At 43.6% G+C, this 235715-nt stretch overlaps 7 protein-coding genes, 1 long non-coding RNA gene and 1 pseudogene across 15 annotated transcripts; 8 read left to right on the top strand and 1 right to left on the bottom strand.

Moving 5' to 3' along the window:
- The first annotated feature begins 8272 nt into the window (after positions 1-8272).
- LOC130542017 (uncharacterized) lies at positions 8273-23625 on the top strand. Its single transcript, XR_008956236.1, has 4 exons — positions 8273-9677; positions 13788-13939; positions 19529-19652; positions 23303-23625. It is a non-coding gene; the product is annotated as an uncharacterized LOC130542017 (long non-coding RNA).
- On the bottom strand, positions 22171-63490 carry FBXO9 (F-box protein 9). 4 transcript variants are annotated; one of them, XM_057304031.1, is made up of 13 exons: positions 63408-63490; positions 59277-59360; positions 44658-44811; positions 42362-42421; positions 40876-40975; positions 38477-38607; positions 37368-37482; positions 35402-35520; positions 35086-35176; positions 34311-34406; positions 33869-33962; positions 32166-32317; positions 22171-22776 (listed from the first exon to the last, which is right to left on the bottom strand). In XM_057304031.1, exons 1-13 carry the CDS (start codon positions 63420-63422, stop codon positions 22668-22670), a joined length of 1320 nt encoding a protein of 439 aa, XP_057160014.1. In that variant the 5' UTR covers positions 63423-63490; the 3' UTR covers positions 22171-22667. The 4 variants fall into 4 exon arrangements, with proteins under 4 accessions (XP_057160014.1, XP_057160015.1, XP_057160016.1 ...); XM_057304032.1 differs by lacking the exon at positions 63408-63490 and adding an exon at positions 62554-62942; XM_057304033.1 differs by lacking the exon at positions 63408-63490 and adding an exon at positions 62188-62447.
- Positions 63491-66426: 2936 nt separating this feature from the next.
- Positions 66427-124132, top strand: CILK1 (ciliogenesis associated kinase 1). Of its 4 annotated transcripts, XM_026507235.4 has the most exons (14): positions 66427-66640; positions 87324-87596; positions 90951-91005; positions 95790-95911; positions 97173-97252; positions 106115-106247; positions 106847-107018; positions 109213-109380; positions 112038-112358; positions 114146-114336; positions 114456-114604; positions 116599-116727; positions 119154-119276; positions 120454-124132. In XM_026507235.4, exons 2-14 carry the CDS (start codon positions 87496-87498, stop codon positions 120606-120608), a joined length of 1899 nt encoding a protein of 632 aa, XP_026363020.1. In that variant the 5' UTR covers positions 66427-66640; positions 87324-87495; the 3' UTR covers positions 120609-124132. The 4 variants fall into 4 exon arrangements, with proteins under 4 accessions (XP_026363020.1, XP_044243100.1, XP_057160012.1 ...); XM_044387165.3 differs by lacking the exons at positions 66427-66640; positions 120454-124132 and adding an exon at positions 118080-118140 and having other exon boundaries at positions 87496-87596; positions 119154-119271; XM_057304029.1 differs by lacking the exons at positions 66427-66640; positions 87324-87596; positions 95790-95911 and having other exon boundaries at positions 90984-91005.
- On the top strand, positions 87347-87596 carry LOC130542016 (uncharacterized). The gene has a single exon (XM_057304030.1). The coding sequence runs from the start codon at positions 87347-87349 to the stop codon at positions 87464-87466; it is 120 nt and encodes a 39-aa protein (XP_057160013.1). The 3' UTR covers positions 87467-87596.
- An 873-nt stretch (positions 124133-125005) lies between the features above and the next one.
- Positions 125006-129765, top strand: LOC113261361 (keratin, type II cytoskeletal 8-like; annotated as a pseudogene).
- Positions 129766-133583: 3818 nt separating this feature from the next.
- On the top strand, positions 133584-150000 carry LOC113261183 (glutathione S-transferase A4). Its single transcript, XM_026507236.4, has 7 exons — positions 133584-133679; positions 134694-134798; positions 141294-141345; positions 142893-143025; positions 143849-143990; positions 145608-145739; positions 149404-150000. Exons 2-7 carry the CDS (start codon positions 134709-134711, stop codon positions 149524-149526), a joined length of 672 nt encoding a protein of 223 aa, XP_026363021.3. The 5' UTR covers positions 133584-133679; positions 134694-134708; the 3' UTR covers positions 149527-150000.
- A 2638-nt stretch (positions 150001-152638) lies between these two features.
- On the top strand, positions 152639-171551 carry LOC113261185 (glutathione S-transferase A4-like). The gene is made up of 7 exons (XM_026507237.4): positions 152639-152789; positions 161643-161749; positions 163101-163152; positions 165681-165813; positions 167941-168082; positions 169344-169475; positions 171267-171551. Exons 1-7 carry the CDS (start codon positions 152714-152716, stop codon positions 171387-171389), a joined length of 765 nt encoding a protein of 254 aa, XP_026363022.4. The 5' UTR covers positions 152639-152713; the 3' UTR covers positions 171390-171551.
- A 24708-nt stretch (positions 171552-196259) lies between these two features.
- GSTA1 (glutathione S-transferase alpha 1) lies at positions 196260-199032 on the top strand. The gene is made up of 3 exons (XM_026507238.4): positions 196260-196395; positions 197870-198001; positions 198854-199032. The coding sequence occupies exons 1-3, from the start codon at positions 196261-196263 to the stop codon at positions 198977-198979; spliced, it is 393 nt and encodes a 130-aa protein (XP_026363023.1). The 5' UTR covers position 196260; the 3' UTR covers positions 198980-199032.
- A 4852-nt stretch (positions 199033-203884) lies between these two features.
- LOC113261187 (glutathione S-transferase A3-like) lies at positions 203885-217734 on the top strand. 2 transcript variants are annotated; one of them, XM_026507239.3, is made up of 7 exons: positions 203885-204043; positions 210785-210889; positions 211705-211756; positions 212749-212881; positions 214774-214915; positions 216388-216519; positions 217357-217734. In XM_026507239.3, exons 2-7 carry the CDS (start codon positions 210803-210805, stop codon positions 217480-217482), a joined length of 672 nt encoding a protein of 223 aa, XP_026363024.1. In that variant the 5' UTR covers positions 203885-204043; positions 210785-210802; the 3' UTR covers positions 217483-217734. The 2 variants fall into 2 exon arrangements, with proteins under 2 accessions (XP_026363024.1, XP_057160010.1); XM_057304027.1 differs by having other exon boundaries at positions 203935-204043; positions 216388-217734.
- Positions 217735-235715: the final 17981 nt, after the last annotated feature.

The raw sequence follows: 235715 nt of genomic DNA, 5'->3' as shown, positions 1-235715 counted from the left end.
GGTGCCTTGGTGGGGCACCTAGAGCCAAAGCAGGCATGAGCCAGAAGGTCCTGGACTGCTTTGTGCCAGAGGTGCCCTGGCCAGCTGTGTGGAGCCGAAGTGGTGTGGGCCAAGAGTGTTCTGGGGTGCTTTGCACCTGTGTCACCTTGGAATGACAGCTAGAGCTGTAGTGAGCACTGACCAGGGATTTCCCAGTGTGTGCTGCCCTGGGGCTGCCTCGGTGGGGCAGCTGGGGCTGGTGTGATTTAGGGGTCTAGGGCTCACCGAGGTGGTAAGCCAGCCATGGCACCCAGACCTTGTTCCTGTCCACTGTGGAGTGGCAATGTAAGCCACGGTGCTCACCAGCTCCTCAGATTCAGAGAGAGTTCCGGCAGCTCCCCCACCATTTGGGGGAGTTTTATGACTGGTCTCTCATATTCTAGCTGCTCTTCTGTTTTTTAATTTTATTTTTATTTTTTGAAGAGTTTGAGAGAGAGCGTGCGAGAGTGAGCGCGAGTGGGGGCAGGGCAGAAGGAGAGGGCTTAACCAACGGAGCTACCCAGGTGCCCCTAGTTGCTCTTTTAAATGCAGCTTTTTTTCTGTGCCCCAGGGCATTTGGGGCTGGTGTGGGCTAAGGCCCAGAGCTCACTGAGGCAGCTGGCTGGTTAGGGTGCATGGACCCTGCTCCCGTGTGCACTATCAAGGTGAAGGGGGAGCATAAACCATGGCACTCAGGAGCCCCTCAGACCCAGACGGAGTTCCAGTAGCTCCCTTGCCATTTGACAGAGTTCTAGGGCTGGTTCCTTTATATTCTAGCTGTGCTTTTAAAACACAGCTTTTTGGGGTGCCTGGATGGGTCAGTCAGTTAATCACCTGCCTTCAGCTGAGGTCATGATCCTGGGGGCTCCTGGGATCCAGTCCCACATCAGGCTCCACCTGCTCTGCGGGGAGCCTGCTTCTCCCTCTCCCTCTGCCTGCCACTCCCCCTGCTTGTGCTCTCTGTGAAATAAATAAAATATTTAAAAACACAGAGCTTTTTTTTTTTTTTTCTGTGCCATAAGGAAAGCAAATCTGCTTATGATCTCTCAGTACTCTCCCTGCTCACTGAAGTTTGCAGTGTGGGGGATGGTGGTTCCCTGCATACGCACGTCTCAGTCTCCCATGCTGTTCTCAGTGTGGTCTATTTTTTTGTGCAGAAGTTGTTTGGTCAGCCGTCAGTTCTTCTGTAGAAGGAACTGCTTTATAACTAGGTGCAGAAGGTGTGTCCGTGGAGGAGGTGACTTCAGGGCCTTCCTGTGTTACCATCTTGGATCAGAACATAGGGATTATTTAAAGTACCCAGCACAGAGGTGCTTTGGAATCGGGAATTTAAAAGGAATGGTCCCAGACCTCAAGGAACCCAGACTTTAATAGAGGAAACTTGATATATAAAAACTTTAGATCTGTCTGTGATAACTGATGAGGAGAACAAAGGCATGAGACATGCGGCTAAAATTAAATTTCCTTACAATTTTCAGCCCACTGATTAATAGCGGAGACCTTCAGAGCATGACATTCCTCAAGGAACTCATGGCTGCCTTAATGTTAATTTTTTTTAAAGAGTTTATTAATTTGAGAGAGAGCACAAGTGGGGGGGAGGGCAGAGAGAGAAGCAGGCTCCCCCCTGAGCAGGGAACATGATGCGGGACTCCATCCCAGGACCCCAGGATCATGACCTGAGCGGAAGGCAGACGCTTAACCGACTGAGCCACCCAGGCGCCCTAATGTTAATGTTTTGCTAGAGACTAAAAGCAACCTTATCTTAACAATAATAGTTAGATCTCCAGGACCCTATAATTCTTCTTTACCATGTGGAAATCCCTTCAAAGACTTATAGTATCTGTATGTGCCCGCACTAAATTTAAAGTATATAATCAGTCCTCCTCACAATTGCAAGTGTGGCTGTCTGCCCACAGGTCCTGTACCTGTGCTATTATCATCTTTTTGCACCATAAAACGTCTCAAGAATTCTTTCTTGACGGTAGTGCTTGACGGCCCCACATCATTTTTGGTGGCCCGTACATACAGGGATTCTGCATCTTCCTTCATCTGGTCTTTGAGCCTCAGTGCAAACTTGGTAAGTTACTAATCTTAAGACTCCCGTGGGAGGTTTCCTCCTCATTGGTCTAATGGGATCCCCTCCACATTTCTGGTTTAGCTGCTTCTGGCCAGGAGACCCCTTCCTGGAACTGGCTAAAACAGGTGCCCGATTGAATTAAAACCCAGCCAGGGGCCATTTCCTGGGGAAGTTAGCTATCAAGACCACATGTGTTGGAATGTCACTTAGACCTTGATGGATTTCCATCTTTACTCTTCTTTGTCAGTGTCCTCTACTGACGACTTAAATTGTAACATTTGGTATTTCCCCCTGCAAATTCTTAGCATCTCCATGGGTAAAGATGGCAGGCTCTCTTGGGCCACCTCCCAGCACCATTGTGTCCTAGGAAAAACAATAGGGAAGCAAAGGGATGTTGACATCCCTTCAGTAAACAAGTCGGTGTTCCTAACAGCTTTTTCAGGGATGCCTCTGGTCCCTTTGAACACTAGGAACCCTTGATATGATTCTGAATGGGATGCCACCAAGCAACCCAAGGGAGATTAGGATAATGGACTTTTCCACTTTTATGGGAATGGGATCTTCCTCTTGGGGATGTCTTCCTCCCTTGGGGTGTCTCTTAACCCATTGGAACCAATTCAGATTGCAAGATTTAAAGAAGAAAAGACTCCTCTTCTTCTGCAATAATGCATGGCCTCAGTACTCCTTAGGAGATGAGGAAAAATAGCCCATTAATGGGACAACAAACTTCAGTACTATATACCGGTTAGAGCTCTTCTGCAGGAAAGAAGGCAAAAGGATTGAAGTGCCCTATGTCCAGGCCTTCGTGGCCTTAAATCAAGACCCTGACCTGAGGGCTTCTTGCAAACTTTGTAGCCACTAACCAAGCTGATAAACCCCCTCTCAAAATATTGGATGATGATTGTCTAAATAGGGCCCCTCCTCCCCACAAACGTGGGCTGCTGGAAGAATCACCAGCCAATTCAAACAAAGGAGACATTGGATCTGTTACTATCCCTTCTTCTACAAGCCCCAAGACCCTTCTGCTCCAGCTGGACATCCCAGGAGTGGAGTTCCCTGCCTGCCAGGAGCCCTTCTAAATCTGCACTATACCCCCTTAGGGAGGTTGCTAAGGGAGACAGTGGGTGCTGTTAGAGTCCATGTCCTATTCTCCATGGCAGACTTGGCTCAGATAAAACAATTAGGATGATATTCTGAAAACCCTTCTCAATTTATTGATGGCTTTCAGCAATTATGTTATGTTTGATTTGAACTCGTTGTACGCCTGAGGAAAAGAACCACATCTGGGGCGGGGGGGGCTCAGGAATTTGTGGATGAACTAGCAGCCAGACATAGAGATCGTTATCTGGTAGGAGGTGTTGCTTTCCCAAATACTCAACCACATTGGAATTATCAGGGTAGGCAAGAAAGGGAGAGACGAGACCGTATGATCACTTGTTTAAAAGAGGAATGAAAAAAAAAAAAGTATTTTCTAAAACTGTAAGCTTTATTAAACTTCAGGAAATTACTCAAGGAGCTGATGAAAATCCAGCTCTATTTCAAGGTCGTTTGATAGCAGTCATCCATAAATAGACAAATCTGGACCCCACCTCACCTGAGGAAACAGATCATGCATGCATCTTACAAGTCAGTTGAAGCCTGATATCCACTGGAAATTGACTAAAGTGACTTTAGGTCCTCAAACCCTCACCCAGCACCTACTAAAGGTCACTGCTGGAGTTTTTAATGAGAGGAAGATTTAAAACAGGAAAAGGACCGGAGAGCTAAATTGCAGGGTAAAATACAGGCTCAGATATTGGCTGCCGCTCTCGCGGATCCCCCACAACACCAGACTAACCAGGGGCCAAAGAAAAAGCCGGCATCAGACCGAGGACCAGGTAAGACCCCATGCTATGGTGTGGCCAGATTGGACATTGGAGTAAGGAATGTCCAAACCAAAGCTCTCCACCAGGGCCATGTCCTGTCTGTAAGGAAGAAGGACAGTGGAAGAGAGGCTGTCCTCATCTCCAGAGAGAGAGGAAGACAGGAACTCACTTCCTCGCCTGAGAGCAGGAACCTGAGGATCTGGCACGATGGGGCCCTGAGGCTGGTCCGGCTCCCTTTGACATCAAGATGACTGAGCCCCAGGTTACCCTGGATGTGGAAGGTAAGTTTGTCAATTTCCTTATTGATACAGGAGCCATTTACTCTGTTCTTATTCAGCACTCAGGCCCTACTTATCTTTCTTCCTTTTTTTTCCTTTTTCTTTTTTTTTAAATGAGAGAGTGTGGGAGGGGTGTAGAGGGATAGAGAGAATCCCAAGTAGGCTCTACATTAGGCACGGAACCCAACACAGGGCTTGATTTCATGACCCCAAGATAATGGCCTGAACGGAAACTTAGGGTTGGATGCCTAACCGACTGAGCCACCCAGGCACCCCAGCCCTACTTGTCTTTCTAACCGTAACATTGTTGGCATAGAAGGGGAAACTAAAATGTGCCGTCAGACAATTCCTTTAACTTGTAAATACAAAAGTCAGTTGGTAACTCGTGTTTTTCTAGTCCTTCCATCTTGTCCCACTCCATTACTTGGAAGAGACTTATTGCATAAACTAGGAAGCAGGTTTGCTACCAAAGAGAATGGCTTATTCTCTTTAACACTTGGAGGATTAAAACCTTACCCTGTTATCCCTTCTAATATCTGGAAGGAAGGAAATCCACAGGTCTGGGATTACAATGTCCCAGGACAGGCTCTTAAAAACCAACTAGTTAAAATGACCTTGAAGGACCCAACTACTATACCTCATAAAAAATATATATCCCTTAAAACCTGAGACAAAAGCTGGGTTATAACCACTTACTGTGAAGTTTCTCAAACATGGTATTTTAAGGCCTTGCCAGTCTCCTTAGAATACTCCAAGTTGACCAGTAAAAAAGCCAAATGGAGCGTATGGAGTGGCATAAGATGGAAGAGCGATAAACGAAGCAGTTGTACCTGTTAACCCCTAGTGCCAAATCCATACGCTGCTCTCACCCAGGGCCCTGGTGACACTAACTGGCTTACGGTACTTGATTTATACGACTTTCTTCTGCATCCCTCCAAGTAAAGAAACGCAGCCATTACTTGCTTTTGAATAGGCCTCACCTTCAAGCCCAGAGGCTGCTCAGTTAACGTGGACAATCTTGCCACGGGCATTTAGAGACAGTCCTCCCCGGTTTGGGGCTGCACTCAGTAAAGACCTGGCGGTCTATCCTTGGCGCAAGGGACAATAATTCAATATGTAGGTATTTTAATCTGTAGTCCCACAAAAGAAATGTCTTTTTTAATTTTTTAAATTTTTTTTAAAGATTTTATTTATTTATTTAAAAGAGAGACAGCCAGCGAGAGAGGGAACACAAGCAGGGGGAGTAGGAGAGGAAGAAGCAGGCTCCCAGCGGAGGAGCCCGATGTGGGGCTCGATCCCAGGACCCCGGGACCACGCCCTGAGCCAAAGGCAGACGCCTAACGACTGAGCCACCCAGGCGCCCCTTGCCACCCAGGCGCCCCCACAAAAGAAATGTCTGATAGTAATTCTGTAACTTCTTATTTCTTGGCAAATGGGATACCGTGTCTCCCTTAAGAAGCACAAATATCTAAACAAAAGGTACTATATCTGGGAAATGAATTAACACCAGGTCACCGTACCCCATCTACTGACAGGAAAAAGGCTATATAATCTTGGACCCTCACCTACAAAGAACTCTGCACTTTCCTAGCTATGGCAGGATTTGGCCACCTATGGATTCCTGGATTTGGGTTCTTCAAATCATTGGATGATTCCATTAAAGGCCCTGATAAAGAACTTTTACTCTGGATGAAAGCCCAGCAGATAGCCTTTCAAACATTAAAAGCTAAGCTTTCGTCAGCCCCAGCTTTGGCTTTACCAAATTGAGAAAAGCCTTTGACTTGATATGTAGCAGAGAACAGTGACAAGCTTTGGGGGTTATTTCCCAGAAATTAGGGAACAAAACAAGAGTGGTGGTCTAGTGTTCGAAGGCACTTGACAGTGTAGCATAAAGGTGGCTGGCTTGTCCTCGAGCGGTGGCTGCCACAGCCCTGCTGGTAGAAGAAGCGTCAGAACTTCCTCTGGGACAATCCTTGACAGTGGTGACTCCGCATCAGGTTCACAGTGTCCCAGAGACCAAAGGCCATCAATGGATGACAAGAGGCTGACTTACTAATACCAGGCTATGTTTTTAGATATGTCTGAAATAATACTTAAAACCTGTCCAACTTTAAACCCAGCTACCCTTATGCCTGGACCTCACCATCCTACGTCTATGCTAGGACATGACTGCTCAGAAATTATTGATCTTGATTCTTCCGGCTGACCAGCTTAAAAGATTCCCCTATCAAAAATGCAGATGATAATAGTCTCACCAGTGGCGGTAACTTCATGGTTAAGGAAGAAAGAAAAGCCGGAAATGCTATAGTTAGCTTAATTAAGACCATTGAGGCAAAACCCCTTCCAGTAAATACGTCTGCCCAAAAGGCTAAATTAATAGCACTTACCCATGTTCTTCAATTGGCAAAAGGCCTAAAAATGAATACTTATACTGATTCCAGTTATCTTTCCTGGTGCTGCGTGCCCATGGAGCAATTTGGAAAGAAAGGGGATTACATTTAAGTTCTAACCCCCCCAATATGGGCCTGAAATAATGACCCTTCCTGAGGCCATAAATCTACCTAAGAAGGTAGCTATAATTCATCTCGAAGGACGTCAAAAGGATAGGACCTTGGAATCCAAAGGAAACAATCTGGCCAACCATGCAACCAAACAGGCAGCAGGAAATAAATACTAAGTCTTACACCAGTTTTAACTGCAATTAAGTCCATATCTCCAGTCTATTTATTTATTTAAACTTGCGACTGGGCGGGAGGGGCAGAGGGAGAGGGCAAGAGAGAATCTTCAGTTTGGGGGGCTTGATTTCACGACCCTGAGATCATAACCTGAAGCGAAATTAAGAGCACTTAAATGACTGAGCCACCCAGGCGCCCCCATATCTCCAGTCTATTTAGACCAAGAGATCCCCATAGCCCAGAAACAAGTATATTTTTAAAAATGCCCAGGACTGCCTTGTTGATAATGATGGGAAAATCTTCATACCCAAAAATAACTGATGGAAGGTAATACAGGTTTACACCAGGCTACACATTTGGGCAAAAAATGCTTTAGAACATTTAATAAAAAATATATTTGATGGAATAAATTTAACAACTATAACACAGGTCTGTCAATCCTGTATTGTTTGTGTACAAGTAAATCTGGAAAAAGCTGTCCGTCCCACCCCTCCCCCTTTTGAAACCAGTCCAAAGACATGGAACGTCTCCAGGAGAGGACTGGCAGCTTGATTTCACACAAATGCCTCCTTGCAAAGGCTCTAAGTTTCTACTAGTGTCAGGGTTGATACTTTCCCTGGATGGATCAAGGCCTTTTCATATAAAACTGAAAGAGCCAGGGAAGTAACCAAAGTTTGGTTGTGAGAAATTATTCCTAGATCTGGCCTTCCATGGTCCGTTCAGCGTGGCAGTAGACCTTTTACTGCACAAATAACAAATAGCACAAGCTTTGAAAATCTAGTGTTTTCTACATTCACGATCCTCTGGAAAGGTTCAGAAAGCTAATCCTACTTGAAAACAACACCTTACTAAGTTTAGACACCCAGGAAAACTGAGTTACTTTCTTACCAATAAGACTTCTCAGAAGTGCTCCAGAAGAATCTATGGGGTATGAGATAGTATATGGGAAACCATTTCTTACAGTGGACCTGTAATTAGATAAAGATCATAACACTTAATTACTCATTCAAGGCTGGTTTAATTCCCAAGTTACTTAATGAATATGCTAATCACATGCTCCCAAAACCTGACTGAACTATAACTGAAAGTCCAGCCCATGTCAGCCCTGGAGACATGGCTTATTTACAAGATCGGAAGTCAAATACAGCAAGGACTTAAATCCAAAATGGAAAAGTCCATATCGGGGCATATTATGTCCTTCTGCAGTAAGTTAGGGGGACCCTCTTCTTGGATTCCTATATCTAAAATAAAACCTGTACTTCCTTTACAGGAAACCAGTGAACAAACTAACATGCCTTCTTATTCCTGCGAACCTTTAGAAGATCTGAAACTCCTGTTCAAACGACTATGAAGGTTGTATATTTTCTCTTTGTTCTTTGTTCACCGATTTTAACAGACAGTGCCTTTCTGCTATGGGCACATTATGCTGAACGTCAAAATCAAACAGCTTGTTGGACAGGTGCAATTGTGCCCATGTCAAGTACATCCGAGTCACCCTGGTATGTTTCTCCTTTACAAGGTACTGACTGGCACTCCTTATACACTTACATTTTAGATATGATGCATAATCCTAACACTTGCATATATCGTGATAATTCTGTCACTAGAAAAAAAAATGTTTCTTCTTGGCCCATGATCAGTAGGACTTGGAACTTTCCAGATCGTAGCCAGACTGTTTTATACCCTCGAACTATTAAGGTTTTAACTGAATTCACAAGCCTACGAATTAATGCCTGTCAGTGAGTGCCTAGATTACAAAACCCTACTTCTCAATATACCCAGGATGGTATATACCAAATCTGGGATGAATACTTGTGGTTCACACCAACTGCTGGACAGTTTTATGCTGAGAACAAAAAAGGCAGTTTTATGCTGAGAACAAAGAAACCATACATATGATACGCGGACAAACGGCACACGGCATTTGGGATGGCTATCGCTGGAAGTATGTTCGCAAACCATGATACTCCGGATTACTGATTGGCTCACTGACTGGCTGGGCAAGGCAGCCCAGAATTAGATGGCTAGCTCCAAACAGCCCCCCGATAGTTACATGGATCTAACCTATGGCCCTGGCTTCCTCCGGGATGGACAGGTCGTTGCACCTTGGGTTTTGCTTGGATTCATGGGTGCATTATCAAAACCATCACTACTCTGGCTAATCTTCCAAATTTAAAACGAGGATGGACGTGATCAATATCTCACTGGTATGGTCGTTTAATGTCCGCCTTTGTTCCCTCGATGGGGCTGAAGGATGTCGTTTGGCATATGGAATCCCTTAAGGAATGTACTCTAAAAGCACTAAATGACTCACCAGTATCTCCTTACTTAATGCTGAACTTACAGATGCTTCAAGCAGTTCTACAAAATCAAATGGCCTTGGATACTTAACAGCTTGCACAAGGCGATACCAGCCCCATTATTCAAACGGAATGCTGTGTATATATTCCCGATCATCACAAAACTGTAACAGGATTGCTAAAAAAATATGAATACTCACGTTGGCACTTTCCATGATCCCTCCCTCTCCTTTAACAATTGATTAAATTCCCGGACTGGAGGAGGATTTTGTCAGCGATCAAAGGTCTTTTTCTTGGGCTTCTTTTTCTACTAGTATTAATCTTCTTTTGCTGTTTCTTCCAGTGTCTCCCCGCCTGGTGCCGAGACTCTCTGACTGCCATTACTTCAAGCTCACAGATGACCCTTTCCGCCGCAGGAGATTCCCACATGTTGTCCGTCTTGGATTCGGCTGCTTCTGCCTTTGGTAACTCCTACATATAAATTCCCCGACCGACCAATGTTGGCTCCTAGGTAGGGACATCTCTATGCCCCTATTCAGCAGGAAGAAGTTACAGAAGATAAAACCTTGCAACCTCAGCAACCTTAAAGATTGAAGGGTCAAAACTGTTCAGGGGGGAGAATGAGAAGGAGAACAAAGGCAAGAGAAATGCAGCTAAAAGCAAATTACCTTACAATTTTCAGCCCACTGATAAATACTTGAGACCTGCAGAGCATGGCATTCCTCCAGGAACTCCTGGCTGCCTTAATGTTAATGTTTTGCTGGAGACTAAAAGCAACCTCCTCCTGACAATAATAGCCAGATCTCCAGGATCCTAGAAGTCGTCTTTAACATGTGGAAATCCCTTTAGAGACTTACGTTATCTGTATACCTTTAAGTTGGGGGGGCGCATGTAATCAGTTGCTCCTCGCTATCGGAAGTGCAACTCACTGCCCACGGGGGTCCCACGCCTGTGCTATAATAAAAGCACCTTCTTGCACCGTCAAGCGTCTCAAGAATTCTTTCTTAACCATTGCGCTCCACGGCCCCACATCAGTAACTGCTAGGAGAGAGGTAATATGGGGTATTTAGGAAACACAGACCAGGGGTACATTCTGGTGGAGTCGGGGAATGTATTACAGAGGTGCTGAGCCTGAGGTTAAGACGGAATTCATTAGGCCCGTCATGGGCTCAGTGATCCTTGCAGCCGGTCACGCCCATTGAGAAGTCGTCAGGGTTGAGCTTAGCCCGCATCACTCTCTTGCTCTCGCTGGTGTGGGATGTGCCTGTCACAGTAGCCACCAGCCTCCTGGGGCTCTTCAGCATTTGAAATACAGCTAATCTGAACTATGTGGTAAATGTAAATTATATTGCAGATTTCAGAAATTAAGAATAAAAGAGAGTGTAAAAAAAAATCCCATTACTGTTTTTATGTTACGTGTTGAAATGATACTATTTTGGATCCATTCAATTAAAGTCTATATTGAAATTAATTTCACCTCTTATTTTTTGTTAGCATTGCTCTAGAAAACTTGAAGTTATTTATGTAGTTTAAGTTATATTTGAATTAGGCAATGCTGGTCTACGTCATGGGTTCAACTCCAGTGGGAATTCTAGCATGTTTGAGTTTTGATGGGACAACTTTAGAGGGGGACTCTTGGCTCGGACACGAACAGGTGCTCTGGAGTCGCCCTAGCCCCACTACTCAGTAACTGGGGTAAGCTTGAGCAAGTTTAAATAAGCTCTCTTAATGCCAGCATTGCTTTAACTTATAAAGTGAGGACAATAATAGTTATGAATTGTGAACGTAAACACAACAATCCCTATAAACCAAAGCTTTTTGCTCCATACTTGCCACATTTAAGATCTTATAATTTTTAAACAGCTTTATTGAGATGTCATTCACAAATAATAAACTCTTTTTTTAAAAAAAGATTTTATTTATTTATTCGACAGAGACAGAGACAGCCAGCGAGAGAGGGAACACAAGCAGGGGGAGTGGGAGAGGAAGAAGCAGGCTCATAGCAGAGGAGCCTGATGTGGGGCTCAATCCCATAACGCCGGGATCACGCCCTGAGCCGAAGGCAGACGCTTAACCGCTGTGCCACCCAGGCGCCCCCACAAATAATAAACTCTTAACATTATTAAGACTCAAATTGATTGAGCGCTTCGTACTGCCAAGCCCTCTGTTTGAATTCCCTCCCGTAATTTGTGTGGGTTCTAATCTTACTATCTTAGGCAAACCAGTTCACCTTTCCAGATCCTCATTTCCTCACCTCCACACTGGGGTGGTTGGTCAATAAATGATTTCTAAGATAAATTCCAGCTCTGACGTTCTAGGTTTCCTCTGAATTAAAAAAAAAATTCTTGTAGTTATAATATCCCAAAGATCTATCTTCCAGTGGTTTCTTTCTTTTTGTAGTCTCTTGTTCTTGTTTCCCTGGTTGTATTTCTTCTTTCATCTCTCTGGAGATGTATAATGTTGGTTTGTTCTTAAATTTTTCTCCCACTACCTGTCCTTTCCTGTTTCCTCTGTGTTCCTTTTCTTTGTTTAGTAAGTTTGCTTCTCTATGTTTTGTGTTAGAGACTTCCCTTCCCATGTCTGGTCTTTCTGGCTTGCCCATTGATATTCAAGAAGAGACACTAAATGCTGACTGGAACCTCTGTGGGGGCAGGAGCGGGGGAGAGGGGTGTTGACTGAGCAATGAGGGATGAGCCTATTTTGTTCAGGTATCTCACTGTCAGTATCTAGAGGTCTTTATTTGGAGAGGCTGTTTGCCCAGAGAGGAAGTCTCCACGTTCCTGCCTGATGGTATCAGACCGATGGGTATCAGACTGGCAATTCCAGTTCTGGAGGGTTCAACTGGGAGTCCCTCCTGCCACTGTTGCAGGAGGTCTCACTGTTGCAGTGCGGTGTTTTGCCTCCAGTGGAGTTCAGTTGAGTGGATTTGCTCTTTAGCTTCCCCTGCTTCCCGCTGAGGTCTCAAGTCTCTCCGGAACAGCAGCAGTAACGAGAGTACCTACAGTGGCTGTTACTGATTAAGCACCAGCTCCATCAGGCATTGTCCTAAGTGATAAGGAATGTGCCCTTTCTTCCTCTCCACTCTGTGGGTAGGTACTATTATTTCCTCCAATTTTTTGTTGGGACGTGGAGAGTTTAAGTGACTTGCTCAGGGTCACGAAGTCATGGATCTAGCACTTGTACCCAGAACCCCGGCTCAAAACCACTGTGTCACTTGTCCCTCTGCTTTCTACTTCCCAAATACTACCTTCTCTTGTCCATTGATGGTGCCTCTGCTGTTCTCCTTGTCTTTGAGGATCTGCAGTTAATTTACTGCCATTTTAGCAGGGTTTCGGAAAAGAGTGGAGACAAACGTGAAGGTTTCAGTCACCATGTATAACCAGAGATGGAAATCCCTTTTTGGATGTAGGTGGCCATCACAGCCGGTCACACTGACTGACGGATGGCCAGTGTGAGATTAAGGCCAATCCCAGGTTTTGCTTCTGATCCCAATTAGACTTTGTAGCCACAGAAGCCCCAGAGAGCCCTCGTTCATGTATTTATTGGCATCGTGGTCAAGTTACCTAGAGCCGTTGCCAACAGCGTCCACTACTGGGGAAATGACTGGCTAGGTTGTAAGATTCAGAGCATGAGACCATCAGTTGATGGAGACAGAACCGGCATTGCACTGTGGGAGTGAAAAAATCTCACGTACGGATCAGAGGCCAGAACAATTAACATCAAAAGGCAAATAGTGGATTTTGTTGGGTGAGGTGACTGACTACAGGTAATTGGTATTTTTTTCTTTGTGCTCATCTGTTTTCCAGATGTTTTTATACTGCATGTGTTATTTAACAAGATATGGTTAAGATATTTAAAAACATTCACCCTTTGATTCTACTTCTTGGAAACATCCTAAGGAAGTGATTAACGATGCGTGTTAAGATTTAACCACAGGAATGTTCATTCCAGAGACATCTATACCAGCACGAAGTTAGAAAACAGAAATGTCTAAAGAGGTGATTAAAATTGGACTATATAGCCAGTAAGGATATATATTGAGGGGCACCTGGGTGGCTCAATCAGTTAAGTGTTCGACTTTCTTGATCTCAGCTCAAGTCCTGATCTCAGGGTCATGAGTTCAAGCCACACATTGGGCTCCACGCTGGGCATGGAGCCTAGTGAAAAAAAAATAGAATATATATTGAAATGATATATGTGGTAAAATTATGTAAAGAAAACAAACCTACAAAGCATTATATACAATATAATTCCAGTTTTTTATTGAAATATAATTAATGTACAATGATATGTTAGTTTCAGGAGTACAACACACTGATTCAACAGTTCTATATCTAATTCAGTGCTCACCGTGGTAAGTGTAGTCACCATCTGTCACCATATGATGTTATTACAATATTACTATGTTCCCTATGCTGTACTTTTCATCTCCGTGAGTTATTTATAACTGTAAGTTTATACCTTTTAACCCCCTTCATGTATTTTCCCACCCACCCCCCTCCACCTCTCCACTGGCAATCATCAGTTTGTTCGCTGTATTTTTTTTTCAAACATTTTATTTATTCATTTGACAGCGGGAGAGAGTGAGAGAAAACAGAAGCAGGGGGAGCAGCAGAGGGAGAAGCAGGCTCCCATTGAGCAAGGAGCCTGATGCGGGACTCGATCCCAGGACCCGAGGATCATGACCTGAGCCGAAGGCAGACCCTTAACCAACGGAGCCCTTCAGGTGCCCTGTTGTCTGTATTTAAGAGTCTCTTGGTTGGTTGGCTGGCTTGGGATTTTGTTGTTCATTTGTTTTGTTTCTTAGATTCTAAATATGAGTGAAATCACCTGGTATTTTTCTTTCTCTGATTTATTTCGCTTAGCATAATACCCCCATGTTTATCCATGTGGCAAATGACAAGACCCATTCTTTTTTGTGGCTGAGTAATATTCCATCATAGGTACATATCATTTCTTCCCTATCCATGCATCTATCGACAGACACAGGCTGCTTCCATATCTTGGCTATCGAAAATAATGCTGCAGTAAACCAAGAGGTGCATAAATCTTTTCTTTTTTTTTTTTTAAAGATTTTATTTATTTATTCCACAGAGATAGAGACAGCCAGCGAGAGAGGGAACACAAGCAGGGGGAGTGGGAGAGGAAGAAGCAGGCTCATAGCGGAGGAGCTTGATGTGGGGCTCGATCCCAGAACGCTGGGATCACGCCCTGAGTCGAAGGCAGAAGCTTAAGCGCTGTGCCACCCAGGCGCCCCCATAAATCTTTTCTAATTAGTGTTTTTGTTTTCTTTGGGTAAATGCCCAGGGGTGAAATCATGGGATCCTATGGTATTTCTATTTTTAATTTTTTGAGAAACCTTCATGCTGTGTTCCACAGCGGCTGCACCAATTTACATTCCCACCAATGGTGCACAAGGGTTCCTTTTTCTCCACATCCTCATCAACACTTGCTGTTTCTTGTCTTTTTGATTCTAGTCATTCTGACAGGTGTGAGGTCATACCTCACAGTAGTTTTGATTTGCATTTCCTTGATGATGAGTAATGTTGAGCATCTCTTCGTACGGCTGTCGGCCCTCTCTATGTCTTCTTTGGAAAAATGTCTATTCAGGTCCTCTGCCCATTGTCTAATTGGGTTATTTGCTTTTTTTTTGGTGTTGAGTTGTAGAAGTTCTTTATATATTTTGGGTAGGAACCTCTTCTCGGATACACCATTTGCATATCTCTTCTCTCACTCAGTGGGTTGCCTTTTTGTTTTGTCAATGGGTTCCTTTGCTATGCAAAAGCTTTTTAGTTTGATGTAGTTTCAAGAGTTTATTTTTGCTTTTGGTCCCCTTGCCTGAGGAGACCTATCCAGAAAAATGTTGCTAAGGCTGATATCCAAGAAATCACTGCCTGTTTTCTTCTAGGATTTTTATGGTTTCATGTCTCACACTGAGGTCTTTAATACATTTGAGTTTCTTTTTGTGTGTGCTGTGAGAAAGTGGTCAGGTGCATTCCTCTGCATGGAGCTGTCCAGTTTTCCCAGCACCGTTTATTGAAAAGACTGTCTCTTCCCCATTGTATATTCTTCCCTCCTTTCTCGTAGATTCGCTGACCGTGAAAGCATGGGTTTCTTTCTGGGCTGTCTTTTCTGTTCCGCTGGTCTATGTGTCTGCTTTTGTGCTGGTACAATATTGTTTTGATCACTACAGCTCTGTAGTAGGTCTTGAAATCTGGAGTTGTGAAACTTTCAGCTTTGTTCTTCTTTCTCAAGATCCCTTTGGCTATTTGGGGTCTTTTGTGGTTCCATATGAACTTTAGGACTATTACTTTGGTTCCGTGAAAAATGCTGTTGGTATATTGATTGGGGTTGCATTGAATCTGTAGATTGCTTTGGGCGGTATGGACATTTTGACAATTCTTCCAATCCATTAGCATGGGATATCTTTCCATTTGTTTGTGTCACCTTCGGTTTCTTTCATCAGGGCTTTATGGTTTTCAGAGTACAGATCTTTTACCTCCTTGGTTAAGTTTATTCCTAGATATTTTATTCTTTTGGGTACAATTGTAAATGAACTTGTTTTCATAACTTCTACTGCTACTTCATTATTAGTATATGAAAACACAACCAATTTCTGTGTATTAATTTTGTATCCTGCAATTCACTGAATTCATTTATTCTAATAGCTTTGTGGTGGAGTCTACGTTTTCTGTGTATAATATCATGTCATCTGCAAGTAGAGGCAGTTATACTTCTTCCTTGACAGTTTGAATGCCTCTTATTTCTTTTTCTTGTCTGATTACCGTGGCTAGGACTTTCAGTGCTATGTTGGATAAAAGTAGTGAGAGTGACTATCCTTGTCTTGTTCATGGTCTTAGAGGAAAAGCTCTCAGTTTTCACCATTGAGTATGATAGCTGTGAGTGTGCTATATGTGACCTTTATTATATTGAAATGTGTTCCCTCTAAACCCACTTTGTTGAGAGTTTTTATGATGAACAGAAGTTGAATTTTGTCAACTGCTTTTTCTGCATCTATTGAGATGATCATAGGATTTAATCCATGGTTTTGTTGATGTGTTGTATCATGTCTGTTGATTTGAGAATATTGAGCCATCTTGCATCCCCAGAATAAATTCCACTTGATGATGGTGAAAGATATCTTTTTAATATATTGTTGAATGTGGTTTGCTAATATTTTGCTAAGGATTTTTGCATCTATGTTCATTAGGGATATTGGTTTGTAGTTTTCTTTCTTCCTTTTTTTTTTTTTTTTTTTTTTTTTTTTTTTTTTTAGTGTCTTTGGCTTTGGTATCAGAGTAATGCTGACTTCATAGAATGTATTTGGAAGCTTTCCTTCCTTCTACATGTGTGTGTGTGTGTGTGTGTGTAGTAGTAGTAGTAGTAGTAGTAGTAGTAGTAGTAGTAGTAGTTTGAGGAGGATATATGTTAACTCTCCTTTAAATGTTTAGTAGAATTCATGTGTGGATCCATTTGCTCCTATATTTGTTGTTGTTGTTGTTGGGAGTTTTTGATAACCAATCCAATCTCATTACTAGTAACCAGTCTGTTCAGATTTTCTGTTTCTTCCTGATTCAGTTTTGGAAGATTGTATGTTTGTAGGAATTTATCCATTTCTTCTACGTTGTCCAATTTGTTAGCATATAATTTTTAGAGTAGTCTCTTAATTCTTTGTATTTCTGTGGTGTCAGTTGTTATCTCCCCTCTTTCATTTCCGATTTTATTTGTGTCCTTTCCCCTTTTCTTTTTGATTAATTTGGCTTAAGGTTTATCAATTTTGTTTATCTTCTCAAAGAGCTGGCTCTTGGTTTCATGATCCTTTCTTTTGGTTTTGTGGTTTATTTCCTTGTCTCTATTTCATGTGTTTCTTCTCTGATCTTTATTATTTCTTTCTTCTACTAACCTTGGGTTTTGTTTGTTCTCCTTTTTCTTGTTCCTTTAGGTGTGAGGTTAGATTGAGATTTTTCTTGTTTCTTGAGGTAGGCCTGTATCAGTATAAATTTTCCTCTTAGAACTGCTTTCACTGTGTCCCAAAGATTTTGGGCTCTTGTGTTTTCATTTTCTTTTATCACCAGCTATTTTTAAATTTCCTCTTTGATTTCTTCATTGCCCGTTGGCTGTTTAGCAGCACGTTGTTTAGCCTCCAAGTATTTGTGCTTGTTTTTTTCTTGTGATTCTTTATGCTGTCTGAAAAGATGCATAAGGTTTTAATCTTCTTAAATTTATGTTTTGTGGCCCAGCACGTGACCTATTCTGGAGAATGTTTCACGTGCACTTGAAAAGAATGTGTATTCTATTGGTTTTAGATGGAGTGTTCTGTATATATATCTGTTAAGGCCTTCTGGTCTAATATGTCATTCAAAGACCCTGTTTCCTTATTGATTTTCTGCCTGGATGATCTATCCATTGAAGTAAGTAGAATGTTAAAGTCCTCTACTATTATTGTATTATGTCAGTTTCTCTCTTTATGTCTGTTAACATTTCTTTTATGTACTTAGGTGCTCCAGTGTTGGGTGCATAGATATTTACAATTGTTATATCTTCTTGTTGGACTGATCTCTTTATCATTATGTAATAATGACCTTCTTTGTTTCTTGTTGCAGTTATTGTTTCAAAGTAATTTTGTCTGATCCAAGTATTGCTACATTGACTCCTGTCCCCATCCACTTCCGTTTGCATGCTATATCTCTTTCCATGCTTTCATTTGGTCTATATGTGTCTTTAGGTCTGAAGTGAATCTCTTGTAGGCAACATATAGATGAGTCTTGTTTGGTTTTTGTTTTTTGTTGTTGTTTTAAGTCCACTCAGTCACCCTATGTCTTTTGATTGGAGCATTTAGTCCTTTTACATGTAATTATTGATAAATGTGTACTTGTTGCCATTTCTGTCATTGTGTTGTTCTGTAGGTATTCTCTGTGCCTTTCTTCTCTTACTCTTTTTCCTTGTAGTTTGATGGCTTTCTTTAGTGTTATGCTTGCATTCCTTTTTCTTTTTGTGTGTGTGTATCCATTATGATTTGATTTGTGGTTTTTCATTTCATTCATATATAACGTCTTATGTGTATAGCAGCAACTTATAAAAGATGGTCTCTTAAGTTCACACACATTCTAGAAGTACTAAATTTTTATTCCCCCCTCCACTTTTTATGTGTATGATATCATATTTTACATTTTTATTTTGTGTATTCCTTGAGTGAATTTTGTAGAAATAATAGATTTTACTACTTTTTGTTTTAACCTTCATATTGGCTTTATACGTGATTTATCTGCGACCTTTACTATATGCTTGTTTTTAACCAGTGAAATGTTTTCCTTTCATAATTTTCTCCTAGTTATGGCCTTTTCTTTCCAGTCAAAGAATTCCCTTTAATGTTTCTTATCAGGATGTTTTAGTGATGATGTATTCTTTTAACTTCTGTTTGTCTGGGAAGTTCTTTATCTCTCCTATTCTGAGTGATGACCTGCTGGACAGAGTACTCTTGGTTATAGGTTTTTTTCCTTTCAGCACATTGTAGGCCAGAAGGGATTGGCATGACATAAGTTTCTGCTAAAACAAAAACAAAAACAAAACAGCTGATAGCTTTATGGGGTTTCTCTTGTATATAACTTTTTTTTTTCCTTTTCTTGCTGCTTTTGAAATTCTCTCCCTATTATTACTTTTTGCCATTTAAATTACTATGTTTCTTGGTGTGTACCTCCTGGGTTCGTCTTGCAAGGGGCTGTCTGTGCTTCCTGCACCTGGATGTCTGTTTCCTTCTCCATATTTAGGGAGGTTTTCAGCTATTATTTCTTCGAGTACATTTTCTAAAGATTTTTTTTTTTTTTTTTTTTTTGAGAGAGAGAAAGCAGGCACAAGCAGTGGGAAGGGGCAGAGAAAGAGGGAGAAGCAGGTTCTCCACTGAGCAGGGAGCCTGATGCGGGACTCGATCCCAGGACCCTGAGATCATGACCTGAGCTGAAGGCAGACGCTTAACAGACTGAGCCACCCAGGCGCCCCTCTTCAAAGAAATTTTCTACCCCCTTCTCTCTTTCTTCTCCTTCTGGGATCCCTATAATGCAAATGTTATTAGGATTGATGATGTTGGTGAGTTCTCTTAACCTATTCTCGTTTTTTATTTTTAATTTTTTTTCTGTTCAGCTTGATTGCTTTCCTTACTCTCTTCTGGATCACTGATCTGTTCTGTGTCCCCTAATCTGCCCTTTCATGCTAGTATAATTTTTATTTCAGTTATTGAATTTTTCATCTCTGTTCTTTTTTATATTTCCTATCTCTTTAAGTGCTTGGTGAGTTTATCTACTCTTTCTTTTTTAAGTAGGCTCCAGGCCTGGCATGGAGCCCAACTCATGACCCTGAGATCAAGACCTGAGCTGAGATCAAGAGTCAGACGCTTAATCAACTGAGACACTCAGGCACCCCTATCCACTCTTTTCTCAAGTCAAGTGAGTATCTTTATGACCACTACTTTGAGTTTTTTGGTTTTTGTTTTTTTTAGATTTTATTTGAGAGTGAAAGAGAGAATGAGCGGTGGGGAGGGGCAGAAGGTGCAGACTCCCTGTTGAGCAGGAAGCCCAATGCGGGGCTCGATTCCAGAACCTGGAGATCATGACCTGAGCTGAAGGCCGATGCTTAAATGACTGAGCCACCCAGGTGCCCCCATTACTTTGAATTTTTTTATCAGGCATAGTGCTTCTCTGTTTCATTCAGCTCTTTTGCTATGATTTTTCTACTCTTACAATTGGGACATATTCCTCTGTGTCCTCATTTTGTCCTAGTCTCTGTGTTTGTTTCTATGGATTAGGGAGGTCAACTATGTCCCCTGGTCTTCAAAGTAGTGGCCTTGGTCCTGTGGTGTCCTGGCGTACAGTGCCCTCTGGGCTCCAGAATCAGATGCTCTAGGAGTGTCCCCGTGGAGTCTGCATGTGCTCTGCTGTGTGGCTGAGCTGTGTTTGTCTTCCCCTAGTCAGCAGCAGTGACCCACTTTGCTGCAGACACACGGCACGGAGTTTGGTCCCTGCGCTGTTGAGGGGCCTCATACCAGTTTGGGGCTTGTAGGTGGATGGGATCAGCAGTCAGGTGTCTAAATCAGCCTTTCTGCTGTAGCTGTGGGCAAGACTTTCTCCCTGTGGTCCATAGAGGCTTTCGCTGATGGCAGGGCTGGCAGTCAGACTAAATCAATCTGTCACAGCTATGGGTGCACCAAGCAGCGGTGCTTTTTCCCTGCACAGCCAGCTAACAGGCTCTGCCTCTGGAACTGGGGGTGCACTGGCATACTGAGTTCTCTCAGTGGAGTGGTGACAGTCCCTGCCAGAGCTGCTTACAGGGTATGGTGGGCAGGAGCTGCTCTCGGCAGGGGACACCTGCGGAGGCAAGAGGGCTAGATGGTGCAGGTGTGCAGGGGGCTTGGGGGTAGCACACAGGGTGCTGGCAGAGTAGGTGGTGTCAGGGCTGGTTCCTACCAGTACCCACTGTCTGGTCTCGGGGAGAGCCCCCAAGAGCCCCAAGCCCTCCTGCCTTGCCCTCCACTGTGTGAGAAGGGGGCAGCGGAGGAAATGCAACAGGAAGAGGAGCCGACTCCACAGTTAGTGCTTAGGCCAGATCCCCTTGAGGCCGTCTGAGCGGTTCAAGCAGGAGGGAAAATGTAATTTCTGGAATATGTTTAATTTTTTTAGGAGTGACTGTACCTTCTACTCTTTCAGCTTCCCATAGTATTTATTGGTTTCTGTAATGTCCAAACAGAGCCAAGGAAGGACATTCCTGAAGTTAAAAGGCTTCTGTGGCAGGATTTGCAGAAAATAGGAGAAAAAGAATGGGCAGCAAACATTCCTTCTGGTTAGTTATCTTTGGGCGTACCTTTAGGTGTTTTTTGATTCTATGTTCAGTCTAATCTTACAATAAATGTATATTGCTTTGTATTAATCTGAGCGTGCTGGGGCAGGCACATGTGTGGTGCAGTCAGTTAAGTGTCTGACTCTTGGCTTCGGCTCAGGCCATGATCAAGGTCATGAGATCGAGCCCCACATTGGGCTCTGTACTCAGGTCTGAGTCTGCCTGAGACTTGCTCTCTCACTCTGCACCCCCTTTCTAAAATAAATATTTAAAAATAAAAAAATCTGAATGAACAGAAAATGTAATTCTAAAAATACTATTTTCAGCTTCAAGCTAAATACGTAAGAGTTGCTTTAGTGGGTGCGAGGAAAGCTTTGAACTTGGTATCCACTGGCTGGCTGCAGCAGGTCTTGACTAATCCAGGCGTGGTAGACAAACAACAGAGAATCTTCGACTCCCACTCTCCTTAAGAATACACTTTCCTAGCTATATTTGACGAGGTCCTAATCGGATGTCCTTTCAACTTGCATATCAGAACTACTGGTCACGTCATGAAGAACTGCCTTATCTTGGGCATTCTGCTCTTCTCCCTTTTCTAACTTGAGGGAAACATTTCTCAGATTACTATAAAAAGCCAACCTAAGTAGTCGTCTCCTCATACACACTCTGGGTGTTTGGTAATTTTCACCTTTAACATAACCTGCATTTGCTTTTTAAAAGGCCTGTCCTGCATCGAACTGCAGGAATTTAGGAAGCATCTTTTAATGTCAACATGAACTTGAGAGCGACTGTGGCCGCAGATGCTTTCTGCAGGTGCGCGCATCTTCAGCTCGACCACACAGCAGTGGCATCGTCACTAGGGAGGCAACAGAGCACACTTGGTGGCTGGCACTCTCCCCATTTTAATTCTGGATAGACTTGGGCCTGGGCTGATGTGATCATCTGCTGTGTTCTTTTAGGAACAAAGATGCCCAGGGAAGTGTGTGGAAGGGCTCTAGGCTGGAGTGTGGAGATTACTATAGTCGGTGGCTGTGGAGACCACGGGTGGAAGGAGGCAGGCTCCTAAGCCTTCGCTGGCTACCCTAGGGCTGTTTATTATTCTGACATTTAAAAAAGGCCATCCAAAGATACTTTCTTGAAAGAAATGTTTATTATTTTTATTGGTCAAACAGTTTCAAACAAATTCAGAACAAGTTTTCACATTTTGAGCCTTTAGTGCAAAGACACTGTGTCATGCGTGAAAGAAATGCTGATCCCGTGGAGCCCTCCCCCAAAGCAATTAAATATCGGGATGACCAGGCGGAAGGAGACTTGTGTGACAGAAATCTGCTCAGAAATCCTCTTGAAAAAGGACATGATTTAAAGCTCATTTGAAGGTTTTTCACAACATAAATGTGCTTAAACAACTTGTAATCCCAACTTCTTAATTTCAAAACAAAATACCCCAAGTATCAACTATCCCTTTAAATAAAAAAAATAATCAATTTATACTCTTCTTAAAAGAACTCTAACAATGTAAAATAAGTTCCAATTCCATATATATATATATGTACATTTATAACTTAGGTGCTCTTTTGCTCTATATGCTTTTATTCATGCAACAGTGACAGAGGACTGGACGTGAGGCCCTACAGAGGCCTCTCCGAGACAGCAGTGTAGCTTCTCACTCTGGCGAAGAACAGGGGGGTGTACATCTTGTCAATCTCAAAAGCAGTAACTGCAGTCTCACCAGTTGATCTGGAAAGAAAGCACAAAATTATCAGTTACAAGGAAATTTCAACTCATGTAAAATCCTTACATATTTATAGGGGAGGGTTTATTTTACGCTTTAAGTCTTTTTTAATTCATCTCAGTAAATTCTAAATGATAGAGGCATGATAAGAGAAAACCACAGGCCCAAAATGGTGTCACTTAGACCGAGTTCCCAAACCAGGGCCTAATACATAATCTAAATGCAGTTTCAAATCCGTCAGGAATTTTCTGATGGGTGCCCATGAGTCTGCCACATGGGCCGTCTCCACCCCCAGAGGAAGAGGAGGTAGCCCGCACGGTGCGACTCCCGGCCCTTCCCTCTAAGGGAAGGCAGCACCGCCTGGCAGAGTCCTTCTTGCCCCTCCTTCCTTCTACAGTAACCTTCCAATTTGTGCAACTCCTCCGAGCTTCCCTCTAGCTGTTAGACGGGATGCCGCCCAATTCAGGATTTGTTTAATAAAGCCAATTAGACAATTAAAATTTACTTGGTTGAATTTTTGTCGTTTAACAGATTCAGAACAGCCAAACTGTGGAAGGTGCTGAGATGCCATTCATCAGATGAAGAGATAAAGAAGATGTGGTCCATATATACAACGGAATATTATCCGCCATCAGAAAGGATGAATACCCACCATTTGCACTGACACGGATGGAACTGGAGAGGATTACACTAAGTGAAGTAAGTCAAGCAGAGAAAGACAATTATCATATGGTTTCACTCATATGTGGGACATAAGCAAGAGCACGGAGGACCATAGGGGAAGGGAAGGAAATCTGAAGGGGAGAAATCAGAGAGGGAGATGAGCCATGAGAGACTATGGAGCATGGGAAACAAACTGAGGATTTCAGAGGGGGGGTGGGGGGATAGGGTAACAGGATGATGGGTATTAAGGAGAGCACGTGTTGTGATGAGCACTGAGTGTTTTATGTAACTAACGAATCACTGAACACTACATCAAAAACTAATGATGTACTATACAGTGGCTAACCGAACATAGTAAAAAGCAAAAAAAAAAAAAAAAAACCTCCCAAAAAACAGATTCAGTGGCAGCAACGGGATCCAAAGTGAACCTGTGGCAGCATCTGGGGACGATGAGAACATAGGCATGGTACCTGTGAACCTTCTGAGTTCTTTCTCACCATTTTGAGGGCGGTGAGTAAGTTCCTCTCAGTTATGAGTTTTTGTCGTCATTGACATTCAAGCTCGCCATCTAAATGGCATTCCTTTACAGGGCAGGACAGCTTGAGCTGGCAGACGGTTATGCCTGGAGCCCAGTCGAGCTGGCATATTTGTCCAGAGCCCAAGTGAGCTGGCAGAAGGGTCTGCGAGAGCCCAGCCCCCAGCCTTGCAGACCACAATTCCCTGGCAGAAAAGCCACGTCCTGCAGGAACTGGTGGCCGTGCGCACAGGGCCCTCCTATGGCCAAAACACTGAGGTGCACGGGTCTGTCATCTGGTTTTGTGTAAAGCCTACCGCTAGTGGGGATCTTGGAGGCCAAAAACCCGCAAGAATTGGTGGGGATGGGTCAAGCTGAGCAAACAGGATGCCTAAATTTCAAAGGGTCAAGCATGCCACCTTCTGGCGCACCTGCTTGTTTCATGTCTAGGAACTACAGTCCCCCAAGTTTTAGATAGCTAGCAAGAACGACAGAATCTTCCTAAGCTTGTTTTGTGTCCTGAAGAACTCGGCTTGGTAACCATCAGGCTGGGTGCCCCAAAAGACGGCTGATGTGGGTTAACTCTGTGACTAGGGTCCTACCAACCCGCTGCCAGCCCTCAGAGGAATCACGACCTAGAAATACAGTGGCCATTATAGGGAACGTTCCAATTAGATAAGATCATTTAAGAAGTAGGCCTGAAAGCACAGGTTCCCAAATCAAACAGAACGGGACACCCATTTCATTGTGCATGCAGAAGGCTCCGGAAGGTTTCAAAATTCCAAAACAGTTTCACTGAAAGATTTTATTGCAAAATTAATGAAAAATTTAAAAAAGGTACCTAAAACAAGACTGTAAGACTGGGTACTCATCTGAATTTTCTTTCCCCCTCTGAAAAGACTACACAAACATCAACAAAATTCTGGCAAGTTAATGGCCTTAACAGACACCCTGTTATCCACCTTCTAAGCAGGGCCCTCCCATGAGCCCCTCCCAGAGTTGATGAAGCAGAGGGATTTTCTGATAAACTGCTACACTATCCCTTAGACAGTCAAGGGAAGACTGGCAGATACCAGATCATGCTGAGGGGATCCTGGAAAAACTGCCAGAAGATAGCAAACGGTGAAAATTCTTACCAGACTCTGCTCTTCCAAATCTCTGCCTGCCCAGTCAAGCAGAAAACAAAATCACACTATCTTTCCCGTCTAAATCCAGACCCACTGGTTACTGACCCCTTCTCTCCCAGGGACAGCTACCGCCTTCCTGCTTGTCCGGTTTTGCATAACTGGCCTTGGCTTTCTGCTTGCTTGGGACATGCAGGTTGTTGGCTTTTTCTTTTGGCCATCACTATGAGTGATTCTAGATCTCGGGAAGTTGGTATCCTCCGTACCCTCCTTGGTGATCCACCTTTTACCCAACGGAAGCTACTCAATACTGCCAAAACTAGAAGTCAGAACGATGTACCTGGAGGGGGAAAAATCGAACGGAGGACACTACAGTTGGAGCAACGTCTGATGCCATGTAAGTTCCGATCCAAAGAACTGGACTGTATTGACGGCAATGGTCCTTACGTTACACATCTTTATAAACCAGAAACGCAGCCCTCTAGGCAACTGAGAGTTCCCCTATTCCTTTACCTGTCCCAAAATGTCCGTTTAGCTCAGACAGCTTGTACATTATTGGCCTTAGGAAACCAAATTTCTTCTCGAAGGAGCTTGCATTGTTCCCTGTGCTTTTTAAATCTAAACGTTCAATGTTCTACCTGGTCTTCTCCAGGACTTCCGCAGTCCATCTCTTTAAAATGCAAATTTAAGGAGATGATTCTTATCAAGAAAAAACAAAATGGGCAAAGTCATTTCGAACTTGACTTACCAAGGACAAATACAAAACTTAACCGTCTTCTCCAAAGATGTATATAAAGAAAAGCTTTACCCACTTTAGCCAGGTAACCTCAAGGTATTCCATCTACCAGAAAAACTCACATTTGACTTTGATAAATCCTATCTTATTTTACGGCAGGATTTTCAAAACCAGCTATAAGGTCTCTCGGTCCTTCTGTTCACACGTGTCTATACATGTGTGTTTCAGTTATGTGGTGCTCTCTACCTTTGGATGGTATCGCTAAAATGAACTTGTAAAAGAACTCTGTTCAGTGGGTTTGAAGGCAAGTGCCTGTAAGGATGAGCATTCTAAAACTCATAACGTCAGAGACAAACCCAGAAATTTAAGTGCACGTGATCCAGGAAAATATTCGATGTTAAAGCTAGATTACGGTTGATGGTTTAATTAAAACAGACATGTTTTTAGTTATCAACATTAAATATAAAACTTATTCTACCTGAGTTTACTAGCCCTATAAATTCACGTTTTCTCTTCTAAGATGCGTCCACACAAAACATAATAGCTTAGGATAATGGCTGACTTTGTCTAAAGTATTTGTAGGTAACCTAAACATAATTCAGGACAAATTAAGCAAGACAAAAGTTTATAAATGAGCTTTTCAGCAATATTTGTCTAGTTTTCCCAAGTTTGTTTTTTTTTTGGATAGCCTAAAACCTTGAAGTTTTACTGAGTTAGGTTAAATGATGAATTTTCATTAAATATCTAGATCATTTCCAAATAAGATAAAGTACTAAAACATTAATTAGTAAACACAGATTTATCTACTTTTGGCTTCCTATTACAGAGAAACTAAAAGATTTAAACATGCTAATGCTACACTGAAAAATGTAAAACAGCACATGCTTCTAGAAATTTTAAAATGTATTCATAAATATGCAAATTAAAAAAATGCTAGTCTAACAGTTCAAAATTGCTCACTTCTTGGTTTTCACTAGAAATTAAGGTTTCTAATATCTTTATATACCAGGAAAGCAGGATGTGTTTTTTATTAAATAAGGTATGAGACAGAGATATTTTTTATTGAGGAAAAAAAATAAGTTTGTCCTCAAATGAAGCTGGTTGTTTAAAGGGAAAAGAAAAGAAAATCGGGATGTAGGAAAGAGGTTGTAAAAGGTTTGTGGAAACAAATCTTTGGAAAGGAATTTTAATGTGTGGTCAAGCAGGTTAACATATTTTTAAAAAACGAGTTTTAATTTCAAAGTAAGATGGTGCAAAATTAGAATTTGGTTTCTGTTAAAAAACCACAGTTTTCTTGGACTTTGGTCTGCTTTTGATAAGACTGCAGTTTCATAACAATCTGTTATTAGCACTTATTAGGCAAGTGCTTTAAAACCTTTTTAAAATTTTTTGACAAACTTCCAAAGGACCTGTTAAGCTAATGAGGCTTATTTCGCTATAAGTGCGTACTAAGCCTCCTCCGTGGCACATGTGGCTAAAGTCCACTCTGTGTGCACATACACGGCCCCTGGTCACCAGACTTGCCCTCCTGATGTCCTTGTAACATGGCAACAGCCTGCTTCTAAACTGAAGACACTGAAATGAGTGAGCACTGACTGCAAATTAAACACACACTTCCGGAAACCCAAGATGGCCTGTTCTTCCTGGCTCCCTAGCAAATCCCAAATTTTAATTTTTGCATTCCTTCATCTACCACAGCACATTGACAAAGACTCAAATCATAAACGGACATTGACCGACTTCTATACAAGAACAGTCTACCAGCCCTGTCTGATCTGTTTGGTCACTACCACTCACCATGTCCCCCACCACCCCAAACCTATTCTTGTTCCCAGAGGCCTCCAACCTCTGCTTCTGGGCCCTTTGAACACTTGCAGGTGGACTTTATTCAACTGCCACTTAGTATGGGTGATCAATCGTTTCTTGTTCTTGTATGTGTGTTTTCTAGATGGGTCGAGATTTCCCCTACTGTAAAGACTGATGCCCTCACAGGAAAAACTAACCAAAAAAAACCCCCCAAAACTTGAAAAATGTGTTTCCCACTTGGGGTATACTTTCCACTATCCGCAGTGACCAAGGCAGCCATTTCACCAGACAAATCACATGAGCCTCAACGAAACCTCACAGACTTCTTGGAATTCTGTCAGTACATAGCGTTCTGCTGATCCCTTGTCGCATGCTCATATGACCAGCTACTGTCAGTCTCTAATGTCTTATGCTCCAGCCTGTCATCCATAGATTCAAGAAATCTTCCTGGATCCCAATTCGAAGGAACCTGTTGATCACAGTCTAGAGTTTGGTGACTGTATAAATAACGTCGCCAGAGGAAAACCACCCTCCAGCCGCACTGGAAAAGGACCTTCCCAGGCGCTCCTGCCCACTGACCCTGCTGCGGAACTGAAAAGGATTAAGCCTTGGGTACACATCACGCAGAGAAGGCTCCACCCCACACCTGGTCCTGTACAGATGCGGGAGACCTCCCCGTCAAAGTGACGAGCAAGAGAAGTAGCTGACATCGGGGTAGTCTGCTTCCACCCCAGATGACGGATGGGGACCGCATACGCGAACTAAACGTAAACCCCTTTCTCCTCTCTTCCTTTCCTTCACTCTGGCATTGGCCTGGAAAGATAACACCCTCACCTGTATCTCCCAGGCCACCGCTAAGGGGGTGGGGGTGGGAGGGGTATAACCTCTGGAATTTAAAACAATCTTTCATTTCAGGCTAGGAGAAACTCTGTGCCTCTAACTTTTCACAGGCAAAATAAAAGATCTCATTGGTCTAATCTCCTAAATTTACACTGCTGAATTAAAAGAGAGACATTCATGATTCAGATTCACTCCTTTTATAGGTCCCAATTTCCTTGGTTAGGGTTACATAGAAATGAGGCTTTGATCAATTCTCAAAATTACTGCAAAATCTGCTAAAGCAAAGCAGCAGCACAAGGATCCTTGGACGCTCTAGCCAAAGCTGTCCTTGATTATCTTTTAGCTGAGCAAGGGGGTGGGCATCTGCATGTGGCCAATACCACCTCCTGTGCCTGGATTCACACCTATGGGGAAGTTAAAAATTATGTAAGATCCCTGAACAAGGCACTGCGCTTAAAAAAAAGGACTCCTTCAGCAGGGTCTTTCTTTGGTTTGGTTGGGTCTTGGGGACCATGGCTCTAAGTACACTCCAACTATTGGAAATTATCCTAATTAGAGTAATATAGTTAAGAATAATAGTAAGAAAAATAATAACCCACAGTAATAGTAATCTCTCTGGTGCATTATATTCTCTCGAAAGCTTTAAATGTATGTTCACAGCCACTCATCACCGGGCAAATTATCTCCTAAGACTGGAACATGAATCTGAAGCTGTGACCTGTAAATATCACAGACTAAGGGAAAGCATCCTGACCTATGGGGACCAAAGGGTCAACAAAAGCTGTGAGAACTACAAAAGGGTAATTGAGAGTTGGTGCTAATGCCTTAAACTTTGACCACATCTCTCAGTTAAGCTGAGAGTCTGATCAAAAGGGGACTATTAACAAAGAAAACCACAGGCCCAAAATGGCATCACTCAGAATGAGTTCCCAAGTCAGGACTTAATACATAATTTAACTGAATTGCAGTTTCAGCCTCCCCCAGAAACACAGTCTTAACTGGTCAGAAATTTATTGATGGGCACCCAGGAGTCTGCCTCATGGGCCCTCTCCGCTCCCCAAAGGAAAATGAGGAGTTCGCATAAGACTCTGGTTTTCCTTCTAAGAGAAAGGGTCCTTGCTCAAAACAATCCTTTTCTTTTGCTAATAACCTTCCTGCCCCTGCTCTCCTTCTATAAAACTTTCCATTTTGTAAAACAACTCAAAGCTCCCCATTCACGATCGTTTAATAAAGCCAACGAGATCTTTAAATTTTACTTGGTAAAATTTTTGTTATGTAACAGGCACACTGTAAAAAATTTGAAAAATTTAGAAAAGTACAAAGAAAAAAATCACTCGTCATTCCACACCTAATATAACAATCTGAAGTACAGTTGACCCTTGAACAACATAGGGGTTAGAGGTGCCAAACTCCCACACAAAAATCCACATCTAACTTATGAGTCCCCAGAAACATAACTACTAGTAACCTGTTGACTGGGAGTCTTACCAGTTACAAAATCAATTAACATGTATTTTGTACGTTACATAATACTACATGTATTATGTACTGTATTCTTACAATAAAGCTAGAGGAGAAACAAAGTTATTAAGAAAATTACAAAAAATTTACAGTACCGTATTTATAAAAAGAAAATCCACATTCTAAGTGGATGCGTGCAGCTCAACTTGTGTTGTTCAAGTGTCAACCAAACCTTCTTCCAAGCACCTCAACCTGTCTATTGAGCTTTTCTATTAAGATCATGCTATTAGCAATCCTGCTTTTCATTTACCATTCTGACATATGCATTTCCTCACATTACATACTCTTCAGAAGCCATTTTTAGTGCCCGCTTAATATTTCAGTCTGCCTATACCACAATTTCCTTAATAATCCCCCCCTTTTTTTTAAGATTTTATTTATTTATTTGAGAGCGAGAGAGCACAAGCAGGAGGAGGGGCAGAGGGAAAGGGAGAAGCAGACTCCCCAGTGAGCAGAGAGCCTGACGTGGGACTCGATCCCAGGACAGTGGGATCATGACCTGAGCTGAAGGCAGACACTTAACCAACAGAGCCACCCAGGTGCCTCAGTAATTCCCTTTCTTTTGGAGATTTACATGGTTTTCATTGTTTGGTAATTAAAAATAATGTGATAAGCATCTGCCTTTGGCTCAGGTCATGATCTTGGGGTCCCAGGATCGAGCCCCAAGTCAGGCTCACTGCTCAGAGGTGATTCTGCTTGTCCCTCTCCCTGCCTCTGCTTGTGCTCTCTTTCCCTGTCTCTCTCAAATAAAATCTTTAACAAAAACAATGTAATATTGATTACAGCCTTTGAACAGCTTCCTTAGAAATTCTAAGTAAAAGGCTACAGACATTTTAAGGATCTTGTTAAAATGTAATTTAGGAAGAATTATAATCCTAGAACAGAATCTAGTGACTTAATATTTGCATGAGCAATAGCATCATCCCAGTGGGGAGGGAGAGGAAGCAGATGATAAGTAATATTACTACAGCCTTTTATTTTTGTCCCCCGAAGGGATAAATAAAGGCAGAAAACTCAAGCGACTTTATACATACAGTAAGGAAGTCAATGTGAGCATTAGCGGTTACAAATGACACCTATGATAATGTCCTTTTTTCTCCTAAAACATGATGCTTTCTATTTATTTGGTACTACTCTGGGTTTGGTTTCTTTCTATGAGAAGAAAAAAGAACATTCCACCGCACAATTTACTGAGAGAAGCAAAAAGGAGATACAGGACTGCTAGGTAAGAATGAAAAGAAAGAAAAATGCTTTCTCAGTTCTCAGGACCTTCCATACGAGTGGGGAAAGCATAGAAACAGACCGCAAAAGTTTGCAGCCCTGTGGTCAAGGTTGTGAAGTAGGTTAATAGAGGGTGACCCCAAAATTTGCTCTCAGAATTCTGGATTCTGTTTTGGAACCCAGAGCTGTCGACCACACACCAGTATTCTTTCAAACATAACAACAGCAAACCTCACCACCCACACAAACTGATGTTTCACTGCTCCTTTCTCTTCTGTACTGTTCCTTTCTCACACATATTCTTCTGTTCCTGAATTACTCCTTGCAGGCAAATCCTAACACAAAAAGCTTTAAATAGGAACCATCTAACAGATTTGGCTTTGAATACACGACATCTTTTTAGAAGACTTACTGTAACTCCTTGCTACAATTTTATTAAAATCGGTGTATAATCCTGGAGGATAAACCAACCGGAAATAAAGTAAAAAAAAAAAAAAAAAGTAAAAGTGAAACACAGGAGAAGAAAAGAAAAAAGATTTGAGGTTTTAAAAGTGCCTTGAGTAAGTCAATGAGTAGGTAATGCACAGACAGCTTAGAGGTGACTGAGTACCATTCTGCTTCCAAGGTGGTGGCACCCATTCCCATTCCCACTCCCACGGGCACCAGGGAGCACCTCCTGGTCCACTCGCTTGCGTGCCTGACAGAATCCTACCATTACAGAAAAGACAGTCACTGGCCACGGACCTCTCCGTGGCACCACCATCACACTGACAACTCTCCGCAGAGAGCACGGCAAACTCTGGAGGGGTCTACAGCGGCCTGCGATACTCTGTGATGTAACGTCATGGAACATAATGGAGTTTTATGATGTAACGTCAACTCCAAAGGCTTTAAAATCAGAGTTTCCTAAGTCTGACATGAAGTACACGTTTATTCTGCAGCTTTGGTATCTGTCTTACATTCACCTACTTGTAAGTAACGTGACAAGAGTGATGTATCCAGATGAGTTTGTTGAATCTCTGGTGGCCACTGGAACACAGCTGGAGCCCCACGTGAAAACTCTGATCTGCTTCTTGTACGGGGACACGACGGAAATACCTGTATTTGTAGTCAAGTGGTTTCTGTAAAAGAGAGAGTGTGTGAACTAGCATGAAACCTCCCCTCACTGATATATAGAAATATTACAGGAATCTATTATGCAAGAATGATACTAATAGTAACGTGATCTCTGCACAGAGCAGAGGGGTCTTGGGTATCAAATGAGAAGGTGGATGAATGCCCTGAAAAATGTTAAGCACTCTAAAAATAAGGTTTTCTCTCCATCGTCAGCTCAGTTAATCAAACACAATCATCCCAAGTGTTAAATATGATTGTACATTGCTATTTAACGGCCGAAAGAATGAAGACCCCGGGAGGTCAAACAGGTTAACCGAAATTACACAGCAGTTGCAGAGCTGGAAATGAAAACTTCTGTCTTCTCCATGTGAGCCTAGTATTTCCTTCTACTGAAAATATGGGAATTTTTAAAGAGGCAAAGTGATAAACTGGTAAAAGACGCAGAAGCAGCATGGAGGAGAACTTACCTTTCACGCTAACAGTAAAAGAGTCAACGAGGAACAGATGTGGACAAGGTTCATTACAATCACACTTTTGCAAATACTGTTGCTAACAATACAAGAACGTTAACACTATGCATGGTTTCACCGTACCGTACTCTGAAGAAAAAACTGGTACTCAATGAAGGAGTTCCTAAACTCTTTTATAAGACCTACACAACCAGGGCCTCACAACTCTCCAGTTCTGACCTCAGGAAACTCATGGCCAAGGCCACAGCCATAGCAGCTACTGCTGCCCCTCAGACGGCTGCCCCAGATCCCTGGAGCCCACCTGAGGCAGGCAGAGAAGCCCGCCACCAGTGGCCACAAGGCGAAGGGACTCCGGTGACACCCTGTCCTAACCATCCGACACATGATGCCAGGGAAGAGAGGAGGATCGGATGTAAGGAAAACTTCTAAGACCTGTATTGATTATAAAAGCATCAGGCAAGTATTTATTCCAAGTACAACACAACTGAGTCCTTGGGTATACATTTTTAAAACCAGGACTGAAAAACTCAAATACAGAAAAGTTGTGAAAAAAAATTAGGCCCTCAATGTGTTAGAGTCAAAAGTACTCTGGAATGTAATAATCCAACAATAGTTGCTTGCCATTTTTTTTTCCTTTTGTAAGAACAGGAAGAAGGACATTATCTTACTTCAGCTTATTTCCAGTAGAAACTGACATTCTCTGTAAGAATATCCTTGAGAAAAAATTATCTATATGAGCTAACTTAGGAAGGAAATGCCTTATGATTCAAAACAAGAATAGCTAAACATATTCAAGCATAGTTTTACTAGTTATTTCATAGCACATTTTGGCTTTACATTTTCTAATGTAAAAAACCTGAACCAAAAAAGGAAATGATTTAGAGAAAAACAAGCTGATCCAATTAAAAATAAAACCCACATTTCAGAAAACCCTCCAGCTCTCTTCAGAGAGATCCTTTAAGTCAACACACGTTTTGTGTAACAGTATACACTATCAAACAGTATATTCTTATCCTTTCTAATCAAGAATGCCTGAATGAGTAGGGTACCGAAATAAACAGAGATCCTTTAATTCCAATCACATACCTCTTCTTTTTTCTTAGTTATCACAGCAAATACTTTGGTCTGATTGTCTGTATCTTGTGACAAGCGATAATGACCCAAAAGAATTGCATCCGTTCTAAAAATTAAAAAATACAATTTAAGTCCAAGTCTGTTAATCAGTTGTTACATGTATTTAAATAACCTATTTACATAATCTAGGAAGTAATGCGTTCTAATAGTGGCTACTCAACTTGCCCGAGAAGAATCCGCTAGGACGTGAGTAAACGTAGTTTGCTAAGGCTCCCAAGACCCACTAAAGCATCCTCCCCAGGCAGAGAGAGCAAGCACTGGTATTTTTCACACGGGCCCCTGCTGAGTGCTGCTTTCATCAGCCGGTACGAAGTTAGGGAAGCACTGGATTACACTAACCTGTAAGTAACCACATAAAATATGAACTGGATAGAAAACTATAAAAAGATACTACCTGGTATTCCTGGTTCTTAAACGAGGAACAATGGACTGAGGCTCCTCAGGGGTTGTCAACACCATCACATGGCCATCAGGGAAGAATCTTATGTACCTGTGTAAAAAGAAAAAGAACACCAAAAAACACCACACACACACAAAGTATAAAACATGTCCTTGCTTCCTGACACCTAAACCTGTTCATTGCTGTGAAATCAAATCAGAAATACCATGGGCCAAAAAACTGGCAAAACATTAAAACAAACATGACTGGCAACCTGTGAGGCCAGCGAAAAAGAAGTGAAGACGATCTGTTATCTTTCTTAGAGGGAGCTGTCGAACCTTCGGTTTTACTCCTGAATAAAAATAAATATACCTCCATTAAAGCTGTGTGTGGTGTTTTCCCAAAGCACTAATTAATGTCACAAGTGAGATCTACTGATCATACACAGTAGTTCACATGTCTACTTACTTCTCAAGGCCACGAACATCTGGTGGACAGTAAGGCTGAACGACAGAGCACGAGCTAACTGAAAAGGCACATGAGTCCCCAAAAGCAAAAGACAAGGAAGACCTCGAAAATGTAAAGGGATTCTTAGATTTAGAGGCTAGGAGGAATTCAGTAATTTGAATTAACCTCTTGGTTGAGTGCAGTTGCTGTTACAAAACTGGATAAAAAAACTGAGGGTCATTTTGTGGATAAATGCGAAGGCCACGAACAGCTGCCCGGTAACTACTAAACTAATACTTGGAGAGAGAGAATTTTTCACTCACTCAGTTTACTACAGTTGTACCTGTAATATTCCACTTGGTGCCAGGCTCTATAGAAACCATCAAGAGACTGTTCCCCTTGACGAATATATGTCGTTTTACTGATATACACTCCTATAAAAAAGAAAGTTTAGGGTTTGTTTGTTTTTTTAAGTAGGAACATCAATAAAAATTTTACAGTTACAATCCACTAACATGTTTCCAGCTTTATTTTTATTGTGGTTTCCTTTAAGTATGATCAGAGTATTTAGGTCTGTTACAGAAAATGAAAACTGTGAACTTCTCAAAATCAGCATGACAGGCCACTATTTCTCCTGAGTTCTAAAGAGTTCAACTTACCATCAAACCGAACACGGGGCCTTTCTAAAAACATCTCTCTCCAGGATGTGTATGGAACAAGTTTAATACAGCTTCTGCCCCAAACTTTCAAGCAGGCCAAGCGCCATATCTCAGGGTCTCTAGTAAGAAAAGCATAACATCAATTTATAAAAAAGGCTAAGTTCCTAAATGCAGAAATATTTCTACAAGAATTTGATGAGCACCTACAAGGCACTGACCAGGGCTCTGGAGACAGACAAGGCAAAGGCCCTGCTCTTTTCCTTGTGGGAAAGCAAACAAAACTAAGAAAACAAAAGTTTCAGATAGTGTGCTCAGTGCAAAAACAAAGCAGGGCAAACAGACAAGGACAACTGCAGTGGGGAAAGACAGACTATTTCAGATATGGTGGCTGGGAAAATACCTGGGCAGAAGCCACAGCAAGTCCAAGGCTTTTGGTGGGAGTGTGACTGGTACGATCGACAAGGATCACGTGGTTGCAGCAAACTAAGCCAGCCTCACAGGCTACATGACCGGAGAGGCGGTGAGGGGCAGGGGAGGGAGGGGCTTACAGGCTATTTAGGTGACATGGATGCCACTGAAGAGCTCTGAGTATGACTTATGTTTTTAAAAGATCACTCTGGTGGTCTGCTTTCGGGGTGCTCTCGGGGTGTAAGAACAGAAGCAGGCCACTGCCAATAACCCAGACCGGCTGTAACGGGCAGAAAAAGACAGGTCCTTGGACAAGGGGGAAATGGTCAGACTAGAGATCTATTTTTAAGGTAGCACCGACAGGACTTTGTGATGGGATCAGTGTAGAAAACTAAATATTGACAGGATTCTGATATAGCTCAAAATGTTTTTAACTCTATCTATAACTTGAAATATTCAGTTTTAAAAGATGTAAAAACTACTCATTATCTGAGCCAGGCTCAGATTAACCACCTTCTCAATCTTTGCTTTTCACAATTTTTTTATTTTATGAAAGCACATGGAAATTTTATTCCTGAAAATGTGCTTGCTTAAGAAATTCCCTCTTGATAATATAAAAAAAAAGTTAATGCAATAACAGTTCTAGAGACTCTAATTTCAAGACTGATATGTACCTGGTGATTTATAAGTCTTTGTTAAATGAAAGAGCACACAGAATGACCAAAAAACAAAGGCATCAAGCAATTCAAATATTTTACCCAGAACACAAGACTCCATATGAAATTAGAACTGTTTAAAAATACTGAATTTTAAGAACTGAAGTTATAAAAACAATTTCTAGATATTAAGGACAAAGTGTGTGTGTGTGTGTGTGTGTATGTGTACACACACACAAGATTTTATTTATTTGAGAGACTGAGTGAGCAAGAGAGCTTAAGCAGAGGGAAAAGCAGATTCCCTACTGAGCAGGGAGCCCAATATGGGGCTCAATCCCGGAACTCCAGGATCATGACCTGAGCCAAAAGCAGACACTTAAACAACTGAGCCATGCAGGCACCCCACAAAGTATATATTTTTATGTAAAATATCCATGAAAGATTACCAGTCTCAATTCTATACTAAACTATGATTATTCTTCACATAGCAGTATTTTAAAAGTATAGGATAACTTTTAATGGGCCAAAAGAATATTCTAGTGCAATCTAAATTTAAGTCATTATCACTTAACGGGTTTAGAGTTATTGTGAAGATGACTTGAGCTTATTTTCCTAGCATAATTCTTTTTCCAAATCATCTAGTCTAACATGCAAACTACCTTATGGAAGTAACATGTGGGACTACATTTGTTCTACGTAACATTCTATACCCTGGAAACCTAGTGCATTCTAGCCCTTAAGGGGTAAGTGGTTTGGGAAAATCACATAAATACAGCTTAGGCAAAACCGTTCATTCTAAGTTTTTACTCAGAATATTACTCAAGTTTTTTTTAATCAAAACCGGCAAAAGACCATAATTCTTTTATTACCACTGCCTGAGTTGTTGTAAAAAGATGAAGTACCTGGCACAGATATAGAATCCTCTGCACACCTGCGATAACTGCTCTAATGACCTGAGGTCCAAGTCACTAGACACCACCCATCGGAAGATGTACATCAGGACCTCCATTGGCAACACTGCAAAAGAAAATCATCCCTTCAGCAACGCTCCTCGGTTATTCTACCATCTCGTTCTCGGTGCAGGCAGCTTCAGTACTCCCAGACACTTGTGAATCACACCCTCAGTATGGCTCAGAGCTGTGCACAAGCGTATTTAATTATCCAAAGGAATAATGGTTTCTAATGTCAAGACACAAATTTTTCTTCAGTATAGAACAGATCACGAGCTACTTTTATAAAGCACCCTTTCCTTCAAAAGATCATTTTACCACTAAGGGATATTAAAGTAAATGTGTTATTACAATAGTCTGATATGTATATTGTATATTAAATTATGTATATATACAAAATCCATATTGCATTTGCTAACGCTAAAAACTTATTTTCATCTCCTTGAATATTTTCAAGTGTCCTCCTCTGGAAAATCTCACAACCAATTAAACAACATTTAACATATGAAAAGAAAAAACATTCATTTTTATTAAGATCTTTTTATTTATTTTAGAGAGAGAGAGAGAGAGAGAGAGGGTGAGCACAAGCCAGAGGGGCAGAGGCAGAGGGAAAGAGGGAATTTCAAGTAGACTCGATGCTGAGCACAGAGCCCTGGGGCTCGATCTTAAAATCTGAGCCAAAACCAACAGCTGGGACGCTTAACTGACTGAGCCACCCAGGTGCCTCAAAACATTCATTAATAAACATGCAGCCTATCTCAGGCTGAAATGCCTGATGATACCAGCCCTCCTCTAATTTTCTTGGCCGCTTCAACAACTCAGACACCCTTTTAGATCTTCACTGAATAAAGTAGGGCATCCTTGAACTATACTACAAACTCCTTTCTACTTCAGATGTTGAAAAGCTGATTAGTATATGCAAACAGTAATTACGACTAGCTCTCCCAACATACTTGGAACGAGCGCAATTATCTGGCAAGTCATCTGGCCCTGTAAATTTGGAAAACTTAAAGCTAAGTGAAAGTGTGCCTCCCTGACTTCCAACCACCGTGAACTCATACCTGATATGTGAGTCTGATTGCTCTCCAGCTCAGGCTGACACAGTTTGAGCACAGACTCCTGAAACGTGAGCTGCTGCTGGAAGCACGACAAGAGGTCTGCCATCTTGCTGTCATCGTCATTATCTTCCATGCTGAAAGAGGAGGGAGATGAATAAATTAAGTGCTTCACTCCACAAACGTAGAGCTTAGAAACTGATTTTTCACAGTACTTTCAAATCTGCTTCAGAAAACCTCAACTAACAGCAAACTGTCTTAACTACTTTTCTGATTTGATAAAAAGTTTATTCTGCTTCACAAAGGAGGACCATACCAAGTCTTCTGATGAAAAAAGCTTCAGCAATTTTCATTCTCACCCAGGAAGAACTAGAATTTTGGATACAAGTGTTGAGATTTAATTAGTCCATTTTATTGTAGAGACTTCTTGAGTTAGTGAAAAAAGATAATTTCAAACGATTTAAAAAAACTTATGCAAATATATTCCATACTAATGTGACTACAATCCATTCTAACTGTATAAAAATCAAATATACAAATGTCCTCTGTGGTACTTACTTACCAAGGGTTTTCTAACAGATGTGCCATAGCACCCCATCTTAAGAGAGGAAAATATGTAATTTAAAAATCTCAGTAGGGCCCACAAATCACCTACCAATCATCTAAACAAAAGAGTAGTTTACAGTTTAAAAAAAAAAATCTGCCTTTAATTTTTGCTGAAATTAACCTTAAAAGCGATCAGACCTACAAAAAAGCCTAGATGAGGATGAGGTCCGAAGACCAGGAAGGGCTAATTATACCACAACAAAGGCACGTGTGGCAGAGGCTAGACGGGCACGAGGGCTGCTCTACCAGCATTTCACAGAAGGCAGAAAACAAGAACAAAACCAGGAGAGAGACTTTCAGGGATTATTAGACCTGATAAGAAAAAAACAACTGTATCCTTCAAGAACTTTCGCTGCATCTGGGCTTGTACAAAGGGATGGGAGAGAAAAGAAATGCTTTGTTCACATTTTAATGTAGCCTTTTCTCAACAGCACCTGCATCTATTCACAAAACTAACTAAGAGCTGGGTCTAAATGCCCGCCTGAGTATAAAAAGGGCTTAGAAAAAGCCCACATGATTCGTTTTGAGTTTGAACTACCTCACACTGTTAAATTTCATTTGGTGAATAACACCGTTAACCTCCAAGTTCAAAGACTGACTTCATTGGGATGTTTTTACTATCCAAAGTTTGAGCGTTAATACCGTGAGTGGTTAAAAAAACACTGGCAATGAGCACATGTTACCTGTAAAGGTAACTTCTTAATTATTTCAGAATAGAGGTAATACCGTAACATAATGGTAATATTTTGTTACTAAAAACACTATATTCCTGTGTATTGCTCATTTCTTTTTTTTTCTTTTTTTTTTAAGATTTTATTTATTTATGTGACAGAGAGACAGCCAGCGAGAGAGGGAACATAGCAGGGGAGTGGGAGAGGAAGAAGCAGGCTCCCAGCGGAGGAGCCCGATGTGGGACTCGATCCCGGAACGCCGGGATCACGCCCTGAGCCGAAGACAAACACTTAACGACTGCGCTACCCAGGCACCCCGTATTGCTCATTTCTAACCTGACATTCTCTCATAGGTAAAGACTCCCCTCCCCTCTAATATCAGCAAATTGAGCTTCTGGAGATAAAGCCAAAACAATTTTATATAATTGGCCTGCAAATAACTTCATAAGTATTGGCTTCAAAATATGTTCTCTTGACCTTTGTCCATATAAAACTATCAATGCCACTTGATGACTTTGATGCAAGTGGCATCTATCCAAAGAAACACAGCTTCTATCCTGCACCTGGGCTTTTAAACAAATGTTACAGTCTTAACAATGTCCTCCCAAATATCTTAAGAGAATAATAACGTCTTATTATAATTCAGCATTTTCTTAATAAAATGAGAAAACTTTAAAAAAAAATGTATAGCTTCAAACATACCAAAAAGGAGAAAAACTAGTTTGATGAAACCCCATGTACCCATCACCCAATTTCAACAATTATTAACATTTTGTCAACTTTGGCCTAATTATATTGTAATAGGTTTGACTTTTTAAAATAGGTTTCAGAAAGCTGAAATGTGTCTTTTAATTTATTTTCAATAATCACTGCTTTTTATTTAAAAAAAAACTCTTGTCACCTTATCTTTGTTACAGCTGTTTAAAATGTGCATTTCTATATTTTAATCTTAAAATTTCCCTAACTAAAAAAAAATTGCTACAACTTTATAAACAAGTCTTTATACTAAAGACTATATAATTTAACAGAATTACCACCATCTTCTTATCACGTTAAGAGTCAACAGGGCAAAGACGCTTAACTTTTAACAAACTCTATGTATTACTGTCTATCGAATTATATACGCACTAGCTGTTTCCAACGCCATCACCATCTGGAGACCGGGTATAAGTAATCTTGAACTCTATATCAGGTACAAGTTGCATAGCCCTACGATAAAACTTGATGGCTAAAAGAAGAAATAAAGCTAAATTAGCTATGACCACACATTTTTGTCATTTCCTTTGATTACCTGTAACTGTGGTTTAATTTGGTAACTTTCTTTACAAACAGCCAAATTCCTTTTTTCTATATGCAATAGTAGTTCAGTGAACAAACTTATTTCCAAGCCTTCCTACTCAGAAATAACCTTTCTTTTTTCTAAAGCTAACACATTACAGCAGCTTAAGGACGTCGTATTTCACTCTTTGCTGTTAGCCCTTCCCACCTTGTCCCTCAGCCTCCTACTGTTAGAAGTGATCTTACGTGATTGTCTTTCTTCAGGCTTGGGAAATGCAAATGCTGTAGCCTCAAGAAAAACACTTTTAAGCAACCTTTTCTTTCTACGATGCAGAGTTGAGGATAATCAAATGCTTCCTACTAGGTCGAATAAGGAGTTTTTTTTAATTTAACCTTCAAATCCAACTTTCTTTGGTCCAGCTGCCTATTATTTAGCTACATAACCTTTAAAACCTATTTTCTTATAAAGTTCCTGGCCAGATGGTTTAGAGCTATGATATTTAGTAATCCCTCCCACAAAGCTATACAACAGAACACGAGACTGCAGAAGTCAACTAGCTCTTCTTCCCTCAGATGGACTCTATTCAACTGAATATATTCTGCTGTGTTCTATCACTTTGGGTGAATTACTGTACACTAAATGGAGATGAGACTCTCAGAAACTAATGAAGACTGTGGAGGGATTTCACCATTTGGGCTCTTTTAATATCTCAGTAAAAATATCACTAGAATAAACTAAAATGTAGTAATCCTGAAAATGTTATTTTGGGGACATTTTCAAGTGATTCAAGCACAGGCATTTTCCCCATGCCCCAGTTATTAGCTTTATTATCACAAAATGAAAGCCTACTTACACATCTAATACGGTAAAATGCCCCATCACTCTGTTTGTTTATGCATTTCTAATGGGTTAGTAAGAGACAGTTAAAGCTGAAGGGTATTCCCTTTGTATAAAATGTAAATTAGAAAATATGTATATGTTCCTGAAACTATCTTTTATATTCCCCTCCTCTGAAGTAATTTTCACCCATAAAAGAATACACTATTTTAAAATGAGAAACAATTATTTTAAGACTTTAATAATGAAGAATTAATAAATATTAAAACCTAAATGTTGACCAATGTGATGATGTTTCACAGCAATATTTTTTGAAAGAGGTTATATAGAAATACAATGTTTAGTTTTGATTTGGTAGTAAACAATTTCAAATACAGGGAGACTGACATCTATATACCAAATATATTCTAGTTAAAAAAAAAAAAAAACGTTCGGTAACTAAGAGTTGTTATTCAGAAATGTCATGACCATATGATCTTGGGCCCTGAGTTTTTTTACCTTCATAGAGAGCTCCATTCTGTTCTTCTTCTACTGCTTTTAGGAAGAGTTCTCGAGCCTATAAAAATAGTGAAATGCAATTTTTGAAAGTCTGTATTAAAAATGAGTATGCGTGGCAGGGCAGCCTTTCCAACAAAATGCCAGAACAATTGGACACTCACAGGCAAAGGAATGAACCATGACCTAAACCTCATATCTTACATAAAAATTAACTCAAAAATGGATCATGGACTTAAATGTAAAATACAAAACTTCTGGAAAAAAAATTTTTTAAAAATCTTGGAGACCTATGGAGGCAAAGAGTTCTTATACTTGAACCCAAAAAGCACAATCCATAAAAGGGAAGGTTGATAAACTGGATCTCATCAAAATTAAAACTTTTGCTCCATGAAATACCCTGAGGATGAAAATATAAGCTACAGGCTGAGAGAAAGAATGTACAAGCCACTTACTCCATAAAGGACTGTATTTAGAATAAAGAACTCTCAAAACTCAACAAACATAGGCAATGCAATTAGAAAAGACAACATATTATACAGAGAGGAGATAAAGCTGGCAAACAGCACATGAAAAGATACTCAACACCGTTAGCCATTAGGGAATTAAGATCACAGTGAGGTATCACTACACACCTACAGGACAGCTAAAAAGGATGACAGCACCAAGGGCGTGGAGACGGTGGACCACGCAGACACTGCTGCCGGGAGCACGAAATGGTGCAGCCACCCCGGAAAACCCCTGGGCGGTTTCTTTGAACCAAACAGGAACTTACCATACAAACCAGAAACTGCACTCTTGGGCCAGAGAAATGAAAACTTACGTGCATGCAGAAACCTGCACATGAATATTCACAGCAGCTCGATTAATAGCCAAAAACTGGGAACAACCCAAATGGCCTTCAACTGGTGAACAGTCAAACGAACTGGGGTGCACCCATACCCTGCAATACCACTAAGCAATAAAAAGGAACAAACTACTGTTCTACACAAACTTGGATGGATCTCGGGGGAATTCTGCTGAGTGAAAAACGCCCATCTCAGAAGGTTACATACTGGATGATTCCATTTACACAACACTTTTTGAATATCAACGTTATAGAAATGGAGAAGAGATTAGTGATTGCCAGTGGTTAGGAATGGTCAGGGAGTGGGGGGACAGGAGAGAACTATAATGGTGTAGAAAGAGGGCGCCCTGCGGTGCTACCATGGTCTGTATCTTGATCATGGTAGTGGCTACAGGAAGCTACACATGTGCTAAAACTACGCAGAACTATTGATAGACATGCACACAAAAAAGTCCGTACTTGTGTCTGTTTCCTAATCTTTGATATTGTACTACAGCAATGCGAGATGTCACCACTGAAGGAGAAAGGGTGAAAGGTACACACGGACTTCCCTGTACCTATGTTTCTGTAATTATTTGCAAAATAAAAATTAGGGGCGCCTGGGTAGCGCAGTCGTTAAACGTCTGCTTTCGGGTCAGGGCGTGATCCCGGCGTTCTGGGATCGAGCCCCGCATCAGGCTCCTCCACTGGGAGCCTGCTTCTTCCTCTCCCACTCCCCCTGCTTGTGTTCCCTCTCTCGCTGGCTGTCTCTCTCTGTCAAATAAGTAAATAAAATCTTTTAAAAAATAATAAAAATTAAAACAAAATGACTATGGAAGCTCTTAGTTATCATGGTGATTTCAATTATTTAATGGCAAACTGCTTGTAAAAAAAATTTGTGTAAAGATGACAGCCTCTTTGGAACAGGAAAAATGGAAAGTGTGCTGTGCCTACTTCATGTAAGTACTAAAAAGAGCTGAACAATTAGACAGCATTCCAATTTTTTTCAGTGCAAGCACTTCCAAATTTTCCAGAAGAAGGAAATAATTACTGCATGATTATACATTTGTTCAACTCAAAATGCAACAAAATACTGCATTAAGACCTTTACAAAGGTGTTAACATTCGAACAAGTTTTTTCTCTTTTGGGGCCTCTGCCAATAAATTCAGAGGTTTCTTTTAGAAACCAAATGAATCTCAGGGATCTATAAATTGCCAAAGACAGTTCCATGAAGACACTGTACCTCTAGAAAGAAGCCCATGAGGAGTGGTGGTATCATCCGAAGTACCTAGAAGTAGTTAGTAAAGGATGGACGTACCGGTATACTTTTGCACGTGAGGAAAAATTTTGTAAGTTATGTGCTTATATCACCAGAATACAACTATAATGATCACTTACTTAACGACTCTGAAAATGCTCATGTGCAATTTAAAAAAAAAGTTACTTTGCCACAATGTCCATAATACTTAACTTTTCTTCTTTTGCCAGTTCTTGCTTTCCTTTGGTGTCTGCTGCTTTCAGTAAAGAGCCTTTTGTTGCTCTGCTAGGCCGAGTTTCTAAACTGCTGGAGCCTACACCTGGAGCAAGTTCAAACATCCACTGAGCTCGGAACATCTGGAGCTGTGCCTAAGGAAAGAAAAGGACTTTAGGGCTCATCAAGGAAGAGAAGCTCAACCCTGGACAATGCATCAACGGGTCCAACATCAATTTCCATATAAATACATATTCTAAGACTAGAAAACATGGTCTTTTAAATTACTAAATTAATACCCACTCAACACGTTATCTTCTAAAATAATGTTCTGCTTAAATCTTTCAAGGAATCATGAAAAGTTGCCTAAGTTTGTCTATACGGGAAAATCTAATGGTATAAGAAAACCAAGGTCTGGTTAGAGTTGAAAATGTAAGCCATCACCTGGGGGCTGAACTTAAAGCTTTCAAACATTTGTTTACCTGGAATACATCATCTCCTAGATGTGAAAATAACTGTTAAAAATTCTGTAGTTGAACCCAAAATCTTTCTTTCAAAAGCATTCTCTTTTAAAAAAGGAAATATTTTCTCTTATATATGGAATAAAAATTGTTAAATACAGAAAAAGTGAAGTTCCCCTGCATGGTGGACTCCACTGTGCTGCCCAGATCCCTTCAGGAATGAAGGCCCTGATGAGCCCAACTGCTGGGACTGCTACAAAAACAGCCCTCAGCTGCCAGCCCGTTCGGCAGAATCATGCCCCTTCCCAGGCAATCACGACCCAATGACTGATCAACAGCTGATAGAAGTCTGAAAGACTCTGGTCCCTCCATACTCAGAACTCCTGCAGAATTGGCTAGGGCGGTCCATTAAGACGGTACAGCAGCTCGACTTCTCCCTTTGCCCACTCCAGCTTCCTCCCTCTCCCCCTTCCATAGCTGTGGATCCCCAAAGCACTCCCTAGTACACATCCCTCATCATAGTCTCTACCTTAAAGTCTGTGCTCTAGGAAACCCAACCTGAAATACCCCTCCTCCCAAAGAAGGCCATTATCAATACAACTGTGCATATTATTCCTAGATTTTTTTGAAGAGGCATATATAAAATATGTAAGTTTTTAAAATAATTTTTCTTGCTATTCTGAACAGTTCTGGTTCCCATGCTCCTACTTCTAACACAAAACATAGATCTCTGCCCTATAGAATCTTTCAAACACTGAATGTCTGCTAGATGATACATTCCAAATAAGTTTTATAAAGCTTATAAATACTTAAGATATATTAATGTAATTTACAATGAATATTTTTCTATTCCAATACAGAAGGATTTGCCCCATCCTCTTAAATGACTGCAGTGTATTTCACTGTATGAATGCACCATTACTTAGTACAAGTGATGGATATTTAGGTTGTATTCTGTTTTTTCTTATAACAATGCTATAATAAATATTTTTGTATACTTGTATTTACTTGGTTTCCTCATTATTTCCTCAAGATTAATTTTCTAGAAATAGAATTGCTTGATCAGGGGCACCTGGGTGGCTCACTCAGTTAAGTGACTCTCTGATTTCAGCTCAGGTCATGATCTCAGGGTTGTGAAATCCAGCCCTGCATTGGGCTCCCTGCTCAATGAGGAGTCCCTTTGAGATTCCCTCTCACCCTCCCTGCCCCTCCCCCCAACTCAAGTACACATACACTTACTCTCTCTTATACAAAATAAATAAATCTTTAAAAAAGAATTGCTTGCTCAACGGGAATGTATGTTTTTCATTTTGTTCCATATTGCTAGTCTGCCCTCCAAAAATTTGTAGCAATTTACATTTCATGTGCACTGCCTGAGTGTTCTCAAAGCCTGGACAACAATTGGCGTTGTTCACCAATCTCATTAAGAAAAATCTCAGCGTAGATTTAATTTGTATTTTAAAAATCATGAGACTAATTATCTCTTCAAATATTTAATAGCCGTTTATATTATTTTTTCCATTAGTTGTCCATTCATATCTTTCTATCTTGTGTCACTTGTACTAATTTACAAGGATGTTCCATATACTGAGGGTGGGTATCAATCTTCTGCCAATATATGATAACTAGTTTTTCTAGCTAATCATTTCTCTTGATTTATGATGTCTCATCTACATAGAGGTTTTAACTTTGAGGTGGTCAAATCTGTCAATCTTTTTAAGGTGATGGGTTTTGAGTTATGCCTTGTTTGGAACATTTTTAAACTCACATATCAAACCTCATAATGGCAATTATTGTTATCTTCGGTGTGAGCACTTTCAAAATTTTCCAGAATGAGGGGTGCCTGGGTGGCTCAGTTGTTAAGTGTCTGCCTTCGGCCCAGGGCGTGATCGTAGTGTTCTGGGATCGAGCCTCGCATCGGGCTCCCTGCTCAGTGGGAAGCCTGCTTCTCCCTCTCCCACTCCCCCTGCTTGTGTTCCCTCTCTCGCTGCCTCCCTCTCTGTCAAATAAATAAATAAAATCTTAAAAAAAATTTTTTTTCCAGAATGAGAAAATAATTAGTGCATCATTATACATTTATTCAATGCAAAATATAACAAAATACTGCATTAAGACCTTTGCAAAGGTGTTAACATTTGAACAAGTTTTTTCTCCTTTTGGGCTTCTGCTAATAAATTCAGAGGCACTGACCTTTTAGAGACCAAGTGAATTTCAGGGGTCCACAAATTACCAACAAGAGTTCCATGAAGATACTGTACCTGTAGGAAAGAAGCCCATGAGGAGCCCATGATACTTTGGTATCATCCAAAGTACCCAGAAGTAGTAGCAAGGGATAGATAAACTGGTTCTGCTGCTTGTGGAAGATGGTGAATGGGAGGATCCTGACCTCACCTTCTCTGACGGACCTACCAAGACAACATCTACCACAACTAATTCTGTAAAAGACCTGAAGATGCACAACAGATCTTTCACAGCTAGTTACAGAGAGAAGACCACTTTGAAAAGGGTAGGAGGGGCAGAGATACAGCTGGGAGCCAAATCCCCAGGGTGACTAACCACTAACAGGAGGGACATCACAAGCACAGAGGAACTAGGGGATCAAACCCCACACCAGCCCTGGGAAGAAGAGTCCCCCTTACAGCTGGCTTTGAAAATCAGTGAGGCTTAATTTCAAGAGAGCCAGAGAGCTACTGGAAAAGGAGTCTCTATCCTTAAAGGGCCAGCATACTAAAAACCCCACCAGGAAATAGCACGGAAGTAGCACTTTGAAAATGCTGTGGTATATGAAAAGGGCCATTTATTAATTAATTCTAGGACATGTGCCAAAGGGATGGGTATCTGCAGGAGAGTTCTCCAGGAACAAAAGTGCTGGTGGGTGCCATTTTTCTTCCCTCCCCTAGCCTGCATAGTTGGATGCATGCAGGAGCCAATTCTAACACTATCCATCTCCCTTGCTAGCACTTTGTGCCCAGCTGCTGCATTTACCTATAGACTTCCCACCTTAGGAGACACCCATCCAAAACAGCTCTATACCCGCTATAGCCAGCAGGCAGCCCTGGCGGGGACCAGCAAACCTCCTAGTGACTCCTATCACGGGAAGGGAGATAACCCCACACAACAGCACGCCAATTTCTGCAGCCAGCCTCTTTGCCGGCCGTGCAGGAAGCAAGCCCTGCCCTTTGGTGTGCCTGCAGCTGTCCGCAGCAGTTAACTGCAGACAGCCAACATGAGGACTGACTCCAACAACTCTATACCATGGCAGCTACGGCCGGGCATCTAACAGCACCAGGAGCAAAACCTGCCCAGCGCACCTGCAGGAAGCAGCAGATCACTGAAACTAGCGGGACCAAGGGCAGTCCAACCCACCGGCATGACTGTATCAATCACAGCTCATCCACAAAAGGAGGGCAAACGTAGCCCATACAGGGGATGCTCATGGTGTGACTGGTTCTGGTGACCAGGGGATTGAGCTAAAGGGCACCTCAGGACTTCTTCCACACAAGGCCACTACTTCCAAGACCAAGACATGTAACTAACCTATCTAGTACAAAGAAATACAGAGAGTCATACAAAATGAGAAGACAGAGGAAAATCTCCCAAATGAAAGAACAAGACAAAAATTGAAAAAAAAAAAAAAAAAAAAAAAAAAGCTAAACGAAAACAAGATAAGCAATATGCCTAATAAAGAGTTCAAAGTAACGGTCATAAAGATACTCAACAGACTTACAAATGGATGAACTCAGTGGGAACTTCAACCAAGAGATAGAAAATATAAAAAAGAACCACAGCTGAAGAACTCAGTAACTGAAATGCAGACTACACTAGAGGGAATCAATAGCAGATGAGAGGACACAGAAGAATGGATCAGCAATGCCGAACACACGATAACGTAAAGCAACCAAGCTCAATAGCAAAATGGAAAAGAATAAAAAATAAATAAGAATAGGTTAAGGGACCTCTGCAACATCACTGAGTGTAGTAATATTTGTTTTATAGGAGTTCCAGAAGGGGGCGGGCAGAAAACTTATTTCAAGAATACCTGAAAACTTCCCCAATCTGGAAAGGGAAACAGATATCCAGGTCCAGGAAGCACAGACAGCCCCAACAAGATGAACCCAAGGAAGTTCACACCAAGACCCATAATTAAAATGACAAAAAGTAATGATAAAGAGAGAATCTTAAAAGCAGCAGGAGAAAACAGTTCCATACAAGGGGAACCCCATAAGGCTATCAGCTGATTTTCCAGCACAGACTTTGCAGGCCAAAGGGGTGGCATGCTGTAATCAAAGTGCTGAAAGGAAAAAAACCTACAACCAAGAATACTCTACTCAGCAAGGCTATTACTCAGAATAAGAGAGAGAGAGAGTTTTTCAGACAGAAAAAAGTTAAAGAAATTCATCACCAGTAAACCAGCCTTATAAGAAATGTTAAAAAGAATCCTTTAAGGGGAAAGAAAAGGCCATAACTAGAAGAAGATATTGATAGAAAAAAAAATTCACTGGTAAAAACAAACACACAGTAAAAGTAGGAGATTAATACTTACGAAGCCAGTATGAAAGATGAACTAATGTAATAAAATCAATTATATCTATAAAAATTAGTCAAGGGATACACAAACTAAAAAGATGCAAAATAAGACATCATATACAAAGAACAGGGAATGGGTAAAGAAAAGTTAGTGCTTTAGAAGGCATTTGAACTTAAGTGCCCATCAACTTAACGTAGACTGGTACATGCACAGGATGTGATAAATGAACCAACCCCCTGGTAACCGCACATGAAAAACCTATAATAGATACACAAAAAATAAAGAGGAAGGAATCCCAACATAAGACTAAAGAAAGCCATCAATCACGAGGGAAGAGAGCAAGAGAAGAAAAAAGGAACACAGAAAAGCTACAAAACCCCAAAAACAATGAACACAATGGCAATAAGAATATACCTATCAACAAGTAGTTTAAATGTAAATGGACTAAATGCTCCAATGAACAGACAGGGTGGTGAATGGATAAATAAACAAGACCCACCTATTTGCAGCCCATAAGAGACTCACTTCCCAGTCTGAAAGATGCCGGCAGAGTAGGTGGACCCTGGGATAGCTTCATCCCATGAATACAGCTAGGTAACTACCAAATCACCCTAAATACTTCAGAAATTGACCTGGAGACTGGCAGAACAAACTCCACAACTAAAGGTAGAGAAGAGGTGACATCAAAGACAATAAAAGTGTGGAGACACAGCTTGGGAGAGAAACAGATCATGGACACTGAAGTGGGGAGGGAGTCGCATTTGCAGAGAAGGGCTAGAGACTGACTAGCACACAGGGGAGAGCGCAGAGTGGACACTTGCTACCTAACTTGCTTATACCAAACCCCACCATCCCATGCTCCAGAGGTCACCCTTCCCAGTCACAACTGCCTCAGTCCTACTGTGGCAGGCCCCTCTCCCCTAGAAGCCCAGCCCAAACCCCTGCCCCCACCATGTTTCCCAACCCAGGAGTTTTGTAGGACCTTAGTTCTGGTGGCAGTGGTGACAGGTGTCATTTCATAAGCAGACCAGAGTACACCTGGTTAAAACTCAACACATTCAGGCCAGGGACCAAACACTGTCCATAACAGGCAAAGAAAGCCTCTGCAGACTGGCCTGTAGCATAAAGTGGCCAGGACACAACAGCAGAGTGCACATAGCACACACTGGAGACACAAGACTGCAGGGCACTATAGGACCTCTTCTTCATAAGGCCATTACCCTCAAGAAAAAGAGACCTAGCTGACTTTCCTAACACACAGAAGTAGGAACAGTGACTTAGACAAAATGAGAAGACAGAAGGATTTGTCCCAAATCAAAAGAATAGGACAAGGTTAAGGGCGGAGATTTAGGTGAAACAGATATGAGTAACTTGCCTGATAGAAAATTTAAAGTAATGATCATAAGGATACTCACTGGAGTTGAGAAGAGTGAAAGACATCAGTGAGATCATTAACACAGAGATAAGGAATAACACAGAGATAAAGGAGTCAATAAACGAAATGAGGAACACATTTGATGGAACAAACAGCAGGCTGGAAGAAGCAGAAGAACAAATCAACTTAGGATACAGAGCAATGGAAAGTAATCAAGCTGAACAAAAGAGAAAAAAAGAATTATACAAAATGAGAAAGAATACACATTCTTTTCAAGTGCACACGGAACATTCTCCAGAACAGATCACATATTAACCTACAAAACAACCTCAACAAATGCCAAGAAGAGTGGAGACATACCATGCATCTTTTCTGACCATAACACTATGACACTAGAAGTCAACCACAAGAAAAGATTTGGAAAAACCACAAATACATGGAGGTTAAGTAACATGATACTAAACAATGAATGAGTCGACCAGGAAATAAAAGAAGAAATTTAAAAAGTACATGGAAACAAATGAAAATGAAAACACAACAGTACAAAATCTTTGCAATGCAGCAAAATTGGTTCTAAGTCTATAGTAATGCAGGTCACCTCAAGAAGCAAGACAAATCTCTAACAAACAACCTAAACTTACACCTAAAGGAGCTAGAATAAGAACAAACAAAACCTAAAACCAGAAGGAAGGAAATAGTAAAGATTAGAGCAGAAATAAATGATAAAGAAACCTTAAAAAACCACAATAAAACATATCAATGAAACCAGGAGCAGGGTCTTTGGAAAAAAAACAATAAAATTGATAAACCTCCAGGCAGACTTATCAAGTAAAAGAGAAAGGACTCAAATAAAATCACAAATGAGAGAGGAGAAATTATAACAATACCAAAGAAATACAAACAATTATGGGATTATGAAAAACTCTATGCCAACAAATACACATCTAGAAGAAATGGATAAATTCCTAGAAACGCATAAACTATTAAAACTTAAAAAGAAAGAGAAAATTGAACAGACTGATAATTAGCAAAGAAATTGAATTAGTAATAAAATTTAAAAAAAAACCTCCTAACAAACAAAGTCCAGGACCAGATGGCTTCACAGGGAATTCTACCAAACATTTAATTAGCAATAATTGTGACTCAGATAAACATCATTGGCTATAATACTGCCAGTGCCGAAAGCTCTACCAAACATTTAAAGAAGAGTTAATACCTATTCTTTTCAAACCATTTCAAAAAGTAGAAGAGGAAGGAACACTTCCAAATTCATTCTATGAGGCCAGCATTACCCTGATAACAAAACCAGATAAGGGTACCACTTAGAAAGAGAACTACAGATCAATATCCCTGATGAACATAAATGCAAAAATCCTCAACAGAAACCAGCAAACTGAATCCAACAATACGTTTAAAAAAAAAAATCATTCACCACAATCAAGTAGGAGTTTTCTTGGGTTGCAAGGTGGTTCAATATTTGAAAATCAATCAATGTGATACATCACATCAATAAGGGAAAGGATAAGAACCATATAATCATTTCAATAGATGCAGAAAAAGCATTTGACAAAGTACAACATCCTTTATGATAAAAACCCTCAACAAAGTAAGTTTAGAGGGAACATATGTCGACATAATAAAGGCCATATATGAAAACCCCACAGCTATATGGTCAATTATTTTTGCCAAAGCAGGAAAGAATATCCAATGGGAAAAAAAACAGGCTCTTCAACAAATGGTGTTGGGAAAACTGGATAGCAACATACAAAAGAAGGAAAGTGGACCACTTTCTAAACACTCTACACAAACATAAATTCAAAATGGATTAAAGAACAAAATGTGAGATCTGAAACCATAAAAATCCTAGGAGAGAGCAAAGACAGTAATTTCTCTGACACTGACATACCAACTTTCTTCTAGATATGTCTCCTGAGGTAAGGAAAACAAAAGCAAAAATAAACTATTGGGGGGACCACATCAAAATCAAAAGCTTCTGGGGCACCTGGGTGGCACAGTTAAGTGTCCAACTCTTGGTTTCAGCTCAAGTTGTGATCTCAGGGTCATGAGATCGAGTTCCGCATCGGACTCCACACTGAGCATGGCAGCTGCTTAAATTTCCCTCCCTCTCCCCTCCCGCCCCTCCCCCCATGCACTCTCTAAAATAAATCAATCTTAAAAAAATAAAATAAAAACCTTCAGCACAGCAAGAGAAACAATCAACTAAACTAAAAGGCAACCTATGGAATGGAAGAAGATATTTATAAATGATGTATCCACAATAAAGAACCGGTTAGTATCTGAAAAAAATAGAGAACTTAGAAAACTCAACACCCAAAAAAACAAATAATCCAATCTGAAAATGAGCAGAAGACACAGACATTACTCCAGAGAAAACATACATATGGCCAACAGACATATGAAAAGATGCTCAACATCACTCATCATCAGGGAAATGCAAATCAAAACTACAATGGGATATCACCTCACACTGTCAGAATGGCTAAAATCAACAACATAAGAAACAACAGGTGTTGGTGAGGACATGGAGAAAAAGGAACTCTTGTGCACTGTTGGTAGAAATGCAAACTGGTGCAGCCACTGTGGAAAACAGTTTGGAGGTCCCTCAAAAAGTTAAAAATAGATTCTTCAATCCAGCAATTGCACTACTGGGTACTTACCCAAAGAATACAAGAACACTAATCCAAACAGATACATGCACCACTATGGTTTCAGCAGCATTATTTACAATAGCCAAGATATGGAAGCACCCCAAGTGTGTCCATCACTTGATGAATGGATAAAGAAGATGTGGTATACATATACAATGGAATATTATTCAGTCATTAAAAAGAATGAAATCTTGCCATTTGTAACGACATGGATGGAGCTAGAGAGTCTAATGCTAAGTGAGATAAGTCAGAGAAAGACAAATGCCATATGATTTCACTCTGAAGTGGAATTTAAGAAACAAAAGAGCAAAGGGGGAAAAAAGAGGGAGACAAACCCTCAACTATAGAGAATTCTTAACTATAGAGAACAAACTGATGATTACTAGAAGGGAGGGGGGTGGAGGAATGGGTTAATGGAGATGGAGGAATAGGAACAGGTGATGGAGATTAAGGAGTATACTTGTCATGCTGAACACCAAGTGATGTGTGGAATGGAATGGTTCAATCACTGTATAACACGCCTGAAACTAATATAACACTATATGTTAACTAACTGGAATTAAAATAAAAACAAAAAGATCAGTTTGTACAAAAAAAAAAATACCTTTTTCCAAAGTTTATTTTATGTAATAGGACTAAACTGTTACCAAAAGAAAAAATAATTTATTCAGCTATGAAGATGACAACAAAACATAGTACCCAAGGCCTAAGAACTTTACCAAGTTTCAACTTCCATGTACAATATTTAATTCACAGTATATCTTCTCTTTTTCAAAATAATTTGTAAGACTAAAATCAAGTGTGACAGAAATATTTAGAGATAAGCCAATAAAGTGTACCCTTTACTTATTTATTGTATGTTTAGTCAGAAGAAAAAAAGACTTCATATCCGAAGACACACACAAACTAAAAGTGAAGGGAGAGAAAAATATATACCATGCCAATGGAAGCAAAAAAAAAAAAAAGGCAATACCTATATCAGACAAAACAGACTTTAAAATACTGTAGCAAGAGGCAAAGAAAGGCACTACATAATACTGTAAAACGGATAAAAGGATCAATCCAAAAAAAGTATATAACAATTACAAATACCTATGCACCCAATATAGGAGAACTTATACACATAAAGCAAATATTAACATAGAAAAAATGGACAGTAACACAATAATAGTAGGGGACATGAACACCTTATTTACATCAATGGGCAGATCATCCAGACAGAAAATCAATAAGGAAACAAAAATCAATGAACACACACATACACACACACAAAAATCAATCAACACAGTAGACCAGCTGGATTTAACAGATATATACAGAACATTCCAACAAAAGCAACAGAATACACATATTTTTCAAGTGTAAATGAAACATTCTCCAAGACAGATCACATGTTAGGCCACAAAATAAGTCTCAATAAATTTGAAAAGTTTGAGATGGTTACCAGAGGGGAGGTGAATGGGCAGATGAGCGAAACAGGTGACGGGGATTAAGGACTGTACTTGCTATAACGAGCACTGGGTGATATATGGAATCCCTATATGGTACACCTGAAACTAATATAATACTGTACATTAACTATGTTGGAATTACTATAAAAAATAAAAAAATAAAATATCTGAAATTATATCAAGCATTTTCTCTGACCACAACACTATGAAACTAGAAATCAATGACAAGAAAAAAACTGGGAAAAGCACAACCACACCAAGGGGCTAAATAACACATTACTAAACAACCAATAAATCAACAAAGAAACCAAAGAGGAAATCAAAAAATACATGGGAGACAAATGAAAATGGAAATACAATGGTCCAAAATCTTTGGGATGCAATGAAAGTAGTTCTAAGAGGGACATTCATAGTGATACAAGTTTCTATTTCAAGAAGCAAGACAAATCTCAAATAAACAATTTAACCTGACACCTAAAGTAACTAGAAGAAGAATAAAGCCCAAAGCTAGTACAAAAAAGGAACTAATAAAGATCAGAGCAGAGATAAATGAAACAGACTAAAAAACCAACAGAAAGAGTCAATGAAACCAAGAGCTGGTTTTCTGGGAAGAAAAAAAAAATGTTTTTTAGCCAGATTCATCAAGACAAAAAAAGAACTCAAGTAACTTCAGAGATGAAGGAGGAGAAATAACAACTAACACCACAAAAATACAAAGAATTGCAAGATAATATTATGAAAAAGTATATGCCAACAAATTGGACAACTTAGATGAAATGGATAAATTCCTTGAAAAATACAGTCTTCTGAAACGGAATCAAGAAGAAATAGAAAATGTAAACAGATAAATTACCTTAACACAATTGAACTGGTAATCAAAACACTCCCAACAAACAAAAGTCCAAGGCCAGATGACTTTACCAGGTGAATTCTATCAAGGATTTTTTTTTCCTATCAAGCAATTAAAGTAGAGTTAATACCTATTCTTCTCAAACCATTTCAAAAACAGAAAAGGATTTTCCAAATTTACTCTACAAAATCAGCATTACCCTGACACCAACAAAGACACTACAAGAAAAGAAAACTACAGGCTAGTATCTCTGATGACCTCAGATGTATAAATCCTCAACAAAATATTAGCAAAGTGAATTCAGTAATACATTAAAAGGATCATGCACCACAATCAATGGAATTTATACCAGGGATGCAAAGGTGATTCAATATATGCAAATCACTGTGAAACTTCATTCTAACAAGAGGAAGTATAAAAACCATATGATCATCTCAACAGATGCAGAAAAAGTATTTGACAAAATTCAGCATCCATTCGTGATAAAAACTCTCAACAAAGTGGGTTTAGAGGGAACACACCTCAACATAAGAAAGGCCATAATATGACAAACCCACAGCTAATATCATACTCAATGGTGAAAAATCCAAATTTTTCCCCTAAGATGCCCATTCACCACTTTCATTCAACATAGTACGGGCAGTGCTAGTGGCAGCAATCAAACAAGAAATAAAAGGTATCCATGGGGTGCTTGGGTGGCTCAGTTGATTAAGTTAGTCCAACTCTTGATTTTGGCTCAGGTCATGATTTCAGAGCTGTGGGATCGAGCCCCTGTGTCAGGCCCCACACTGGGCATGGAGTCTGCTTGGGATTCTCTCCCTCTCCTTTCCCACACCCCCTCAACTCCTGTGCATTCTCTATCTCTAAAAAAAAAAAAGAGGGGCACCTGGGTGGCTCAGTCGTTAAGTGTCTGCCTTCAGCTCAGGGCGTGATCCCAGAGTCCTGGGATCGAGCCCCACATCAGGCTCCTCTGCTGGGAGCCTGCTTCTTCCTCTCCCACTCCCCCTGCCTGTGTTCCGTCTCTTGCTGGCTGTCTCTCTCTCTGCCAAATAAATAAAGAAAATCTTTAAAAAAAAAAAAAAAAAGAAAAAAAGAAAGAAATAACTAAAAAGTATCCAGATTGGTAAGGAAGAAGTAAAACTGTCACTATTTCCAGATATATATATATATATGAAATCCCGAAGACTCCACCAAGAAACTATTTGAAGTAATAAATGAATTTAGTAAAGTTGCAGGATACAAAATGAATATACAGAAATCTGTTACATTTCTGTATACTAAGAACAAAGTAGCAAAAAGAGAAATTGAGAAAACAATCCCATCTGCAATTGCACCTGAAAGAAATTACCTAGGAATAAATTTAACTAAGAAGGTGAAAGAGCTATACTTTGAAAACTATAAGACACTGATGAAAGAAATAGAAGACAATACAAATAAATGGAAAGATATCCTATGCTCGTGGAAGAATTAATGTTGTTACAATGTCCACACTACCCAAATCAAATCTACAGATTCAATGCAATCCCTGTTAAAATATCAATAGCATTTTTCACAGAACTAGAACAAATAATTCTAAAATTCATACAGAACCACAAGGAACCTGAAGAGCCAAAGCAATCTTGAGAAAGAACAAAGTTTGAAGTATCACAACTCTGGATTTTTAAGATATGCTACAAAGCTATGGTAATCAAAACAGTATGGTACTGGGACAAAACCAGATACAAAGATCAATGGAACAGAATAGAGAGCCCAGAAATAAGCTCACACTTCAACGGTCAGTTAATCTACAACAAAGGAGGCAAGAATATGCAAGGGGGAAAAGACAGGCTCTGCAATAAATAGTGCTGGGAAAGCATGAAAAAGAATAAAACTGGACCACTTTCTCATACCACACAAAACAAACTCAAAGACCTAAATGTGAGACCTGAAACCATAAAACTCCTAGAAGAAAACACAGGCAATAATCTCTTGGACACTGGCCTTAGCAACATCTTTATGGATATGTCTCCTTAGGTAAGGGAAACAAAAGCAAAAATAAATTGCTGGGACTACATCAAAATAAAAAGCTTCTGCACAGCAAAGGAAACAATCAACAGAACAAAAAGGCAACCTACTGATGGGAGAAGAGGTTTGCAAATAATCCAAAATATATAAGGAATTTATACAACTCAATACTAATAAAACAAATAATCCTATTAAAAAATGGGTAGAGGACTTAGACATTTTTCTAAAAAAGACAATGGCCAACAAGTACATGAAAAGATGTTCAGCATCACTAATTATGAGGGAAACGCAAATCAAAACCACAATGAGGTATCACCTCACACCTGTCATAATGGCTAGAATCAAAAAAATAAGAAATAACAAGTGTTGGTAAGGATGTGAAGAAAAGGGCACCCTTGTGAATTGTTCCAACCACTGTGGAAAAGTGAAAGTTCCTCAAAAAAATAAAAATTGAAATAGCATACAATCCAGTAATTCCATTACTGGGTATTTACCCAAAGGAAACTAAAACTGATTTGAAAAGATTACATGTACCTCAAAAAAAAAATAGTTAAAAAAAAAGAAAAAGATATATGTACCTCTCTGTTTATTGCAGCATTGTTTAAAATAGCCAAGATATGGAAGAAACCCAAAGTATCCATCAACAGAAAAATGGATAAAGATGTTGTGTGCATGTGTTAATGTATATGTGTGTACACACAAACAACAGACTATTACTCAGGCACAAAAAGGAATAAGATCTTGCTATTTTTGACAATATGGATGGACCCAGGGAATATAATGCCAAGTCAAGTAAGAGAAAGACGAATGTCACATGATTTCGCTTGTATGTAGAATCTAAAAAAACGAATGAAAGAACAAGAAAAAAGAAATAGATTCATAAATACAGAGGAGAAAACGGTTGTTGGCAGAGGGGACAATGGCGCAATGGGCAAAAAGGTGAAGGGGATTAAGAAGTACAAACTTCCAGTTATGAAATAAATAAGTCAGAGATGAAAAGTATACCATAGAGAATATAGCCAATGATACTATAATGACATATGGTGTCATTATAGTTAAATATGTAAATCTTGGCACCTGGCTGGCTCAGTCAGAAGAGCATGTGACTCTGGATCCTGGGGGTTGTGAGTTTGAGCCCCACAATGGGGCCAGAGATTACTTAAATACATAAATATTAAAAAAAAAAAAAAAGAACCGATAAATCTTCATAAGTACAATCAATTGTTGCTTAGGTGTGGAAAGCAATGGAATAAGAATTAAATATACGCTTGAAGAGACATGCCTGCAGAGCGGTTTCAGCAGGGCTTTCATTTTCATCATCTTCTGCTCTGACAGTATCAGAATGACAATCTTCCTCAGCTTCTGCCTGAGGGGAGAAAAACCAAAAGAATCATCAGGAATATGCACACATCAGTTTCCCTTGGTAATCCACATCTCCTTGAGCTACCTGCCCAGGTAACTACTTAGTTGTTTCTCTCTAGGTATCTCCTTCACAGTTAAGTTTAGTGATCTGATACTTTCCTAACACTGTGGAATAAACAACTTCGCTGGGCTGCAGTTAAAATGTTTTGGTAGGTGATTTAAAACAACGTTGCTTGCTTCAAAAAAATAACATGTAGCTGTGGCACAGTGTTCAGCAAATAATTTTTGTTTCATGTATCACTTAAGAAACAGTTTTTAGTCCACATTTGGATGTCCTTCCTTTTACATGACTGGCATGTTACCAATATGTGAATATGACTTTTGTCTGTTTATTCTTTTAAATGTCCTAGGAAAGCTCATTAATCAAAGACATGTAATAGTGAATGTTTTTGTAAAGAAGCTGGTTCTGTTTCACAAACTCAGATTTTTATATATTGGATTGATTGAAAGCGGAAAAAAACTGGACTGGAGTTACTGTGCAATGGCCTGGGGCTTAGTCCAGGTCTCAGGTCAGTTTCCTTGCATTTTATCCTTGTATTCTCAACATATGTTTGCTAAATTAAACTGAATCCTACCTTCCAGGAAAAATGACATGTTGCCTCAGGTCAGTCTGTTGGCTAACAGACTTATTAGCAAATGGGACTTGCTCAACACTTCATGTGTTCAGTCCTATAATGTGGCAATAGGGGAAATGAGCTGAGGGCCAGAAATAAGAAATAATGAAACCAATTTCACTTGTTCCAAAGACGTAAGCTTTGTAATTGTAGATTTTCATTGTAATTTGTTTCTAGGACAAAAACATTTACAGTAACACACATTTTTTAACTTGGCCACCAGGCAGACTTGCAATACTCTACAGAGCAACATAAATAAGCCCCACTTCTTATCTCTGACAACCAGACTCAAAGCAGAGGTGCCTTTAAGATTAGAACTAGTTGGTATAAGATAAAAGTGCTGGGCACACTGTAAAGGATAAATTAATGAAAAAATAAATGAAAGAGGCCAAGATTCTGAATTAATTTCCACAAAACTGGAAAATGGAAGCATTAATATATCATCAAATGTATTTTTCAGTGTCTTTAACCTGGGAGCTTTCCTACTTATAGGAAAATAATGAAGGACTTCGAATTTATAGATCCCACTGAAAAGGCTCTTTCTATTCTCCAGTAAGAGGCTGATTTATTACTATAAACTCTAAGTACAGCTAATGGGAGGGGACCTGAGCTCCCTAGGATATCCTCTTAGTAATTCAGCCTTCTAATTCTGTCCTAGCAGTCATGCTAAAGTGACTTCTTTCAAGAGCTTTCCCTGCTCTCTCCAGCTCCAAGCTCTTGCATATGGTGCTTGCTCTCTCCATCCGGAATAACTTCTTCCTCACTTGGCTATTTCTCATCCTTCAAGGTTCAGCTCAGGGATTATACCAGTAAGAAGCATTTTCTGGTCCTCTGAATCGCCTTTGTTTTCCTACAATGCCTGTGCTTGGATCGCAGCTCCTAACACTTGTATTGACATTTTGTCTCTTCCCTAGAGTCAGTGCATTGGGAAAAAGGATCAGTCATGTTTGTAATCTCAGAGGGCCAAACACATAGCTTGAGTCACAGTAAAAGCCTGTCCAGGCCTCAGCTTTCATATCTGTAAAGAGAGGTGTTGGATATGGTTAACTTCTGAGGTCCCTTTTCATAAATGACATTCTATGATTAAAAGTTTACCATAAATCACCTTTGGTGATTTGATTTGGTTATACAGAAGATCTAATATTGTGCTGGGGGTCTAGCATTATGCCAGGCTACTAATTAAGTGCTCAAAAAAATTGCCTGAATTAACAAATAAAAAGTCATGCGGATGTAGAGTGCATATCTCAAGGATGAGGAAAAGAAATGAGAGATCAATAACACAGAAAGCGTCTTCTCCCCTGAGTTCCTGTGTTATTCGTTAATTCTAATCCTTTATTACTTCAGTTCTGGTAAATACAATGACTATCAAATTGGGGGTTTTACTACATTTTGCCAACTCAAATACCACTTGAAATAAGTAGGTCCCCAGCTGTCACCCAGAGATTTACACTTTATTTTTCATAATTGAGTCTGACCCAAACAGTGCCTTTTGCTTGAGTAGTTTATGTCTCCATCATTTTACTCCTGTTATACACACAGGATTAATGAAATATAAAAAGTTAGATGCTTAATCCTGGTCAGAGAATCACTTCTGAAAGTTGAAGGGCATAGTCAATTACTGCTTTTTCTATCCTCCAGGTTAACTTAATAAAATCAAGTCCTTCAGCTATCCGTTTATTCAATAAATATGTGTCTACGATGAAATCATTAGTCTGGTATCATTTCACACTTGATTCATTTAATCCTAGCCAGAGATTAGTTTCTCAGATGGGAAATTTATTCAAAGCTAAAGAAAGGTAGCACAGACCAGAGACTACATATTCCAGCATGCAACAGTCCCGTGGAATTTGCGTTGTCAATTTGTGGAGCTTAACTCTGTCTCCCTCCATTTGGACCGCACTGACGCTGCTCAGGCCCTCACCGCTACCAAGTGAGACATAATCCCTCTGATCCCACACCGCCAGGACCGCCTGCCAATATCCTACTCTCGGCACTGACCCATCACCGGGCAGGTGCGTCCTAACCCCAGGACTCCTTAAAGGACCTGAACGGCTTCTCCGTGGGTACTGCTTTCCGGAGGGGGTAGCAATCAACAAGTGTCTCCGTTTGCCAAGGCTCCCCTCCCCTCCGCCAATTTCAGACGCTGCAACGGCTCACCTCAACCTATGCTCACTGCTCTTGATAAAATCCCTCGAGGGGGGTAAGACTGGCTCAATGTCCTCAGCCAACCAAGAAGAGGCATTCTTCTCCGCTGTCCTGCACACCCGCTCTTCCTCACATCGGGTCCCGGCTACGGCGCCGGGGGGCGGGGGGAGCGGCAGGAAGGAACCCCGCGGAGCGGTCAGGGCTGGCACCCGCTACACTCCAGCTCAGGCCAAGGGCCCTACAGTGGGTGGCGGCCGAGCAGCTCCCACTCCTCCCAGTCTCCACTTCCCGCTCTCTCGGGGCTCCTCCCAGGCCTAGCCCCTTCTGCACACCGCACTCCCGCCTCGCAGTGTCCCTCCGAGCCCCCTCCCGGGTTACCATGCTGGCGGGGCAGCCGGCCGCGGTCGAGGGGCTTTCCGCGCCCCCTCTGCACCGCTCCCCCGAGGAGGTGTGCTGGGTGTCCGGGTGTCTACTCCTGCCCGTCTGCTGCAACGGGGCTTAGCAGAGTTCTCGGTCGGAGAAGCGCACCAGGCAGCGGCAATAACTGCGGGCCCGGCGTACGGCAGCCATCTTCGCGGGGCAGGGGGCCAGATCCGGGCGCGCTAGAGCGACGGCCGGGAAGTCGCGGAGCGGAGGGACGCCCGCTGCCAGCGGAGGCCGAGGACCGTGCGAGAACCAGAGCGTCGGCGCTGCTGGAAACCCCGGACGCCGCGGCGGAGCTGCCCCCTCTACTGCGGAAACCTGTGCCGACGCACTGAGCATGCGCAGTACCGCCGCTGCCTGCGTGCGCCTCACAACTCCCCTGCCTCGCGTGCGCTGCCTAGTGGAGGGGTCGGTGGTGTGGGCCTACTGTGTGCGCGAGGAGGAATTGGCAGTCAGGTCACCCATTTGCTGACCCCCAGTTCAACCCACGTATTTGTCTCAACGACCCCCTTATGCAAACTTGAACAAGCATTATCTAAAAAATGTTTATAACACAAATTTAGGGTTGAGACCCTAAAGCAAACATCCCTTAAGGAGCTTTGAACTTGGTGCTCCGGGAGGTAGCTACACGCTTTTCAGGGGTTCTCTAGAGTTTCACGCCAGGAATGCAGGAAACAGTGAAACTTCACTACAGTCACAGGCTGTTACAATGACTAAACTTTTTGAAAGCACGGATCTGGAGGTTAAGGAAAAGATAGGCTTAGGGGAGAAGCAAGAGGTAAATAAGGCCACCGCAAGGCATGTCTTACTACAGATCTCATCATGCAACCGGGAAAAGACGTTGAGGCTCCTAAGGCCCTGAAACCCGAGTCCGGCCGAGATGGCTCCCGGGATGTACTCTGGGATTTGTAGTCCGCTGTTCTGCGTAGAGTGCCGGAACTTACCGCGATACTAGCCCCACCTCTTAAAGTCCAAACACCTGACGTTGTTTCCTAAGAAGACACTTTATATTTATCAGGCAGTTTGTTATTTTTTCCACACTTTACATTATTTCCAATACGGAAGTTTGCATGCTCTGTGAAAACCTACTGTCTTACAGCCTCTTACCTTCATTTGGCAAACATTTACTGAGTTTCTACGATTTCTACCAGGCGTCAGGTACTAGCAGTAATCAAGATTCCCAGATTCTAGTTCCGCGAGCCCACAGAGTTTAAGTCTCTTATCCATTATTTTATTCGGGAGATATTAGCAATGTAATACATCGGCTGCCTCGGTGGCTCAGTCCCTTAAGCGTCTGCCTTCAGCTCAGGTCATGATCGCAGGTCCCGGATCTATCCCTCATTGGACTTTATGCTTAGTGGGGATCCTGCTTCTCCCTCTACCCCTCCCCACAGCTTGTGCTTTCTCTCTCTCTCAAATAAATAAAATCTTTAAAAAAAAAAAAAAAAAAAAGGAGAAATGCAATACATCTTCGCAGAAAAATAGAGTAAAAAAAGGCGGGTGGCAAAATGGTGAACTACAATAAGGAAACCCAAATGCTTTCTTTTAATATTGGATGATCCACCCTTCAGGTAGGTGTTTTTATTTGCTCCCTGAATCAGCTACCTAGAAAAAGTACCTTCATGTTTAACGAAGGCCAAAAAATTTAATAGTTTTTAATCTTTAAAGGAAACTTAAGTCTTTTAAGGAAGACTTTCCTCTCAATGACCTCTTTAAAATTGGATTTTGCAATTTAAATGGGGAGGGGAAGGTCAGATGTAAGGATTTATAATCAAAGAAAGTAATATATGTGACTCATGAACAAAAAAATCAGTTTTGCAAATGAAGACTGAGGTATTGAAATGTTTTCAGAACTACTCAATTTCATTAAACGTGTTGAATGCTAATTTAAGATACCTTGGTTAATTAATACAGATGATTTCTATTCTAGCTAATAATAAAGGTTAATAAAATGAGAATTAGTATTCGTAATGGTAAATTAAGCACCTATTTTACTAAAATGCTAAAATGGGGGCACCTGGGTGGCTCAGTCAGTTAACCTTCTGCCTTCAGCTCAGATCATGATCCCCGGGTCCTGGATCAATCCCTCATTGGGCTCCATGCTTAGTGGAGAGCCTGCTTCTCCCTCTCCCTCTGCTGCTCCCCCTGCTGCTCCCCCTGCTTGTGCTCTCTCTCTCTGTCTGTCACTCTCTTTGTCAAATAAATAAAATCTTTTAAAAATAAGTGAGTAAGTAAGTAAGTAAATAAATAAATAAATAAATAAAAATGCTGTTCTGTTTCAGTTACTAATTTTCTATTTCAGACCAGTATCCACTGTATCCACTAGACCTCAGGTTTGTATTAACCTATCATGTTTACAGGATTATAATTTTTCTGACCTAAATCACTTACTAGCTCAGTGGGCCCTTGTTAAACGTAGACCAAGAGAGTCCCTGTATTTGCTGAGTAGACTTGCTTGGACAACTGGATTTGACTAAAACTGGTAATTTTAGATACTTTAAAAATCACTTTTCATGGGAGCAGTATATAATGTTAGGCTACCCGTCTTGACTCCCTGTCTTTTCATTGATAAAAATTTTCAATTTTCGTTTGCCATATGGTTTGGTTGTTATATAGGCAAACACAAAGATAGACAAATGTTACACATTTGCCAAGTGGCCAGATGATCCTTTCCCATTTGGGACAGGAAGTCTTGTATCTTGTGGGTCTCTTCAATAGGAGCAAAAAGGGAGAGGGATTCAGGTCTTTTTATAGATTCTATTAGGAAAAAACAATGCTTTGAGTTCTTAGAATTCAAAAATAAAAGGAGAGAAAATCGATATGGTGATGAGCTGGAGAATTTAAACACAGAGAAAGATCCACAGCATGTAAACGGGCTATTGCTTTATTGATTAACATTGTGTTGCATAGGGCAGTATGGTTCCCTGGACCAGAAGTATCAGCACCAGAATTCTGGGAACAAGGCCCAGCAAACTGTTTTCACAAGCCCTCAGATGATTCTGATGCCTCCAACTAAAGTTGCCCCCTCTGCTATGGGCATGAAACTAGTTCTGAAAAATATAAGTTTTGGGGCAATTATGTAAATTTAAATCAGGGGCCTTGAAGCAGTTTTTTTTCAAGTCACTTCAGAACCAGTCCTTATATGGATGATTTAAGGTAATGTCTACAATATAATTTATGACACGAGTGTGTTTAACACACAAGTGTAAGTGCTAGATTACACGCAGAGGACAATTGTTGCGTAGATCATATCTAGTCCGTTTCCCACCTGGAAAACAATCCAGTCTTTCAAACTGAAGTTTCTAACTATAAAACTCTACAAGTTCAAATGAATGTTAACGGGCAATCCGTTGCGGTTTTATTTTAAAATATCTTCATTGCGGTAAAACATAACACAATCTGCCATCTTAACCATGTTAGAGGGTACATTTCAGTGGCACTGATTTCATGCACAATGTCGTGCATCCCCGGTTACGTTTTTTTTCAAGCCGGGAAAAGGTTTTCACCATGATTACCTGTAATGAAATGTACTTAGGACGTGTGTCCACCGCCTCCATTTCTAAATCTTGATACCTGATGCAGCCGACCTGCAAAAAGGCGTGCGCGTGGAGCTGGGGGGCGCACGGGCGGTCAGCGGGCCGCAGGGATCCCTGGGCTCCGGCGGCTCCGGCGGGGAGCGCAGCGCGGCGGCTCGGCGCCCCCGGGCGGCCTGGACGCGTTGCAGGGACGCGCAGGGCCAGCGAGGGGAGCTGCAGGGTAACTTTTCCCAGGGAAAGCTGCCGGTTGTCCCCGCTAGAAGCCTCCCTGCCTTTTGTTTGTTTTTCTGCCGGAGGCTGGAGAGCTGCCGGGTTCCTGCTGCTCCACCATGCGCCGCGCGGCCCGTGCGACTCGCCGGACCTCCCGGGCGTCGGTGCACGGACCGCTCGGCCTGTCCTAGCAGGGATCGCCCCCATCCCCAGTTCCCCTGCGGGCCGCTGCGCCCCAGTCGCCGAGGAGCTGCGCTCACCGCAGGGGCGGGCCCCCGCCTGGGTTCGCGGCGCCAGTAAGTGGGGCCAGGGATTTAGGGGCTTCTGCTGGGTGACCTGTCACAGGGGGTGAAGGACTGGAGCTGCGGAGGGACCTCCGCCTGGGGCCCCCGCGAGGGGCTGGAGGAGAGGAAGAGGCTCATGGGCTGTAGTTTCTCTCCGCGGTCATGTGGCTCTCTTCCTCTTGGCATGGAAACTCCGGGTTGCTCAGAGTCTGGAAGATTTTGATGGGTGTTTACCTTTCGGTGTTAGGGAGGGGGAAGACCCTCGCCCGATGTTAAGCTCCTTTAGTGGGATGTGGAGGACTTGTTCTTGGAATTTTCCTGACTAGGCCTGTGGCTGTCCCACATGGGGTCTTAGCAGGAATTCTCACATGTTTATGTGCAACCATTTTTCACTGGGCTTCTTTCTGCTCTGGTTTCTTCTCACTAACCTGAGTAGATGTTAGGAGAAGGATGTTGAAGGATTTTTCCAGAGCAACCGTTTCTTTTGTAATGGGCCTTTTCAAGTCTGACTTGGATACTGACCTTGAGGGCTTTTACTTTTACTTTTAAATATAAAAGTAGTTTAAGGCGTTATTCTGCAGAAGAGAGTATTCATTTCTACGTACGATTAAGTAAAGATCTGCTTTTGCTAAAGCTGGGCTAGGCTGAGGATATACTGTCTTGAATTTTGCATGCAAGTCCAGATTTCTCCAAGGTATTGGGACCTGTGTTTTTCATATTGGCCCCGAGCACTCTTCATAGCAATAGAAGTTTGATAACTACACTTTTCATTTCTTGCATTTTCCAGTGAGTAGGCTTTCAGGATGTGCCCCAATAGTGAATTGTACTGTTGCTGAATGTAAAATTAAAATGAGCTTGAAATTTGTGTAGTCAACATATAAATTATTAAGAAGAATTTGTGTCTCAGCCATATGCTAGCTGTACTAGGAGTTAATGTATGCATAGATATGCACATTTGAAATTGTTTCTGGACAAAGCGCTGCAATTTGATAAAGAATCCTTTTTTTTTTTTTTCTAAAGATTCTTTAAGGCCTTCCTATCTATCGGAGGACCAGTAATTGTAAAACACTAGAAAGTGGGTGTAGAAATGAGAGCAGTGCTGGGATCCTCTATTTAAAATGATATCCTGTACCATTGCCCCCTTCCTAAGGTCCAGCCCCCTACCTGACTCTGCCTACTTTCGATTTTCCCCCTTTCCACTTTGCCTTGCCCCGTCTCCGGAGTTAAAGCTATTGGCTGGGCAGGAGTGGGCAGCCACGTTTTTTAGTGAGATCAGTTTAGTTTTAGATGATGGAGGGATGTGTTGGAGGTTTGATGGAGCCTGTCTGTGCTCCTTGCCAAGGGAACTCAGCATTTAGTCACACAGAAGTACTTTTTCTCACTGAAGTTTCTTACCTATGGGCTATGTGTAAATGAGCTCCCAGGATAAAGAACAGGTCTTTGGGGCTTTTGTTGACTGTGCAACACCATCAAAGCTCTTTTTATACTTTCATTGTTTTATTCTCAGTGCCTTTTGAGGTTCCTAGGAAAGGTGGAAAATCATGTCAAAATTGAACCTTTGGAATTATCTTTAACCATTTTTTCCCTCATTTCCTTCATCCTTTGTATCAATGAGTCACCAAGACCTTTGAAATGTGATTTATACAGACGCCTCCCTCCATATTCTAATCCAGAACCTCACCCTTCCTCTCCTGCAGACTGGAGCAGCCTATTAGTTGGACACCCAAACCTGGCTCTCAATTAGTCCTCAGTACCTGTTTGCCAAATGAATGAATGAATGAATGAATGAGACACTCCCCTTTCTGTTCTCTTCAGCATTTGTTGTCTCTCTGATTTTTCTAAACTATCACTTCCTCTACTCTGTTCTTGCCTTTCAACCTGGTTCCTCTCCATTTGCTATCTCAGGTCTAAAATAATTTGCCTGATTTTTCAAGGCCTTCATAATCAGGCCTCACCCCTCCTATCTAAATCCTGTTTTCAGTTCAGTGTACATCCCCAGTGTTCTATGCCATTTGGTCTTGCTGTCCTGCTAAGGGGGCCGGGCTCATTCCCACTGCAGTGTCACTGCCCAGATTGCTCCCCTAGAAACTCCCTCCCTCTTCCCCACTCTCCCTGGCAAATCTTCCCCATCCTCTGAGAAGGAACCCACACCTTCCTCCTTCCTTAATGTCTTCTCTAGCTACTCATTTCTCTTCTCTTTATTTTTTTTAAGCTTTTTTTTTTTTTAAGTAATCTCGACACCCTACGTGGGGCTCGAACTCACAACCCTGAGATCAAGACTCCTACACTTTCAAGACTGAGCCAGCCAGGTGCCCCTCCCTTCTCTTTCCTTAAAGTCTTAAGATACTTGTCTGTTAATCCTTCATGATATTGGCTGTATTGATCTCTAACTGGTTTAGGTTATTTTAAGCCTCTTCAGGGCAGAAGCCATAGTTTATGTGTGGTAATGTGGTATCTTGGGCTTTGGAGTCAGGCAGAGAATTGAGGTCAGGGCCTGATTCCACTCATTTCTCCTGTGGTCTTCTCCTAGCATTTGGAAGGAGGGGAAATGCCTCCCCCAGCAGGTGGTGGGTGTGAAGATGGTCTATGGTGCCTCAACAGTGCCTGACATGCCTGACCAAAATTTGCTCAAACCCCACCCCCTCCCAACAGTGACTCAGTGACTCAAAGGGGCCTGAACATTTAGGACATAGTTGGTAGGTATTTGTGGACTGACTTGTAGTAGACAACAAGTCATGGCTCAGTCTGGACGCCCAGAGGACAGGGCAACTGCGCAGTGAAGCCTCGGTGAGTATTATCCTGCCCTTACTTAACATGGCTTGAGCTGAGGTTATTCCTGGCTACAGCTCTGCTTCTGGGATCTGTTGCTGTTTTTCCATCTGAACCTTGCCAGGAACACTATTGCCTTCTAGTTGTGTGTGTGTGTGGTTTTCTTCTCTCACTGCTCCTGTTGCAGAAAGCTCCTCCATTTCATTTTGCAGGATCTTGCTGAGTTGGAGCTGTACCTAGCCCTTCTATTTTTCTGCTTGTGGGGTGTGTGTGAGTGTCTGTATTTATGGCAGGACTCCATGCCTGGCACTCTCTTGGCAGAATTCTGGATACAGTGACCTTTCTGTGTATGTTGATCCGTGAGCCTGTGAGTAGGGTCTCACTGAACTGTAAATTCTCTCACTGGAAGTCTTTGCCAAGCACAGTGTCCTGAGAGGGGCATCCGACTGGAGGACTAGAAATCTCCTCTCTTTGGACGTCAACACGTGCGGCTGTTTGGGGGTTATGATGCAACCATATCCTAGGTTGTGACTTCGCTTATCCCGAAAGAGCTCTAATGTTATTATCGGTACACATGTGTTCTGGAAAGTGACCTCGTAAAAGCAACTTGGTAAAGCAAGTCATTTTGTGGGGCAAATTGCATTACAATGCTAAGTGTTATGGCAGGAAGAAATCAGAGATGTCTTTACTTGCAGGCAAAGAAGTAAAAGAAGCAGCACAGGTCTTCTCAAGATGGTAAAGAAAGCTGATGTGGACGTTCACACTCACCCTCTCTGCTCCTAGTGAGGTGCTGTGGGATGTTAGGAAAATACTACTGTTCCGCCGATCTAGGGAAATACTTAATCCAAGTGGAAAGCTTCCATTCCTGATTTCCTTGCAAGGAAACTGAAGTGTCCTTGCACAGTGAGTCAGTGCCTGACTCACTGTGCTTTGAAAGTTGAAACCTTCATAGAAAGAGTGCTTGTGGTCAGGCTCACCTGTGCAAGGGAGGTGAAACCCTGTATGTGCGGACTTGTGAAGTTGTCTCCGAGTTTGAAGCTAGTACATCATCTGCCCCTTCTTTTTAATATGTGGTTCAGGATTAACAATACATTTACATACTTTAAAAAGACTATTAGAACACTTCGTACATTCACATATTTAAAAATATGCTACTCTGAAGATAACAAAGATTCTATTCATGTTAATTGGGTCTCTAGGTCTCATCCGTAGAGTGAAGGTATTGGATCATCATTAAAGTCCCTTATAGGGAAAAAAAAAATCTAATTCTGTAGTCTAAAGTGTCCTCACCCTTTTGCTATATCCACGTTGAATTTAGGTCCTGTTGAACTTAGTGTTCAATCTATACTGATTAGTATTGGGTTATATATCATCCTACCTTAAATTTTTCCAGAATTTTTTTTTAAGGTTTTATTTATTTATTTGACAGAGAGAGACAGCAAGAGAGGGCACACAAGCAAGGGGAGTGTGAGAGGGAGAAGCAGGCTTCCCACCGAGCAGGGAGCCCGATGCAGGGCTTGATCCCAGGACCCCAGGATCATGACCTCAGCCGAAGGCAGACGCTTAACTGCTGAGCCACCCAGGCGCCCCCTGGATTTGAAGTTTCTTGTCTTAACTCAATTTTTTAAAATGGGAGGGCCCCAATAGTGCCTCGCATTTCCTTTGGTACTTTTTCCACCTTGCCCAGAGCTGTTAGTAGCCACTTGATAAATGTACAGTGATGGCCAAGAACTTGTGAGAGCCCCATATTTGTGAGAAACGTCAAGGTGAGTCATATTTTACCTTCCTGTAGCTGTGATATGACCTGTGATAAAGTGCTGAGAACAAGTGACTGCCCTCCTGGTTACTATGGAAGATAATGTCCCAGAGCCAAAGGTCAAGTATTATGGTGTAACATCCAACTACATGTTTGACAATATCATGAAAGTTACTGTCTGCATGAACTTGTAGTTCCCAGAAGATAGTAATTAATGGTGTTGGCTTCTTGGATGCTGCCTTTGCTCGAAAGTAAATGTATTAAAGAGTGATTTAACTCAGACAAAACCGAGTGAGAAAAAAGATACATATTCCTGCATATTATCTTAGCTATTAAAAAACAAATGTTTTCGTACATTAGTGTAAAAATTCATAGAAGGACTCATAATTTTTGTGCCCTGGGCCCCCACATAATCGTCCAGTCTTGCAAAGAAGGGAGGTACAAGGGGATGGGTTGGCAGTAGGACTGCAGTTGGTGGTACAGGAGAGTCAGCAGTAGTGAAAATTACCCTTTACAGACCCATAATATGCTCCTTCATTAATTTATTCATCAACACACATTTATCGTGAGCAGCTGTCTGTGCCAACTGCATGCCAGGTCCATGTGTAGGTGCTGGGAAGAGAGTTATGAACTTAATAAAAATTCTGCCTTCAAGGCATTTATCTTCTCGGGAGAAACACACTTTGTATAACCCCATAACCCCTAGAACCCCAGTGTACAGAAGGCTTATATGGAGAGGGCCAAATGTATGTTTATATGCAGATTTCCTCTGTTTCAGGGGTAGACAAATTGTGCTTTGGAGGCATATTCTGCCTGCTGCCTGTTTTTTTAAATAGACTGTGTGGGAACACAGCCCATTCATTTCTGTACTGTCTCCGTACTTGGTGCTGCACTGGTGGAGTTGAGTACTTGTGATAGAGACACAGTCCTCAACGCCTTAGATATTTACTAGCCCTTCACAGCAAACGCTTGCTGACCCCCGCCCTATTTTACTGCTTATAGTAAGCCTTTACCTCTCTGGTATGTTTTACTGACTTGTTGTGATGCCAGTGAAGCATCTTCCATTGAGTGAGATCAGCTCCGAGTTTAAGATTTTCACAGCCCTTGAGATATATGGTATGTTCTCGTTCACCCCCCCCATCTCCACCTCAGCCTGCCCTGCCCCTCCTTCAGCCACAAGGCGGTACTCAGGCAGGCCGCTGGGCCTGACTGTTGCCACCCTCGACAGCCTTCATTGGTAAGCTTGGGGGGACTGTCCCCAAGCTCATCCACAGATACACACAAGTCAGTGTAAGTTTTTTTCCTCTCGCTCTTCTGCGTCTCATGCTGACTGCAGCTCCTCCCAGGCCCCATGAGCCACCTATAGTGATGTGCCCTCGTTTAGAAATAATCTACAAGTGACTGAAGGCTTTTTTTGGTTCAGGGCAGGAGCACCCTTTGGTACAGTAGGAGAAGGAATGGGACGTCATGGATCCTTCTCGTGGTATTAAGGACCCTGGTGCATGAGGCATTCTTTGCTCAGAAGTAGGGTGGAAGGAGGAGAGGGAGAGAGAGCCATGGAACGGTGTCTGGGGAACAGCAGAGGCACACCAACTAGCTAATTTTCTTCTCCCCTCACTCCAGTTGCTGCAATAGCTAAAAGCATCTTGAATGCACGCCTTTGCCGAGGTAAAAGCAAAACAAATTCCAAGTAAAGAAGGTTCGTTTGGCCTTCTAGCTTTGAGCTGCTGTCCCCAGTGCAAAAAAAAAGTGCTAATCCAAGAGGCAAAGTACTTGGAAGACATTTTTGCTGAAATGAATATGGGCAGAAAGATTAGGCCCCGGAGAGAAAAATATAAACACAGATGTGCTATTTTTAGTACCCTTTTAAAATAAATTAACAGGATTAATTTAACTCTTGTAAAGTTATGACACATTTGGACCCAGAATACGATGCTTAGTTACCTGCAGGATAAGGTAAAATGGAACTCTGAAGTGCCATGAGAAGGGCCGTTTAATGATTTGGCACATATTTCAGCTTTCCTATGAGGACAGATAAGTTTCAGTGTAACACGATTAAGGCTGCGGGAGAAAAGCTGCTCAGAAGGGGCCGAATTGAGCAGGGCCAGTGAACCACAATTCCCAGACAAGACCAAGTTTGTGTACAGTTTTCTGTGTTCTCTCTTAAAAAATTAGTAACTGTCACATTTATTCAGTGACGGTCCAAGTTTCAGACTGACGAACGGACTACCGTTGTCCCTGCCTCCAGCCTGTGTTGCAGGCCGTGAATGAGCTGGGTAGCCGGTGTGAGCTGCTGGCCGGGGGCAGATGTTCTTGGCCTCCGCTGAGGACTGAAGCTGAAGGGAGGGAATTGGGGCAGATCGCAGGAAGGTTTTCCCTGATGTCACCTAGCTGGAGAAACCATGACATTTGTCTCAAAGATTTGCCGGAACTCTGCAGGCAAAAGAAAGCTGTATGTCTGTGTTCGTTGAGGACAGCTTTGCCCAAAGGCCAAAGGCCTGAGCTGATGATGTTGAAGAGGACTTTCTGTGATTCCCTGCGACGCAGTAGCACCAGCGTTAGGGTGGGAGGGCCCCGGCGGCCTGCCTGCGTCAGCCTTTCTATGGCATTTACTATTCTTCCATTCTAGAATTTCAGAGCATTTCAGGTCAGGTCAAACAATTTGGTGATCATTACGTTGCATGTGAGGAAATAGCTCTATGTTGGGATATACTTACCAAGGGTGTACAGGAAATAAATAGCAAAGACTAAATTCAAATTTTGACCATTGGAACAATGAGTTCCTACAGTGTGCAAGTGGAATGTGAGGTGTAAGGGCACAGAGATGAAGGAAGCACGGTGAGTGTCCTGCCAATGCTGAGGGCAGGCCTGCGTGTCACTGACCCCAGAGAAGGGCTGGCAGTGAGGTGGGGACAGGGTGCTATGGTGGCTGGGGGAGAGAGCTGTTAGCTGGCCTGTTGTGGGACGGGAGGCTCTTGAGGTGATGTTTGAGCTGAACTAAGGGAAGAGAAGGAGTAGATTCTGATCTGGGGGCCTGGCTGAATCAGCGGGGCACTGTCCCCTCTAACAGAGAGATGTCGTGTAGCGTACAGGGTCGCTCTGGGCTACTACCTTCCCTTTGCTAGCTTTTGTGCATGTGACAGGGAAAGTGGAAACACTGGTCCATTTTTTTTTTTTTTTTTTTTGGACAAAACTAACTTGAGTCCTGACACAGAGTCCCAGGACCACAGATCATTAGAGTGGGAAACCACCTCACTTCATCAAGTCCGATTGCACAGAAAGTAAACCCAAGGACCAAGAGGTACTCCTAGTCACAGGGGTTGGTGCCTATGGTCCTACCCATGTGGTCTGGACGAGATCGAGCAAATCCTGAGAGGACCGATTTCAGTGATCAAACTGCTATCTTACAAATGATGTATATTTCACATCCCAATCTCTCTATATACTCTGTTATGTATCCTATAAAGGAAAACCAAGAAATTGGACCCATAACATATTGGGCCTGCATCAAGTAGCATTATGGGAAAAAGTCTTCTGTTTAATGTTCATCAAAAGACGGGATGTGTTACCAAAAAATGGGTGTGTCAAGAGCATCTCAGTTTTTGCCAGAATAATGGTTTGGGACAATCTACAATATGTGACAGAGTCACAGAAAAACTTTACTGTTTGAGTTAAAAAGAGCATCTTTAAAAAGAGCACTAAATGATCCCAACAACAGTCTTTGCCCAAGAGTGGTGGGGGCGTGGGTGGTCAGGGTTTCCATCCTGGGTGGGTCCCATGATAAAGGCAAAGGCCGACGTCTCATACCCGGTATTAAAAACCCAAGGAGGGGCTCCTAGCTGGCTCAGTCAGTGGGACATCTGACTCTTGATCTTGGGGTCTTGAGTTCAAGTCCCAGGTTTCGTGTACAAATTACTTAAAAAAAAAATAAAATAAGTTCAAAAAAATAATAATATAAAAATAAAAACTTTTCCTTTAAAAAAAAAAACCACACAAAAATCAAGGAATGGTGATTGTTCCACAGGACAGGTGAAGACATTCAAACATCACTGCATCATTTGCTATTTAAAAGCAGTCAACAAGCCTGTGAGATCAGTCTATGTGACGATGCGTTTGAGTTGAAACTGGGACCCAGTCCCTCTTTGTCTGCATTCACTTTGCCTCCATTGTAGACAGTCGGTGCTGGGGAGGTCCCTGCTGGGTTCCCTGATGTTTTATTGCAGAACGAGGCCAACTAGAGCATGGCCACATCACTGGTTTCCATATTTGGACTTTGAGCTACAAAGTACTTCCAATTCCTCTCATTCTCACATCCTCAAAAGGTTTCATGATCTTTGGATCTTTTGCAACCTTTCTTTTGAGTTGGGTGCAGTCAGCCTGGGTTCCTATCTCAGTTCTGTCACCTACTAGTTATATAACCTTGGGCAAGTCACTTGTGTCTCAGTTTCCTTATCTAGAAAATTGGGGGGAGGCGGGTTGGTGATCACAGTACCATGGACAAGTTCCTTGTGCCTCAGTTTCCTTATCTGTAAAATAGGTATAATAATAGTGCCTACTGGTGGAGTATTGAGAATTGAATGAATTAATATATGCAAAGCACTTGAAATAGTACTATACACATACCAAGTATTTAAATTACTATCATCACTTTCCTTTGGGCTTATTTGATATATTAGGAGGCTAAGTGTGGATTAATTCTGGTGGGTGCTTTATCCAAGTTAATTCTTGGAATCAGAGCAGTATTTAGAGTACTGCCCATCAGCTGGTAGCTAATTCCCAAGAAAGGATGGGCTGCTGAATCCCATTCCCTTCTCAGGCAGTCCGTACCACGAGCTGCGAATTCAAATGCTGTCGGAGGCAGAGGAAGGAATACAGAAGATTCAGAGAAGCTGGGTATGTACTTGTGAAACAGTAAAGGAATTGCTCTTCTCTTTAAAAAAACAAAACAAAACAAAACATTTTTTTCTTCTCCAGTTTTTCTCCAAACAGGAGCGGTTTTTCAGGCTGTCTTTTACTTTGTCACTTTTGATGGAGGTCCAGGAACAGAGAAATATTTTTCTTTCAGTAAAACAAGTGGTGTGAAGGTACAAAAATAAATGACAACTGAAAATATTGGTAACATTGGATACCATGTGGTATCCATTTTAGGGACAACAGGCAAGATAGGGACTGTGATGAGCCTTGGGACCCTTGCTCAGTCTAAAAGGATGGTGACATTTCTCTGGCTTTTTATTACCATCGAAGGCTAAGGAGCTCATGTTATTAGGTCTTTGGTTTTTCCAGAGAAGCCCCAAATCTCATTTTTTATTAAAGATTTTTAATTTATTTATTCGACAGAGAGAGAGACAGCCAGCGAGAGAGGGAACACAAGCAGGGGGAGTGGGAGAGGAAGAAGCAGGCTCACAGCGGAGGAGCCTGACGTGGGGCTCGATCCCATAACGCCGGGATCACGCCCTGAGCCGAAGGCAGACGCTTAACCGCTGTGCCACCCAGGCGCCCCCCAAATCTCATTTTTATATGAGAGTCCCTATTTTTAAATATAGACTCAAAGCACACCTCTGAATTCAGTTCTCAGGCTGCTGGTTTGCTACCCCTGGTCCTCACTGTGTGGAGTCTACATATGCTAATGTCATATATTCAGGGATTTCAGCCAGAATTGTGAAGTCTTGTCCACTGTGCAAAATTAGAAATCCTCTCTGTCTTTCAGAGAGGAATGCCCTTGTTCATTGGGTAAGTAAGCACAGACTTCTGATAACATTCCTAAAACACTCAGCTTTGTGTGTTTTTTTTTTTAAAGATTTTATTTATTTACTTGACAGAGAGAGAGACAGCCAGCGAGAGAGGGAACACAAGCAGGGGGAGTGGGAGAGGAAGAAGCAGGCTCATAGCAGAGGAGTCTGATGTGGGGCTCGATCCCATAACGCCGGGATCACGCCCTGAGCCGAAGGCAGACGCCTAACCGCTACGCCACCCAGGCGCCCCAAACACTCAGCTTTGAGTGAATGAAAAGCATCGCTCTGTGATTCAGCTGATTGTCTGAAAGGCTTTGGGACTTACGTTGGAGAGTAGTAGGCTAAATGATATCCCCCAAAGATATCAGGTCCCCGGAACCTATGAATGTTACCTCGTATGGCAAAATAGACTGCAGATGTGATATGGGGTTTAAGGGATTTGAGGTGAGGAGAGTACCCTCGATTATCTGTGTGGGCCCTAAATGCAAATACAAGTTCTTATAAGAGAGAAGCAGAGGGAGATTTGACACCACCCAGAAGAAAAGGCCATGGGACCCCAGAGGCAGACACTGTAGTGATGTGGCCAGGGCCAGGGAACGCCAGCAGCCACCAGAAGCTGGAAGAGACAAGGAAGAGATTTCCCCCTAGAGCCCCTGAAGGAAGGACCCACACCTCAATCTCAGCCCATTGAGAAGCCCAGTACTGGACTCTGACCTCCAGAATTGTAAGAGAATAAATTTCTGTTGCCTGAAGCCACCAGGTTTATGGTAATTTGTTACAGCAGCCGTGGGAAACTACTGTAGCAGGTAAGGAAAACTTTTTATATGGGTAAATGGCATGTCCTCGGCAAAGAAATTAGCTATCATTTAGAGATCGGTGGGCCCAAAGCCTGGAGATTCCTAGCCAGTGGTTCACAAAGTGACTTCTCTTTACTTGGGCACCTATAGCAACCTCGTGGTCTCCACCCCTCCCAGGAACCTACCCCACCTGCCGGGTCTCCTGGTCATTGTATATGGCCCACCTCCTTCAGCTCGTCGGATCTTGTGTCTCCGAACTGAGCATAGTGCCTTGTGCATAATTCTTCACTTGTGTGATATGTTGTGGATACTTCCATTTTTTGAGCATATTTCAGATATTCCTGAATATCTGAAATAAATATTTGTATAATTTTTTAAAAGATTTATTTATTTATTTGAGAGAGAAAGAGGAGGAGTTGCGGCGGGGAGGGCAGAGGGAGAGGGAGGGACAGTCTTAAGCAGACTCTGTGCTGAGCGTGGAGCCCAACGTGGGGCTCGATCCCGGGACCCTGAGATCATGACCTGAGCCAAAACCAAGACTGCACCACCCAGGTGCCCTTAAATATTTGTATACTTCTATAAATATATATATTTCACATATTTCTGTATTGTGCAACATGAATGTGGGTAAACCTCACAACCATGGAAAAGACTACTTTGCTTTTTACCAAATTGTAATAATTGTAAAATGTTACCAATTGTAAAGAACCCAAAAGTAGAAACTGTCTTCTGTTCATGTACTGAGATCTCACTAGAATGACTTACAGACACAGTGTTGTGGAGAGGAGCTGACAAGACGGGCTGGAGAGGAACCAGAATGATGTGACTGGTTTGTTTTTATACTGAGTTGAGACTTGAGTTAGCAACAGTTAAGAGCCTAGTTTAGCTTAGTGGCTTTGGTTCTAAACGAGCATTCCAAAACAGGGAGTTAATAAAATACCCTGCAGTACCCAACTTTTTATTTCACATATGCATTCTACACATTTGATGTTTGCTTTTTTTAAAGAACCGACTCTGTAGATGTAAATGTCTCTCAGGCATCAAAGAGGAGTGTAGTACAAATAGTCATTAGTATGCTGAAACTGCTTTCTTAAAACTCAGACTGAGAGTTCTACGATTTCCTTGGTTGCCCTTAACTTAAACTCCCTTGTTCCGTGTGGTAAGTTTCACTATCAGCAGCACATAGACTGGTTCCCACGTGGGCATCAGAGCAGTCTTGTCCATTGGGCCATTATCAGAGGATCTGCAGAATCTGGGTTTAGGTGCCATCTGTAGAGAGTCCTTGTCTGGGAAGACCATCTGCCTACCATGGAGGGACCTTCAAGGCCTAAGAGAAGGTGGGTTTGGATAAACCCTGGGGAGAAGGAAGCCCAGTCCCAGTTGGCTAGTTGTCTAGGCAACCCTGAGTGACACCCAGGGCCATTTTGGACACTCATCCTTGTTTCACCCAAGATTTGTAGTCATTTGTTCTTCCAAAATGGAAGCAGATCATGGTGGATGGAAAATGAACCTTAGGCTAACAGAATTACCTTCTAATTTTTCTCCACCTATATTATATTCCTCTTTCAGTCTTCAAAACCATGCTGGCTACAGAAGTTCAATCGATTGGTAGATTGAACTATCATCTCCTATATAGATAGAATTTTGTATTTTATCTCTTAAATCAGAGTAGCCTTAGTCTACTGTATCCAGAATGCTTTCAGCCATACTCAATGGAATATCTAACATTGGCTTCAGGAACAAAGACCTTTAGTTAGATCATATAACAACAAATCTAAGGCTGGTATTTTCAGAGATCATGCAGCAGCCCAACGCGATCATCACAGACTCAGCCTCTTTCTTTCTTTTTATCCATTCTCCGCAGACAGGATTCTCATGGTTAGAGTTGATGTCTCATAGTCACTAAAAGGCTGTCTCAGCCCTAATTACTACAGTTTTATGCAACCATGTTTAAGGCAGAAACATAGAGCAACCTCTTTGTCAGCTGTCTTTATCAGGGAGGAGAGTCCTTCTCAGAAGCCTTTCTTTTTCCCTTCCCAGCTCACTTTCCTTTCCATCTTACGAGTGAGAGCCATAGTCCCATTCCCACATAGATTTCAGTGGCAAGTGGAAATGCTTTGCTTGGCATAGACCGATCAGAGTTCATGCCCTGGGGCTGTGGGAGGTGGCTGCCATCCCTGATTATGTTGGATCCTGAATAAAATCAGGGTTTTTGAAAATTAAGCAAGAAGGGCAGCATTGCTATTGGGTACATCAGCAAAAGCATCCGCTGCCTCCCCTTCTTTTTTCTAGTGCATTGTCCATTGCCCTGTTGTTTTCCCAGAGCAGCAGTGAGGTTTTGTTCAGTTTCAGATTATGACATGAGTCATCATATTTGGGCCACCACAAAAATGGCGAACAACTGAAAATACTGATCTCAAATGTATTTAACCACTTCCTGCTGGGATATGCTCAGAACTGACCGTGGGTGGACGGATGCTTCTTGTGTAATGCTAATTTGAATAATACCACTGCATTTTTTGAGTATGGGAAATAATTCACTAGAATAGAGACCAGTAGGCTCAGACAGTGGTCAGGCTCCTGCTCTCTAGATCCAGACATGGTACAACTAATCCTTCTTTCTTACACCCCTCTGTACACTTGAAACAATGATCGTGGCTCCCCAATTCTCTTTTACTTCAAGTATTCTTTCTTCAACTACTTTTCTTGTGCTTTTATTTAGGCCCTTTATTATGTTCTTTAATGTCTTTCTTGAAGTTTGTCACCCAAAGTTGAAATGACCAGAGTTGTGCAATGTATCAACCTTGTCTGAATGCTGTGCTCCTAATAAGAGCTCCAATAATGCATTATCTTTGGAAAAAATAAACAACGTTAGAACTACTTGTACTGTCTACTGAGCATCTGAGCATCTCCAATGAGAGGTTTTGTACATATGTCAAATCCTACACCTTAGAAAGCAGAACCCATCATCTCCGCACCTTGTCCAAGTAACACATGTACACACATTCCATATTCCGAACCTGTGTCTCCCGTATCGGAGAGTCCCATCCAGGTCCTTTGTTCAGGCCTTCAACATGTATCACGTGGACTCCTGCCAACCCTCCAAACTCTTCTCTCTGCCTCTAGTCTCTCTATCCTAACATCTGTGTGGTCTCCAAAGCAATCTTCCTCCTGCCATTTCCCTACTTAAAAGCCCTGGAGAGCTCCTGTCTGCAAGGTAAGACCAAACTCCTCCATGACAAATATAACCCCTTCTCAACTGGGCCCCACCCTGACTTTCTTTCTTTCTTTTTTTTTTTTTTTTTAAGATTTTATTTATTTATTTGACAGAGATAGAAACAGCCAGCGAGAGAGGGAACACAAGCAGGGGGAGTGGGAGAGGAAGAAGCAGGCTCATAGCGGAAGAGCCTGATGTGGGGCTCGATCCCATAACGCCGGGATCATGCCCTGAGCCGAAGGCAGGCGCTTAACCGCTGTGCCACCCAGGCGCCCCCCCCACCCTGACTTTCTAAGCATTTCCTGCCATTTCCTTACTGCCTTAATGGTCTTTATGCCTTAGCCCCATACTTCACAGCCTGGTTGCACATTAGAGTCACCTGGAAAGCTTTCTTAACTACTGAAACTCATTTCCCCACCCCTGACCTGACCCTTAGAGGTGAGGCCTGGGCATCAGTATTTGTTAAAAGGGGATTCTAATGTTCAGCCAGGGATAGAACCACTGGGCATTGGCCGTCTCATGAACACACCAAGGTCCTGTACCACCAATCTTTTGCACATAGTTTCCTCCATCTATAATTCCTTTCTCTCCCTTTTCTGTATAATAAAACCTTGCTCATTCTTCAGAACCTCAGTACTGCTTCTTCTCTGAAGGATTGTCAGATCCCTCCCTCCACCCAAGATTTGGCTGCTCTCTCTACCATATTCTCATAGTACTTTCTGCATTTTTCATGATCATGTCAGTTGTGAGTTATTTAAGGAAGGACCCTTACCTAGTTCATAGCGTGCCCCAAAAGCTTTGTATAATACTTAGCATCTCAGTAAAGGTTCAATAAAATTGTACGCTCTCAACCTGACATCAGTGCCCGAGGAGACACCAGTTTGATCCATTGTACAATCACTATGTAATCACCTGAAATAATGTAAGATTAAAAAGCAGCTATCATGGCATGGTGAGAGTCCGATGTTGCTAGAGTAATTGAATTTTGTGCTATGATAATATGACAGACTGTAACAAGGAGAAGTTGTGAGGGTGACAGTGTGTGAAATGAATGACTCACTGTATCTTGACTTCAACTAAAGTTCTTAATTCTTTCACAAGTGGCTTTCTCAATGATGATCTAGAAGCGTTGTCCCAATTATACAATTTAATTGGATGAGGAAGTAGTGGGATATTACCTACCAAAGAAAGGCTTCTAGGATTAATAATTTATAGATATGAATCAGTAATATAATGCCATTGCAAAAAGAAAAAAAAAGTGGGGGAGAGCCCATATGCTACTGGAATGTACATCATTATTAAGGTTGGTCATCACAGCTCATCAAGGAGATGGAGATATGTGTGAGGATTCAGAGATGAATGCCAAAGATAATTAAAGGAGTGGAAAAAGGTCCTATGAGGAAAGGTTACATAATTAAAGTAGAAGGCTGAGAGACACACATGTGATTACTAATTTCATGTACATACACATTTGTGGGATAGTTTCTTTATATCTGCAAAAAAACGAAGCATGAAGAAATTAGCTTAAATTAGAACAGGCAAGTTTTAGTTGGACATTAAGAAAAATATTCTAATTAGCTGGATTACAAAATGCAAATCTGATCATGTTATTCTTAAGTTAAAAAAACAAAAACAAAAAACCTTGGGGCACCTGGGTGGCTCAGTTGATTAAGCATCTGCCTTTGGCTCAGGTCATGGTCTTGGGGTCCTGGGACCAAGCCCTGTGTCGGCCTCCCTGCTCAGTAGGAAGCCTGCTTCTCCCTCTCCCTCTGTCCCTCCCCCTGCTTGTGCTCTCTCTCTGTCAAATAAATAAATAAAATCTTGTAAAATAAAAAATATAGATGGAGGTAAATATGAAAACGAAGGAAAAGGGAAAACAAACGCAGAGTCAAAAATTGCTTATGCTGTGGTTCAAGTACTCCTTCTGCGTTGTGTTGAGACGCAGCCATGATGTATGATAGTGTTGTTGTTGTTGTTGTTGTTGTTTTAAAGATTTTATTTATTTATTTGACAGAGAGAGAGACAGCAAGAGAGGGAACATAAGCAGGGGGAGTGGGGCAGGGAGAAGCAGGCTTCCCGCTGTGCAGGGAGCCCAATGTGGGGCTCAATCCCAGAACGCTGGGATCATGACCTGAGCCGAAGGCAGATGCTTAACGACTGTGCCACCCAGGCACCCCAATAGTGTTCTAATATTAAGTTTTATTGAATAAATCTACACTTGTATGTCTTAAGCTGAAATAAAATGTTTGCGATATGTATCTTTTTAAAGATTCACTTGCTCTACCATTCTGAGGAGAACTTTCTGAACTTCTAATGTAGAATAATTTCAAACATACAGAAAACTTGCAAGACTAGTACAAAGAATACCCAAATACCTTTACGCACGTTCACCTGTTGTTAACATTTTACCCCATTTGTTCCCCCTCTCTCTACACACACCATACACAATATTTTTCTTCTACCCTGTTGAGAATAAATTGCATACATCATGGTCCTTTACTTATAAGTCCTTCAGGGTATATTTTCTAAAAATAAGTCTATGTTCCTCCACGGAACTGCAGGACAGATATCAGCTTCAGTAAATTTAATACAGATGCAATACTTTTACCTAATCTACTATATATATTCCAATCCTTTCCATTGGCCCAGTGATGTCCTTTGTAGTACTTTCGTCTCCTTTGGTACAGGACCCAGTCGAAGCCTATGTTTTTCAAAATGGCAGCCGAGGCCCTCCACAAACACAACTCTGGGGTTCTCTCTCTCCAGTTGTAATCTCCCCACCTCTCCCTCCCTCCCTCCCAGGTTGATGTCTTTGTTTCTGCTCCTTGGACTGCTAGAATGCCTTACCTTACAAAACACCTACTTTTCTTGTTCTCTCAAGCTCTATCTTTTGTGAAGACTTTGCTTATGCCCATCCTCAGCCCAGATGGAACTGACTCAGCTGTGTAAGCCAGGGGACTTTCCCTTTAACCTCTCCCATGTCCTATACCTGAAACCTAAGCATACTTGAAATATCTTAGTGCATATTCATGAGTACATATCTGGGCCCACCCACCACCCTCATCCCCCTGCCATGAGACTCTAAGATCTTCGAAAAAAGGAACAATATTTTATATTCTTTGTGACCCCAGGCTTGAACATAGGGTCTGTCACATAGGAGGTGTTTTGTAAGTAGTTATTAATCAGCAGTGGACTATATCACCGTGAAGGGCTGCAGTAGGAACTTGCAGGGAGTTCGATCCTGTCATGCTTCAAGAGGAAGGAAAGTGCCCCTTTAATCAGGGGCCTTAAAATGGCTCTGGGGGAGGGGAATGAGTTCAGGGTGGGGGAGGTTGGTCTCTGAAAGCTCTCCAGTTATATCATAGAGTATGATGAAATCAGGCATAAGTTTTACATTTAAAGCTTCCCAAAGACCCACACAACCTTCGCAAGAACATAGACTGGACTTCTTTTTCACCCACCTCCCCTCTGGCAACCACAGTTCTTTATATTTAAGAGTCTGTTTTTTGGTCTCTTTTTGTTTTGTTTTGTTTCTTCAATTCCACATATGAGTGACATCGTATGGTATTTGTCTTTCTCTGACTGACTTATTTCACTTAGCATTATACTCTCTGGGTCCATCCCATGTTGTTGCAAATGACAAGATTTCATTCTTTCTGGTAGCTGAGGAATATTCCATTGTGTGTATAAAGCACATCTTTATCCATCCATCTATCAATGGACACTTGGGCTGCTTCCATATGTTGGCTATTCTGAATAATGCTGCAGTAAATATAAGGGTGTATATATGTTTTTGAATTCATGTTTTCGTTTTCTTTGGGGGGAATTATTGGATCAGATAGTAATTCTATTTTAATTTTTTGAGGAACTTCCATGCCGTTTTCCACTGTGGCTGCACCAGTTTACATTCCCGCCAGCAGGGCATGAGTGTTCTTTTTTCTCCACATCTTTGCCAACGCTTGTTGTTTCTTGCGTTTTTTTATGTTAGCCATTCTGAAAGGTGTGAGGTGGTATCTTGGTGGTGGTTTTGACTTACGTTTCCCTGATGATGAGTGATGTCGAGCATCTTTTCATGTATCTGTCGGCCACCTGTATGTCTTCTTCGGAAAAACGTCTGTTCAAGGTCCTCTGCCCAGTTTTAGTTTCTTTAGTATTGAGTTGTATACGTTCTTTATATATTTTGGATATTAACCCCTTATCAGATACATCATTTGCAGTTACCTTCTCCCATTTAGTAAGTCATGACTGGATTTATTTTTTAAGATTTTATTTTTAAAAAATTTGTAATGTAATCTCTACCCCCAACGTAGGGCTCAAACTTACAACTCTAAGATCAAGAGTCACATGCCCTACTGACTGAACCAGCCAGGTGCCCCTGGATTTATTTTTTTAATTCCAAACTAATTTTAGACTTCCAGAAGAGTTACAGAAAACCGTACAGAGAATTCCTAGAAATCCAGCTTCACCTGATATTAATAAGTTCTATAACCGTAGAACAATGATCAAAACCAGGAAATTAGCATTGGTACAGTGCTATTAACTAAACTACAGATCTGATTCAGATTTCACCAACTTTTCCACTAATGTCTTTTTTCTGTTCCAGGGTTCTACCCCACGTTGCACTTAGCTGTCACATCTCTTAAATGCCTCCAATCTGTGACAGTTCCTCAGCCTGTCCTTGCCTTTTATGATCTTGCCACTTTTAAAGACTGTTGGTCATTTGTTTATAGAATGTCCCTCATTTGGGGTTAGTCTGAAGTTTTCTTATGAATAGATTGAGGTTCTGCATTTTTGATAAGAATACCACGGAACAAACTGAGGGCTACAGAGGGGAGGGGGGTGGGGGAATGGGATAGACCGGTGATGGGTAGTAAGGAGGGCACATATTGCATGGTGCACTGGGTGTTATACACAACTAGTGAGTCATCGAGCCTTACATCGGAAACTGGGGATGTACTGTATGGTGACTAACATAATATAATAAAAAATCATCATTAAAAAAAAAAAAAAAAAGAATACCACGGAACAGATGTGCCCTTCTCAGAGCATCATGTCCAGGGTTCATGATGTCATAAGTTTTATTAATGGTGACATTGAATTTGATCACTTGGGTAAGGAAGTGTCTGCTTGATTTTTCCCTATGGAGTTACCATCTTTCCCTTTGATGTTAATAAGTGTCTTAGAGATACTTTGAAACTATGTAAATATCCTGTTTCTCCTCAACCTTTTATCCACTCATACTTGCATCCATCAGTGGCTGTTGTCTGCAACAAATCTTACTGTGGTATTTGCCTAACAGTTTTTATTTCCCTCTTTCCTTCAACATTTCTTGATTGGAATTCTTCTGGAAGGAGAACCTGCATGGACTGGATTTAGATGCAGAATGTCACATACTTCTAATCAGTATTTTCTCATCTTTTGATTTTTCAGATAATTAGTTTGACAGCCGTATTTTCCTCAGGGTGCCTGTCAACTCAGTTGGTAGAGCCTGTGACAACTCTTGATGTCAGGGTCGTGAGTTCAAGCTCCATGTTGGGTGTAGAGCTTACATTAAAAAAACGAAACAAGCAAAAAAACTTTATTTTTATTTTAGCATTTTTATTTTATTAATGTCTACATAAGAGCATTGTAATCACTGAACGTTATTACTATATTTTCTTTATTATAGGCAGATTAAATGACTCCGTTTTATAAATTGCAAAACCAATGATTTGTTATTAAAGAAAACACAACTGAATGACTTTTAAAAGGGCACACCCTACATACAGACCTTAAGAAATTAGTCGTTCTTTGTTTAGCTTCTATATGTCTGGTAGTAAAAATAATACTGTTGATGCCTAGCCACAAATAGTTCGTGGAGCACATGTAAATTCCCTATTGGGAGAACTTTAATTTTAACATCTCTTGGCTTTGTTACATTGTAAATCATAGCAGAATTACACCGAGCTCAGTATATTTAGAACAGACTTTTGTGGCTTGGCAATTTTTGTCGATGGTAGTTTTCATGCAGTGTTTGCCCACAGTGGCTGGTCAGCAGAAAAGCCCAGAATTGCAACTGATTCATTTCTGAGTCAGTGACAAATTCACTTTCCACGAATGGTATCTCTCATCTTATAAAAATTAAAAAGAGCATTATTTAGGCCAGAGGTTGGCAAATTTCTTCCATAAAGGTCCAGATCATAAATATTTTAGGTTTTGTAAGCCATTTAGTCTTTGTCACAACTACTGAGTTCTGCTTTTGTGTGTGAAAGCATTTGTAGACAATATGTGAGTGGCCATAACCATGTTCCAGTAAAACTTTATTTATAACAACTGGTGGCCGGCAGGAGGGGTATCGTTTGCTGACCCCTGATTTAGACAATAAAAATACACAAACTAAAAATGTACATTAGCAGTTACCCTTGTCTCTCATTTTTCTCTACAGGCAGAAGACTGATCTTTGAAAATATGTATTTGGGAGATAGTCACGTTCTATTGAATACCTTGTGCTGGTGCTGCCATCGAAAAATCTGGTTACACTCCGGGGAGGCCTGCCGCCTCTGCAGGACTGCACCGCCTCGGCCCTGAGATGAGTGTCCGGCCTGAGCGGGCACACCATGAATAGATACACAACGATCAAGCAACTCGGGGATGGAACCTATGGTTCCGTCCTACTGGGACGAAGCATTGAGTCTGGGGAACTGATTGCCATTAAAAAGTAAGTTTTATTCTTCCACTCACATCAGTTCATCAACTACACATTGTCAGCCTCATTTGAACCCTACCCTCTGGGCTTTTCATCATTGAAAAATTTCTAAAGGGGAGTGGGTGGAAGGCACGGTGGAAAGTCTTAGACGTTGATTTCTGCAGGCTGGGTGATTGTTGGCTCTGGAATGTTCACGGCAGAGGTCTTAAACACATTCCTACTTTGGATTTGCATAGGGCACTAGAACTTTTTCAAAGTATCTTATATTGTGACATAGTAACGAGCAGGTTTAGAAACATTTTATTGGAAAGGAAACTGTATTAGTTACCTCTTGCTGCATAACAACTTACCCCAAGAATTCATGGTTTAAAACTACACACATTTATCAGTTTCTGTGAGTCAGGAGTCTGGGCAGGGCTTAGGTGAGTTCTTTACTTTAGGGTCTCTCCTGAGGCTGCAGTCAGGTGTTGGCCAGTGCTGGGGTCTTCGCTGAAGGCTGGACTGGGAAAGGATCCACTCCAGGCTCACTCACGTGATTGCGGGAAGCATTCCATACCTCCCTCCCTCGTGGTTGCACTGAGAACCTCACGTCCCTCCTGGCTGGTTGGCTAGAGGCTCTCCTCGGTCCTTTGCCATGTGGGCCTCTCCAAAGACTAGTTCACAACGTGACACCTTGGTTCAAGACGTGGGGGCCATGAAGGCCATAAGAGAGGCTTCTACCAAGATGGAAGTCACATCTTTTTGCTTTTGTAAACTAATCACAGAAGTGACCTCCTCTCACATTGCTGTATTCCATTGGTTAGAAGCAAGTTATTGAAGGAGAGGCGTTATCCCAGGCTCTGAAAGCTAGAAGGTGGGTGTCTTCAGGGACCATTTTAGGGCCTGCCTACCATACCCATCTATGTCTAGTCACTTTCTCAATGTCCCCAGTTGGATGCCCTGCGGACATTTCAGACTCATTATATCCCAAACTGAGCTTTTATCCAACATTTTCCCTCTCTTACCCCAAACCTGTTTTTCCTTCGGTGTTCCCTCCCCATCCCTTCAAAACCTTCACGTCCTCCTAACCTCCCTCTGTATGCCCACCCCTGGCCATCTAGACCCTAGATTCTAACTACTATGTATTTATCTGCTCCACCTACTTCTCTGTGTTCTCCCTACGAACCTCCCATTCAGCCCATCACCATTTACTACCTCTACCACTAGAATAATCTCTGTAGGGTTCTTAGCTTCCGGTCTACCCCTCTCCATTCCAGTCTGAAGGGATTACTTTCGACACATGAATCGAATTGTCTAAAATCATTTGCACCAAACACTGTGTCCCTGCTGCCGTATCTCATCACCTTGTCCCACCTGACTTCAGTGTGCTGTGGTGTATAGTTCCATGCGCACTACCACAACCCCCCCAAAGCACATGGGGGACTCTCAACCAGGGTACCCTCCACATGGGCTAACAGAAGGCCCCCAGCAGGACTGAGCGCCAGTTGCACACCTTGGTGTCAGCTCAGTAATGCACACTTTAGTAGGTTTCCGATGTCTGTGTTCCCAGTTTCCCTGCTTCTTGTCCTGGCTTCCTGGAATCACGTCCCAAATAAACTATCTGCATCAAAGTCCTTGCCTCAGGCTCTGCATTCAGAGGAACCCAAACTACAGCATTTTGTAATACCTTCCTATCAATTTTAGGATCAAGCCCCCAATTTTTAATGTGACCTACCACTGCTGCATCACTCAGCTGCTCCCTGTTTTCTTCAGTCTGATCTCCTGTCACTACCTCCCCTGGCCGACATCTTTCCCCCACTCTGGCTTTTCAGCTTCTTGAACTCCTCAAACCCCTTTCTGCTCCTCGTCTTCACATCGATATTCCCTGCCTCCCGCCTCCAGGGGCTAAATTCTCCTGATCCTTCGGGTCTTAACTGAAAGATCACCTCATTCCAGAAGTGCTTCCTGATACCCTCAGACTAAATTAGTCACTTTGGGGTCTTCTCTCACCATGTCCTGTGCCTTTCCTTCTCAGCACTCCGCACACAAAGTGATGATTAATTGCCCGCCTTCCTGCTGTGATGTCAGGTCCACAAGGGAGGCCCCTCTCACCGTTGTATCCCAGTGCCTGAGAAAGCCCCTGCCACGCGGGAGGGGCTTAAGAATATTTGGGGCATAAATTCCACCAGCAGACGGTGTGACATTGGGGACAGAGTGTGAAAGTGAGGGAGAGAGTTGGAAGTTGGCCTCTTATTAGCCAGCAGGGAGACCTTGGGCGAAATCACGTGACTTCTCTGTTTCTTCATTTCCTCCCTTGTCCCATCTATTTCCCGGAGCTGCTGGAAGAGTCCAGTGAGACCATGTGGTTCCCGTGTGATGAAAGATAGAACCTTGAAACTTGGGTTTCTGGTTAGCCCATAAGGTTCTCGTTCTCTCCCCTCAGGCTATAGGCCGGGGTTGGCAAACTCCTTCTGTACCGGGGCCACACAGTAAATATTTCAGGGTTTGCAGGCCACGTGGTCTCTGCCCCAGCACGGTTCTGCGGTCATGTAAAAGCAGCCATAGGTCACGTATACATGAATGAGTGTGTTTGTATTCCAGTACAACTCTTCATGGAAACTGAAATTTGAATTTCATAAAATTATCACACATCATGAGATCTTACTCTTCTTTTGATGTGTTTTCCCCAACTATTTAAAAATACAGACGTCATTCTTAGCTCATGAGCTGCGCAGAAAGAGATGGTGGCGTGGAGTTGGCCCATGGGCCATAGTTTGCCAACCCCTGCACCAGAGGGTCTAAAACTGTGTTGTCCAGCAGGGTAGCAAGTAACCATAGGGCATTTAAATCTGAATTTTATTAAAAATTAAGTCCCTATGTTACGCTAGCCATATTCCAAGTACTCACTACCCAGATATGTGTAGTCTGGTGGCTACCATACTGGACAGTACAGAGCATCCCCATCTAGAAAGCTCTGTTGGAGAGCCCTGGTCTGGATCAAATAAGCCTGAGGGATTTGCCTCCAGGGCGAGGTTAGCCCATTAGCGATGGAGCAAGAGCACAGAAGAGATCTCCTTGCACTGCCCTGCACCACCTCTGCTGAGAGATTTTGTGATGTAGGATTGATCGCACTGCCAGATTTTAAAATGAATGTTTTGGGTAGTATAATATTTGGTAGAAATTGAAACCAGCTTTAAGCACTATTCATTAGATTCAGAATGAAAACATTGTTTCGTTTTGTTTTGGGTTTGGGGTTTTTTGGGTTTTTTAGTTTTGGAGGGGTTTTGTTTTTCTACCCCCTCCCGAAGAAGGAAAACATTTTTAAACGAGAAGGTTTAACCCGTTACTGGGAATAAGCACGCTATTTGTTTCTTTGCTCTCTTTTAGAATGAAAAGAAAGTTTTATTCCTGGGAGGAATGCATGAATCTTCGGGAGGTTAAGGTATTTATTAATACACCAGGGAATAATTTATGTACGGTTGATTAAAATACCTTTATACTTGCTTAGATTTATGGTTGATACAGTCATTCTGTTTGAATTGCTCCTCTGATGCCAACAAAAGGGGACAAATGACAACATTATTACAGGTAATAGCTCAAAGTAGAAGATTGCTCTGCTATTGTATTAGTGAACATAGGTCTTTAAATTTTGGTATAGTACTGTTAACTACACCACGGGTTTATTCTGATCTCACGCATTTCCCGTGAACGTCCTTTGCCTTTCCAAGTGTGATGAAATACATACATGAAATTTACCGTATTACGAATTTGTAAGTGCTCTCTTCAGTGGTATTAAGTACGTTCATATTGTACAGTCATCACCTCCAGCCACCTCCAGAACTCTCTTCATCTTGCGCACTTGAAACTCTGAACCTGTTAAACAACAACCCCCTGTGACCCCTCTGCCCCCAGCCCTCGGCAGCCACCATTCTACTTTTTGTCTCTACCAATCTGACTACTCCATGTACCTCAGATAAGTGGAGTCATACCCTATTTCTTTTTTGTGCCTGGCTTGTTTCACTTGGCATCATGTCTTCAAGGTCCATGTCCTAGCCTGTGTCAGAGTTTCCTTCCTTTTTAAGGCGAAATCCTATTCGTTTGTAACTATATGCCACATTTTGTTGATCCATTCACCCGTTGACGGACACTCGGGTTGCTCTCACCTTTTGGCTGTTGTGAACCTTCCCATTTCTTTAAGCTCTTCCTTTCCACTGGCTCCTTCTCTTCAGTCTCGAAATAAGTATATGTACCCTCCTGGATCAGCTGAGCAGGGAGCCCAGTGAGGAACTTGGTCCCAGGACTCGATTATGACCTGAGCCGAAGGCAAATGCTTAACCGACTGAGCCACCCAGGCGCCCCTCCAGTTCGTTTTCTCAAGCATTTTCTTGCCTGTGGTGTTGGGTACTGTCCTCTCCCAGGGCTGTGTGACTCTGCTTTTGCCCCGCTGTCCTACCTCTTTCTTGCCTTACCAAGTGCTCTGTAGTTCACCCTTTAAATAGTGATGATTTCTCACTTTACATCCTTAGCGGATTTTCTCCTTTGCTCTGAATCTCCTTCCAAGTAATTTCACTTACTTCCCTCACTTCAGTGGTCTCATCAAATCTTTTATCCTTAGTAAGCATTAGACCAGGGGTTGATGAATGGTCACGTCCTGTTTAAATGTAATTTTGTTGAAAGAGTTGCCACTTGTTTACGTATTGCCTATGGCTGATTTCATGCTTTGCTGGCAAAGTTGAGTAGTTGGGGCAGGGACCGTATGACCTAGAAAGCCTAAAATATTTATCCTCTGTCCCTTTAAGAAAAGTTTGCTGACACCTGCCTCCCACATATCCAACTGCTTCGTGGAAATCATTGCCTGAATTTTCTAGAATGTCTGCCTCCCCCAGTGCTCCTGTTTTTTCCCTCTTCTGTTAATAATCATTTACCCGTTCACCCAGAAACTGCAGCTCACTGCAGGTGGCCTGTGTGACCTCACTTCCGCCACATCTTATCCACCCCGTGTGCTGCCCCCAGAACGATCTCGGCGACATTTAGCTGTTCGCACACTATCTACCATTTCTTGAGACACTACTATGAGCCAGGCAGCACGTGCACTGTCTTATTTCATCCTTACAACTACCCCACGAGGAAACTGTTAGGACCTTGGGTGTGCTGCTGAGAACAGCCAAGACCCAGAGACTCAGTCACTTGCTTGAGGTAAATACAACTCTAAGCCGCAAAGCTTGGTTTCAGACCCGTGTTTGTCCGGCTTCAATGGCATATACACCTGGCATCCAACCAGTGTCTTCCCTGCCCACTTCCCCCATCAGAGTCTTCTGGATGCACTTCCTTCAGAACCAAACTGGGGCAGTTCTCATCCCTCATCCACGCCATTCCACTCCCACACCCATACCTAGGAAGGGCTTCTCTCCTGGCACAGCCTTTCCCTCCCACTGACTTCGTCTAAATGCTATTCTTCCTTCATGTCACATTGTGGATGATACACTCATTGACCATTCGGAGTTTGCTGATTACTCCTTCTTGAAACATAGCTAATGTTCCTTGTCTCTGTCATTCTCTTGACCCTAATAAAATCTCCCTCATTCTGTTCTGTGGATTTTGTATTCATGCCCTCTCTTCTTAATTAGGTTGTTTGCCTCTTACAGGCAAGGACTGTGTCTCATGCCCCCGAGTACCATTGAGGAGCAATACGTTGTAGTTTTGTTTAATTGTTTTTTTTTTTTAATATTTTATTTATTTCACAGAGAGAGAGACAGCGAGAGAGGGAACACAGGCAGGGGGAGTAGGAGAGGAAGAAGCAGGCTCCCAGTGGAGGAGCCTGATGCGGGGCTCGATCCCAGAACTCTGGGATCACGCCATGAGCCGAAGGCAGAGGCTTAACAACTGAGCCACCTAGGCGCCACCTAGGCGCCCCCTGTTTAATTGTTAAGAACCTTCATCCAAATGGGGATAAACAGTCTCCATTCGGACTGCTAACCTGGGCTTCATTTGCTATTTGTGCTTCTTGGCTCTAAGTGTCCTGCCTCTTCTTCTCCTTATAAACCTTACTTGTGCCTAAATAAGATGCCTTCTCTCTGTAAAATGAGTCACATGAAATCTCCCACACAAAATTCATCCCTTTTATATTGAACTGATACAGACTTTACTTGTCCATGCGGCGCACTCAGAAGCAAGAACTACGAGCCCTTACACTGGAACCAGTAATTCACGCTCAAAACATATGTCGGGCCAAGCGTGGAAGGTACTCTGCTCCTTGCCTAGAATCCTCCTCTTGAAAAGGTTAAAAAAACCTACTTCGTTTTCCTCTGACTGAATTTGCCGCGTTCATTCTGCAGCTCGTCCATTGGACATCTCAGCCATTGCTATGATGCATTTTAAGCGAATAGAAAGGATGGCTGCAGGGGTGAATACACGAGTTAAGCAATGTTTGTGTTGGTTACTCATGGAGAACCTGGAATCCAACCTCACTAAAACAAGTAATCGGCCTAGCTGGGTCATTCTAGAAGGATCCAGCTTTGGGCTGACTATTTCCTGCCAGAGAGGCTCCTTGGCAGGAGTTTATCTTTCAGGAAAGAGGCTCCAGAAGAGTTTTATTTTGTTCTCATTCACCGGCCGTATTTCCTCTCTCTTCCCGGCCGCTTGAAGTGACTGGATCATAGTATAGCCCTCCCAGGCTCTGATTCCGTGGGTGCAGTATTACTGGGCATCCTTCTAGATTCAGATATTCGTGTTCACCTTTTTGTCTTCAGTCACTGTGCTTATTTTATAAAAGGAGTGTTCTTTTTAAGGAAATTCAAAGATAAGGAGGGCTTTACAATATATTATTATGGACTCACTTCTCTGTGAGGAAAAGGCTTTTGGAATTAAAGGGCTCATCCCACTGGCCAGTGGCCCTTTGAGGCTCCCTTGAAGGAGACTGTTAATCAGATTCTGACCATCTGGTGAGCAAAGGCACAGTTTCTCCGGCTGTCGTGCGTGAACAGGATCTCTACTCACGAATACAAAAGTGCGCTCGCTCATCATCAACAGAACTAGTGATGCAAACAGAAAAAAGTTTACACGTGGCCGTGCGCACGTGGATGTGGCAGGAACAGGAAAACTGCACGCGTGCAATGATAAAGAATCAGGTCACGCCCCACTTTCTGAGCCCCCCTCTTGTTTCTCATCACCCGCCTGACTTTTTTGCCTTTGCTGTTCTTAGAAGCAGAGCTCTTGTCTCCCGTCTCACCGTGGGGGGTGCAGGGGGGCTTTGTAAGGAGATTTCTCCTCTTCCTCCTTTCTCCTTTAAAACTCAGGTCGGGGGCGCCTGGGTGGCACAGCGGTTGAGCGTCTGCCTTCGGCTCAGGGCGTGATCCCGGCGTTCTGGGATCGAGCCCCACATCAGGCTCCTCCGCTATGAGCCTGCTTCTTCCTCTCCCACTCCCCCTGCTTGTGTTCCCTCTCTCGCTGGCTGTCTCTCTCTCTGTCGAATAAATAAATAAAATGTTTAAAAAATAAATAAAAAATAAAAAATAAAACTCAGGTCGGTGGCAGGACAGGCTAAATGGGTGATGGGAATTAAAGAGGGCCCTTGTTGGGATGAGCACTGGGTGTCGTATGTGAGTGACGACTCACTGAATACCACTCCTGAAACCCAATACGACACCATATGTTAACTAACTTGAATTTAAATAAAATATCAAAAAATAAATAAAACTCCCATCGTAAGGACTGCTGTGTGCATGGACTCATGGACGCACATGAGTCAGACGGAAGTTGAGAGCCTCGGGCTATCAGCCTCTGTCTACGTGAACAATTTCCTGTTCAAAGGGTCTACAGACTGTTGGCTGGTCATCTCGGCCCAGAGCAGCTGCCTTCTCTAATACTGGAACAATCAAAGCTTTAGCTTCCCATTGGTTCTCTTCTGGCCATTTTCATGGCATGAATTCCATCATCTGGAGGGAGTGCACCTAAAATAGCCCTGGCCCATTGCCTGGTGCAGCCGCAGCCAGAAATACGCACAGTGGTCAAGTGCTTACTTGCTAGTCAGCTAATCGAAATAGTTTTTCTACATAAAGTGATTATTGACTTCAGAGAAATACCATTTATTGTCAATAAGCTAGGAATTGTGGCATTTCCACGGTTCTAGAATGAGGTGTTTCTTCCGAAGTATATGTGCGATTGCTTTTCTTTGCCAACAACAGATTTTCTCTCATTTTTTTTCTGTTTCTCCCCCTCACCTTTCAGTCTTTAAAGAAGCTCAACCATGCCAATGTAGTAAAATTAAAAGAAGTTATCAGAGAAAATGATCATCTTTATTTTATCTTCGAGTACATGAAGGAAAATCTTTACCAACTCATTAAAGAAAGGTACAGTTTGGTCATCATGATCTTAGAAATAAATATCACAAAGTAGATGTGTTTTCTTTTTTTTTTTTTTTTGAAGATTTTATTTATTTATTCGACAGAGATAGAGACAGCCAGCGAGAGAGGGAACACAAGCAGGGGGAGTGGGAGAGGAAGAAGCAGGCTCATAGCGGAGGAGCCTGATGTGGGGCTCGATCCCATAACGCCGGGATCACTCCCTGAGCTGAAGGCAGACGCTTAACCGCTGTGCCACCCAGGCGCCCCAGTAGATGTGTTTTCTTTTTGCTTTTGTCTGTTACAGTTAACACTGCTTAGGCTTCCCTGTTGAAAGCTGCCCAGTAGGTGAAGGGCCCAGCCCACGTTCTTACTCGAGAGGCCTCGTGATGGCTTCATAGACGCTGCTTTCAATGCAGCCGTTTTCATGTTTCAACGGGTTGTTCACCCAGAGAAGCTCAGAGATTGAACAGATACTCCGCAGCTCTCCATTCCCACAAGGACGGATGGGCAAAGCGATCACAGGTCAGGGAGTAACAGCCTCATGTATTCTGAGACCTCCACTGAGAACTTGCAGGTTTACTGCACCTCCTTTCTTGTACAGCGCTCAGGGGCTTGTGTGCTGGGAAGAGGAAACTAATAACAAACTTACCTGCTATGGTAATTGCGAACTTTGAAAGGGAACCACGTGGAACTTCTCGAGCATATTTTCTCAGTGGCGAGCAAGCGCCATTCCCAGCTTCTCTCTGGGTGAATTCTGCCAACAAACACGGTCATCATTGTCACTAACAACAGTGAAGCTATGTGGTTTGCCCAACCAGGGGCGAATACGGCACTATCGCCTACTATCCGCTACATTTCATAAGGACTTCATCTGGAAGACCTCAGATTTTCCCCATTAAAAAATGTTTTTCCCATTCACATTTTTTAAAAGTTTTATTGTATATTATGGAGAGAGAAGATTTTTATACGATCAGAGGGATTGGGGGGGGCAGTTACTATAAAATTTGTAATCTTTTCTTCTTTGTAACATAACTGAACATACCAATTACCAATATGCCAATACTCCAGTGTTTACAGGGTAGCTGTCTTGTATGGACAAATGGTTGCTTTTCTTTGGTCTTTATTATCAAAGGATCTGGTCACATTAGTGTGTGAGCAAATGTTTTCTTAAAATCTTACTGTATAACCAAAAGAACAGGAACATGGAGTATTTGTTCGCATATGTAAATCTAGATTTATAACTTTTTTCCTCCTCTCTCCCATCCAGAAATAAGTTGTTTCCTGAATCTGCTATAAGGAATATCATGTACCAGATATTACAGGGACTTGCATTTATTCACAAACACGGTAGGTGATTTGGAGTCTTGTACTTTTTAACAGCAGTGACATGTTGTCGTCAGGCAGAAGGTACAGGGGAAGCATCACGGTCTTTTGTGACTACCTCCCAGAAGAGGTTGACGGGTTGAGAGGCTGACAGTGAGGTTTGGGATGTGTTCTCTTTTGTAACTTGACTTCTGAATTTTTCTCATTATTTATCATGTCTGCGTGTTCTTCTTCTTCAGGCTTTAACATTAAGCTCGTTGGTTATAGATCTAAAAGTTATTCCTGCCTGTTAGCTGGTGTATTAAGACACCTAAGATTAGAATTCAGAGACATTTCACGTATTGTGTGTAATCTCCTACTACTGCTTCACCGTGGCTTCTCATTTTCCTGATGTATTATATTTCAGTTCAAAAGTGTTCTAAAATGGCCTAACAAAATTTATTCAACACAGGAAAATAAAATCACTTAAAAATTAGCAAAGAAAGGAAAAGGTGAAGGTAGAACAAGGTATGGATTTAGCTAGAGGGGAAGTTAACCTGCAAAATGTACGTCTGCAAGTCCTATTTAGGTAAAAGAAATAGGCTACAGACTTGATTCTGAGCTTTCTTTCTTTTTTTTTTAATAATAGTTTTTTATTATGTTATGTTAGTCACCATACAGTACGTCCTTAGTTTTTGATGCAATGTTCCATGATTCATTGTTTGCGTATAACACCCAGCGCTCCATGCAATACGTGCCCTCCTTACTACCCATCACCAGCCTATCCCGTTCCCCCACCCCCCTCCCCTCTGAAGCCCTCAGTTTGTTTCCCAGAGTCCATAGTCTCTCGTGGTTCATTCCACCTTCTGTTTACCCCCCTTCATTCTTCCCTTGCTTCTCCTACCAATCTTCCTGCTAGTTCTTATGTGAGCTTGCTTTCTGACAATGCAAAATGTGAAACATGACCAGTTGTATCCAACATAGTTCCCCCTTACTAGATTTATCAGTGACTTCATGATAAACAGTGATAGTTTGCATAGGGCAGTTTCCTGTCATAACCCTCATTCTAGGCCAGTTCTATCACCTGATCAGAGAAAACAGTCCTGCTGGGGCCCAGTGTGATTCACTGTAGTGACGGTCTGGGTCGTCCAAGGAGAGATTTAGAATATCTACAGGAATGGATGGCCATATACCCTTTGGGAAATCCTCCAATACTGTTGTCCTTAGCTGAGCTTTTGAAAGGTGTTGAATAACAATGACTCTGAAACTGTATTTTCCAGCAAACACCTGGGGCGCTGCTAAGTCTCTGCTACTAACTAGACGTAGACCCCCCCTTCTTGTGGACCTAGAGCCCTGGGATGGGCGTGTTCACCAGTGGAGCCAGGAGTCACTTTAACTTTGAAGACAGATGGGCCAAGCAATGGATCTTACACAGGCAGAAAGCCATTCACCCCCAGCCTAAAGATGTTGTTGCCATTGCAAATATTGCACCAACAGATGAGTTCCATTACCGAATAAGGAACCAGGGCTGAAGCCCTTTGATAATACGGTCAGTGCAGATTTGACACAAATTGGCAGTGAGTAGAAAAGATACCGTGCCTCAGCCAGTGGCCCCGTTCATCTGGGATCCTTCCCAGCCCGCTCTTTAACCTCTAAGAGGCCCCTCGGTTAGAGGCTGTCTGTGCAAATCCATGTCAGCCTCAGGCACATGCTGAGTCATCAGTGAGTAATATGCAAGACTGAGTCCACTTGTGAACCAATTCCTACAGGAAGTTTTTAGTAAAAAGTCAGCCCGATTCTGCTGGCTTCAATAGAGCCTTCAGTCACCGGGATGGAATTCACAAGGGATGGAATTTGCAAAACATGAAAAACTGTTATGGTGTCTGAGGCACAAATAGGGGGAGAAGGGTAACTTACTGGATTTAAGAGCCCAGCAAAAGAAAGTGATGAGAAATCAAAGAGATTCTCAGAAGAGAAAGGTCGGCCAGAATGTTTTCACACAGGGACGGTCACATAATGTCTCCATTACTCGGGCTGTTTGCTCAGTCCTGGAAACTGAGTAGTGGACCTCAAAGAAAATGAACATTCATTGGCTTTCTCTTCTTTTCCTTTGGTTGCTTTTTGTGAGACTCGGGTATCTGTTGCCAGAAAGGACTTGTAGTCTTTTGCCTGGGTCTCTACCTAACCCCATCGAATGAACTCACACACTCACACGTGTGCCTCATGCCTGTGCATACGCATACCTGTCTACACGTACACAAGCCCACATATCTGCGTGTACACTGCTCCCCCCACACACCCACACCCACAAATGCACGTCTGTGGGCACACACACATGCGTATTTGTATCCAGTAATGTAGCATCCAGAGACTGTTGTGACACCACAGCTCTTGGAAACTCCGCACCGTCAGTTTCCCTCACACCCCTTGGACACTCAGATCGTGTATGAAGACGGTGCAAGGGAAGGCTCAGGTCATGGACTAAGTCAGAGCACCTCTGTTTTCGCAACCCCAGGGCCATCGCTATTACCAAAGATTCTTGTAGATGCTTTCCCCCAGCTGTTAAGTACCCAGGTCTAGTTTGAGCTTCATAACATTTCCTCTGTCACCCGACTGATTTCCTTGCCACCTTCTCAGTTAGCAAGGACAGATGGTATCTGTTCCTTCCAAAGAAGAAGAAACTGATGTTCAGAGAGGCTGAAAGACCTGCCAAAGACCCCACTGCAACAAAGTAGTAGGGGGGAGGTTAGCTGGGGATCGGTGCCCATTTGCCATGCTTTACTAGAAAAACCTGTCTTTTCTCAAAGAGAACCAGAGAATCAGAGGTGAACAAACCAGTGATGATAATTGTAGGGGGAAGGATATTAATTTTACAGGTCCCTTCTCATTTTCATTGATAAATGATTTTCGGAAACGTTATAATGGTTGGTTTTTGTACGGTATTGACTTGCCTTTGTTTCAGTGCACATGTAACTCCGTACTATCCCTTTCCTCCGGTAATGGAAAAAAAAATCATCTGAAGTGCTTCTCAGATGTGTCTTGTTAGCTTGTTCTCACTGCGAGAAGGTGCATTCTGCCCCCAGGGAGTGGCCTCCTTGGAGAGCGGAGAGCCCCGCTGCAGGCAGTTGCTATAGCCATAGTTCGTGTCACCGAGTGCTCTCCCCCCGTAGGGAATGAAAACGTGACTGCACTTGGTGCTGACTGAGCAATGCCAGAGCGTATGTACTTTGCTGGAATTAAATAATTAATGCAAACCAGGTTTCATCCTTGACCTGCCCTTGGAAATGTCCAGCTCACACTTACTCACTGTTACCCAATCAGAAATGCCTTAGGTGGCTTGGAGGACAGTGTTTTGCCCCGACAAGTGGTTCTCTGCTTCTGTGTTTCACCACTGTCTCGCAGTGCATGACCTTGAGTCATACCTTGGCCTTTCTGTGTGTGGCTGTCCTGTTGGTCTTCTTGATCATAAAAACACTGTAGGTTTAAACTCAGTAATATCTGTGAAACTAACAACTTCCACAGCAGGAAGGAGTGCTCCGTAAATTCCTCGCGTTTCAGTATTCCAGTTACTTCCATATATTCATATCAGCTTCATCATCACCAGAATGTGGCAGAGGGGAGAAAGCCTTCTTTGTGGCGTGATGTTTTCCTTGCCCAAGGGTCGTTAATGAAAAGTAAGCACCACACAGTTTCTGCCAGGATGAAAGAGAAAATCCCTCTGTTATTTGACTGGCATGGGGTACCCTGAAATTAAAAGGAAGGTCTGTTCCTGTCTTCTGGAAGCCAAACAGTTCTGAACAGGAAGATTCTTATCTTAAGAGCACTTTGCTGTTGCGTGATGTCTGAATGACCCATCTGTTCAGGTTTCCATTGTGAATCAGAAGCCCAGAGGAAGAAGTGGGCTCATTGTTACAAGCTGCTGTGCACACATCAGCAGAACACGTACCTAGCTAAGAATTGGATCAGAGCTCAGTGCCACCTCCTCACAGCTGAAGCACATGGCTAGCTTCATAAGCCTTAATGCTTCCGTGCAAAAAATGGAGCTGTGTCTGCCTGCCCCCCATTGGGAGGATAAACGAGAGGATTCATACTACTACTAAGGACAAGGTCTCGCAAGGTGCCAGAATGCCAAGCAAGGCTTTAAAACCTTTAGAAAATTAACACATTGAATCCTGCAAAACGAGCCCTGAAGGTTTTCTTCCCAGTTTCCAGATTAGGAAAATGAGGCACAGAGAGGTTAAGTGATTTTCCAGACAATGAACAGAATTGAGATTTGAAATTGGGCAACCTGATCGGTCTGCACACTTAACCACTATGCTGCATTGCCTCTTATATGGAAATTATAACGTTTTGTTAAAATAGAGATGAAAAATAAATGTCCATGACATGAAGGTGTTATAGTTTTAATTACCAAAGAATAGAACTCATAGGTATAAGACTAATAGTTAATTTAGTAATGAAAAGAACAGAGGGCTCGGTATTCTACAGACATATTCATGAATGCTTCCTAGTTATAAAGGCTTATACTCAAATACGGTATAACAACATATGTCACCTGACAAATACAGTTTTCATTAGACATTTGTAAGGTTTGTTTGCAATTAAGTTTTTTCCTAGCCATTGTTCCTCTGATTGTTTTGGGCCTGAAGTATGATCTACAGAACGTGAAGCTGCTTAAACAGATACATGGGGGACCAGAATCTTCATTCTCCTCATTTTATGAGTGCACCTGTTCTGGTGGGATTAAAGAGGAGCTGGCAGTGAGGGAAAGGATAGAGCTTGACCAGTGCAAGGAGGTGGTCTGTGCTCACAGGAGCATGACCTATGGTGGAAGCAAGGTGCAAGGTCTGGAATGTAAGAGTGATACTTGTATCACAGGACTAGTCAGTGTGATGGGATGAGCTGAGCAAGGATAAGGTGCAAGTTCGTTGAGGTGGTTGCTGTAGATGGTGGCAGAGGGAGCTCGCCATGGGGCTTGGGTGCTGGAGGACAAATGACTCATGATAAGGGAAAGGCTCCATGAGTTTGGAAATGATCATTTAGCCCAAGTAGAGGAGAAAGAGGGAGTCTAAGAGGAGAAATAGCGTCAGTGTGTACTTGAGAGGATTAGAACCACAAATGAAGATTTAACTATATGGATTGAGAGGGACAGAGTAGAGCCCAACAATGGCTCTAGCACATTTCTGGTAGGATTATGAGTAATTAACCACACCCCCCAACCATCACCAACCAATGACTCACTTTTCCCATCTGTTCAGTCAAAAAATGATGTTTGCCATTTCTTTTTTTCACTGGTGTGTTTTTAATGCTCTGAGTTTTGGGAAGATAGGCCATGGTCCCACAGTTCATAGCTTTTCAGGGCCACAGGAGTTTTCCTGCACGCACTCATGAAAGATCACTCTCTGGTAACTGCTTCTGTCTGCACAGTCTTAAGCCAATTCCAAGATGGGAGCGTACAACCAGGCCTTCTGGGAGCTGGAGGGTGCTCTGAAGAACACAGGGTCCAAATATGATGACTCAGCTCTACAGAGTCTCAGAAGCCACCCACTCTGGTGCGCACTGATCATCTTTATTTAATTCATCTGATAATAAGCCTTCCAAAGTTGTCCACATCAGAAAATTCCTTTATTTTAAAGGCCATCCTTGACTACTACTGAATTACCATTTGAATTTGCTGACAGCCTCAAGTTGGGGTCTTACTATGATTTAGGTTTAATTTATTAGTAATTTGGTTAGGATACTTAAGGAAGTGGTGTGAAGAGGGCCATAGGGTATATATTGGTGTGGTAGCGGGACAAGGAATGAAGCAGTGGAATATAGACATATATATTTTTTTCTTTCCACACACATTTCCATGCAAACGAGATACATAGGCGTGTGCACACACGTATTCGTAGGATGTACCAATAGCAAACTCTCTGTCCCTCTCTGGTCTAACCCAGGTAGGACTTCTTTGATCTTCTCAAGGCCTTGGATTATGGGAAACAGAAGCAGCCTTTGGTGGGAAGGAAGTACCTCCTCTTCTCACTTGTGGCCCTCTTTGAATATATATGATCCCCTCTGTACCTTCAGCCCCTTCTTTTTTTTAAATTTTTTTTAAATTTATTTATTTATTTTAAAGAGAGAGCGTGAGTGGGAGGGGCAGAGGGAGAAGGAGAGAGAGAGTCTTAAGCAGACTCCACATTGAGCACGGAGCCCAACACAGGGCTCAGTCTCATGACCCTGAGATCATGACCTGAGCTGAAACCAAGAGTCCAGTGCTTGACCAACTGCGCCACGCAGGCGCCCCCCCTTCAGCCCCTTCTGTGTGCTCTGTAATTATATGTATTTTGTGCATCTTAGCCAGCCATTCACCTGCAGACCCATCATTATGCCATGATACTATCCATTTGGAGTGTGACCTAATACCAAGCTCTGGCGATGAACAGAGGGGAGTGTCTTCTCTTTAAAACACGGTTGCTTTCCGTGACATGACATCCAGTGCATGTTCGGGTCTAACCACATCGCAATCACCCATCCCTTCCTCTAGAGCAGAGAGGGTTGGGGGGATTTAGTCCTGCTGGAACTTCCCCTTGCTGAGGACTTCCTGCTCTGAGCCTTCAGTGTCTCCCCCACTGCTTCAGGGTCACTGCTCTTCTCACTTCTCAGTTGCTGTCTTGAGAGCCTTCCTGCCTCCTGGTCTTCTCTCTGTTGCCCGTGCCTACTTGGCCAAAGTAAATTTATCACTATTGAGCTCTTTCATGTTCCCTACAAACCTATTCAAGACCTCTGTTTGGTCAATAAGACTATATTATGAGACCATCATGCCTCTACCATGGTGCTAGGCATTTAGAAAAAGTAGAATTGTGGCTTCTACCCTTAAAGTGCTCCATCCGATCAGAGAGAGATGGTCAATATACGTGAAAATGACAGAGTTCTGCTCAAGTTCAGAGGGGACGGCCTATCATGTCTCCCAGGGCAAGAATTGTGTTCATTTGGGTTGCCTCTGAATCCACAGAGCCTTGCCCGGTGCCTGGCCTGGAGTGGGCCCTCAGGGAACATTTATTGGTAGGGTGAATGAGGGAGGAAGGCTAGCATAATTAAAATGGCTTCCTGGAGGATGGGAAACTCCATGTAGGTCTTGAAGGATGACAAAGATTGGGATTGACGTAGATAAAACGAACAAGGGTGCAACATTGCTAATGGGAATAGATCACAATGAACCTGAAGAAAATAAGGAATTTTACCTGATCGGAACATACTTTTTATACATCCTGGTGATAAATATTAGAAAATAAATCTATCTCTTTAGGTAGACTGAAAGGAGTTCAAGCTAATTAAATAACTTTAAAGGAGCCATGGAAGGCCGTGTGCGTGTGTGACAGTGACAAGGGAAAGACAGTGTTTAAATTATCGGGAAGTGTGGAAATCCAGAGAAGCTGATCGAGGAAGGCCTGCCAGCAAGTGGCAGTGCAGGGATAGGCAAGGAGAGCAAAGATTTGGGAGGCATGAGTGAAAAGGAGCAGCAAGGGTCAAATAGGAGATATTTGGGTGAGAAATAGAACACAATTCCATGACTGTTTGGGAAGGACCCGATATAACTGCACGAAACTGGGATATTTTATCAAAGGTTGGGAAGGAAAAAGGATTTGGGAGAGGAGAAAAGCGGTTTGGGACAGGTTGATGGGGAGAGACAGTGATATCCATCTGCTACCCCACTGGAGACGCGAGTCCAGAGAAGGGTGGGAGAGGTGTCAGCGATGCAGATCGGAGCGTCTTCAGCATGGAGGTTGTCAAGGAGTAGTGTAGCTCTTCCGTGGTGGCTATTCATTCCCCCCATCATGTGCTAGTTGGGATGCAACAGTCACAATAATCCACATTGACAGCACATAACAAATACCACCATCCAGCGGCATTCACAGAGTCGTGTGTCCAGTTCTGGTGTCCCCTGAGCTTGAGAGTCACGCAGAATGATGTGTCTCTCAGTGATGCTCTCTACAAGTGGAAGGTTTTAGGTTTTCAGAGGCATTTATCACTGATCGGGGGTGCCTGAGCACACGTGGAAAGTTTGCGTGTTGAATGTCCTTCACGCACCCCCAGAGCTCTGCTCTAGCTGAGACAGGCTTCCCGTTCGGTGAGTTGTCTTTGCCTTCCCCAGCGTGTGCTGCAGATATGCCTCTGCGTCTTCATTAGGCAAAGTAATAAGCATTGAACATATAAAATCTTTGTTGCAACACACCAGAATCTCAGATACGAGTAGGTCGTATTCTTAAATCCCTTGTTCCTTAAACAAAAATTGTAATTGTGTTTTCCTTGTGATACAAACTCTCAGAACTCGTGAGGACTTTTGTCTTCTGAAATGGTTTTAATCTCAAATTTTTTCTAGCTGACTTGGGCAATGTTATATATATATGTATATATTTCCGCCTGGGGTGACAATTTCTTTTTGGAAAGTTATCTCAGCCCATAACAGTTTTGATATTTTAAAAGCTGTTGTCTATCTCGGGAAAAAATTACGAAAAGCAGTTTTTGAATTGTCTTACTTTTTTTTTTTTTAAGATTTAATTTATTTATTTGACAGAGAGAGAGAGAGAGACAGCCAGCGAGAGAGGAAACACAGGAAGGGGGAGTGGGAGAGGAAGAAGCAGGCTCCCAGCAGAGGAGCCTGATGTGGGGCTCGATCCCAGAACACTGGGATCACGCTCTGAGCCAAAGGCAGACACTTAACGACTGAGCCACCCAGGTGCCCCTGAATTGTCTTACATTTTTAATTCATCAGGGGGAATTGAAAGAAGTCCTGTGCATAGAGCCCTCGGTTTCATTCCAGGCTACTTTCAAGTTACAGATATTTATGAAAAGAGAAATATAGCTGCAAAGAGTAATGCAGAAGCAAAATGCACTGGGATTCCTTCTCCATTCTCTCTACAGGCTTCTTCCATCGGGACTTAAAGCCTGAGAACCTCCTCTGCATGGGCCCGGAACTTGTGAAAATTGCAGACTTCGGGTTGGCCCGAGAAATCCGATCAAGACCCCCATACACAGACTATGTATCTACCAGATGGTAAATCCTCTTTCCTCAAAATTATTTAATTGCACTTCTTTAAAATATACCATTATACTGAGGATAACATTAATGTCACAAATAAGTAACTTTTCACTAAAGGTTTAAAAGCTTGGGCTGTAAAGCCTTTTAAAAGGAGGCCTGTTATGGTTTTCCATGATATTAATAATATTTTATATACAGCCCTTACTGACAACCATTTCCTAAGAGTTGTGTAGAAGATTCTCTAAAAACCTGTCTTAAAAACAGAATTTAAGCAGTTGGCCATGACCAAGAAGTAGCCTACAGACAACAGGTTTTATATTCTCTCTTTCTCCTGTTCTCTCTTCTTTTTCCTCACTCTCACCCTGTGTTTCTCAAGGATGCCGTACAGAAGAGTCCTGCCGAGAAATGCTCAGTAGAAAATACTGTGAAATAGAGAAGCCCTACTTTATGACAGCAGCCATGGCAGTTGCCAAGTCCGCCGGAGTCTACCTACCACACAGAACTAGATAGAAATTCAAAATATAGACGGTCTCTCCCTGAGAACTGATGATAGTATTTCATTTAACTTCTGACCTGTAGCAGCACTAACAGGCAGTTCCTCTTTGGCGCTCCAGGTACAGGGCTCCAGAAGTGCTCCTGAGGTCTACCAACTACAGCTCCCCCATTGACATCTGGGCAGTGGGCTGCATCATGGCGGAAGTGTACACCCTCAGGCCACTCTTCCCCGGGGCCAGTGAAATTGACACCATCTTCAAAATTTGCCAGCTGCTGGGGACACCCAAAAAGGTAATGATAGGGGACAGAAGCCCGTGGGCTAAAGCCAGCAGCTTGCCTGAGCTTCCCCTCCTGCAGCCCATGCAGCCCTGGCCCTGTGGATCGCCTGCTCGTCCTGCAGTCTATCTCTCGACCTCAGTGGTCCTTCCCTGCCCTTTTCGGACGTGGCTCCCTCTGGCCCTCTGCTCTTCTCTCGGCCACCTCACCTCCCCTGATGGACTTCTCTATCCTCATGGCTACGACTCCTGCATCCATTCAGAAGTCTCCTAAGTGAAACCCCTCCTTGGAACTGCATTCCCATACTTAGCCTACCTGTGAGATTTTCTCCCAACACCCTCACCTCACCTTGGGACCCAGCATCTGACACGGACTGTGTTTTCTGATCCCCAGCTAGCTTCTTTCCCCGTTCCCCATTCCTGTCCACATTCCTACCGGAATCCCAGCGTCTCAGCCTTGAGGGTAAATTTCAGTGTCACCCTCTCCCTCTTTCTCTCTCTCTCTTCTGTACCCTCCCTTCTCTCATCCAAGCAGCCGGCCACAAATCCTATGGAACTTCGTTGCTCGGCTCTGGCCCAGGAGCCCCGCTGCCACCCCCGCAGGCCAGCGGTGCCCCTCCCCCTGTGTCTGGGGCATCTTCTCAGTCCACCTGCCCTCAAGTCCTGCCCCCAGCTTATCTTTCGCTCTGCAGCCAGATTCCCCCAGACGAACAGCAGCCCCGGTATGGTCCTCCCTGCTAAAAAGACCCATTGAGTCCCTACACCCCACCTTCTTCAGTCTCACCGCTTATCTCCCACGTGCTACCTGCACCCTCCTGCCGCGGTCCTGGTGGCGCCCCACTTCTGGCTCTGCGCATGCGCGCTCTGCACACCTGGGTGACTTGTCACGTGACCGAATTCCACTCTTTCCAGGGCCCCTCAATAATTTACCCCCTCTCTGCTGCTCTAATCTCTTCTCCATTTCAGCTGTGTTCTGCATTACTAATATCATTATCCCTGTACATCTCTGTGCCCTGGACCATAGGCTTGTCTTTATTTGTATTTATTTTTCCAGGTCCTAGCACCATTGCTGGTACAAACCAGACCCTCCAAAATTCTTTAGATCATTTTTGTAAATCATGAGTGCCACCTTTTCAAGATTTCCAAAGTCTCTTGCTAGAATCTTTCCCTCTTCTGGATACCTGTACCTCTCTTGTAAACCCTCATCACTTTTTTCTCTGTATTATTATTTTTAAATAAATGTCTTATTTTCTCTTTTTGTACAGTGACATATATAAATCCTTAAGGGAAGGATTTATACTGGATTATTTTTGGATACCCAACAATACTAAACATATAGTAAGCACTCAATAACCTCCTAACTGAATAAATGACATTAGCTATACATAATGACACTTTGCCTTAAAAAAAGATGGAAGCAATTATACCAGAATGTGTTTTGTAAAATAGTGTTGGAACTAGAAGGGACCTTAAAGATTATTTGCTCATCATTTTCTGTCATTACCTCCAGAATTTAGTGGTAATTATGCATGAAGCAGTGGGGAGCTTAAGACTGAGTGGAACAGCTTTCTTTACTGCTGGACTTCTCAGCATGGTTATTTTGAATTATCAAGATGGGGATATTGTCAGGTGCCTGGGTGGCTTAGTCAGTTAAGCATCTGCTTTCAGCTTGGGTCATGATCCCAGGGTCCAAGTCCAGCTCCTTGCCGAACAGGGAACCTGTTTCTCCTCTCTCTCTGCTTGCCACTTCCCTTGCTTATGCTGTCTCTGTCTCTCTCTCTCTCTCTCTCTGTCAAATAAATAAAATCTTTTAAAAAAATGAGGATATTGTAATATGTAGGGTATCACAAGTTTATTTAACTTGAAACGAGATGTCTTCTTTTATTTTTTGCCCCCAGACAATTTCTCATTAGCGGTTTCTAAAATCTCTGTCTCATAGAACACAATTGGGAAAATACTCATTTAAACTATCTCGTGTTTAGGTTATAAAACCAGTTGGTGGCAAATTCAGGGTGTTTCCCACGGTTCCCCTGACTTCATGTTCTTTGTAGGCCCTCCATTAGCATTCCCTGTGTTCCACTGCACGCAGTGCCACACTGTGAGTATGAGTGTTATAAGGACATGATCGTTTTTCCATTAGGGGTACATGGGCTCAAGTAGAAACTATCACAAGTGGGCTAAGCAAGATCTTCTATTTCATCTTCTTTCAGACCGACTGGCCTGAAGGCTACCAACTTTCAAGTGCAATGAACTTTCGCTGGCCCCAGTGTGTACCCAATAACTTAAAGACCCTGATTCCAAATGCTAGCAGTGAAGCCATTCAACTCCTGAGAGACATGCTCCAGTGGGATCCCAAGAAACGGCCAACAGCTAGTCAGGTTTTCTTCCGTTTCCTTCTGTTTGATGCATTTCTTATGAAGTTCATATCTGACTCTCAATAATTCCTATAAATCTTATAGGAAGTATCTTATTTGGTATTATGGGTGAAAAATAGTACCAAATGCCACTAATGGTATACTATATATAAAAACATAAAATAGTTTGAAACTCACTGTATACAGTTAAAGGTTTAAACAATAAGGTTGCTTTGAAAATTGGCCTACAGGTTCCCATCACCACATGTGAGGAAATGAAATAAGCAGGTATGTCTACCTGTCTTTGGAGAATGTTTTCAAAGAGATTCTGTTAGTTAAGATTATGTAGCTGTTTCTTATAAGGCAGTACTGGTTGTTGAAAGGGCATTTGAAAATACCTTGTGAAGCCCAGCTCCCTTGTTTTACAGCTGATGGAGAGAGAGCACAGACGAGATAGAGCTAGGATGATAAACATCGGTAGTATTTCATAGCATCTAACGGTTTGTAGATGCTTTAGTGTGTTTTTACGTGACTTTAACCCTGTGAAGAGTCTGTGAAATCAGTGGTACTGTTTTCACTCTATAAGTGAGAACACTGAATCTCAGAAAGTTGAAGCGATTTCCCCTAGTCATTCATCCAGCAACCAGTACGGATCGTGCAACCAACTGGAGTTTGGGGATGCACGTGGTGGGTGTCCTGCTTCATACCTCCTGTTTTCTCAGCCCGCGCTCCCCCAGGCCACTTTGACTTAGATGATATAATGCCCCCAAAGAGATGTGGTAGAGCTGTGGTCTCAGCCACTCCGGTGCCTCCTGCAAGCCTCCGCCTCCCTCTGCATTAATGTGTCTGGCTCCTTCTCAGGCCCCCCTTGGCAATTACGTGGCTCCGAATGACAAAGGTGACCAGTTCTAATCAGAAACAAAGATTTGGCTAAACAAAAGTGATGGGAGGTTTGAAGATAGGGCCGATGTGATGTTAGAATTTGCGAGAACCAGGAGCGCCTGGGTGGCTCAGCCGTTAAGCGTCTGCCTTCGACTCAGGTCATGATCCCAGAGTCCTGGGATCGAGCCTCACGTAGGGCTCCCTGCTCTGCTCTCTGTCAAATAAATAAATAAAATTTAAAAAAAGAAAGAATTTGCAAGAACCAGAGAGACGATAGTGGGGGATTAAGGAATTATGGAAAAGCAGCTTTCCAAAGGCTCAGAAAGGAAAGAGCCATAATTTGGTACCATAAGACTCTGGGTGGCCAGGGTTGGAAAGCTCTCAGAAGTGCACTCCGGGGTTTGAAATTCACAAATATCCTGAGGGCAGGAGAAAAGCCTTCTGACTAACCCAGTTTTTTAAAGGCTGTACCCAGGAGATGAAAAGAAAAAAATCTATAGCAAGGAACCAAGGGAACAATGTGTACCTTTAAGAACAGCATCAGAAAAGCTAAAAATGGCCCCAGATCAGTTTGCAAAAATGCCTGGAACTACAGAGACTTTTCAAGTTAGATGCCAGGGTACAAAACCAGTACCAGAGTCTCCATGTTATTGGCCTCTCTGTCTACACTTACATATAATCATTACAGATGTTTTAGCTATGTCCCAGAGTTATTAAGAAAGGTTATGTTCTGTTCAGTGATTTCCGTTCAAAAAGACTAGGGAATACAGGGAATATTTCAGAAAGAATTGTAAACCCCAGCCCTTTAAGATTTAGCCCCTCACTATCCGGAAAACTGGATTGTTCAGAACAGCTAACAAGGTCTGTTGTTGATAGGCAGGGTTTAACTTTATCATGTATTACATTCTTGGCATTCCTGGGGTAAAATACCTGCTCGTTTTACACTTGATTCTTCAGAGTCTTACAGGATTATTGTGTTTGGCTCTCTCAGTTTTATATTTTATATTATTTATTTGTCTTTTTATGGACTGAGGAAACTGTCTCAGAAAGGTGAAATAGTACATTTAAGACACATAGCAGGGGCACCTGGGAGGCTCAGTCAGGTTAAGTGTCTGACTTTTGATTTTGGTTCAGGTCGTGATCTCAGGGTTGTGAGATCAAGCCCCACATCCGCTCTCGCTCAGCGGGGAGTCTGCTTGGGATTCTCTTCCTTTCCCTCTGCCCACCCCACCCCTGGGGAAGGGGGGAAGATACATAGCAAATAACTTACAGAGCCAGCATCTGCCTGGGTATTATGTAAGACTGATAATGTACCTCTGAAACCAATAATACATTATATGTTAATTCATTGAATTTAAACTTTAAAAATAAATAAACTATATACCAAAACTTAGGATTTGCCAGCACAGACCAATATTTCTATGGCTCCATGATACGAGGCATATGGAAATTATTTAAATATCCTTTAAAGCTTTTAATGAGGTCTACTCATATTAAATGGAAGTTTCAAAGAAAAAAAAAAAAAAGCCAGCATCTGGGTTGAGCCAGATACGTTTCAGAAGTAACCAAGGTAATAGAAGTATAACCGGCTGGTTTATCCAAATAATTTTAAGTGTATACATTTTATATTTTAGATGAGGAAAATCATAAAGAGCATCACACATTCGATGCTGTTTTCTAGTTGGTTTAGGCTAAGAAACTGTAGCAAACTGTCCCATGAAATGTAGCTCAGCGAGCCTGATGGTATTAACCTTCTTGGATAGACTTTTCTCCTAAAGCAGCCCAATGTGTTATTCCAGGCGCTTCGGTACCCTTACTTCCAGATTGGGCATCCCCTGGGCAGCACCACACAGAGCCTTCAGGATTCAGGAAAGGCACAGAAGGATGTCCTGGAAAAGGCAGGCCCACCTCCTCACATCAAGCCGGTCCCCCCTGCCCAGCCCCCGACCAAGCCACACCCTCGGATTTCTTCGAGACAACATCAAGCCAGCCAGCCCCCGCAGCATCTCATGTATCCCTACAAAGCAGAGTCTTCCAGGACAGATCACCCGAACCATCTTCCGGAGGACAAGCCAAGCCCGCTGCTCTTCCCGTCCCTCCATACCAAGAATCCTCAGTCGGTAAGCAGTGAAGATTCGCTAGCGAGCCTTGTCTGGCCTGTTCCTCTTCTGACCCACTTATTGTGTGAAAGATAATCTTTTTTCAGCATATAACATCTAATTACAATGAACGTTAATTATAATAAATGTATCTTTGCTATATCGTGGGATAGTGAAAAGAGCTTTGGCCTTGGAGTTGAAGGTCTAAATTCAGGCTGTGCCTGTTAATAGCGGTGCTGGTGGCGGGCAGCTGCAGTGTCGTGGTTGAGAGCTGCACAGAGCACTCATGGGGCCAGGCCGTCCTGTCTTGGCTCTGCCGCTTCCTAGCTCCACGACCCTGCGCAGGTTCCCTGGCCTCCCTGCCTCTCGCTTCCTCATCTGTAAGGCAGGGGTAAAAATTGCATCTACCTGGTAACAATTCTTTGGGGGACTAAATGAGTTAATACTTGAAAGAATTTAAAATAGTAGCTGACACTTCATTAGAACTTGATAAATGTTAGTCATTGTTATTATTAATCCCTGTGGACTCAGTTTCCTCATCTGTAAAAGGAAGATCCTGATGCCTGTCTTGCCCGCCAGACCAGGAGGCTTGCATGACGATCAAAGGTCCTGCTAATTGTGAAGATGTTTTGAAAAATCACAAAGTGCCGTCATAAAATGTATAGGTTGTTATTCCTATTAATGCTGTCGGTGAATGCCGTTAGTGCGAGGCTGTTAATTGAGCCCAGATCTTTCTCCTCCTCTTGGACTGGTGCTCAAAAGAAAAGAATGAGTGTCAGATTCCATAATAACCTGATAAGGGCATCTAGTTCCCAGTAGCTTTGTGATGCTGTCCGAGAGTCCGATTTTCTGACAGCTTTATGCAAAAGCAGTATTTTTTCTGTCAACTAGTATTCATTCACTGAGTGCCAGCTCCCAGCCAACACGAGATACCGCGTGAGGTTACCAGAGTGGTGTCTTTAGATTGTTCGCTGTACCCCAGCCCACAGCTTTGGAGCAATGTGTATTTGGAAATTTCGTGTTGTAGCTAATTCTGTAATTAAATAGTATCCAGATCTACTAAGACAGCAAAGAAAGCATATTTGCAGTGTTTTCGATAAATGAGCAGATGACTGACATCTGAACTGACAGAATAAAGCTTTCAGGGATGAGGGCCGGAAGACAACCTAGCTATCTCCCCCACGCGTGAGAAGTACCTTTAATTTCTTTTTAGGGGCACTTGGGTGACGCAGTTGGTTAAGCGCCCGACTCCTGATTTTGGCTCAGGTCATGAGATCGAGCCCTGTGTCAGGCTGTGCTCAGCATAGAGTCGGCTAATGCACTCTCTCTCTCTCTCTCTCTCTCTCAAAAATCTATTTAAAAAAAAATTTCTTTTTAGGGGCACCTGGGTGGCTCAGTCGTTAAGCGTCTGCCTTCAGCTCAGGGCATGATCCTGGCGTTCTGGGATCAAGCCCCACGTCAGGCTCCTCTGCTGGGAGCCTGCTCCTTCCTCTCCCACTCCCCCTGCTTGTGTTCCCTCTCTCACAGGCTGTCTCTGTCAGATAAATAATAAAATCTTTAAAAAAAAAATTATTTTTAAAAATCCTTATCTTGTACACCTGGGTGTCCCCATAGGATGCCAACAGGTGTGATGTGCGCAGGGGAGGTGAGAGACAGAGGCCCGGGAACGTGTTTCCCATAGTTGCGTGTTGAGAATGATATGCCCCCGGATCCTCTTCATGACTAAGGAAGTTTGGAATGGGGATTACTCGTGCGTGAGCTCCATTAATGCCAAGTATTGCTTTATCCCCCGCTCCTGGGATGCACAGAAAATGCTAGCTGGCCTGGAACCCAAAAATGGGGAAATCAAGCCCAAGAGTCGGAGAAGGTGGGGTCTCGTGTCCCGGTCGACAAAGGATTCCGACGACTGGGCTGACTTGGATGACTTGGATTTCAGTCCGTCCTTCACCAGGATTGACCTGAAAAACAAGAAGAGACAGAGCGAGGAGACTCTCTGCAGGCAAGTGTGCGCCTCGGCTCTGCACGCAGACCGAATCCGGGGCTTGTGAAATGATTCCTGTACCTCTCTGATGATGCTTTCCATCTCATGCTCATCTAAGCCACGTTCCCTTGCTTCAGATTTGAGAGTGTTCTGGACCTGAAGCCCTCTGAGCCCATCAGTACAGGCAACAGCGCCCCCACCCAGACCTCCTATCAGAGGCGAGACACACCAACCCTGAGATCCGCGGCCAAGCAGCACTACTTGAAGCACTCGCGATACTTGCCTGGTAATAGAAATGCTTGCCTTTATTTTCATCATTGCTAAGAAACCATTTCCCTGGAATCACGTATTCACAGAGATTCTGTTTTGGAAGGCAAGTGCCCAGGGGCTTCTAGAACTTCAGAACTGGCAGGAGCATCATACATATATATAAAATGTGAGGCCTGGGCTTCAGCAAATATTTCTATGAGATATATATATATATATTTGCCTAAGAAAAAATGTTGTAGTTGAAATTGGATCCGGCCCCCCAGGAGGGAAGAACTGGAGGTGAGAGCCAGGGGGCACGTCTGAGGCCCATGCACCAGACCACGGTTAGGAACAGTGACCAGTCCTGTGTGCTCTCAGGAGACCAGGGTAGGCGCTCAGTCACACCACCTGGCAGTATTCCAGGGGTAAGTGTAAATGCTGTCGTTTGATGGGAACACAAGCGTCTCCCCAGATTCTCCCAATTCCAAGCTCACAGCATCAGCCAACTGTCCGTTCACAAATTCATTCAATCAGTACATACATACTGAGCTTTGAATGTGTGCAAGGCACTGGGGATATTACGGTGAACACAGCGGCCAAGTGGGACCACAGTCCATGCAGTGACTTTGTACAACAGCCCTGCAGACAGTGCTCTCACCCCCATGTGGCTTATATTCTAGTGGTGGGAGCCAGACCCTAAACAAATAGACAGCCAGTAGCTCCGGTGATGATAGACGGCAGGGAGGAGGCATCACTGTAGAGAGAGTGCTCAGGAAGGGCCTCTCTGAGCAAGTGACTCCCTATCTGGGCCCCCAAAGAATAGGGAGGAACAAATGAGCAGAACGAAGCAGGCAGGAGAAGCAGCAAGTGGAGAGCCTGGGAGGCAGGAAGGGGCTTGGCTTGTGAGGGGAAGGGCAGAGGGGCTGGCATGGCCAGAGCATGGTAAGAGGGTGATACACGTAGCGCGAGGCATCTTTGCGAGTCTTGTAAGACACTTGGAATTTATTTCACAAGCAGCAGGCAGCTGTTGAAGACTTTAACTGGAGAGCACGCTGGCTTCCTGTCCATCTGTGTGCTGAGTGGATGAGGGCAGGCTGTAGCTTGCGTGCAGTAAGGGGAGTGTGGCTCAGGCTGGGGCTGCGGGCAGATGAGGTGGGAACAGCAGGCCCCACTGGTGGATTGACTCCTCGGCCTTAGTTGGCCTCCCAGGATGACCTGGAAGAAGAGAGAGCAGGTGACAGGGTACAGCAGTGGTCCAGGAGTCAGGGTCAGAGATTCGAACTCCGGTGGCCACAGGCCAAAGGGAGCCGGGAGGGAATTAGAAAGTTATTTCTTTTTGGCTCTAGGAGAGGAAGGGAGGATAAAAGATGAATTCAGTCTTTCAGTTCTGAAAAATAGCTGCAGTGCTTGACATAAGTGGGAAAGTGGGCAGTCTAGTGGGTGGATTGGCTTGAGGTTGAGGTGACTGATTAAGGACAAGGCAGCCTTGGTCATGAGGGAGTCCATGAGGGTCACTGGTGCAGACCCAAGTCACCAGCACTTGATGGCACTAATGGTCCAGGTCAGGTGAGAAGGGGGATCTGGGGGGCAGAACGCAGAGAGAGGAGAGCAGGGGGCTGTGAAGCTGGCCCCGCAGAAGAGGAACGGAGAGGAACTTGGGTCAGAGAGGAACTTGGGAAGGTGACAGACAGGCAATGGCCCATGCAGGGGTACAGGTGGGAATGACCAGGAGCACTGACACCCAGGAGAGCACCAGAGGGGCCAAGACAGAAGACGTGAGACAGATCTGTTGGAAGAAGTTTAGGAGAGCTCTCTCAGGCCGCCCACCAGTGAGAGCATACTAAAGCCCCAAGACGCCATCTTTCCTCCTTTCCTCTGCCATCTGTCAGACAAACTCACGGTCAGTTTTTGCTCTGACTATTGAACCGTAGGAAGTTTAGACAAAGTGCGTTCTGTGACGAGTTTACCACTGAAATCTGGTGCAAGATGAAATATGTATTTTGCATTTGAAAATCATTTCTTCCCTATTAGGAATAAATATAAGAAACGGCATACTTCCAAATCCAGGCAAGGATTTTATTCCATCTAACCCCTGGTCTAGTTCTGGTTTGTCTGGAAAATCTTCAGGAACAGTATCAGTAATCAGCAAAATAAATTCAGGTGAGTCGTGATTATTCACTCTGAAATGATGAGAGACAAATTCTCTGGATGCAGCAGGACGGGTCCAGAGAGACAAGCTGTGGCAGTGAACGGGTTTTCTGGGGTGGAAACACTGGGCCCCTTTTTCAGGCCATGCTCCTGTCTCTTTCTTGACAGCAGGCTCTGGGGCCCCAGCCAGCGGCCACGGGGTCTGCCCTCAGGGGTACTGGGGAGTTGGGCATCTCTGACTTCCGAGGCCCCGCCCTGCTGCACATCCAGCTCCGCTCCGCCTGCCTTGCTCCAGCTCGGCCCCCGCTCTGATGACCCAGCCTTAGCCCAGAGCATCGAGAGACCTCTTCTGGTTAGAAGATAGACAGCTCAGGGGCGCCTGGGTGGCTCAGTCATCAGGCGTCTGCCTTCGGCTCAGGGCGTGATCCCGGCGTTCTGGGATCGAGCCCCACATTAGGCTCCTCCGCTGGGAGCCTGCTTCTTCCTCTCCCACTCCCCCTGCTTGTGTTCCCTCTCTCGCTGGCTGTCTCTCTGAAAAATAAATAAATAAATCTTAAAAAAAAAAAAAAAAAGAAGATGGACAGCTCAGAGGGCCAGCCCCACTTTTTTTTTTTTTCATCCCGTCTTTTTTAAAAACGAGTAAATGAATTTCATAAGCCTTCCAGGCGGGCTCACCCCATTCCCAGCAGGCCCCTTTTTCCGTGTCATTTTCCCTCACACAGGCAGCCCCTGCCATGCGTTGCTTCCCCTTCCACATTGCCAGGTAAACATCTAGGCATCACTTGTCCCTGCGTTATCCGTTACACGTTCATTTATTTTGAGAAATACAAAAAAGAAGGAAATGAGGTACCAACACGCATGTACCCACCACCAGCTCAAGGAGTCAAACTTCGCAAAAACACATGAAGCCCACCATCTAGGTCTTCCTGCCTTTTCCCTCTTTCCCCTCCCCTCCCGCGATCCCCACCTGATTTGGGTGTTTATTATTTCTATGCATTTTTAAAAGATTCATGAACTACCTAGTAAGTTTTTACATGTTCAAAAGCTAATACGAACGTAATTCTGGAGCTGCACTCATTTTAGTCATTGTATCATGATATAGAAATTCCATGTATATGTAAGACCCATCATAGTATATATCATAAGACATAACATACATCACCGTATCACCCCCTTATTGATTACTTTTACTGGACCGTAATGTATTTATCCTTCTCTCCTTGATGAGCATGTAAGTTGGGAACCATCTTTGCGATGAGAAAGAGAGTGAACCTTGGCGTACCCTCTTGTCGCGCACCTGCGTGAAGGTTTCTCTGGGGACAGTGGAAACAGGTTAAAGGGTGTGCTCATCTTTGACTTTACAGATGTTGCCAAATTGCTCTCCAGCAGGGTCTGGGAGTGGTGCTGCTTCCTTGATGCCACTGGGTACTGTCAAGATTGCAGGCTGTGTGCTGGTCTGGTGGGTGTGAGAGGGTACCTTGCGGTGGCTTCGACTTGCATGTCCTGTGTACTAATGAGGTTGAGCCTCTTTTGTGTTCATGGACTCTATGTTTTTTTCCCTTTTGTGACTCACCTGTTCAAATTCTCTTCCCATTTTTTTTTTTTAATGTCTTCCCCCAAAATGCAAAATGGGCCCTAGCACAACACAGCTCCTCACCCAGGCATTGCCACTCTGCCACGCATTCTCTCTTTTCCCACCAGGTATAACTTCCATCTGTATAATGGCCCCCAATAACATTTTTCATCATTCCGTGTGTACCTTAAGTCGTAATAAGGCCTGTAGGTCTGTGTTTATCCGTCTGCTATGTATTGATTACTGCTCCATAGAAGGCATCCCATTATCCCGGAGTACTAAGATGAGTCGCATACGGTTCCAGCCCTTAAAGCACTCTCACTATCAAAATGTCATTAAAAAGTGAATCTATATAATATAGATTATTAATTTTTCTGATTACGGGCCAGAGTATTTAGTGGAGAATTACTCGTTGTAACTAAATAATTAAGATCACCTGCGTGGTGCTCAGTAAGAGACCGGGTCAGTGAATTATGGTTTAGACAGATTCTAGAATGTGTATATACTGACACGGAAAGATAACTACTCTGTGTTATGGAGTGGAAAAGCAAATTTCAGGATAGGCTAAACCAAGTATTCCAACAAAGAAAGAAAAGTGTACATTTCCCTTTTCTTGAGCGAACCAGCCATCCAGGCTCCGTTCAGGCGCAGGCCACAGGAGCGGCCCTGTCTTTGCTGCCCCTCTTCCCCGTCTTTCCGACAGTGTGGTGTGGAGGAATGCTCTGCTCTCAATCCACTGTTCTTATCATATTTCCCCCCTAAAAGTAAACACCTAATTCTTTATTGTTCCGCACCTGTGTAACCCTGTTGGTGTTCTACGCACGTGGGGTCTTTGTACTAATGAGCTTTTGCTTTTACGAATCAGTTGGTTCCGGTTCTACGAGTTCTAGTGGACTGACTGGAAACTATATCCCATCCTTTCTGAAAAAAGAAGTTGGCTCTGCTATGCAGAGGGTACACTTGGCGCCTATTCCAGACCCTTCTCCTGGTGAGTTCTATTTTGGTTATCCATGAAGCAGTTCATCAAATGGTTATCGAATAACGGCTTGTGCCAGGTATGCTGTCGGCCAAGGACCCACCAGCGAAGGAGACAGACAGGACTCCCTGTCCCACGAACGTACACTCTGCACACAATAAGTAAACAGAAGCAGATGCTCCCCGGTGCTGGGGAGAAGAATGAAGTAGGCGGGATATAGGGAACGTGGAGGTTGGACTGTGCCTTCTTAAAGAGGGGGCCAAGCCATAAGAGACTCTTAATCTTAGGAAACAAACTGAGGGTTGCTGGAGGGGAGGGGGGTGCGGGGATGGGGCGGCTGGGTGATGGACACTGGGGAGGGAATGTGCTGTAGTGAGCGCTGGGTGTTGTGTAAGACTGATGAATCACAGACCTGTACCCCTGAAATAAATAACACATTATATGTTAATTAAAAAATAATTAATTGGCCAAAGAAGACCTCAGCGCAAAGGAGTTGTTGAGTGAAGGTGTGAAGGAGGCAGTGGGCTCGCCCTGCGCTGTGGGTGAGCCTGCCCCCGGCCCGGGGTTCCTAGAGCATGGGCCTGGAGGCAAGGGAGGCGGGCCTGTTCCCGGAAGAGCAGGGAGGCAGATGGCAGGCGTGGCGAGAGTGACCGGAGGGGAGTGGGCAGGGAGAGGGGTAACCGTAGGCAGGGTGGTATGAGGCCCCGCAGGCCACCGTAAGCGTGCTGTCACTGACTGTGAGCGACATGGGAGCCACCGGAGGGTCTGGAGCAGAGGCGTGAGGTGATCTGACTTCCATTTTGTCGCCTCACTCACGTGCTGTTGTCATTAGCCGGGGGGGCCGAGAACAAGGCCGGGATGCAGGGAAACCAACTGGCTGCTGGAATTATCCAGCAGGGAGTGATGGGCCAGGCTACTAAGAGCTGAGCTGGCCCAGATGTTGAATGTATTTGGAAGGGAGAGCCAGTGTCATTTGCTGTGAAAAAAGAGGGGTCAGGAATGACACCAGTATCGGCCTGACAACAATAGAATGGAGTTGTCCTTCACCGAGAGAGGGAAGACTGTGAGTCGCCCACCAAGGCTTCTCGTGAACTCCCCTTTTCCGCTGTTTTTGTCGCCAAGATGCATCGATTGGCTGTGTTTGCAGGAGTCCCGTACCAATCCGACCCACCTTCGTCTTCCATTGCAGGCTATTCTTCCCTGAAGGCTGTGAGACCGCATCCCGGGCGACCTTTCTTCCACACCCAGCCTAGAAGCACTCCCGGGTTGATGCCACGGCCTCCGGCTGCCCAGCCAGCGCCCGGCCGGCCGGACTGGGTTTCTAAGTACGCGTCTCGCCGATGACCGTCGCGAAGCTTCTGGGCGTGGGGGAAAAGGCAAGACCCGGTCCCTCGGCCAACTGGTTTTCTGCCGGCAAGAAACTGGCAGACGGTGTAAAAGCAAACACACACTTTATAGTTATTCTTCTGAACTAAGACATTTCAATATTCTTTTTAAGATTTTTTTTAAATATTGATTTGAACGCAATACCCTTTTTTTGTACAAAATTATTTTATTCTAAAACTGGGTCCCATTATTTTCTTAAACAGCAGCATTTTGTATATATGGGTTACGTTTTAGCATTTTATACAGTCAACTTTGTAATGAACTTTTTAAAAATTAATTGATTTTCCTTTGGGGTTCCAGATAATATTTTATACAGATTTTTAAAAATGTAATAATACTGATGCAGTATTGCAGCAGGGGTGCAATGGAAGGCTACACGACAGAGGGTTATTTACTCGACGCGTGCAGGTATTCGTGAAGTGGTTAAATTTTCAATGTGGCACACTGGTACCTCAGGCTTTCTGGGACCAACCTCGGCGCTAGATAAATGATCTTCTGCTTTTCTCAGTATCAGGTGGTTGGTTTGCTTTTGTGACGCCACTGTGCGGTTCTGAAAGTACTATTATGCAATTAACTTCCCGGGTGAAAGAACTCTAAGTAAATAGGTTTTTGAAATTTTTACAACAACCCTTTTTGGTGGTTGGAGATATGCAAGGTGGTTGGAGGTATGAACCAGGTTTTTTCATGCTAGGCCATCTCTTTCTATTTTCTCCCGCTTTTGATTTTTCTTCCATTTTTGAAATCCAATTGTATAAGTACCCACAAAAGGGAAGCTTTTCAAGCCAACAGGTCTTTAACATAAAGGTCAACCCAGTCCGTTAAACTTACATTCCTATCAAGATGCATGACCAAAAAGCCAAGTTGCAAAGCAGCAGAAGAGTTTCTTATTATAATAACTGATGGACTTTCGCATTCAGTGCAGTTCTCCAGGCCTGGCCAGGAGCAGACAATGAATAATCTTCTGTCCTGGCCATGTTCTCAGGGCACTTCGGGGAGCAGGAAAGATTTATGGCAGAGGTTACACTGACCTGGGAAGTCCCGGCTACCACGGTGGTAGTGTCTGTTGCGTGCCACATTGGAACTCTTAACCCTTGTGTAGTTTCTTCACACAGTGGGAGCTCTACTTGTTGGACACAGGCTGTTCCATTGAGAGGAATGTTTACAGCAATTTTGAAAATGACAAAGCTAGTCTGGAGACAGAAAAAGACAAAAGTCCACTCTTCAGCCATCTCCGTGGGGCACATGTGCCTCCACCTGTGGTTACCCGAAAGGCAGGAGGGAAGGTCTCCGCCAGTGAACACGATACAAGCTCAGTAGCGTACGGACTCACATTCTCCCAGGCCCCAAGCCACTCCCATTTGGTTCCAGGTTCCAGGCTAAAGCAGGTTGAGCCATATGAAATTGTCTGTCATTTCTGTAGGTTAAAATGATAGATTAAACTGAATATTGGCACTTTGATGTGATTCAGCCCAATAAGTGGGTAAATTATTGCTTTGATGTATTAGTAGTATGGTGCAGCCTGAACAAGTTGCCATGGCTCCCAAAGGGCCCTAATCTAAATCAGGGAGTAATTTCTGCTTTGGAGACTCTGGTGCAAAAATGTACTTGACCAAGCACTATGTTCCCTAGGGGCATGAGAAAAGCACATAATGGATGTGGATTTGATAGGTAATATTTTCTGTTAACAAACCGGCAGCAAAGCTCCAGAAAACAAATATGTACATGTAAGCACAACTTGAAGCTGAGTTCACTTCTGTATTATATTCTCCACTCATCTAAAGCAACAGAAAATGTGTTTTCAGAGATGAGTCCTTTACTGCGATTAATATTTATTTTCCCTTGCTGTATTATGTATAAAAAGTAAGTTAATCTGTAACCTTACCCAGCTTGCTGGAAAGCTGGTTTTAAATTGTAAATACCTCTTAGAGAAGCTAATGGATTGTGAATACCATATTCTGGGCACTCTAGCTTATGTTAAGGTCAGGACATTTTTTTTTTAATTGAAAAACCTAGTCACCTGGTTATTACATGAAATTGTTTTTGTAATACCTCTGCGGGCCCCAGTTCAGAAAATATTTCTGTTTTTCGTCCTCTTACTTTTTCCTTTATTTATGAATAAACAGCTTCCTTAGGAAGCCAAACACATTTATGCCTGTGAGAGTCAAGAAGCTGATGTGCAGTTGAGAAAACTAGAAGACTGAAAAAACAATGTAAATTCTAAAGAACCAGCAAAATCCTAGAAAGTTCTCTTTTTTTCCTCCCGTAATGGGTAAAGGACAAACGTGTGTACATGCTGTTTACTACAGAAGGGAATCGTGACCATTTTTTTGTTAAGTGAAAATCAAATGCTACCTGGTGGGTATATCTTTTAGTTAGTAGAGGGTTAGAAGAGGTGCTACAAGACACCAAGAGGAATGCGGAGTTTCACTGTACCTGTCCATGACTATACCTCATTTCCGGTCAGAGAGCTTTTCGGGACGTCGGGAAATGGTACAGGGATGGCTCTCATTCCACACCCAAAGGTCCAGTGATAGTGGTGTGGCAGGCGGTACGTGTGCAAACTGCAAGGCCAGCTACATGGGCATAAAAGCTACTCTTGGTGTGATTGTTCATCTTGCAATAAAATTCCATTAATGACTAAGCACTCACCCAGCTCATGTGTGATAGGGTTTCAGTAGGAAGAAAATAGATTTTCAAACAGTTTTTTTGACACCTCTCTTATACATAGCCTAAAGGACTGTTTACATCTAGCTGATTGACACTATGTCGTCTTCTGACATCATCAAAAATTGAATACATTCAAGGTAACGCCGAAGTACAAATGCCGATACCACTGGGGCTCACGGGCACCATCTTTTCTCATGAAGTAGCGTGTCCCTACCATCAAGCCATTGTTTTGTGCCATTCAGGAGAAAGAGAACGCAGGCTGTACGTTCCAGCTCAGTGTGTGACCAAAAGCAATATGTTTATAAGAAAATGTGTGACATGCTAATTATTTTATATCATTTAAAGCATACTGTAGCAACTCATTTGTTTCATATATGTGCTTAATTTTTAGAATTATTTTTACAATTTCCAACCAAAGTACTGTATTGTGTATAACTTATTGTGAGGACCCTCTCATGGAAACCATTAAGAAGACAAACTGGAGGCAAGCATCACATCAATCTGTATTATCAGTTTCTTAGAGACATTGTGCTGATGTGGATTCGAAATGACCCGAACAGTCTTCTGATCTCCGATGTCTTAGTACTGATAGCAGTTTAGTCACCGGATTTGATTACAAGGGAATCACTAAGAATATATTTATTTAAAAAGCAAATATTCATAATGATAAGACTAGAGGAGGCCAGAAAACCACTGACACAAGCCCCTTCTGAAATAAAATATTGCGTTTTGAATAGTTTGTCCTAAGGTGTTTAAAAACGTTAACTTTATGTAAGGAAAATTCTGCTCCAAATAAAGTTACAGTTAAAGAAAAATGATCTGAGTGTTCTGTTTTTATTTTCAGTGTTCTTACATCAGAAGATAACAGTGGGTCGCCTGGCTGGCTCAGTTGGTATAGCATGCGACTCCAGGTCTCAGGGTTGTGAGTTCAAGCCCTGGGTTGGATGTAGAGATTATTTAAAAATAAAATCTTTCAACAAGATAGCATTAGTATTTCCTAATGTGGGATTCTGATATTTTATAACTTCTTTTTTTTTTAAGATTTTATTTATTTATTCGACAGAGATAAAGACAGCCAGCGAGAGAGGGAACACAAGCAGGGGGAGTGGGAGAGGAAGAAGCAGGCTCATGGCGGAGGAGCCTGATGTGGGGTCTCGATCCCATAACGCTGGGATCACGCCCTGAACCGAAGGCAGACGCTTAACCGCCGAGCCACCCAGGCGCCCCCTAATATTTTATAACTTCTTAATGCTTAGTACAGTGTTACTGCCATGAAATTAGAAGCATAAGCTTAGAGCAGCAATGTAGAGTTATCCTGCAATCTGGAGACTTCTATTTTTATTTTTTATTTATTTTTTTGGAGGCTTTTTTTAAATTTAGCATTTAGCAAGTTAGGTGGCTAGGAATACTTAAGAAAAGAAAAAAGCAGGTGGAGACAATTTCTTCTTGCCGATTTCATCGTGCCTCATAATTAATACCTACCTTGTATGTTTTCAGCTTTTCACAGCATATTCATACGTACAACATAAACCTTCAAACGAAACTCATCACTTCATGAATTACATACAGGATTCCACGGGAAATTCACTTCCCGTTCTTCGGATCCTCGAAAGAATTTTGTAGGAACACATACGCAGAGGTGTATTGCTGAATCCGTAAGTGTGAACTCAACAGCGTTTGTCTAACTTTTTGGAATCATCTCCCCACACTGGGCCCCTTCAGAGGCCTTACGGATTCGAGCTCCCGCCATCCTTACTGCTAATAAAAATCTGCTGTTGCGGTCTCCCACACAGAAGCAGCTTCCCGGCTCCCTGCATCTCGGGTCCACCTCGGGCCCCGGGGCCTTCAGTAGCCGCTCCTACCTGAGAGCGCCAGACCACGCATCAGCTCCTCCGCCCTCTCCTGCGTGGGCGGCAGCAGTGGCTTCGGGGGTGGCCTGGACACCTGCAGGAGTGTGGTTGGAGGCTACAGCGGGGCTATGGAGGGCACCACGGCTGTCCAGTGAACGAGAGCCTGCTGAGCCCTCTTCAGCTGGAGGTGGACCCCAACATCCAGGCTGTGGGCACTCAGGAGAAGGAGATCGAAACCCTCCACAACAGTTTTGCCTCCTTTGTCGACAAGGTGCAGAAGCTAGAGCCGCAGAAGAAGACTCTGGAGACCAAGTGGAAGCTCCTGCAGCAGCAGCAAATGGTTCAGAACAGCTTGGACAGCACGTTGGAGAGTTGCATCAACAACCTGGGGCCGCAGTTGGACACAGTAGCCCAGGAGAAGCTGGAGGTGGAGCGTGGGGATGTGCAGGGGCTGGCGGAGGAGATCGAAGACCGTGCGGCGATGGAGAATGCACCTGTTCTCAGCAGCAAGGCTGTGGATGAGGTTTACGTGAATAAGGCAGAGCTGGAGTCCCGCCTGCAGGGGCGGGCCTGAGAGATGGGCTTCCTCAGGCCGCGGATCTCCGGCACGTCTGCGGTCCTCTCCGTGGACTGAACGGCATCGCCGCCGTGGTCAAGGCCCAGTACCAGGGGATCGCCAGCTGCAGCTGCAGCCAGGCCAAGACTGAGAACGTGTCCCTGATCCAGTACAAGAGCCTGGACCCTGGCTGGGAATCACGCCGATGCCCCCCAAAGCTCAAAGATGGAGATTTCTGAGATGAACCGCAACATCGGCCGATCCAGGCTGAGATGGAGGGCCTCCAAGGCCAGAGGGCTTCCCTGGAGGCCACCATAGCTGAGGCTGAGCGGTGCGGGGGAGGGGACCGTTCAAGCCACCGACGCCACCCTAGCTGAGATGGAGGCCGCCCCGCAGCGAGCCGAGCAGGACCTGGTGCAGCAGTTATGCGAGTACCGAGAGCTCAGGAACGTCAGGCTGGCCCTGGTCAGTGAGATCGACACCTGCCCACGCTGCTGGAAGGCGGGGAGAGCCGGCTGGAGTGTGGGATGCAGAAGGTGAATTTTCATACCAAGCCCACCAGCAGCTACTGGGGCCTACAGGGCCCTCAGCTACCACCTGAGCTCCTTCTAGTCCAGCTTCGGCTCTGGTGGGGGCTCCAGCTCCTTCGGCAGCGCCAGTTCCATGCTTGGTGAAGAAGATCAAGACTTGCCATGAGAGGCTGGTGTCCCAGTCATCCGATGTCGTGTCCAAGCAAGCAGCTGCTGTGGTCCCTCCCAGCGTCCCCCATCCTGTGCCTGCCATAGAGCCTTTGAGGGGAGGAGCTGTGCAGGGGACCACTGGGAATAGACCACCTCAGGCTCAGCCCCAGTTGTCAGCCTACCCTTGGGGGAAGTCTACTGCCCTGGGAACCTCCTCTTGCCCGTGCCTCCAACTAAAAGCCCATTCAGGCATCTTTTCTAAAATAAAGCCTCAGGCGCCAGCTGGCTCAAGTCAGTAGAGCATTTGACTCTTGACCTCTGGGTTGTAAGTTGGAGCCCCAGGTTGGGTGTCCAGGTTACTTAAAATCTAAATAAACAAATAAATAAACGAAGCCTCAGTTGGTTTGACTAAAAACAAATCAACAAAAATAAAACCCTGCTGTTGGGGAGTGACGTCACCAAGACGGCAGCATAGGTTGCTCCTGACTTCATGACCTCTCACTGGAACTACCTGCAGCTATTCAAGAACAAGACACCACTGAGAATCCTAGGAAATGCAGTTGAGGCTGAAGCGCCCCTGCCACAAGAGCTTCTGCATTAGAAGGGCAAGAAGTGACTACATGTTGACTGCATTGCCCCTCCCCCAAGACAGTGTAGCGCCACATAGAGAGGTCTCCCCCGAGCCTCTGTTTCCTCCAGTGGGAAAAGAGAACCCCAGGGGGACAACCGGCCTCCCCCCAGCATTTTGGGTCACTTTGGACGAGCCCCTCCCTGATCTCGTACCAGGGCAACCTGCGACTGCTGGGAATGTGACTGTGATGGAGAAGGGGGAGAAACTTACAACAACCAGCACACAGATCTCAGCAGACAGAATTCATACTTGCAGTGCCCAAGCAGTAATCCCAACCCAATCTCATCTGCAGAACCAAGTCGGGGGCGCACTCTGACCAGGGAACTTGGTTGGGTGCAAATCTGCCTGTTTCAGATCCTCAATCATGGAGTTTTGTTGGCCCTAGCGCTCGATCTGTCCATGCCCAGGCAAGGAGCTGAATCACAGCCCTATCTGCTGTGGAGTGTCTCTCAGCCCCATCTGACCAGAAGGGCTGGCCACGACTCCCAGAAGCTGTGTGGCCCGGCAGCACTCAAGCTAGGAGGTGGCTGAGCAGAGCCGATCACCCACAGAGCAAAGCCAGTATGGGGTGCAGAGTGTTCCCATACTATGCACAGGCAGGGGGATTGATTCACAGCCAAGGCTAAGGATAGCTCTTGGCACCTCCTAACCTGAGACCCTGTTTGGGAAATTGAGAGTAGCCTGGAGCAGCCCATCCCCTTCCCTCCAGGCAAGGGAGACATGGCCCTACTTGCTGTAGAGAGTGTCTTCTGGCCCCATCTGATCAGAAGAGCTGGCACAAACACCTGGAAGCTGTGTAACCCAGCAGTACTCAAGCCTAGAAGCAGGCCGAGCCTACAGTCTGCAGAGCAAAGCCAGTGGCCCTGTTTGGTCAGGGAAGTGGGGTGTGGGTGGACTCGCATGAAGAAAATAAATGAAGAGCTGTGCCAGCTTTACAGCTGCTTCTCCTGCTTCATCCAGGCAGGGAATCTAATTCACAGTCCTGCTCATCACTGAGTACAGACTTCAGCGTGTCCAGCCAGGGAACCTAACCAGAGCACACAGGACGCTGTGTAGCCCATTCAACGGTCCCATATACAGTGACACTGGAACAGAGCGCAGCCCATGGCTTTCCCATCTGCAGAGCAAAAACAATGGCCTCGCCTGACCACAAAATTCAGTGCGTATTCTGGCCTGATTTGGGTCCTGAAACAAGAAGCTATATAAGACCTGGGCTCTGTCCTACTACCCTGCTAAGACAAGGAAGTTAATTGATAGCCCCATCTATTATTGAAGACAGTCCCCAATCCTGACCACCTAGCAAGCCTCACCAGGCACTGTGGGGCCCATCCTACAGCCTCACTTGGGTAGGGAACCAAGCCAGCAGTCCTGTCCAGCTGTTCTCACCCAGTGGCACACTCTTCCGTCCCCATCCTCAGAGCTCGAACAGTTGCCTTACCCTAAAATAGACCGTAATAGGAGGCCTCTTCTATTCAAAGACATTACCAGCAGACACACCCAGAAACTCTAACTGAGCTGACTTGTGAAGAACTGTCTCTCCCAAAGTAAATCTGTGAAGTCTGAAAGATGAGCCTCATTACTCAAATACACAGATACCAGTGTAAGGAATCGAGGATCACAAAAAATCAGGTAAATATGACTCCATCAAAGGAAACTAATAAAGCTTCAATAACTTACCCTAAAGAAATGGAAATCTATGAACTGTCAGATGAAGAATTCAGAATAATCCTCTTTAGAAAGTTTAGTAACCCCAAGAAAACACAGACAACTAAATGCAATTAGGAAAACAATGCATGAAAAAAGTGAGAAGCTTAACAAGGAAATAGCAACCATCAAAAAACAAAAATAAAACAAACCCACCCCAAACCCCACCAAACCCTAGAAATTCTAGAGTTGAAAAATACAATAACTGAACTGAAGGATTCAATAGACTCAACCATGCAGAAGGATCCATGACCTGGAGAACGAGACACTGGAAACTACCCCATCAGAGGAGCAAAAGCAGAAAAGAATGAAAAAGAGTGAAGAAAGCCTCTGGGAATCATGGAACAATGACTTATGGGACACAATATGAAACAATATTCATATCATAAGAACTGCAGAAAGAGAAGAGGAAGAGAAAGTGATGGAAAGTATGTTAAAGCAACAATGGCTGGAAGCTTCCCAAACCTGGAGAGGGTAATAGATATCCAGATCCATGAGGCTCAAAAGACTTCAAACGGGTCGAACCCAAATAGGGCTACACTGAGACACATTATTGTATTATAACTAAATTATATTATATTTTATTATAATTAAATTGTCAAAAGTCAAAGAAAGAATTTTAAGAGCAGGAAGAAAAAAGAGAGAAGTTACATATGAGGGAACCCCCCTAAGACTATTGATGGATTTCTCAACAGACATTTTTCGAGCCAGGAGAGAATAAGATGACGTATCCAAAATATTGAAAGAAAATAACTGTCAGCCCAAAATTCTGTATCCAGTGAAGCTGTTCTTCGGGAATGAAGGAGGGATAAAGACTTTCCTAAACCAACTAAAGCTGAGGGATTCATTACCACCAGACCTGCCTTACAAAAAATGCTAAGAGGATTTCTTTGAAAGTAAAAGAACACTAATTAACATCACAAAAACATGAAAAGGTAGTGTAAATCTCACTGATAATGATAAATGTATAGTCATAGTTAGATTCCCCAACCCAGTCATAGTGGTGCATAATTCACTGAAGTCTCTAGTATAAAAGTTAAAAACTAAAAACAAATGTAGTCAAAATAACCATAACTACAATAATCTGTTTTTAGTCACACACTACAAAAAAACATGTAAATTGTAACAACAATAACCGAAAATGTGAGGGGGAAGAAAAATACAAGTATAAAGTTTAAGAATTCTATTGGTTAAAAAAAAGAAGAAGAATTTCTATTGGTTAAGTTGTTATCAGTTTAAGATAGGGTGTTATCAGTTTAAGATGGGTGAGTTACCAGGGCTGCCTGGGTGGCTCAGTCGTTAAGACTCTGCCCTCGGCTCAGGGCGTGATCCCAGAGTTCTGGAATCAAGCCCCACATCAGGCTCCTCTGTTGGGAGCCTGCTTCTTCCTCTCCCACTCCCCCTGCTTGTGTTCCCTCTCTCGCTGGCTGTCTCTCCTCTGTTAAATAAATAAAATCTTAAAAAAAAAAAAAAAGATGGGTAAGTTATCAGTTTATGTAAGCCTCAGGGTAACCGCAAAGGAAACTCCTGCTGTCATTCCACAAAAGATCACGGTAAAGAAGTGACAGCATACTGATACCAAAGACATCAAGGCACAAAAACAGAGCAGGAGAAGAAACAAGGAACGATGGGTCGATAAAACAACCCGAAAACAATGAACAATCAATGATAAGTCCTTACCTATCAATAGTTACTCTAACATGGAGGGGATAAATTCTCCAGTTAAAAGAGACATAGAATGACTGAATGGGTAAAAAAAAACAAAAAAACAAAAACACTACATACCCCAGATCTAACAATATGCTGCCTGCAATAAACCCACTTTAGCCTTAAAGACACACATAGTCTGAGAGTGAATGGACGGGAAAAGACATTCCAAGCGAGTGGTAACAACAACAACAACAACAACAACAATAACAAAAAGCAGGAGTAGCTACACTTAAATCAGAATCTTTGAAAAGATGAACAAAATTGACAAACTTACCTTGCTGTTGGAATAAGGCCTCTGACACCATTCATTTTTAGCTAAGGCTGAATTTAAGCCAATTGCTTCCCTCTTCCTGGAGTGTTTACATGTAAAACTTCTCCAAAACTGAGATTTAAAGTTCGGTTATTTCAAAGCTCAGTGATTTTTGTTAAGTCAATTTTACCTGCTCCTGAGTGGGTGGGCAAAGGGTTGAAGGCTGAGGACTTTCCTGGGCACTGAAAACATACCAAGTGGGTAGAATCTATCTACTATCTATTACCATATCATCCACTGTGATTAAGACTATCCCAGATTGAGAGTGACCCCAAGAGTGTCCAAGAATAGAACAACGTGATCAAACTCCCCCAAATTGACAACCTACCTTGCTGTTAGAATAGGGTCTCTGATAGCAGTCATTTATAGCTAGGGCTGAATGTAAGCCAATTGCTTTCTTTTTTCTGGAGTTTACATAAAAACCTTCCAGGGAATAAAATGACCTAAGGGTACCTACCATAAAAATGGCAGAATTATTATAACAGGATTTCACTTCTCCACAAGCCTGTGTAATCATAGAGTCTCACGATACCCCTTTAGTTTCTCATTCAGGCAAACAAGACTGCTAGGGATAATATTACCCCTATTAGGTTGGACTTAATGAAGTTGCCATTGTTGTAGGTTAGAAAAATACAATAAAATATCAGCAATTTGATATGGTTCAACTCATTAGAAATAAGCAAATGGAGATAAATATTTGGCTTATCAACAAAGTTGAATAATACTTGTCTTATCTAGTTCGATTAAAGTGAATTCTTGCAAAAAGATGGGTTAGAAAAAAAAATAAAGAATGATCACTTTCAGCAGGTTTGGAAAATATGACTTCCTACCCACGTTAAACTAAGTATTGTCTGTGTTAAGTCAGAATGAGAAAGGTGAAATTGAACATATACTGTTAGTCTTATTTGTAAGTGACTTTGATTCTCGTGGTGCCCGGCTGTTCTTGACTTGCTTCTCTTACTTTACATACTTTCTCTGGATAAGCTCATCCTTTTGCTGCCTGTTGGATCCATCTCAGTCATGCTTTCTGAGTCCTCACTGGCTTATTCAACTGTCTCGTGGACATTTCCAGATGAATGGCTTGTAGGAATGAAAGATGAATCAACTCATTATTTTCCCTAAACCTTGTCCTCCTCCACCCTTTATGGAGCAGAAACCAACCATTGTTGATTCATTTAATCATTTTTCCAGCACATATTCTCTGAATATCTACTCTGGGCTAAGAATTGTTCTAGGACCAGGATATACAAAAGCATATTTTTAAAAAATATGAAAATTCCTAACCTCATGGAATTTACATTCTATTAAATCTACAGACAGATAACAAAATACTTAACTAAAATACCTGATATGTTAGATGACAGTAAATGTTATGACAAATAGAGAAGGAGGGGGGAAAAGGAAATGTGTGTTTGGGGGGAGACCTTTTCTCTTCCTTTCCTCTACTTGCGGTGATATGATTAGTAAATCTGTCATTTTCCATCTCCTTACTATCTCACCTTTTCTTAATCATCATCTTCAAATTTATGGTGCTACTTTAATACACATGGGTATTTAATAGGTCTCTCTCTCCTTCCCATTGTCCCAATTCAACTCCTGCCACAGAAATCTACTGAAATTAAAATCTCTGTTATTTGCTGCAACTGTTCAGCGCCACAAGTTTCTCAAGGCAGGTACTCTCAAGAGCCCCTCGTGGAGGAAACAATAGTCAGCAACATCTGTAGTTTGAGAAATAGCAGAAGCTGCCTCTAAAAACAAGAAATAGTTTTTGAGTCCTTTTGAAGGCATGTATTTTAAACTTTGAGATCCACGTGAATTCTGCATTCTACTTTATATTATAGCCTTGATGGCTTTACTCTGTTTTTTAAAGACTTATTTACCAAATTACTTTTTTAGCCCCACTAACACCTCCACCCCACCCCAGTGCCCCCCTTCCTCCCCTCCAGGCAAGTGCTCTGTTTAGCCTGTGACTTAGAGTGGTTGTCTTTAAGGTGTATGAAATGAAGGGAAAAAGATGATCACTGGGGGTCAAGAAAGAAAAGGGGGAAGAAGTATATGATCTATATACAAAATGAGACAATTTAAGTTCTTTTTAATAATATATAGGTTCCGTTTAATAATGCCATGTTATAGAAGTAGTTTTTATGAATTTGCAAGGCATTCTTGTTTAAACAAGAACAGTTTAAAAAGTGTTTACGATTTTACTGTCAAAAGAAAGGCAGACTGCCACGTGCAGCGCCTCATTTGGATGTGTCTGGAGTCTTGGAAGCTTGACTACCCTACGTTCTCCTACAAATGGACCTTGAGAGCTTGTTTGGAGGTTCTAGCAGGGGAGCGCAGCTACTCGTATACCCTTGACCGAAGAACGGTCCTCCTCTATCGGGGAAGGTCGTCCTCTTCGACCGAGCGCGCAGCTTCGGGAGGGACGCACATGGAGCGGTGAGGGAGGAAGGGGACACCCGCCTAGCCAGCCAGATCAGCCGAATCAACCCTGGCGATCAATGGGGTGACAGATGTCGCAGCCAGATCGCCCTCACATCCGAGAAAGCGAGCTCGTGGGTAAGCTATATAAACCCTAAGACGAATTTTTCTTTTCGCATAGGTCGAGTTGTTTTAACCATATCGAATCCCTAACATGTCTTTTTTAACTAAGGTTGTCACCGAATCGACACTTCAAAGGCCATTTCATTCCTCACAACGCTAAAATTTTTCTTGAAACCGGCTCGAATTTGGGCTGTTTTCATAGTATCCAGAATGCCTTGCAGATGGGTGGGGCATGCTAAACATTACTGTCTCTATTGGTGAAACTTCCCGGAGCCTCGCCCACCGGGGGCGCCTTCTGGCGGAGAGCTGGTCCCGCCTCGCTGCAGACCGCTCGCAGAGCGCTTTGTACGGCTCCGGGTGCTCCGAGCGGACTCCAGGTCTGTCTCCCTCCTGCCGCCCCCAACCGCCCTCTCTCCTCGCCGCGTTTCTCCTCCCCTCCACTCCTCGGCCCCAAGCCTCTTACTCCATCGTCCGTCGCAACTCTTCCCAGCCCCCATTCAATCCTTCTCGTCTCCCTCCCTCCGGTCCTTTGGCGCCTCCGCCCCCATCTGGGCAGGCGTGGGCTCCTTTGCTGGGGCTGGGGTCATTCTTGGCTCAGTGTGTGTATTTTTATTAACCCGCTCTGCGGAGTCTGAATCCACCGGTTTCAGTGGAAGACTAGCTCGGATCCTCCCGAAGCCCCGGGGTAGCATGAGCTGAGCGGGGACCGGGGTAGCCCAGGAGTCTAGTCTCGGGTGGCCAAGTCCGTGGCGTGGGCGCATTCCGAAGGTCGGAGGCTTAACTTCCAGTTGGGGCGGAGGACGTGCGGGACCCGGGGGGAAGCTACCGCAGGCGGGACGACGGACGCACATTTTGCAGACAATAGTATTGCTCGGCCCGTCCACCTCCCAGTTGCTGTCATCATCAAATAAAAGGATGCATGTGAGAGCATGAATTCTTGCAACGGTCCCAAAGGGTGCATAATTCCTCGCGGCCCTCCGCGTCTTGCCTCTTCAAGCCGAAATTGGAAAATTTAAAATTTTCAAGGTCAAAGTATATGATGTTCTGAATCTATGAAGTACCTTACTCCTGGCACAAATATCTCCATAACCAATGTCCCCAGCTTTCCAAGATCCAGAAGAAGAAATCATAAGTAGAAACGGTATGAAAACCAAGGTGTTTGTTTCTTTTAATATTTGGAAATGGAGGTAGGTTTTTATTGAGTGAGGGAAAACGCAGTCATAAAAAAAACCCAAAACCCCACACAAACAAAACAAAAAACCCAAAACAAAACCGGTTTCCTGTGCCAAAATCCTGAATATTCATTTAGGCCGTGAGCACAGGGTTGAAGACACGAACTAAGACTGCTCGTCTACCAGGAGCTGCGCATTTGTTTTGTTTCTTTTTTCCAGAAAGCCTGAAAGGCCATGATGGCAGCGAAGCCCAAACTCCACTATCCTAACGGAAGAGGCCGCATGGAATCCGTAAGATGGGTTTTAGCTGCCGCTGGAGTCGAGGTACCCTATATGCTGTTTCTTCACAGATTTGTCGTGAACTTTGAGACTTTTGAGGAAAACATAAATGGCGGAGTCCTGTTCTAGCTCTCTGCCCCCCCTAACACAGACAGGCTTGGTTGAGTCAGAAGATTCCTTCCTTGCCAGGGGTTTTTTTCTTTATAAATGGAATGTGGTTGATGGAATTCTTTTTTACTTCAGACTTCTACTTCATCATTAGCTTCTGATCTGCCGCCAATATCTATTAATAAGGAGGAAAGGCATGAACCTGAAATTTGCCAGTGACGACTTTTGTTAATTAACACAATCTGTAGGTAAATTTCCTCTTCACTTCAATGGCTTCAAACCGGTAGCCTTCTTGTCTGAGTGTAGTGTAGGCTTTGACCCACAGTGTTCTCTTAGCTTCTTATTTATGGAAATGTTCAAGTTGGTACAGAGGTTGAGAAAACATTGCCATGCATTTCCCTCACCCAGTTTCAGCAGTCATTTATTTGCTTTATGCTGCTCTCGTCTCATCCATCTCCTCCATTTGCTTTGTGGGAATATTTTAAAGCGAAATCCAAGCATCAGATCCTTTCATCGGTAATGAGCATTTCAGTTTTTCTCTCTAAAAGATGAGGATTTTAAAACAGAACCACAATACCACAATCGCACCCAACAAAATTAACAATTACCTATTAACATCTGAACAGCCTGATTGTCTCAAACAGGTCTTTTTATAGTAAGTTTATTCTAGGCTGGATCTAAATCACACCCACACGTTGTGTTTGGTTATGTTTCTTTCAGTATTTTTAAAATCTGTAACAGTTTCCTCTGCATTTTTTTAAAAATAAACTTTATATTTGGGAATATTTTTAAATTTATAGCAAAGTTATAAAGACAGTGCATGTAATGGCCACTCCGTCTCCCCTATGATATCATCTTACATAATCGTGTCAAAGCTAAGAAATTAACATTGGTGCACAACTAAACAGCAGACTATTCAAATTTCATGAGTTTTGCCAATCATGTCCTTTACTGTGGTTAGACCCAACATTATACTTAGTCACTGTGTTTTCTTAAGTCTCTCTCAATCTGTCACAATTCCCCAGTCTTTCTTTTATTTCATGATGTTGACAGTTTTGAAAAGTATTGATCAGAATTTTTGTTGAACTCCCTAGTTTGGGTTTGTTTGGTGTTTTCTCATGATTGGACTGGGGTTTGGGGGAAGACTAGCACAGAGCTCAGGTGTCCTTCTCATTGCATATTAGGGGTGATATTAACCTTGGTCGCTTGGCTAAGGTGGTGTCTGCCAGGTTTCTTCATTGTAAAGGGATTATTTTCCCCTTTTTTATTTCCAAACAAGTCATTAAGTTCAGCCCACACTCAAAAGGATGGGGATTAAACTCCACCTCCTGAAGAGGGAGGCACCTGCATTTAGAATTCTTACGTAAAAGAGACTTCAGGGTTTTTTTTCTCCTCCATTTATCTATTCAAGCATTTCTTTATATCAGTATGGACGTAAGTATATAGTATTTATTTTATGCTTTGTGCTATAATCCAGTAATGTTTTCTTGCCCAAATAGTCCCACTTTGGCCATCGGCTCTTTCAGGCTGGCTCCTGCGTCACGTCTGTATACATGGCTCCGGGCTCGCTTTTCTTTTCCTTCCCTTCAGCTCTCTCTTACTTTCTGACCCTTGAAGATGCTCCAGGCTCATCTTGTATTTTCCTAGCCCCGGCCCTAGAATCTGGCATTTCTCCAAGGAGTCCTGGTCCCTTTTATCAGCAAGTGGTTTTAGCAACCAAGAGCTGGGTGCTGAGTGTCTGTATTTGTGTTTAGTGCCATTTGTTTGTGGAAGAAACTGCCCTGTAGAGTTTCCCCCATTCTAGATTTGGCTGCTTTACCCCCATTTTACCATATTCTTCTATTTCTATATTTCCTGTAAACTGCTAGTTGGACCCAGAGGTGCGATCAAATCCAGGCTCATTTTTTTCTATCTCTAAACCTTTTTTATTTTTTTTTGCCTGCCAGAGACTCCATCACAGGGATACTGTGAACATGTTTTTATTATACGACATCAAGGGATGCATGATGTCTGACTGTCTCCCTTTCAGCATTGCTGGGCTTGAGCTGCGTGTTCCCGCGACGTCAGCCTGATGCACGCATTATGAAGTTTCCTCCATTACCTTCTCAACTAGTGGTTTTAGCATCTATTTATCATCACCATTGTTAGGGATTATAAAATGGTGATTTTTCTGTTTCTTTCTATCATTGCATCTGAATTTATTAACTGTGTTTCTCTTACAAAGAGTAATTTTTAACTTAACTATTTAATTCCCTTGCAGTCCAGTTCACATGGGAAAGGTCAGGTAAATGCTTGATATAGGCTCTCTATCGATTGTCAGAATACTCGGTCGTTACCCTGCCAACCTCCAAAGATGGCAAATGAGGGTTGTTGGGTTTGAGGCTTTGTGTTTTGTTTGTTTGGTTTTGGTTTTGATTTCTTTGCATAGCATTCTAACTCACTGTACAGTGTTTTAAAATTAGCTAAATAAGTTGATACCATTGTTATATACAAATTCTGATTTCTGACTTCTCTTGATGTATTTGAAGATCTGATGATCCTAGGCCCTTATTCTCAGAGGGCGGTAATTGCTAAATCTGAGTAAGGAAGGACTGCCACTATGGATGGACCTTTCTAGTTCATCACACTGCCCACCTGTTGTCTCAGGATAGATTTTCTAATTGTGTTAAGAGGAGAGTGGAAAAATTCTTGGTCCCATGACCTGAACCTGGTTGGCTTATTGATGTTACGTGTCTTTTTCCTGTGGGCTTCCGAGTTTGCAGATCTGGCTTATTTAATAGGTTTGCAGTGGGTGCTTACTTGTGCATTTAATAGAATCCTTTGTCAAATCCTCTCTCTCCAGCCTTCATTCTCCCCTGTTCCTCCTACTCCCCTATGTGTGAATCAAGATTCTTGGTGACAGCAGTAGAAAAACCAACCCTAAGTAAGTTAAACAAAAAAGAACATGGGTCATATGACCCACCTCCCCTGACCAGTCACAGTGGGCAGACAGGTGAGGTAGAGAATTGGCCCAGAGGGTCCCAAACCCGTGTGGAGGGAACTAGATTGGCTTCCCTTACTAGGGGCCGGCCACATAGTGTATAGGGGCCATTCCCCAAAGGTAGTATTGGTGAGGGGGCCAGCACTGTGACGTGGGGAATCATGAACTTACCCAGTGGGCTGCCAGCCCATCCTCCACAGCTGCTTCAGATCTCTGTGCTTAACTAAAAATGTGCTTTGGAAAAGCCTGATGTGTCAAGCACCCACATCTGAGTCACTCGGTAACCAAAATCTGCTGGACGGCAGCCTGCCTGATTCGGAGAGTCAGCATCCTCGCTCTCAGTCGCTTGGTTTGGGTCCTTAGACATTGTTCTTGCTCCCTGCCCAGTGTTGCTTCATTGCTGCTTGGGGCTCTATTTGCCCAAAGACCCCCCAGAAACCTAGTCTGATCCCCCTTGTTAAAGAGGAAGAGTAACACATGTAAAAGAAGACTCAAGTACCACAAACTCCTGATTCAGGGTTTCTGGGCAATTCACAGAAAACTGACAGACCGTTGAAAAGGGAGTGGTGTGGTGGGCAAGAGGGCAGTTCTCCGAAGTATCCCACTGGGAACGGTGCCCTGGTGAGGGAGCAAAGGCGACCGATCGTCTCGATAGAAATCGTGACAGTGTGTCTACCCTTGCAGCATTGCACAATACCAAGCTCCCTCCAAGCTCTGCCTCGTGATTTTTTCCTTGCCTCTCCCGCCCTCTCACGTGCCGTTCCTGTGCCCGCTGCCTCTTACTGACCATGCTTTGTAAAGCTGGACGCAAGAGTGTCCCTGGTGAGAGGTCTGCATAATGTTCCCAGGAAGTCAGAAGCCAGAATCAGAACTCTTTCGAAAGATTTGCTTTAAAAAATGTACATTTCCAGTCTCTCTCAACTACTGAATGTGAATCTCTCAAGAGTGGGCCTGGGTTCTCACACACACACATACAGGCACGCATGTGCACACATGCACACACACACGCACGCACGCATACACTTTCCTATTGGCTTTGAATGATCGTGGTTATAAAAGTTTGGGAGCCGTAGTATGGAGGGAGCACCACCTGCACTGCAAATGCCCTGAACATCCTTTTTTTTTTTTTTTAGATTTTATTTATTTATTTGAGAGAGAAAAGGAGAGGGAGAGGGAGAAGCAGGCCTTCTGCTGAGCAGAGAGCCCCATGTGGGGCTCGATCCCGGGACCCCGGGATCGTGACCTGAGTCGAAGGCAGATGTTAACGGACTGAGCCCCCCAGGCGCCCCACCCTGAACAATCTTGCGCTGAGGAGGCTGCTCGGTAGGCACCAGATGGTGGTCCTGCCAGACCCCTCTCGCACCGCGAGGATCCCGGCGAGTAGCAGAAGACATACCTACTCCCCGTTGTCTTGATTCAACCCCCAAGTCGGGTAGTTGAGCCAGAAGAGGGGAGGATTGCTGATTTTGTGCTGGTCAGCTCTGCCCCTCCCTCAGATGATTTGGGGGAGCAGCACAGGGACATACATGGGTGGGGAGTCATCTGGGGACCTGGGGAGAGGAGGTCTCCCCTTCTTGACGGGAAGTACATTGTGCATTAGAACACTTTTTTTTTTTAAAGTACAAGAAGAGGAACATGCTTCCGGCATTTCCTTTTCCCCCCAACTTTTTAATTTGACAACTTTCAAACCTACAGAAAGTTGTAATAGGATAACGGACACCTTTCAACTAAATTCACCAATTGTTAACATTTTGCTACGTTTGTTTTCTCCCCTCCTCTCTCTGCTTTTTTTTTTTTTTGTCAACCATTTGAAAGGAAGTTGCAGACATCAACATGTATTTTCCTAAGAAAGACAAAGTAATTGTTCTAATAACCACAGTATCATTGTCACAGCTGATAACATTAATACTAATTTTGCAATAGCAATATGTGATCCATATTCAAAAGTTCCATACTGTCCCCCAAAGGGGGACTGCTATCTATTTAGCAGTTACTGTTATCTATCTGGCAGTTACAACCGCCACCCCCGCCCCATCCCCAACATCCAGGATTTAATCAGGATTCAGGTGTTGGGTTATTTTGTCTCTTTAGTCTGCTTTCATCTAGAAGAGTGTCTGCTTTTTATTTCTTTTTTTTTCCTTCCATACCCTTGTCTTCACTGAAAAGAAATGTGTAAAGTAGAAACTGACTCTTTGCATGAACTTGGAAACCAGATTCCATAAAGAAGAGTTATCAGACGAGGGCTACCTGGCTAAAGGCAAATCTCTTTTAAATAAAGATTTGTCCTTGGACAATGGAGCTTAGGCTTTCAGTTGGGACGTGAATGGAAGTCTAGAAAAGGAGAGCCAGATAAGTGGTGAGGAGTGCAGAGTGGGAATGGCAGAGGCAAATCCCTCAAACCTGTTCTCAAACCTTGTGCACCAAGAAACTTAAACACAAACAAAGCAAGTTGGTTGGTTTTTTTTTTTTTTTTAAGATTTTATTTATTTATTTGAGAGAGGGAGCACGAGTGGAGGGAAGAGACAGAGGCAGAGGGAGAAGCAGGCTCCCCACTGAGCACAGAGCCCGACGCAGGGCTCAATCCCAGGACCCTGAGATCATGACCCGAGCTGAAAGCAGGCACTTAACCCACTGAGCCACCCAGGCACCCCCAAAACAAGTTTTCTGTAGGTTTGGAAGAGTCCCGGCCTGTCTTTGTTGCCGAGTGCCCCACATTCTGACTGTCACCTTGTGGTTAGATCTGGGTTTCAGTGTTGCCATGCCCTTCTCATTGGGTCACAGCAGGAAGCACACAATGTCTCCACGTCCCCCAGTGGGCAGCTGAGTTTGAGCACTTGGTTAGATAGATGGTGAGGTCTCCAGATCTTTCCACCCCAAAGCTACATATTTCCATTGTCATAATTAACTTACGGGCTGCGATTTCAAGGTTGTTCGAATGTTCCGTGCTTTATAACTCCGTGATTTCAGCATCCATTTTGATCCTTATGAGAATCGGTTGTAGGTTACAAACTGGTAATGCCCTAGTTTTATCCCTAGTTAGCACTAATTCGTCTGTAAAAAGAGCTTTTCTTTCTACTTTTTTGAGTATCATCACTTAAAGACACCGGGATTTTGTTGTTGGTGTGTGATGACCCCTAAGTGACATTACCCTTCCGATGCTTGAATTGTCCCAAATTTGGCTAGGGACTCCCCCTCAAGTAGGGTCCTGCATGCCTTTGCCTTTGCCATATCTCATCGGTCTTTGAGCTCTTCTTTGCTTTCTCATCTACCAGCATCAACCTTTTCTCCCAGGAGCTGTGGTTTCTGTTAGTGGGAAACCAAGATGTGGGTGCTAAGTGTGCTCTTTCTCTCTGCTTCTGAGACAGTTTGACTTGGTAGTTTCAGTCCTGATCCTGTAATGACCTATGCCTTCTTTGGGTGGGGGGGTATCTTTTTTTTCTTTTTTAATTTAGTTTGATGAAGAATTCTTGGAAACAAAAGAACAGTTGCAGAAGTTGCAGGATGGTGAGTATGGAAATGAAACAACTGTTTGGTAATACTAATTTTTTTTTCCCACATTTTCTTTTTTAAAGATTTACTTATTTTTATTTTGAGAGAGAGAGAACGCGTGAGCGGGGTGGGGTGGGGGGCAGAGGGAGAGGGAGAGTGAGAATCCCAATGGATTCCGTGCTAAGCATAGAGCCCGATGCGGGCCTCGACCTCACAACCCTGAGATCGTGACCTGAGCCAACATCAAGAGTCAGACACTCAACCCACTGAGCCACCCAGGCGCTCCAATAACGATTTCGTTTAAGAACAGATCTTTATGTGGAAGGGCAAGGATGCTGAGAAATAACTGAAATTTGCCAGGAAGTCACTCTTAGTCAATAATTCCCTGAGAGCTAAAGGGAGTGAACCGTGAGGTGAATGGCCCTTCTCCATCCCTTTCTCCTCTTCCTGCCCTCCACTGACCTCTCCCTCCCCTCTTTTTTCCTCTCCTTCATCCCTTCCCTCCTCTTCATCTTCCCCACCTTGCTTCTTCCAAATTGTCTGAGGCACCCGTGTTTTCTTGAAGTATGCAGACAGAAGTCCCCATTTCCACTGGGCTGCCTTTCTGTGGTGAATTCAGGGAAAGACCCCCCTTTAACTCCCAGTCAGCCCCTCTCCCTCCGTGCCCAGGCTCCATAAGAAACACCAGCGACTCTGTAAGTAGCCTCCCTCCCAGCCATCAGCAGGGTCTCTCGGCCCAGCTGAAGGCTCCCTAGAGAGGGACGGGCTGCAGTGTCAGCCTTCATGCGTGACACTGGCCTGACATCGCTGGGCATGTGCGGAGTGCTCATCTCCCCCAGACCCTCAGGTACCGCCAGTCCTTGAGACCCTTGAGGGCTGGGCTCTATCCTATATTTGTCTCTCTGCAAATAGAAACAACAAATTCGTTTATAGGTTTGTTGGAGAAAGCAATGGCTTGCGTTTTGATCGGTGACAGCAAACTTGGTCGTACGTGGTCGGTGGCTATGGAAGAGCCAGTGTGTATACAGCTGTCAGTTGGTGACTTCGGTTGTATGCTCAGAATTTCTAAAGCAGTGCAACCAGTAGAACATTCCACAGTGCTGGAAACATTCTGCTGTCAGTCCGACGTAGTGGCTGCTAGCCGTGTGTGCCTACTCAGCCCTTGAAATGTGTTGCGTGTGCTTAAGGAATGGAATTCTAAATTTTTCAGAAGTTCGATTAAGTTTAGGTTTCCCTACACACGTGCGGCTTCTGGTTGCTGTGTTGGCCAAGGCAGCTCTGCAGAAATACCTTCCCTGCGTTCTCTCCCGCCCCTTGGCCACGGTGGGTAGATATTTCCCCGGGGTGAGAATGAAAAAGGAAGGTTTGGAACAGGGCCAGTTTTCAGGCTTTTTTGATGGTTCAGTCTGCTCCCCTGAATGAAGTTGAGGTTATCTGTCCTCAGGGAGCTTCACACGGGTCCCAAGGCTCTGACCCCACGGTCCCTTTTCATCTGGTTGGGCGTGTGTAGGGGCTCGGGGACAGGGATGAGATCAGTCCTAACTCTGGGTCACCATTCTTAGGTAACCACCTGCTGTTCCAGCAAGTGCCCATGGTCGAGATTGACGGAATGAAGCTGGTGCAGACCCGGAGTATCCTCCACTACATCGCGGAGAAGCACCGCCTCTTCGGCAAGGACCTCAAGGAGAGAACCCTGTACTGTGGCCCTGTCAAGTGCTCTCGCTGTCACTCACTGATACCTTAGCCGAATAGCAGGCTCCCCTTATGCCTTGTAGCATTAGTGTCAACAGGGAATCATCAGTGCAGAGGGTCTGGGTGAAACCATAGCGAAGAATTGAGTTCAGATACTGGATCCTCTCTCTGGGGCGCGATTGTTTCAGGCTTCAGCATCTTTAAATGCTTTGACGCTGCTTTTTACCTTTCTTGCAAATTCATTCTCACCAATATGAAGAACAGGAAGGTGCTGCGCCTTTCAAGATCTGGGATCCTGTGCCTTGATTGTAATTTCGATTATATTTGTGAACTCAAAGCCTGGTCCTTGTGCCTCCTGGGATGCGTGACACAGGGCGAGGTGCCGAGTTTGGCAGTCCCACTGAGTGTCCTGGACAGTAGACGGGTAGCACATACCTGATAATGTCATCGGAGTCAATGACATATTGGGTGGAGAGCGTTTAGCACCATGCCTGGTACACGCCAAGCTCCCCATAAATGGTATCTGCTATTTTTACAAATGTTAAATTCCACCCACACCGAGCGTGGGAACTAGAGTAAGGGTAGAGGACTAGGGGTCCGGGAGAGGGGGACACCATGACTCTTGTGCTTTCTGACATGTGACAGATTTTTCTGAATTACAACTAGAATTCGCATCTTTGCTCTTGGAGACGGGTATAGATAAATGCTTCTGGGCACTTAGGTTGCCAGAACCTTAAGAGAAAAGTGCTCTGAATTCTTAGCTGTGGAAGCCGATGAGTTCAAAGAAGGGGAAACTGAGGAAGCTTTTTTTTTTTTTCATTTTAAGGATTGACATGTACGTGGAGGGAACGTTAGATCTGCTGGAACTGATTATCATGCATCCTTTTCTAAAACCCGATGATCAACAAAAGGAAGTGGTTAACATGGCCCAGAAGGCTATAATTAGATACTTCCCTGTGTTTGAAAAGGTAAGTGGCAGAGAAGCCCGTGAGCGCAGCCTGACCAGACGGCAAGGGAGCCGCCACTAATGCCCCTCTCTGCTCAGGACAGTGTAGCGCGGAGCAGCCCTGGACTAACCTTGCTGGATTCCTGAGAGCTGACGGTAGCCGTCAGCACAAAGCCAGGATGTCTTGAAGCCCCTCAGATGCTCCTTGGGCCATGTTATTCAGAAGTCTGGAAAAAATACGTGTTCACCACATGTGTGCATGACTGTCGTTACATTCACCACGAGCCCACCCTGTGTAAGATGCAGAAAAGCAGAAACTACCCGATTCCTTCCTAATTGCGTCCCACAGACATTTGTGGGACAGCCCTTGTGTATCAGGCCTCCTACCTGAGAGTTTGATGTGATGAGAAGACCATTGTTGTTTTATTTTTCTTCCCTTTGCTCTTTTTGTTTCCTGTTTTGTTATTTTCCTCGTCTTATTAATATATCTGCTTCTCTGAGCTTCAAGCTATTTTTCTCAGCTGAGAGGAATGGTTTTAAATGTTTCAGTTAAAAAAAGAAGAGAGTGTAAAAATAGGGCATTGGCAGATCTCCTCTGGCCATCTTTGTGGAATTAGATTTAAGAAGGAGAGGTATTTTCTGGGCTTTTCTGTCGCTTGGTGTCATGGTCTCTTGCCCACAGGCACTTGGTGAATGTAAAATATAATAATGAAGAAATGTGGGTGTGATGAGGGAGGAACACGTGCCTTGATGAGGTTCCAGACTAAGTCAGGGCTCCTCCCAACATATCAGCTATAAACTGTTACCCCTTTTCCACATAAGGGAATGGAATCCCAGACAGCTTGAGTGACACGCCTAAGGTGAGGAGCCAGGATTGGACAGGCTTCTGACTACAATTCTGGATTCGCTGTGATCTCCCACTCCGGCTTCAGTAGCTATATTTGACTGGGAGTTATATGTAGGGCTAGTGTCAGACAACACACACACACACAGACACACACACACACACCTCACAAACACACTCATGGGCATCCAAGAGTTCACTGCAATGGAGATCCCCCCCTTTTCTACCACTGTTCCTTGCCTCTCCCCCAACATCATCTTTCCCAATGAATCACTGAACCTACATACTCTCAAAATGGGAGTCAAGATGAGCTCTGGTGTTTTCGTGTTCTCTGTCTTGGAAGGGAGGAAAGGAAGCTTACGTTTTTAGTAGTCATGTCTAGTTAATGACTACGAGTCCTGATGTTTGTAGAAACGCAGAGCTGGCGAGTGAGATGAGGCTCCTTGAAAGGGACCTGTTGCTTACTTACATCATGTCCCCAGCCTCCTGAATTTGTCACCCCTAATTCATTTCTGTAGATACATTTATGGAATGGGTGTATCCTTTTAAAGCACTGGACGCTAAATCCAGAATTAATATTTTCTTTCCCCCCTCAGTATTTCCTTCTGATGTGAAGCAGGTATTTTATGGTAGTTCCATTTCTACACCCTTTGTACGTTCTCTGTCTCTGATACAGGGAACCTCCTCTTAGTTGATATTATTTATAAAATACTGCGATACTGCACTGATTCAACAGTTTCATCAGTTTCTCCATGTAAAGTGTTGTAAGCAATGCAAAACATTTGTATCCTGTAGGTTTTAAGGGATCATGGGCAAAGGTTTCTCGTTGGTAACCAGCTGAGCCTTGCGGACATCATTCTACTCCAAACCATTTTGGCTCTAGAAGAGAAAATCCCCAATATCCTGTCTGCGTTTCCTCATCTCCAGGTAAATAAAACCATGTTTTAGAACATTGGCCCCGAACTCAGGCCTTCCTCCAACGTCTGTTGATTGGTTGGCTGGGGATGTGTACGTACTTTTTTAGATTCTAGTTCGTGAAATGTAGGTACAGACTTAAAATGGTTTTTCTGGTCCCCAGATCTTTAGAGCTGAAAGATCACGTGCCTATGCAAGGAGTTTTACCTTAGTTTTGTTCCGTAACTACGCTTTGAAACAAACTCCATACACAGTTTGTCGGGAAGGACTTGCCTTAGAGGTCATCGCAGGGATGAGGCATTCCTTCTCTTTCCGTGCTGTATATATACAGACGGGAGGGCTTGGGGTCGGTACCAAAAACAATCTTACCCTCAGGGTGTGGCTCCCAGTCTCAGGAATAATGTGCTCTCAAATTGGAAACATCCCAGCCTGAGTGGCATCCAGAGAGTTCCCACCATTCCCCTTCCCAGAAATTCCAAGGAGAGATTTGCATGTGTCTCCACTCACTCTTTAGTAGTATTCTGCTAAGATTGATCATAGAACTTTGAAGCAGAAAAGGACTTTACGTTTTTAAAAGATTTTATTTATTTATCAGACAGAGAGAGCGTGCGTGCATGCACAAGCAAGGGGAGCGGCAGGCAGAGGGAGAAGCAGGCTTCCCCCTGAGCAAGGAGCCGGATGCGGGACTCAATCTCAGGACCATGGGATCATGACCTGAGCTGAAGGCAGATGCTTAACTGACTGAGCCACCCAGGTGTCCCCAGAAAGGGGCTTTAAACCAATCTCATCAAGCTCCTTCGGTATAGATAGAACCCAGGGTAAAGAAGTCAGCAGCCGAGATAGCCTAGTTAGTGGGGGCCTCAGTTCTGTCTAGAACCTTAGCCTTTCTCCCGGTCCAGTGGGCTTTCCTGTATATGGGGAGTTGGCAAACTACAGCCTCTGGGCTCAGATCAGGCCTGCCACCTGTTTGTATATAGCTCTTGAGCTAAGCATGGTTTTTACATTTTTAAGTGGTTGAAAAAATATCAAAAGAATAATAATATTTCACGACACATGAAATTCTATGAAGTTCGAATTTCACAAAGCCATGCTCATTCCCGTGCGCGTTGTCTACACTGCTTTTGTACTAGCACAGAAGAATTGAGTAGTTCTGATAGAGACCACATGGCTTCCAAAACCTAAAATATTCACTCACTGGTCCTTCATAGAAAAAGGCTGCCAATCTCCTGTATAGCCCAAATGACTAAGTTATCAAAAGCCAAGAGAAATATATCAGATCTCCAAAGTCTTCAAATACATGTGCATTTTTAAAAAAAAAAAATTTTTTTTTCCAAGTCTAGCAAATACATTTTGTTGTAGGAGGACAGCCGCCACTATTTGAAAACATGCACCCAGAAGTAAGCCTCGAAGTCTTCAACAAGGCCACAGCCATTATGTTGTTCAGCTGTCTGTTCATTTCCTCTTGCAGACAAAGAAGTAAACATTTTTTTAATTTGACTTTAATACCAGTAGGTCCCTGAAATAACCCAGGGACCTGTTGGTATTTTCTCTCCATGTTGCTAACAACTTGTTTTTATACCCCAGGCACAGGGTCACCTGGGTGGTTCAGTGGGTTAAGCATCTGCATTCGGCTTGGGTCATGATCCCAGGGTCTTGGGATCGAGTCCCACATCGGGCTCCCTGCTCAGCAGGGAGCCTGCTTCTCCTCTCCCTCTGCCTGCAGCTCCCCCTCCTTGTGCTCTCTCTCTTTGTCAAATTAAAAAAAAAAAGTTTATACCCCGGTACATCTGCATAAATAAATAAATAAATAAATAAATAAATAAATATATATATATATGTATTTTTTTTAACATGGGTCCAATTTTTTTTTCCTCTTTAAGTGTGGTTGACGCACAATCCCATGCCAGTTTCAACACGGTGACCCAGCAGCTGCACACATTATGCTGTGCTGACACCAGGTGTAGCTACCATTTGTCACCAGACAGTGCTGTTACGGTGTCATTGACTGTATTCCCTGTGCTGTAGATTTTGTTCCCGTGACTTATTCCTTCCATAACTGGAAGCCTGTACCTCCCACCGCACCCATTTTGCCCATCCCCCTCCACTCTCCTCCCCTCCGGCAACCGTCCGTTTGTCCTCTGTATCTATGTGTCTCTTTCTGTTTGTTTTGTTTTTAGATTCCCCATATAAGTAAAATCATATGATACTTGTCTTTCTCTGACTTATCTCACTGAGTATAATACCGTCTAGGTGTACCCATGTTGTCACACGTGGCAAAATGTCCTTTTTTATGGCTGAGTGACGTTCCATTATATAGACACCTGTCCATTATATAGACATCTTCCTTATGCATTCATCCGGGGTTGGACACCTAGGTTGCTTCCATAACTTGGCTATTGTAAATCGACCACAATAAACGTAGGGGCGCATATATCTTTTTGAATTAGTGTTTTCATTTTGGAGGGGTAAAAATACGGTATTTCTATGTTTAATTTTTTGAGGAACTTCCACACTGTTTTCCATAGTGGCTGCACCTAAATATTATTTTAATCTCTGGTGAGCTAGAGCTTCGATATTAGAGGTCTTAGACTCTAACACCAGATCTGAGTTGAATTAAAGGGCCATTCCTGCATTGATTAAAAGGTATTAAAAAAAGTCAGAAGTCACCAGAGTTTTATTATACATGACAAATACGAACCCCAGGTAAATCCTGAAATGATAAATCCTATAGGACAAATTCCTAAATATTGGTACAGCATTTGAAATGAGATGATACAAAGAGTTTGAATATGGGATAAAAAGAGAAACTTGTCATTTACATAGCTTCGACATAATTATTAGCTTTTGTCAATATTAGTGATTCATGTATGTATGTTTCTGTATCTTCGTGTGCATGCTTAAGGCTGTGCTTTGTACGTTATAGACATTTAATAAATAGCTTTTGGAATAAATGACCTCTTTGAAAAATTTTATTAGAATAATTATATTTGATGGATATACACTTCTTCGTATTGTTGAAAATTTTTACTAGATCAAATAGACTTTTCTTCTCAATTACTGAGTATTGGTAAGATTTGACTCTGAATGAAAAATACGATTTCCATAAATATGGTTTACATAAATATCTGGTATCTGGTGTCTGAGCCCTAGGCCATTAAAGAATGCAACTGGCCATCTCCCACACATAGCCAGAAAGAGGATTCATTTGCTAATAGGAGTAAAAAAGTCCAAGGAAGCTGAATTTTAAAAAGGAAATTGTACCATATGATGATCTTTTAAAGTACTTTTATTTAAATGGTTCTTGCATTTTCTCTGAGTAGATCAGTATATTCAAGGTACTGATTTTTCCTTCCTTTTTTCTCTTAAGCAAGCATCATAATCCTAATCTAAGCATCTTTTTTATTTTTCTCTCTCTGAAAAGAATTCACATCTTGGTCTGAACCGTGAGGTTTGCATGCATAAAGCCTGGTCTAGATCTCAGCGCTTGTGGATGGAGATTATAAACAATCACACCAAGAGATCAGACCCCAAGCAGATGCTGGATTACATTCCCGGTTGGGTTCCTGTAACAAATACTTCTCGAGCAAATTTTCAGGGGCCATTTTACACAGTCATATTTTCATAGTTTCTATTACCTTTGCTGTTAACCTTGAACTGTTGTGTTTTCCTTTTGCAGGAGTTCACAGTGAAAATAAGTAATATCCCTACAATTAAGAAATTCCTGGAACCTGGCAGCAAGAAGAAGCCTCCTCCAGATGACATCTACGTGAGAACCGTCTACAACATCTTCATGCCGTAAACCATCCCAGACATCTGTGAGTGAGAGCTAGCCCCTAGAGATTGCTGTGTCCACACCAGCATCTTCATCGATGCCCTGATCCCAGCTCTGTCATGGTGCTATGTATAACTGTTCCTTAGTTGGGTCTTTCCTGCCAGGATCTTTTCTAGAAACATTCATTGACCTTTTGTTTTGTCCAGTGAATAATTGTTAATGCAACTTTTTTCCGAAAGCCCTTTCGGAGAGGCTGGCATTTCAGTTAGATCTGATGTGCTGACTCATTTCCTGACATCCAGGCTGGGCAGGACCTTGTGTTCTCCCTTGGGCTGCTTTTCCCCTCTCCTTGTCCCTTTCTAAAAGCCCCTCCAGTCTCTTGCTAAGTTTTGGTGTTTCATAATAACAGAATATCTAGTGAATAATTCCTCTCAGCTATAATAAATCTGTGGTAGTAACGAAGGCGGTCAATATTAGCCAAAATAAAGAATTTACAAATCATTGCTCTGTTGCCAGAATTTTTTTTGATACATTTTTAGGAATCTAGAACATATTCCCGTGGTTCAAAAATCAAGAGGGCGTACGAGGGTGTAGAGTTGGAAGTGGTCTTTTTGGCCCTGCCCCCCAGCTACAAGGTTCTGCTCTCCACAGGCAAACAGTTCTCGTCTGTATAACCCTCCAGTTGTGTTTGATGCATGTGGAAGAGAATTATATATACATTACTTTTATCTTCTTACTACCCACATGGTTATTTGTAGGCTGGTAATTTTTGCATTTCAGAACTCAAAGTACAGTTTATTAATACTGCTTTTAACATGCGTGGATTTGGGTCTCAAATATTAATTGAGCACTTATGTGTGCCCCGCAGGGTGTGAGGAAGCAGAACCCTAGAACAGAGCCCCTGCTCTAGGACAATTCAGCACATAGTAGGGGAGAGAAATGTGGAAACAGCTGAAGTAATTTTGGAAAAGGAAGAATTCCTGCTTTTAGGGTACCTGATAGTTCAGGAATTAAAAAACCGAGGAAAAGCTGGTGTTTGCTGAGAGTCTCAGAGAGGACACACTCGTTCCTTACTGCAGGAGGGATCTTTGCCCAGATGTGAAAAGCCAGCAGCAGTGGCAGAGGGATCATTAATGCCTGTCACAATTGCAAGTACGTCCGTGTTTTATTAGAGGAAAATCAAGCGCAGGCGTCACGGTGGTTATTTGGGTTCCCATGTCCACGGTGTGGGCCTCTGTCGTCACCATGATACTTAGAATTACTGGACGAGCCACGGCTTGGTGGCAGGTGCGGCGCCAGGCAAGCCTGCGGAGCCGCGATGGCCCAGGCTCCCGAGAGCACAAGCCAATAAGAAGATGAGGGTGTGGGTAGTACAGTATTTCCCTGCCCAAAGCCAGGTCTGGCCTTTGCTCCTGGGAGTTGATCTCCGAGCCCTTGGACTGTCCTGCCTGATGGGAACACCTCTGCCTGGAGGCCCTGAGTCAGCCAGACAATAACTGTATGAGTTAGGTGAGGGCCTTGAGCCGCGCCAGCAGCGCAGCGCGGGGTCTGGTGGTGTCAGCTCCACTCCGGAGGGGCTGGAGACAGATCAGCCACATGGGCCATCGGTCATGCCCACATGATGGAGTGCGCCCCAACGTCCGGACTCAAGGCTCGGGTGGGCTTCCCTGGTTGACACACTCCGTTGTCATCCACGGTTGCCAGGGTGAGTCAGTGCTGTCCGCAGCTCCACGGAGAGAGGACATCTGGAAGCTCCATGTGCGGAACGCGCCTGGATTCTGCCCTGGGCCTCTCTCCCCTGGGCTGATTTTCAACTGTATCCTCTCCCCGTGGTAAACCGTAGCCGTGAGTAGAACAGCTTTCAACGTGCTCCGTGCGTCCTAGTGGGTTGCGGAACGTGAGGCTGGTGTTGGGCACTCCTCAACTTGAGCTGCGTCAGAAGCGAGGGTCTTTCGGACCGCTCCTAACCTCTCCAGGGAAGAGAAACCCTTCATACTTACGATGTCGATCAGTTTACGCGTAGCAGCCAGACGCCGACGTGAGAGCACGCAGGGGTCCGTATTCTGCAGCTGTGTGGGTGGCCGCAAGCTTGCCGCTGTGCTCTGGTTTGGGTGCGATTTTACCACGCAGTGCCGTTGCCTGGTATCATCGGGACGCTAAGCCTTTTGTAATCATTGGGTTGTGCTTCTCTTCAACACCAGAGGGCCCTCAAGGCTGGCTCCGAGGAAACAACCAGCGAGAAAGGTTGGCTTCTGCGCTGACTCAGAGAATCAGAGGCAATAAACACGAGAGGCCACGGGGTCTCAAATGAAGACAGGTGCCCCGTCTTTCCTGCCCGCAGGTGCATGTCCTTAAATGTTGCCGTGCCCTTCCCAGACTGAAAACAAGTCTCCTCCCCCATCTTGCCTCGGGTGGCATTACCCCAGTTTTGTCACAGTCCCCTTTCAGTCCAGACTCCTACCCTTTAGTCTCAGCCCACGGCACCCCACCCGCATTTTCCTGAGCCACCAGACTCTGGTCCTAGAGTAAGAGGTCAGACACGAGAAACGGTTGATTCTCAAAAACAACAGCGTGTGGGAGGATTCAGGGCTGAACCCCAGCACGTGGACCAGGAAGCTCGCCGACTCCAGTCCCAACAGGTAAACCGTGAGGTTAAAGTGCAGAACACAACAGGGGCTGTGGTGTCTGGACAGAGAAGGGGGGGTGCAGCCTTTAATGAGTCTGCGACCCAGCACCGGCCGCTCAGAAAGTCTGCAGTACAGATCTCCAGCTCTGCGAAGACCACTTTCGAATAAGACACCTGATGGGTAGCACGGGTATCTTGTAACAGAGTGTTCCCGATTCCTCCTTCTGGTCCCTTACAACATTTCTGTTACAGATGTCACATCCATCAGCTATCATCCTCCGTCGCTACTATTATTTTTAATGCCCTATGTTGATTTGTTCATACACTGACACTGCCCGTCTTCCCCAACTAGAGTGTGAGCACCACGGGTGCCGGAATCGGGGCTGCCGTGACCCAGGGCCTAAAAGAGTGCCTGGCACGGAGTGGTGCTCAGTAAATGTTTGTTCCGGGAGCCAGCGAAATCCTTCTTAGTTGGGCAACTTGATACACTCTCAAATACACAAACAACAGATGTAAAGTGAAGCCCCAGAGGTGTGTACGAACTGGAGTGCTCTGTTGGCTAATCCCTTGAGTTGGGTGGAGCATTCAATGGGACAGGAAAGAGTTATAAACCCTCACTTGATCCCCCTGCAGCACCCCAAGAGGAGAGCCAGGAAGACAGAAGGTTAGTGGGGAATTTCTTACACACTGTTTTTGCGTGTGGCTGGATAATTATATTTTGTGGCCGATTTTGCAGCTTATAGTCAGCAGTTGTTTTAACTTTGTGGCTAATTTAATGTCTGTTTTAATCTTGCCTAGATCAAATAAAAGGAACATCGTTTTATAGGGAGTAGATGCGTACATGAAAATGAGATCGCAAATGTCCATTTAGACAAGGACTTTTAAAGACTCATTGACAATGCATGACATACATATGAGACCTTAAAATGCCCCCCACCCCCATCACACATTAAATGTAATTTCAAAAATATGTAAGAGTCAAGTGGCGTTTCAGCTGATTGGTGGAAATAACACAGCTTAGCAGAATCGAAGCTTTGAGTCATCACATTTTTTCCTCCTCAGGCAAATCTCATATATTTGTTTAAGATTTTGTTTATTTGGGGCGCCTGGGTGGCACAGCGGTTAAGGGTCTGCCTTCGGCTCAGGGCGTGATCCCGGTGTTATGGGATCGAGCCCCACATCAGGCTCTTCCGCTATGAGCCTGCTTCTTCCTCTCCCACTCCCCCTGCTTGTGTTCCCTCTCTCGCTGGCTGTCTCTATCTCTGTCGAATAAATAAATAAAATCTTTAAAAACAAAAAAAAAAGGTTTTGTTTATTTGAGAGACAGAGAATGAGCAGGGCGAAGGGGCAGAGGCAGAGGGAGAAGCAGGCTCTCCACTGAGCAGGGAGCCCGATGTGGGGCTCGATCTCAGGACCCCGGGATCATGACCTGAGCTGAAGGCAGACGCTTAACTGCCTGAGCCACCCAGGCGCCCCAAATCTCATACTTCTGTATGCAGTTGAGGAGAAGAACACAGGCAGCGCCCACTCTGTGCCATGGTGCCTAACAGACTAAATCTCCTTCCCTAGGTGTCTACATACGCTTGGAAGACATGATCTAAATAATCTGACACGGGGGCCTCCCTCTGGGGTTCTGCATCCCTGGGGGGGGGGGGTGTCTGTGCTAAGTTGAAAAACAGAGGAGTTTCTAGTCAAGCCCTGAAACAATTTTTCTAGGACTTGTCCCCATCGCTGAACAGCAGTGGGGCAGGTGGTGGCCCACTCCGTTTATTCTCCCAGCAGCCTCCATCATCTGGGCAGGTGAACGGCTCTTTCGTGGCTTGGGTATATTTTTCATTCCGGTTTATAAGCCTGGGTGTGTACATCGACCTCTCATTAGTTTTGGAAACGTGAGTCGATCCATTAGACCTTAACAGAAAGGAAATACAGTTTCTGAAACTGAAATATTGGGGTTTTTGGAGAAATTGCATAGCATGTGAGGTGGGACTCCGTAACCATCACCCCCGCCCCACTCAGAGTATCGTTTGGCTGTTTGTGTATTAAAAATGCCAGGTAAGTACTTGAGCTGTTTTTTTTGGAAGCGCTAGTCCCATGCAGGGCACTTAGCTTTCGATAACATGTCCAATTCAACTAGTCAACATATCAAATCGACTAATTAAGTATTTTGCTAATAGGTCATGTTAGGAAAATAGAAGAGATGTAATTCCTAGTCTGTTACAAATGGACTGTAACTTTAAGGCTATATTTAGCCATACTTCAAAGCTCTACTGAAAGTCTTGCTTATGCTGTTAGTGTTGCTATTTCCCTTTTTTTAAATAATATTTTTTATTATATTATGTTAGTCACCATACAGTACATCCCCAGTTTTTGATGTTAAGTTCCATGATTCATTACTTGCTATTTTCCAACTCGAGCATATTCTTTGTCTGAAACAGTATGTACTTAGGGCTACAATGATGCTACATCTTTCCAGTCTGGCAAATTTAACTTCTGTGGGGAATACAGGGTTATCTGGGAGAGGTTGTTTTTGTTTTGTTTTGTTTTGTTTGGTCTCAGTGACACATTTTGACCTGCTGGTTGTAATGAAGATTGGCCATTCTGATCCACTAGAGAAGCCAAAGTAAATGTTACAGCTATCTCTATTGATAATAGATTTAGAATTGACGTCTTATATTCTGGCCCAAAACATCTGCTAAAACTGGCAGCCTCTTAAATGTAACCCCTTAAAATTTTCATTATCCAGAAAATTCGATAAAAGCCTGCCTTTCGCCTAACTGTTCAAATAACTGATAAAAAAAAAAAATGTGTGCCATTTTGCCCCAATTATCTAGAATGGCAGTAGAATTTCACCCCAAAAAGATTGGCTGCTTTCCCAATGTGTGTGTTCTGCAGTTAGGAGCGTAAGGCAAAGAATGAAGATAAAGGAAGAGACATAAGATGAGAAAGACTGTTAAAACTGGAAGAAATGAAGGAGATTACCAAATTCTGAACCAACCCCATTTTTATAGTTCAGACACCTGACATTTCTTACAGACCTGCCCCAGGATTGGAAGGAAGCTACACACCTGCTACTTGGTTAAACTTGGGGATTGAAGAAAGCCTCGCATCTCCCCAAAGCGGGTCAACAAAAATGACTGAACATGGGAAATTCACTTATAATTACCCCGAATTTCCTCTGCCCCTTCTTCTGAACCACACACAACTCCAGCACTTCACCATTTGCTCACCCTATTTTTCAAACATCATCCTCTGCAATTTATGTCTGCACAACAGTCCCCGAGAAGAATGACCTATGGCCACTCACTGAGCCCCAGATGCAGTTCTGTTGAGTTTTCGCTCCAGACCTGGCTTCTCAAACTTCATCGTAATGTACAAGTGAATGGTCTGGGGCTCTTGTGAAAAATGTAGACTCTGATTCAGTCGCTCTGACCCAGGGACTTAGCGTCTGAATTTCTAACAAGCCTCCAGGTGAAGCCAATGGTAATGGTCCAAAATCACACTCCTAGAGAATGCCTTCCCTTCCTTTCAGAAGCAAATTTCACTTCTTTTCTCTCGCACGTGAATGTTGCTGGAATCTGGAGATACGGATGTATGTGTGCGTATGCGTGCGTGCGTATGCGTGCGTGCGTATGTGTGCGTGCGTGCGTCATTATTTGAGTCCGTACTGTGTTTAGTGATTTGCACACATTATCTGATTTCCACCTCATAACTACCCACATGAATTAGGAACTATTAGTCTTATTGCACAAATCACGAAACTGAGGCTCAGAGTTGACAAAACTTGCTCAAGTGAGAAATAGAGCTCAAATTTCAACTTAGGTCTTTGCTTTTATTGGTACTCAGGTATGAGTTCTTCCACATTTTCTTTTCTTTCTTTCTTTTTTTTTTTTAAAGATGTTATTTATTTATTTTAGTGGGGGAGGGCAGAAGGATAGGGAGAGAATCCTCAAGTAGACGCCACGCTGAGCATGGAGCCCAACAAGGGGCCTGATCTCACGACCCTGAGATCATGACCTGAGCCAAAACCAAGAGTGGATTGCTTAACCGACTGAGCCACCCAGGCACCCTCCACATTTTCTAGAAGACTTTGGGCATGTTTTTTTTATCAAGGCCCACACTCTGACTATCCAAAAGTTGTGAAGCTATGTCACTGATTTCTGCTGCCCCTGCCTTAGGCATAGGTCCCCTGGGCTCTGGGGCAGGGGGTGCATCCCACGGCTAATCTCAGGTGAAGCTGCACATGGGGGATGTTTGCAAACCCTAAGAGGTGACTTTCAGTTCCCAAAGTAATAAGCCCTATGCAGGAAGCCTCGTTGGTGAACCAAGTTTAATTCAGGACATATCTGTTGGTCAATATTAGCAGCACAAAAAACAGACTTGAAGACTGGGGTGTGAGTTTATGGTGAGCTCAACACCTCGGGTTCTGGATCTCCCAGTGGCTGTGCTCGCAGAGTGTCAGCATTTTGGGTGAAGTCCAGAAAACTCTCCTTTGTTCCCTTTATTTCTCATGAAAAGAACAAATATTTCCATTGCACCTGTTCATGATTTGACAATGTCCTTTTTTTTTTTAACAATGAGAATAATTGGGTTTACTTTTGAAGCACAAACAAACTTGGTCTTCTGTATTACCAAGCTGTGGTTTATTGTAATCTTTGTTGAAATTCACTAAAAGTCAAAGAAAAAGTATTGAAAGACTTGGTTTAGGCCCTTAACCTATAGTGCCATGGGGCTGGAAGGGACAGGGCTCAGACAGACTAGTATTTATATATGCTCATCTTTTTTTTAAGATTTTATTTATTTGAGAGAGAGAGAGCACAAGTGGGATTAGGGGCAGAGGGAGAGGGAGAAGCAGACTCTCCACTGAGCAAGGAGCCCAAAGCAGGGCTCAATCCAGGACCTTGAGATCATGACCTGAGCCAAAGGCTTACCGACTGGGCCACCCAGGCATCCCCTATATATGCTCATTCTGTACGGCTCTGTTCAGTTCTTGTAATACCATATTGTACTTCTTCTTAAACACTATTTCATCCTGACTTACAACTTGGTAGTCTGGATGTTTCCATCACTAGGTGTGAGGTTTGTAAGGTCTTTGATGGCAGGAACTAGATCTTATTTATCTTTGTATGCCTGAAGTGCTTAACCTAGTCCTGTATTCGTAAGAGGAGCTCAATCAATGTTTGATGTTAAAGGAAAGAATGAAAGAGCAAACACAGACACTTTAGCAAGTTTAGAAACTGGCATCTCAGGGTGGCACACTGAGGTATAAGAGTATGTTCTGTGTAACCAATGTGTCTGGGATAGACCTGGGCTGGTTCTCTAGGAGACGGAAGGAAGATGCCCTGACCCCTGCCACCTCGTTGGAGTTTTGCAGTGCAGAATCCAGGGGGAGCCGTTGGTCCTTGGCTGGGATGAGATTGTAAGCAGTATGGGGTCCCTTCTCTGTACTCAGCTCTTCCAGAAGAAACAGCTGCTCCCAGGAAGGGTATGGGGTAGGGACTGGAGTCCTGGTGTGGCTCCTAAAAACGCCCGGTTCAGACCTCCATCAGCCATCTAGGAGCCCACTTTAGGACCCCATCGAGCTGAGGTGGATAGATGAGGAATGGTCTGGCTGGCCAGAACGGGCTGTTCATGGGAGACACAAACATTTATCCAGATTTTTACAAGAAGTGGTGACTGCTTATCATTCGAGTGACTGGTTATTAATAACTAGAGAAAAAAATTCCTTTTTTTGGACTAGAAAGGGAGGGTGGCAGGCTCCAGTCCTGTTTATCAGAGGGGGGTCTCCTTTATTCTAACCCTGGGCTTTTAGGGCTCCCTTGAACATCAGGGAAGGTTTAGAGGTGCTGGCAGGGAGGGGAGTGATCCTGTCCCTTGTCATTCAACTCTGGATTCCAAAGATACATCTTTCCATTTCCCACGAGCCCCGAGAATGCGAAAGGGGCCAGCAGAAGTGAAGTGGGGGATAGAGGTGGGCACAAAGGCGTCACATAAAATCCCCTAAATACTCTTATATTTAGCAGCAAACCATGAGAAAGCTCCAGTGATACTCACAGTCACAAAACAAAGGCAAAAGTCACATCAGATTTATTTTAAAATATCTTGTTTTGCAGTATTGAGTCAAGGTTACAAAAGTCTTGGCTCCCTTTTACAAAATATCAGTAGCATTTGCAACGCACACTTTTAAATCACAAGTAAAACTAATAGACAAGCCAATCAGCATAAGAAACTCTAAGAAAACATTAAATCTGTTTGTAACTCATTTAGAGAAGCATGGAGGACTCTACTTGGTATGGACTAAATACTGTGGTATGTACTTTATCTATTACTTTATTCAGTCCTCCGTCCTCACAATAGCTCTCTGAGGTCAGTAGTGCAACCACCACACCCATTCTAAGGATTAGGAGACCGAGGGTTACAGAGGTGGGAAAAGGTTGCACAACGTTAGTGAGGACTCATGACTCTAAAGCCCAGAGCCCCCTGCCTTTGAAAGATGGGCATAGTAACACACAGCTACCATTTCCATTTGAGGTCTGGACGTAGGTGGGTATCATGCCTGCAGAGGGGCTGTAAATGAATGGGACCAGATCCATCCATGCCCTCAGCTTTCTTTGTGTTCATCCTCCCAGTGAAGCCAGGGTGGCTGTCAATCTACATTCTTGGTAGATTCTTGGCTCTAAGGAGCCCAGCTTTCCCTTCTCACCCAGTGACAACTTCCCTCCCAACGGAACACAGCACATTCCATTGCAGGTATTCAGACTCTCGTCTACCTGATATTGCCAGCTCCCCACTGTTTTATCCCAGCACCTCCGAGGGCTCATATCTCTGCATCCCTCTGAGTGTTGCTTCTGCCATGCCAGCAAGAAGCTTGCCCTCTCTTGACCATTTCAGGACTACATTTTGCTGTCTCTCCTTTCATCTGAGAGATGTCACTGATGTCTCTGGAACAAAAACGACGTTTGGAGCCCTCCATGTTACGACACTCAGTAGTCGTGTTAGGTATCTCTCTCTCGGGGCAGTCTGGGGCTAGGAAACTAAGAGAATAGTCAAAAGAAAGACCATTCAGCCTGCATTTTAAGTGACCATTCATTGCTTGGAAGCAGCTTTCTGGAGGCTACCAGACATGACCTTTTCTGGACCCACGGTGAAAACCAAAGGATAACGTTCAGCTTTTGCTAACTGGGGGAGCAGGATAGAATTACTATAAAAAGGGTGTTCACAGGTGTTCCTATGTCCCACATTCTTTCACTGTAAGATTTATTTCAAACAGAATTTGGACTGGTTGAGGGTTTCAAGGACACAGAACGACACCAATTACCCGAGACCAGCCCCAGCCAGATTCACAGCCTCATCCCCGTCTCTCAGAGCAGGTGGAAAGGGGTCAAACTGGTTGGAGTTCTGTGTGCTAAGCAGAGAGTGAGAGATGGAGCTCCTCAAGACGGACAGTGATATTTAACTTCACCAGTATTGCTTTATTTTTGCCTGAAGGCAGCAGGACAGACAGACAGGAAGGGGTTCTTGGAGTAAGGGCTTGAATCAGTTGTGAATTGCCCGGAGTGTGCTGCTGTTGATATTTGCAGTTGTTTGTTTGCCTTGCAGCCTTCCCGACACCCGGTCAGTACCCTAAACGTGGCCCGTGTGGATGTGAGTTTCTCTAGCACTGGAACCCACTGGGCACGCGTATCCTGCTGTGTGTTGGCATGTTGGGCAACTGCTATGCTTTCTCCCTCTGACGTCTAACAGTGCTTACGTTCGCTCCTTAACCATCCTACTCGGGACCCTGTAGGCGACCAGAGAATTCGAGAGTTTTCTCACTGGGGAGAGGTTAACACAAAGCCACGATTTCTCTTCTCCCTCTTGTCATATTTTCTCCACACTGATTTTATTGTAAGGTTCGTTCTAAGGTGTGTTAGTAGTGCGTTACTACACTCAAACCTATTTCTCTAATCAGGGAATTGGGGGCCTTTATAATCATTGTGTCTCCCAAGACAATAAAGTAGTGGGTTTTTAGGAAACTCCTGAAACTTTCAAGACTCAATAGCTAAAGAGGCAACTTCAAAGGAATGAATCTTGACATCAACCCAACAGAGGCAGTGCCCAGGGCATGACAAGACCAGAGCAAGAAAGGAATTAGTGTGGCTTTGACAGTGCATACACTACGACTGGAACAATACAGAGATTAGCCTGGCTCCATGCAATGATGATGCACGTATTTGTGAAGCCTTCCAAATTAAAAAAAAGGGGGGGAAGGAAAGGAATTCAACTTTTCCAAGAGCTCAACTGTAAATCTAAGATATAAGAAAAGCGGGTGGTTGTGGGCAACATTGCTTCAAAACACCTGTAAGATTTTGTGAACACAAGTGACTTTGTTGTCATATGATTGTGGGTATTCGCAAAGTTTTCATCATCAACCGAGCTACTGATCTTCTGATTTTTAACTTTCTTGTGAATTTCCTTAGCACAGGCAGCATCCTCAAGTGGAATCCCAGCTAGGACAGGATACTTGGCAGTGTGGGGCTTAGTGGGCGAAGGACCATGGTGAGCACTGTGTTGGGAAGCTGAGGTCAGTCTCTCTGAGCCGTGTGTCACCCCGAGGGTGCATGCACCCTTCCAGCCACCACTCCATGCGCACTGCCTGTGCCAGCAGTTTGGTTTTTTGGCCATATCCTTGAAGTAAGCGTTGTTGCCTATGGGGTCGGAGTGGCAAATGTGGGGAAAGGAGACCCAGCCGTCCTCTAAGTTGGTATAGAGCTTTTAGTATTCTCAATGCACGTTCAGTAATCCTGTGAGACAGGCAGGGGTCACTAACATAATAGCCACTGTGGCCCTCGCCACGGCAAGGTAGAAAATGCGATCGGGTGTGCTCGCAGTAGCTCTATCCTCTTCTTTAAAAGGTTGCGGGTCACCTTGCGCCATCCTTGCCAGTTGCAGATGAGGACACGCAGGCAGACAGATTTACTGAACTGGGCCTACATTTGCCTGGCTCCCTAGTGGCTGATCAAGACTAGAATCCTGGTCCTGACTAAGCCTACCTCTGTCTGTGCCTGTCCCAGCTTTCAGAAAAGTGTTGTGACAGAAACGAAAGTGTGCCCAACTCCCATGGAACATTTCAGTCCAAACCAGCCCAGCTCCTTGCCACTGTTAGACAAGATTTTGTTTTGCAAATCATTCCCGAAGCCATCATTTTAACTCCTGGTTCCTGTCTCAAAATACCAGGGACAGTCTCTCAAATCTATGGAATACCTTGATTCCTTGATATGTATCTTTTGTTCTTTCTTTTTTTCTTAAGTTGTGAGATAGAGCATACATACAGGAGAGTGCATTAATATGCAGTTTAAAGACTAGTTATAAAAACTGATTATTAGTTCTGTTTAAGAAACAATATTAATAGCACTCCAGACTCCCCCTCCATGGCCCTCCCCAGTCACAACTTGCGTTCTCCTCACTGGAGGTAACCACTATCCTGCTTCTGTGATCATTGTTCTCTTGCTTTTCTTATTTTTCTTATTTTGCCCTTCAGGAAACCCGGAGCCTGGAGTCATGGCAACCAAACCCAAGCTCTTCTACTTCCGGGGCAGGGGCAGGATGGAATCGATCCGTTGGCTGCTGGCTGCAGCTGGAGTGGAGGTCAGTTTCTGATTGGGAAAAGGAAGGAAGGTAATTTGGGTGGACTGGAGTGGTCCCCTTCCCCCTTCAAAATTTAGGATGGTGCCTTCAAGGGAGATCTACTCTTTCCCTTTCCACCTACCTTTCTTTGTAAGAGGTGAGGGACAGATCATAGTCCTCTGTTTAAGCAGGGTTGGGAGGGTGGAAGCCTAGGGAGATGTTCCGGAAGCTTCATAGGGGCGCAAGAGCTCACGGTGACTCATAAGACAAAGGAAAGAGAGGAGACCCACAACTGGATTATTGTCTTCACTGAAACCAGCTGATTTCCTGTGGTCTTTCCAGTTCTGGCCTGGCACCTCAGTCTTGCTCTATCCATGGCTGCCAACTGGAACCGTAGGCCCAGCTGCAGTCTGGTCTCCTCTTGAGCCCTCCTCGGAAAGGTCTGTCCCACTGGGACCTTTCCTTAATTCTGAATTCCTTAACCATTGGCTTCTCCATAGATTTTCACAAGTTCTTTGGAATTGTTTGGCTTCAGGCAGGTACAGATTTCTTTTCCCCATTTGAAGGCCATCTTCTTTAAGACAAGGACTCATGCATGACCTTCTTTGTTTTGTTCACCTTATCCTACCCCCATCTTGAGGTTTAAGGGACCAAAAAATCACTCTTTCCCACAGAAGCTTTAGGGATTCCATCCATAAATAATGACAACCTCACCTGAGTAATGATCCTCTGATGCCTTTCATTGAATGTATGAGCATTGAAGAGAAATTTAATTTGACCTGATAGAGAGGGAAAATGACACACAAGAGAGAAAAGAAAGGAAAGAGAGGAATGGAAAAAGGGAAATCACTGGGGGAAGCTGGTGAAAAGGACAAGAACTAGGAGAGAAAACAGAGCTATGGTGAAGAAAAGGGAAAATATGAATGGGGTTCAGGATATCCTATAAGTAGGCAAAACCCCAAAAGGGGTGCCGGACCCATGCCCGTATAAGCTAATCTACACACACACTAGTGGAATTTTCAGCTGTATGGAAATTGACAAGTTTGTGGTTCCTTTTAAAATTTTCATTCTGGGAGCGCCTGGGTGGCTCAGTCGTTAAGCGTCTGCCTTCGGCTCAGGGCGTGATCCCAGCGTTGTGGGATCGAGCCCCACATCAGGCTCCTCCGCTATGAGCCTGCTTCTCCCTCTCCCACTCCCCCTGCTTGTGTTCCCTCTCTTGCTGGCTGTCTCTTTCTCTGTCAAATAAATAAATAAAATCTTAAAAAAAAATTTCATTCTGAAAGCCATTGGGCATTTTATACTGGAACATCTCTCTCTTTCTCTCCCCACCCCGAACATTAAAGTTATAACAAAATTTCTATCTTTTATCTAGTTTGAAGAAGAATTTATTGAAACAACAGAACAATATGAGAAGTTGCAGAAGGGTGAGCCTAGATTTATTCAATGTTTTCTTACTGGAAAAAGTAAACATTTGTTTCTGGAAATATTCATTTCAATATAGAACACAGAACTCTGGAGTGACGACTATTAGAAAAAGGACTGCTCACACTGATTGAGTGTTCACTGTGTCCCTGTCGTAAAAGCTTATCAAGTAGTCTCTGACCCTGACCTCAGTTAGAGATGACAGCGTGGGTTTGATCCACCTAATTGGTTCAATACTCCCCATCTCATTAAAGGATTAAAGAATTCTTTAAGAATTCTTAAATAATGATCCTGTGGGTTGGAAGGGAGGGAGCAAAAGGGAAGGGGAATTTGAGCTAAGATATTCTCTAGTTCTCATGGCTCATATCCATGCTTTCTTCGTGGTTTCAACAGATTCACAGATACCATTTTATTAGGTCAGAATTGTAGAACCAAGACTATCGAAAAGACTGAAATTTGATTAAATTCGGAAGAAGTCCTTCATCCTTACCATCCCCCAGAAAAGCTTCTCACACCAAGAGAAAAGACTAGTACTTTCATAGTGCTTCTTAACCTTCTAACAGCCACAACGTTACTTTCCTTACCTAGAGAAACATGGATGTCCCCACCATTGCTGATAAAGTCATGAAAATGACACATATTATTTTTCGGAGAAACATTCAACTAGTAATCAGCAGACCTGCCATTTACAAACTGTGTGGCTTTGCAGAAGGCCTTTAACTTCTCCACATCTTATCTCCTTACCGTAAAATAAAAACAATCTCTGTGGTCACAGATGCAGCATACCAGTAGATCCCACTAAATGGGGAAGGCTGACTATGGTTAGCCCCTTACCCAGGGGCTCACTCTTGCCCAGGAACTTTATTGTCTGAAATATCCCTGAAGCTCCGCATCCTCTTTATTTCTGCCCTACTCCACCCCAAACAAGGCCAGTCACTGGTACATAGAAGGACTTAAGTACATAGGTATTGAATAAGTAAATAAAATGTATCTCCAGGAACTCTTCCATGATCATTCCGGCAAGCCTCTGAAATCCTCCAGCCCTCCCTGAGTCTGTGATGCTGCTCTCATGCTTGAGACACTGTCCTGGGCATTACTTATTATTTGTGAATACGAGACAGAGAGGGACAGCAGAGAGGGCTGTGGGCTGAGAATCAGGAGACCCACTTCTGTTGGCTTAGCTGTCTCCTGACTGAGTCCGAGCAACTCACGTTTACCCCCTTGGCTTTCACAGTGCCATAGTCTATTATACAAGTGAGCTAAATGATCTCAAAGGTCCTTTCCTATACTCTTGATCCGAGAGCCTTAAAAACCCTTCTGAAGAAGCTCATCAGCTCCTAGAAGCATGGATCATATCTAATGGACTTCTGCATCACTAACAAGCAGGAGCACAGAGCCCAGTTTAGATGCTCATTCGGTGTTGGACAAATGTAGAACTGCCTTTAGGAAATGGAGATTTTGCAGTCTTTCCATTAATACTAGTACTAAAATTTCCAAAGCATGGACATAAGCGTGATCTGATTCTGGCCCAAGGAAACTCTACAATGGGCAGATCAGAAAATAGGCTCAGGGAAGACAGAGACTTGCCTGAAGTCATCAGCTAGACCGGGACACTGGCTCCCCGGTAAGTTCCTGTGGTGGTTTTCTCTCCACCATCTCTACTGCCTCTCATTAAGTAGCAACAGTATTGGAAGTTGGGGAAATTAATTCTGGCCTTTGCCAATGTGAAGTCTGGTTCCTATTCTGGATAAAAAGTTCCTTATTCTCAGCAATGTACTGGTGGTAAAGGAAATTTAAAGGCCATTTATTTCTTCAAGACCCTATGAAAAGAGCGCTATTTATAGTACATCTTTAAATGCATTACTTAGATAGGCAGTCGCTCACAAAGAAAATTGAACTTTACTGAACACTAATTATTGGCAGTATTCAGTGTTTATCTAATTTCATCCTTTCAAAAATCCTGCTAGCTAGACATTATTACTGTTTTAGAGCAAAGGAAGCTAAAGTTCAGACAAGTCCTTTGCGTAAAGTCACATGGCTGGGGAGGGCTAAAGCTTGTATTTGGACCTGGTCTGCCTGGGCTCTTGCTGTCACCTCTGTCCTGCTGCCACACAGACCTGGAGAGATACCTGCTGTGCTTTTCAAAGAATTCAGGCTCCCAGACTCTGCCCCTGAATCAAAATATCTGGGCAGTGGGGTGAGTATTTTTAACAACCCACCACCCTGAGATGATTCTCATACACCCTAAACTTTGAGAACCAGAAGCACTTACACTATAACACAGTAATAGTAAATGTACAGCATCTTAAACAATCATGATTAACCAACACACAAAAATGTGTGAAACCATCAAACAAATCTCAGATTTTCCATAAAGCCAATGGTAGGCATTTCCTCAACAACTGGGGTCTTTAACTCTTGACTTTGGATGAAAACAAAAATCACTCCACAAAATTAGAAGAGACCCTCCTGCAGGCTTACCAGGACCATGGAAGGAGAGTATCCTAACCTCACTTTGCTCAATCCCCAGATGGACGCTTGCTTTTCGGCCAAGTGCCTATGATAGAAATCGATGGAATGGTGCTCACGCAGACCAGAGCCATCCTCAGCTACCTTGCTGCCAAGTACGACTTGTATGGGAAGGACCTGAAGGAGACAGTCAGGTAGCAGAGTGTTCACATCTGTACTTGATTCTTATCCAAGCTCTCTAGTCCTGCACCACCTGAGCCCCAGTGAAGCTGTAGCCTTTTGGCCTAGACTGGGGGGGGGGGGCGACGGGGGGAGAAGGTAAGGGGGAACAAAGGGGAGATGTTCTTGCTATACCCATATGTCTTGTGCATAACCGAATAAATACTCCAGCTTTTCCTTTTTACTACTCACGGTGGTGTGCAGTCAACATTCTCATAACCTCTCCCCGCTCCTAACAAAATATGTTCTCATAAAAAGACCTGGTAAACTATTCTACATGAAGGTGGAAATGACTGACTCAGCAAACATTGAGCATTGTATCAGTGGTCTATTACCACAAATTGTGCTGTGTAACACATCACCTTGAAACACAGTGACTTAAATCAGCAGGCATTTATTACTGTGTCATGTGGGCGTTGGTATATCTGGCCCGGCTTGACTCCTCTTGGCTGGACTCACTCATATGGTCTGTGGTCAACCAATAGTCAGCCAGGAGGCTCTGGTTTTGGATGTTGGGTATCCACTGAGGGGCAAATAGGCGATGCATCTCTCATCCTGTCATGCCAAGCTTGTTCTTGGGGCAGCTAGGGAGGGTTCTAAGAGAGAGACTGAAAGCACGCACGGCCTCTTAAGTTCTAGGCTCAGAACTGGTCAATTCCATCTCATTCTATTAGTCAAAGCAGGTCATGAGATCATCCCATCCATTGATGGAAGGTGCTGTCGAGTTTTATCACAATTACTGGAGGGTGAAGATTGGTGTCCATGATTTGCACATATATACCACAAGCATCTACTCTGTGCTGGGCACTATGCTAGGCCTGCCTGAGGATGGCTGGATTATTACTCCCAAGAATGGTTCAGTTTTACAGGAGATAAGTAAATTAAAGACAAAAACAAAGACTTACAACTATTAAAGTTTTATCTGGTTTTGGGGTCAAAGGGCCATTTCGATGGCCCCTGCAATCTCATCACCATAAGCATGGACACTATGGGATTGTCCATACAAAAATATAGAAGGTATGGTGGGAGAAAGGTCCAAGTTCAATTGTTCAGAAGAAGGAGAGAGAGTTTATCACAGGAATGAGCAAAGTCCATAAGAAGCAGTAGCAAACCCCAACTTTTCCATTGCTCCAACTTTAAAATGAACTTAGGCTTCCTAACTGTAGTCCCAAAAGTATATGCCAAGAGAAGCGATTTCAAACAGTGTGCACATTATAAAAGAATCCTTTTATAATAATGTAAATAAGTATTAATATGCAAAAGCAATGTTTCACATTGTTTTGATGCATGTGTTTGTTTTTTTACAATTAAAGGAGACGGGCTAGGTAACAATCTAACCTATAAGAAAAACGGTTTGTTATTCAAAGAGGACAATAAAGTAAATTACACTTTTATATATGTTAAAAAGCAAAAGACAAAGATGACCACTGAACCAAAAAGATGACCACTGAACCAAATTTGTTGGGTAATTAGCATATATTGGCATATTAGCATATAAGACAATTAGCAACCCTTAATGTTTGCACACTGGTTGTAGAGATAATTTGCACAGCGTAACTGTACCAATATGCCAATAATCGATGGTAATATATCTACCATTCTTGGTTATTGTTGTTGTTTTTAACCTTTTGTGTTTGTCAATGAATGGAAAATTTTAGAGAATGAAATCCAGGTATCTGTCTGACCTGACTAGGAAAGCAAACTTTTCTTTCTCAGTTGCCAGGTCAGGGGAAGACCTGCTAAATTATGTATCTTCCCTGAAGAAGTGAAAAGGTTCTGGTACTAATAGTTTTGCCCTTCTGGTAAACTTCATGCGGTTGGGTTTTTAAAACCATAATAATGTATTTATTTATTTATGGCAGATTTCAACTTGGAGGCACTTGTTAATTTTTTCCCACATCCCTTCATCCAGAGACCCTCGTATCCTCTGGTCCCTTGGATGGCTCTGGTTCCAGAAATCATTCCTGAGCATGGAATCTTAAAGGAAGGGGTGTGAAAAGTCATTTGCCCCATACCCATTTACGCCACCGCAGTGGCGACGTAGGAAGCCCCCATACGCTATAGGTTCCCGTGGAAACGCGAGTCACGCGCTGTTTTGTCAGGATCAACATGTACACTGACGGCACCCTGGACCTCATGCTAATGATCGCGCTGGCTGCGTTCAAACCCCCCGCGGAAAAAGAGCAGGATCTTGCTTTAGTCGTGAAGGGAGCGAAAACTCGTTACTTCCCCGCCTTTGAAAAGGTAGGCGACAGGGATCCGGTTTGGATCGGCACGAGACCTCTCCCCAGCGGGGCAGTGGCGCCTGGGTGCTCTCGCGAGAGACCGGGTCCGAGGTTGGCGACCGCTGCGCGCGCAGATCCTGCGGGGGGCGCCGGGGCGTGGGGGCGGGGCTGACAACTCCGAGCGGTCCCCGGTTCCCCCTCTAATTCCAGAGAGGGGCGAGAACTGGGATGCAGTTCTGGGCCACTGCAAGTTGTCCCACGGACGCTTTCCGGGATGCAGGGGTCCAGGATTTACTTCCTGTGGCTGAGAAGAATAGTTCAGGAGTGAATATCCGAAAAGATAAGCTATGGTAGCGCTTTTCTGCGCTTGGACCAAAACTTTAGTAAGGGTTCCAAAGCAAATGACATGACGTAATTATGTGGAACCGCTAACAAAACAGAATGGGGAAAAAACCAAATGCGATGAAAGGATACAGCGTTTCTGTTCTGATTTTTTAAATAAGCCATCATCCGCCTAGGGCGTCACTACCTTAAATTCAGTGTGAGATGTTGCTTTATCTTCGATATCGGAGGCCAGTCATGCCTCAATCAAAAGACAAGATCTTTTAAACTTACAACTTTTCCGAAGTCATTTTAGAGTGAATAGTAATTACGAATGTCCTCGAAATACATCTGGTAAGGTTCCAAACTTATAGGACAGCATGGGGCATGGTAAGAAAGACTTGTTAGCAGCGGGCTCCATAAATAAAGGCTTAAGAAAGAATGATTTACTACTGAGTAGTCTATAATGAAGAGTTTGGCCAGTCCCTCAGAGTCCTAGACGATCCAGTTCCTTGTTGAAATGCCTTCCATTTAAAAAACTAGTATGATTATTTGAGTTATAATGTTAAATGGGCTCTATGGTACTGTTTTCTACTCGTGGTATGTAGCCTGATTCTAACTAATCATGACCTTTGTGTCTCCCTATACTGCTGGGTATAGTTTTACTTCACCAGCTGTAGGCTAATGAGAGAGCTCCATGCCAGCACTCCATTACCCAGAATGTCTTGATAATCACTGACAAGTTTCCAACAAGATTGTGCCAATTTACAGCAATGTTTAAGAATGTTTAAGAGTTGGTTTCACCTGATCCTTTCCCGAAGTCTTGGGAGATTATCAAGGAAAAAGGTTTTTTTAGTGAATTTGATCTGTACAGAACACTCCCTGCTTTTATAAGTGCTTAGCCAGGCAAAATAGTCTTTACTTTTATTTGATATTCTTCGTTATTTCTCTTTGTGTAGATTTTAAAAGATCATGGAGAGGATTTTCTCGTTGGCAACAAATTCAGTTGGGCGGACATACAACTGTTAGAAGCGATTTTAATGGTGGAGGAACTTGATGCTTCTGTTCTTTCTGACTTCTCTCTGCTAAAGGTAGTGTATTCACATCCACACGAAGCCCAAGAAAAAGTGAATAGAAATGAAGACTAAAATGAAATGCATCTCCAGGTCAATTTCAAGAGAAGATTTTTTTTTTTTAAGATTTTATTTATTTATTTGACAGAGAGAGAGACAGCCAGAGAGAGAGGGAACACAAGCAGGGGGAGTGGGAGAAGAAGAAGCGGGCTCCCAGCGGAGGAGCCTGATGTGGGGCTCGATCCCATAACACCAGGATCACTCCCTGAGCCGAGGGCAGACACTTAACGACTGAGCCACCCAGGCGCCCCTCAAAAGATTTTAAAAATCATTATTTTATTCATCTTGGCAATTTTCTCCTCACGCTACAGGATCATTAGGAAGTAAACCCTTATGATGGGAAAAAGATAGGTTATTTTGGTTTCTATCATAAACATTTAGTGCTTTCCTTTTTTTTTTTTTTTAGTTCTTTAAGCATTTTTTCCTGATGAAGCAAGGCTGACAAGTCTGTCTTTGTCATTTCCCTCCCCAGAGCCTACCTGACAACTCTGATCCCCTTTAGTGCTCCTGATGCCGGGGACACCCCACCATGTCCCTCAATTGCTCAGAGCTTCTGCCTGGGTGTCACTGCCTGGCTCCTCCTGCGTTGCCCGTCCTTAGACCTCCCTCTCTCAATCCTGCCACTGCCAGACATGAGCTGGCCTCTGTTCCAGTTCCTTAGAAACATTTTATCTAAGAGGTGACCATAGGTTTTGTAGTTTAAAAATAGTATTTTTTTTCTTACTACCAAAGAAATGAAAGTTTAGGTCTTTCCATTTGGCATTTGTACAAAACAAAAAAAGAAAAGACCTAACTGGCCAAATGATACTGCATTAGACGCTCAGATTTGTTATTTTACATTTTCCCCCCAAATAAGATCATACTAAATATTGTTTTGTGGCCCTCTTTTAACATTTAAAAAAATTACCATGAATGTTTTGACATGTCAACAAATATTCTTCTACAATATTGTTTTATTTTATTTTATTTTCATTAGGCAATAGAGTCACATCTTTTTGAATAATCAGAACTATATAAAAAGGGCATAAATTGAGAAAGCTCATTCCCACCACTACCCTCCCCCCTTCCTGCCCCTACAGACACTTTTTTTTGGTTTCCTGTGTACCCTCCCTGTGTTCCAGTCTATGCAGATACAAGCAAATATGAATACCTATTTCTCTCTCATCCTCGCCCCTGGCTTTCTTACACAAAACAGCAAATATATTCTGTTCTGTCCTAGGCTTTTTTTTTTTTCTTTCTTTAAACGAAACTGTGCATTCTAGAGCTCTTTCCCTGGCAATACAGGGACCTTCTTCTTTCTTTTTATATATATCATTTTAAATTACTGGCTTATAAACCTTGTAGGGACATACCATAGTTTATATAACCAGTTTTCTTTTTTTGGAAATATAAGTGATTTCCAATTTTTCACTGTACTACCATTCTTAACATGATTTCTTTGCTCACCCTTTTAATAAATTCCTAGAACAGGACTCGATAGATCAAAGAATATGAATTTTTTGGACTTTTTAATATGTGCCACCTATGGTGACAATGATTTTTTAAGAGGATAATTTAATTCACGCTAAACACACTAGCCATGGTATTACCTTTCTGGGAACACCCAGCAAACAGGTGGTGAGGGATTAACTCAGATTCAACAGACTGGGCTCCATAAGCTGACAGTCTAAGTACCCTCCTCCCGTGACAGATTTCTGTTAAAGGCCACGACTGCTATTGAGGCTCTGATTTTACGGGTTCTCGTCTCAGGCATTTAAAACAAGAATCAGTAACATCCCTACAATTAAGAAGTTTCTGCAGCCTGGGAGTCAGAGGCAGCCACCCCCGGACAGCCACTACGTGAAAGTGGTCAGAAGCGTCCTGCACTTCTAACGGCAGCAGGTCTTAACGGTGGCAAACAGGGATGATCCAGTCATAGCATCGTGCGAGCTGCCCATGGAAGCAAATGGTAGATTCTAGGACTCAAGTGTCTGAAAAGAACAAAAACATACAGCCATGCAACAGCAAACACCAATTAAATGCAATACCAAACCATTCTGATGTGTGACATTTTTGTAAGCTTGTCAATTGTGGATGATGGTTCCAACTTTGATGAAATCAGTGCTCTGTGTAAATAAATAGGAGGCTGATGTATTTAGGGCAGTGGCCCACTTAAGGCACTGTTCCTACTGTCTGTACCAAGATCAGGACCACTGTTGGAAGAATGAGCAGAGATTTAGGGGCCAGGATCTCCCCAACGCCCACAATAACGCTGAATACTTGGGATAGAAAAAAAGTGACAAATGACAAATCAAGAGTAAGATGATGGCTGATGCCAGTAAATCCCGAGAGAAAGGATGGGGAAACAGAGGATGTCCATGAAACATCATTCTGAGACTGTAAAAAAACTTGGACCATTAGACGCAGAGCCACCTGAGACTGGGTTTTGCTTTGCTGAGACAAGTAACACTGACATTAAGATATAACCAATATTTATACAAATTGACCCAAAGATTTCTTCTCCTTTAAGGGTAAGTATGGTGTTCCCAAGTCGGGTAGTTCAGAGCTCGGCCCCACATCAGGGCCCTGTGTGGTAGGGGATGGAACAGCCGTGCAGGGTGATGTAACAGGCACAGCTGTGGTTTCCGGTGGGGGCTCTGTGGTCTGGAGCAGGGATCCTGCCAGTGCTTTGAGGAACGTGACTCTACCAGCTCTCCACTGGCCAGGCCCCACACTTGATGAGCTTCTGAGCGAGTATCCATGTATGTGTCCTTGCTTTTGAAATGAGCTCATGGCTCACCAGACTTCATGCCCTTTCCTCGGGACCAGCACAGGCCAGGACCATTCCTACACGATACCCTGTCCCATCCATTTTTGCTCCCCACTCAGATGACAGATTGATCAACAGAGTTATGGACACGTGGGCCATTCAGCATCCCCCAGCCCAGCCCGTGCAGGGCCTGAGCTCTTGCTCCCACCGTGATCAAATTCCAATCCAGGGATTCTCATTTAGCTACTCACTGATCTCATTCCCCACTCTGGCAAGGCCATGGCCAACTACCATATGATGCGTAAGACGAAAGGGGAGAAAAGGTTTCTCACGGGAAAACTCTGCCCCTCTCTGTGTGAGATGGCTTTTTCCTCTGACCTCCACCAAAGCTAAGAGTCTGACCTGACAGAAATTAGGTGAGAAAAGGAAAAGAACTTATTTTTTCATGATTCATAATTGTAAGCCAATCTCTATTTGTTACAATCACGTGGTCTTGGTAAATAATTCAAATGGTTTAAAAGGCTTACACAGGGAAAAAATAAAATCCTCCCCTCCCTGGATTGTTCTTAAAAAAAAGCACTTCTTGGGTCCTCCCTCCTTGGCCTGGTGTGCCTCCCTTGAGAGGCCAAGCACTGTGTGGTTGCGTTCCCAAAGCTCTAAGCCTGTTTTGCCCGGGGTTCTGCTTCCTGGGTTTTGAAAACAAGCCCTAGGTCTGATCCCTACCTGGCACATTTTCTGAGCACACCCTAAAAGCACCTGACAGAGGGGGACAGCCAGTGAGGGCCAAAGTATGTTTCATCATCCGATAACCCCATGTGTACAACTTGCTGTCTTTCTTGTAATAGTTTTTACCCCTTCATTTTTCCCCATAGGGTTCTCTTTGGGCCCACTGCCTAGCTACCCAAGCTAGTAGAGGTAAGTCTGGGTGCCCAAGGAAGGGAGCCTCCGAGAGCCCAAGAGCACCCAGCAACATTCAAGGCCCGACCTCTCCCCCATCACCAGGGAGTCGTAGCTTTGGACAGAAAAAAGAAGGGCAAGTGAGACGGTCAGCTCAATAGACCCATTGAAAGGGCGAGGGGAGGCCTTAGAGGTCCTTGGTCCTCTCTTCCAGAAGATACTGGGATGGAGATCCTGTTACCAGCTTTGTTCTCCCATTTCAAGAGTTTAGCACTCTAGAACGTGAGAATTTCTTTTCTTGGCAACTATGACTCTCCCCTGTTTCAGTTCAAGCCCATTTGTTTTGTTTGTTTAAACCTCAGCGTACAAAGAATTAAAACCTGTGCAGTGGCCCCATAATGACCCTTCCTAACCTGATGTTGATAATTAATCCTCCCTTTGGACTCCAGCTTGGATTTAAAAACGTGGGATTGCTGCATGAGTTTCTCTGCACAGGGCTAGAGTGAGAAACTTAAAGTCAGGGATGGTTCCCCAGCCCCCTTCCCCCGATTGCCAGCCCGAACAAAACTGGGAGAAAGGGATTTGGTTTGGGTTTGGGTTTTTGGTTTTTTTAATTTATTCATTTATTTATTTATTCGACAGAGAGAGAGACAACCAGCGAGAGAGGGAACACAAGCAAGGGGAGTGGGAAAGGAAGAAGCAGGCTCCCAGTGGAGGAGCCTGATGTGGGGCTCGATCCCAGAACGCCAGGATCACGCCCTGAGCCAAAGGCAGACGCTTAACGACTGAGCCACCCAGGTGCCCCTGGGTTTGGGTTTTTGATTTGGGGCACGGGGTGTCGGTTTTTGCTTTTAAGCCAGGAAGGGGGCTTATTAGCTCATATGTTTGAAAGAACAAGTATGGATCCAGGGACTTTCAGACCATCAGGATTGCCCAGATTTCATTCTGTGTTGGCCTCAGTTTCTTCCAAGGTTCTATGGTTGGCTCCTCCTCATCCCAGGTGGCCCAGGGGCTGGCACTGAGGTAATGCTGCGGCCACGGGGGAATCACTGGGAGGAGGCAGAAGAGGTTCCCCAAAGGAGTGGGCTGGTACTGCCAGGAGGAGAGGGGAGACATGGTGGCCAGACACACCCATAGAGGTTTACTATCGCCCCGGTTTACAGAGAGGGAAAGTGAGGCTCGGCAAGTCTGTCACCTTACACACCAAGCTCCCAGCCCGCTGTGCTGCCAGTAGGAATTACAATCTGGCTTTAGGGATAGGAAAAACTAGACCCACGGAGGGGAGGCAAATTGGTCTGAGACCATGAGCTAATGAGTGACTGAACCGAACCCAGACCCGGCAGTCAGGATCCATGGTCTTTTAAATAGATTTGGCAGTAGCCTGGTGTTCAGTTTGCGAGAGCGAAGACAGCTAGGAGATAGTCTTTCCGGGTTGCTTAAGAGATGGCGGGTTTGGATTGGGCGTTCCCGTGCGTCGCCCTGCGCGGCCGTAACCACGCTGAGTCAGCACACTGTGCTTTTGGGTGTCAGTTTTTTCCATGGCTCTTTCCGTCCAGTATCTATTGGATCCTCCCCCAAACCTTGCAAGGCCAGGACTTCTTCCTTTCAGATTAGAACACTGTTGGAATTTGATGTTGCTGCTGCTGCTGCTGCTTTTTCTTCTTCTTCTTTTTGGATAAAGCTCTTTAAGTAAAGCAAACACTCAGTAAAGGGGGCAAATCTTACTTTTCCAGCTCAATGTTTTTTTTTTTTTTTATTCTTACAAATGTCACATTTCTTTTTTTTAAAAAAGCGTATTTATTTGAGAGAGAGCAAGAGAGAGCGAGGGGGGGTAGAGGGAGAGAGATGAGCCAACTCCCTGCTGGGCATGGAGCCTGCTGCAGGGCTCGATGCCACAGCCCTGAGATCATGATCTGAGTGGAAATCCAGAGACGGCTGCTTAACCAACTGAGCCACCCAGGCACCCAACATTGCTATTTTTAATAGAAAGTATAACTGACGATAACATACATAAAATGTTCACTGACTTTTAGTTTAGTGTGTATAGTTATGCAAGTATCACCTCACTGTAGTTTCAGAATGCTCCCATTCCACAAAAGCTTCTTTGTCCCAGTCAAAGGCTGTTCCTACTCCCAGCCCCAGGCCATCTCTGATCTGCTTTCTGTCACAGCCCATTCACTTTTCCAAGATAAAACTGGCATGAACCTGCAATGCCAAGGTAATACCCGGGGTCCTCGTCCCATGGCTTTCTCTTCCGGCAGGAAGGTCCCGCAGGACTTGTCCTGGTAATGAGCCCGTAGCTCCTTCTCTCAACAGTGAATGAAATAAGGTATTGGAGACTCCACTAGGCAAAGAGAGAATGTCAAGGTCCTGTGAGGAAATCTCAGAAACTCCTAAGTCAGTTAAGGATGTTGAGGTCTAACGTCAAGAAAATAGGATTTAGGGGCGCCTGGGTGGCTCAGTCGTTAAGCATCTGCCTTCGGTTCAGGGTGTGATCCCAGAGTTCTGGGATCGAGCCCCACATCAGGCTCCTCTGCTGGGAGCCTGCTTCTTCCTCTCCCACTCCCCCTGCTTGTGTTCCCTCTCTTGCTGTCTCTCTCTCTTTCTGTCAAATAAATAAATAAAATCTTAAGGGAAAAAAAAGAAAATAGGATTTAATGCAAAAGTGAGTTAGAATTCACTTAGCAGTTTTATAAGGCAGCGTGCAAAAGACAGGAATTTGGAGACTGTTCCAGCACTTGGACGTGAGTATTCTGGGCCCCTTGACAGCTTCCCAGTCTGTGTGTCCCGGATGGGTTGCAGAAGCCAGGAATTAATGAGCCAAGCCCTTGGGGCGGCTCCAGCAGGGCGGTGATTTACCTCAGGGCTTACAAATATGCCCATGTCTTCTCTCTACTAGTTTGTGAAAAACTGGTTGGCAAATTGCCCTGGGAAGCGCTGATGGTGGGGCTCGATCTCCCAACCCTGAGATCATGACCTGAGCTGAAATCAAGAGTCTGACACTAAACCGACTGCGCTACCCAGATGCCCCTCCTCTCTGTGTTTTATTGTGGTAAAACATGCATAACATAAAATTCACCATTATAACCATTTTTAAGTGCACATTTCGGCGGCACTAGGTGCGTTTACGTTGTTGTGTGACCATCACCATTCTCCACCTGTAGAAACTTTTCATTATCCCAAACTGAAACTGTATACTCAGTAAAAAATAACTTCCTGTTCCCTCTCCCGCAGCCCCTGGTAAACACTGTTCTATTTTCTGTCTCCCTGAATTTGTCTACTCAAGGTACCTCATATAAGTAGAATCATACAATATTTGTCCTTTCGTGTTTGGTTTTAAGGTTCACCCACGTTATAGCATGTGTCAGAATTTCCTTTTTTGTAAAGCTGTCTCCTGTATTTTTCATGAAAGGAAGTTTTCGCCTGTTGTGTTACCTCTGGAGGCACTTTACACAATTGTATCTTAAGACCTGCAGAGCCGACACAGACCCAGTGCTGATGACCTTACAAGACACGGCCATCTTCGTCTGAGAAGTCAGCCGGGATCCTGTCCTCTCTGGCTTCTCTGATCACAATACTCTTCCCCTCCACAGTTAGTGCTCAGATTTATGTAACCTCTCTCTGCACAATTTATACGTTCCACCTCATATTTAATTGTAAAAACCTTTGTCCCTTCTTTTTCTTTTTTTAAAGATTTTATTTATTTACTTGACAGAGAGAGAGACAGCCAGCAAGAGAGGGAACACAAGCAGGGGGAGTGGGAGAGGAAGAAGCAGGCTCATAGTGGAGGAGCCTGACGTGGGGCTTGATCCCGTAACGCCGGGATCACGCCCTGAGCCGGAGGCAGACACTTAACCGCTGTGCCACCCAGGCGCCCCAACCTTTGTCCCTTCTAAGAGGAGTTTCAGGTATCAGAAGATAGGAATGGATCTATCAGGGATCAAAGGTCCTTCATGCTGAAACTACACAATGTGGAGATTACACAACATGGAGACATATGTCGTGAGTGAAAAGTAACATTTTTTGGAAATTTTCTATGGACAAGGCTCTCTTCCAGGTGCTCTACATCCATTATAATATTTCATCCTTTTGACAATGTTCTGAGAGCCATACAATCATTTGAGATTGTACAGAGGAACTCGAGGCCCTGAGAAGCCAGAGGATGAAGGTTCCCAGAGACAGGACCAGGATGAGGGTGAAAAGCCAAGGCTACACATGCCACGACCAAGATGCCTTCCTTTTCCAGAGTTAAGAGCAAATAATTGTAAAAATACAAGGCTTTAAAAAGATCCAGACACTGATTGGGGAGATATTATTCCATCTTGTTTCCCAGCATGGCCTCTGATAGCGTCAAGGAATCCAGTCCTGCGGGGATGGCTTTGCTCAGCCCAGGCTCCAGGTAAGACCGTTCTAACAAGCCAGGTCCACCAGGCCAGTGGCCCCAGAAGGGGCCAGAAAGGCAATTCTCTTTTGCTTTCCTGGGAGCGGTGGTGGATAATTACAGGCATCCTGGTTGGTAAGTCTACGTGGCCTCATCCTTCCTGGCGGCATCCCCCAAGACCTACCTGGTAGACTGAGGTTGGCTTCCTGGCTAGACTTCTAACCATTCTCAGAGGCAACTGACTTACCTCTCTCATCCTCACTTTCTATTAGCACTCCTCAGTGCTTTTAAATTCTCTTTGCATAGCCTCTTCCATTTATAATGATGCAATAATCATAATGGCTTCTGTCTTTGAGTGCCTTCCTTGTGTCTAGCTTTGTGCTAGGCGGGTTTGACCTATGACTTAATCTTCACAACCACCTGGTAATGAGGTAGGTCTCAGAGAAGTTAATGGAATAAGTTAAATGATTGAAAGGGAGTTTCCTCTGCTTGGCCTAGGAATGCCTGTTGTGAATCTCACTAGCAGAGAGGAGGGTCGGGTCGGGAAGAACCCGCATTGGTATTAGACTGTGCATACCAAGGACAGCAGTACAGGGGAGAGGAGGCTGTGGAGAGCTCTCAAGTTCTGCTTTAAGCTGGATCACCTCTTCACGGGGCTGGAAGGCGTACCTCGAAGTAGCCAATATTTCCCAATGGTCTGAAGGCTTCTGTTGTCCCTTGACAATTGAGAAAGAATTCAATGATCTAGTTAATTTGATTTTTTTTCCTTTCACAACTTTGTGGCCGAATTAAAAACTATAATTTAGTTGCGTTTGTTATGCCCAGAAGGCATCAAAGAGAATAGCTTTATGTAGTGATAAAGCATCCGGTCAAGGGTAAAACAAGCAGACAAAGAACTCTTGGGACTGGAAGAGATGCCGGAGTTAACTGAATCGGAGGAAAACCTCCAGAAACACGTCCACTGAATGGTGGGGCGGCCCCCATCTCTTCTAGGGAATGGAATTACAAAGGCTTTTTCTCTGGTAAGACTATACCCTATTTGAACAATTTCCAAAATCAAATTCTCTATTTAATCAGGGCATCCATATTGACAAAAGCAAAGCGTTTTGAAGTGTACTCTAAAGATAGATATTTATTCTCACAAAGGAATTGAACAAAAATTAAAAACTGGCTGCTTTCTGCCTCTTACTTCAACAGGGATGTGTGTGTGTGTGTGTGTGTGTGTGTGTGAATCCAGTGATGGATTTGGGCACAATGCCTGGCACATAGCAGAACCTCAATACGTTGTAGTTCTTCTCTGTCTTTCCAACCCTAGAGAAGAGAAGTAGAGATTTTTGCTGATGACCCCCGAAGCCAATATCTGCCTTCAAGTTTGCCAAATATGAGGTGCCAGGCCTTGATATCCAGAACGGTCTCATTCTGTAGTATCCACATTGCTGATCTTGCGCATGGAAACTCTCTGCTCCCAAATGCTGGCTCAGGCCCTGTGCCGCTGGCTCCTTACAAGCATCTCTGGGTCTGGCCCCACAATTCTATCCTGTTCCCTGTAATTCAAAAACAATCAAGTTCTGAAAAGTGAGATTGCAGGGAAGGGGTTCCTTTGATCTGGAACAGAAAGATGAGATTGTCCTCATCCTTGAACGCAAATGTCTGCAGGATAGTAAATTCTCTGAAGCCCCATGGCCAGCCCAACCACTGTAGAAATGCAGAAATCTTTCCACTGACAGAAAAGGGATAGCACCCACAGGCCAATAGTGTTTGTATGTCTTTTGCTAAAAGTAAACAATTAAGACCCACAGTTGAGCTGGAACAGCAGCAGAAAATAACAGCCATGCCCAAGACTGTGGCTATCTGAAGCACAGAATCCTGCGGCACCTCAGTGGCCGTCCCCCAGTGCCTCTGTCCCCCAACCCAGGGTGGAAGGCTCCATCTGTAGAGGGCACTTGTGTCTGAGCTCCCCATTCAGCTTACATGGTTTACATATACTACTTAGAGTGTGGCCCCGGGCCAGCAGTATGGACAGCACCTGGAAGCGTGTTAGAAAAGCTTAGATCCTCCCCCAGACCTACTGAATGAGAATCTGCATTTTAGCCAGATCCCAGGTGATCTGTGTGCCCACTGAAATTTTTGACATGGCCTTGTATTATTACCTGTCTTTCTAAACAAACGCAGTCTTGTCTCCCCACATAGAATGCCCAGGTGTGAGACTGTTCTATGGCCTTTCATCCCCTACTTGTTGTCTACACCATAGGAGCCACCAAACATTTACTTAATAAAACAGCTTCAAGGCCCTGCCTCCAACTCAAACAAACCAGATACAAAAGGCATTCAGAAGCAGAGTTGCTAATTTAGCAAATAAAAGTACAAGACTCCCAATTACACTTGCATTTCAGAGAAGCAGTGGATAGATTTTTGTACCACTATGCCCCAAATGCTGCATATGCCCTGTATTTTATCTGGCACCCCTACTCTAGGGTCGAAGCCCTGGGCTGCCCTGACCACATCCCATGTCCCCCTCTGCCTGCTGTAGGTTTCAGACCCTCACTTGCTTCCAGTGGTAGTGGTTTGGTGCATGTTCCAAGCCCCAGATCGTGGTGTGATTCCTTTCTCCCACTGTGGGTGAGAGGCAGGTGGTGGAAATAGCACAGACTTTGGCATCACGGCAGCCCCTTGACTCAGCAAGTTTTGTCTCACCAAGCCTGCCTCTTTGCCATAGAGAGTGCCTGGGACAGATCACATCTGCTTACATAATAACGTCCTTGGCTGCCTTTAGTTATTGCTTGATAACCGGGTCCCTGGCAGGCAAGGCCCCGTTGTCCTTGAGTCTCTACCCTCGAGCGGTATCAACTCCAGAGAACAGGATGTGCACAGCACCTCAAAGCAGACCAGTGCCCTCCTCCCATGGCGCCTGTTAGTGGTCTGCCATGAGTTCGGCTCTGATTGGAGCAATTCTGGGTTGCAAATTTAGCAAGAGTTCCTTTACTCAAGGTGCTTCCAACCCAAATGTGGTAATTATATAGTGGTTATGTTGTACCTTTAGCGACTTTTTTTGTTTGAGAGGAAACGTATTTAACTATCATCAGCGGACGAGTTTTCATTGGGTGGTTTAAATTGCATGTGTAAGGAACACATGTTTGGGGTATTATATATTCCACGCGTTCCGCAAACACCATGTACTTTTCCCCCTTGGATTTCCACTTTGGTTGGCTCCTTTAAGCGCTCCCGCTCTCACCACTAGAGGTCAGCAGAGGTACGAGGGCGCCTTCTATTCACCAGGTCTTTGCCTGGTGGTAGCTTTGAGAAGGGTAGTTGAATTTTTCTGTAACTTTTTCTTTTCCAAATGGGGAGAAACAAACCTGAAATTGATGTATCCACGTAATCATTAGTTTCACTGAAGAGGAAAATTACCTAGAGCAGGCCCAGGCCAGCAGGCCCCCGAAGATGGAAAGTTACTAGCTCAGGCCTTGGGAGCAAGAGATAACCAGCCGTTTCTGCTTCTGTAAACAGGCTTCCCGGCCAGAAGCTCCCAAACCGGCTGTTCCTTCCTGAAGCAGCCCCCCGCTGCTCCTCCAGTTTAAACCCACCTACCAGCAGTCAGCATAGCCCTTGGAACCTGACTGCCTGCAGTCCCCTATAAAAGCCCTATAACCCCGCTGCCCGGGTCCCAGAATTTCGAGCACGGGCTCATCTGGGTCTGCTGGTGTAAAATAAATGCAAGTTCTCCTACTTCTCCGAGTGTCACTTGGTCTCCCACTGGTCTGATTCTTATTTTTTCTGCAACATTGCTAGGTCTATTGTACAAGCTACTGTATGTATATTTGATGATAGCTGAATAATCAAAAAGTGTGTTGCAACTAAAGTTTACTTCGATTTTAAAATCAAATTAGCAGCAAGCTCCAGCCCCAGCCGTTCATGTCATACAAGCATTGTTGGGGGTGGTCTCACTGCAGTTAAGGAAACACTATTTCACAAGAATAAGAAAGAGGAGCTGGGATTTAAAAGTTCCATCTGCCGTGAGCACCAGGTGATGTATGGAAGGGTTGAATCGCTGTATCATACACCTGAAACTAATATAACGCTGTATGTTAACTATACTGGAATTAAAGTAAAAATAAAAAAATAAGAATGACATCTGCTTGCTTTTCCTCGGCTAAGATTTTGGTTTTTTAGCTGGCTCTATGTTTGTCAACACGGATATTTGTACCCACGAGTTTGCATTGCTCGTCATTGCCAATTACCTCTGTGCCGGCAGGCCCCTTTTGCCCCCTGGATAGTTCCGTGCATGTTCGAGGGAGGGACAGAGCTCCTCTCCACGGTGCTTCAGACCTGGTGTGGACACATCCCACGGTTAATCTCAACCTGTAGTCATCTGCGGATTGGCTTTAACAGAGGCACCAACTTGATTGTTGACCAGGTTCAACTGGTTGGTTTTCAAAGTAGAACCTTGTAACAGAAGGAGGATATATTAAACACTCTCTTCATTGAGGCACCTGGGGGGCTCAGTTGGTTAAGCGGCTGACTCTTGATTTCAGCTCAGGTCATGATCTCAGGGTCCTGGGATCGAACTCTCTGCTCAGGGCAGTCTGCTTGAGGATTCTCTCTCCCTCTCCCTCTGCCTCTCCCCTGTCCCCCATGTGCACATGCACTCTCTCTCTTTCTCTCTCAAATAAATATTTTTAAAAGTCTCTTCATTGAAATGAATTTGGAATTTGTTGTTCCTGTTGTAATATGAGAAAATAAGCTGGATTTTAAACATAGCAGGCAGACATGATCAAACCAGGCCGTTGTTTGCTTTTGCCTTAGCATGTGTCTCCAAAAATGTCAGAGGAAAGTCTCTGTATCTGTAATTTGATGGCCTGCATGGTCATTTTGTAGCTTTTCTTCTGTTCTAGATTCCTACATTTCTGGAAACTACCAAACATTGAAATCAGGGATTCCAATAACCACTTGTGAGATTCCAGGCATACTAAATATTGATCCAAAACCTTCAGAACCATCCTGAATGAAACTGATTTTCCTAAAGAACTGGTTTCCCCCCCATAGACTGGGAAAGTCTGGACGGCCCTAAACCCACACTATATATACTGCACAGTCTTTCCATCTGCTGGCTGGAGCTCTCTCCTGGAAGCACTTTCAGATTCAAAGCATGTACTCACCTAGCCGGAAGGAAAAGGGGTCCCCTGGCTCTCATCCAAACTCTCATCTTCTGGACATGAAAACAAAAACCCAGGGAGGTTAAGAGATCTGCTCTCTGGAGAACAAGCACCAAGTCACCCAGTCTTAAAGAGGGAAGCTGCTATCGATGGGAAGCTAATTTGGTTTTAATGTCAATGTTTTTAATGGTTGGTGGAGTCCTCTAAAGTAGGGGTGCTCCCATGTGTGGTTCATAGGTCAGCAGCGTCAGCATCAGGGAGCTTCTTAGAATGCGAATATCTTTACTATTATTATTTTTAAAATGTTAGTAAAATACGTACAAGATAAAATGTACCATCTTACCCATTTCTAAGTGTAGAGTTCAGGGGCATTAAGCACATTCGCAGTGTTGTGCAACCATCACCACCACCCATCTCCAGAACTCTCTTCATCTTGCAACACTGAGACTCTGTACCCATGAAACAACTCCCCCTTCCCCTCTCTCTCCCTGGCCTCTAGCAACCACTGTCCGTGAACTTGACTTCTCTAGGTATCTCGTGTCTGTGCCATCATACAGTCCGTGTCTTTGTGACTGGCTTATTTCACTTAGGGTTCATCCAGGTTGTAGCATGGGTCAGAATTTCCTTCCTTTTTGAGGCTCAGCACTATGCTATTGTATGGACATACCACATTTTGTTTTCCATTGATCTCTTGATGAACCTTAGGTGCTCCTACCTTCTGGCTTTTGTGAGTCATACTGCTGTGAACATGGGTGGACAAGTATGTCTTCAAGACCCTGTTTTCAGTTCTTTTCAGTTTATACCCACAGGTGGAACTGCTGGGTAGAAGTACAAATTCCTGGGCCTCACCTGAGCCAACTCAATCAGAATTTCTCCTCAAGGAGGCCCAGGATCTGCGCTTTCACAAGCTCTCCAGGTGATTGTCTGACACCCCATAGCTAGAGCAAGCCTGGCTCTGGACGGCTCCTTGGGGTGCTGGGCTCGTGGGAGATGAGAGGGCTTGGCTCTCCTCGGGCAGGAGCCTCATTGTTCCCCTGTCGTCGTGGTGCAGGTAAGAACCGACTTTGCTGCTGGTTAGACCTGAGGTGTGACGACCGAGTCCTGAGGTAGAGGTCTTTAAGAGGGGCCTTCGGAATCCGTCTTCCTACTCGGAGGGCTCTCAGTCATTGGAAAATAAGAGTACAGAGTAATAGGTGGGGCTTTAAAAAAAAATAAAACAACTAAGAAGAGGCCCCCCCCCCCAAAAAAGATTGATTACTCTGCTTTTAAGGAAAAAGAAGGAGGAAATTGAATGATAATAAAAGAACTCTAAGGACTGTTGGACGATCAGTGATAGCAAACTCGAATGCCTGCATGGGGGCCAATGAATGAAGTGGGGCCAGCGGGTGGAGGGTGTGTGGGAGCGACGGGGCCCCCAGCGGCCTCACCAGACTGGCAGCTTTGATTCAGCTCCAGCCCACTGCTGACCTGTCTGAACTTGCACAGATTCCTTCGTTTTTCTGAAATTTTACAAAAGAGGCTTGATTTCCGAGTGTGTCTGTGAAATCGCCCCATTTCCACTGTTGGCTTCAATGTTTTAAAAATATTGGGCAAGCCCAATAAAAGACTGGGACAGATATAAGCCCAGGCGTGACCATTGAGAACCTATCCTCCACCTTCTTTTTACTAAAACCGGGAGGTAAAATAACGTGCTGAAGACAGCAGACTCCCCGCGGATAAGCTGCAGCTACGTCATCTGTAGGGGATCGCGGTGATGCCAGATCAAAGGAGGGTTGGCACGTCACGAAAGAGGACTCATGAAAAAGCAATTAGCATGGTAGCTGTGACACCATGCGTTATGTGATAAGGCTGAGCTAGTATAAATGTTGTCAACATTCCTTCATTCAGTCATTCAGTTAAGAAATAGTTCTTAAGTGCTGTCTGCTGTGTGGATGCTGGGCACATCATGGAGGTCAAAGTAGACACAGTCCCTGACATAACGGTGCTTAAATGGCAACCTGGATGAGCGGGATCAGGAAGCAGTGGCGTCTAAGCTGAAACCTCCAGTCCTGTTAGGTCCATATATTCGGGTTTTCAACTGGAGATGAACAGGTGTTTTCTGGTGCTTCACATGATCTCCTCTACACGGATGACTGTGCCATTGTTGTAACTTCTTCTGGCCCCAGAGGTAGACTCCAGTCTTTCATCTTACCAGGGAGGTCCTGCCATTGCCTAAAACCCCACACGGCCAAATCTTAACCCCAGAAAGCCTTTGTTCTCCACCCCAACGGGCTCTCCTGCCCAACTTTCTTCCTAGCAAAATTAGTCCACTTATCACCATTACCTTTGACTCCTTCCTTTCCTTTATCAGCTTGTATGCAACTGGGTCAACAATAATGATCTGGTAGGTAATTGATAGTCACTTTATGCCACAACATAGAACGTATGGGAGCTACGTAGATCAATAAGACACGACCTCCACGAGCTTATGTTTAGCGAAGAATCATTACATTAAGAGGTAACTGCTAAGATAGATTGCAGGAGTGTTGTAAATGCAGGATGATGTAAAACATACTTAACAATGGGTTTTAGGAAGGCCAGGGACTAACCAGAAGGGAACTCAGCCCCGAACAAACACTGTAGTGGTTTCTGTCCCGAGTAGCTGTAGCTCGGGATGGGACTTTAATGAGGGTTATTTAGGCCCATCTTAGATGACAGGGGAGACTATCTCCTCCAGGTGAGTCATGGGCACTCAGTATTATCATGAGAAAAAAGGAGGGAGAGGATAAGCATGGAGAAGACTGATTGGTGTGTGTAAAAATACTTCTTAGCCTGTATGCATGCTGCTAGAATGTAGAGTAGGGGACTTAAATCCTGCGGAGCCCAGAAGGGCCTTCACCTGGAGAGCAGCTAGGTCAGATATGCGGTATTGGGAAGGAGGCTGGTGAGGAAGGCGAGGCAGAGCAGGCATGTTTGGTTGCCTATCCTACTGGCATCCAGCAATTTTGTTCTGTCCTCACCCTCTCACGAGCTCAGGGAAAGTGGTCCTTTCTCAGTTCCATCAATGAATCTATGGACAATCCTGGTCACGTGTTTATGTGCTGCCATGCAGCCTTACCCAAGGACCCAAGAGCAGAAGTCAGCTGAAGAGCTGAGTGGAATAGGGCTGTGGCAGTCATTGTGTGGACAAAGGCACGACCGTCATGAAGCTGCCACATACTTGCAGTGTCCTTGATAACCTTATTGTGTCGCAGAGTTAATGATCTCTTGAGATGCTTCCAGATTTCTTGTTGAGACAGTAATATTCTCTATTGCTAACACGGTGTGGTTTGAGTTTCCTGTAACTTCAAGCTGAAAGACAGAACCAGGGGGCAGGGAATCTATTTAGGGGCGCTTGTAAGAACCCAGCTGAGCAATGGTGGGGCCAAAAGTAATCAGAAGGAAGTAAGGACAGAGGAGGAGATGGATTCAAGGGGATGAGAATCAGTAAACTTGGTGGATGTTACGTGTGGGAGACATGGGAAGCCCATGACTTCCTGTCAGCCCCCAACCCCTTAGATTCTTCCAGCAAAATATCAATTGTGTCCAAACATGTCTTAAAGAAGAGTCAGGATGACAGCAGATTTCCATTTTAAACCAATTAAATGTCAATAAATCTACTGAAATCTACTTTGAAGGTTCGGAGTTGCTTCATCTGTGTTTTCATGACATTTTCTTGGCCACATCTAAGTATTATTTTATACTGAGTCCTTGGTCAGAAATAAACTCTACAAATATATCACAATTCCACAGAGAAAATAAGCTCTGATTTATAAAACCTGCTTTAGAAAATTTTTTTTGCAATTCAACTGACATATTAGTTTCAGGTTTACAGCATGATTTGATATTTGTATACATTGCAAAATGATCACCACAGTAAGTCTAGTTAACATGTATCACCACACAGAGCTATAAATAGCTACAAATTTTTCTTGTGCTGAGAATTTTTAAGATCTACTCTCTTAGCAACTTTCAAATATACAACACAGTTTTATTAACTATAGGCGCCATGCTATATACCTCACATCCCCACTACTTATTTTGTAACTGGAAGTTTGTACATTTTGACCCCCTTCACCCATTTCACCCACCCTGCACCCCCTGCCTCTGGCAACCTCCAATCTGTCTCTATATCTGTGAGCTTTTCCCCTTGACTAAGATTCCGTATATTAGTGAGATCAGACGGTATTTGTCTTTCTCTGTTTGACTTATTTCACTTAACATAATACCCTCAAAGTCTATCCATGTTGTTGTAAATGGCAAGATTTCCTTCTTTTTTTTTTTTTATGGCTGAATAAAAACCTTGCTTTAGAAATAGTTTCTAGAACCGCATTCTAATGAAAACCTGGGATTTGATGTATTGATTGAGCCCGAGTCTCCAGCAGCTGGCAGCAGAATGTTCCCGAAAGTCCCCAGCCCCAGTGTCCGCATATTGATTGACCTCCAGCTTTATTGACGACCCTCCCGCAACTGGGTCTTTTTATCATCCCAAATGATCTCTAGGTTTTTTTTTTAAATATTTTATTATTTTATTTCATGATAAGTGTATTCTATAATCTGCACCCCCCCTTTTCTACCATCCCCCCACCCACCTCCCCTCTGGTAACCATCAGCTTGTTCTCTATAGTTAAACGTCTGTTTCTTGGTTTGTCTCTCTCTCTCTTTTTTTCCTTTGCTCATTTGTTTTGTTTCTTAAATTCCACATATGAGTGAAATTATACGGTATTTATCTTTCTCCGACTGACTTACTTCACTTAACATTATATTCTGTAGCTCCATCCATGCTGCAAATGGCAAGATTTCATACTTTTTATGGCTGAATAATATTCCACTGTGTGTGTGTGTGTGTGTGTGTGTGTGTGCGCGTGTGTGTCGGTGATAAGGAGCATTTTGAGTTAAGTGCCAACTATTTTACACATCTTATTTCATTTAGACCTCACAATAACCTAGCAAGGTAGGCATTACTCTCCATTTTACTCATGAAAAATTAGGCTCAGAGATATGAAACAACTTCCCAAGTTCGCATAGTTAGTAAGTGCTTACGCCGGGGTTTGAAGCTGGGACTCAAAGGCTCACGTTCTGGGGCACTTGGGTGGCACAGCGGTTAAGCATCTGCCTTCGGCTCAGGGTGTGATCCCGGCGTTCTGGGATCGAGCCCCACATCAGGCTCCTCCGCTGGGAGCCTGCTTCTTCCTCTCCCACTCCCCCTGCTTGTGTTCCCTCTCTCCCTGGCTGTCTCTATCTCTGTCGAATAAATAAATAAAATCTTTAAAAAAACAAACAAACAAACAAAAACAAAGGCTCACGTTCTTCATTGTACAGTTATAGTAACTGAGGAGGTACAAGGAGACCCTGAGCTGGGACAAGGCAGCGCGAAGCAGAGTCAGAGCTCGCACTGGTGCACGTGCAGCTCTGCGTTAACTGCTCTAGGCCCTGCAATACAGGGCGATGCCTGCCAGCTGTGCAAATCTGTGTTAGGGTGAAGTGCATCCTGCCTCTTCTTTTTAACTTTTATCTCTCCCTCCCTTCCTTCTTTTTCATAGAAGTTCCTCTTTGCTTCGTGTCTGTTCTCCTGATTTTAATTAGTTTATTTTATTAAGAAATGATATTATATTAAATTCCAGTACATTTTTTTTAAAGATTTTATTTATGTATTCGACAGAGATAGAGACAGACAGCGAGAGAGGGAACACAAGCAGGGGGAGTGGGAGAGGAAGAAGCAGGCTCATAGCAGAGGAGCCTGATGTGGGGCTCGATCCCATAACTCTGGGATCACGCCCTGAGCTGAAGGCAGACGCTTAACCGCTGTGCCACCCAGGCGCCCCTAAATTCCAGTACATTTTAAAAGATTAATTTATCCACAGTTTTGCTCCTCCAATGCACATTATTTTCTTTGTCAGTAGTCCTTTCTATCTTTGCCCATGTACATAGATAGCCTCACATATTTGTAACCAGAGCGAGGAAATGGTTCAGTATTCTGATTGTTCTTATTAACTTCCTAAAGTATTGCATTACTTTTTCTCTGAATTTCAAACATAGTATAGGCTTAGTGTGCAAAACTTGTGAAAAGACAAAATGTACACACACACACGCACCATGCCTAATTTCACAACCCAAAGATAACCATTGTTAATCATCAAAAAGTATATGCCTTCATATTTTCCCACATACAACCTATCACCTAATGGGGTTAAAGGCTGATATTCAGGAAACACTGGGACAGGGGCAGATATATAATGATTAAGACATACAGTGTTTTTTACTATTAGGCTCTGACCTATGCACTCCACATTTAATCCTCACAGTAGGGTCATGACATAGGTATTATGGTTGCATTTTACACATGGGGAAACTGAAACACAGAGAGGAAGCAATTTACCCCAACTTACACAGTAGCGAGGACCAGACTCATGATTTGAACCTGGGGAGGGAGTCTGGCTCCAAAGGCTGGGCTTGTAACCACCACACAAATGCAAAGCCCAGCTCTTAGCAGACCTGGTCTGTGTGACCATGTCAGGAGAAGCTTCTAGCAGGCAATGGCATTTTAGCTGGTCTGAAATGTGAGGAGAAGGTATCCAGAAGAGGGGAAGAGAAAGGCGGATGGAAAAGAGAATTCTAAAACCAAATGGCCTGTGTCAAGTCAGGAGGGTACGGAGGTGGGAAAGAAGTTCTAAAGGTGAGAAGGTGGGGGTAAAGGGGGGGAAAGTGACAGAAATGAGGCTGGACAAGAGTGGGACTCAGGAAGGCTTTGTAAACTCTGTGCAAGAGTCTGGACTTCATCCTGAAGGCAACAGTGTCTCACTGAAGGGGTTTAAGCCAGAAAATGACAGGATTAATTTGCTTCTTAAGAAGACTCCTTTGAGGGATGTCTGAGTGGCTCAGTCAGTTCAGAGTCTGACTCTTGATTTCGGCTCAGGTCACGATCTCAGGGGCATAGCATCAGGCCCTGCATCAGCAGGCTCTGTGTTCAGCAAGGAATCGTCTTGAGATTCTCTCCTCCTCTCCCTTTGCCCCTTCCCCGCCCCCCTCAAATTAATTAATTAATTAATTTAAAAGTTTAGAAGACATATATTAAATTATTTATGGACAAAACGAAGTCTGGGATTTGCTTCAAAATATTGCTGATAATCGTTGAAGCAAGGTGATGGGTACATTGAAGTCTATTATATGTTAGAAAGTTTCTTTTGGGAAAAGATAAATGATATGTATTTATTAAGTCCCTTCCGTGTGCCAGGTACTATAGTTAGCCCTGGGCACTTGCAGCCCTGCCATGAAGAAGCCCAGAGTCAACAGGGGCAAAGCAGCTATTAAACACATGACGTCAAATAGTGATGGGCTAGAGGACCCACAGGTTGGTTAAGAGTTGGGAGGGGAGACTGTTTCCAAGCACAAGAAGCAATACATGCAAGAGCCCTGAGGCAGGAGAGAAAAGCTAGAGTACAGTCAAGAAAAGAAGAGTCTGCAAATGATGGAGTTAAGGCAGCTGAGGTCCTCCCACCCAGCTCTAGAACAACTCAGATTTCCTGGTGGTACACAATTTGGGTTCCCACAGTATTCCCTATACAGTCCTTTTCACCAATGTAGATGGCTATCTCCCTATTCTCTCCATCATATCTTCTTTGCTGACAAGACCCTCCTGTGACACACCCTGCCTCTCCCCACCGGGTTTTTTCCATCCGCCATAAACTTTGCAGCCAATGTAATGAAACCCATAGGCAGTGTTTATAGCAGCCTGGCCCCATTGACCTTCTGGGCAGCAAAATAAGCCTGAAACCTCTTGCTTGTGCATTCAGGGATCACCTGGAAATGAAACATTATTGATTTGTCTTTTTTTCCTGGTTTGGCAGGAAACCCTTGGAGCCTGGAGAGCTGTAGGAGGGGCTGTTCCCTACCGGGGAACACCCTTTGGGGGGACGGGCTTGTTTCAATATTAAAGCATCTAATACACATATCAGGAATCGGAATTGAGGGGCGCCTGGGTGGCTCAGTCGTTAAGCGTCTGCCTTAGGCTCAGGGCGTGATCCCAGTGTTCTGGGATCGAGCCCCACATCAGGCTTCTCCACTAGGAGCCTGCTTCTTCCTCTCCCACTCCCCCTGCTTGTGTTCCCTCTCTCGCTGGCTGTCTCTAGCTCTGTCGAATAAATAAATAAAATCTTAAAAAAAAAAAAAGGAATCAGCATTGAGGAGTGAGCAGAGAGGCAGCCTGGACTTTAATCAGGTTATGGTCCTGACCTTATAGATCTTCATAATTTTCTCATGCCCGTTTCACTAGGAAAATATTTTCAAATGTGTTACTTTGAGGACTTTATGGGTTTTGTTGTTGTTGTTGTTGTTTTGTTTGTTTTTTAAAGATTTTATTTATTTATTCAACAGAGATAGAGACAGCCAGTGAGAGAGGAAACACAAGCAAGGGGGAGTGGGAGAGGAAGAAGCAGGCTCATAGCGGAGGAGCCTGATGTGGGGCTCGATCCCATAACGCCGGGATCACGCCCTGAGCCGAAGGCAGACGCTTAAGGCAGACGCTTAACCGCTGTGCCACCCAGGCGCCCCTGAGGACTTTATGTTTTTACTATGTCTTCTTTGTGTGCTTGGGAGACAATCAAGCATGGTTTATTAGCTTCTCAAGGACATATCTTTAAGAAAAATAATCATAGTCAAGAATTTAGAAAGCGAGAACAGAGGATTTGATAATATGGGAAAGGTCAGAGTGTAATCATTATGGGCAATCTGGAAATACCCCCGTTCCAATGCCAGGAGGACTATCTGAGCTTACACTAAAATTGCTCTTTCTATTAGAAATGATGAATTAATGTGATTCATGTAGAAGTCAACACACAATTATATTGGACTTGAACTTGACAGAGTCACACATTTGGGGACTCCACTTAAGCAATGAAAAGAAAGTAAGTCTGAGTGGTTGCATGACCCTTGCGCCGGCATTTCCTGTTGGGAAACTAATCATCAATGCCTGCCTATCAGAATCAGAATTCATACCCCCACCGCTGATTTCACATGCATTAGCTGGTTGTTCATATGAGTTACTTCGTGATTCGGTGCCAAGCAGCATGCTTTTTCCTTCTCCTTCTCTTTCATTTTCTGCTCCTTCTTTGCAGCCTCCTCCTCTTCTTCCTTGTCCCTCTCTTGGTCTTCCTCCTCCCCCTCTTTCCCCTCCTCTTCCTCCTCCTCCTCCTCCTCCTGCCGCTTCTCTCTCTCTCTGCCTCCTTCTCCATGCCATCCTCCTGCTCCTCCTTGTTCAGTATTTTTGGGACCACAGGATGGGCAAGGTCTTTTATGGAGCAAAGACTCAAAATTGCAAGTGAATCTAAATGTATAGGGCTTTGGGGATAGTAAAGCAAGATTCCCGCCCTAGCAAAGTTAAGAACAATAATGCTCTTCTCTTGAGCTATCCCCTTTCCAGTCCAATGGAGGATTTGCAAATTCCTTGTTTGACTAGTTAAACATTCTCCTGGGCTACCTTGCCAGCGAACTATCCAAATTTTATCGCACAGTGGGAGGGTTCCACCACTTTGATACGTCTGTTTAAACAGCACCATGTTGGGCTTTCTTATCAGGATCAGTCTCTTGATTACCACGATCCTAGCTTATTATTTAATTACTCTAAACTGCTGTCTTGCAAAATGGGGGCCCCATTGCGGAAATGCCAAAAAAAAGGGTGGCTCTTGAGATATGCATCATGCCGTGTTATAGGGAGGGTGCCGAACTTTGAGCCGGTGCTGTACTGAGCGATGTACTGTGTTAAAGGACTATGAAAACTGCTCTGCTTTCTGGGAGCTCACAATTTGATGAGGGGCACAGAAGCTGTCATCACTGCAGGATGTGAAAATGCAAAAGTTAGGAGTAACAGGGAGAAACTAGTCTGAATGTCAGGAGACCTGCGATCTAGTCCAGACTTCATCGCTAGCTGGCCGGTCACACGTTTTCCCTGGGGTGCAGTGTATGCGTTACACACTTGGCCCGAATGAAAATTTAAGTCATCTTGTCCATGAAAGAGCATAGAAACAAATTTTAAAGGAAACAAAGGACATAGCAACTGATCAAATGTACGGACCTCATTTGGACTGGTATTTCAACAAACTACAAATATGTGTGACACACACAAAAATGGGAAACTTGATACTTGCTTGACTATTAGATGGTATTAAAGAAACATTGTTAATTTTTACATATAATTTTAGGGGTATGATTGTCATTATTTTCAAAATAGTTCTTATGCTTCCGAAATACACATAGCATAAACTTTGGAGAGCAGGGAAAGGGACCCCTAATAGAAATGTCTCTAAAAATCGGCCTTAAATGCCATGAACATCATGAGACTTGTTACCGAGCCCGACGTTTGGCGGCCTGTCATTTGAAAGGCTGATACTCAGGAGATAGGTTTTGACTGAAGAGGAATGTGAGCTTTAATCAGAAGGCCGGACACCTGGGCAGTAGTTGGACTCTTGTCCAAAAGCCAACTCCGAGGTTTCTAAAGGGGTTTTTAAAGGAGTTGAGGGCAGTTAATCAGTAAAGGGAGTGCAGTGGCCTGCGGCATTCCTTGATTACACGCAGGCTCCAGGATACAAATGTTATCTCCGTGCTCCGGGCTGTGCGAGGGGGTGAGGTTCCTGTTTCGTGACCTGTAGCAGTAACTGTTCTTTCTGCAGAGGAGGACAAAGTCTACAGATACACAAAGGAAGGTTACTAAAATTGATTGTGTGACCTAAAAGAAGAAAGAACATTTGGCTAAAAAAATTGCTAGTGTAATCAGAGAGTTGAGGCCACTTCAAACAGACTTAGTGGCCTCTGCATTCCAGGAAAGTGCTGGTCTTTCCCGCCTCAGGGCCAGTGGTCTTTCCGGTAAGGATCCAGGGACTTAAGTCAGGTGCGGGTTAGCCTGACAGGTTAACCCTCCAGCCCGGCGGGAGCGCTGTCATCCTTCAGAACTTCCCGTTTGGAATGTGCCTGGTGGGCAGTGCTGTTGTAGTCTCTTCCCACGTCTTCCTAAAATCTCCATGGCTTTATAAATAAATTGACACAAGATGAGAAGGGACTTCTCACGTACCGGGGTGGGTGCTTGAGCGGGTAGCCACTGAGACATACACAGATGGATACATGACCTGGCGGCTAGAACGGGAAAGAGTGATTGCTAGAAAAAACAAGGACTCTGGGAACCTAAATGCCATTCTGTTTAAGTGTTACCAGGTAATTCTAGTTTCATTGTTTATCTCTAGCCTCTCAAACGGGTTTTCCATCGGAGGAGAGGGTAACCCAGAAACCATTTCTCTTCACTTCTTTTCTTTTTTCAAGAGACAGAAGTCTGGGCATCGATGGAATGAAGCTGGGGCAGACCAGAGCCATTCTCAACTACATGGCCCCCAAATACGACCTCTGTGGGAGAGACCTAAAAGAGAGAGCCCTGTGTGGTACTCTTTCTGTGCTTTCATCAACAATTAGCAGGAACAATGTAGTTTCTTTCCTGAGTGATCAGAACTGTACGCGCGGGTTTCATGGCCAACAGCAGCGTAGGTCTTCGTGTTAAAACAGAGGTCTAGCACAGCAGAGACCAATGAGGGTGAGAAATAGTAAACTTGGAGTGGATTCAAGTGAGTATGATTATATAAGGGGGTGCAGTCTATGGATATAGTACACTGACACAGTTTCCCTAAACTGATGAACTACGAATCCACCAGAATAGTGGAAACATGACTCCAGGCACTCAGGCCTGTAGGAACTGGATACACCCAACAGCTAGAGCCAAGGGCAAAGTGTCTGAGTGTCTAGAGAAGAAGGCTTTGGTAAGGAAAGATCCAAAGGAGGATTCTGTGTATTCTCAAGTTCCAGAAATTACAAGAATAACGACCAGGAACCTAACGTATCAGCCAGTTACATGAACTGGCCATTTGACAAGGATTACCAGAGGCTGGTCCTCAAGATGCTAGGGTTACCTTGAACTTTCGATACAGGCAGGACTAAAGCAGCCAGATTTAGTCAATACGGCACTATCTGGGGGATCTCCTCTCTGTTGTGATGGAACCACATGATTGAAATTTAAATCTTGTAAGGAACTGTAGCATTTACACAAAAATTACACCTAGTTATCCTCTGTCAGCAAATCCATGGCTACATATACACCGAGGAGAATGAAAAAATCCACACAAGAACTTGTTCACAAAAGTTTATAGCAGCATTGATCTTAATAGTCACAAAGGGGAGGGATGCCTGGGTGGCTCAGTCGGTTAAGCGTCTGCCTTTGGCTCAGGTCATGATCTCAGGGTCCTGGGATCAAGTCCCACCACCGGCTCCCTGCTCAGCGGGGAGTCTGCTTCTCCCTCGGCCTGCTCTGCCTGCTCTCCCTGCCGCTCCCCCTGCTTGGGCTCTCTCTCTCTGTCTCTCTGAAAAATAAATAAAATCTTTAAAACATTAATTAAAAAAATAGTCACAAAGGTGAAACAAATAAAATGACCATCCAATGATGGGTGGATGAGCAAATTATTGAGCCACTAAGAGAGAGAAAGTACTGATGCATGCTACAACATGGATGAGCTCTGAAAATGTACTGAATGAAAGAAACCAGATACAAGAAAAAGGTCATGTATCATATGATTCCAATTATATGAAATGTCCAGACGTTCAAATCCATAGAAACAGAAAGTAGTTGAGTGGTTGCCTGGGACTGGAGGGGCGAGGAGATGGCGAGTGGCTGTCAAGGGCACAGGATTGTTTTCAGGGTGATAAAAATGTTCTGGAATTAGAAAGTGGTGATGGTTTCATAATATCCTAGAAAGTACTGAAAATATATTCTAAAGGGTGATAATTATGGTATGTGAATATATTTCAGAACAGCTGGTATTTTTATAAGTATAATAGAAAAGCCAGTTTGAAACAAAAGAAAAAGAGATCCCTTGTAATATGCACTGGTTGAAACTATGTTAAGAATTTCGGGGGATTCACCATTTCAGGGGATGTTTTAGGTGAAGACTTGAGAAATGCAAACAAGGTCAGAGTTGGGCAACTCTATGTGGACAGTGTTATGGGAAATAATTGGAAAACCTGTTGATATTGGGCACATAATGGGCTTCGGTGTGTAACGGCTGAGACAGGAAGGGGACATGACTGATGGCTGTGCCAGTTACTCTCTCTAGAGATCACTTAGGTGCCAGGGCTTAGCCACATGAGTCACACTACCTTTGTGCACATGACAAATCACAGCAGATATGGCAAGCCCTAGGTACGGTCCCTGTGGGTACGTGCAGGATCGCACCAATTTCTCTGTGACTCTGGACAGGCCACCAATGCTCTCTGTCCCTCTCTCTGGTCAGGTATACAATGGAAATTTTAGACAGATATCTACATCGATGGCTTGTTCTAGAACAAAGTGTTCATATCAAGTAAATATCAGAGCTGCATGGGTGGCGTATAAAAATACATCCGATGGGAGCCGAACTCCTTTGCCACCTCCTGATGCCCATTCTTGTGCAATTTTCAGCTGTAAAATCAAGGCAGAAGACATTTGACAACTTGGTCACTTTGTCTTTCAGGATAGATATGTACACAGAAGGTATGGCAGATCTGAGTGAGATGATCATTGTTTTGCCTCTATGCCCACCTGATCAAAAGGATGCCAAGATTGCCCTGATCAAAGAGAGAACGACAGATCGTTATCTCCCCGTGTTTGAAAAAGTAAGTGGACTGCTGAGCGCTTTGGGGCCCTGGACTTAGAGGACAAGGAAAGATGGTACCTGACCGGCCTTCCTCAGGCATTGACCTTCACTTCCAGGGAGCTAATACTACTACAGTGCCCTAATTCTCAAGGCATTTTATAAAAGCGGACTGTGAGGCAGGATTGTACCAGTTATACCCGAATTTCAGTTTTCCAGCAAGACTTCAACTAACCAGGACCCAATCTAGAATTCTCTTTTCGGCAGACCTCCATGGTCATAGTCAGAGCTTGGGCTGTTGAAGGCCTGAGAGCCACACTGGATGTTGGAATAGATCTTGCAGAGCACCACGCAGGGGCTTTGATCCAAGAGGAATACAATGACAGCAATGTGTCAGGAGAGACTCTGGCAACATGCGTAGGGAGACATGAGACCAGTTGCCCTTCAGGAGAATATGGTAGCATTTCAGGGATGGATGGATGAGATGTGTCTGGACAGAGATGGGGCAGTGGGATGGAGTTGAACAGACAGATGGAGAGATGTTAAGGAAAAATTAATTGACATACTTGAAGACATGGCTCTCAGACTTGAGAGAGAAGTCATGCCAACTTTCCATCACTATACATAGTATGTATCTTAGTTAATGTTTCTCCTGGGAGGTAAGAGGAGAACGTTTCAGGACCAAAGGTACCTGAAATTGTGCTAAATAAAAACTATGGGTCAAAAAAAAAAAAAAAAGGATTGTAGGAGATACAGGGGGCCATACATAGAATGAAAGGATTAATACGGACACACCCATCTTTACAAGGCATTAGATCATTCTGTCAATCACTGAACAAATGTTAAGTCATTGCTTGTGTGTTGGCCCTATTCAAGGAGGAAAGAATTCATAGTAATCAGAAAATACTCTCTCCTGACTCTTGTGGTGTTGAGAGTTTGGGGCACATTCACATGATGAAGTCCCGAACAGTCTTCCCATTTGAGCACAGCTATACTTTGAAATCACAGAGTCCTATGATAAGATAAATGAAAATTGTATATTACTATATAGCATTTGAAGTTTTATTATATTCTTTGCCTAATAATTATCCATATTTCCTTATGTATACACAGTCTGAAAGGGTACTTGCCAAAATTTCCTGAAGTTGGTGGTACCATAGGGTTTTCTCTCCATGTTATCATTTGCACATTATTGGAAGACTTTAATAAATTTCATGAACTTCCCCAACATTTTATTGGGAAAAGTCGCATACGTCAGAATAGTTGAAAGAGATGTAGAGTGGACACGTGTTTTAGGGAGACATTAGCCAGGGCTTCAGCTGAGGGAAAGAACAGCCCAGACCCAGTGTCTCAGTGAGTCAGGGGCAATGCAGAGGGTCCAAAGCCCACACCCGCTCAGTGAGGCAGCAGAGGTGGGGAGGTCGGGCTGGAGAGCAGGGAGGAGCGGAGGGGCCTGACTGTGCCTGAGCTCATGATTGATTCCTCAAATCCTCCAGGTGTTAAAGAGCCATGGACAAGACTACCTTGTTGGCAACACGCTGAGCAGGGCTGACATTCACCTGGTTGAACTTCTCTACTATGTGGAAGAGATTGACCCCAGTCTTCTGGCCAACTTCCCTCTGGTGAAGGTGATCTCTCTCACAGCTTTCAGGAGGGAAGGCTCACATCTCCCAGCTCAGGATCTGACATTAGAACTCGCGTCCCATCATTATGCAGATCTTCTCAGCCCCATGACTCCCTCCAGTTAGCTCCTAGGGGCTGGTTGAGGCACAGAATCTTGTTGTGCCAAGGACATTTGAGGTGGACCTTCCCCAAGAAGAACAGCTTCTCTTCACCAGGAGAGGGACCCAGGGCTCAGCATCAACTTTCCCATCCCCATTCCATGATGCTTTCTGTCCTTGTTTTCTCTGGGGTTTCCCTTCCCAGCGGTGTCACCTTTCCTTCATGTGTCTGCCTGAGCAGGTCTCCTTCCCTCTGCTTCCTTCCCTCCACTCCTGCTCCTAATGGCAGACATCATGTTTCTCTGGGCAGAGTCTCCCACTCTCAGTGGGCTGACTGGTTTTGACCGGTCTCATGGTTTACCTTTCTAAATGTTCTGTCTTCCGTTCCAGAGCAGTTTTCCTATATTTTCATTGTCTGTCTAGAGACTGTGTATGTGTCAATATCTGACAGACACATTCCTCTTCCTTGTGTTGCACAGGAGGGGTGAATCTACAGGATTTATGTGTAGGGAAGGAGATAGGGAAGACCTGAAACCGAAATGAGTCTGAAAGAAAGATGTCTTTGGGGGAAATGGCATTGAGCTGTCTTTTGTTCCTGTAACCATCATGTCTCCCTGGGTGTCGTTTCCCAGCCTCACACTGGTGCTGATGGTGGGGACTCAGTTGGTCCTTGCAGGAGGGTCTCTGATTCCCTGGCTTGTGCTAATGCCGGGGTCGGTCTTTGGCTCCAATTTGAGGCTGTGCCCTTGTGCACTGCAGGCCCTGAAAACCAGAATCAGCAATCTCCCCACCGTGAAGAAATTTCTACAGCCTGGCAGCCCGAGGAAGCCTCCCATCGATGAGAAAAGTTTAGAACAAGCCAGGAAGATTTTCAGGGTTAAGTGAAGCAGGGATGGATGCCCAGCACATGCAGGACCAACCTGCTGAGGTTTTTCCAGCAAGGAAGTGCGTTACCTAGATGTAAATCCTGGCTATGGTGACGCTAGGAAAGGATTGCAAAGATTTAGTGGTAATTAAATAATAAAACTGCTATGAGCAAATTTAACTATAATTTATTCTTTTTCATTAGGATCAAATATAAAATCAGATTTTCAATCCTTCTATCCTCTTTCTTGGAATTAAAAATTAACTTAGGAAAACAGATTATGTGGTCCCTTTGATCTCTCTAGGAATTGTCATATAACATTTCTTACCTAGCTTCTCAAAGAATTGAGTGTAGAAATTCACATCTGACCTTCTCATGTACCCACAGGAAAATAGCTACCCCTCCGGGTAATGGCATAAAGAAATGTTCTTGTTTCTTTTGACAGGCCAGTTTTCTTCCTATAATAGAAATGTTTTTGGGGCACCTGGGAGGTTCAAGGAGTTGAGCATCTTAGATTCTGCTCAGGTCGTGGTCTCAGGGTCTTAGGATCAAGCTCTGAGCCCTGAGTGTGCCGTCCCTCTCTGACCCCCTCTGCCTCCCTCCAATAAATAAATAAATGAATGAATAAATAAATAAATAAATAAATATAATAGTAAATAATGAATAAATTTAACAAATAAACATCTTTTTAAAATTTTCTTCTTAGGCATTCCTGAACAGCTATTACATCTTCTTGGACACTTTAGTGTTCTAGGAGGTGAGAAAATAATGATCAGAACAGATCCAAGGTCTGGATTTGCTCTCAGGTGACCCTGTTGTCTCTCACCGTCTAGGAGCACCCTGGCACGTCACTGCTCGGCTGCTTAATGCTCCTTGAGGCCATGGGATGAGTCTCACTCTAGGTTCACTCAGGGTCCCTCAGACCTGGACTTCGAAGTTACAGGTTGTATGTATGATTTATCCGTGAATGAATACATATAAAATATTTCTCCTCTGGACCGTCCCTGGGCCAGAGTGTGGGGATTAGGAGTTATTAGTAGTTTATCCACATAGGGGGCCAATAATGAACACCCTCCCAGGAAGGCTGGTTTTGCCACATTGAGTTTTCCTCCCCTCAGAATGAGCTTCCACAAAGGTGGGGGAGGGGCCAAGACACAGGGCTCCCTGCCTCCATCTTCCTTCCTGTTAGTCTGTTTTCTACTTACCACCAGAGTGGTTTTCCTCAAGTGCAAGTCTGAAGATCACCATCTTTCTTTAACTCCTTCAGTGGCCCTGGGGCTGTAGAGATGCCCCCTACACCCGACCTCCAGCCCCATCACACACCTGGGCATGGCAGGAGCCTGGCCTTCCTGCCTGGCAAGCTCCTTCCCGCCTGGCCACACTTCGCTCCTCACCTCGGGGCTTCCCAGGGAGGGTTGGGCTCTCCTCTGTGCCTCCCACAGAGCCCCGAAAGCCTCTCCTAACCCTGAGGGCCTTGGTGCGTCCTCTGCCATCCTGCAGCAGGCAAGGCCCTGCCGAGAGCCCAGGGCTCCTCCACTAGTGGTAATCACGCCGCCCAGGGCTCCCAGGACACCTCGCGGCCCAAGGGTGTGAGTCTGGGCTTCGGGGATTTCTCACAATTCCCCTGCCTGACATCTGTTTTCATTCATCAGTGTCTCAAGATGCATTTATTCATCTCACTCAAATGTGATCTGTGGACCTTGCTTGGATTCTGATGCAAATCAGCAAAACCAAGTGTACAGAAAACCTCGTGAGACACTGGGGGAAATTCGAACCCTGAAAATGTAATAAAAGTAAGGGATGAAAAAGGGAGCATGATAGGAGAATAGTATGGTTCTGTTTAGCCAAATTGTTCACCTTTTAGAGATTACCATGCTAAATTTTTGATAGATGAAGCGATATGCTGTCTAGGATTTGCTTCACGATAATCCTGTGGTATTGAGGGCTGTAGGCGGGAGTGCATACCAGCTTCTCGTGATTACTCTACCAATTACTACAAAGGGGTGGCTTAAAACGACCCACACTTTCAGAGGCCAGAAGTCCAAAGTCAAGATGCCAGCTGGGTTGCACTTGCTCCAGGGGCTCGAGGGGAGAATCCTTCCCTGGCTCTTGCAGCTTCTTGTGGCTTTTTACATTCCTTGCTTCTCTGGGCTCAACGCCACATCACCTCCCACTCTGCCTCTACCTTCACACCCCTCACCCTCTGTGTGCCTGTGTTTTCTCTTCTGTTACAAGCACACGCGCTATTGGGTTTGGGATCCACCCAGATCATCCAGGATGACTTCATCTCAAATTCCTTAACTTCATGACCTCTGCAAAGACCTCTTTTCCAAATAAGATCACATTCCTATGTTCCAGGGACTTGGACTTGGACCTATCTTTTTAGGAGGCCTGCATTCCACCTGTTACAGGGTGTCGATGAGAAAAGATTGTTGGCAATTGCTGAAGCAGGGGGATGAGTACATCAGGATTTGGTATACTCTTCTCTCCACTTTGGCATTTGCTAAACATTTTCCATTTAATTATTCTCAAACACTATATTATTTATTGAGCTCTCTATGCCAGATGCTGTGCCAAGCAATGGGGGCTTGACTGAAAACAAGATGACCCTTTTCCCAAGAGTTCATAGCATGGGGAAACTGATATTAAACATATAATGTCAAAATACTGTGAGAAAGGACAGAATAGGGGAAATAGAGCAGCTCAAGGTAGAGTATTACAAACAGAGCTAGTACGTGCAAGGGCCCAGAGACTAGGAAGGCTGATTGGAGTGAGGCAGAGAGGAAAAAGCATAAGGACTGGGTTTCCAGATTTAGCAGAGAAAAAACAGGACACCAGTTAAATGTGAATTTTAGGTAAACAGTTAAATGTGAATTTTAGGTAAACGATAAATAATTTTTTTTAAAGATTTTATTTATTTATTTGACAGAGAGAGAGAGACAGCCAGCGAGAGAGGGAACACAAGCAGGGGGAGTGGAAGAGGAAGAAGCAGGCTCCCAGCGAAGCAGGGAGCCCGATGCGGGGCTCGATCCCAGGACCCTGGGATCACGCCCTGAGCCGAAGGCAGACACTTAACGACTGAGCCACCCAGGTGACCCCGATAAATAATTTTTTAATGTAAGTATGTTCCAAACAACATTTAGGATATAGTAATACAGAACAATTATTTATTTTTTAAAAGCTTTTATCTTTTTTACTGAAAATTTGTTTTTAATTCTAGTATCATTAACATAGTGCTACATTAGTTTCAGGTGTACCATATAGTGATTCAACAATTCTCTACATTACTCAGTGCTCATCACAAGTATACTCTCAATCCCCACCACCTATTTCACCCATCGCCCACCACCTCCCTTCTAGTGACCATCTGTTTGTTCTCTATGTTTAAGGGTCTGATTTTTTTTGTTTATTTCTTTTTGTTTTTGTTTTGTTTCTTAGATTCTACATATGAGTGACACCATATGGTATTTGTCTTTCTCTGGCTGACTTATTTCACTTAGCATTATACCCTCTAGGTCCATCCATGTTGTTGCAAATGGCAACAAGAGTTCATTCTTTTTTATGACTGAGTAATATTCCATTGTGTATAGACACCATATCTTTTTATTCATTCATCTATCTATGGACACTTAGGTTACTTCCATACCTTGACTATAGTGACTCATACTGCAATAAACATAGGGGTGTATATATTTTTTTGCATTAGTGTTTTCACATTTTTTTGGGTAAAAAACCAGTAGTGGAATTACTAGATCGTATGGTAATTGTAATTTTAATTTTTGAGGAACCTCATACTGTTTTCCACAGAGACAACGCCATACTGTTCCTACTAGCAGGGCACTAGGGTTCCTTTTTCTCCACATCCTCACCAACACTTGTTGTTTCTTGTGTTTTTGATTTTAGCTATTCTGACAGGAGTGAGATGACATTTCATTGTGGTTTTGATTTGCATTTCCCTCACGATGAGTGATGTCGAGCATCTGTTCGTGTGTCTGTTGGCCATCTGGATGTTTTCTTTGGAAAAATGTCTATTCATGTCTTCTGTCCATTTTTAAATTGGATTATTTGTTTTGTGGGTGTTGAGTTGTAGAAGTTCTATATATATTTTGGATATTAACCCCTTAGCAGATATATCATCCATAAATATCTTCTCCCATTCAGGAGGTTGCCTTTTTATTTTGTTGATTGTTTCTCTTCTGTGCAAATCTTTTTATTTTGATGTAGTGCCAATAGTTTATTTTTGCTTTTATGTCCCTTGCCTTAGGAGACATATCTAGAAAAATATTGCTAAGGCTGATGTCAGAGAAATTACTACCTGGGTTTTCTGCTAGGATTTTTATGATTCAGGACTCACATTTAGATCTTTAATCCATTTTGAGCTTATGTTTGTGTATGGTGTAAGAAAGGGGTCCAGTTTCATCCTTTTGCACGTTGCTGTCCAGTTTCCCCAACAACAGTTGTTGAACAGTCTGTTTTTCCCATGGCATATTCTTGCCTCCTTTGTTGAAGATTAATTGACCATATAAACGTGAGTTTGTTTCTGGGCTCTCTTTTCTGTTCCATTGATCTACAGTACCAAAAAAATCATTTATTATGTGTTTGAAACACATTTAATTGGGCGCCCCATCTTTTATCTAAAACCCAATATAAACAGTATTCCAGCGATCTGCTCGCCATTTACTCACATTAGCTCCCTGCTAGGCTCACGGTAGCGGTTTTTCATCTGCCTGGGTCCTGGCAGGCTCCATCTCAGTCCCAATTCATGAAAACCTCACAATTTCTTCCAAAAGCCATAACTCACTGCCTGGCAGAGAGAGTCCAATCAATCTGAAATTGTTTGTTTAATCTTTTCATTGCCAACCTTGAAAAGGAACATATTAACCAGTTGTTTCATAAGAGGATGACTTGCCATTTCCTTCTAATCTAGCACGGGAGCCAAGGCCCTGCGCACTGTGGGAGTGACTTTTCCCTCCCTGAACTCTACCCCCATCACAGAGGAGGCGTTCCTTACTGTCAAAGAGCTTATAAACGTGTGAGGCTTGGCATGGAGCTGCTGAGCCTCCTGGGAGAGAGACTTTGGTAAGGTAAGTGCTGCTTTCATAAATCTCAGATGTTGCCTCACATCCTCATCTCTAGGTTACCGGAAAACTACTTTAAAATGTGTCCTTAGCACAAGGAAAAGTCCTTTTTATACTCACATTGCGCCTTGGTGTGTTTAGGGCATAGCTCAAGTGTTGTTTATTCAGTTGCTGTTGGACACATCTTTACAGGAATGTAAACATGAAGAGATTTGAAAACGAGGACATGAGAATTTAGATAGATAAATATTAATGGTATGAGGGGAAAAAAGAGTGAAACCATTTCAGCAATGGGAGACTATGACCAGTGCCAGAGAAAGTAGTGTTTGGGCCAGCCTTACTTTCTCTGTAGGTATAGCGGCCCCCCTGATGTGTGGTTTTGCTTTCTGTGGTTTCAGTTACATATGGTAACTAACCACAGTCTGAAAATATTAAATGGAAAATTCCAGAAAGAAAAATATTCATAAGATATAAATGTGCATTGCTTTTATTATAGCATATTGTTGTAATTCTATTTTATTACTAGTCATTGTTGTTAACCTCCTACTGTGCCTAATTTATGAGTTAAACTTCATCGTAGGTATGTATGTAGAGGCAAAAACATAGTACATATAGGGTTTGGTACTCTCCTGGTTTCAGGCATCCCCTGGGGGTGTTGGCACATAGCCACGCAGTTAAGGAAAACTATTGTAGTCAACACACAACAGTTGTGAATTACGATACTGCGATGCTATGTAGCCTGTGAAAATTAAAAATTAAGACTTATTATAATAGAAAAAAAATTGTCTGAATGTCAGCAGAACTAGATTCCAAGTCTCTGCTCTGATTAGCTCGCTGATGAGGCCCATTCTCTCTCTAGGGTTCAACCAGCTCATGGCAACCTAGAGCAGGGCTGGAGCAGGGTTTCACAACCTTTGTCCTACTGACACTTTGGGCTGGCTTAGTCCCTGCCGTGGGGAGCTGTCCTGCCAATTGTCCTTTTGTTGTTGTTGTTTAGTTAAAAAATACGTATTCTAGAAATGTACATTTAATTTGTTTCAAAGAATGTACTTGGCAATAGTCTTAACATACATATTTCCTCAAATTTGGAAACTTCACACCTTTAAAATATCTACACTGATAGTTCATTTACAAGTTTTATAAGAAATAGTCACTTTATCAATACTGTTGACACAGTTTAGATTCTCACAGTGTCTTTCCATCACTCAGTACTTGTAGAAAGAGCACAGTGCAGGGGTGAGGCTCCATCCTAGTGCCAGTGACAGACAGCCCAAGGAGCAGAATGAGAAGCCCCAATGGATAACAGGAGCGTGACTGTATTTTGCGAAACGGTCGTGCACGCTATGCTGGAAAGACTACATAGATACACCAGCCAAGCACAATCAACCATAAGATATTTCCAACTAAATAGCCAATAAATGTGTCTGTTAGGATAACACGGTTGATGAAAAGTAGGCAGATAAAGGCAGAATGACGAGTAGTTGATAAAAAACATTCAGAGGCGCATCAAGCATGGCCTCATGCCACATCAGAGGCATCTCTGATCTCTCCCCAATGGACGTTGTAGCACCCTCCCTTGTGGTTTTGACAACCAGCAATGCTTCCAGACGTTGCCAGATGGCCTTCAGGGTGCAGGCGAGCAAAATCACCCCCGTTGAAGAACCACTGGCTTACAGGACTTCCCGGACTCCCAGACTCAGGAGGTCCTGATGGAAAACTAGGTGATCGGCAGAGCATATCCTTCATTTTAAAAAGGCTCAGAAGTGCACCTAGCTAGAATGCACGGGTCATCAGAATCAGAAAGGAGGAGTCAACAATGTGCTGCTGTAAGTGTTAGTATCCGGGGGGACCGACAGGTTTTTGTACAGGCGAGACTAGAGTTTCAGTGACATCACTGTCACAATCCAGAAGCCATCCCGGCATAACAGAACCCACGGGAAAAAATACAGTACCTATGGCAGAAGGTATTGAGATGCCAAATGGGAAAAACTCTTTGCAAGATGCTAGAGAGAGCAGGACTGATGGGATGTGGCGTGATCCCAATCTGAAGGGGAGGCAGGCAGACAAGTGGGGGTGGAAGAGGCACGGAGCGTGAGGATGTCATGCCGTCGCTGGAGGCAGGAGCCAGCCTGGGCAGAAGGCACTGCATCCTCGGCTTACAGCCCGGCAGCCTTTGCCTTGCTGTGACTTGCTTGGCCAAGAGATTCATGATTCAGGGGTTGGAACCAATGACACTGGAGTCACCACTGGGCTGTCTCTGAGCTACCAGTTGTCTCCAAACCCTCTCGGGCAGGAACAAATCAGGTTCCTATCTTGTTCCTGTGCAGCCATGGTTTCTTAGTACGGGAAAGTGCTCAATGGTGCTAGTCGAGATAGTCGGAAGGAAGGAAAGCAGGAAAATACATGACACATCAGCCAGACACAAAGTGTTGGAGAAGGTTCAGTGAAATGTCTGTTACCAGGTAAGGAACAGGATGTTGGAGAGAAGCGATCATTTCCGTCAAGTGTTGACAGGGAGACCCTGTACTAGCAATCCCATGCATGCGGCTGGAACCCATGTAGAGGAGCCTGGGGACAGGAAAGACTCCGGAGTGCCTGGATCAGGGAGCTGGTGGCATGGGGGATGGGCCAGACATGAGAGATGCTGCGGGGTGTATGGGGCGGGGGCAGAACCAGAAATCTGCTGACGTCTTAGGGCTACAAATGGCTGTGTTTAAGGATGTGCCAGACCTCCCTGAATCTTCATCGAAGGTCCTGCAGTTCAGGTTAGCACGTAGTCAGTATGACCGGTCTTTCCACACAAGCCAGATAAATGATTGTCTGACTCTGGTTATATGTAAAATCTGATTCCTACTGGAGCTCTGTGGGTCAAGAGGTAGTTAGAGACACACAAAGGGATGGATAAATAGGTAGAGAGATGAGCTAGACAGACAGACAGAAGAAGGATGTGTGCTACCCAAGGAGCCCGAGCCCCACCTTCGCCCAGGAGCAGGGAGCAAGAGGGAACTTGCATCTACTGATCCCTATTATGAGTTTCAGGTACATGATCTCACTTAACTTTCTCAAGAGTAAATGTAACCATCTGTGCTTCTAGAAGAGAGAATTGAAGTGCAGAGATTCAACGACCTGGCCGAGTGTATGTACTCAGAAGCAGGGGACTTGGCATTTGTCTCTAAGGCTCCCTTCTCTCTCTCTGATCCACACACTGATTAGGACCGCATCCAGAGACATAACTCCTTCCATTTACGACTGGAATTAGCATAGGATATTCTCCTTTGGAGGAATAGGAGCCTACATTTTAATTAAGGTAAAGTTTACTTCTGTAAGTGCTCAGTTTACTCACAGTTCTTCAGGGTGTCAAAGTCAAGCAAGGTGTGCTTGTATTAATATTCTTCTTATCAAGCCCCTGTAAATGAGCTAACCAAAAAGGAACTTGAGAATTCCATATTTCCCCCTCTGCCTCCCTCAACCGGTGTTTGGCTAATGGGCTCTGAACGGGAATAAATAAACAAGGGTCTCAGAGAGAAGCATAGAATGTGTGAACGTGTTACATGGTTTTAAAAGCCTAGGACCTGGGGCGCCTGGGTGGCTCAGTCGTTAAGCGTCTGCCTTCGGCTCAGGGCGTGATCCCGGCGTTGTGGGATCGAGCCCCACATCAGGCTCCTCCGCTAGGAGCCTGCTTCTTCCTCTCCCACTCCCCCTGCTTGTGTTCCCTCTCTCGCTGGCTGTCTCTCTATCTCTGTCACATAAATAAATAAAATCTAAAAAATAAAAAAATAAAAGCCCAGGACCTGAAATCAGATGACTTCCAACTAAGCCAACACTCGCACAACCCACGAGGGGAGGAAAGCTGCTTTGTCTCTTTGTGCTTCAATTTGCGCCTCTTGAAAAGAGGCTACTAGAAGCTGTTTCCCGGGGTTGGCCTGGGGGTGGTCACGCTCCCCAGATACGGAGGGCCAATCAGGAACATAGGTGTGTGGCTCTACGGCCAATCTTCGAGTCTCTTCAGTTCTCATTTTCTGCTGACCACGCAAAGTTCTGTGACAACTTTTGCCCCAGGCTTAATCAGGCCCCTGGAGACCTCCGGTTCAAAAGGGGAACACATTTGATTATCTCGGGAGCCTTATGATAAAATATTATATAAGGTAACATCATTTCCTTTTGTACCCTGACCCCCAGTCGGTGGGTAAGGCAGTGTGAGGCCTTTTATCACACCTCGGTGACCTGCAGTGCAAAACATGCTCAGCACAAGCGGCATTCTCCTGTTCATTCTGCTGAGTCACGGCACCTCCAACCCCCGTGATAAGAAAGTACAATCAACAAAATCTCCAGTTACAGGACAAATGACTTGATAAGTACGGCTCCAAACAGTTCTTTACTTACTTTTTTTTTTTTTTTTAAGATTTTGTTTATTTCTTTGGGGGTGCAGAGGGCAGAGAGGGAGGGAGTAGCAGACTTCCCGCTGTGGAGGACCCTGGGATCATGACCTGAGCCGAAGGCAGAGGCTTAACCGACTGAGCCAGCCAGGCGCCCCAACAGTTCTTTATTTTCTAAAGGTTAGCACTACCCAGGACCACGTGAAAAATGTGGACATTGAGAACATTTTGATATCTAAAATTCAAGTCACACACACTTTTTCAGAGATATATCCATTTGAGGTACTTTTTCGGAATAGTATTGTCAGAGTCCGGAGCTGATGGCCAAGAAAGAATTCTTGAGACTTTTTCTTTCGGTGCAAAAAATGTGGTTTTATTAAAGAACAGGGACAGGACCCATGGGCAAGAAGAGCCGCGGTGGCCCCGGAGGCCGGGGGGTGGGGGTGGGGAGTCCCAAACTAAGGTTCTTTTTCCCTCTAGCAAAGCATTATCATTAAGACATTTGGGAGTTTCCTGGAGTAATGTTACACCCTGCCTATCTCAAGTGTTTGTCAGTGGACTGTAGGTTATGCGGCCATTTAATTTTATTTACATTTCCTTCTGTCTTTGTTTCCTACTTTACATTTGGTAAAGAGAAGTATCTTTTTGTCCCAAACTCTGCAACATAATTTTGCAAAAGAGAATCTTAATGTTTTGTGAACAGAACCTGGGATTTGCACAGAATAGGCACCTGTTCCTTTTTAAGACCTGGCTTTGGGACTCCTGATTTTAACAAGTCCTGTGTGTTTCCATTCACATCTATGATGGAACATCCATTGTTTGAGCCGTTGGGTTTCACTGTCCGGTTCCCTGCTATGTTTGCTTATCATACAGGCTGGGGTGGAACAAGGGCTTTCAGACTTCACTGACCAGGCAGAATGAAAGTATCCCTTACCATTATACAGGTCAAATGAGTGTGCACTTGTGTACACGCAGATACACACAACAAACACACATTTGAAGTGAAAACCTCCCGAGATGATATTTATGTTTCTACTTGTAATGCACTCAGATATTTTCTATTTTCTTCTACTTCACTTTAAAAATTGGTGGACCTCACAATCCACTGAAGTATTGTTGTTTCAAAAATACCAACATAGAGGGGCGCCTGGGTGGCACAGCAGTTAAGCGTCTGCCTTCAGCTCAGGGCGTGATCCCAGCGTTCTGGGTTCGAGCCCCACATTAGGCTCCTCCGCTATGAGCCTGCTTCTTCCTCTCCCACTCCCCCTGCTTGTGTTCCCTCTCTCGCTGGCTGTCTCTCTCTCTGTCGAATAAATAAAATCTTAAAAAAAAATACCAACATAGAAAATAAAGCCTTTGGTTTTGAATAGAAGAGGGTTTGAATCCCAATTCCACCGCTTACTTTGGGTAAGTTACTGTAGGAACCTCAGTATCGTCAACTTTAAAATGACAGTAATAATAGAACCCACTTCAGGTGATTTTTGTAGGATGAAATGAAGATAACTAGGTCAGTATGCCCATTGTAGGACAGCTGCTGAAGAAATGTTATGTTCATTCCTGTAAAGTTAATGCAGTAACATCCCCTCTTCCAGGTTATGAAATAACACCAAGTAAGGGTAGAACGTAGAATTCCAAAAAAACTAAGGGAATTAGTGTCCTGTGTCTATGGAAAGAATTTTGAGCTATAGGCAAGTCTCAGCTCTAATTTTACTTTAAACAAAAACAGCATAACAGCCAAGGAGTGGAGAACTGACTCTGCCTCTCCTCTCCTTCTTGTCGGTGAAGTCCCCTGGTTTCAGCGCCCCTCACAGGCTCCCAGGGCCAGCACTTATGTGGGTTCCAGCCCTACTCTTCGTTTTAGTCCTAGGTGTGGACTTCCACGTCCATCACTAACTAGAGAAGGACTATAGACACGTCTTTTCATCTCTGAGACTTGTTCTCAATAAATGATATGGGTCTGATAAGAACCAGTTCATGGGGCTGTTATGAAGATTAAAGCTATAATGTATCCAAAGGGACTAGCATTGGGTCATGATCATTAGGAGGTTTTCAAGAAATATCAATTCCCTAATCTTTCCCCCTCCCCCTAATGCTCATGCTTACATCCTTACTGTACACTCTCACCTGTTACCCTGCCAAGACAATCAGGTTCAACCCAATAGAGATATGAATATGGTTTAGAACAATTTCCCAGGGTTGGCTACTGATGGATGAGAATTTGGGCCATGAAAGACATTCTAGGGACGCTTCCAACTCAGCCACGAGGAAGGCAGATACTCCTTCAGCGTTGTTGGTGCTATTTGACCCTATACCAAAAACTACATTTTTACATCTGTGATATTCATTCATTTGTTCTTTCATTCATGTTTAGAGAACTTCGGAGACGACCATGGCGGGGAAACCCAAGCTTCACTACTTCAATGGACGAGGCAGAATGGAGTCCATCCGGTGGCTCTTGGCCGCAGCAGGAGTAGAGGTTAGATCTGAGTCCTGTCATCTTAAATTGGATCTAAAATTGACTCTAACAAAGTACGCTTCTCACATAAGCTGAGAGAATTTTCTTACTAAATGACTGGCAAGAGTTTTGCGTTAAAAAAATTGTCAGCTGGGGTGCCCAGGTGGCTTAGTTGGTTAAGTCTCCGACTCTTGATTTCGGCTCAGGTCGTGATCTCAAGGTTGTGAGATTAGTCCCACACCGGGTTCTGCACTGGGTGTGGAATCTGCTTGGGATTCTCCCTCCCCCTCCCTCTGCCGTACCCCTCCCACTCACACACTCTCTCTCTAAATAAAAAGAAAAAAAAATTGTCAGCTATTAGTAGATGAACAGGTTTAGGGCTCCTGGGTAGCTCAGTCAGTTAATGATCATGATCTTGGGTCATGATCTCGGGTCCTGGTATGGAGCCCCACATAGGGCTTCCTGCCCAGAGGGAATCTGCTTTTTCCTCTCCCTCTGCCCCTCCCCTGCTCATGCTTTCTCTCTCTCTCACTCTCTCCCTCTCTAAAATAAATAAATAACATCTTAAAGAGAGAGAAAGAGAGAGAGAGAGATGAACATATTTGACCTAATATATTATTAAAATTTCTTTTCATCAAAGAACATCAATAATTAAAATAACTGAAGGAAACTAAGCTCAGTGAGTAGTCTTTATTTAGATTTGGATTTAAGCCAACTATAAAATATCATTTATGACATGTGTGCAACAATTGGAAACATGAACCTTGATCTTAGATGATTTTAAAGAAGCATTGTTGATATTGTAGCTGTGCTAATTCACTGTTTCTGCTCTCTAGTTTGAAGAGATATTTATAGAAACTCCAGAAGACTTGAATAAGTTAAAGAATGGTAAGACCAAATATCGAATTCCTTGGATGAGGGTATTGGGTAGAAGTCATAAGTTGAGGTTTTAACGCCTACTTGTGAGGGTGATGGGAGTTGGGGGTGGTGGAAAGGAAGAAAGGTGGCTCCAATGTAAAGAGTGGGGCTCCTTGGGCTGGTCTTCCATCTCACTCAGGGCTAGGAAGGGCTTGAACTCTGAGTATTTGCTAAAGGAACCATGCCCCTTTTCCTGCGAATGACCTCTCTTTGCTCTCTCCAGCTTTTATGCACCCCGAGTGAGCTGGGTCAGTTCAGCTTCCCACACAGCCTGCCCATCCAAGGTCCTTCAAACACAAGCAGTAGAGCAAAGAAGTAGAAATAGGCCAGCAGTTGCTGTGAGTTCTTTTCTCTCGTGTGGTTGACAAGGTCACACCTAGCAATATTATAGACTCAGAGAATGAGATGGTGTTGCGTTGGTTGAAAGGCCAGGTGACAGTATGAAGAGGGAGATGAAGAACAAGGTCCAACGCGACAAACATCAGCAGACTCAGTAAAGCAGGGCCTGCCTTGCACACACTGTTCAGTGGTAGACCTGAAAGAGCACATAAAACACCCTACATAGAAATCTCTTTTAGAATCGGCATAATTCTTTTAGAATGTGCTTAATGGCATAAGTGCCTTTGAAATACAGGTCGTGCTGTCCCTGTTACAGCTTCCCTCAAAATTTCCTAACACATCTATGAAAGTAAATCAGTTGCAAAAACTACAGGAACCTACCATGTATCTGCATGGGAAAGAAAAAGATAAATGAAATAATAGGTGAAAAGTGAGAGGCCGACTGAAAACAAAGAGGATTATGGGAAGCTAAAAACAAAATGCTGTTTTGTTGAAATGTGACCAGGCAATAATTTTTTGTTTTCTTTTATGTCTTAAATCATGGCAACGAATGATTTTTCATGCTAAAAGAGTATGATCCAATAAGACATTTCACTCTGCTTCTACCTTTCTTCTTTCAAAAGATGGATATCTGCTGTTCCAGCAAGTGCCAATGGTGGAAATGGATGGAATGAAGATAGTACAGACCAGAGCCATTCTCAACTACATCGCCACCAAATACAACCTCTATGGGAAAGACATAAAGGAGAGAGCCCTGTACGGCATTTTTTCTGTTCTTTCATGAACAATTGATGTGAAAATTTGGGTTCTTCCTTGGGTGAGCTGGACTATGTTAGGGAGATCATGGCCAACAGCAGCACAAGACTTGGTGGTATAGACTGAGGTCCAACACCACAGAGATCCGTGAGGATGAGGGATTCTACTTGGAGTGGATTCACCAAGTGGGGTTACAGAAAAGGAAGCAGTCCATGGAGAGAGCACATATGGTGACAGAGTTTTCCTAAGGTTGATGAACTATGAAGCCGGAAAGATGGTGGGGTCATCACTGCAGATACTCAGGCTGCTGGATACCAGCCAACAGCTAGAGACGAAGGACAACGTGTCTGAGTATGTAGCAGATAAGGCTAGGGAACAGAAAGGTCCAAAGGAGCTGGTTCTAAAGGTTCATAAATCACAAGAATGCTGACCAAGAACTTCACTTTCCAGCCTGTTATATGGACTGCCACTTGACAAGGGTGAGGAGAGCCTGGTCCTCAAGATGCCAAGGTTATCTTGAGCATTTTGATACAGGACTAAAGCAGCCAGATTTTAGTCAATACAACCATAACTGTGGGTTCTCTTCTCTGTTGCGATGAGACCACATGATTGAAATTTAAATCTCAGAAGACTCTGTTACCAGTTACTCAAAAAGTTAAACATAGATTTAGCATCTGCCAGCAACCCCATTACTAGGTATACAGACAAGACAATTGAAAATGCATCCACACTAGAACTTGTACACAAATGTTTATAGCAGTGTTGTTCTTACTGTTCAAACAGTGGAAATGACACAAACGTGCATCAGCTGATCAGAGTGGTTGGAAGATTGGCCTATCCATCCATGGAATATTACTTGGCCATGAAAAGGAATGAAGCACTGATGCATGGTTAAACTATGGATGAACCTTACAAACCTCATGTTACATCAACCAGACACAAAGGCACATATTATATGATTCTATTTGTATGAAATATCCAAAACACTCGAGTCCATAGAAACAGAAAGTAGTTCAGTGGTTGCCAGGGGCTGGAGGAGGGAAGAAATTGGAATGGGTATAAAAGCATAGAGCATTTCTTTTGGAAATATGAAAATACTCTAGTTAGAGTGGTGATGGTACACAAATCTGTGTTTTTACTAAAAACCACAAACTTGTGCACTTGAGATGTGTATATATTAAGGTATGTGAATTATGTGTTAATAAGGATTTTATTAAAAAAAACTCTTATAGGAAGCCCAGTTTGGAACAATAAAACCAAATCTCCTAGAATATGTACTGATTGAAATGTACAACGAATTTTACCCTCCTAGGGGCTATTTTAGATGAAGGCTTGAGAAATGCACACAAGGTCAGAGTTGGGCAACTGTATGTGGGTAAGGTTGGGGAAGATAATTGGAAAACCTACTGGTATAGGACACATAATGGGCTTCGGTGTGTAACAGGCTGAGACAGGAAGGGGACATGACTGATGGCTGTGCCAGTTACTGTCTCTAGAGATCACTTAGGTGCCAGGGCTTAGCCACATGAGTCACACTACCTTTGTGCACATGACAAATCACAGCAGATATGGCAAGCCCTAGGTACGGTCCCTGTGGGTACGTGCAGGATCGCACCAATCTCTCTGTGACTCTGGACAGGCCACCAATGCTCTCTGTCCCTCTCTCTGGTCAGGTATACAATGGAAATTTTAGACAGATATCTACATCAATGGCTTGTTCTAGAACAAAGTGTTCATATCAAGTAAATATCAGAGCTGCATGGGTGGCGTATAAAAATGCATCCGATGGGAGCCGAGCTCCTTTGCCACCTCCTGATGCCCATTCTTGTGCAATTTTCAGCTGTAAAATCAAGGCAGAAGACATTTGACAACTTGGTCACTTTGTCTTTCAGGATAGATATGTACACAGAAGGTATGGCAGATCTGAATGAGATGATCATTGTTTTGCCTCTATGCCCACCTGATCAAAAGGATGCCAAGATTGCCCTGATCAAAGAGAGAACGACAGATCGTTATCTCCCCGTGTTTGAAAAAGTAAGTGGACTGCTGAGCGCTTTGGGGCCCTGGACTTAGAGGACAAGGAAAGATGGTGCCTGACCGGCCTTCCTCAGGCACTGACCTTCACTTCCAGGGAGCTAATGCCACTGCAGTGCCCTAATTCTCAAGGCATTTTATAAAAGCGGACTGTGAGGCAGGATTGTACTAGTTATACCCGAATTTCAGTTTTCCGGCAAGACTTCAACTCACCAGGACCCAATCTAGAATTCTCTTTTCGGCAGACCTCCACGGTCATAGTCAGAGCTTGGGCTGTTGAAGGCCTGAGAGCCACACTGGATGTTGGAATAGATCTTGCAGAGCACCACGCAGGGGCTTTGATCCAAGAGGAATACAATGACAGCAATGTGTCAGGAGAGACTCTGGCAACATGGGTAGGGAGACATGAGACCAGTTGCCCTTCAGGAGAATATGGTAGCATTTTAGGGATGGATGGATGAGATGTGTCTGGACAGAGATGGGGCAGTGGGATGGAGGTGAACAGACAGATGGAGAGATGTTAAGGAAAAATTAATTGACGTACGTGAAGACATGGCTCTCAGACTTGAGAGGGAAGTCATGCCAACTTTCCATCACTATACATAGTATGTATCTTAGTTAATGTTTCTCCTGGGAGGTAAGAGGAGAACGTTTCAGATCAAAAGTACCTGAAATTGTGCTAAATAAAAACTATGGGTCAAAAAAAAAAAAAAAGGATTGTAGGAGATACAGGGGGCCATACATAGAATGAAAGGATTAATACGGACACACCCATCTTTACAAGGCATTAGATCATTCTGTCAATCACTGAACAAATGTTAAGTCATTGCTTGTGTGTTGGCCCTATTCAAGGAGGAAAGAATTCATAGTAATCAGAAAATACTCTCTCCTGACTCTTGTGGTGTTGAGAGTTTGGGGCACCTTCACATGATGAAGTCCCGAACAGTCTTCCCATTTGAGCACAGCTATACTTTGAAATCACAGAGTCCTATGATAAGATAAATGAAAATTGTATATTACTATATAGCATTTGAAGTTTTATTATATTCTTTGCCTAATAATTATCCATATTTCCTTATGTATACACAGTCTGAAAGGGTACTTGCCAAAATTTCCTGAAGTTGGTGGTACCATAGGGTTTTCTCTCCATGTTATCATTTGCACATTATTGGAAGACTTTAATAAATTTCATGAACTTCCCCAACATTTTATTGGGAAAAGTCGCATACGTCAGAATAGTTGAAAGAGATGTAGAGTGGACACGTGTTTTAGGGAGACATTAGCCAGGGCTTCAGCTGAGGGAAAGAACAGCCCAGACCCAGTGTCTCAGTGAGTCAGGGAAAATGCAGAGGGTCCGAAGCCCACACCCGCTCAGTGAGGCAGCAGAGGTGGGGAGGTCGGGCTGGAGAGCAGGGAGGAGCGGAGGGGCCTGACTGTGCCTGAGCTCATGATTGATTCCTCAAATCCTCCAGGTGTTAAAGAGCCATGGACAAGACTACCTTGTTGGCAACACGCTGAGCAGGGCTGACATTCACCTGGTTGAACTTCTCTGCTATGTGGAAGAGATTGACCCCAGTCTTCTGGCCAACTTTCCTCTGGTGAAGGTGATCTCTCTCACAGCTTTCAGGAGGGAAGGCTCACATCTCCCAGCTCAGGATCTGACATTAGAACTCGCGTCCCATCATTATGCAGATCTTCTCAGCCCCATGACTCCCTCCAGAGTTAGCTCCTAGGGGCTGGTTGAGGCACAGAATCTTGTTGTGCCAAGGACATTTGAGGTGGACGCTTCCCCAAGAAGAACAGCTTCTCTTCACCAGGAGAGGGACCCAGGGCTCAGCATCAACTTTCCCATCCCCATTCCATGATGCTTTCTGTCCTTGTTTTCTCTGGGGTTTCCCTTCCCAGCGGTGTCGCCTTTCCTTCATGTGTCTGCCTGAGCAGGTCTCCTTCCCTCTGCTTCCTTCCCTCCACCCCTGCTCCTAATGACAGACATCATGTTTCTCTGGGCAGAGTCTCCCACTCTCAGTGGGCTGACTGGTTTACCTTTCTAAATGTTCTGTCTTCCGTTCCAGGGAAGTTTTCCTATATTTTCATTGTCTATCTGGAGACTGTGTGTGTGTCAATATCTAACAGACACATTCCTCTTCCTTGTGTTGCACAGGAGGGGTGAATCTACAGGATTTATGTGTAGGGAAGGAGATAGGGAAGACCTGAAACCGAAATGAGCCTGAAAGAGAGATGTCTTTGGGGGAAATGGCATTGAGCTGTCTTTTGTTCCTGTAACCATCATGTCTCCCTGGGTGTCGTTTCCCAGCCTCACACTGGTGCGGATGGTGGGGACTCAGTTGGTCCTTGCAGGAGGGTCTCTGATTCCCTGGCTTGTGCTAATGCCGGGGTCGGTCTTTGGCTCCAATTTGAGGCTGTGCCCTTGTGCATTGCAGGCCCTGAAAACCAGAATCAGCAATCTCCCCACCGTGAAGAAATTTCTGCAGCCTGGCAGCCCGAGGAAGCCTCCCATCGATGAGAAAAGTTTAGAACAGGCCAGGAAGATTTTCGGGATGAAGTGAAGCAGGGATGGATGCCCAGCACATGCAGGACCAACCTGCTGAGGTTTTTCCAGCAAGGAAGTGTGTTACCTAGATGTAAACCTGGCTGTTGTAAGGCTAGGAAACTTTTGAAAAGTTTAAGTGCTAATTTCATTAGAAATTATGTAGATTTAGTTGCAAAACAATTTGTTTTGTTTTGTTCAAATATCAAATCATGATCACTTCCTAGGATGCCTCTTGGCCTTAAAAATAAATAAAGGGAGTAAAATTTCATGAATTCTTTCTTTGATCTATTAAAGAATTTTCATTATGGCTATCATGTACCTTGTCAAAAAGAGTGAAGTAGAAATTTTCATGTGACATTTTACTAAAACAAAAATAGTCCCTTTCTTTTGTAGTTTGCTATGTTTCTGATTCGCAACCTAAAGGATTTTCTTTCCTTCTTCCATGCTTTCTTTCTTCCTTTCCTTCCTTCTCTTTCTTTCTCTCTTTCACTTTTTCTTTCTAGCTTTATTTTTTTCTTCTTTTTTGATACAGAACCATTTTTCTTCAGGTAATCTTTTTTTTTCCTGTTCGCTTATGGAACTTATATTTCTTTTATGTGTAATATAGAACATTCCATATTCCAGGAGACGGGTTAATAATTATAAATAAGCCAGATACAGTCTTTGCCCTATGGGGGTTACTGTAGTGACAAAAACAAAAAATCCCCGGGTAATTCTAATCCCAAATCATGCACACCTTGTATATCATGTTCCTAGGGCTGTTGTGACAAATGACCACAAATTGAGTGGGTCAAAACCATAAAATGTATTCCCTCACAGTTCTGGAGGCTCTTTGTGTGGAATGAAGGTATGAGCAGGGCCATGCTCTTTCTGAAGGCATTAGGGAAGGATCCTTCCTTGACTCTTCTTAGCTTCTGATGGTTGCTGGCAATGCTTGGCACTTCTTGGCTAGTAAATGACTAACTTCCATCTCTGCCTCTCTTGTCACATGGCCTACACACGTGTGAGTGTGTGTGTAAGTGTGTATGTCTATCCAAAGTTCTCTCTTTTTCTAGGAACACCAGGAATCAAGTCTGGGCCCACCCTAATCCAGTATGACCTCATCTTAACTTGACTACAACTGCAAAGACCCTATTTCCAGATAAAGTCACATTCATAGGTACCCAGGATTAAGATTTCAACCTCTCCTTTCTGGGGACACAAGTCACTTTATAACTTCATGCTAGGGCAAGAGATCATACTGAGCATGAACCTAATTGGGAGACATTTGCTTGAATCTGTGAGTCCTTCATGGTCTGTCATGAGGGGGCAGTTTGGATTTTGTTCCAAGGAAAATAGGGTGCCCCCGAAGTGCAGCCATATAGCCTGCTTTCCCAGCCTGATGTACATATAGTCAAATCACATCTTTTTAATATTCATTGTAAGTCACTCAAGCATCCATCTTGAAATAGCAAGAACGTTCTTCCCCACGCAGTCTCTTTTGTAATGGTAAACCCAGCGTCCTAGGGGTTTACTCCATTCAAGGAGTCAAGTAGCCCTGACACAGCAAAAATCCCAGCAGCGGTCTGCTGCAGTACCTGTTCTTGGCTGTCCCTCGGGCCGCATGGAGTTCTTCTGTCCCACAGACTGCCTGATCTGAGGCGCTCGGGTTGAAACCCTCGTCCACCATTCGTCCATCTGGGCAGCAGCATCGTCTTGCTCTAGCTTCAGAGAGAAGGAAGGGGAGGTCTCCCTCCCTGCTGTCACTCAGGCCTGGGATCTTTACATGAAGATATGTAGCCCTTTTCCCCCCAGCATGTTGCTCTGCAGGAGAGAGTGGAACGTCACGTGATGTGAAGCCTCAGCTGTCTACTGAGCCTATAACGTGGGCTCCTCCAAGAAACACAGGCTCAGTGGGGCTGAGCCCAGGGCCCTAGCCCTGACTGCCCATTTTCATAGTGTGAACTTCCCCACGGTTGCATAGGGCACGGCAGACACATACATGGGGGACATGGCTTGTGTCCTTTATGTCTACTCAGCGTTAGGTCAATGCAGCCCAAGCAAGATGTGCTAAGTTGTCTTCCCAGGAGGCTCCCATTTCCCTTTGCATTTACGTGCTCTCTTTCCTGCTCGGGACTCCTCAAGGTGTTTATGAGGAGGAGGGGCCTTTGTTATCTATCCTTCCAATAACATATCCTTACACCTTTGCTCCAGAGCAGAGGTCCTCAACCTCATCACATCCAGCCTTCCCCAGTTTATAACATATTTTATAATTCCTTTTAATGATCTTTTTAAAAAAGTATTTATTTGAGAGAGAGATCACAAGCAGGGGAAGGGGCAGAGGGAGAGGGAGAAGCAGACTCCCTGCTGAGCTGGGAGCCCAACGTGGGACTCAATCCCAGGACTCTGGGATCATGACCTGAGCTGAAGGCAGATGTTTTAACCAACTGAGCCACCCAGGTGCCCCCTTTTTAATGATCTTGAAGTGAACTCCTAAGATTTACCTCATTATGGCTGGTGCTCTGAGTACCTGAAGAAGAAGATACCACCTCATCTCAAAAACGGTGGCTAAGGAGAGGTTAGTGAAATGCCTATTTGCAAAGCTGGAGTAGCATTAAGATACCTCAAGGGATGGTGATGCACTTGGGGCCAGCCCCAACTGGAAGGCCTGTACCTCCCCTACTCTCCGTGGGACAGGGCAGAAAGCAGTAGTGGGACTAGGAAGGGGCTGAGAGTCATGGGTGCAGGAATGGGCCACCCTGACAGAGCAGATGGCACTCACTGCCAACCCAACCCACAACACATAGACAATTAGTAAAAATCACAAATGACTGGAAACTATCACAGTGATTTCTGACTGGCTTGCACCATGGCTTTACCAATGTTTATGCCATACATAGTTTAGTTAGAAAAGAAAAAGCAATATTATTAATTGTCAGTATATATACTGACATATACTAATTTATATTTACTATACAGGATGTCAAGTATTCTGAATATTGTTCCTGGATAATCTGTGACATAAAAGTATAAAGATGTTTGTTACAAAATAACTTACTTCTGGTATTTGACCCTTCTACCACCCACCATTTCCACGGAGAGATCGTACAGATATAATTGAAATGAAAATAGATGTTGATTTCTCTGACTGTATTGGGGGAAGTAGGTCAAGATTTGAGCTCTTATACGTGGTAACTTGCCCATTTTCCAAAATCTGCTTGAAGAACAAGTATGTACTAGCAACATTTTGCCAACCAGATCTGGTTGGATGAGACACCCATGAGTCAGCACAACTTTTATCTGTGTTATTGTTGGTCTATTCTGCCTCCTCCCTTTCTCTCAAAATCCTTACCTCCTCTCTGTGTCCAACAGCTGTGTTTGAAAATATTTGTCCTTTGGAACTTTCAACATAATTGTGGCATTCTAAGTCAACAGGCAAGCCAAGGATACCTAGTAGAAAAGAAATATTAAGACTCTGACCTTAGAAATTGATGGAATCTTCTTAAGGATTATGGTTCTAATAAATCATATTGAAATAGTTTTATTCTTTAAAACTACTGCGGAGGAAACAAAGAATAAATTCATATTGAATAAATAAATAAATCATATTGAAATAGTTTTATTCTTTAAAACTACTGCGGAGGAAACAAAGAATAAATTCGGTAAATGTTTACTGAGCACCTACTTTGGTTCTCCGCATTCTTCTAGCTACAGAGGATGCCGTGATACATATAAGAGCATTTTCCTGCTCAGACAATGAGTAAACAAATCAATGAAAAAATGATTATGATCAGTGATGAGTAATAGGCGGAAAATAAAACCCTAGGAGGGTGATGGAGAGTTTTTAGGATGGCAATGGGGAAGGGGTTAACTTAAAGTGAGAGGTCATAGAAGACTAAGTCCTAAATGACAGGAAGAAGCCAGGCATGAGAAGATCCTAGGCAACAGAATGCTCACCAGAAGTACCGAGACGACAAGGGTCTTGGTCAAGAACAACTTTGCTGTGTCTCAGGCACAGTAGGTAGGCAGATGCTGTGGGAGCACGGTGAGAAAGTACTGGAAGATGAGGTCAGAGAGGTAGGCGTGGATATATCATGCCTACCTTAGTGCTTAGTGACTTAAAGCGACAACCATTTACTCTCTAGCACACTTTCTGAGCATCAGGAGCCTGGGAGCAACTTAGGAAGGCAGTTCTGGGTCAGGATGTCTCAGGAGGTTGTATGTCAAGCCATCAGTAGGGACTGCAGTCATCTGAGGATGGGCAATGCACTTCCAAGATGGTACCCTCACGTGGCTGTTGGCAATGAGCCTCGATTCCTTGTCATGTCCGCTTCTCTGTAGGGCTGTTTAAGTATCCTCATGTTAGATCAGCTAACTTCCCCCAGAGAGAGCAATCCAAGGGAGAATAAGACGGAAACAGCAATGTCCTTTATGATCTATCATCTAGGGCCACACCTCTGATGACAGGGACGGATTGGAGACCCAGCTAGGATGAGAAAGCAATCAGAGTGGAAGAGGGAAGCCGAGTGGGAGCCAGCCACGGAATCTGAGAGGCCGTGTCCGTGAAGTCGGGGAGAGCCGGGAAGTGTGGCATCATGAGGAGAGGAGCGGGAGGACTGGAGAGTGAATGGTGAATCTGGGGACAGGAGGCCGCTGCTGGCCTCGATGAGAGCAGTGGAGTGTGGGACAGAAGTCTGACCACAGTGGGTTGAGGAGGAAATGGGAAGTGAGAAGTAGGGAGAGCAGCTACCGACCACCCTTTTGGGAAGTTCTGCTCCAAGAAAAGGCAGATGTGTGGGACAGTAGACTTTACCTGAGAACTAACGTGAAATGGGTTGGGCTCGGCTTCATCTGAGATGGTGGGAAGTCGGCTGAGAGCAGAGAGCATGTGTACTACAGTGGCAAGTTTCCTGAACGCGCAGGTTGTTGGCACCGGGAAGGCCCCATTGCTCTGGAAAGCGCGCCATCTAGTGCTCAGCCACGGCATCAGAGCCAGACTGACTTCTTGGAGCAGGTTGGGGCTCTTCGGTTCAGAGCAATCTGTTCGCTGGAACAGAGAAATTACATTTTCTTAAAAATCTTAATTCTATGTTGGAGAATGGCCAAAAGAGAAACTAGAAATTTCTGACAGGCCGAGTGGGAAAGTTTTCCATGCTTCCCCTCAACACCTTCCAGTTCATTCTTCTTTTTATTTCTTCCTCCTTCATCTCATTATCTTTGTCCATAAGTCCCCTATTCCGCTTCCTTTCCCAGTGTCCCTTTCTGTGATACAGATCGGAGAGATTCTCCCACAAGCCAAGGAGCACCATGGACCTCCAGCAGCCAGCCCCAGTTAGGGGACAGGCATGGCACAGATTATCCCTCACAGCCCTCGCGATGAACCACCCTTGTCAACACCTTGATCTCAGACTCCTGGCCTCCAGACGTGTGAGGCAATCAGCTTCTGTTGTGTGACCACCCAGTGTGTGGCCATTTGTTGCCGTGGCCACAGGAAACGAATACGGCTACTTTGCGATAAACAAGAAGGAAAACACATAACAACACAGACTAGTCTCAAAACAATGATGCTGAGTGGGAGAAACCAGACAAAACAGAGCACTTATTGTATGCTTTTATTTACATGAATTTCTAGAAAACGCAGACAGATTTTGCAGGACAAAAAGCAGACCGGTGTGCTATGGGGAGGGACAGGAGCAGGGGATTGCGACGGGGGCATCAGATATACTGTGTTCACTCTACTGATTGTGGTGATGCTTTCACAGGGGTATACATATGTCCAAACTTATCCAATTGTATACTTAAATGATGTGTACTTTATTACACATCAGTTATGCCCCCAAATATGGTAATAATACTAATGGAGGCAAATATAGCCCCACAAACCTGTTCTGTAGAGAGTCATTTTGGACAATTCGTCTGCTTGCCATGCTGCCTTGCCTGCCTCCCTCGCCTCTGGAACATCGCCTTCTGATTACAAAACGACTTAGGTCTCTCCTGTCCTAACTCCCTTAGCCACCTCCATCTCCACCCCTCAAAAACAAACAAACAAACAAACAAGAAAAAAAACCAACAAAAAACCAACAAATGCTGCAAAACTAATCAAAACAGTCCTTTTTTATCCCTGGCTGGTTTTCCTGTTGGCTATTTCCTTCCCTCTTTCCTGTCACTTCCAACGCTCCAGGGGTCTGCATTCTGACTACACTTCCTCTTGCCAAAGGCCAAAGTCTTGAATTTTTGTTTCGTAACCAATGAACTAACCACCATCTTAGTCCTATTGCTTCAAAGATCTCTTCACAGTTCCATCTTCTTTGATCTCTTTACTGTAAACCCAAGCCCACCCTCCCTTTCCATCAGCAACTTTTTGCCAGAGCCCCCCCCCCCCGCCCTCCACTAAACTCTAGTGCTCACACAATGCTGGGGCTCCCTTTGCTTAGTTGAGTGATTTATACGCCTTTCTTGCCAACATGCTGTCACACTCATTGCACCCAATCTTGCTTCATTTCCAAAGGACAGAAATTTCACAAAATGAATGACAAGTTACCAGTGACAGCCCTCCCTCCTCCAGAGCTCAGGCTTGTGAAGGATGCTTCACAAGAGTCTGTTCCAGAGCCTGACATTGGGCATTGAATGCAGCATTTGACAGGGCAAGTTGGATATGCCTCAAGAATGACATGACAACTGTCCCACGCTCCCTAAGCTCCTTTCCTTCTTATCTTGGAATGGTCTCTCCACCACCATCAGCCAGTGTAGCTGTGCCTTTTCCATCATGGCGCCTTCACTGATGAACTCAACAAATACTGGCCATTCCCACAAGCGCTCTGGATATGAATGTTTCTTTCCATTCTCTTCCCATGTCCTCAGGTTATAGATGCCTCACCCTAGCACTGGGGAAGGTGTGCAAGGTAGTTGTAGTGGAGAAATGTCTCCTACTCAGTAGGAAGGTGGCTATTAAGCATTGTTGGTGAAGGCTGGGCCCCACGCATAGACACGGGGAAGCACGGAAGCTGATTAAAATTCTTTTGTGATACCATCCTGACCTTGTTGTTCTATCTCAAGACCTACCCATACTTTTTCTGAGGTTGCCCTAAATACTGATTGTTCCAGTGTTATTGTGAGAAAATGAGGAAGGAAGAAGCAAGTATCAAAACTTGGCAGCCATCTTACCCTCCAGACATCTATTCTTCCTATTTTAGATGAATAATGGCAGGGGTCTGGAGAGGTTGGAGTTTGTCTAGGGTCACAGGGCTAGTCAATGGTAGGATCAGCCTAGAGGCCAGATCTCCCGACACAGGCCAAAGCCTCTCCCAGTTATTCATTGACTCAGAAATTATCTTTTGAATCCTAATATGAGATGTTGCAAGGGTGCAGAGACATGGGGATGAGCAAAATGGACAAAGGCCTTTGACCTCAAGGGATTTACATTAGTGAAAGGAGATAGACCATAAACAAACAAACAAATATCACAATTATAGCCTGTGATAGGGATATGAAGAAAATTAAACAGGGACTACAGTAGAGAGTACCTGGGGGGCAGGTAAGGGGAGATCTCTACTTTATAGTTTTCCAGCATTATGGAAGTATAAAATTGACAAATAAAATTGTAAGATATTTAAAGTATACAACGTGATGTGTGATATTCATAAACACTGGGAGAGGATTTCCCCCATTGAGTTAGTCGACATATCCATCACCTCACATATTTACCTTTGTTTGTGAGAACATTTAAGTTCTACTTTCTTAGCAAGTTTCAGTTATGCAATAGTGCTATCAACTATAGTCACCGTGTTATACATTGGATCCTCAGACCTTTACACTTACATGTAAAACCTTGTACCCCTTTACCAACAAGGGCTCTACTTTAGTTGGATGGTAAGGGAAGCCCACTCTGGGGAAATGACCTTTAAGATGAGACATTTAAAGTGAGAAGAAACGGGCAGGCAAGGAGATGGGCAAGGGGGCTCCAGACCGAGGGACACCTGGTGGCTCAGCCGGTTAAGCATCTGACTCTTGACTACAGCTCAGGTCATGATCTCAGGGTCATGGGATGGAGCCTCAGGGTGTCTTTCTCCCCCTCTGCCCCTCCTCCCCACTTGTCCTCTCCCTCTCTCTCTAAAAAAAAAAATAAATAAATAAATAAATAAAATAAGGGTTCCAGATCGAGGATCCAGCAACCTCCAAGTCTTCAAGTGGGGAAGTGCGCAGTGTCTTGTGTACCCCAAGCCAGAGGAGGTTGGGCTGGAAAGTGGGGAATGGCAGTGTGGCCTGAGATGGGGCGGCAGATGGCAGATGACACACTCCTACCAGTCCTGTCAAGGAATTTGGATTTTATCCTAGATGAAACGGAAATCCAATGTCTGGCTTTTTTCCATAAGATTTTGCCCAGACGAGACAGTATTTTGGGAGGAATAACTTCACATTATAGATATTTGAAAACATAACTTGAACTATAGAAGACAATCTCATCTTTTGCACCCAAAAAAGGATGACAAGAAAACTGCAAACCAGTCACATTGTGTGGATTTTCCAAACTAAATGAAACTACCTTTCTGGAGGCTAGTGGATAAGTATGTTGGTATGATTTGTAAAACTTGTACGAAAAAATTGAATTACGATGAAATAATGTAAAAAGGACAGGGCCACCTAACAACTTTCATTGAGACTACTGTTTGCTGGGAGCAACTCACGGAGAAGGGAAGCGTGAATCAAAACATTTTAACAGAATTGTTTAAATATATCAGAGAGCTTCCTGCTTAAAAACCTACTAAATCATTTAAGAACCAAAAGGAGCCCTGTAATAGTAGGAATAATGGCTTCTTAGATTGTTTTATAAATTAATACTTTTATGCTAAGCTTTCTTGAAACGAAGCTTCTGGCACACAATTGTGTTTGTGTTTGCACACTCACACATACACTCCACCCACATACACATACTCGAGGAAAACACGTCCTGAATGCTGCTGGGCTGACTTGTACCTAATTGCGAAGTTCCGTGTTTTAAGGTTGTTCGACAATTGAAAAACATGAGATGAATATATAATGGGTCATTGGGATTTCTTGAAGAAATCATTGATTTTGTTTAAATGTTTTCCGATATAGTTTAAATAAATTAACTTGTTTGCTTATCTGGCTATCCACTGGTTATTTTACAAAGCCTCCTTTTCCACCATTCATAATAATTTTGTTCCTAAACAAGCAATCCTCTGGCCACAACACGGAACCACAGACTTTTCCAGAGCAGACCAATGTATGCCAGGACAATATCTTTATGGGAGCAAAACTAACTTTACTTTATGGCATCAGCAGGACAGAAAGATTTTCCAGAGACCAGAAAATATGCATTCAATACCGAAGGACACATAAAAATTCACTGTGCATGAGGCTTCTAGCTTGACTTCTGCAGAGGGGAACATCCTTACTCTTTCTCATAGATTATCCAGGAATCAGTGTTACTGAAAATCCGGTTTCAGTAGACAAAGCAGAATGGGGCATGATGCCAACATAATTGGAGATAAAACTCCAGAACGCTAAGTGGAGGATCAGGAAGAAGACGTGTAGTTACTGGTCTGTTTAATTCCTTTTATTATTACATCCTTGAAAGAATGGATTATTACCTTTGATTTTTTTTTTTTTAATTTCAGATACCCACTTGAACGTTGTGAAATTATCTACTTAGCAGGTGTACCTGCCTAATGGAGTTCTTCGAGCTAGAGTGGAATAAATGCACAATAATTGCTTCTAATCCCTTTTTATTGTCTGCAAATAGGTGGGGGAGCACTGTAATCGGTGCTCTTAGAGTCTATTATTGAGCCTTCTTATGATTTCCCTTGTCCTCCATAAAAAACAGATTTGGAAGTAGTTACAAAAGGAAAGACAGCTGGAAAAAGTTGGTGGAAGATGATATTTTGCTTGGAAATCTATTTGGGGTCATTTGTAGGAGGAAGTTCAGTACTTTCTCTTGAGCAAACAAGTTCAGTTGTTAAAACCCAGCAATTCTGCTACAGTGTGTTTACTATATACACACAATACATCCAATTTCTGGTTATAATAAAGTTATAGCTTTAATGAAAGCCCAAATTACAATTCGAATGGTTTAAAATGAATGAGTCATATTGATTTAGTTATATTTGTTACTCTCTCACCTCAAATCAATACGTACAATTGAAAGGAGTGGACTGGGGACTTACCATTATACACTACATATCTGAGGGCTCTCCCAGTCACCACCCGGGCCCTTCTCTGATTTCTTTTTTCTCTAAGGTGTGGTTTTCTCTATTAAGGCTCAGATAAGCTGCCCCCCAAGTCAAGTACTCATGAATGTCACAGTCCCTAACTGGGGGACAGGCAGGCACGTGAGTTGGGGACAGAGGCCTTCCACATCCCCCAAAAGTGGGGTAGGGGAGGGAATAGGATAATAGGAGAGCCCTGTGCTGGTCTAGTCAACTGATGGGGAGTGGGGGTGACTCAAGAAACCCCAGGTCCAGAATGCTGGAGATGCCCCCACTTGAGGGAAAGCAAGGCTCTGCTTGCCCAAGTAGGGTCCAGGGAAATCAGAGGGGACAAGAGCTTGTGTCCCAGGCTGGTGGGTCTCCAGAGAACCACCCCCAAGAGTGAGTGCTTATGGTGGGGAGGGTCTGGACAGGGCCCTCTTGGCAGTCTTGCTGGGAGTCGGGCACAGGCCTTGTGGGTGGCAGGTGAAGTTCAGGTTCTCCCCAGCTCAGGCCCCCACCTATGCTTGTCAGAGCCTCCCCAGCACAGGCCCCAGGCTGCTCACTGGCCTCCATTCTGTGGGAACCAGCCCAGAGCTGATGGAACCAGAGACCAGAGGTCTCTAGCCCCAGGTCCTCGCAGGGGCCTCCCCAGGCTCTGGGAACTCAACCCCTCTCAGCCATCTCCCCAAGACAGCATGAGAATCAGAAGCCCAGGGTCCCGTGGGAGACACCTGCTTTCTTCCCCATCTGCCCCACATCTTCTGTGGGCAAGACCAGATGGGAAGGTGGGTCAGCTCACAAGATCCCTGGGCCTCGGACTTTTCAGAGGGAACTTTTCAGAGTGGATACAGCAGGGTGGAGACCCAAGTGAGCGGGTTCACAAATTCAAGAGCGCACATTTTTTTCTTATATTTCTCTGAGTTTAATTTCTGTTTTGAGCCTCATTCCACCAGGGGTACAAACTAAATCTAGGCTGAGCATTCATCCCACACATTCATCCCTGAAGCTGGAAGGAACACTGTTCAAATCTCCCTGTGATTCAGAAGCCACTCCAGGGCCTTTAAAGCTTCAGTCCAGTATGAATAACATCAGCTTTTGCTGAACAATTAAAAATGTTTTTATGATGGGAAATTTCATACATTTATGAAAATGGGTGGATAGTCTAAGCAGCTTTTGTACCCATCACCCAGCTGCAGCAATTAGCAACAAAAGGTCTCTCGTGTTATACTTAGACTCCCACCCATTCCCTCTCACAACTGGGTTAATTGGAAGCAAATCCCAAGATCATACTATTTCATCCATAAATCCTTTGACACGAGTCTCCGAAAGATACGGATTTTTTTTCTTTTTTTTTTTTTGGCTGAGAATAACATCCATTTATTATTTCCTAGTTTCTGTAGGTCAGGAATCCAGCTTTAGGTTAATTGGATCCCCCGTTCAGCGTCTCTCAAGATAAGGATTCCTTCTGAAAAACATTCCATAATACCACCATAATACCTAAAAAATTAGCAGTAATTCCCTTGTTTTTAAATGTTCTTGGTTCAAATTCTCTAATCGTATCATCTATTTTTAAAATAATTGTTCTATGAAGATCAGAATCCAAAAATATTTTCTGTACATTGCATCTGCTTAAAGAATTTCTTGAATCTCTCGAACCTGTAGATTCCCTCTGCCTCTGTGATTTTCATGCAATTTTAAAAACTTCTTATCACCACAGTATAAGAGGAGAAAGTCCTTTGGGAACGTGTTAGTCATTTGACCCGCAGAACAGTGCTTCTCAAACTTCAATGTGCATGTAAATCCTTGGGGATCTTAAAATGTAGATTCCAGAGCGTCTGGGGTGGAGCTTGAGAGGCCTGCATTTCTAACAACTTCCCAGGTGATCCGTGTGTTGCCAGCCTGGGGACCACTCTCTGAATGGCAAGCCTGTTGAGTTGCACATTATAGATTTTGCCGATTTTGCTAATTGCATCCCTGAAGTGTTCATCTGTTTCCTGCATTTCCCATACGTCGGTATCTTGAGGCTTGATGGAATTCCTGCTGCATCACATTGGCAGGACAGTCATGTCTGGTTCCCCCACTTTCAGTGATGTTAGGTGTGTAGAGTGGTCAGCTTGACCTTTCCATTCTAGAGATCTCTATTCGTAGTTCTAGCAGCTATTGATAAAACCATTGTCCAGATCAGTGGTTCTTAAGGCTGATTGCATGTTAGAATCACCGGGAAAGATTCTAAAAACACTGGTGCCAGTCCTTTCCCAAATCAACCCAGGCAGGGGGGCAGGGAGAGAGGACATGTGTGTGTGTGTGTGTGTGTGTGTGTGTGTGTGTGTGTGTGTACTTGTGCACCTGTGTGTGTTTTAAGCCCCTAATAGGGTGATTCTAATGGGTACCACATAGGAGGCTGAAAAGCCACAGGTCTAGGTCACTTTTTTTTCATTCTCGTTTCCAAAATGATGCCTCAATCTATGCCTTTTTCTTCATTACTTTGCTGAGCTCTTAATGTGTAGAAGTGCTGTTTTAAGGAGCGACCCAGGTGGTAAGTTGCAAAATAATCAGCTCCCATTCGTAGCAGGAAGCCACTCCCACCTCTGCACACAGCCTCCGTGCTTTCAGGGCGCCACCTCTCTGGGCACCTCAAGCTACTTTTGAATGTCCAGAGCCTGTCACCCCACCAAGGCCACCGCCTCCTGTCCCATCAGCCTCAGAGGTGATCTTGGGGTGGTGTGGATGGGCTTTTAATTTCTCCACTACTTTAACTTCTTTAAGGTGAGCAAGGGTTATGCTTCTTAAAAAGATATTTTCATTTTCAGAGAAAAAAGAAAGCGTGAAAAGACCCACTTTACCTAAGTCTGCACTTTTGCTTTAAATCCTAATGACTCATTGAAAATCCTCTTGAATGCTGTCTCCAGGCTTCAGAGGACACCTGAATTAAAGTACTGAGATTAATTGGGAACGTGAAAAGCATCAGCCTCCCCTAATCTCACCCAGTTTTGCCAGTCGGGGCTGTGCTGGCAGGAGAGGGGGGAAGGATCTGTACAGATAAAAAGGAAGAAGATTGGAATGCTAGAAGCTCATCACCTGCTAGGGGAGGAAATGCTGGTCAGGGTCTTATTTCTGAATTCCTTCCATCTGTCTGGCTTCCTCACTTGTCCTCTCTCTGCCTATTTTTAAAACTGTATCGGTTATCCAATTCAGTGTTGAGAATGCCAATTTGTGATGATAAACTCCATTTGTGAGACAGAACACAGGCAGCCTTGGGGCTGAGGAACAGCTTTGATTTTGGGCACAAGTCCAGAGCTTTTGGTTAACTTTGCACTGCTCTGTGCGTTTGTATTTCTCTCCCTCTCTCTCTCTGCAGAAGAGCCTTCACCAGTCTCTCTCTGTTGATTTGCAGGAATCCTTAAGCATGGCGGGGAAGCCCAAGCTTCACTACTTCAATGGACGAGGCAGAATGGAGTCCCTCCGGTGGCTCTTGGCGACTGCAGGAGTAGAGGTAAGATGCTGGACTTATTCATATTATTTTCATTGTTGGGTCGTGGAGCACTTACTTAGGGAGCAGGTGTGGGAAACTCCTTCCCTGATTCCTGAACAAAAAGCCGATTTGCCACCTGCTCTTTAGACACTGGGCTGTGAGTGAATCAGTTAGTTCTTTTAAATAAGCACCCAGTATCTTGGAGACTGGTTGTTGGTACTGAGCTGACCCAAGGTGAAGCAAATAATGACTAATGACGACAGGAAGGGAGGGACGAAGGAGACCAGGAAGGAAGGGAGGGACTCGTTCTACCAGATAGCTTCTTTTCATTTCATCCTTGTCAACCACGCATTGAATTTGTTTAACTACATTTGTCTCATGAATATCGAGAAACAGGTAGTTTTCTTTAAATGCACAGAAGGGTCTCACAGATACTGATGTAAGGACATATCATTCATTACCAAAAATATAACTATGCTATACTTTAATGAATCAAAAAAAGTCTATTGTCGACATACTTAAAAGCTGCTATTGAAGTTTATACTGACATTTCAAAGATAAATGTGTGTATCTGTACACTCATGCACTGTGAATATAAAGCAATCAGCCTCTTCTGTAACCCCCACCGAATTTTTTTTCTAGTCACTCCTAAGTGGTCGCTTAGATCCAAAGATGAAAGAAACAGGGAGCTTTCCTCACACTTCCGTGGTTTAACATGGAAATAGCAAGTAACGCCTTCACTTGGTACTCGTTAGCGTGCTCTGTGTTCTGTTTGGGCCCTGACAGAAGACATAACGTTCATTTGTTCACTAGGAACGCAGATACCTTATACGAATGCGGCTTAGAACACGGTTTAATTATTCAAATATTTTGTGAAACACAGCATTTTATGGTATCTGGTGGAAGAGAGGCTTGAAGACCTTTTAGGAGAAGAGAACAGATGTTTTATACTAGACTCTGAAGAAACCTGTGAAGCCGCTTCCCAGGAAAAGGCCTGATGTACATGCAATTGTAGGCGCTCCAAGAAGCCACGAAATACGTAATTGTACCCTAGGCTCCCTGGTTAAGAATTTCTGCTACAATAAAGCAGCAAATCCTTGTGAAAGTTCATCACTTTTATTTTTTTAAGATTTTATTTATTTATTTGACAGAGAGAGACAGCCAGCGAGAGAGGGAACACAAGCAGGGGGAGTGGGAGAGGAAGAAGCAGGCTTCCAGCGGAGGAGCCTGATGTGGGGCTCGATCCCATAACGCCGGGATCACGTCCTGAGCCAAAGGCAGACGCTTAACCGCTGTGCCACCCAGGCGCCCCCATCATCACTTTTTTCAAAAATTCTTTTGTTACAAATTTTTTTAAATTTTAAATTAAAATTCTGAAAATACATAAGGTATAAAGAATGTTATACTAAACATAATGCCACTGTGTGGAATGAGCAATTATTATTAATTTGTCATATTTGCCTTCAGTCTTGAAGCCACATGGGTAATATTAATATAATCTTCTTTTAAAAATAAAACCTTAACAGATAAAAGCTAAAATTTAGTTGGACCATCACCCCCATGTCCACTTAACTGACCGCTATCCAGTTAGTCCAGACTTTATATTTTTCCATTTATGTGGGTGCTCATCAACCATTGACTTGTGTGCCTTCTGAAATAATTTATATAAGTGGTTCCCCTTGTGACTCATTCTGTATGTCCCTCCTAACACTCAATTTTATGTCTTTGAGATCCATCCCTATTGAGATGGATAAGTGACAGATGAATAAATGAAGGGGGTGGGGAATCAGGGTCATTCCTTTATAAATATTTTTCAAATCTCAATGTTTACGTACTGTTGCGTTAGCATTAGATCTCGATAAAATATGGTAAAACACACAGGAGACAATGTGACCCCAAAGCCTACCTATCAAAAACACTCCAATTTCTTCGGAGGGGGCACTATTTTTTAGTATATAACAACAACAACAACAACAAAACAAACAATTTTTTTGAACGTGTCATTTCTTCTTCCAATGACCTAATTTCTTCAAAACAAGAAATGGCCAATTCTGCCTGCTGAGCCACATGAAGCTCCTTCCTGGAACTTCCGACCCCTCACAGTTTTTTTTAAAACTTTCTTTTTCTTTCTTTCTTATTTATTTATTTGACAGAGATAGAGACAGCCAGCGAGAGAGGGAACACAAGCAGGGGGAGTGGGAGAGGAAGAAGCAGGCTCATAGCAGAGGAGCCTGATGTGGGGCTCGATCCCAGAACGCCAGGATCACGACCTGAGCCAAAGGCAGACGCTCAACGACTGCGCCACCCAGGCGCCCCCCAACCCCTCACAGTTTTTATACTCAGAGTTGGTATCATCGTAGCTTGTTACAGTTAGAAGAAAATTCTATAGTCAATATTGACCTTCTGTGCCTGACTTTTCCTCTCGATGTGAGTCATAGCAAATTTTCAAAAGTTAAATCATTACGCTCTAGCATAAACGACTTTGCTAAAATTGCCGTGCTTCGCTTATCTTTAGAGCCCAGGCTCCTCGCACGGTAAGCCTTCAAGCAAAAGATTTCATTGAAGAAAACACACCGTTAAAACCCAAAACGTTCAGGTGGGAAACCTTTGCTCTGTGATCTGGTCAAACTCAATCTACGTTTACACCTACACCTCAGACTGTATACTGTCTGAGGAGTTTTGCTGTATCCCATGCTGTTCCGTGGCCGCACCCAGGCTGTGAGCTCCTGAGCGTGGCCCTCTCCCCAGTGGGCTCGCAGGGATTGACCTGGTGATGCCTGGTTGGAACTGGAGTTTGGGCTCCACACTCCGAGCTCTTAGAGCCTGGCCAAAGCAGATAGTAAAGGTTACCCTGGAGTTCCTGATCTGAGAAATTTGAGGAGAAATTGAAATCATAAATATATACCCCCCCATCACACTACATGAAAGTCATAAGTAATCTTCAAATTTAGGAAAAATGCTTTTTGGGGAAGTTTTGTTTTATACCTTGGTTATCCCTATCTGTATTCTCGTATTTGATGTCAACGTTGGAATGACTTCTTCCTATAAAGATTATTGAAATACAAATTACACATTTAGCAAAATGATATTATCTAAAATGTAGTGGGTTTGGGGAGAAGGGATTCTAGCCCTCGTTCTTTCACCTTTCAGCTGAGGGACTTTAGGCAAGTCACTTAACCTCTCTGGGCTTCATAAGCATCACATGAAGGCTTGGAAAAGAAGAGCACCAAGAGTTGTCGTTGAATGCTGGTCTTCAAGGTTTAGGAATGAGGGTGATCTGACATCTCGGTTTAACGTTAAATATCCGGGAACACCACCAGGGAACCATGTTATCAGTCTCTTTTCTTAATATTTTTTATCATTCCAAATTGTAAATGTAAAATTTAAAAATTATTTTTGTGACAGTGGCGGTAGAATAGGATCTTTGGGGAAAATACTGTTTTTCAATTACGTGTTGGGGTTTTCCATCTCTAATACAGATGGAAATAATACAGAAAACTCATTGCGTTTCAATTTTATATTAAAATTGTACTATATGAAATGCACATGTTCTATCTGCGGATGTATTTTAGAGACAAAGTATCCAGAAGTCAACTGGCAATAATCTAACAATAAAACAAATCTAAGACAAGCAGAAAAATTTTGAAAGCCCCCAGCAATAAACTATACCTCAATTCATGTTTCCTTAATGCCACAAAGTGTCTTTTGAGTTCATTCAGTACTATTGTTAGATTGCTACCACGAAGTTTCTGAGATTTGCTGCAATTTAATTTTTCTGTATCTAAGCCTCTTGGGTTTAGAAAGAGAATACATAATAGAATGATCAAACTAACCTTTACTTGTTGTTGAACCCTGGAAATAAGGGACAACAAACACCACCCAAGGGAAGTTCTGCGGAAAACAGTAACAGCAGTCAATACTGAGCCCAACATGAGAGTTAGTCTTCCTTTGATAGGATCTCTTTTAGCCGTCATGACAACGTCATGAGTAGGCGGTATTAGCTTCATTTTCATACATCAGGAAACGGAAATTAGAAGAGACTTGTCTGAGCTAATGAAGGGGAGTAGCCTGCTTTCAGACTCTGATCTGAAAAGTCTGCCTGGCAGGCTCCATCCACATAACAGGAGGTGTCAGTGTTACTCGGTCAACCGAATTCAGTAAACCCTTTGCTTTGGTTTTATGTAAAAACACCCTTCAGTTCATTGAACCCAGAAAAGGCCAGCATGCGTTCAATAACCAATTAAAACATTGGTTTCCTTGGTGGTTAGACTTTTTACTTCTATTCAACTTTTTCCATGATATTAAACGTAATAACAATGAAAATGATAATAGCAACATATTCTTATATTCTTTCTTTCATTCTTTAGTTTGAAGAAGAACTTTTTGAAACTCGTGAAGAATTTGAGAAATTAATCCAAGGTGAGAAAAAAAGACTGGCATGATGTTGCATTAGACCAAGGATAAGATAGATGGTCTCTCCATCTCTGAGAGGCGTACACACACACACACAGACACACACACACACACACACACCCGTCCTAAGAGCGGAGAAAATTAGGTAGACGGTATCTATCAATATCTCTACGTCAG

The sequence above is a fragment of the Ursus arctos genome, unplaced genomic scaffold (assembly GCF_023065955.2).
Source record: "Ursus arctos isolate Adak ecotype North America unplaced genomic scaffold, UrsArc2.0 scaffold_29, whole genome shotgun sequence".
In the NCBI taxonomy this organism is placed as follows: Eukaryota; Metazoa; Chordata; class Mammalia; order Carnivora; family Ursidae; genus Ursus; species Ursus arctos.
The sequence above is the reverse complement of the archived record's forward strand: the minus strand, read 5'-3'. Positions and strand labels throughout refer to the sequence as shown.

Coding starts and splice junctions, on each gene's coding strand:
- FBXO9 (XM_057304031.1), bottom strand. Junction 42,422..44,657: donor AGAACTGGCAAAAGAAGAAA/AGTTAAGTATTA, acceptor CACTATTTTTAT/AGGCTCGAGAACTCTTCCTA. Junction 32,318..33,868: donor TAACTAAGAAAAAAGAAGAG/GTATGTGATTGG, acceptor TCTCTTTTACAG/AAACCACTTGACTACAAATA.
- LOC130542016 (XM_057304030.1), top strand. CDS start 87,347: ATGTATTTGGGAGATAGTCACGTTCTATTGAATACCTTGTGCTGGTGC.
- CILK1 (XM_026507235.4), top strand. CDS start 87,496: ATGAATAGATACACAACGATCAAGCAACTCGGGGATGGAACCTATGGT. Junction 91,006..95,789: donor TGAATCTTCGGGAGGTTAAG/GTATTTATTAAT, acceptor CTCACCTTTCAG/TCTTTAAAGAAGCTCAACCA. Junction 114,337..114,455: donor AGCGAGGAGACTCTCTGCAG/GCAAGTGTGCGC, acceptor CCCTTGCTTCAG/ATTTGAGAGTGTTCTGGACC.
- LOC113261183 (XM_026507236.4), top strand. CDS start 134,709: ATGATGGCAGCGAAGCCCAAACTCCACTATCCTAACGGAAGAGGCCGC. Junction 141,346..142,892: donor GTTGCAGAAGTTGCAGGATG/GTGAGTATGGAA, acceptor CACCATTCTTAG/GTAACCACCTGCTGTTCCAG. Junction 143,991..145,607: donor ACTTCCCTGTGTTTGAAAAG/GTAAGTGGCAGA, acceptor TGTATCCTGTAG/GTTTTAAGGGATCATGGGCA.
- LOC113261185 (XM_026507237.4), top strand. CDS start 152,714: ATGGGACAGGAAAGAGTTATAAACCCTCACTTGATCCCCCTGCAGCAC. Junction 168,083..169,343: donor ACTTCCCCGCCTTTGAAAAG/GTAGGCGACAGG, acceptor CTCTTTGTGTAG/ATTTTAAAAGATCATGGAGA. Junction 169,476..171,266: donor CTGACTTCTCTCTGCTAAAG/GTAGTGTATTCA, acceptor TTCTCGTCTCAG/GCATTTAAAACAAGAATCAG.
- GSTA1 (XM_026507238.4), top strand. CDS start 196,261: ATGTACACAGAAGGTATGGCAGATCTGAGTGAGATGATCATTGTTTTG. Junction 196,396..197,869: donor ATCTCCCCGTGTTTGAAAAA/GTAAGTGGACTG, acceptor CAAATCCTCCAG/GTGTTAAAGAGCCATGGACA. Junction 198,002..198,853: donor CCAACTTCCCTCTGGTGAAG/GTGATCTCTCTC, acceptor TGTGCACTGCAG/GCCCTGAAAACCAGAATCAG.
- LOC113261187 (XM_057304027.1), top strand. CDS start 210,803: ATGGCGGGGAAACCCAAGCTTCACTACTTCAATGGACGAGGCAGAATG. Junction 211,757..212,748: donor CTTGAATAAGTTAAAGAATG/GTAAGACCAAAT, acceptor TTCTTTCAAAAG/ATGGATATCTGCTGTTCCAG. Junction 214,916..216,387: donor ATCTCCCCGTGTTTGAAAAA/GTAAGTGGACTG, acceptor CAAATCCTCCAG/GTGTTAAAGAGCCATGGACA.